At 41.9% G+C, this 214861-nt stretch overlaps 4 protein-coding genes across 18 annotated transcripts in view; 1 reads left to right on the forward strand and 3 right to left on the reverse strand.

Annotated features, from left to right (window-relative positions):
• Positions 1 to 11196, reverse strand: part of CMAS (cytidine monophosphate N-acetylneuraminic acid synthetase) — a 12845-nt gene extending 1649 nt beyond the window's left edge. Inside the window, exons 1-7 of the mRNA XM_027726692.2 lie at positions 10996 to 11196; positions 7997 to 8139; positions 7630 to 7785; positions 4814 to 4947; positions 3831 to 3925; positions 2861 to 3032; positions 511 to 661 (exon numbers count right to left, since the gene is read on the reverse strand). Of these exons, the coding sequence (XP_027582493.1) occupies positions 511 to 661; positions 2861 to 3032; positions 3831 to 3925; positions 4814 to 4947; positions 7630 to 7785; positions 7997 to 8139; positions 10996 to 11156 (1012 nt within the window). The 5' untranslated portion in view covers positions 11157 to 11196. The remainder of the gene's footprint in view (positions 1 to 510; positions 662 to 2860; positions 3033 to 3830; positions 3926 to 4813; positions 4948 to 7629; positions 7786 to 7996; positions 8140 to 10995) is intronic.
• A 4357-nt stretch (positions 11197 to 15553) lies between these two features.
• On the reverse strand, positions 15554 to 22926 carry TUBA8 (tubulin alpha 8). The gene is made up of 6 exons (XM_039383261.1): positions 22769 to 22926; positions 22607 to 22670; positions 18745 to 18967; positions 17943 to 18091; positions 16712 to 17392; positions 15554 to 15917 (listed from the first exon to the last, which is right to left on the reverse strand). Exons 2-6 carry the CDS (start codon positions 22649 to 22651, stop codon positions 15630 to 15632), a joined length of 1386 nt encoding a protein of 461 aa, XP_039239195.1. The 5' UTR covers positions 22652 to 22670; positions 22769 to 22926; the 3' UTR covers positions 15554 to 15629.
• Positions 22927 to 24715: 1789 nt separating this feature from the next.
• Positions 24716 to 30066, reverse strand: PEX26 (peroxisomal biogenesis factor 26). The gene is made up of 5 exons (XM_027726658.2): positions 29749 to 30066; positions 28970 to 29110; positions 28273 to 28586; positions 27426 to 27572; positions 24716 to 26989 (listed from the first exon to the last, which is right to left on the reverse strand). The coding sequence occupies exons 1-5, from the start codon at positions 29925 to 29927 to the stop codon at positions 26886 to 26888; spliced, it is 885 nt and encodes a 294-aa protein (XP_027582459.1). The 5' UTR covers positions 29928 to 30066; the 3' UTR covers positions 24716 to 26885.
• A 16198-nt stretch (positions 30067 to 46264) lies between these two features.
• On the forward strand, positions 46265 to 213658 carry MICAL3 (microtubule associated monooxygenase, calponin and LIM domain containing 3). 15 transcript variants are annotated; one of them, XM_039383181.1, is made up of 39 exons: positions 46265 to 46549; positions 104623 to 104998; positions 110369 to 110576; positions 112017 to 112133; positions 112837 to 112938; positions 113481 to 113636; positions 114155 to 114255; positions 114836 to 115093; positions 115684 to 115799; positions 117028 to 117154; positions 117616 to 117709; positions 118836 to 118983; positions 120271 to 120467; positions 121334 to 121446; positions 121941 to 122003; positions 122736 to 122909; positions 129335 to 129427; positions 131595 to 131651; positions 136170 to 136277; positions 138860 to 138967; positions 139597 to 139783; positions 142762 to 142850; positions 143976 to 144063; positions 163919 to 164114; positions 168389 to 168627; positions 169735 to 169824; positions 172860 to 172997; positions 178409 to 178513; positions 179132 to 179263; positions 179666 to 179757; positions 180997 to 182872; positions 183813 to 183907; positions 188284 to 188334; positions 190152 to 190259; positions 190973 to 191066; positions 205124 to 205189; positions 207491 to 207590; positions 208552 to 208625; positions 208710 to 213658. In XM_039383181.1, the coding sequence occupies exons 2-39, from the start codon at positions 104735 to 104737 to the stop codon at positions 208892 to 208894; spliced, it is 6609 nt and encodes a 2202-aa protein (XP_039239115.1). In that variant the 5' UTR covers positions 46265 to 46549; positions 104623 to 104734; the 3' UTR covers positions 208895 to 213658. The 15 variants fall into 15 exon arrangements, with proteins under 15 accessions (XP_039239115.1, XP_039239104.1, XP_039239105.1 ...); XM_039383170.1 differs by lacking the exons at positions 129335 to 129427; positions 131595 to 131651; positions 136170 to 136277; positions 138860 to 138967 and adding exons at positions 80349 to 80520; positions 123982 to 124074 and having other exon boundaries at positions 46266 to 46549; XM_039383171.1 differs by lacking the exons at positions 129335 to 129427; positions 131595 to 131651; positions 136170 to 136277; positions 138860 to 138967; positions 205124 to 205189 and adding exons at positions 123982 to 124074; positions 195701 to 195751 and having other exon boundaries at positions 46266 to 46549.
• The last annotated feature ends 1203 nt before the right edge of the window (positions 213659 to 214861 follow it).

Raw genomic sequence — 214861 nt, forward strand, 5'->3', positions numbered from 1 at the left:
CACTTCACAATCTTCAGGCAAGAGAACGCTACTTTTAAGAGTAGTAAAATTATGTAAGCAACTGAACAAGCATTTGCAGGACTCTAAGCTTAATATGTCACTCAAATACAATTTAGCACAAAATCATACTGGCTTTCGTTTTAATCTGTCCATCTCTGGTTTCCATTTCAGAACATAATCAATACAATATTCACCTGAAATGAACTAGAATCAGTTCAAAATTGTCAGCTGTACCTGTAAGCTTTCATAAATCCCATTAGAAAAACAGTTAAGACTTCCCTTACCAAATTACACACTGATTCATCAATGCCTTTAACATTTAGATGGCACCCTAACAAGCCTTTAAAATACATGCCTGCTTTTGGTGATTGTGTGCTGCAATTTGCACATCAATCCCATTAAGTTCAGCACATTGACAAAGAGAAAAGTGTTTTGAAGCTCAGCAGCACTATGAAGTTTGTATTTGTCTATACTATATAAAGGTTTACTACCAACAAAAGAGGAACTTACCTAAGTAAGCAACCTCTTTCCAGCTCAAACCCATGTCTTCTTGCCAGTCCTTCAGAACCTGTAATTTATTTGTTGCACTAACTTTTGCTACACATCCCAGCTGCATGGCTGACAGTGTTTTTGAACAATCTCTTTCAGAGATGAGTCGAACCTATGAAAATAAAATCAACTTAGAATAAATTCTACAAACAAAGAAATAAGACATGTAAGTTGATTTACTATAAGAAAAAAATAGTTTTGCTCATAGAAGCTCTCCTAGATATCAGAAAAGCATTGAATAACCAGTTTCTTCAATCAGAACTCAGAGCACAAGTGATTAGCATCCAAAATCACATCACAGTCTTGAAGTTGCTCTGGGATAGTAAAACACCTTTCTGTAGCCCTCCCTGATATTAAAAAAAGAAATTTACATTTTTCTTTTTAAATGCAACATGTACCAAATAAAATACTGGGTATCACAGTACAGTGGCATGTTGGCTATCTAGTGCAGTATCATCTAATAAAGCATGGAATAAGAGAATTCCCAAGGAGGACTTCTGTAATATTTGTAGAAGTAGAACATTATGAAGTATTTTCCTTGACTCCTCTCCTTCATAACATAATTTTATTCACAGTAGCACTTCAGAGCACCAAAAGAACACTAAATGACTGAAGTAGCACAGCACATTTATCTCTGGAAGTTCATTCCAAAATTGAAATTTCAGAAATTATGTGCAAGGGAAGCTGAAACCAGAACATTAGTGCAGTGGGATTTTTAGAAATCGCAGATGCAACTCCTCCAAGTTTTCTCGTCCAAAATGTGGACAAACTTATCTTCTCTAAATGCTTTTAAATCCTAACAAATGCTTGGCCTTGATTTTAAGTACAGAATGAACAAAGCAAGACTAAATCAGCAACATATACTAGAAATAAAAGAAGTGCAGCACAAAAACCAGGAGGTTTTTAATGAAATATCCCAAGTCAAAGCAAATATGGAAACAGGCTCCCACAGGCAACAAAACAATGATTACAAGCTTCCTTCCCCTTTTACCTCACAGAAAATGAAGCTGAGGGAGTGCTGAAAAACCACCTACTCCATTTCACAGCCCCAAGGCAACAGCTGCAAAGTAAGTCATGAAAGTCTCATCTAGCCTGTTACAAAAAATCCTACAATAAAGAGTCCAAAAACGTATCTGAAGAAGCCTACTTGGGGTACAGCTACCTTTGTTTCCATCTGCATCAGAACTGAGTTAAGGCTCTTTGAAGGCAGCCTAAATCTGAACTTAGTTCTTATCCAGAAAAAATCTTCTAGCTGTATCAAAGGCAGCAGCACAGACAGAAAATAGCCAGGAGGCTAATTTTACATAAATGCAAGCAAAGATTCAGATGAGCAGAATTAAGTAGTAGTACTAATAATGATAATAATAAAAGTAGCCATGCTACAGTCTGTGTTGGTTTAGCCTTTCATTTACACAGGATTCTTACATCTTCAAAGCACATAAGCTACAGTTAAAACAGTCATGCAGACAAAAGTGTTCAGAGTTTGACTTCCCCTCTTTGCAACAATCACGGGTGATCTACAACAAACCAACCAATTTGCCTGGAAATTTCTTCCTCTTCTGTTGTCAAGAGGTAACAACATATCTCTGCTTGATGAAGATGACTTGTAATTAATGAGTGGTTGGACTACACAGAATATGATTGGTGCTAGCAAAACACCACAAAAATTTCTTCCTGCATTTTTCCATGACAAAAAGGCTGAGAGATTTAGGATTATTCAGCCTGGACAAGAGAAGACTTAGGGGTAACCTAATTGCAGGCTTTCAGTACCTGAAGGGACCCTACAGGAAAGATAGAGAGAAACTATTTACAAGAGCATGTAGTGACAGGACAAGGGGGAATGGCTTCACACTGACAGAGAGTACGTTTAACTAGATATCAGGAAGAAATTCTTTATTGTGAGGGGGCTGAAGCACTGGAATAGGTTGCTCAGAGAAGTTGTGGATGCCCCATCCCTGAAATTGCTCAAGGCCAGGTTGGACGGGGCTCTGAGCAACCTGGTCTGGTGGAAGGTGTCCCTGCCCATTGCACGGGGGTTGGAACAAGATGATCTTTAAGGTCCCTTCCAACTCAGAAATTCTGTGATTCAGAGGAAGATGCTACAGCTGCTGTGATTGAGCTTTCTCAAAACACTTATTTTCCTGTAAGGGATCTGAGAACAACATTTGCCCCAACCAATACATTATGCTGCTTGATCACAAGCACTGTGAAGAAACGTCAACTTATATGCTGCAAGAATATAAGTTTTTAGAATCTTTTAACGTCCAGGTTACAGGAGACATAAAACTTCACACTTCAGAACAACACCTACCTGGATTCCTCTTTTCTTTAACAGATCAATGCCAACAATATCTCTGTAATCATAGGAGACCATTTCCTTGTGATCTTCCGTCACATAAATGCGACCATTTGTCAGGCATCCTTCAATACTGCAAACCAACAGCTTCACCTCCTTCAGTGGCTCTTTGCCAAAATATCCAAAGCTAGACAAAGAAGTTATCTTTTTAGGATGGAAGTTTTTGCACACTCCAAAAACGAATATTTGAAATACAACTGTGACCTTCAGACAGAAGAATCAGTTTTGAAATTTTTCTTTTCTAATGTCTTTTCCCATCATTGTCACTCTCCAATTATATTCCCCCTCTTCAAAGAAACAAATAGAACAATCCAAAAGACAGCTCGGTTGCACTGTCTATTTAAAAATTAGGATAAAATTTATTTCCTTAGTGTAGAAGTTTACATGCTGTAGCATTTTGGGGAGCAAAACTAAAATGGAGTAAAGGATGAGAAATGCACAGAAAATATGCTCCAATCAAATATGCTCCATTATTTCCTTAGACAAGTGCAGAGTAGCTGCAAAGAAAAGGCAACTGATGAGATAGAATCACCTCATGCCTTCTGCACAAACACTCTCATTCATGTGCATCAGTGTGGTCCAGACCATGGAAGTCTGGGACACCTCAGCTGGAAAAGCCAGAGATGATGTGGTAACATTGCTATAGAGGGGCTTATGCATTTCACCAAGCTGAACTTTAAAACCAAAAAAAAAAACTCAACAAAACAAACAAACAAACCAACCAAAAAATCCCAAGCAATCCACAATATAACAAAGCTGATTCAGTTAATTTCAATAGAGAGAGGAAAAAACTAGGGGTAGAAATAAAGTTGCCTAATTATCTTTGATCTTGATTACTTACATTACAGACATTATGAATTCATGTGACCACGCTCTGAAACAATGAGCACTATCAAAGAAATAAAGGAATAAAAAGTGCTTTTACCTCAATACTCTCTGCTCTGCAATAGGCCAGTCAATGTCTATATCAATATCCACACTGTGCTCTGCACGCATTTCATAGTAGGCCATTTTACCACCCTAAATGAAATAGAACCCATTCAAATTTTCTGCTTGGCTGAGCACAAATACAAAACTGCACAATTCAGTACCCTGTAATGAAAGCCAAGTGTCTGGTTACACAGTGGTCACAGTAGATTATATAGAAGTGAACCATCAATAATGATGGTTTTGGCAGTGACACAGAACTAAAAATTTGAAGGAACCTTCTGCAGGCAAGAGTTAATAAGTATTTTCATTTTACAGCTAGAGAAAATGTGCAAGGTGTTATGCACTATAGTAATTACATCACATTAATTTCCCTAGATCTCTTAATCAGCAAAATAGTAATACCTTTAGCATTTACTTAGTAAGATTATGAATAAGTCTTTGTTTAGATGTTAAACAAAAAATAATTTCAATTAGAAAAATACCCACCACACCCTAATTTTGTTCTGCGTTACTACATTGGGATGTAAACATGAGGAAAGGGAAAAAGACTGTTAAAATTACAGTACAAAATTGGCATAAGAATAAACTGGCTGAAAATACAAATTTATAGATTATGACAAGGCGATGCCACTGCATGAAGCTCAGTTTCACACCCTTAGTAGCACTAAAATGAATTATAAGATATGCTGGTGAACTGACATGAAACTCAATATTGTATTGTTTTAGGGTTATAGGGATATACTGCACAGTATTATTTGTATAAATTTGTTTTTTGTGGAGGATGCTGTAACTGGAACTGCCCCAGCTACAGCTTGCCCTGCTAAGTTACAAATAACAGGCAAACTGTTCTGAGGACAAAGTGCTGCTATTTCACATTGACTGCACCAGAAATCAAAATACAGTATTGAATTCAGAACCCTCTACAACAAGAGTAAAATATGCATAATTCTAAAGAGCAGGAAAAACAGAAGCACAAACCTGCAAGTAGCCTCTCTCAATCAAATGTCTCTTGGCAAAATAAAATGAGCCATTTTCATACAGCTCCCCAGGCCAGTCTTGCCTCCGGTACCGTTTTGCTGGATTCAGGTTTTGGGGCTCTGTCATCTTGTTTTCTGTTAACAGAGGAAAAAAAAATGACAAAATAAGTTTTACAGAATCCCTGATCAGAGTCACGTAACTTTCTGAATAGTTTTCTGTTGAAAAATTAAGGGCACAATTCAGTCACCAGCATCTTTCTTTACTGCCTCTTGTTGCTTAGCTTTATAAAGAACCACAAAGTAGTTAGGGTTGGAAGGGACCTTAAAGATCATCTAGTTCCAACCCCCCTACCATGGGCAGGGACACCTTCCACTAGACCAGGTTGCTCAGAGCTCCACCCAACCTGGCCTTGAACGCTGACAGGCTTGGGGAATCCACAACTTCTCTGGGGAATCACTGAATTGTTTCTCTTTCTTGGAACTGTGGATAACAAACTGGAGGACTACTCTGGATGTCTAGCAGAGGAAAAGGAAATTTTTCATTCCAACTTTAGCAAAAACAAAACCAAACACAAAAAACTCACAAACAAAGAAAAAACACAACAAAAAAAAACCTTAAGAGTTTGTCGGCTCCAAAGTTGTTTACTAAAAGGAGTAGGGGGGGACATTCTTCTAGACTGTCCTTGCAAATATGAAAGAAATACTATCCCTGTACTCTGTCTCCTAGTGCACATAGGAATGCCCTGAATGAACTCTGAGACTTGACAGGACCAACCTGAAATCTTCAAGGTAATAAAAATGAGCGTATGTGAAAAATTTTTGCCTGTGAAAGCCATCTTAACATTTCCCCAAAATACTTCTTATTTATGGATATGCATCATCTTAATTTTTCAGAAGTCATTTAATCAGTGTCCACAAATAAACAAACAAGTGTCTTTGAACAAACAGTATCCCCAAAAGATCCCATTTGGTTACCAATGCCAGTAGTCCATGCAGAAGAAACTGAACCAGGGACCAGAGACTCCTGTTCTTAAGCCATTGAAATTCATATGCATAAAACCAGCTAAAATTCACCAGGTCTCACAACCCAGTAACCATGAAAAGGGTTTACAGGGCATTTTGAAACACACAAAACATCCTGAGGCTTTAGTCCATATAAACACACCTCGTGTTTCATAAATAAACTAGAGCTTTGTGCTCAGTGAACTAAACATTTCCAGTCAGAGAGAGACACCTTTCTCTTTCAAGGTGTATCAAAATTAAACCTTCATGCAGAAGGAACAACAGAACTACACAGAAAAAAACCCAATAAAATTATTTTAACATAATCAGTATTCTAAAGCTGTATGGGAAAATAAAAAAAATTTTAAAACCTGCTCCTGTGAGTCACCTGAAACACCACATTCCTGAAAGGCCTTTTGCAGTTACCCTTAAGCTGCTAATATTTGCATAAGGTGTTCATTGTTCTCCTCAAATATACTCCTTACAGCTGAATGATTCTTTATCTCTCACCACATTAGAAGACTTTGGATGTCACTTAGAACTAAAGAATTACTTGCTCTTTTAGGTAGGCCTTGAGGCTTTTTTATCTTAACAATCTACCTATAGGGACAAGGTGGCACACAACCACTTCAGAAAGCCACTTGACACATCCAAATGAGATTTATTCTTTCACAAATGTCCATTCTAGCATCTCAAGATGTAGAGTTGCATGTGGCTTCCTAAAGTGCAATCCACAGAATCCTGAAATTGCCATCCGTGCTTTTGATATTCCTCTTGTACTTTACCAACAAACTGTGTCACTTATTTCTCCTCTTATGAGGAACAATGAGAATGTTTGAGTGTGTATTCTAAACGAAGGCTTAACTTTTATTCCAATTTCTCTCTAATACCAAGCTCCATTTATTTCGCATGCTCTTTTACAGTGTGATGCTTTCTGAACTCATTAAAAAAAATCTTCATCTGAAGTGATTTATATCTCAGAATAAACAAAATATCTGAGTAACGTTCAGTTTTAAAAAAATAAAGCAACGTGACAATATCTGAAATAACATTTTTTTAAAAAAACAAAGAAAACATTTCTGCTTTAATCACAGAAACAAACCCAACACAGATAATGCATGGAATAGTTCTTTGTACAAGGACAAAAGGTACTTTATAGCTAAAACAAGGTACAATCTTTATTTGTAGGATTTCAGTCTTTAGTCATCTTGGCAACTGTAGCCAAGAGGCATATTTTCTCTGGGGAAAAAACAGTCATATTCTTCTGGATGAGCTAATTAACATGAGTTCATTCCCCGTGACTCAAAGGCAGTCTGAAACGTGACATAAGTCAGCAGCCACATTAGCAGGATGAAACAAAGCCTAAGCCTCCAGGCAAAGAGGTTGCCATGCCCTCTTCACCAAGACCTTACCTCACTTTATTCCTCACTTGTTAGCTACTGCATAGCAAGAACAAACAACTTTCTGGTTAAGACAGGACCTCAATGTCTTATCTCCATAAACACAAATACCTACCAAGCAGAAAGTAACATATAAATTTTTTGGGAGCTCTGCTTTCAGTCTAGACAAGCTAATATAATTTTAATTTTCAATACCTAATCACTTCTACAAAACAATTACAGAAAGGCTGAGCAGTGCTCAGTAATATTAAGACAGCAGTGCTTAGAAGGAATTTCTAAGCCATCTCACACCTCTCAGAGAACTCAGTCCATGCCTCTGATATTACTTCCTAAAACACCATGGATATGAAAACAAAGCATTTGGGAAAAAAATAAAAATTAAGTATAACTGTAACCAGAAACACCGAAGTATTACCTCCTTTTTTTACCTCGCTCCACCTAAATTGATGCCGCCTCACAACAGAGAAGACAGAATCAAACCCCTCCTTCTGGATCAGATCTGCCACTTTTATAAGATCACTGGGATGTAAACAGGGAGATGTTGCTTGAATGTTTCCTACAATATCAACCTCTAAAGAAAAACAAAGAAACATTTGTGAAACAATTCATACTTTCAATAACACAACAGCAAAGTGTGGTGTGAGTAGGTGCCACAAAAAAAAAAAAAGATAATATTTTTAGCTTTTATTTAATAAAGGCTTCACTTATTTTTCTAAATGAGAAATGTATCATCCCTCTGGGGCTACAACACAAAAGCTCAGCATATTTCATTACGGATTTACCATGGTGATGATTAAGAAACTCTCTGATGGCTTCTAGGGAAGTTGAGGAGTCTTGAGAAACTTCGGGGCTTCTGCGATGAACCTGAGCGCCAAACTGCTTTGCAACCTTCTCGATTTCATCGTGGTCTGTAGAAACCCATATACTGTTGGCAGACAGTGACAGAAATTAATATAAAGAATAAATCCCAGCATTTTTTACTTACCTGCCATAATCTAAACTGAACGACACCCTGACTTATGTCCGTGCTACACCGTGCAGTGAAAGGAACTAGTTCTTTTATTTGCGTTAGTAAAGCTATCCTGGTCAGTCCCAACGAGCAACTTTTAAAAAATGGGGTTAAAACACACACATTCACTAGATTGTAAAATCCAAAGCTTGAGTTGCATTCCATGCAGGAAGCTTAAGCAACATAAAATTCAGGAGTGTTATCAAAAAAATCCAGTGTCAGCACACAAAACTCGTTAGGCATGTTAACTGATCAATTAATTGTGAATGGGTTGAACGAGGCAGTCAAAGTCATGTAAGAGTTCAGGAACAAGACTGACAGCAAGTAAAACTGCCACAAAGTTAGAATATTAGCTTATTCTGCAAGTGTTTTAAAATTTGTTAATTGGGTTCCATATAATCCCAGAGAAAGAGCTGTTCAAGCTACATATGTTTTGGCACAGAAAACTTTCAGTACTGGTAAAGCAAGACTGTGATCATTTGGGGACAATAAACATTTACAAAAGGAAGGGCTAAGTCTGAATATCATATGATGATAAACACTGAGCAATTGTGAGGCCACCGCTGTCATCATGAAAAAAGAAAAAAGTGAGATAAAGACAAAAGCTATGAAAAAGAACCTTCCCTCTCTCAGCATTCACTGTCCATAGCAAATGGTGCTTTAGTTACATTTTTTCACCCAAAGACATCACAGGATCATCAGAATAAAAATATGTATGGCAGTGACAGTAATGTCAAGTCACACCCACACAAACAAATACAGAAGAGGTATTTTCCATAAACTGCTTTGGGATGGTTAACTTAAATATACACTCCCCATTCAACTAACAAGAGTTTTGTTGTGTAACAGGTACCCTGTCAGCAGAGCTGTTTCAAAGTTGACTGGATTAACTTAGAGCACACCCACACACTGCACCTGTTATGCCTCAAAGTTAGACTGCACAACCCTAACTGGCTTCCTGTTGGGCAAATTCAGGTGCCAAACAGAAGCCACCAGAGGTCATTAAGCAACATGGATTCAAATTCTATAAGTAACTATCAGTAACCTAGGTTGGAAATGTTCTTGACTGTTTCTTTATTAAAAACAAAACTGAGCCATGCTTCCTCTACTTTTCAGACACAGTAAAAAAAGATTTTCCAGAATAGATAATGGTACAGCAGCGATGAGATACAGAGAGCTCATGCTCACTTCCAGCTCTGGATCCAGCTATAGCTGGGCTACATTTGTACTTGACTACACTGAGTTCTTGCTCTGAACATAATGCAGCAGGTTTGCATAGGGAACCTGCCCCTAAATGTGCTACATACCAAGTATATCCTAACTATGCACTTAATTGTTTATCAGTATACGTGTAGAAAATTCTCAGTTTTCTTCTGGCAGAAAAATCTGTAATGTCCAATGCTCTTAACACTAACAACAGACTTGTTTCTATCTAGCTTTAATTACTGCTACCAAAGTTTTGGGCACTTTGTCACAAAACGAGCTCCTGTTCTGTAACGTGGGCATACATGATTATCTCTTTCCACTCAGTGTTTCCAGGACTGCCACCGTTGTGCTGTTTCCTGCTGTGGGCTCCCCAATAACATGAAGAAAAAAAGAGAGGAAGCCCAGCAGAGAGCAGCCCGATGGCTGGGGCCTGGGAGCACATGCATGTCATGAGATGCTGAAAGAGATATCTGGGTTGGTCTTATGAAGAGAAGGCAAGGAAGAGACTTCACTGCTGTCTTCAAGTACCAGCTGTGCAGGCGGAGAGAAAACAAAGCAGTTTTTCCTGGATGAGCAAAGTAACAGGGCTATGGACTGCTGGAACCAGTGCCCAGAAGGGCTGCAGCGTCTCCATCCATGGAGATCCCAAGCTCAGCCTCATTTGTTCCCAAGCAACCCTCACCAGCACAGCTCTGCACAGTGGGGAGCACTAGATGACCACCAACAAATGTCACCCCATGATTCAACCATTCACAGGAGATTACCTACAGCCTGCCAGTTCCATTTAATGCAGATGTCTTAAAAAAACATCAATGTTTACTGGCAAAGGTCGTCAGCTAGGCTCCCTGACCAAGTCAGTTACAAGTGTGCTTACAACTCTCTCCTGGGCCAGAACAACTTTAATTTCAAATTACTGTAAGATTTCAGCTCCTTCATTCCTTCCCTGCTCACCCTCACCAGGAAGGGACAGTGGAGTTCGTGGCAGGTTTTGTGCTGCCTGCCTGCCTTGCCTGATCCTTGACCTGCACCCCGTTGTCTTCAGGGGGGATCTCCTACAACACACCTGCCTCACTCACAGCGTTACAGGATGGGTAAGGTAGGAACCGACCGTGGAGGTCACCTGGTCCCACCTCCCTGCTCAAGCAGGGTCACCTGGAGCAGGTTGCACAAGATTCCATCCCGGTGATTCTGGAGTATCTCCAGTGAGGTAGACACCACAACCTCTCTGGGCAGCCTGTCCCAGCGCACAATAAAGATGTTCTCCCTTACATTCAGGTGGCATTTCCCATACATCAGTTTCTGCCCGCTGCCTCTTGTCCTATTCTTGGCACCACCGAGCAGAACCTGGTCCAGCCTCTGGCACTTCCCGTTCAGATAGTGACAGACTTCGCTAAGACCTCCTGGAGGAAGTGGCAGCTTCACCCAGCCCCTCTCCACGCCGGGGTCCCTCGGCACCCCCCTCCCGGGCCGGGACCCCTCGGTATCCCAATCCCGACCCCACTCCCGCCCCCGCTGCCCCGGCAGAAGGAAGGGAGGCGGGTCGGGGAGGGGGCTGCGCATGCGCACCTGTGGAAGACGCCGGCGTCGATGGCGGCGCGCAGCACCCACCCGATGAGCGGCACCCCCGCCAGCAGCTTGATGTTCTTCAGCGGGATCCCCTTGCTGCCGCCCCGCGCCAGCACCAGCGCGGCCAGGTGGGGTTGCGGCTTCCCCTCGCCCGCATCCATGGCCGTACCCGGTCCTGTCCCGCTCCAGTCCTCTCCCCGCCCGCCGCGCCCTGCCACGCGCGCGGCCCCGCCCCGCCGGGGCATGTCGGGAAATGTAGTCCTGCTGCTGCCGCTCATGCGTGTGGGGGTAACGCGCTCCTCCCTCTACGTGTGGAGGGAACGGGATTTTTTAGAAGAAGGAGCCTTGCAAAACTTTGGCCGGGGACCAATGGCCATAAACTAAAACACAAATTTCACCTCAACATGAGGGAGAACTTCTTGAGAGGGGGCAGAGCCCTGGCACAGGCTGCCCAGAGAGGGCGTGGAGTCTCTGTCTGGAGACATTCCAAACGCACCCGGACACGTTCCTGTGTCACCTGCTCCGGGTGACCCTGCCTTGGCCGGGGTGAGGTTGGACTGCATGATCTCCAGAGATCCCTTCCACCCCAGGGATTCGTGGTGCAGTAATTCCTTACGGACGACGACAAAAGCCAGTGCAAGGCGTGGCTGGCACTCCGGTGGGCGCACTGGACGTGTCCCTAAGGAGGTCAGCTCTGGTGCCGCCGGCAGCTGAACGGGCACTGCATCCCACGGCCGGGGCGATGCCCGAGCACCGGGCGAGACAGTCCGGAAGGATTTTTCCATCCTCAGGCTCCAGGGGTTTCTCCCGCGCCGTGCCCTTCCCGGCTGAGGAGCCCCGGCAGAGGGCAGAGCAGCCACACGGAGCCTCCGTGCGTGGGAAGGGAAGGGAAGGCAGAACGTGCTCCTCGCCTCCGTTTTCCACCTCCTAAAAAGTGTATTAAAGCATAAAAACACAAGCTATTAAGTTATTCGGACTGTCCTATAGAAAACGAGTGGGTAAATTAAAGTAATCCACTACTGACATAGGGCTGCACAGGAATTTGGGTTTTAATGTAGTTTAGAAAATAGGAGAGGCCGTTGAACAGAATCACAAAGTCACTCCTGGAGACTTGGGGTTTCAGTTTGTAGTGGAAACGTGCCACACGGGGTTCACAGGTGTCCTCTGGTTATTTAATATGTGCTGGGGAGCAGAAGGACCTTATCACTGCCAAAGGAAATGCTCCCACTTATCTGTAGGCAGGCATTTAAGAAAAATAATCATATTAGGGGGTTGTTTTTTTCATTCTGAAGTGTTCAGAGAGACCCAGCAGAGATAGACAGCTTGCTCTTCTACTCAGCAGATCAAGGCAGCACCTTTCAGGCTGCTTTTTTTTTGGATAAGATTAAAACTAGTAGCCATAATATGCTGAGGCCTGTATTTCCTGCAGGCTACTTTCCATGCACCTTTTCTTTTTTTTTTCAACTATCACAGAGAATGTCATAGCTGGCGTAGTAGCTGATTAGGGCTGCATGGAATCCTGGCTTTGGCAGGTGTTTGTGATGTCCCTGTTGGCTCTGTTGCTATTATCCAGGAGCAGGAAGCAGGGTTCTGCAGCTTTTCAGGATGACCTACTTTGAATGTAGTGAGTTTATTATGTACATTAGAGCTTAAAGAGGCTCACATTAAATGTGCAAGGAAGAGCAAGCCTTTTTGCCTTGCTAGGAGTGGTGGAGCATTACTACAACTGATCATACCTTGTCATAGAATCAGCCGGGTTGGAAAGGACCTCTGAGATCATCAAGTCCAAGCCTTTATTTTTCTTTTAATTTTTAAAATCCATTCCATACTCCAGGAAAATCCAGTCTGGGGTTTCCCCATTCCATACTCTGGAAAAATCCAGTCTGGGTTTTACCCCATTCTGTACTCTGGGAAAATCCAGTCCGGGTTTTTATCCCATTCCGCACTCTGGGAAAATCCAGTCCGGATTTTCCACCATGCTGTACTCTGGGAAAATCCAGTCCGTGTTTTCCACCATTCCATACTCTGGAAAAATCCAGTCCGGGTTTTTCCCCATTCCGCACTCCGGCCAAAATCCAGCCCGGGTTTTCTACCATTCCGTACTCCGGATAAAATCCAGTCCGGGTTTTCCCCCACCTCTCAAAGCGGCCCCGGGACCCCCCGACAGAGGCACCGCAAGGTGTGAACCCACCCAAGGTGACACCAGAACAATGTTTTATTTATTGTAACGAACACGGAGGATCGCGATGCAATGAATTACTTGTAGGAGCGGCTGGATGGACAACACCAGCCACCTGCATGATAAAAGAAGAAGAAAATAATAAAGCAAAAATATTGTGGTCCTGAGCGAGACAGAGCTAAGATTAGTGTGTGTGTGAAAAGAATCACAAGGTCAAGCTGGAAAGCCGCTTGAAGCATGGCTGTTCTCCGTGGCTGGAAAGCAGTCGTGGGGGCGTGTGGTATGTGGGGAGATAGGGAAACATCTTGCTGGCTGCAGAGCTCGGACCTGGGGTCGGTGGAGAGTAATAAAGTTACAAAAGAGTTCCTCCTGGACAGAGACTGTCTCCCGTGGATTCATTCACCGAAAAGGGTGCTGAGTGAGGGACCTTCGCCGCAATTGGTGCCCCGTGTGAAGCATTTTTTCTGCACCGTGGTGAACGCACAACCCGACAGGTGAGTAGAAAAAAAAAAAAAAAAAAAAAAGAGAAGAAGAGGAAGTTTTTCTTGTGGCCACAGCTCTAGCAGAATAGAGCACAGAGCAAGGAGTCGCAGGGTTGTGTTAGAAATGGGACAGACTGCTTCTCTTATGAGCATTACAGAAGTTTTTGAAGACCACGACCCGATGGGAGGTAAATGCTAGCAAATCATCCTATTAAAATGGGACAGTGGAGCCTGCAGGACGGGAATCCGCTGGGTCATGTAGTAATAATGGGGCGAGGCATCTCTCATGGGCATAGGATGTGGTTTGAAGATTTTGCAACAGATATTGCCTGCAGTGGGACATAAGATTATGGAACCGTTGAGAGTAATAGAGCCTGATATGGGACATAGGAACTACCCGCTCTTTTGGACTTGGTGGGCGACCTCTCCGGGGAGAAAGGAAGATGTATTACCTGCCGTTTCTATCTGTTCTGCTAATCAGCCTATTTATATCTGCTGCTGACGGGGACTTTAGTCACGTCCCTCCGGGGCCGCGCCGCCCGGGGCCACCGTGCGGGATGCCCTGGGGAGCAGCTGGGCCCGAGCGGGACCAGCCCCGGGAATCAGCGCCCACCGTGCGGGATGCCCTGGGGAGCAGCGGGGCCCGAGCGGGACCAGCCCCGGGAATCAGCGCCCGGCCGCACCCCCACCCCCGCTCGCCGCCGTGGCAGCCCTCCCTCTCTCTCCAAGCTCCACAGGAACCTGGAACATGTCGGCACCGGTGGCCACAGTCAGTAAGAAGGGGTTGAACTCCAACCACGAAACTCGAATAAAAAAAAAAACAACAAAACCAAACCAATAAAAAAAAAAAAATCAACAAAATCCGAAATAAGAAGAAGAGAAAAAAAAAAAGAAAAGCTTAAAGCTTAAATGCATGAAGAATGAACACACAGCATTGGAACCATTGCACCTATTTCATAATTTAAGTGCCTATAACTTTGCTCTTGGTAACTTTGAAAAAAAAGGGGGAAGTTATTCATACAGTGTGGTTTGTGCTTTAAAAAGTCCTAGGTACATGTGTACAATTAGATACACACACACACATCACATATCATACCTGAGGTTTGAAGAAAAAAGCTTAAAAATAATACTAAAATTGATGGGAAAAAAAAAGTTAAAACTTCAGACTGATTGATTGATTGATGCTAGATTATTTGTTGTCTTAAAATATGTACATGGAGCTTGCTTTCATATGTGTTTGGATTTCCCTTGGAAGTACAACTGATAGAAAACAATGTAACAAAAAAAAAAAGAAAAAAGAAAGAAAAAAAACCATCAACAAAAAAGAAAAAATAGAAACAAACAACAAAAAAGAGAATATAAAGAAAAATAGAAAATATAAAGAAGAAAAATAACAAAGAGAAAGAAAAGAGAAAAGAGAAAAAAGAAAAAAGGAAAAGAAAAAAAAACCAACCAACCAAAAAAACATAAATGTCGTTTTATCACCTGTGCTTATCCCAGGTGCAGGAAATGTGTACTCTGTATTACAAACCTTGATTTAAAACAAAAAAGGGAGAATATGACACCCCAGATTTTGTCTTCCTGGACAAAATCTGTCTCCTGAGGATTCGTTTGCCACAAACAGTGCAGAATGGGGACCTTTTTTCTACGATTACTTCCGAAAAATCAGCCATAACTCTTGTAACTATACAAGCATACAAGGAGTAAATGCAGTATAACAGTGTGCATCAGACACTGGTGTCCATCTCAGATTGGTGTAAAGCAGCCACGTTACCATATCAGTTTCAGAATGTAGTGGGGATGCAGAACAATTTGCCTGTCACTTATGGAATAAAAAAAATGTCTCTGTATGGCATCTCCTAAATTTATGTTCACAAGATACAAAAAAGGTGACCTAATTGTAGATGCATGCAATACAGTGACACAGAGACAATTCTGTGCTTTGTTTCCTAGAAACAAAGTGTATTTTAAAATTACTCCCCATCATTTTCTTCTTCGAATGAGTCAGTTCCCACTTCTTCATAGTCCTTTTCCAGGGCAGCCAGGTCCTCTCGGGCCTCTGCAAATTCTCCCTCCTCCATGCCTTCACCCACGTACCAGTGCACAAAAGCTCTCTTGGCGTACATCAGGTCAAACTTGTGGTCGAGCCTGGCCCAAGCCTCGGCAATGGCCGTGGTGTTGCTCAGCATGCAGACCGCTCGCTGAACTTGGGCTAGGTCTCCACCAGGAACTACTGTGGGAGGCTGATAGTTGATCCCAACCTGGAAACAGGAATATGAGAGAAAGTTGTATAAAAGCAGGAGCAGAATGCAGTCAAAGAGCTGAACAAGTGTGACTAAAGTTACAGATGCTGGGGTAGAGTGGTGCCACTATCGAAACTACCAGGTGGCAAGTGCCATTACAAATGTCAAAGAGTATGATACGATGCATGCTTGTTTTAATGTCTACATTATTCTTCTCTTTAATGTACACTGGCAAGTTTGTAGCTTTCTTAACAGCTTCTGAATACTGAACATAGAGTTTAACCAAGATACTCTACAGAAATTAATACAGAAAGTTGGTTGCCAGTTAAAAGTTTTCATTGTTAAAGGAGCTGTTTGTATGGCAAATATTTTTCCACTGTTAATTTCTGTATTATTGTTGAAAGTATGTTACCAACACTGCTACATAGCCAGCAGGGAGAGGCAGTATAATGTTTCTGGGTGAAATAAGAGATTTCCTAATATCAGCATTTCCTTTACTGTAAACTGTATCAGTTTTGGTATTTCCTTAATTTTAGATGGTGCTTCAAAGGGAACACTCATTGGCTGTTCCAAAATTAATACTTCTTTAAATTTTAACTCATATACACTTCAGATTTCCACTTATTTAAATAGGTAGAAACCTATGTCAGAGGGATGTTCAAAGGAGAATAGGCACACTTTATATAAATGCATCTTTCTTATGTTCACTGGGAAATACACAAGATTGAAAACTTTAATACAAGTTTTCTGCTAGACTGAAACTGCCCTTTAAGACATTAAAGAGAAGCTCCTGGCAGCCCTGCTCTACTCACCTTGAAGCCTGTTGGGCACCAGTCGACAAACTGGATGGTTCTCTTGGTCTTGATGGCAGCGATTGCTACGTTGACCTCTTTGGGTACCACGTCCCCCCTGTAGAGCATGCAGCAGGCCATGTACTTCCCGTGCCTCGGGTCGCACTTCACCATCTGGTTGTTGGGCTCGAAGCAGGCGTTGGTGATTTCAGCCACCGAGAGCTGCTCGTGGTGCGCCCTGTCGGAGGAGATGATGGGGGCGTAGGTCACTAAGGGGAAGTGGATGCGTGGGTAGGGCACCAGGTTTGTCTGGAACTCCGTGAGGTCCACGTTGAGGGCCCCGTCGAAGCGCAGCGAGGCGGTGATGGAGGAGACGATCTGGCTGATGAGGCGGTTGAGGTTGGTGTAGGTGGGGCGCTCGATGCCCAGGTTCCGGCGGCAGATGTCGTAGATGGCCTCGTTATCCACCATGAAGGCACAGTCCGAATGCTCCAGGGTGGTGTGCGTGGTCAGGATGGAATTGTAGGGTTCCACCACTGCAGTGGAGACCTGAGGGGCTGGGTAGATGGCAAACTCCAGTTTGGACTTCTTTCCGTAATCCACAGAGAGGCGTTCCATCAGTAAGGAGGTAAAGCCAGAGCCAGTACCCCCACCAAAGCTGTGGAAGATCAGGAATCCTTGCAGCCCAGAACAGGCATCAGTCTAGAAAGCAAAAGAGAAAGTAAGAGTAAGGGTTGAAAAGGAATGAAAATACTTTGTGTGAGCTTATCTTGAGCTGAAGGAGAGAGCCACCATTGGCAATATACAATATAGATTTCATGGCAGTTTTTCTTGAGAAAGGCTGGTGATACTCATGCTTTGCTTCCCTCACTGGCTCAGCTTACAACATCAAATTGGAGCTTTATCTGTCCAGGCCTTTACTCTCTGAATTTCACACTTGTTTTAGTTAGTCTAACTGAAACTAGAAATGTACAGCTGCCTAATCCACCCTTCCATATCAGTATTGGTGCTCTAGGGCTGTGCTGATAATGAAGAGTTACATATTCAGAAAGACTTCATAAAAACACCTGGAGGCACACAGCTGGGAAGTGAACTACGGGGTTTCTCTCTCTTGGACTAATGATGATGCCTCTGTATGTCTTGCAATCTCTTTTCTGAACCGTTGGTGGTGTTTGCAGTTAACAAAGTGTTAGTTCTGCCCTTCTTCCTCCTGCAGAATCCAAACTGCTGTTTCAAAACAAATGGGACTTACCAACTTACGGACACGATCAAGCACCACATCAATGCTTTCTTTGCCAATGGTGTAGTGGCCACGGGCATAGTTATTGGCTGCATCTTCCTTTCCAGTGATCAGCTGTTCTGGATGAAAAAGTTCCCGGAAGGTGCCAGCCCGCACTTCATCTGAAGATGAAAGAGAAATTGTAAGAAGCTGCAAGTGCTCCAGTGCCAACAAGTTCTGGGTGTGGTTGGCATTGATGCAACCTTTCGGTCACAGGAGGTCATAATGCCAAAAAACAGATGCTGATGGAGAAGGGAAATGTCTCCTGAGCAATTTTTCATTGTTGCATTTGGTGGATTTATGGCGTATCCTCTATCCAGCCACAGAAGTTATCTCCTCATGAACTTCTCAGTGACAAGTACAGCCAGACAAGTCCCTAGAACTAGAGTGTGAAGAAAATCAGGTGCCCCAATTCTTAGACATCCTTCTATTATTGGAGGGAAACTGTCAGGGTCCCACTTTGAATCCGAGTTGGAGAAGAGCAGAATTTGAATGGCAAAAATATCACGATAAACAAAACCAGACGTTAAATGTTGGTGCAAAGAGAAGTTGTACACACCAGCTATTAAACTGCTGGGGATCCTCCTGTTCCTATGGCTGTAACACCTGTGACAGAATCTGGCATTCTGTGTCACAAGGCAGTTAATTTCATGCTATCTAGGGGTAGACCAAGGGACAAAGGGCTACTTTGTGTCAGTGGAGCCTGGAGGTACACCATGGAGATATTAGGAAAAGTATCCTCATCTCCATTTTGCAGGTTTATTTCTATACTGACCTACTACAGTTGGTTCCAAGTCCACCATTACAGCCCGTGGCACGTGCTTCCCAGTGGCTGTTTCGTTGAAAAATGTGGTAAAAGAGTCATCACACTTGAGTTTGTCTTGCAGATCCTTGAAGGTGCCGTCTGGCTGAATGCCGTGCTCCAGGCAGAAGAGTTCCCAGCAGGCATTTCCTATCTGAACTCCAGCCTGGCCAACGTGAATTGAGATGCACTCACGCTAAGGGGAGAGAGCAGAGGCGGGGGCAGAAAAAACAGTGCTCATTAGTTCTCTTTATTCCTAGTGGTTACTTTTTTCCCAGTGTATTGCTGTTCCAAAAATTTGGTGAACTGTTGTTGTCAGCAGTTCACTTGGTAGTTCAGCCCCACAGCCACGATGAGACTACATGTTCATGCTTGATACTGGGACAGTTCTTTAAAAGATCTATATGCTGTACTATGTAAATGCATGAAAACAGTCAGGAAAAAAAATTAATTTCAATTACACAAGCCCCACCTTTCCTCCTGGATTGGCCCTGCTGAGGAACACATCCCAGTTTAGTTTATTTTTACTCCTGGCTGGAGCCTGACACAGCCATGTGGTATCCTTCAACTTTATGTAACCCAAGACAGGGGATGCCTTTTGATCCTTCTCCCCTCTGACAGCAGGCTAGCGTGGAAACTTGGAAGAACTGCTTTAAGCAATATTCACCTAAGGAAATAGTTTCAGATTCTCTCGGTTGAAACAAATGTTCCTTCCAGCTCCTGAGCATCTATTAATTTTACATTGCAGGTCCATTGCTTATCAGGCAGTGCCATTGCAGCATAGAATGTTTATTTGCCTAATTTTGGGCATTGTTTCTGTGGCAGCCAGGAAAAGAAAACAAAGTGTGTAACACCAGGCTAAAATTGCCAATTGCTCCAAAATCCTTTACACTTAAAAGTACAGGAGCACGAAGGCCCTGGTGCTGGATTTCATAAGTTCACAAACAGCATTATAAAGCAAATACTTCTGAGTTAGTCCCAACAATTACAACACTGGGTGTAGTGAAGGCAGTTTTTTGAGGAGAGACTTGTTTCAGGCACGTGGAGTTTTTCACCTTTGGTTCTAATTTGGAGCAATTGTAATTAAAGATGGCTGAGCTCTGGTTTTGTGATCCCAGTGGCCCTGTCTATACTAGGGAGTAAGAAGAAGTCAGGTTGTAGCACTGAACACTGGCCTGTGATCGCCTGTGCTGACTGATAATTAGCACGCTCTGGCACAGTCTTGGCTTAGGCCAGTTAATACTTTTCTAGACAATGCTTGGGTACAGAATAGAACTCATTGTCAAGAATGGTTTCCAGTGAGCAGCTCACTGACTCCTGCCAAGCTTTGGAGAGGGAAAGAGAATCGAGGTGCCTAATTATGAAGCAGTCCATGCTACCTGGCTTCAAGGGCAGAGGATGGTCCTAATTTAATTTTATTTTGTAATATTGCATTTAGAGATAACCAATGACTTAATATCAGACTTGACCAATAACTTTTTTTTCTTTAATTCTTTAATTTCTTTAATTCTGCAACTGCTTACCCTGCAAAATCATCCTGTGACCTGAGAACGAAATTCCCCAAAAACTAAATCCTCAGGCATGATGTGTGACCAGCAACATCTCTGGACCAGTGTTTTCTTCACAAATTGACATATATATAGCTAAAGATATTTTTTCAGAAGCAACTAGAATTTCAAAAGTCATCACTGCCCCGGTTAGCCTTCCCCAGAAGTTCAAACGAACATGGAAAGTCAATTTAAATATTTCATTCGATAAAATAAATTATTTCTATTCAGTACTCATTTCTAAGATCCTGACTCTGCAAATGCATGTGCAGCAGCATGTGTAATGTGCTCTCAAGTGTACTTGCACAACCCTGTGTTTCTCAAGTGAGTTGTGCAAAAGTCTCTGAGTTATTTCAGTAACAATGAGGCTTCATAGGTCAGTGTGTCCCAATCTGGAGGATTACTCGGGAGACACTGAAAGCACATGTGGGCTTAGAGAATTCAGTTAATGCTGATTTTGCACAGGGCAGGCTCCTGCTTTTCTTTTAAATCCCAGTGTGAATCTGTGAGGCTGGCAGCAAGAAAAAAGTAAGGTCTTTTCCTTTTAAACGCAGCAATGAGGCCAGCTGACTTCTTAAAAGTATGCCTTTTAGAGCAAAGCTACAATTACAAGTCAAGCAATACTTTGAACCTAAAGAGCTGCTTTGCTCAGTTCCTCAGATCAGTAGAGGAATTGATCTGTTTTTGCACAGATGGAACAAGTGAATGCTGCCTTAGAAAGTTAATATTGTAAAGCTTAGTAGAGGACTACAGTTGAAGATTTTCCTTTTAGATTGAGTTTTCAGCTGCACTAGTTTGAAACAGTGTCTCAACCTTAGCTTTTGAGCCATTCCATTTTCTCCTACCCCAGCAGTAATTTGGAAATATTCTGCCAAGCAGAGAAGACACTAACAAAGAGGTTTCTGATTTTGCATAGTAAACAGCATTAAAATAGACACCAGTCTTTTAGCACGGAAGGGACCGAGCCTTCTCCAGAGTCACAGGCTGAGTAAACTGATCTTTACATGATATTTAAATTTGGACCCTACTCCAAACTCATGTTTCACATCCCACCACTAATGTACCAGGACAGGCCTAACAAACTGTGTTTTTATCTACCAAGAAACAGCAGAAAGGACAAGGTCCTGTGTGAAACTAAACAGCTTTGACTCTTGAAAAAACAGACTAGTACGTGGCTCTAGTATATGCTGCACAAAGGCAGACTTTATTCTTCTAGCTGTTCCAGAAACTTACTCACTACCCTAGGTCTGGGGAGCCTGTGGGCATGTGTATCTTGCTTGCAAAACGAGCTCTCTCCTTTTGGACCTGCAGCTGTACTGGCAGAAAGTAACATAGTTCTCTGCACCAAAATTAGACTCAGTGCTAGACACATATTGGGGTACAAGGTGAAATTTTTCACATTCTAAGAGGTTTTGAGAGATTTCTACAAATTTATAACAAACCCCCAACTCCTGAAAATGAAGGGCCTTTTTTTTACTTACTTAAATGCATACATATATAAAAAGATTCATGGACTCCAGAAAAACACATGCATACACCATATAGCTATGGGCAGTGCAGCCATTGGGGCTAAATTAATTTAAAACAGACTAAAAAGTAACTTTTTTCTTTTATTTCTAAAAAAAAAATAATATTATCTCCTATGAAAATGAACCAGTGTTGAGAAAACGTCATCACAACAGAAAGTGCTAGGCAGCTACGACTCCAGATCTAATTTATCTTATAATTACGCTAATTAGGGACTCTCTGAAGAAAACTTTGCCTCACCATGCCTTATTGCTTCACTGTGATTTTCTGACACTCCTTTCCCGTCCTCTTACGTGGTAATCGGTGCGTGAGACCAGGGTTTTGTGGCACAAACTACTGATAACAATGGCAGTTGTTACCTGCCCACAGTCCTCCCCGCCCCTATATGACTGCTGCTCCCACATCCCCCTTACCATGGTGTCTCCAGCGGCGTTTCCTTCCCGTTGGGATCAGTGGTGGCAGGTCTGTGCAGGAGCCTGGCTCTGGGCTGCAGGGTGGGAGGCACAGCCTGGGCCCAGCACCCAGCACCTGCTGCGGCGCTTCAGTGTCACAGCGCGGGGGGAATAGGTCACCCTGCTGCACCACTGCCTCCTGCCCTCCCCACGCCCCACGTGAGCAAATCCACCCAGGCAGGGCTCAGACACACCCCAGACTTCAAACTCAGTGCGGCCAGGTTTGGCACGCTTATTAAATCAAGAGCGTGGCCATGCAAAACACAGAACACTCTACTTTCAAACACCTGAGGATTTTGTATCACCTACCAGGCACGTGCCTTCCCCAGTCTCCTGTTCTGCCAATGTATACATGTGTAGATGAAAATCACTCCTAAGTTCGAACAGAGAAGGCATAAGAGAGCAAACAAATGGAAAAGAGAAGGGTACAAGAGAAACAAAAATAAAGAACGGGAAAGTAAACATAATTACCATTCTGGAGTGTGCTCTACCAGTGCTCTTAAATGACCTTCTGGCTTCTCTATTAATGCCTCTCTATTAACATTTCAGTTGATTCTTATTGCTTCTCTTCCTGTGCACAGTCATCCGGGCTGTCAGCAGTGTGGGACAGCATTCAGTACAGATTCTCACTCATCTGTCCAAACACAGAAAGAAATTTGATTCTTATTGCAGTGTTTATTGCAGGACAGAGCTGGAGGCATCACACCAACGTTCTGACATGAAATTAGGGCAGTTGCCTCCACCACTTTGCTCCTTCTGCACTAGTTCAGCATTGGAATACAGCAGAGAAATCCTCATGTTTGCAATTCCAAGGTAACAAAGAGGAAGGCATGTTTAATTGCTTGAATCTGAGTGATATGTATCCCCTGACTTTATAAATGTACTGTTTATTATGATGTTTAATCAGCAGAAATTTAAAAAGATAATTCCTAAAATGTAGGTTAGTCTACTTTGATGTGATGATATTAATAGATTGTTCTGCTGCTGTTGACAACCATTTTCTTTAACACGTACATTTTAACAGTGAGAAATAGTTTATACTGGTTTTTATAAACTCACATTTAGTTTGGTATAGTCTTTATTTGACTGGTCTTTACATAAACCTGCAAATCACTACTGGCTAGGAAAAGCTAGAGGTTCCTAGAGCCACCTATATTTTTTTACAGACAAAGAATTTCCATTATTATTTCTATCTGCTGCTTTGTTTAAGTTCAGTCTCACAGTTCTCCAGGAAACGATCAGATTGTTGCTTTGAGACTAAGGAATAGGTTGTTCTAGTGTTGTTGTTTTAGTGTTCTTCTTCCAGGGGAAGTGGTAACATTCCAGAAAAGCTCTGGTGCTCCAGAGAATCTGAAATGTTAATGCTCACAGCTTCACCAGATATGAGCTCCGTGCAGAGCATCACCTCAGGAAAAAGTCTCATGGCAAATAGTTTGAGAAGTCCACCATTCAAACCTCTTAGGCACACTTGAAATCAACATGTCAGATCTAGCAGCTACAAAACTAAAAGAGCTCTGTGAATTACTAAATTATTTGCAACTTAGTCCTTTGTGGCATTTTCTCTGCTCCCTCTAGCCAGTGGGAGTACAATGGCTAAGTCTCTTCTCTCTAGAATCAATTGATCTTGAAGAGCCTGAGGATGAGCCTCTTTTAACTCTTTTAACCTCTTTTAACTTGGGGGGGTGTAAGTCTTTTCAGTTCCCACACATTGTAAAACCTTCTCCAGTAAGTGAATGGAGATCTAAACGCTTCCCTATGTTCCCTGTGGAACTGCTTTCTGACATTCTGTTGCCACCTGCTGGGAGAACCGACAGGCATTTCTGAAATCCCCAAGTCTGGTAACTCAATACCTGCATAACACTGCTATGTTGATAAAATACTGGCTTTCAGGCACTATCCCTCAAATAGAGAAAGGTGGTCTGTATTTTCAAAATTAATTATAAATAAAAAAATTTAAGTACATGTTGGGATACAGTTGCAAAATAATTTTCGGCAAAAATCGTCATATACAAAATTTATCTACATAATTAAAAAATTTTAGAATTAGATCTGTACTTGTAGAATTTTCTCCCATAATGCAGCAGGTTCAGAACTATATTTCTAATATAAATATATATCCATCTTATAAAGATGAATACCAGGTACTTTATTCTTGGTAGTATTGTTCTTGGCCATCCCAAAATGCAGACTCGTACCCTACCAACATCATCAGTTGATTAGATCTTGTCAGATTCACACACTGAACAATTCCTATATTTAGTTCAAATATGCCTGTACAATGAGGGCACGTAGTGAAACATTTCTGGAAGTTATTTGAAAACTCTGATACACTTTGTAGTGTATTGATACACTTTATGTATCAATACATTAAACACAGAACTTTTCATATACAATCACAACACAAACAAGAAACTCCACAAAGAGGCAAATCAGTAGTCACTTTATTATGAAAACTAGATATTGCAGTTTCAGTATTAATTGCAAAAAATCCCTGATAGCTTATTTCTGCCTTCTTGCCCTCTGATGATGAATTAAATATAACACAAACATTAAATCAGTAGTACTCAAAAAAAGTGAGGGTTACCAACCTACACTTAAAGTTGAATGTTAAAGTCCTGGTAAAGGAGTGGCTACGACATTTAACAGCATACTAAACATTACATATGGCTTGCTGAAACCACTGGTCCCAACTTCCAAGATTGATGCTGGAAGACTAGAGCAAAAAGTCTTCCTTACCTACACAGCCAGTTTGGTGAGAATTTGGCCTGACTTCAGAGTGAAGTTTGCTATTTTGTCAACTGGCTTACAAAGGACTTAAGGTGAGGCCTTGCAAAGCAGGAGGCCAGTAGACACATCCTGGTCATTTCTTCAAAGAGCTCAACTCCAGACAGAGCTTCTGTGTTTTACTCTACCTGGTTTCCCATCAGTTGTTGCTTGCAGAACTGTAACTACACTTAGAGGTGGCTTACAGGAACCATTTAGCAATATCAAAGGCAGTTCTTCCCTATGTGTGCAGAGTGTATAACAAATAATTTCTTTATATGGTGAAGCACTCTATCCTGGTGTAGAGTCCTGGCAGAGACAAAAACTCTGGGGTGGGATATGGGATTGGTTTTGGTTTTACTCTTGAGACAACCTGGCAAGGTCATTACTGCATTCCTGAATGACCTGGCCCAGTCTGTCTGACAGTAACGCTGGAGCGTTTCACTTATCGGGATAATACGAGATTAAACAGACAACTGTTTTTAGCAGTGAAGATGGAACTGTTTTCAAAGTGTAGTTCCTGGTAGACAGCAAAGCAACAGGTCACACACAGTTTGAAGGTGCTAACAGGCCACCCCTGTGAAATAAAAAAGGAGCAGCCACCACCTCGAAGTATGGTTATTGCTAGAGACAAAGGGCACTACTGTGGTAAGACACCACACTGGAATCTACATTGGCTGAAAGTAATATTTTATTAGGTCAGTGCTCTCTCCTTGGAATTTACCTTTTGTCAATCCATGATGGATGGATGGACGGATGGAGGAGAAAACAGTTCTACCCCAAACCTCCAATGTCTGCCCCAAGTGGCCAGAAATGGAGTTGGTCTGGTGACAGATCTGCAGGTGGACTGATTTTCTTGCCACTGATCTAGGGAAGATCTTGGGATCTCAGAGACGTACCTCTTTCTATAAAAATAAACTTTTGTTCTGAATGACAAGAGCATTGTTAAATGGCTCCCACCTAACTTTGGATACTGGGGGGGCAATTCTAGACATACAGAGATTTTCTGAAGTCTACATAAACAAAGCAAGAGGTAGGGAAAGAGTAAAACAATGCAACAACTTCAGTTGTTCAACTAGACAATAACAGAGAATATAGTTTAAAAAAATAAATCTATTTCCTTACCACCACCACGTGCTTCTAAGAATGACTATGCGTCAGGCAAGCACAAAGTGCTGTAATTTGCATTTAAGAAGAGTAGATACCAGCACATGCTAACAGTCTTTGTGTCCCACTACCATGGCTTTCTGGCTTAAATATGACTAAAATCCAGTGTGCCTATGTAAAGAGGTATCAGTCACAAGAGAAAACATGGCCTTCAAAATGCAATAGGCTTGACTTTCTCCAGTGTTTTTCTTTCACATGCTTGTCCTAAATCCCATGTTGCAGGAACTGGGCTTTTCAAATGTCTTCAGGCAAAACAGAATATTCCCCTAATCACTGGTACTCCATTGCCTTTTACAGTCATGCCTCCAGGAAGATTATTTCACTTGTTCAGAGAACTGCTCAGCATTCACAAGGATGAAACCTTCTTCCATAGTTCATAACTGGCTACACAAACCTCACTTAAGAGCTACATCCAAAACAAAGGGTTTGAAAAGGAGGATTCTTATTCAGTTGTAGATAATGGAAGGAGTGGCTTTACCCTGGGTTGGACAGGGCCAAGAAAAGTACCAGGAATACTTGTGGTTTCAAATTCCCTGACTGAAGAAATTAAGGTATCACCACCCAGGAGTCCACAGTTGGTCATCTGAGATTTCAACAGTTCTCAAAGAGCCTGGTAACATCCTCAAGACAAGCTGACACTTCTAGTGATGGAAGACACTTAGTCTCGAATTGGAGGCCTATGGATTGGAGAAAGTACAGCTGCCCAAGCCTGTCGGAAGAGCTGGACCAGTTTATAAATGAATGGCAGTGATGTGGGAGAAGCTGCAAAGCAGAACAAAAAGCAAAAGAGCCTTTCATTACAGAAGGTAAAAACTAAGATACACTAAACATATTAAGAACATATTAAGAAAAAACTAATCCCAACTAGAATTAATCAAAACCTAGTTCTCTTACTTCCTTCTGTTCAGGCTGAGTCTAGAATAGCTCTGCTTGCCTTTCACAGTCTATACCTTGTCTGATCAAAAGAGCTGAGGATGGAATAACTGTTTTCAGAAAGCTGGTGTTTGTAGAGCTTCATCTTTCTACACGGACTGCAACTGGAAACATTAGAAACAAGCCTGACACTAAGTTCCTGGCCACCCAGTTTTTGTGTCTCCCTAAGATGAGACATTTACACAGACCAAATCTATTAAAAGCAACTCATTTCTTCTCCATAATCATAATGGAATTTTTAAAATTGGATATCTTAATCCTGTACCTGGGTCTAACCTCACCACCACCAGGTACAGCAGAAAAGTAGCCAAGAGCATCTTCTTGTAAGGAAGTAAATAGAAGTGGCTTGACATGGACCTCAGTGCTCTACGTAGCAATGTTAACATGGTCAAGAGCTTTTGGGACAGAGCTCCTGTAAAACAAGAACAGAAAGGCTGTTAGGGCAAAGTAAAGTTTAAATAGTAATCACATAGATACAGATAATAAGAAACTAAGATACTAGAAGTCTGATTGCATGAGGGCTGGGTTGGGTTGTTTGGGGTTTTTTTTATAATAGGGCACAGAGAGACAGTACCATTTTGTAATACAATTCATTATAACTCTTTTTTTAAGCATCTACTTTAGTATGATATGATCTGGTACCACAGCAGTGCCAGTCTCTCTCCTGGAAGATAACGCCAAGTGATTTATAGTTGTGGAGAAGAAGCAGTACTTTAAATGCTAGACATACATTGTTCCATGGACTCAACTGCAAATGGAAATGAAGCAAAGAGCACACAGAGCCAACAAAATCTACCCTTAAAGGACTGCTAGGTAGTTTTAGCTTTCCTTTTTACCTTAAAAAAACCCTCCACATTTATTCTGAAGTGCTTTTGTACCTGGACAATACTTCTCATCTCCTGATGTTAGCAGAGACTAAATACACTTTGCAATTGCCAGCAAAAGGACAGTCTTTTATTTCCTGCTGTGATACACAACGGGACTTCCTCACAGCTGGTGTGTCATGCCAATGTTCTTAATACATAGTCAATGCTTGCTACCCTTTGCTACCAAGGGACCAATTTGAACTAAAACTATAAAAAAGAAGCGCAAACAAGAGAGGCAAAGCCTACCCAAAACACTTTCTGTCGCTGCGTCGTGCTGCTCTTCAGCCACCGAGCGCATCTCTTCCTGCTGAGTCCACTGACACCGGCTCTCGCCAATGGTGCCAAGGAATGCCAGCTGCTGCTCGCTGTCCAGCACGTCACAACCACGGACAAGCTCTTCCGCGCCCTCAAACCGGCCGAGCGGCAGCAGCACTTGCAGCAGATAGAGCTCCAGCAGGGAACCGTACTCGGAGAGGCTCTTGTTGGTTTGGTCTCTCAGCCAGCTGCTGCCAACCTCCAGCATCACCTGGGGCTCTCCTACTTTGCTGTACAACAGGATACTGGAATACAGGGAAAAAAATATTAGGAAGTACTAACTCTTCGTAAAAGCTGAGATGGCTGACAGTTACTGCCCACAAGCAGGTATCATGAGGATATGAATCAGGGTCTACACCTGAAGCACAGAGAGATTTCTGCAACACACAACAGTGACAACACAGCCACTGATGTTACCCTCTCAGCATCACCCCTTTTGTACCACCATGAAGCAACCTTGCAGGCATGCTCCAGCACTCACAGGTCAAGAACAGGCCTGTCCCAGATCTCACCTTCATCCTCGCTTACACCACGCAAAGTGGGGATATCACGTAATACTCAAGCCTGGCCTGCTGTTAAACCTAAAGCAAGCCCTGTGTATATCTGACAGCAACAGACAGAAACTCACCACAGCTCCAGAACTTTTGGAGGCAGATGTTCAGGGACATGGTAATACTGTAGGACCCAAGACAGAACTTCCCTCCACCGGTTCATCTCAGCCAGTGCCTGAATCCCCACAACACAAAGGGAGCATTTCACTTCTGCAGAACTGGTAATGAAGAGACACTTAAATAAGTGCTTCTTACAACCACATTGCCCCTTGCATCCCTTCCAGTGAGCTGCAGCCCAGCCCAGGGACTCCACAGTTCTCTGGCAGCTGCTCCCCCACCTTTTCTAGTCCTTGCCCCCCATAAAAAGGAAAATTCGACCTCGAGAAGATGCACTGAGCCTGTATCTCTGGGAGAACGGAGGGGAGGCTCCTGGGCACACCTCGCTTCCCTCAAACACGCACAGATCCATTCCCATGAAGCATGTTAATACTGACAGGCAAATAGCAGTCAAAGCCAGGTTGGGTTTTACATGGATAGTAACTTGCTTTCTTAGCGATGAGCCCATCCTCCCTTAATTTGGATAATTAAGAAAAAAAGCTGTGCAGAGCCACAGCAAGGACCATAGGTGCTACTGCCATTCATACATATAACATTTATATCCCAATCTAAGAGGCTCCTAATGCCCCGGGCAGGGGGAGGGGGAAGTTAAACTTTATTTTTAGAAGTTATTATTTTTTATTAAAAAAAAATTAAACCCCAAAAGAAATGAAACCCCCAAGGAGGGCAGGCACGGCCAGCCAGGCCGCTTCCCAGCGCCAACCCGTCCCCTCCGCACGCCCGGCACCCGCAGTCGCACCTCTCGGGGCCGTGCCCGGGCCCGGGGCCGGCTCCCAGGCTCTCGCAGCCCGCCTCACACCTCTCCACGGCGGCGGCGAAGTCCCGGTGCAGCACCAGCAGATCCGCCGCCTCCTCCAGCAGCGCGGCCGCCTGTGCCTGTGCCGGCGCGGGGCTCCAGGCGGGCGGCTCGCCCCGCATGGCGGGAGGGCTGCGGGCACGGCCCTCCCCGCACCCGCACGGCTCCGGCTCCAGCTCCGGCTCCGGCTCCAGCGCCGCCACCGCCCCCGCCGGGGCCCGGCTCCGCTCCGCTCGGGCTGCCACCGGAACAACGAGAGGGAGCCCCGGCCCCGCCGCCTCCCTCCGGCAGCGGAAGGGCCGCCCCGCCGGGCATCTTCTCCCGGCCCCGCGGGCCGGCGGGACGTGTAGTCACTGCGGCCGGGACCGGCGGCTGCGGGGAGGGCAACGGGGCAGCGAGGATGGTTGGGGGACTGGAGCGTCTCTCTTTACCAGGAAAGGCTTAGGGAGCTGGGCCCGTTCAGCCTTGAGAAGAGGCGGCTGAGAGGGGAATTTTATATATATGTATATATACACACACATATATATATGTATAAATCTCTAAAGGTGGGGTGCCAGGAAGATGGAGCCAGGCTCTGCTCGGTGGTGCCAAGCAATAGGACACGAGGCGACGGGCAGAACCTGATGCACAGGAAGTTCCACCTTAACAGCAGGAAGAACTTCTTTACTGAGCGGGTGACCGAACAGGTTGCCCAGAGGTTGTGGAGTCGCCTCAGTGGAGATGCTTGAGAACCATCTGGACACAATCCTGTGCCCTGTGCTGTGGGATGACCCTGCTTGAGCAGGGAGGTGGGACCAGATGACCCGCTGTGGTGCCTTCCAGCCCGATCCGTTCCGTGATTCTGTCACTCTGCGGGGATCAGCGGTGGAAAGCGGGGTCTCGGGGGGCGCTCCGAGAGGCTCCGGCCGCAGCTGGAGCGCGGCTGTGCCGGGGCCGGGGTCGGTGCCTGTCCCTGCCGAAAAAACGCCTCTCCTCCAGTTCCTCCCTCGTGTGGCTGCCGAGGGAAAAGGCCGAGCCGGCGGGTCCCGCCGCCGCCGTTCTCCCCGCGGCCGCCGGGCGTCAGCCCAGCCCCGAGTGTGTCCCAGCCGAGCTGGCTGCGGCTTTCCTCCTCCTGGCCAGGCACCGGGAGAAGGAGTTTGGCGCGGTGCTAAAGGGAAAGCGCTCCCCACAGCTCCAGCAGCACCGCCGGAGCGGGTGACGGATGCCCTCCGCTCCTGGCCGCCTCTTCCTCCGGGGACTTCTCGGGCATCTCGTGTCCGCAGTTTTAAGCACATTACGCTGTTAATGGAGTTCGGGCAAAAAACAGTGTCTCCATCAGCGCCCGGCAGGCAGCGATTCACATTCTTCTTCACTTGTTATTTAAAAACAACAGGGTGTCTTGGTAACAAGGTAATTATGGCAGTCAGCTCAAAACGCTCTTCAAAAATTAATCTGTGTAGGAGAGGCAGGATTGATTTATCTTGTAATCCTGTCCCTCTACTATCATTATTTAATTAAAAAAAATCAAACAAGATAACGCAAAACATATTAAAGAGTAAAACACATCCTGGAAAGGGGAGTTTCTATGCCATTTCAGTGTTGGCAGCAGGGAAGAAAGTGTGGAGAATATGATTAAAAACTTGATCTCAACTCTTTTTCTAAGTAGCTATTTCTGTGAGGCAGGGCCATGTACCTGCCCCTCACGGCAGCAGCAGGAGCACTTTGCAGGAGCAGCTTTTACACAGTGGTGGATCCAAAGGGTTTGCACACTGCCATTAACTGTGGAAGAGGTTCCTGAAGGATTCGGGCTGGTTAAGGTGAAACCACAGCACAGAAACTGCGAAAGGAAGGACCCAGCAGCTAAGCAAAGGCAGAGGTAAAGGCGTTTCAAGACTTCTGTTTCTATTGCTTGGCGTTTGCAGTTTGGAAAACAACATTCCTTTTTGGGAACTACAAGTCCCAAAGTGCACTGTGGGAAGAACGTGCCTCGTACCAGCTAGTGCCCAGTACAAATTCCCAAATATGGATAAGGAATCAATTTTGAAAAAGACTCACACTGGCTGGATGCTCCTCACTGAGACTCAGAAAAGGAGTGAGACAGCACAAAACCAAGGTAAGTTTGGAGATATGCAAAGCTACCGTTCAAGAGTTTCTTTCATGGGGAGCAGCCAAGACTATTCTGTTCCTTAGAAGGGCAGCACTGCATTGCTCTGGTGGTGTTGGATTTAGGTGCTGTAGTCATGGAGGCGACTTTTGGAACGGGACTGTTGTTTCAGGTGGGAGAGTGAGCAGCAAGAGCAGCTGTGCTGCCGGGTGAGTCAGATCCTGTTTCCCTGCAGATGCTCCTTTATTAATAAAGACCTATGGAAAGATAGCGAGTTGCAACACTGATGCAGTTATTTTAGAGGCCAGGAAGGGTCAGGGAGAGGTAGGAGTTGCTCTGAAGAGCAGCTCTGTATGAGTTGCAGTGTGTGGTTGTTTAAGAAGCCGAGGTGGACAAGCAGCCCTATAATAACAATAATTATAGGTTAAATTAATTTCTCTGCAAGGTATGGTAGAATGTTTTTGTACTTCACCCCTTTTCCTAGAGGGGACAGTGTGGTTCCTTGAAGGCCAAAGCTCTTGCAGCTCTCTGACCTGCAAATAACAGTACCTCAGTAACAGGATTGTTTAACTTCAGGCCAGGAACAATTACCTATTTTACTAGCAATTTGTTAACAAGCAAAATGAAATCATTCTGAAATATAGTCATCTCAGTGGAGATGAGAGATGCTTGAGCTCCATTCTCAGGCACGCGCGAAGCCTTGGTCTGGTCACAGGCAGTGTCAGCTCCTGCCTCTTTCTCTCCCTGGCAGTCAGACTTCTTCCTTGTGCAGCTCAGATGCAGTGTGTGGACACTCTTCTGCTGGGTGACGTCAAGAGCAGCTGGTCAGCCTGATCCATCGTCCCAGCACCCTCCTCCTACTATGTAGGGTCATGGAGCAGCAGAGTTGGCACAGCAGAGTGCTGCAGATGTAGGAGGTGCAGTCCAGCCCTGGAGAGGAGCCTGAGACTGTTTGGGCTGGTGAACCAAACTGTCACATGGATACTCATCACCAAATAAGAATGATGCTGTTTTTCCATCTTTCCTTAAATGCGAGCAGCTTAAACTGTTTTTAAAGCTGAAAGAGTCCCTCTTGTACTTGAATCGGCCTACACAGCAGGGCAATCTATACTACCACAGGAAAATGGAGGAAAGCAGCGTGTGTGCCTGTGCTCCTGGATAACAATTTATAGTAACCAGAAAAGCTGAAGTCAAGCAAACTTGCTGTCAGTGACAGGTAGTGTGAGGGAGTATCACAGTGGATTTTGTGTCCTGGGTGGGATATCGATGCCCCAGCTCATCATCTTTTATCTGAAATCAAGGAGGTTTTTTCCTGCGGCCATCCTGATTTTGTATAGAAAAAGTGAGTTTCAGAGGGTCTGCATCATCTGTGGATTTACTGGTTCCCCTCCTCCCTCTCCTGCCAGGCAGTTCGAGAAGAGTTTAGAGTTACAAGCACCTGTAACAAGGCCTCCTGAGGTAAATCGCCTCAACTATTAATCCAGATCTGACTGGCACACGGTCACAGGGCCAGAGGGCTGGCAATCAGTCTTTTTCTGTGGTCTCTTCTGTGTCAGTAGGCTGTTAATAGGAGATTAGCTGCATTAGGGAGACTTTGAGCTAGAAATGGTGAGGCCCTAAGATTTGATTTGAAGAGAAAGAAACCCTCCTACATTCATATAAAAACAAACAGAAGAGCTGGAAATTTTAAAAGGCATTATAAACACAACATAGGAAAGGATAGTTTCTAGGAAAGATGTGGAGCTCTGTAGTACACTGTAGCTTTTTAGCAACACTTTAATAAAGCAATGAGGTCCCTGGAAACCTCAGGTCCCAGCATGCAGCACTGTGTCCTTACCACCACGTGCTTTTGTTTGGGTCTGGCGAGACCATGACGTGCTGGAATCTGCAATTTGTTTGTAATTTCCATCAGCAGTAAATCCCTATTAAATATTAAGCTAGCTGGCTGCAGATCCCTTCAATTAGCCCAGATTCAGGACTTCCCTAGCTCCTGGCAGGCGGTCCTCCGAGCCCTGGGTTGGGTGAAGGTGAAGGCTTTGAGGCTATGCCTTGAACAGATGGTGATGCTCCGCTTTCTTCTTACTGAGCACGGTGGCACAGCATCAAACCTATTTTTTTTTGTTTCAAAAATAGAACTAGTAAGAGGCAAATCACCTGATTTTGAGCCCACCTGCTGATGTTCCTAGTTGCTGTCTTTAAAAGCAGCAGTCTCTTATTTTGGCCATAGGCAAACCCATATAAACAACAGGTGACGACAGTACCAGGCAGAAAAGACAACTACAGGGGTAGTCACAGCCACAGTCCAACTGGGGAGGGATCACATACCATAAAAGTATGAGCAAATCTGTTTTAACCTTCATCACAGATGCACAAACACTGTATAAGGTGTAAATACTGGAAACTGGGAAACCGGAATCACAGAGTTGTATCCATGACTTGTAGAAACTTGAGTTTTACTCAGATAATGACAAAATCTTTCTGAAACAAAGGGCAATTTTAAGTTGATTAAGTCTCTTTCTTTGCTCCATAATCAAATAAAATACCAGCCTTGGCAAGGCAGCTGTCAAAGAATAGCAGCAGTTACTTTTGATTTCATTGTTACTGTTATAATAGTCATAATTAGTGCTGGGTGGGGCATTTCATAGCTGTAAGGTGACCAATTTGGTTAAAGGCCTAAGGCATCTTCTTTTCTGCAGCTAGCTATTATCTGTGAGAAAATACTAAAGCCTGTCATCACTGGAGGTCAGTTACACCCTGTTTGCCTAGCACAGCATCTTTTTGCTCACTGCTTTAGAGTCACAACCCTTCTAACAGTTAATACCTCCTCTCAGGGCCAACTTGCCAAAATCAACTGTCACCTATTAGTCTCCAGCTTTCCTCTTTTTAAAAAGCAAACCTTGTGCTCTCACGGTCAGGAGAAAGGCTTGATAGTGTGAATCCTGGAAGTGTTTGTACCACAGGGCAAACGAGGCGATTGGAGAAAATGTTTTTTCTTGTTTTGCACTTCCTAACATCTCAGTACTTCTTTTCCCAGTGTCTGTCAATCATCTGTCCCCCATTTTGAATGCACATTTACTGTGGTCTGTGTTAATTATCTCTACAAACAGGGGATGCTTCTTCTGTCTTCCACATCTTGAATTGGAAGTCGCAGGATGTCTTGCAGAAGTTAACAAACTCCTTTGCATCTCAGGCTGCTGGTCCTAGCTTTTATCTGGCCAGGTCTTGTGAGGCTCACAGAAGTTGTGATGAGAGGTAGTTTTAGGAAAGCCAGCAGTGCTGCAGAGTTGTGTGGTAGCACTTGAGCCTCCGTAGAAGATCCACTGGGGTGGGGTTGTTTGCTGATGCAACCTCTGTGTCTTATGTTTCATGGTGAGCGTCCCCCACGTGCCCCTGTGGCAGGTGGAGTGTGGTGGGGCAGGACTCCCCCACTTGTTGTTTTGCTCGTGAAGTTGATACAGTAATTAACAGGCTATTGTGATTTTTATAATTATTATTAATTCGCACGTGAACTTTTTCATGTAGTCAACGAATGTGCAGCACCTTTCTTTTGGGAGAATTTCTCCTCTCCTTTTGAAGATCTGTGTGCTATTTTAGGGTCTTACTGGTTTGAAATATATCCTTACAGTATGTGTAAGATTAATGTGTCAAGCAGTGTATCGGCCCTCATTTCCCTGATGAGCTGATGTTCTTTTTCCCCTCTGTACCTCCCATACTTGCTTCTCCTTCTCATCTTTCTTGGCAATACCAGATGCAGACAAAGGTAGGATTAGGTATCTAATTAGTTTATATAGCCTTAGACATACGTGTTTACTTCTTGGCACTGGGGGAAGGGCAGCCCGGGAGGAATCTAACCCTTGTCTCTCAGTGAGGTTTTCAGCTTTGAGAGCAGCCTGAGCCCGGGCAGACTCAACAGCCAGGCCAAAATTTTCTAGACACATTTTTGTTCCAGATGCCTGTTCATGGAGGAAGTTGAAAACCCAGTCTGTATTACCAAATGTGAAGTAATTTCTCGTGTAGATTTAGATCCAGAAAATTTATTTCCAAAAAATGACTCAGTGTAGACAGCCTGAAAGAACTTGCTTGCAACGTCACAAAAAAGCTAATAAACTGTAATGAATATATTTTGGAACTCTACCATAGATGACCAAGTTGTATTTAAAATATTTTTCGTTTATGGGAGTGAACTTTAGGCTGTAACTCTCCTGTCTCCCACCGCCGTCATCCTTCACTAGAGGTAGCCAGGGGAATTCAGCACTGCATTCCCACAGTAACTCACTCTCACCCTGGATCAACACTGGCTCCTCTGGAGAGCAGTAACACCGCGGCTGGTGTTTGTTGGTGCTTGGCAGTCCCTGCACTGCGAAGGGAGTGGCTGCTTTTAAACCACCACTGAGAAGGGTTTGCACAGAGGTGGCTTCCTGGCTTTGCCCCGCAATGTTCATGAGATCTTTCCCAGCATTTCCAGTATGAATGACCTGACAGCAGGGATGAGGGTGTTGGGGACCAGAGACAGCAGGGGACAAGTCATAGGCCAAGGGTGAGTGAGCCCAGGACAAGCAGTGCCCTCCCTGGCTGGGGCGCAGTCGCACCCAGGGGACCCGAGCAGGGTGGGCAGTGCCAGGTGCTGCTAACAGGTTTCACCAGCCGTGCCAGGCAAGGTGAGGTGAGGAATTAAGTTCAGGGTCCACGCCCACAGTCTAGTCAGGAGTAGCAGGTCACAGGATTCAAACATCCACCCCGGAGATGGAGACAAGGATGCAGGTTTGCACAGCTGTGATGTAGCTCAGGCCTGGGTGCTCAGGATGGGACTTAAATGGAGCCTCCCCCCTCCAGGATCACTGGGCAGGAGGTGCAGGATGAGTGTTCCCAGTGAGGCTGGTCAGGGTATTTAAGGTCTAAGGCCACTGGTGAGGGGAGCCTGAAAAGGACTTCTTAAGCTGCTCCAGGTGTTTCTAAGATGATTAAGAACTATATAATGTAGTCATTATACTAATTAATAGACTTGCACAAGCGTCTTGATTTAGCTGAAAATTAAGTTTCCTGGATATGGACATTTCAAGAATTAAAATTATCCCAAGTGATCTTGGATGTAAGAGATTTTTTTCTATAGATATATTTTTTTATCTCTGAACATCAGCTTCTCTTTTCATAAAACGGAGAAGATAATTGTCATTATCTTTACTACCTGACACAAGGCTTATTAGTTTTGTAATTTCAGTTGTATTTATGGAGTGTTCTGATATATCTGAATGAAAAGAAATGGACAAGTGTAGAAAAAAGGAGCAAGAGTGCACTGCACTATGCACTAGCAAAATAAAATTACTCAGGAGCAAAAGTAATGGAAATGAGATTCATGTATGAACTCTGACCAGGAATGGAAAATGGGGTGGGTTCTGCCGGAGATTGGGAACTTAATTTTTGCATTCAGGGATAGACAGCAGCTGCCCTTATGTTTCTCATGAAATGTATTAGTGAGTAAGCACTAGGAGGGTGGTAGACAGGGGAAGATGAGAGGTTGGCTGGAATACAACCAAGTCATGAGGGTGGAGGTCACTGTAAACACAGCAAGGTTAAGTGAAATAAGGGCACGAGGAGGTCGTGGTGAATTTGAAAGGGAGAGTGGATGCACGGAGTGATGATAGCTCTGGAGACTGGAAACAAAACCTTAAATAGCTCAGATTTGTATTCCAGAACACTTGTCCACGCCAGGCCTCTGCATCCCTCTTTCTGTATCAAATTAAGCGGCAGTTAACATTCCCAATCCATTGTGAGCTGCTGGAACAGTATGTCTATTTTGAGCTCCCCTTGCAAGACTGTCTCATTCCAAAAGGTGTGTTCACAAGAAGAAATTAAATACTGGAAAGATAGTAGGATAATTTTAGGAGATAGAATCACTGCATGCTAAATCCCCAAAGGAGCTGACTCTCTAAATAGTCTTAGCAGGGAAGCATACTCTGTAAATCATTATCAAAAGTTAGGCTGAAAGCATTAAAACACTTTGTATAATAAGCATGTAGTTTCTGCCCTGATCTTCCAAGCCACTGTGGTTTATTTTCCTAAGCTTGTTGTGATCAAAGCTGGTTCTCCGGTCTTGCTATTCATGTGACAGTTGAAGATTCAGACTGGTCAGAAATAGGACAATCACGGAACAAAATCTCCAGAGCTGCTTGAATCATGGGGTTAAAAGAGGACTATAAAGTACTTAATAGGCTGCCTACACATTGCTCAGCAAGTCAGAGGTTAACAAAGGACCTTATTATTTGAAAAGATAATTGAGGCTGAAAACAAGTCAACCATCCCACAACTAAGCCATGGAGATCATCAGTTCTTGTGAACAATAGCTGATGATGTTTGGGATTCAGTGAGTTAAGTGGTTAATCCTATACAGAAAGCTGCATCCATAATGGACTTTAAATAGGGGGAATCCACCCAATTTGACCCCTAGAGAATTGCTTCCTGCTGTTATGCTGATGGATATGTCTATAAATATCATGGTAGCCATCAGCAGATAAGATCTTGGAGAGCTGAAAAGCCTCTCCCTATTAAATGATACATTGATCTCCCTGAAACAGCAGGAGTGTGGGGTAATGAGCCACTGAAACCAATCCCCCTGCTCTCGCAGAGTGACTGTAGCCAAAGAGAAGCAAGATCCACTTATTGTTTTTCTTCTCGATTTGGTGGGAAAAAGTCAATATATATTATCAAAATATAGTCAAAGTATTAACTATGTACTCCTCGTTTCTTTTGCCCAATCTTCTCCACCAGGCTGTTCCTTACATTCTGTATTGGTCACTCAGGCAGCAGCTCACCAGCCTTTTGCTGCAGTTTGTTCCAAGTTTGTCCTTTGCTGTTTGCATCCGTCAGAGAGAGCCATCAGTCAGGGCAGTTTTTGGGCAAAGCTGCCCGTGCAGCAGCAGAGAACACGCTGGCAGGTTTGTGTACGTTCTCCAGCACAGGTACCAATGGGTGGCAGACAAACTTCAGCAACTACTTCTGTTCATCCTCACCTATTTCTGTCACTTTTGTGAATTTAGTAAAAAAGGGCTCACTGTCCTGGTTTTGGGCGTTTTTTTAGGTTTTGGTTGTTTTTAAATATTATTTATTTAAAGCTCAAAATCTTAAGGTTTTTAAGTCTACTGTGTTATAATGCAAGGCCTGACTTGCGATTTTCTACTCTCAGAGCTGTTGGTACTGCATACAATGGGACATGCACATACACCCAGTAGCACATAGACTTCTACCCCTTCATTCTCACTCTCTGGACTGCCTGTATGACATCTCCATGTCTGTATGTGCATGCAGATTCAGGGTAAGCTTGCTGCCTTTTTGGTGCTTGACCTAGCTCTCCTGGCATTTAGAGATGCCAGCCACAGAGGAGTTACACCGTGTAAAGTGGCTCTGATTTGTTTTCTGTATGTTTCTTTTCTGCGCTGTCCATTTGTTTCCCTTTGGTTTTCTTCCTCCATTTTGTTCTCTGGCTCTTTTCTCCTCCAGTGCTGACTTAACTGCAAATTCCATCATTTCTCAGAACTGGGGACTGTGACCGGCAGTTGTGCTGTGGGACTTACCTGGAGACCTTGCAACAGGTGCTTTGCATGGCCTGGCTGGCAACTGGTGCTGTTAGCAGTCCTCTTCCAGAGTTAATAAGGACCAAGACAAGAAAGCTTAGAAGAAAGCAGGGCTTCACAGTCCCCCCAGACCCATGCCCATAGCTGTGTACAATGTGGGGATACAGAAGGAAAGGGGATTATGAGGACAAAATGATCAGGGTGCTTTCCTCTTCTTTCCCTTCTCTGTATGGACCTTTCTGCTTAGGCAAGAAAAAAAAAGGAACAGTGCAGGTACTTTATTTCTGGACTTGTCCATTCCTGCTTCATTGTCTTTGAGCGTGAGGGAGTCTTTTGTTTCAGAGACTCCAGAAGGAGTTAAAGTAAACTGGAACATGAGTGAAGGATCATGAGATTCACCAGCTCAGCCTGTCCCATTGGCACTCACAGTTGGGGCTGATGAGTTCAGTGACTCAAAGACATGGGCTGTCATTACCTCTGAAGAGCCAATGAGCCAAGAGAAAATGATTCTGCTCTGTTTTTCAGCAGTATCAACAAAATTGTTTACCAAGTTCCAAATGGTTATATTTTTGGCATCCCTGAAGCCTGTTGTGGCCTGTTGAATGTTACTTATGAGTAAGGAGGAAAGAACTTGACTTGATGCTCAATTATAAAGCAGAATTTCTACGGCTGACAGTTAAAGAAAAACAAAGCAAACCCAGTATTTTGTAAATCAACCTCACAGGATCTGCAGAGACAATAACTACAGAGCCCGCTGGTTTCAATTGCAGGGGTATGTCCTGGTTTTTAAAGTCATGTCTCTGGTCTCTCAAAATACTGCAACTTGAGACACCCAAATTCATCACTCGTACACCTACGTGTAACTGGCCTGCTCAGAGTCATACAAGACTGTGGAGAAGCAGGGAGGTGGGTGGGGTTTCTGTCACAGACAAGCCTCCACTGTGTCCTTGGAGTTTACCATGACTCTGCTGTAATCTGTGCTCAGCTGCTGTGGCCTCAGGAGAGCCCTGGTTAGGTTTCCTGAAGGAAAGACAGAATTGCAGGTATTTCCAGGACTTGGCTGGAAAACTGGTCTCCTGTAGGGAGGAGCTTTACCCACCCTCAGTTTCTGCTGTCATGCTGAGGGAGGGGAGCCTCTGTCCTCGCCTCTGTCCTCACCAGTGTGCAGACACAGGCAGGGTTGAGGTGCCACAGGACTTGAGCGTGGGCCTGGTGTCGAGGTAAAAATGCTGTTACGTGGATGACAGAGCGCAAGGTCTTGACTCAGGTTCCATGAAATCACGTGTGACAGTGCCACAAGAGGTACATGTTCTCAAAACAGCCACAGAAAGATGGTGGTGCTGACTGCATAACTTGGGCTAGAAATAATAGCCATGGTAGCACTGGCCACTGCCTATAAAAGTGAATTTGAAAAGGAATGGGAAGGGCCCAGAGGGCAACAACAGGAACATAAATAGTAGCCTAATAAACAATTGATGCCAAGGATTTATACAGCGCTTTACTTACTCAAAGTGCTGTGAAAATATTAGCTGCTAAACCTTAATTAATCATTCAGATAATTAAATGAAAGTGGAATGAAAATGGTTAGAGGAAGTTTGGAGTAGGAAGGCTTCCTGAAATCATTAAATGATTTTGCCGTCTTTGATGGAAGGAAGAATTTCTTCCTTTAGGGTTTAAATCTGCTCACAGTGTGGGTGTTATTACAGTTTTAATAACCACCTGCTTAATTCCATGGGATGGGAGATTACATGCAGTACAGCCAAGAGTTTATTGTTTGTTTGAGTAACCTTGGCAGTTTTATGGGCCTAAAAAAAGGAGAAATATCCCCAGCTCTGTGTTTCAGAGTGCGAATGATGACCAGCTTCAGGGGGAAACCTTGATCCTTTGACTTCTCACCAGTAGGATGGGCTGGGAGATAGGGTACTATTACAGCATGATCTGTTGTTTTAACTTAAGCAGGAGGGAAGGATGAAGATTTGTTGTCATTTGATGTACAGGAATCACTGAATGAGTGTGACAAAAGCCACTGAGAATGTTGGAAGCGATAGCTAATTTTTTTTTATGGATTAATTCATCCCCCTACAGTAACAAAATAGGATTCTTTGGCAAAGAATCAGTGCAGCTTTATTTCTGGCTGTGGCATATTTAGGTTTGTGTTATCACCCACTGCCCACACTTGTGTTGCAGAAACTCCTGAGGGAACTTGTGAAGAGATGCGTTTTCAGACAGCTGGCCCGAATCACTGCTTTGCTGATGAGCCCCTAAAGCTGCTGGAAACAGACCTGTTTCATGCCAGGCCAGTATAACCACAGACATGTAGGTCTGATTTCCTAAATTCAAAGACTGACTTATTGCACTAAGTTGGGTTTTCAATTTACCTGCAGCCTGAGAACTCAGTATCTTAGGGCAGGTACAATATAAACAGTTGGTGCTGCAGATAAAGCCAACAACCTTCAAGAAAGACCTGATTCTATGACTGCTAATTGCTCTGATACCTTTACTAACCTCCTTCAAAAAGATTACAAAAGTCTGTGTTTCCTTCTGACCTGGGATACTGTCACTGTAAGCAGTGAAAGCTATCAGAGTTCTCCTCTTTTCTCTCCCTTTTCCTCTGTCTGGTTCCCCTGGGGACAGAAGATCCTGGCAGCTCGATCTACCCCAGGCGTTTGCCTTTTGTTTTCCTGTACTTTTCTCTTGGCACAATTCAGGAGTTTTCAGTGTTGTGCTTCTACAATCACATGCTAAAATATTTGCACAGCTGTCTGATGACAGAAAAGGGGAGAAATAGAAAATCCACTCTTCTGTTATTTGAAAACAAAACAAAAGAAACCTCCAAACAACTAAACAGAGTTTAACATGAATAAATCATGTAAAATCTTCAGTTTCCTCTGCTCTTGTATAACAGACTCCTCGTTCACTTTGCCTGGTTCTCCCCATGTCCTTCACCTTCTTGTACACACAAACCCACGTCTTCATGCTTCTCATAAAACGCCTGTGGGTTCAAACACCCGTGGGACTCTGTTGCCCACCTGTGTGCACTCACTTCAGCCTGTTCCTGCTGTACAGAAATAGGACCAACTCCTACAGGCTATAATCAGGCATTCTTCAGGCAAATCTCTGACTGAAGTCAGTGGAAGTTTTGGCAGAAGGACTGCAAAACTAATTACATTCCTCCCCCAAGTATATATATATATATATTGGATGGTGATGAGAGATGAGAAAATACTGCCTAGAAAGAAGGTCCATTAATAAATGAGAACTAGATGTGGGGAAGAACAGTTGATTGAATTATTTATAATGCTGTTATAAAATTGCTGAGTTGCTGAGCTTTCCAGAAACCCATCAATAACATGCATGACCATAGCAGCAGTTAATAGGAGTATAGACAAGTAGGAGCAAGGATCTCCATGCAAATCAGGTGTGGAAATACTGTGAAAAAAGCCTAGCATATCCAAATCACTTAGCACAGAATATATTCTAGTGTGGTGACAACATTACAATAGCCTTGAAAACTAGGTGTGAGTTAATTTTACCAGCAGTGCACCAGAGAATTTCAAGCAAAACCTGGTCAAATGTGGGCCCATATTTTAAAAATAGAAAGACAGCACAGACACTTCCTAACAAGCCTAACTACAGATCAGAGTGAAAAAATTTAACTGTATGTTTAAAAAAACCTGGATAGTGATACTAAGAGCAAAATGAACCTCAGTGTTCGAAAGAACCAATCATCACTTTTTTTTTGGGTCAGAATTATCTAATTAGTGATTGATGATACTAGAGCAGTATACTGCATTAGTTCCTTTGGTGCAAATGAGTGGAAGATTCACATTTTCAAATCTTCAGCGGCTACAAGCAGGAAAAGTGAACAGGCCAACAAGCTCTTTTTCAGCTTTGACATCTATAATTCATGTGCATGGACTGCACTCCCACTACCAACAGTTTGCTCCCTTCCTACACACATAAACACACACTCCCTGTCTTTATCCTGCTCTCAGACCACACACATCTCTGTCCAGTTTCTGCCCTTCACATCAGCCAGCCTCTTCCCTTGGAAGCGTGAACGCCTCCTCTGAACCAAGGCCTCAGTTAGAGGTGTTTTTCACCCTGGTCCACTAAGTTTGGGTTAGTTTTTGTTGGGTTTTTTTTAAGGCTTTGCTGTCCTCAGTCGGGAGCTCCAGACAAAGCCTTCCTTTCTGTGAGGGAAGTTCAGAACCAGGAATGTGGCCTGGACATTTATGGACAAAGGAACATTCAATGTTTCCACTCCTGTTGCCTCCTAATCATTAGGAAGAATGACTGTGCTGTGTCTTTAGCATTCCAGCTCATTTTATGAAGTCTGTGTCCTCCTGTGGACATACATTTAGGGTAGCCCTCCTTTTGTTTGTGGCTGGGACTGAAGTGTCCAGGCACAGGGATGTAGTCTCTCTGTGCTGATCTGCATCCAGCAGACGGAATGTCATTTCCAGCCTGTTAGCCTCTGAAATGTTCTGTTTGTGAAATTAGCCTGATGAGGCGGCTGATGAGAAATTGGTGCTTATTAGCCGCTGTCATTTTTATACCCTCTTCTGTAAGTAATGGCACAGCAGCGCTTGTGATCCCATTAAAGAGCTCTGGCTGAGGGAAGATAATGCTGCAAATGGAAAAGGCTTCTCGGTGCCGCAGGCCGAGCCCAGCCACCTCCTCTCCCCTTCATTCCTCTGCTGCTTTCATACCCTCTGCTAGCCCAGCACTACTCCTTCTCAGGATTGTCTTCTTCAGGGGACAGCTTCATTTTGAATGGCTTCATGCAATCACGCCCAGAGGCACCAAGTCTTTTCCACTAAGCCAAGCGTAAAAATATCTGAGGGATGGGGCGGGGGAGGGAGTGTCAGCAAAACAGATATATTTAATTATATGTACCAACCAACATTTTCCCTGTGTAAGACTAAGTGTGCAGCTCGGTTTCTGATCTTACTGCATTCTCATTTAAGATTATTGAAGAAGCAGCCACCAAATGCCTGTGATAACTGGAACTTTTATAATATGCCTTCATTTGGTGTAGTAAGCTCACATCTGTGTGGAACCGGATGCTTATAACTCTGGGTGTACTCATAACTAATTTTGAACAAGCCACTACACTAAGCCACCATGCAAGGAGGGAGGGGGTGTGTGGGTGTGTCTGTGGGTGTGTGGGTGGTGCTGTTAAATCCAGCATCTTTAATGTGAAGGCTCCAGACTTCCTGGGGCTGGGCCTAGATGGATTTTCCTACTTTGCAGAGATATTCTGCTCTGCCAAGCCTAGTGGCATTGTCATGGTCATCATTGTATTTGGTGATGTTCTCCAAGTCCCACGTTTCAGAATCCTGTAAATGAAGGAGAAATGGAAGTTTTTTTCTAAACCAAATTAATTTCTAATCCTCGTAGTGTGTTGGAGAAAAGCTAGAAAACTCAGCCTGAAGGCAAAGACAAGTAAAAAGATTAGAATTGTTATTGCTTTTAAAGTTTGAGATTCTTTTTAGCCCACTCACAGTTTTTTAAATCTAGTTCAAGTCTTTTTAACCCTTCTGGTTGATACTGCTGTTCTGCACTAGTCCCATCTCTGCTGATTCAGATTGTATGGGGCAAAAGGTACTTAACGCCTTGTCATGATGTTTGGATTTTGTCCTTACCTAACAAGTTGGGATGAGCCACTGTCACAAAGCACTCAAACGAACTGAGTTGAAAGTGAGGGCAGGAAATTTAGTTAAGAAAGCAGATGTGTGGGTTTTACTTGTGTGTTTGTTTTTGTCCACACCACCTACATGCACACAGAGCTGTGTTTGTTACTGGCATCCTGAGAGAGGAAATCCATTACCTTAAAAGAAGCACTTGGCTTTAAGAGAGAATAATAAGGAAAGCAACAAAGAAGCATTAGCAACATTTTCTAAAGAAGATGAGATAAATAGTCTGTCTCATAAACAAGTGGTATTATTTAACTATCCAAGGAGTTGCTTTCCAAAACAAGGCTGAATTGTTCATTGTCCAGCAAAATAACGCCTGCTTCTGCAGTCCTGGTTGCTTCTCTGACTACAGCCCAGGCTCTGTAGGTCTCTGCTGCTGTGGACTGTCCTACCTACCATTACTGATACTGTTTATGTCAATGTTGTAACAAAAATAAGTAGAAAACAGCAATATTAAGGCTCGGGAAGGATAACGCCAAGACTTTTCAGTTGAGGGGACAGGAACAAAGGAATTCTGCCGGCCCTGAGCTTCCCTGTAGCTGTAATAGGGCCTCACAGACACACTTGTGCTTGGTTGTGTTGGCAGAGAAACACTTGGCAGAAAAATACCCTTTTGCTGTCTCAACTGCTCGTTCACCTGCTCACAGAGACAAGATTATATCGCTCTGTCCTAGCACTTCTTCAAACACTGCTGAGCGTGTGCTCGTGTTCACATGTTTACCAGAACAAGGTCTCTTTTCTCCTCTTTTCACAAGACATGGTATTCCCCAGAGGAAGCCAGCAGCTCTCCCGGGGCTATGCCAGCTTTCCTACACTATGCAAACAAGGTTTAAAGATGCTGTAGAGCTCTGTGAGCAGAGTAACTGGGGGGGGGTGGTGGGGGGTGGGGGCTGTGGGGTGTATGTGGGGTGTGAGGGGAATACCTTCTGTATAAAACAGCCTTTTTTTTAAGAAATGTGTGGATTACCCAGGTCAGAGGAATCCTCAAAGGAGGAGGCAATACACACACTCGGTGCTCCCACTGCCGCTCCCTTAGCGAGCCACGGGGGACCACTGCTCCGTTACTGTGGCAACAGTGACGAATTGGCAGCCAGGCCCATCATCACACAGCCTCCTCGAGACCCTGCGAGATGCTCCGGGAAAGACTTACAGAAGGCGATTTGCATCTGAGATCCCATTTCTTTTAAATTTTGGCTTTACCTGGCAAGCCTAGAGAAAGAGAAGATTGTTAGTACGAGCTCTCCAAGGAGAAACCCGTGTGGGAGCAGGGCACGAGGAGTGGTGAGGGGGCTCTAATTTAGATGGCAGCCCTTGCAGAGGCGGGAGAACTATGAGCACCTGTCGGGGAGGAGTTGACTCATGTGGGAAGAAGGTCACTTACGCAGCCTCGCTCTGTGAGTACTGACCCAGCTGGCCTCTCGTACCTCCTGCTGCAAATGTTATTTATTGTTTGTAATTAACTATCAAATTCTGGGGGTTCTTGTGTCTAAGGAGAGGGATTTTCTTTTGTGCTGGCTCTAGGCTTCACGCAAAATCCATGAATGCACTGCTGGCTTTTTGTCCTAGGCGCGAATTCCTGCAGGAGCTGCAGCCTCACCCGTCAGCAGCAGGTTTCTCATAGCAAGCTCGATGAGATCTGCAGGGCAGGATCTGCAGTTTGCAGCGAGCACTGCACAATCTGTACCTTAATACCAGGTTTTGTGCTCTAGCCAGCTAATACAGTACTAGATCAGCTTTTCATTTCATTCACCATTCCAGCCTTTGTTATACAAGCTAACTTATTTGGTTTTGCTGAGATTAAGAATTTAGGCAGTGAGTAAATCAAATGCTTGAACAGGTGCAGAAAGATTGCCCTATGTAGGATAGAGTTACAAGCGACTTCATTCCAGTGAGACAAACAGATGCACCAGATAAACTGCTGATAGAAGGAATTATTATATTGGCAAATATCAACCGTGCTCCACTGTACCACATGGATGTCATAGTCAAGCACACAGACAGTAGCTACGGGTGAGATCAATCAAGCATGGCTAACAATAGGCATCTATAAATGTAATCATGTTACAGAGCAGTATGATCATCAGTTTTTAATTCTGTCCTGAAAAATGTTAGTGAAACCTAGAGATCTGTGAAAAGAATATGCTGCTTTGTGAAAAAATAATGCATTACAAAAAAAAAAAAAAAAGGAAATATGAGGAAAAAAGAAATGAAAGGTATCTTGTACGCCATAGATCTGAAATCTTGATCAACCTACAGCCTGGTCACATGAAAGCCAAGGAGATTTTTTTTTTCCTCCAGATGAATTTGGTGCTTGTTCTGTTCCTTGGCCAGACGGCAGCACTGGGGCATCTCTGGCTGTAATCTCATTAAGACTATTAGGCTGCGATTGTGCTTGTGCTTTTGCTGGCATGGCTTTAGGCAGACAAATGATCCTCAGAGCTCTCACAGTTGAGAGGAGACGGGGTACGTTCTCTCTCACGAGGTTTGAAAATCTTACAACCTCGACTTTGGAAAGGCACTGTTTGCAAACCAGCTGGGAAGGCAAATAGGGACAGGTCCACTCAGCCCAGGCACAGAAGGGCAGTTTATGAACACGGCTTCTGTTCGTGTAATGGGAGTCACGTGTGTGAGTGCCCTGCACAATAACGACCAAACACACTCCCCTCAGTGTGTAAATAGTATAAAGCTGTGCCTGTGTGAGTGTTGGCAAGAGAGGCTGGGCTACTACAGAAAAAACCCCCAGAAATCAGAAATTAATTATTTGTTAATTTTTCCATCCCCAGAACCAGTCCTGTGTTCTGCTTTGTCCCGCCTGTTGTAATTAACACCAGCATAGTAGCTTTTGTTTTGTTGTACTGTTTGACCAAACTGAAAAATATTTTGGTGATATTTCTGGATGTTTCTGGAGTCAGATACAACTTCTTTTCATTCAGTTTTAGCCCCTTACTCTTCATTACAATTCCTGGGGACACTGTAAATACCTGTTCTTCCTCTTCTGCATTCCTGCATCATTCATATATTAGTAGATAGCTCTGTCCCTCAGCAGCAGTGAAGCTTAAATACTTATGGATGTAGCTGGATTTCCAGCCCCCTCTGTGACCCCTGCACATGTGGATCTCCTGCACATAAACCCACACCGGTTGATGTCATTCGCGCATGAGCCTTGGGAAGCAGCCTGTGCTGAATGAGTGCCAGTGTACCACACAGTTCATAAATATGTAAAAGTAACGGGCCCTATCCCAACAAGCTTAGATTCAGAAACGTTTAGCAGATGTTCTGGCAGTGGGGGAGGAAAACAGGAGATGAATAAATACAATACTGCAATAGCAAATACTTTGTTGATGAAGCTGAACATAAATTAGAATGACAAACACACCCTTAGCAGGACTTTGACCTATCCGTAAAACAACATCGACATGTTTTATTTATAGTAGTTTCATGTTCTCAGGATCAATAAAGTGACTTCATTGATTTACTTTTCCCTTTTTATTAATACTTCTCTAAACAGTGATGAATTTGAATGGAACATAGGTAGAGTCTTTTTTATAGCTTGTCAAAGGACAATTCCAGTAGTACTAGTAAAGCAATAAGGTTCTCAGCCAGGACAACAGAGCCTTTTGCTAAAGAGAACCTAACCATGGTTAAGAGTTTGTCCCATATCTGTTTGAGATTTGGGGCTGTCACTTATTTCTAGACAACACCACAAGGGAGCTGCTCTATGCACTTGGTTAAAGGAGTGAAAAGCTTTTGCTTTAAAAACAAGAATAGGAAACATAGCTCAGGCTGTCCATTAATCCAAACTCCACATAGTAAACATGCCTTTTAGACCTTAATGCATGCTACATGGAGTAAACCAGTCTCAACTTTACAGGCAGTTCTTGTGTGGAATTTTATGGCCCAAATTAGATGAAGAACCAATAAAGTGTCTCAGTGATGACCTTGTAGGACGTTCCCTTACGTTTCACCATGGTATGTTTAAATCCGTTCATTTTGGTTAGTACAAGGAAATGCTGTACTTCTGATTTTTTGGTTAATGTATTAATTGCATAGTATGGCAACAATCTAGTAGTACTTCATCTGGGTATTGTCTTCTTGAATATCTGTGTTTTCTTCATTGGTAAGCAGTTGTTTTACTGCTTTGACTGATCTTGCACCTCTTCACACACTTGAGCTGTGCTTCCTAAAGGAAGCATGAAGTGAAACTCAGCTGGGCTACTCTTCCCAGCCCTTAGCATAAGGTACAGTTTTGGGAGGGAGTTTTCTGCCCTTGTGTAGCCTTTGTTCTGGGTTACTTCTACTTAAAACTTTACAGTATAGTGAAGTGAAAGTTGTGTGTTTCTCATCAGCTTCTCATATGCCCACAGTCCTGAGTCATAGCAGCAAACTCAGCTGCTATTTTGGATTTTACTGCTTGGAAAAATCTGAGAACAGTGAAATTGTCTACGGTGTTTGTGCACAGACCCAGTGCCTAGAATTTAGTTTTCAAGTACTAAAGTCTATCCTGAACACTCAGCAGATTTGCATGTACAAACTTTCCTTATTGGTTCCTGTTTGAAAGCTTATTTTCTCAGTGTGGAGGGTTAGAAACATTTTTCTACGTGATCAAAATTTACTGTCTCTGATGGGCCATCTTTTTATTTCCCTGTTTAACTGCAGAAGTTTTTATCTAGAGAAGTTTCTACTTTTTCTTAGTGAGCCAATTGGTAGCTTTTTTTCAAGTGAATTACAAACTTGTATTTGTTTTCTTGTAACAAAACGTCAGCAGCAATTTATTTGGAACTCAGCTCCCACCCCAGCACACAACATCAGTCTGGATTAGTGTTTGCATGTGTGTTCAGGGTGGTGGAAGGGGGTTGGAAAGCATCATTTCATAAATATTACAGCTATTCAAATGCCTATGCAGTGAATAATCACTTGCAACAGGAGAATGTCGGGTGGTTGGTGACTTCTGCCTTGCATTTCAAACACAGGTAGAATACCTGTGTTATTTCTTAGGAAGTCAGTGCTGTGTTTCCTCCAGAACTGGGCAATTCTTCCTGCTAACAGTTGCAGAAGACAGCAGATTTTAAGACCTCTCTAGACTAGACTAGTCCTTCAGTTTCTTCTGGAAACAGTTCATCTTTTGGAAGTGCTCAGCTGCTGATTGTATAGAGATTACTTTTGAATTTAAAAAAAAATGGCTCTAGCTGTCCAAGTAAATGTAAGCATGAGAAAACAAGACTATAACTCATCAAGGAGATCCCTGATTAAACTGCTTCCAGCAGGTGGTAGTTTAAATACAGACTTTTAACAGAAACATTTGCATACAGGAGATGAGAGTTCCTGTCAATGGAGGTGCTTCAGTGGTGCTTTGGTTTCATGTTGTGGCCTTGACTTTTACAAATACTGATGTAGAAAGTAAAAAAAAAAAAAAAATCCTTTGGCACTGTAAATGTATAAGATGTATAAACAGGAGGGATGTTGGCAGAACACACCAAGTTCTCCTTCCATTCTGCATCATACTGGTAAGGCCTCAACTGGGAACATGCTGCATGCTGTTCTTGCACAGAGAAATTCAGGAAAGACATGGACTACAGTGAGAGCCACCAAAGGGGAACACCAGGAATCAACAGTCTCACAATCTAAACCAGGCAGACAGGCAAGAAGAAATGGAGTTTTAGGTCTAGGGAATGTAGTAAGGAGTGACAAGAGAAATCTTCATGCATCTAAAAGGCTGTTTCAGGAGTAAGAGGAACAAACATTTTGTTTCTATTGGGTAGGATGAGAAGTAGATGTAAATTATGGTAGAAAAGATCCAGGTTAATCATTAGGGAAAACTTTTTCAAAAGGCAAAAAGAGTGAATTGTGAGAAAAGACCATCTTGCCTGGATAGACTGTGGTGTCTGCAGCATTGGGGAGGTCTTTAAGGGGTAAAACAGATGGGGCAGAGATGCTTTCACAGGGATGGAGGTAGATGACCTCTCAGTATCCCTTCCAGTGCTGTAGTTTGGTGATCATCTTCTTGTTGGAAAATCCAACTGCTGTGTTTTATCTTGCTAATTCCAGATGTGGGGACTCTGCTCTGGGACAGTATGCTTCCAGTGGAATTTGCTGTTCTTGGTTTTTAAAGAGATTACAAATTCCCATAGGAGCAGTCATGCACCTGGCAAGTCCTGAGCCTTGGAAGGTTGTCAGAATAGAATTTAAGATTCCCTGGCTATTTTTACTGTGAAAATAGCTTTGATATCGTAGAGATACCAAAAACTTTCTTAAATTTTCTTCTGTAACTTCCCTCCCTTGCTATACTCCTGGGAGCAACACCTAGCTCTTATGAACTTTCAATAATTTCTCCTAGAAACAGAATACATAAAAAAGCAGGCCTTATTTTGCTATATAGACTTTTCAAGAGGGGACACTGTATTATAATCTGACTTTATTTTGAGCAGTAGCAGCTCACCTCCTTTAAAGACCTCAGTCTTGAACCACAATATTTTCCCTGGGCTGGTTTGGGACTGCTTCCTCAACAGCTGCTGTGCTTACTAGCGGTCACTTCTGGAGTGCCAACACCCAGTTTTACTGAGCTTGCAGGCACGAATTCACAGGGAGTCAGTCACTGCTTGGCTGGGGCGAGGTGACTTACCCAGCCCAGTGCAAACCAGTAGTTCTGCAAAGCCCTCAGGCAAAACACAGTGGTGGACTTCCCTTGCACATCACCAGTCTGGAACATTAAGCTTCTACCAGGCTGTGATGCAGGATTTCAGCTGCCTTAAACTTGCTTTTATTCTGCAAAATAGCCTGTTTTGTACCAATGTTGCAGTTTTTGTGAGTGTGCTTTATGAGCCTAAAGTTCTGTACAGTACTGCCTGCCACCCTCCTCCCACTCTGAGCACCACGTGCATGCAGTGAAAAGGGACATGCAGAGGCAGTATAGTGCTTTGTTTTTCCTTCAGTTCTACTTGTTTAAACCCTTCCTCTTACAGTGCATTGTGAAAACTTCTCTGGGAATCCAACAGCATAATGATGCAAATAACCCTGTCATATGACTAAGCCTCTCTGGTGCTGGATTCCAAAATATCGAGCCAAGACGTACAAGTCTTGCCGTGGATGCCATAGGCAGCCTCCTGCTAGAGTGCAGATGACTCTCCAGTTCCCTAATGGGAATTGTTTGGGTCCTTATTAGCACTTTACAAAGATTACTGTTAAACTGCCAGCCCTCCTCCTGACTGCTCCTAGCGCTCAGCCCAGTAATCACTGCACACACTGTGAGAGCATTTTAAAACGTCTCCCAAATCACTTTGTGTAAACCCACTCCCCTGTCAGCTTTCATTTTTCAGTAATCTATCACATCCCCAAGCTGCATCTTTGCAGAGAAGGACACCTTGATATATTGGTTATGAGCAGGTAGTAGAAGCTGCTGCCTCACCTGCAAAGAGCTGCTCTGTCAGTGACCTTCAGTGACTTCCAAGGGGGAATATCCCCTGGAATCCCCTGACTCTTGCTACCCTTTGGTACTTGTATGGGCATGACTTTGTGCATCTGCTCAGGTAAGGAAAGGTGTCCTTGCCAGATTTTCCAGCACGTAAGCTGAATCAGCAGGCTGAGGCTCTCCAGTGATTGCAACCAGTAGCTCTAATTTCTATGCTCATGGAAACACCATCAGTAAACAGGGTGGGTTGAGCCAAGTTTAGATCAGCTAAAGGCTTTCCTCCATCTGTTCTCAGACATGGATATAGACAGTGAATTGGGAATTGTGCACTTCTGGCTGATATTTGTCACACCACACTGTAGTAAGAATTTGCTCAGCCGTATCATGAGCTCATTTTATGCATCTCTTATGAATGATATCTGTTTGGTGTATTTGTCTGGTGTTTTATCGTGTGTTATTGCAGTACCTGACTGCTTTTCACGCCAAAATCTCTAATAGACTATGGAGGTCAAAACTTCTGTTCGGGCAGGGTTGTCAGACTATGGCTTTGGTATTGGCGACACTGGGACTGTGTGGTTCTGGATGTGAAAGGTGTTCGAATTATCTCTGCTGAAGAAGCCTATTTGAAGGAAAACTGGTGTACTTATTACTGTTGCTATTTTCCTGGGTCTGCACTTGACTCCTAATCCCTGAATCACGGACGGAGCTGCGTTGGTTTGCGTTCCTGCTCCATTCCGGTGCTCACTGACTGGCTCCCTCGCCTGAAGGGCTCAAGGGCACTCTCAGCTGAGTGTGGCCAGGGCAGCACAAACGTGTGCACTGCTTGCACACGCTGAAGTGCACAGCTAGGAAGGACACGTTTATATACGAACAGTGCACAAACGTATGTGTATATCTTTGGGCAGCCGTGACTGTGCTCCTCCTGCCTGCTGGATCAGTCGGGAACCAGGGGCTTCTGAGAGCAAATGAAAAGGGAGATGTGCGTACTTATACCTGTGATCCCACACGCACACACTAAACGTTTCTGTGCTCCTCTCAGCGCTCTCCTGGAGACCAGGGCTCTGTCGTTTCCCTGTGCAGCCCGTGCCAGCACTGTCACCTCAGTGTCACCCGAGGGATTAGGCAATATTTGGGTCTCCCGAGCTGACTCGATTAGCAGGGGACAAGGATAATGGGAGCACAGCAGCATTCACCTGCTGTAACACTGCTCCTCTCGCCGAGCGCGGGGGCAAGGAGCCTTTTCCCGAGCGCATCAGGATCCCGACAGGACGGGTTGCTACGAGCACCGCTGCGAGCTTCTCCCCAGCCAGCCCCGATCCCAAAAACGTATTTCGCCCTTTCTCGCGACGATTTTACGGGCGCCTCCCCGGCCGTTTTTTAGGTCTGATTCGCCGCCTTTGCCCCGCCGGTTCCCCGGGTGCCGTCGCCCGGCTCCTTCGGCGCCTCCCTCACGCGTCCCGACGGCCCCGCGCGCTCCCGGGGCACAGGGCGCGCCCCCGACCCCCGGGGCGTGTGTGTATGTGTGTGTTAAACGGTCGGCGTCTCACCCCGCCCCCTTTTTTCGTCTCCGCCAATCCCCGCCCGGCCGGTTGCGATTCGAGCGCTGGGAGCGAACCACTGCCGCGGGGGGCGGGGGGGGGAGCAGCGGGACCGCGGAGAGGCTGTTGGGGGGAACAGCGTGTGGGCGGGGAACAACCCGCGTTGGCCGGCGCCACTTGTTGCCTTCCCCTTGCCGTCGCTCTCCTCCGCTCCTCTTCGTCGCGTGCCCAGGGCTTGGAGCCGCCGCTTCCCGCCGCCCGCCCCCTTTTTTCCCCGTGCGCCGCTCCGAGGGACGGGCGGGGAGGGAAGGGGTGGGGGCTTTGCCCGCGCGCGCCGGGGTGGGCGGGGTCGCGGCCGCGCGAGCTGCCAAGGTGCGCGCGCGCCGCCGCAGCCGCCCCTCCCGCGGCGGGCAGGGACGGGCCGGTCCCGCCGCGCTCCAGCCCCGGGCGGCAGCAGAGGCGGCAGCAGCGGCGGCAGCAGCAGCGGCAGCATGAGGCCAAGGCAAGCGACCCCGGCGGGGCTGCGGGGAGGCAGAGTGGGGAGGGGTGGATCCGCTTCGCGCCTCGGCACCGCCCGGGGGAGCGGCCCCGGCGCAGCGCGGTGTGTGCGCGGCGCGGGGAGCGGCGGCGGGCACGGGGCACGGGGCACAGGGCAGCGGGCACGGGGCACAGGGCAGCGGGCACGGGGCACAGGGCAGCAGGCACGGGGCACAGGGCAGCGGGCACGGGGCACAGGGCAGCGGGCACGGGGCACAGGGCAGCGGGCACGGGGCACAGGGCACCGCCGCGGGACGCGACCCTCGCGGGCCGTCCGGGCCGGCGCCGTGACCTGCTTACACGGGTCGGGCAGAGACACCGCGCGGCTCGTCCCTGAGTCCCGGGGGAGGAGGAGCGGGAGCGGCGCCGCGGGGGCTGCCCGTGCTCCCGGGGGGCCGTCGGTGCCGCTCGGCCTCGTCACCCGGAGCGCCGGTGACCCGCGGCACGGCAGCCGCGGGGTCATAAAGTGCCGCTGGTGCTTCCGTCGTCAGAGGGCTTATGGCACCCCTACGTGAGGCACCGCATACACCGCCCGCGGCTCGCACAGGCTGCTGCTTGTCTCGCCTTTAGCCTTTTTATTGTTAGATAAGTGCAGTGCAAGGGATTGTAGTGCCTGCGTGTCTGTTCCTTTAGTTTAGTTACTGTGTTATGGTACAGGCTTAATCTCTGCAGGATGTTGTCCTAAGACGTGTTTAAGAGTGTTTAATACTTAGCCGCTTCTAAACGTAGGTTTCCTTCTCGTATAATAATAAAAACCTGCTTATCCATTCACTGCGATGACTTAATTCTATATTCTGAAGAAGTCCTGTCTTACCTCATGCAGTCATCCATTTGAGTTTAGTGCTCGGGAGCAGCTGGAAAGGATTCCTCCATCTCGACAAAAGTTACTGTCAAGTCTGACATGACAAAAACTGCTGCTTTCTTTGTTCATCCTATTTTACTGCTTTGAAAGTTTAACAAAAGGTAAAAAAAATCTGTGGAAAACCTCTTTGAGGGTTAGACTTAAAATTGGTGCTCTTGGTTATTCTGCACTTCAAATGCACTTTGTCTGTGCTAGTGTAGGGGGATTAGGGAAGCTGGGCAAATAAATGGCCCCTCACTGGACGAGCTGGATATACAGAAACTGTATCCATTAAGGCATGTTTTAGTTACGAACTTTGAAAGGAAAGCTACAAGTTACCCAGCTTGAAAGAACCCAATAAACAAGATTTTCTATGTATAGCTAAAAGCTTGCTTGAAATAGACTGCTTTTCCCAATAGTTACGCTAATACCTCCTTGTATTTCTCTTAGAGAATGTGCTTATTCTACTTATTTCTCACTGTCACATTTTCAGCACTTGTGTTTGGGTTCGTTGTACTGCAGGGATGTGTTTGGTAAAAATAACTCGCTGCATGGGAATTTATTTCTTCAATCATGGGAATATTTCTCCTGGTCTGAGAGTCTGTGAAAGCTTACTTACACAAAACCAAAGTTAGATTGAAGTTGCTGGTGTCCCTTTAAACCACTAAAACGTTCATCTGCAGCTGCAAAAGTCACACTGCAGTTAAGGAAACAGGTATGTTTGTATTTAGCTTGCTAAAGTACTTGTATGCAAGTAGATGGATTAACTAGATATGCTAGAGTTGTATTTATTCATATCCTAAATTACAGCTGTATGGCACACCTTATAGCTAATTGGTGACACTGGAAATCCTGTAGCTATTAAATTAATGGACAGGGGAACTCCTCTCTAACTTTATAAGACAACCATAAATAGTTCTCTTTTGTCAGTTGATTTTAAGTATTTGTGCAGAAGAAATAACAATTATGCTGGTTATGAATGACAAGTATCTGAATTTAAATATTCAGTAAATGTGAATACAAATCCTGTTCCAGACTACCCTGTGTGTTAAGAAAGGGTCTTTAAATAGTGTGTGATTGTATATTTGTGGACTAAGCCTAAACACAGCTGGTTGAGGTCAGGATGACATTTTATTCTAAGCTTTCTTGCCTCTCTGGGTTTCATATATCCTGCAAACATGCCTCACATGAGAAATCTCAGTTATTTTGCAGGTGCAGGTCTCTTGATAAAGGCTACAGCGCTGTTACTTTTCCACAAGAGAACTTGAATGCCTGTTGTACACATGGTAATGGAGAGCTGGTGATACTTTGCTTTTGGAGAAAGCTGAGGCGGAATTGGTCCATAGTTGAATGTGTTCCTCTCTTCCTGCAGGATTTAAAAATGACTTCTCAGTCGCTTAAGTAATCCATGAATGGATTAGGTTTTTTTTCTCCTTTGCAAACACGAGGGCTGTCTTGCCAGTGTCATCTCACAGTAGTACTCAGGGTATTCCAGGTAAAGGGAGGACTGTCCGTGCTGCTGCTCTCTGTCCTTGGCAGAGTCAGAAAACTTCCACTGTGTCACAGGAAATTGCCCGTGAGAGCAACAGCAGAGCTTGTACATGGACTTTCTTTGGTGTTGCAGCCTGATGTTTTAGGAGTCTTGTTTCTGCCAGTTGATCTACATCTTAACAACCTGGAGTGGAAAAATCCTTTCACTTATGGCTGAAGCTGGAGCTACACTAAAACCTTCCATCAGTGTAGCTGTCAGTCAGGGGCATCACCTGTTGTGTGCAGGGTCCTGGCACACAACAGACATGAGCAGAGCAAACACCTGCCATTGGGGCTGCTCTTACACTGTGTTTGTTGGTGATATATGGATGTGAACTGCAGCTTTTCCGGTGTACTGTGGGGCTGTTCTAGTGCTGCTGAGCGATTCCCAGCGCAAATGTGATCCTGGGGAGGTTTCTTGGGCGAGTGCTTTCGCTGCAGCGGATCCTAAAGATAATCTCACCTTTCCTCTAAAAAGGGGAGGAGAAGGAAGTTCCCGCTGGTCAATCTAGGAAGGGGGATTTTACATAAGCTCCACTGGGGAGCTGAGCTTACTCTTAGGGCTTTCCTTGGGTCTCCCAGCAGCACTGACCTGACCCCTGCAAACTATCAGGATGTGACAGGTGTCAGCTACAGAGATGCTGTTCGTAATTTGATGGTGGAAATAAAGTAGCAATGATACAGAGCTGGTGCTCATGCTGCTATTTGGAAGTGATGTGATAAGATAGAAGAGGCAGGCACTGTTTATTTACTGGGAGGGGAGCCCAAAACCGTGGAGACAGAGCAAGAGGTAAGCTAGCATAGGAACATCAAATCACCACCCTTTCCTTCCTTTTTCTTCTCCTCCCTCTCCCAGATGAATGACATCTCATGTTGTAATTGCACAAGAGAGAGGGAGAAAGGGAAAAGTGCGTCTAGGAGAACCCCAGGAACACTCCAAGGAATGAGATCTGCACATAGATGGTGTGTGTGAATGGTATGAAAACATTTGTATTTCAGCTGAGTGTTTGAGACGCAGTGAATTCAGTTTCAATGAATTATTTGTTGTCTGTCCTTGTAGATTCCTCCTAAAGTTGGGGTAGTTGGAATACATAGTTGATAACCTGATAGGGCTCTTAACAGCATTCGATTGTGTAAACAATAAATTGACATGGTTCTTCTCATTCTGCTTGTGTTGTATCTTGGTTTGAAGAGGCACTGTGATACTCTTATGTATGGAGTGGTTTGTGATAGAAATGGAGTGCCCAATTTAAGGAAGGGAAGGTTATTCACCTGTGTGGGCAGCCTCTCTTCTGATATCCCCCCCCCTTTTTCTTTTTTTTGTCCCTTTGAAAGTTTAATCAAGCAGCAATTATTTGGCTTGGTAGCAAGAGAAAACTGAAGGATGTTTTTCTTTTTTCTTTTTTTTCTTTCTTTTTTTTTTTTTGAGGTATCGAAATTTACTCCATTCAAAAGTATTCAGTAAGACTAGGAAAGGAAATGCAAGTTCTTGTTCTTTCTAGACAGAGATAAATTAACAATAGAACTATTTCAGTTTTAGGAAAGAGGAATGTATTTCATCCCACACTTCCTAAGGAGAGTTCATAACTCTTCTGCTAAAGTGGGCAGTAGCATCATAGCTCCTTGCTGAGGACAGAAACTTGGTTGCTTCAATAGAGATGAACTGTTCTGAACCTGTTGGTTTTGCAAGAGACAAAATGAGACACTGCATTTCATTTTTTGAGAAGGGGCACTGAAGAAAGCTATGGAAACTGTGGGGAAAACTTTTATACTACATTCCTGTCTCTCTCAGCCTGTCATCTCTGCCTTCTTCCCAGATCTTTATCCTTATTATATGTTAACCTTTTTTCATTCTTTCTCCACAGTGTCTTTGAGATATGATCTCATGTGTCTAGCCACATGGTTAAAACCAGTCTAGGCTGCCCTTGCTTTGTCTGGATTTCTTCTTGACACTCAACTGTTCAAAACAATGACCATTTTTACTGAAAATCTCTCCTATGCGAGGTCCTACAAGTTCAGACATAAGCTGATTTTCCTGGCCCTTTCTGACTGTCATCTAGAGTAGCATGCTGTGGAGAATTTGACATGTAGTCCTGCCTATTAATGCTGCTAACTTTTAGGCATTACTAAAGCCTTGTTCATCCTGAGATGAGCAAGATGGATGGATGCTTTTCAGCCATCATGAAGAAGAGTCCCATAAACATCTTTTAAGCTGCCTCATCTTCTGCCTTCGGAGAAGTTGTTAACACTCTCCTCTGCCATGAGCTGACTGAACCAGAACAAGGTGGCAGTGGAGTGAATAGGCCTCTGCTTACCTATCTTGAGTGGTTTTGCCTTTTTGCTGTGTTCCCTTCTTTCTTTCGATCCACTTGTCCAGCAATCATCTCTTGAGCTGGAGCCTCTCTGCACAAGAGATGTGTTTTCTTCTTCTGTTCCTATGTAGCATATTACATTTTGGAGTTCTGGTTTACTGATGATCTCGGACATTGTTTTAGGATACAGAATAAAGGTAAAATCTTGCGGTTTCCAGTTTTCTGGGCTGACTGTTTCCAACCTCGGTCCAGGAATATTTGTCTTATGTTATGGGTCTTTTGCTGTGTTTGCCTGCATTAGGATTCCAGTTGTACAGCTTAATTAAAATCTGGGAAATAGCCCACTTACTGAATCAACTTCCTCTTTGGCCAGTGGGAAAATTGTTCTGTGTTACTGCTTTCTGCCCTGCTGTTTGGAAATAACTCCTCTCAAAATGCAGTGCTTTGAAGTGAGGCAAGGCTTGCTGGGAGCTGATGTGGTTGAGGGAAGAGGACATTGCAGTGCATTGAAGGTTTCTAATAAATCTCTTTCTTTCAAACTTTACTGAATTATATCCTTCTTTTTATCAGGGCTAAAAGATTCTTTGGAATGAACTTTGGGTGACACATCTCAGGAAGTCTCAGAGTATAATCCTCTACTCTTCTAAGTAACTTTTGAACTACAGTGACAATGGATAGCATAACTTTTATAGCGACATCCCTTCAAATTAGTAAGATCTCTTTACCCTTGGTCTGCAGGGAGAGTTCTCACTGGAAGTTAAAATGTAGGCAGAACAGCAGCATTTTTGTGGGATCATATCTTGTTATCTCTGCCAAGCAAGTGAAAATGCTTGTGGCCACGTGAGTCCTATCTAACATTTCTATCTCTTTATGGCCTTGATGAAACCACCTTGGTTTAACGGGATGGTTGGGAGGCCCTTCTTGTCCTTCTCTTCGTGTTTCTAAATGTGTTGTGTAAACTCACACAACTGTTAAAAAGGGCTTCTCTTGTTGGGTCCTGTGAAAAGGACGGTATAAACTCTGCTCCATTTTTGTGAGGTACTGCAGCTTGTAGTGATTTACACCACTTAACACTTGCTTACACTTTTTTTTCCCAGGTTTTATTAAAGAACGGAATCTAAGAGCAAGCAGAAACCAAATTGAACTCTAACCCAGTTAAAGAGTGCCAAGCCAATTGATAGCAATCGAGTGATACCCATGTAATGGATTACTCTGGATCTTGTGATGAGGACTGTCCTCCAACACTTGGTTATGTGACTGAAGGAATGAAAGGGAGGACAATAGACTTTCTCATCTCCTCTGTTCTGCCTTGATGTGCACAGAAATGAGGAATGGGGGCACATCTTTGCCTAGGAGTCATGCTTTAAACAGTCAAATCTAACAGTGTTTCACTAGTCTTTTTTTTTTGTGTGTGAGAAAGTAATTTCTTTAATAGCAGTCTGTGTACATGGTATATGGTACTCCATCTGGTATAAACAGAGTTGTGCTCAGATTGGGAAAGACAAAACCATAATAGACTGTGTCAGGAAGGGTAAGCAGTTTTGGGGAGCGTGGCATGCTTTTGATGATTTACTTCGCTTCACTAATTCACTAATTAGGCAAGGCTCCCATTCAGAATTCTCTAGAGCTGTGCCTCTTGTAAAGGATTGTAAAGGAAGGCTGGTTTGGAGTGAGCCTTTGTGTAGAGTTTCCTTGGTGAGTCTGGGAAGGCCAGTGCCTCCCACCTGGTACTTCAGGTTTCTTCCAGATCTCATGTTGCCTTTCTTGCTGCTTATAAACAGAATCTAAACGTACTGTGGACTTTCCAGGGAGAGTAGGATTGTTTACACATCCAGGAAATACAGGAAGAGATTGGGTGTCAGTGATACCTGGTCTGCTTCCAGTACCTCAAAAAGACAGGAATTTGTGCATGTGAAAATGGAAGAGTTATCTGGAAGATGACAGCACCAGTAGGAGTTCTCCACTAATAATTCTCCAGTGATGGTGTTCAGTGTTTCCTCACAGAGAAAAGGCTGATGTGCTATAGCTGAGCCCATCGTTGCACCTTACAGTTTTCTTGTTTCTTTTACATTACATACAGTGCTTGTTGCATCACTTGTGCCAGGACTCTGCTGTGCCAAATATTACATTAAAACACAGTAAAGAAGTCCCTGCTCTAAGATTTTTTTTTTTCCCCTAAATAAAGCAGGTGGGAGTGGAAGAAAGCAGGTATGATTTTTCTGTTGATGTTTAGAATAGCAAATCCTGGGAAGCTCTATATTGAATAGAATATTATTTGACAGTGAATTTATTTCAGGATGTGAATCAACCATCAAGTCGTTCAGTGGGATACTTATAAAGCTGCAAAATAAAACTCTGTGGGCTTATGAGGAGGTATATTAGACATACATATTTTTGTCATCTGGGAATCTGTGTCTTGGAATGACCAGTTTGCCTAGAGGACAAATGCCCTTGCACATCTTCCCTTATCTCCAGCTCTACTCAGTGTGGTCAGGCTTCATGGCATTGAGTAGACTTGCTTCGGAACCGTCCCTCCGACACCTCTCTGCACTCGTACCACACTTGTTCCAATTTCCATAGTCTCAGCTCCTACCTGGACAGTGATGGGACTTCACACAATCAGGAGAGGGATGAGGTATTCCAGGTGGCCAGCTTGTACATTGAGCCAACTCTGCAGTCTGCTGATATAATCCTTCACACAGTGTGGTCTTGAGTGTATTCACGGTGTGGTGCACGAGGGGAGGGAGGAGTCGTGTGATCCATGTTCACTCTGGAATAGGAGGGAGATCTTTGAGGGGTATGCTGTATATACAATGTGTAGTCCCCTTCTCATCTCCTCCAGGTCTGCTTGTTTGCGTTTGGACTGTACTTCTCCCACCCATCTTCCTACCAAGTACTTCCCCAAAATGCAGAACCTTCTTCTGGCTATGGTTAGACTGAACTTCAGTAGCACTGGGAGGGAGTCTGGCATCCCAGCAATGGTGGACTGTGTTTCTGGTATTTTATTCTTGCACCTCAGGGAATGGTGCCACTGGAAAACTGGCTTTCTGGGTGCCCTCAAAGTGCACTGGTAATGTTTGTTACTCTGAGTTGCTTCTGGTTTCCTCCTCCTGCATGTTTTTCTTCCTTTAATCAATCCACTGTCCTCATTCTATTTCATGTTCCCCACAGGCATTTTTTTTCCCCCTCCTTGCTCTTACTGTCTTAGACTTCTCTGGTGCATGGAGGAGAAACAATGGAATTGCCATAAGCCTGTTGCTAACAGAGGGAGCCAGTAGGAATGCAGAGTGTGTCCAGGGCATGTCTGGTGGGCTGGTTTAGCTGTCCAGTTTGCTGTGTTATTTTCTTGGAGGGGAACTGGTTAATGCTAATTTAGAAATGGTATAGTATCAGCTGTGATCTAAACCAGCTAAATTGCTTGCAGACTGTCACTTGAGATGTTTGCTTCCTCCTTTGGAGAATTCTTCTGCTAATGTGCCCTTTTCTGGACCATTGTCTAGATGTCTCATCAGTCTGGAGAGGCTTGTTTTTAGTGCTGTGTGCTCTCTGGAGAGTTTATTTTTAAATAGTTACTGAAGCAACAGTCTCCTAAAATGCTGCAGTGTTAGGGTGGAAGGAATTAAAATGTTTAGTGATCCTCTGAAAGGATAGATTGAAAAAGTACGTTTGTATCTCCTATTTTCTAAGGCTAACTAAAACTGTTTTAGAAGATGACTTGTTTACTTCATATTTTTCTTCCTCAGAATTCCTCTACTTGAGTTTAAATGGTGTATGTTCCCAAACTGAAATATTGCCAAAACCAATTGTTTAATATCAGGGGCCACTGTGCACTGTCCTTCATTCTCTGCTATAAAAAGATTACTTGTTTTCACCTGTGATGAATTCTTCCATCTTAAGATGGGCTGCATCTTGAGATAATCACCTTGGAACTGTAGCTCCCATGGAGCAGTAAGGTACTATTATATGAGAAAAATAACTTTACTTTTTTAGGAGAAGCATTTTGTAAGTCTTCCTTGTGCCAAAAACCTGGGGACTTTACTCTCTGCCAAAAAATTTCAAAGAAAATGTTTTTCAAGAGGTCAGATTTCCTTATCACGTTGTAGTCCTCCAGCATTGTAGTGTTTCTACTCTGTATAATTTTCTTCCTTGATCTAAAGTCTTCAGATGGGTTGTGTCAGGACAACAATTACACTTTTAAGTTATTGCATTCATTTGAAATCATATCACGTCACTGATAAATGATTAATCATGTTGCAGAATGTCACCTCTAGATATAAGGGGTTGTCTTTTTCCAAGTCCTCATTCCCTTGCTGCTCCATTCCTGTACTCTCCAGCTATCACAAAAGGCCCTTTGTTGTTCATTTGACTGTTAAACTATGCTTATTTTATGCTTCATCAAACTCTCAATGAGCTCAAGGTTTATAATATCAAAAGTCTGGATCTCCAAGTGTGAGAGAAGCTAACAGTTTTCATAAACCCATAGGGATCAACCAGCATACAGGAAAACATCCCAGGCAGTCAAGACCTTTTTAATGGTAGTGAAAAATGGTGGCATTCATGCAAATAGTGATGATAACTTACAGGCGTGATGCTGTCTCACAGTCAGCATCTGCTGGTGCGTTCAGCTGTCGAGCAGAGTGCTTTGGTTTTAGGCTTTTAGGAAAGCAAAGGATTTCAGAAAAGTGAAGTACAACCGAAAGAGAGGGTAGTGAAAAAAGAGGAAAGGACATGATGGCCAAGTAGGTTCAAGATGCACAGGTCAGACTTGGCCCAGCAGTCCAGTGCCTGCTGCACACTGGTCTCAGTTCTTCCTTTTCCTCTTGGTGTTGCAACAGAGGTGAGTCTTGAAGGAAAGACTCTGTAATTGACTGGGAATAAAGTGCTCTGAGATTAACATAGTAAATTAAGATGAGCGTTAACTTCTTCTGTTGGATTTGAGGATGAATTGCCTTACAATGCCTTGCTAATTACGGCAATTCAGGAAATGATTCACAAGAGTGGGTAGCTGAGCTTGGTTCTTCTAACAGCTGTCTTAGCTTAAGCTAAGTTGGCTTATTTACTAGAATTGTGCTTCATTTGCTACAATGGTAGTTGCAAATACTCTGTTAATTCCTGACTTGACTGAATGGAGTCCTCTGACAGATGACCTAAGAATGGGAGCAGCCTTCAGCCTGTCTGCAAAGTCAGGTGCTTTGTTTGGTATTTAGATAAGTTTCTTTAAATGCTAGGTCTTTAGACTGCATATTGCACGATTTAACTGGGGTTTGATCCTTGCTTCAATGAGTAGGCTCCAGTATGGAGATAATATCCTTAATAAGAATCAGGGAATCTGAGAGCAAGTAAATTCTGTGAGCCTGTTCTCAAATGCAGCAATGACTTAATGTATATATTTTTTCAGTTGTAAAAAACTATATTGTCCTGTTTCCCCAGGTAGAAATGCAAAAGATATTAGTATTCCCCTTTGATGGAGAGCTCCTGCTGTGCGAAATACAAATTGCTGTGACAGGTTGGAGTTTATGCCAGGGTTAAATGTGTGCAGTGTCTATGGAGTTTCAGTCATGGCAGCAAAATCTTTAGGTGGCAAGAACAAGGTCATGGGTGTGAGATTAACTTGCATACAGCAGTCCTTGTTGTGGAAAAGAATGTTTGGCAGGCATCAACTTTTTATAACCTGATAATATTCAGGTACTGCAGAAAAATTCTCCTTTCTGTGAAGGTCTTAAAAGTGGTGGTGATATGAACCTTGGCCACCCTTTTCAGCTCTGGGTTCAGAGGGGCTTTTCTTGAGAGGTATAGAGCGAAAACATGATGAACTGACCAGGCTTTTGGTATGTGTGTTCTAATTTGTGAGAACTTACTAGAGCTCTGGAACAGAGCAGCAGAGCATTGCTGGCATGTCCTCACCTGCAGGATCTGGTTGTTACATCCTGGAATGGTTGTGGGAGGGTAGTGGTGGAGATGAGCTGTGACCTTCTCTCCCAGACAGAGCCCCGACTGTAAGGAGTTAAAACTTGGAGAGGAATGAACTGAGGTCAGCAGCACGAATAGTCTGTTCAGTAAATAATTTTCTTTGCATACTGACTCCATTCTTTCACTCATTATTTGCTCCACTTATTCTTTTCCCTTCCTACACACACGCGGGCAATTTTTTCTGGCTTTATTATTCTCTCTTGCCCTAGTTATCACCTTCCAATGGCCACTTGTCACTGTGATCCACCCTCTGGTCAGTGGGCTGTAGGTGATAGGTTTGCTGTGCAAGAACCACCCTCGGTCTGGGATGGACACCTTCGTTCATCTTAGGAGATGCACGGCTGTTTTCCAGCTGCTCCTGCGAGCCGACTTGCTCTGAGCACTGCAGTGGCTCTACAGAATGCAGCACGCAGGAGGGAGAACGCTGTTCAGCCGAGCACAGAAGAATTAAGAGCCGTTGCCCACCTTTTTTTTGTTTTGTTTTGTTTTCCCCTTGGTGGCAGGCTGGGAGCTTCTGGGTGAGTGGACATCTGGTGCATGGCATGCGTTTGTCCAAGGCTGGTGGGGAAATCCATTAAATAGCCGAGAGAGAATTTGGGTAAATGTAGGACGAAGCACTGGTTAATGCTGGAGCCTGCAAAACGTAGCAGGCTTTGCTAGTGCTTGGGCATGATGCTGTGAAGGGAGAAAAAGCTTTTAAGGGTTCTGTATCTGAGGATCCACAGAAACCAGCTAGAGGAAAAAGTAGGATTTTGGGGGTTGAGTGACCTTGAATGTGTGCTCCAGTGGAAAAAAATCCATGTGTGACTGCTATTTAGGAAAATATTTTCTGGGAGACCCTTTTTTTTAGGGGAGAAGCTGTTTAAATGTCCTGCATCTGTTGAGAGACCCATTTTGATTTTTCAATGGAAGTGTGATAGCTGCTGCTTGTCCCCTTTGCATGTGATCTTGTAAATGCCACTATCCCCGGGCTCCTGAAAGATGTGCCTAATGTCTTCTGTGGGTGTTAAATTGATTTTAGAAGACCCCACAGACAGGATGGAATAGAGGCTTAGCAGGTGTACTGTAGCACGGCAGCTGTAGAGAAGAAAGCCTGTGTATAACCATAAATATATACTTTTTGTTTGGGGGGGCTTTGATTCTGCACCACTTAGTGATCTACAGTGCGATAATTCTTGCCTGCTGTTGGAGCACAGCATCTGTGTTCTTTCCCTTTCCCTTAGGGCACTGTTGTCTGCTTCATTCTTCTGAGATTTTTATGCTTTCCATTGTGTTTTCTTAAATAAAAATGCAACTCTAGAAACAAGCAAACAAAATTCCTTTCTTGTGTGACTTCTACTTTTCCCTTAAAAAAACCGATTTCCCCTGCTTTTTCTGATAGGGCAGCATTATTAAAACAAGGACTTTTCTCAGCTAAGCTCTGTTACTGCAGAGCCAGCGGGATAAAGTGAATATAGTCCTTGCTATGAGAGTTGATTTCTACTCTTGGTTTAAATATTGATAGTAGTGAAGTTACAGATCTGAAGATACTAAATCAAGACAATTGTTCATTGTTTTCTAAACAGACTTTAGATACAGCTTTCCTATGACCACATTGTTCAGTGAAGTGCATTCCTTTTCAGTAAATAGACAGGCTTTAAGGCCTTCAGGTTCTTCGGATGTAAAACAACAGAAGCAATCATTAAAGCTAAATACAAAAGGAGAAACAATTACAGAGGCAGGATTTTTAGAAGTGTCTTGGGCAGTGCCCCTGCCTCCAGTTGCTTGTTTTTTAAATCCTGGGGTTCTGTGTCCTCATCTTACAGCACAGTTGTCCGAGTCTGCATAGAGTCTTATCAGAAAATTGTTCTGGGTTTAAAAATAACCTTGTTGGAATAAAAGATGGTGAAACCGTTTGGGTTTACCGTGGGGTCCCATAGCTATCACGATGGCATTGTAGTCAAGGGGAGAATGATTAGTGGTGAAGATGGGGCTGCTGCCAGTGCTACCTGGGGGAAGAAACACAATGAATGACAAAGAAAAGCTGTTGCTTGATAATCTTGTACTTGAGACGACACACTGGGTACCTGTGGAGAAAAGGGAGGAACTTTTCCAAAAGAAGCGTTAAAAGGCTGCAGTTTCTGCAAAAGAAAGAGGCAACGGACACAAATTAATAAAGAAGAGAAAATACAGCTATTGGTTAGATGAGTTGCCATAAAATCACCATTTCTATTGAACCATTATTAATTTCTGGTGTAGAATTTTGGTTTCTAGGCTTGTATTCTGACCCTGTTCTGTATCTCCAGGGCCCCAGCTGAGAATCAGAAGGAGCAGTTCTTAATGTAGTTGTTCTGTTAGCTGCTGTCTGCTTTCCCTCTTAGCTCTGCCAACTTCTTCAGGTGTGCATGGGCACTTGTGAACATGGGCACTTCTGCCTATAACAACTGGTTTTACAACAGAATTTGCCTCTTCCTGTACCTGACCTCATAATATTTGTACTAGCAAAATAAATGCTACTTGCTCATTCTTAATTACTACTGAATGTGTGAAAAAAATTGAAGCTTTTAATAGCTGAAGACATGACTGCATTTTCCTGTTAATTGGCAATTAGAAGCAGCTTGGTGAAATGTTGGAACATTAAAAAGCTGTAGTAGTTTTGTGGTTTGTTTCCTTGTAGTTTTTTTGTTTGTTTGTTTTTGTTTTGTTGTGGTTTTTGTTGGGTTTTTTTTGGTACAGTCAGTTTCCAGGTGAATATTTTAAGTACCCATTTCTGTTAAGCTGAGATGTTCCTCACCATGTAGTTCCTCTTTGTGATTCCTTCAAAGGGCTTGGCACTGATTTGGGAGGGCACCTTTTACATAGCATGGCCTTGGGATGGTGACTTCATGTAAAAAGAAGTAGGAGCAGACTGTGTGTCGGGACTTGTTTGTGGAGCAATTGGGTGGAATTGTCTTAAATCCCTGCTGTACTTGGAGAATGACAGGAGGTGACTTGTCTCAATGCTCAAAGATGAGCAGCCACTCTCAGGAATGGAGTTTCTTGTGTCTCTGCAGAGAGACTTGAAATAAGATGCCCTGCCTGCTCTGTGAAGGAGGAGCATAAACCAGGCATAGCCAGTGCAGTCTTAAAATAAATGCTGGAGAAAAATCAGAGGTTCTAACCCTGATGGATCTGAATGTTACTCAGCTCTACAAAGCCTAAAGAGAAATTGAAAGGAAGTAAAACTGGAAAGAAAGTACCCAGCTTTCTTTCCTGTTTCACAGAACTTGCAGACGAACCAGGGTGGAGTATTCAGGAGGGTAATATTGATAGTTGCTTTTCTGTCTTTCTCCTGTACTTTGCTCTCTAGGTGAGAGAGGCATTTGCAACATTACAGGGTTTCTGTCTGTAGCCTGTCCTTATCTAGGAAAGCAGTGTTACCTTTTAAACCGGTGAAAATACTATTGATCTAACGTTACAGTGGGGTTCTTTCGTCTCTAGGTATTCTGGCCATTTTACACGGCCTTTCTGGCCACATCCCCTCAGGTTTTGAAGAGAGATGAATGAAATGCAGCATTATCGTTCTGTACTTGACCTTCACGAGCTTAGACACAGCCAGGATAAGAACCCAGGTCTCTTAATATGCTGATCCCAGGAACAGGAAGAGGGAACCTTTTGCCATCTTGCAGATGTGATATACATGTCTGTGGGCACGAATAGCAACTAATGAATATTTATGCAGGTACTAATGAAGTCCTACATCTGTTTTTACATATGCATATGGGTATGGACTTGCAAGATACCAGTGTGGGTGTGAATAGATGCAGGCCTGGGAAAATTGTGATAGCTTGTAACTGTACCACTTGGAACATACAGTGTGTACAAATGTGTGCTTGTGGAAGAGTATTAAAAGGCAAAATTTTCTACACTCTCTTCCCTTGAGAGTTGTGAACCCTAGGGGATTTTTAAACATAACTACCACTTGCTAAAAATATTAATTGTGCTTCTTGTTTTTGGTGACTTTTTGAATGGGAACCGCTGTTGTGTGACACTGTTTATATCCCCGAATAGTAATGCTGCAGGGAAAGTAAATGGTGTTAGAGTGAACCTCACAACCCTTTTTAATATACTCTGCAATTCTGAGTTTTTTTCCACCCAAACGTTTGGTGACGTTGGCAGTTTCACTGGACTGCATGTTGGAAGTTATTTCTAGGGATGTGTGCATTGAGCCCATTCTGTGACAAAGATGTCCCTTCTCTCTGTGCTGGCTTGTTTTTAAGAAATTGGTGATTTATATATACATTATAAAATCTGATCTGCTGAAATTTGGGGCTTAGTTACAAGAATGTTTCTGAAGTTAATAGTGTGTTTTATTTGCCTGATTGCAGTGTTATTGAAGCCTTTCCTTTACACCTCTGGGGTTTCTGAAACTTCTGTCCTACCTGATGGACCCCAGGAACCACTTATTTAACAGTATCGTGTTGTAACAAGAGCCTCAGTATTTGATTTTGAAATATTTCCATTGGTGGAATTATCATTCTGGTTTAAATATTGAAAGAGTGCTGATTCGCAGAAAAGAACATGGATAAATTCTATGATTTTACTGCATAGTCTCTAACTTGAGAAATAAGAATAGTGTTCTGCTCTTTTACTGTCTTTTTCTTAGTACTCTTGTTTTTAAAAGGTGTTTGGCCTTCTCAGAGGACTGATTTAGCAGAGGCAGCCTGTTTTTGCTTTTAGCAGTCACAGTATCTTTTTCTTAAATTGTTGTTTCAGTGTGTATGTTGTTGATTTTGTCCGAATGTTTCTATTGTTCATGCTTATAACTCTCTACCTCTGAAGGCTTCTATTTCTCAGGGCAGCCCCAAATTATTAATTAGCCAACCCTTTTTGTAATTTTGAAACATTAAATGCTTTTTTCAGAAAACCAAGAAATAAACGTTCCTGGATTTATTACTGTTTAGTGGCTTTGTTGATGTAATAAACACAGGTCTTGAGTATGGACTAAACTGGGATTCTTCCCTGCAAACATTGCAACTACTGATGTGTAAACTGATCAGTGCCCTAACTTCATATAACTTGTTGTACTGAAATACACAATACAACAATTTTTGGTATAATTCTGGTTCTGCTAGCAGTCATAACTGCTGGTTTCTTAAGGTGTACTGCTACAACAGGTGAAAAAAAATGGAGGCAGGACAAATCAATGCACAAAGCATTTCATACAGTGGAAACTAATGAATTAATAGGCAGTCTAGGAATTTCAGACTTGAACTGAATTGGAGTTGATACTTGAGGATCAATATGCACACGCTCACCCTTTTTGCAACTCGGTGAGTGAACCAGTTGTTCATACTGGAATATGTGACATTGCTTCTGGTATGAGACAGTGTGTGCTCCATCTAGTTCTGATGTTTCCCAGTGGGTGGATTTCCTCCCCCGAAATCACTCTGCCCTCGGGTGTGCTTTTTTAATATCAGCCAGTATGACTGCAGATGCTTTCTTCCCTGTTTGTTCCTGTGTGCCTTTTTTGTTTTCCTGGTCATAGTGAGTTATTTGCTTGTAAATTAATTTATGGAAACGAATTTCACAAGTTGTCAGGTTGTGTCTCAGAGACCTTCCTCTATGTGCTTCAAGTTAACAGATAGAAAAGAGGGAGCTCAAGTTTGCCAGGGCTAATGTATGGAAACTCGTGAAGCTCTTCCTGCTCCTGCTTGGCATGTTAATAGGGATGAAATAACAGAGTAACAAGAAAAATTTGAAATCAGTAATACTGCCTTCAGAAGGGGGAAGTAAGCAGAGTACCTATATGTGGCTTCTGTCTTCTTATGCCAGATTATTCACTATAGAAAACCTGACTTGTATTTTTATTGGACTTTCGAAAGACTTCAGGTTTGTACAACTGATTTTAACACTTCCAGATGAGAGGGGGAGGTTCTCCTATATATGTAGAAGTGCTCACTTGTGGTTTTGTAGAAGGATAATCAGTGAACGATTCTTAGACTGGTATTGGCACTGGTGATGAGGCATGAAAAGAAATCAAAACAACCCCTAGACTAATCACTGTATTTTCTTCTTTTACTTAAGAGCATAAGGGACAAATATGAGAACGTGTGGTTTGCCAGCTGAAGAAAATGTGCATGGTTGCTTTTTTTGGCTCAATTCTGACCTTTAAAACACTTAAATGAGCAAATGACTTGCTCCTTTCCCTCATCTACCTAGTTCTGTCACAGCCTCATCTGAGACACCTTCACAGATTTCTGAGGATGGTTTTTTTGAATGGCTGACTTGCTGAATATGAAGGCACAACTTGAGCCGCTTTGTTGGTAAACATGAGTAGTAAAAAGTAATAATAATCAAGTTGTGTGTCTTGGCTGCTGTAAACTGTGCTGTTGTAACTTCTGTCCTAAAGACAGAAATCCCCTCCTTCCTTGGCCGTTAGAGCAGAGTTCACACATCCAAGCTGGAACTACATGTCCTGATTGGAGACCTAGGAGGCATTTGTTCTGGGATTGAGCAATGTCTTCAGCCCCCATATGTGTTCCAGATCTCTGGTTAAAGACAAGTGAAAGGCGTCTTTTCCCACTCCTCTTCTGCTCTGCTGTAGTTGTAGCAAGAATCTGCTATATCCCTGTTTACTGGAGTCTTGGTCCTTTGCTGTCCTAGTCCCTAGGGCTTTCTGACATGGGAATAAGTAGTCTCTAAACCCAGGCAATGCTGCAACCGGAATCTTTGGGCAAAAGGTACCTACTCTCTTTAGGATAAGTTTCCTTATACTAGACTGGTGGTTGTATCTTTCCAAGTGGCCTTCCTTACAAACCTGGGTTCAGGTGATCCATTGGAGGTATTTTGGGATCCAAGGCAGATGTCAACTTTGTGCCTTTTCCCTTTTGGTACCCACAGTGAGCTGTGAATTTACTACATTGCACAGCAAAACAAGATTCATGATCAGAAATCCAAGTCTCTGATCCCGGTGACGTGTCAGACTTGAAGATACAAAGAGAATACATAAGGTTACTTAATGGGAAGGAAAAGCCCCACTGTAATCATTTAAATGCTAGACAGCTTCCCTTCTGTGGCGTGGTTATCAGAGAGAAAGTGAATCATTTACTTTGTGCTTTTCCAGTAGAGCCAGGGGGAAGCAGAAGGTCAGATCTGGACTGTGAGAAGAAAGGGCTCTGCTTGGTTCTTAGTGAAACAGCTTTGACTTTGGAGGTTTTTTCAGAGTTGAAAATTTTCTCTGCCTTTCTGTGGAAAAGTGGCTACTTGGAAGATGGTTAATGTTCATGGTGTGTTCGCGTTCTGTATGTTTTGACTGAAAAAGGCAAGATACTTCCATTTCCTACTATTGTTGCATAGTCTAAAGCAGCACTATCCAGTGCTTGCAATTTCCATTAGTAACATTTTGAGTTGTTTTTCATGTCTTTGTGTAAATGCAGCAACAGTTACAGTTGGAACTCTAATTACTTCACTCTTTTCCAAGCTTATGCTCACTACTCTCGTTATGGTTAAGCAGTGGAGATTCATTTCAGCATGTGGAACAAATGCCCTTATCTTGGCTATGCTGTTTCCTTGAAAATGCTCCGATACTTACAGGTTTCAACTTCAGTGTGTGCTATGCTAACAGAGCAAGTGAAATTCTGGTTTTATTTTTGTCAACTTGACAATGTGTCATGCTCAGATTTTCTGTTGCATGGCTGGTTTTCTCTTGTGCTGAAAAGACTGTAAACATTACTAGGACAAGAGAACACACTGGATTTGAAGAAATTTAGTAGGTATTAAGGCATGAATGCAGTCTGGTTTGTAGAAGCATTATGTTCTCTTCTGCTTATGGAGTTCAGACTTAACAGCTGGGGAGAGCTCTTCATCTCACAAACCTGCACTTATTGAAGTGCTTTTTTTCTCCTGTGAAATGGAAGCAGAGGCAACAAATAGTCACATTTGAATTGGTGAGGTTACTGCGCCCCTCGGCTGAAGACAGACCTGTTGACATTAGCCCTGACACAGTTGCTCTATTCTAGTCTCTTCTTTAAAAACTGGGTTTAAGTACTACTTTCAGCAATAATGTGCAACATAACTCCTGCCTAAATAAAACTTGTTTGCTACAAATAGAGATAAGTCTGAAGCACGCATTAAAAGCATTGCTTTGAGTGTTACAGAGATGGAATAAATGAATCCTAAAGAAAACTTGAGTACCTAATTCTCTGCAGCCCTCCCTCTAAATGGGGAGGGCTCAACTGCTTTTTGTAGTTTGCAGTGAGATGTAGAAATGCAGCATCTCGCTGACTGTGCAGGTTACAAACCTTTTCCCATTTTGTTTCCAAGGAATGCTCTCGTGTTTGCAGTGTTATCTTGTGTGCCAGGGCTATCTGCTTTACTGGGCCATGGCCCATAAACCAAAAGAGCTGCTCTGCCTCTTGCTCTCTCAGCCTTTCTCCTCTCATGTCAGGAAAGCTCCATGTTTGGAGGAGCACAAAGCACTCTGTGCGAGGAAGATAACTATTGAGTTGATGTTTTTAGGAGAGGGCTTGGCTCTATCACCAGCTGCTGTCAGCTTGCCCTGGATTTGTTACAGGACTGATAGTGCTCTAGGAGAGCCAGATCTGTGTCCCTGTGTTGAAGTGCTACAGACTGACTGGGGAGAGCTGTGTGTGCATAGGACGTGTTTCTGCATGTGTATTCTTCCCTTGAGTAGGGCAGCATGAAGTGTTCAAGTGTTCTGCATGGGTGCAGAACAGGAGAACTTGGCTGAGAGTGATCTTTAGTTTGGGGTTTGTGGCAAGTGCCCTTGTGCATGACTTGTTTTATTCTACTGTGAAGGTTTCTGGCCATGTGGATACCTGTGTGAGTAGAAGCTGCTCTTACACCAGTCAGGAGTATTGGTGTCATCCTAAACAGTGAGGATGTTGTGTTCTGCACCCCTAGGTGTGATCCCAGTATCTGAGGAATCCTTTCTTTAATTAGGAACAGTTCAGTCAGGAACAGCTGTCTCTTTGCAGCACTAGGGGCTTCCTAGAGGCCCTAAAGAAAACAGGATTCAAATCATGGTAAGACTCTGTGGGATATAGATGTGTAGATACTGTAGCTCTTCTGAAAAGAGCTCATCTGATAGAGTGTTATAGGCCTGTTCAAAAGGAATGGTTAGAGATGAGATATACATTTTAGAGGAACTGAGTAAAAAACTATTGTTAGAGTACGAAAGACTAAAATGCCATAAAACCAAGGTATCAGTTTTTAAAATTTGGATACCTTTGTGTCATACAGCCATCTGTTATGCCACCTAGCAGCTCTGCCAACGGGATTAGAGTAATTTGACATACAAAGGATTTGGGGCTTTTTTTGGTCATTATTATTTTCAAGGAATAAATTGCTAAATCCAAGAATAAGCTTCAAGTTAAATTCAACCATATGAGAAGCTTGAATCGTTGACTGGGACTCTGGACAAATTGATTTATTGGAAAGTAACTTCAAATTCAGAAACTTCTCAATTTCTAGAAAAATAAATCTGGACCCTGGAATAAATACTTATTCTTGAGAGTGTTTTTACAACCCACTCTTTAGAACAGGACTCTGAATTAGAAAAGATCTTGCATTAGGTGAGCTTGATGGCCTCTTAGAGGTTTTTAAAGTATGTGATAAATTAATCAACCTGAATTTCATTTAGACTTTGAAGGCCATAACAGGAAAGGCCACCTACACAGTTACACTCCTGTCTTGTTTTTCCCTGTTGCCTTGGATATCTTGCTGTGAGCTGTTAAGGAGAAACTTTCTTGTCAGTGCAGAGTTGATGTTGAATAGGTCTTCTGCAGAAGGTCAGGAACTAGTTTTCCTGCCCTCTTGTACCTGCCTGCTCTTCTGTCCTCCACCACTCTGTGGGGAAAGAATGCTTTATTAGAAGCACACAGTGAAATATATTGCTGCTAATACTTAGTGGAAAGGCAGCAATCAGTCAATCCAGGAGGATTCTTGGTTTTGACAGTGTAAAAGTGGGGAGCTTTCTGCAGAATTGGATGATCTCTTTTGCAGTAACTGTCTCTGCAGTAACTGAGCTCTAATTCAGTTGTGCAGCCTGTTTCATCTCTCTGCACTGTTTCCTCTGACTGTTGTTGGGATGGTATCCTGCAAATTGCTGCCAGTGAACTGACAGTCACATCCTCTCCACAGTTCAGGAGGCAGGGAAGGTTTTTGAAGAATGAGGAAGGAAGGAGAGAAATCCCATCTTAGTTTGTTTGAACTGAGATGGTTCTCACCATCTTGTGCATCAAGCTCAATGGTCCTGAATCACATCACCTGGTCACAGAGGTTCCAGGGTTACTTCCATGTGAGGATAGAGACAGCTTTAGGATCTTGCTTTTGACTCCTGTCTCTGACAGTCTATGTGCTGATGATCTGTCTCCCCTAGTTTTTCCAGCACTGGTGCTAGTTGTCCCCCTTTGAATCTTAACGTTAATATTCTTTCCCAGATCAGAGGCTTGAACTTTGCTCCAGCAACCCTCACTTTTTGTGGCTTTGTGTGAAATGAAATATTTTATTGATAAGTCTCCATTAGTTGGAATAAGTTGTTAACTCTTCAAAGGAAAGATGATGTGCAATAGAGACTGGGAACTCTACAGTGAAGTTCCTTTTTAAAGGACATTCTGTTTGTGTGGGAGTTAGGACTACAAACTCCTATGGTTTTGCACTTTACTCAGAGACTAATATTTGACTTCTGTTCACTTACACAGTAAACCTAGAGATGGTTCTCTCTGAAGTTGCTCTCTGTTGATGAGACTTCACAAATAGATTTAGCAGATGCATAACATAAGCAGTTGGGTCTTAAAGAAATATTAACAGTAGAGTCCATTCACCAAATGTTAACTGAAAGTATATTCATATGTAAGAAGAGCCTGTTAATCCACAGTTATACAAATATCTTGATGGTGATTTATAGGGTGGAAGTTGAAGTCTCCCCTTGGAACTGGCCTGCTAGCTGTGAATTCTGTGATCTTCTCGATATAAAACCACCTAAGTGACTCAGTACATAATGGAGCAGGTTCGCAAATCCCTTATCTACTGATTGCCAAGGCAACTTCTGGGCACATCTGCTCCTCTGGTTGACTCTTTAGCTAAGAGTTCTTTGAAGATTGTAAGTAGTAGGATTGTAGGGCCCTGAAGGGAGATTATCTTTCTGTACTTAATTTCAGGAAGAGTTTGAGTTATTGCCTCCCTCATTTCCCCTTGTCTTAAAGCAGGTAGAAATATGGGGAAGGCTATACTGCCACTCGTGCTGTTTTTACACCCTGCCACTTGTGCTGTTAAAATAAGCTGGGGCTTCATCCTTCTAAGATGTTATCGGTGTTATTTCTATCACTTTATCAGGTGAAGTAGCCTCTTTAAAGCACCCCTAGTTGCATGTTTGTTTAGTGCTTACTGTAAAGCCTTCCTTCTGGATTCAGGAACGCTGCCATGAGGATTCTTTCAAGTTCAGGGCACAGCATGCTTCTTGTGTAAGAGAGCAGCAGGTTTGCTCATTATTCACTGAGTGGTTTCTAAATGCTTGTGGTGCTTCTTAATTGAGAGAAATATTTGGAAGTTGCACTGGTTCGTAGAATCACGGAATGGTTTGAATTGGAAGCAACATTAAAGATCATCTAGTTTCAACCCCCAAGAAGAGCTGGGGAGGGAGGAACTGTGCTGTCCAAAGAAGCCTATTTATAGCATCATCAGAAAAGATAGGCTGGGCACATGGCAGCTGCATACCAACACATCTCCTCTTCTAGAACAACTTGGGTAGGTAACTCTGCTGATCACAGGCTTTTTCTCCTTCCCAGTTGGAGTTGGGCTCAGGCTGATGCAGGGGAGTGGCTGTAGATCTAGCTTTTCTTTTTCTGTCTCTTTGGGTTTAGATTAGATATTAGGAAAAAATTCTTTACTGTGAGGGTGGTGAGGCACTAGAACAGGTTGCCAGAGAAGCTGTGGATTCCCCATCCGTGGCAGTGTTCAAGGTCAGGCTGGATGGAGTTTTGAGCAAACTGGTCTAGTGAAAGATGTCCCTGCCCATGGCAGGGAGTTGGAACTAGATGATCTTTAAGGTTCCTTCCAACCCAAACCATTCCATGATTTTTCTAACAGCATTACTCTAACGTTTGTCAACATTCTTTCCATGTTGCAAAGCTTGGTAGCCATGGCTGGTACAAAGATATTTACATCATCACAACTCCTGCTGAAGAAATTAATTTAAAAAATCCAAATCTCTTCTAGCTAAGAGTGCTAACTTTGAAATTTCTGAATGGTTCAGAAATTTGGTCTTGGTTTCAAGGTAGTCATGGTTCCAGACTGTTCTAGAATGGAGAGAAACAGACTAAAATCAGTCAATATTTGGATTGTTTGAGAGTATATGTAAGACAAAAAGGTTTGCTTCCAGCTCTAATGTAGTTAGTCTAGAACTTGTTGTGCTGGTTTAGAGTTAACCAGCAGGGGAAATGAACTCAACTCAAAGGAGAGATTATAAGTCAGAATAACAATTTACTAAAATAATAGTACAATCATACAAACAAACAATTGGTCTTAACCCACAAAACCCAAATGTATAACCCAGTACCCTGGGGCATGAACAACGTGGTGTTCCTTGGGCCCCGCTTGAGTCCAAAGTAAAGGGAGAGGGGAAGAACCTGCTGGGGGAAGAGCTGTTGCAGTCTGGTCAAAAGTGGTGATTGCAGTCCAGTTGAGGGTGGTCTAAGTCTGGTTGAGAGCGATGAGCTGCAGTCTTTCTCTGGATCCCACAGAGTGGTTCCAAAATGTTCCAAGACTCTAAGATTATATATCCTGCAGTTCAGGCAGGAATGTTCAGTGCTTCCCTCAGGGCGGGGAGCTCCACAAAGGGTGTGAGGACAAGAGCAGCCTCCTATCTCACAGGCCTCTTAACACCTAGTTTATAGAGCCTGAGGAGTCAGGCTCTATGGGCAGAGGGTGCGAATAGTCTATTCACAACGGTTTCTGGGAAATGGCATGGAAGGCTATAGAATACACAGTTTTGGGTTACACCCATACCATGATGAACTGGTCTCAGTTGTCCTAACTAGGACACTTGTTTACTGCTGTGTGGAGATATCATAATGAAGAAAATGCAGAGCTGTAAATACAAGTAGTTGTGACTGATGGGAAGAGATTTAAGCTGCTTCTCAAAGTTATGTGGTAGAGCTGTTGCCTTTCAGTTTAGTTCCTCCCTTCAGGAGTTTCATGGTCCCCATATACCAACCTCAGCTCTAGAGGAAGTTGGATTTATTTGAAATGGACAATGGCTGCAAGTGTGATGCCTTTCTCAAGAGACAGCATCAAATATTAGGTTTTATTCTTAAATAATAATTGTTTAAAAGAATAATGCAGCTGGTTGTAACTTGCATAAAAGCTTATTTGAGGGACATCATGTGGGATAAAGCATGAAGAACTGAGATTGGCAAGGTCTTGAGTCTTGGAAATGCTGCTGCATTTGATATTTAGTCCTCTAAGTAGTCAGGGTAAGGAGTATATGTGGGGAACAATAAGAATAATGAAAAGGGATGGAACTTTAAATAAACAAATATCTACCTTTGAATATGAAACACCCGGAGGCTTATGTGTTTCATAATCAACAAAATAAACATACATGGGGGTGTGTGTGGAAATCCACCTACTCTTAAAATGTACTTTTGATATTCGTACTCCCAAAAAATTGTTTCGGTGAGATGAACATAGTTATGTGGAATAGGTTTTGTCAGGGATAAGAAAACAAGCCCAGAAATATGACCTGACAGGGAAGGTTCTGACAGGATATTTTCAAGAGGCACTTGTGCTAACCTGTCCTTCCTTGCTGGTGCAAAAATGTGGTGTATGCAGGCCAGTCTCTTTTTCCTCTGCTGAAATCTAATTTTTGGAGACTGGGAGAGAACAGTTTTTATATCTTTGATCTCAAACTGTCCATAACGTAACAGGTCTAGTCATCATCCTTACATCTGAGTCTCATCTGGTGTCAGGAGTTGATCATTCACCATACTAACAGCTCCTAACTTGCACGGCTGTTGGTGGGAAGCAGGGCACTGATCAGCTGGTAGGCTGTTTGATGGGAGAGGAATGGGTATGTCCAGTGTTACTATGTGATTCCACCTTCCTCCTGCCCCACCACTCTGTGCTGAGGGACGTATTTGATGAGCTCATGTGATCTCCATGGTTGTGTTATGTGAATTGAAATTGTGTCTGTACCTGCCTGTTGTTGAAAAGAAGCCATCCCTCCTTTTGCTTCCTCTCACTTTGTGTACCTTCCTTTCCCTTTCTTGCTTTGAAGCACCCAAAATGCTCTGAACTTCAAACTGAGTAGGAGAAGGGTCTGTCTTCTGTCATTCTATCTTATTCTGGAGTCTCAGAGTCTGTCACAGGTGCTCAAGAGTGGCAGATGTATCTTGCTTCTAGAAACCAGCACCTTTGTGTGTGTAAAACATGCCCTTGGCAAGAAATGCCAGATAGCTTGTTTTGAACAGCAACAAGCCCTAATTCAGATGTTTCCTGCTTCAGAGAGCTTATTTGCAAATGACATCGCTCTCCTCATAACCTTCACTTAGTATCCTTTAGTCTAAAAATAATTACTGCTTGTGCGAGATTTCAAGGACTAATACTTGGCTTATTTTCAGCAGGAGGCCGACAGGTTTTTTAAGATTGATTTGTGTAATAGTTTATAAACAAAAAATTTTGACTGGACAATGGAACGCTCAAAACCTGACCCTTAGTAAACTGTTTATATTTTGCATATTTCAACACACATATTATTTTCTTAAAGAGCATAAATATTCATGTGGTTTCCTCTGTCCCTTTAGGCCATTATTTTCTGGGTCAAGAATTGGTCAAGAGAGCATGTAAGGTACTACAAATTGAGACATACTCGTGTGCCAGTTATCTTTAGGTCCTTGAGGCAGCAGTAGTGAAACACACCTTTGTGCTCTGAGTGTTTTCCTTTTCCCTTCAGAATCTATTCAGGACCAAGTCTTGTTGCTGTATGCTGATCAAACAGTTTTGTTTTCAGTGCCTAAATGGCTTCAGAAATTAGACTTGAAAGGCTTATGTGTTTCCCTCATTTTGTTTTGTTCTGTCAAGGTTAGCAACGCATCAGCTGTGGAGAGAAGGAGTTCCAGGTTTGTAGCACAGCAGCTTTGAAGAGAGCAGGTCTGTGAGTGAGCACTGCTTGGAGAGGCCTCTCAGCAGAGCAGTTAAAAAGGTGCTTGTGCAGCATGATTCATCTTAAGAGCTACAATACAGGAGAATGCAGGTAATTGTAGCTTCCCCTCTTTATAACACCCAAGGCTTATCTCTGAGTGCCTAAGGTGCATCAGGAAAGAGGAATCTTGCTGTGGTAACCTCTAGGAACCCTGTTGTGGATGCAGGTCCTGCTGTACCTGACACTCCCAGGGAAGGGGCTGCCTTTACCTGGTGCATTTGTAGAGCTCAGTGTGTGACCAGATGCTGTGGCAAAAAGCTCAGCCTGGAGAACAGCGGAGTGCACAGACTGTCTGACACTTGGGTGCTCTTAAGAACATGACAGAACCTTTTGGATTTTTGGGTTGTGGTTTGTTTTTTGGTTTTGGTTTGGTTTTTTTAATTGTCCTTAGTCTTTCTCCCCATGCCATCTTCGGAAAATAGTGAGGCAGCTGTGTAGCCTTGTGATTGAAGATTGTGAGAGAGGAATCAGAGATGCTACCATGGAAAAAACTTTAAAGGCTAATAAAAGCAGTTACCATTAGTAGACTTTTAATATTCTAATATTGGACCAAACAGAACTAGTAGATTGATGAGGTGTTGAAGCAGCACCTTTTTGGTCACATTCTCCATGTAGTGAAACTTGCCACAGGTTCTGTCCGTAACAAACTGGAGTTTTGGTATTAACCTGAGCTGGGACAGTTGACAAAAGTCTGACAAGGAGTGTTGTGCAGTTCACGTGGCTGTGGAGCCTTGATAAATGGCTGGTTGGCAGACTCTGTTGCTGTAGCAAGGGTGGAGGCTGTCAGCTCTGTGGTGTTGCCTGTTCCTTTGCATTTCAGGGTGGTGGTAACTGGATCTGAAAGTGGTATTTTTTTTGTGGTCTTTTTAGTTGCTGTGTTTTGGGTTTTTTTTATGTTCTGTGGGTTTTTTTGTTACTATTTGGCCAGTGATCTGCAGTATGATGGCAAGAAGTCTTGTAGTGTTTTCCAAGGCTTGCCTAACTCTAGGAGCCAGAATTGTTCTGTCTGCCTGATGCTAAATTCTTTTCTCCCGCCCCTTATTGTTCAATCCTCACTTAACAAGCTGTTTGAAGAGCAGAGTTTGACCATGTTAGTAATCTCAAGATCGTGAAGATAAAATCTTAAGTGAAGTTGTCAATCAACAAAGGGATTAAAGAATGTATTCTAAAATCTGCTGGGGTAATAGAAAATTCTGAATATTCAAGAAGAGGAAAGGCGTGTCAAGGCGAAGAAAGGAGAGTAGTTTCTAGAGGCTTAAAGATGACTGTAAAAGCATATTTACTAGTTGTTCTGTTTTTCTAGGGGAATAACAGCTGCCACAGTTAAAGAAGGTTCCATTTCAAGAATTTCCCGTATTCACGGGTTACAAGGTGACTTGGCATAGCCAACAGTCAACATGTGGAGCACTTCAGTTTAGGGTCATCAGTTCAAACACAGCCCTGGTCAGCAGTGGAAGAAAGCTGTTGCCACAGGAGGTTTTTTAATGAAGAGAGCTGGCAATCTGTCAGGCTCTTAGGGCATGGCTTTCTGCAAAACGACCATAAATGGTACTTGCAAATAAACTTGGAGTCAAAGAATTAAGCAGGTGTCAATGATAATCCAAAGAAATGAAGTAGGCATACAGGGCATTGAACACTCGTGCTTGTACAGATGATAAATGGAGTGTTTATACATTCCTTTATGAACTTCAAATAAGAAAAAATAGTCAGTGAAGTGGTGAGAAGCTTCTGACTACATCATCTACATTTTCACTGTCCAGATAAAAATAGAAACCCATAATGGTAACACTGCTGGGTAGGCTGGGCCCCAGTAAAGCTGTGCTTTCATGGTCAGAATATGCAGTCCTTGAGTTCCTTTTGACTTCACTCACCTTTTTCTGTGCACCAAACTACCACTTTTTTGCAGTGGCTTTTTCGGAGTCCTGTCTAGTTGTGACACTTGTATGTGCTGTTCCTTGGAGGTGCTGTTCTGCTGTGGTGAGATTGAGGCTGACTTTCCTGGAGTCAGAAGCCAAGTGCTTAATTCCTGGGGAAAACTAAAGTCTTCCTCTGTTGTCCTCTTAGGAGCTTTGCGTGGAACATCCTTGCCCTTCCACCTACCCTCAGAGGGAAGGATGAGATGGTGTCACTTCTTTCTACCTCCCATTGCCATTGTTTGGGGTTTGGTTTAATGATTTGCCTGAGCAGCTGAGGAAGTTGTCTTAGCGTGGTGCAGCATTTTGTAAACACAACATTTGTACTGCAATTTTCTTGTTGTCTTCTCCGGCCCACTCAGTCTTTTTCCACCTCCCCCCACATGCGTGGTCTAAGCCAAGCTAGACAGCTCTATTCATGCAAACCTAGTTATTCCTTAGGGAAGAAACAACAAATGAAAGTAACTGACCCTGAAGCTTCTTACTGAGAATAGCAATGCTAAAAGCTGTTCTGCCTGGAGATGTGAACTTAAAATAGGTCTCAAAACAAAACTGCTTTTTTGTCTTTTCCTTTTCTATCCCAGTCTTGCCACACTGTGGTCAGAAATCCTTCTTTTAAAAAGTTTATGACAGTTTTGGATATTTTCTTTGACTGAAATCAAAGTCTACTCTGACATGAAATCATCTGCTTTAGGGAGAGAGAACCAACTGCCACATCACCAGGGTTCTGTCTGCCCACCACCCCTGGGTGTGTATGACGGGGAGAAAGAATGATAGTACTCAGTTTGTGCTGAAGAGTCTGTATGTGCTCGAAGAATTTCAGCTTAGAGTCTCGTGGCTGCTGCTATTATGATTTTACCTGATTCACCCTTGCCCTTCAAAACACAGATGAGATTCCTGCTTTCCACCTGCACCTCTTTCACTCGCTGCCAAGGAGTGCATAGTTTAATGGATGAGCTGAACTCTGCCTGTCCTGCCTTGGTTGTAGGTGGTGACGTAAGTGTGCATAATTGAAATGCATCGATTTCCCTGGAGTGCAGAATTGAAAAGCAGGAGGTTGGCCAGCAGGATATGTGCTCTTGGGCTAGAGTAAGAGTGAAGTAAGGGAGCAAAAATGCTGGAGCAGCTTGCTTTGCTTTGTTGCACCATGTAAGTGACAGCAGCCTCAGTTGAGAATTCAGGAATTGCTTGGAAATGGCCAAATTTTGTGTTGCAATCAAATAGACCTCCTCATAATGAAGGCTTTGTGGAGGCTGTTGTAGCTCTCCTTTAAAATGGTGGCAAGCTGGCAAAAAGTGCAGATTAAAAAAAGTGGGGGTTAAAGACTTGAGACTGAACACAAACTGAATGACACCAATTGAAATTAGTTGTTGCCTTATCTTGTCCAGCATTTTTTTCCAATAATCTCTCACCTTGCTGCTCTGAAGAGTAAATAGATTTTATAGTGAGCACAGTATGTGCTTTCCTGGTCACAGGATTGTTTCCAATTAAACTTGTCTTCCTGTTTCTCTAAACCTTCTCCCTTCTGGATCTTGGCTGCACTTGTTACCTGTATAACTCAGATTTCATGATGCCACATGAAAATCCCTGCTGATTCGAAAAAAAAAATAAGATCTAGGCTGGGTTGTTCAGCTTAATCATAACCCTTTAGAGATTCTGGAGGACTGTGTATTTTGGCTCTGGGAAGAAAGATGAAAAATTGTTGTAGAAATGGTAGTTGTTCAAGCTGTGGTTGCTTTTTGCCTGCTTAGGCGAGGTTTAATTAGCTGCTTCCTTGAAAACATATAATAATTGTGATATCTTTAGCTGCTTTGTGGTACAACTTCACCCCATGAAAGACAGAACTTCACCAATTGTTTACATTTTCCTGAACAAAACATATTCCAGGAGAATAGGCATGCTCTGGAGCTCTGCTCTTTGTGCAGCTTGCTAGCTGAAGATGGTAAGTCAGAAAGGTTTACAAGGTGAATAAAAGGAATTTCTGGAAATTAGATTTTTTGGACCATATTTTTGATTCAGAGCCATATTGGCAGCTCACACCTTTTTCTTTTGTTGAGAGGAACTCTCTATGTAAATAAAGTATGGAAGCTTCTGAAGTGTTGCTCTGAATTCCTAGATAATTAGATGAGAACACTTTAAAAAGAGCAGGATCCAGAACCTAAAGCTTGATCTTTTGAAAGTTACAATACACCCAATGTATTGTTTGTCACTACAGATGGGCAGTGAAACTGTCTCCTTTGTATGCTTCCTCCTTTTTTTTTTTCCTGTGCTTACCTCTACCTCTCCATCTGAAATTTGTGCGTGGAAACATGCCCATCAGTTGTCACAGATTCTCTATGTTCCCTGTGTCAGGATTCCAAAAGAAAGAGGATCAAGATTATCATTTTATCATGCTCCAGACCTGCGTGGAAGAGGGCTTGAGGGAGAATGTCTTTGGACACTCATGAGAAGTCTCAGGTGCTGACCTGTGAACTCAGTGAGATAAATGTATTTTGTCAGGCACCCAACCAAGAGCTCTGAGAACATTTGTGGAGAGTGTGACAAATATTGCATTTCAAATGTTCTATCTTTAAACATCAAACATTATGGTAATTTACATCCCACGAGCCTATTACCCTTGCACAAAAATAAATCTCTGGATATTTGTATAATTTTCTTGCAAAATTATAGGCAACATAATCTAGACAGCTAAGGCTTATTCCTCCTGTTATTTTTTTTTAAATAGTCTAATTTTAAGTTACTTGAACAACAGACTTCCATAACTTCCCTTGAGTGTGCCAAGTTGATAATAGAGCAAACATTGAGTTTGACTCTATTCCACGGCACTCCTGAGGAGGGTATGAGCTTTTCTTTACTGCTTTGTCACAGTTCCTGATGGCAGCCCTTTGGACTGCCCTGATTGATGTTCCTCCAGTTTTTTTTGGGAGCTAGTTAGCTGTAGCCTTAAAAAGTCAGATTAAGATCCTGGAAGAAAATTCTGCTTAGTATGCAGCTCATATGAGTGCAAGAAAAAGGCAGTGATAAATCTACAGGTTTTTAAAACTGAAGTTAAATATGAGGACTTTAAAAGAGCAATTGGAGCCCTTCTTAAAGGGGTAAGCAAGGTGAAATATGACTGCATTTTTAAAAAGGCGTTTCCTTAAAGCGTCCTGAGGACCTAAACTTAGTGGTAGATCCAGACAAATAATTTTTATTCTTTCTTTGACAGTAAGCAGGCTGAGTGTTCTTGGCTTTGCTTATGCAACTTCTAGTTAAACTTAGTGGTACTGCAACTTAAAAAAAAAAAAAAGGGGAACTTTTTTCCCCAGACATGTTGTCATACTGAGATGATTGGAACTGCAGAATTTTTTAAAATACTGACATAAATATTTTCCTCTGCCAAGACCTTGTTGATTTTTAGGGGTTTTTTTGTTGTTTTTTTTTTTTCAGCCTTTCACTGACTTTGAAAACTGAGGGTGAGATGATTACATTTATTGCAGCCTCTGCCCTAAGGTGTAACAATATCTACATCTTCATGATTTGCATAAAACAGCTGAAAATCCCACAGTTGCCTAAGGGATCAATCCCATCTCACACAAAGCTTGTGTTTCTTTTCCTCTTCATTTCTGTTGTGATAGCTGTGCCATGTGAGGAGCCGGATCAAATCTCTGACCCGACCGAAGAGGCTGCTCGTGTTTGGTTAGGCCAGAGAGGTGCCAGCATGGCCTTCAGCTGATACTCATTTCCAAAATCAGGGGAAAGGGAATCAAATACCTTTCAGTGGTAGCATGAGTAGATATCCTAAATAAATAAATTTAAGCGAAGATGGACCCATATGCATGGAGATCCTGGCTGCGTCTGCTATTACACCCTCTAATTATGCATTAACAGGAAGGTTGTGTGGCTGGGTTTGTGACCACAGAAGTGCTGTTGTTCCTTTCTGCATTCTCATTAAGAACTTAATAGTACTGTCTGATATGATTTAATAAACCCAGTGAAACCACAGGACTGGAAGAGAAAGTTGTAAAATTCAGGAACTGGTTTTGATGAACAAGAATGTTGTCTTTGGCCTTTTTGAAGGCAAAAATGTCTGTTAGCACTTCTGTTTTGGACACAGGTACTGAATTTTCTCTTGATCATGTTTGGCTGAGATTGCATTTTAAAATGCTCAATTTTAAGAAATGTATGCTACAGTGATCTGAATAAATTTTGAAATTTAGAATGAAAACATATCAAGAAGTAAAAGAAAAAAAGCTTAAGAGATTGTGTTCTTTGTTCTCACAGCACTATAAATGTAGGAAAAGCATAACATTTAATTCTTCCGAGATACATTTACAGAGTTCAGCGTAGCTCACTTGCTGGTGATGGATAACAGAGCTTTCCCTCTGGAATCTCTAGTGCCATTCCAGAGCAATTATTGGTGACTGAAATAGTCTCAGAAGCTTACAAAGCAAGCAGCAGATTTTGGAAGATTTCTCTGTCTTAGGAACTGTTCCCTATATTGTTCTTGGCAATTTGAAATGGAAAGATAGTATTGCAAGGAGACCCTTCTTGAAGGGTCTCTTCACTGCATCTAAAGAAAGAGAGGAAAAAAACCACCAACTGTGGCTTTTCCTGCTCATTCTGTTTGTGGCAGATTCAGACCTCAAAGCAACTAAAACCACTTCGGTTGCATTATCTCAGAACATCATATCACAATTATTATTAGGTATGCCAAGATATGTTTAACTCTTTCAGTTAATTTTTTAGTGTTTTTAATATAGTCTAAACAAACCTACACTGCCTTTTCTTTCATTAAACAGTGAACTAGAGAGCTCAAGGAAGCATTTAAGTAATTAATTTATTTGAACTTAGCAATGTTAAGGAAGCAAGTTTTAAAATTAGGCACTTTTATTCCTGCCAAAACCTTAATGCCCTGTTCAAAGGTTGGTGTTTGAAATGGGCCTTGAAGAATTGAATTTTAAGGATTGTAGGAGCAGGAGAGTGTAATAATTTGTATTATGTCTCCTTGGGATGTGCTTTTTATTTACTACTGGAGGAGCCAGGTTAGGTCACATAAAATCTGGAATACTCAGTAATTTCAAAACTGCACTTGTGCAGATTTCTCTCTTTAAATGAAAACAAGCTTGATTTTAAAAACAGGGTCTCTGACTTTTCTTTTTATGCAAAGGGAAGGATGCAAATACAGGTATCAAAAGCAGAAGAAACTCAGTGAATACTTCTGCAATAAGTAGTTGACCTCTTTAGGCTAAAGACTTGATTCAAGTATTGGCTAGAAGTTGTTGTTTTGGATATTTTCTGCCAAGTTTCAGCATAAATTCCCAAGTTTATGAACAATTCTGCACTGTAACAGTGTATGGCAATGTTGTAGCTGAATTTTAGCCTTGCATCCCTACCTGGGCTGCCTGCTGTGAGAAGGGAGGCACTGATGCTGTGCACTAAGGACAGTAGAAGAGGTTTCTCATTTTCAGTGCTTGTGGTATTCATGTCTAGACTAAGCCCTTTCTAAGTCTAGACTGAAGGTTTTTTCCCTGTAAAAGGCTTAGTGCTACTTTCCCTGGTTGCCAGAGGATTTGAGTGGCGATAGTTGTTTTCTAAATACTCATACATACTTTTTTTTTTTTTGGTTAACAAAAGTTCTTTTTAGTCTAAACTTGTGACTGGAGGACCTCAGTGTTGGATTTGCAGGGCTTGCAATTAGTTTCAGGCCAGTTAATGAAAGCAATGCTCAATCTTTCCTAGGCCTTACCCCTTTATAGGTACTGAGATGATTAACTTCACTTTTAGACTGCTTGGCAGGAACATACTCCCAGCTTTGACCTGATAATCTTTTCAAATCCTGTCTCCAGACCCTCCTGTTAGGGGATGAGGAAAGGAAGACAGACCCTGGGCATAAGAGGACTGACCTGCTAGAGGTTCTTCAGTCCCACATCCATGTGTGTAATAGAATTCCACTAAACAAGGCCTTTTTCTAAGTCTTTGTAGGTTCAATCTGCTCTGCTGGTTTCTTAACCTGTCTTCCCCCATAACTGACTTTTTTCTTTTTCTTGCAGGATCACTTGCTTTTCCAAGTACTTGTAAGTAACTACCATAAACTGACACTAGAAACAGCTTCTCGTCCCAGAGGTGAACCTTATTTTATTGAGTTCTTCATATGTCAGAATTAAAATGGCAATCCTGCAAGAACTAAAGCCTCTTGATTGCACCAAAACTGAACCAGGAGTCTTTGGATTCTACAGATATCTACTGTTTTAAATCATGCTGGCATGTTGCAAGTCATCCAAAATGTGGTTTTTAAAGGCAAAGGCAGATAACTTAAAATTCAAGTGGTAAATTTTTGATTCTTCTCTGTACATCAGCGTTACCTTTCCTCACAGCCTTGTAACAGTGACAATACAGGATAAGAGAATAATCTCTGCTTTGAACTATCTATTTAAAACGTTGTGGTTTGGTTGCCAACTGGAAAACTATTCCTTTGTGGCCCCACTGCCAGGAATTGCACTCTGCCCTCAGAAAATATAACATGGATTTTATTTATTTATTTATTTTACTATTAGGTGTGAATATCTTTTTTGATGTCATTAGGTGGCACTTCCGTAAGGCACCTTGTAAGAAACTCACATGTTCTGGGTCAACATCTGGACCAATGCGACACTCAATCACTTCTGGAGGTTCTCTTCAGTGTTATTTTTATGATTCTACCAGTGCTTGTTTACTGCAAATTCAGATGTCACCAAACTTGACCAGTAAGAACTATTTTCAAGGAGAGAAGAGACAGATTATTTGAACCCTTGGGCTTAGGTATTGCCCTTGTTTAGAAAGTAGAATGTAAAATGGGATTCACAGCTACAGTGCCATCTACTAGAGAAGTTTCATGTGTTATCTGCATGGGTTAAGCTTTCTTTTGTTTAATGTTCCATGAGGCCTGGGAATAAACACTTCAGTTTGTTTCAGGGTAAGGAGGAAATCTGAGGATCTTATGAGTTTCACGAATATAGGGGAAAAAGTGACTTGCTGCTTTTGGCTCTCTTGACTTTACCTTTTAGGGTGATGTGTGCTGGGACTTGGGTATCTATCCTCTCTTGCATTGCTTGGTTACATAAAAATTAATTTGCCTGGAAGTTATATATGCAGGTCTGTCTGTTGCAAGAGATATTACGTTAGGTTTAAAGCATCCCTTGTGACTCCATCCTTGGAGATACTCAAAACCTGACTGGGCACAGTCCTGAGTAACCTGTTCTAGCTGACTCTGCTTTGAGCAGTAGGATCAAACTAAGCAATCTCCAGAGGTCTTTTCCAGCCTTAATTATTCTGTGGTATTGTGACTCTCAATTTCTTAGTTTGGCCCACTCCTCAAATTAGAGTTTTAAACAAGGTAGATTGGTGGATTTCCCTAATCAACAGCCAAATCAAGTTTCCTAACTGAGAAAAGGAAACATGTATGTCTTTCCTCAGAAATGATCTTACTTCTTCTGTAGCCAAATAATGATCTGATGAAAGCTAATGGCATGGCAGCCCTTCAATTTAATCCTAGCAGGCTCACCTTAGCACTAACTCTTGTTGTTGAGTGTAGCCTAGATGGGACAGACTAGTTTTCCTTTGCATTCACATGCTGTTTTTCCACGAATGGATTTTAACTACTTGTGTTCAGTGAAGGAAGCCAGAAAGGGAGCAGGCTGGAAGCTTCTATGCTGCATCCTGTCTGTAGAAAAGGTGGCTGAGAGAGTGAAGCCTGGACACTCCAGTCACAAAGCATCTTTGCCTTTCTGTGAAAGGAAAGCTGATCTTCTTCACTTCAGTTGGTCATTTGTCCTTGCAGCATGGTGTGTCTGTGGAGGTCACACCCAACACCTTTTAGGCTGACCTGAGGTAGGACTGAAATAGATGTGGGCGCAGGTTGTGTGCGTGATGTTCAGCTGCTAGGTGGAAATCAAACCCACCTTTGGTAATGGATTGTTTGTTTGCAAGTGTTTTGCATCCACATTTGCCTTGCTGCAGCTGGCTGTTGCAGTGTTGTAAGCTTCTCTCACAGGTTCCCTACGCTGCTTTCAATTCTTCCAGGGAAAGCAGCATTTAATAGCAAGGTACCCATCTTGTTGGCCGTTTTGATTAGGTGTTGCCTGGCTATAAATTTGCTTACATAAGCTCATGTTAATGTAGCATGTGGTATAACTAATAAAATAGCTACGAGTGAACTGCCATGTCCCCTGGAGTGGAGGAACATGGGAGTCTAATGCTTAGATCCAGACATACAGAGGCTGGAAGTGCTCTGAGTCCGTGAAGAAGTGTGTGGGTACCACTGGTGTTCTCTCCTGTGTGTCTTGTGAGTTACTGAAGTACCTAAATGTTGTGTAACCTTAAGGTTACTCCTGCAGCCTATACAGAGATGAGCTCTGAGACCTGCAATGCAAAACACTGGCAGACTGTTTTCTCCAAAACTAAGAATTATGATGGGCATAGGGGCACTTGGAAACTAGAGAAGGGACCAGCCCTTGTAGCCAGTGAACAATACTGTATTATGCTTGTCAGGGACATTTCATTACAGCTGGATACTGTGAACTTGCTGCTTTGTTCTGTTTCTCGAAGATATTACCACATCTTAATCTATGGCTGCTTAGAAATGTACCAGCAACTTTGGACTGAAGTCATAGACATGTCTAAGTACTGATCTTTCTGTTAAACTTGAGACCCTGCTGATCTGCTTAATGGCTGTATTACTGCCAGATCTGAGGAGTTAGGCAGGGGACTAATGAAAGTGAAGTTACTGTTGCGTAGCATATGTGGAAAAGGGAGAGCCAACCTTGTTCAGTATCAGATTAGAGCAATCCTGAATCAACCACAGTGTTGGGGTATTTGAGATATTTTTAAGAGCAATTCAAAGACACAAAATATTTTTTCTTCTTTCAGGATAATGGACTCCTGGGCAGTAAAATATGTGCTCAGAGCACTAGAAAGTACTTATCTCTTAAATTCCCTTATGTAATTTGGTGAACTGATTATGCTCATATAACTTGTAGTCATCTCACATGCCTTTATTAGCTGTGGGGACACAGATGTGGCATAAATTGCCTGAAGTGTTTCTTCCCATAGCATAGCTACACCTTTGGGGGAATACAACATTCAAATTTCATTTTCCAAAGTAAACAACATGCAGTAGTGTACCAGCAGCTTTTATTATGCTGCTTCTGTACCTTGGTGCACTACCAAAAACACAGTTTCCTTGAAATTAGATGAACTTCTTTCCTGCCTTTCCAGACTACTGTTCTGTTAGCAGCACTGTTTCTGTCAGCCCTATGAACACAGGCAAAATTCTGGAAGTCTGTTGCCACCTTCAGCTTTCAAGGCTGTAATTCTTTAAAATAGAGGAAGAAGCGAAATTTCACCCATCCTGCCAAGGAAATGGAGTTTCAAATGACGCGAGTCACCTCCCTCACACTTCTTCCCACCCCTCACAACATGTGTCAGTGAGAGGACAGAGGGTTACAGAAATGGCTACAGTATCAGCTGGTTTCACAGAAATTAATCTTTATGCAGCAAAAGGCCTTGAAAGCTGGTAATTCCGTGCAGCATTATGAATCCTCAGTGAAGCTGTTTTGCTTTGCATACATGTTTGTAAACATAGTTAAGAGCATGTGACTCTGACTTGGCACATCAGTTGTGCATATATTGCCATGTCTGCATCTGTACAGTAATACCAAAGCACTGGACGAGTTTGGAGGTAAGTCTTTGGATGTGGTCTGTTCCTTTTCAGTCTCAGAGAACTGTATTCTCTTAATAAACTTAGCATTTAATTGCCTCAGGGTCTTCTTTTTGGGGAGTGCTATACAGCCCCATTTCCCTCATTTCAAAACCCAACGCCCTTTTTCATCCACTGCCAGAGGTGTTCTATTTATCGTGTTGACTAAAATGGGTTAGAAGCAGGGGAGGTGGGAAAGGGTGATCGCAAGTTCTTTGTTAGTTTTACTGGCCCAACAGCCCAAGGGAAGCTTCCACATGAAGCTCTATCTGTCTCCAGGCCAGTGACATTAATATTGCTCTTTTCTGGAGATACTGCTGCATTCAAACTGTGATATTTGTTTCTTTCACAACCAGATCAGATGGGTTTCTGATAACCTTAGCACTCTGTCTCATCCTACTTCTGTTGCTCTAGTGCTTGAGGGCAGTCTGTTTCCCACGTAGGATTTTTTGATTCTCTGCAAGGAAGCAGAGAATCTACTGTACCCCGAAGAAATCCATTCAGATATAAACACGAGACACTTCTCTGCTAATGAATGCAGAGAAGTGTGAAGAATTAATAGCTCTATATTGGAGATCATATATTTACTGAATTCATCATACTTGCATCACATATATGTAAAAGGCTACTTATTACTGGTGCTGTTCAATTGGGAAAATGAGTGAGGCTGAGATTTGAGATGAGTACTGCACTTCTGAGCATCTTCCTTGGGAACAGAAAGTACCAAATTGTGTTTAAAAGATGAAGGAACTAGTTTTGGAGGGAAAGGTTCTTGTTCTTGCTCTTGAAGGGTCAGGAGTGTGATGCTGCTCCTTTGAGACCAACTCTGCCTTTACACTGATATTCTAGAGAAAGAACTAGAATTTATAGGATACATGTGAAGTGAATTTCAATATTGTAAAAAAAAGAATGAGACAGTCTGATGTCCTTTCATTTGGAAAAGAACAAGAGAGGAGAAATGGTGATCCCTGTGACCAGTGAGTACCTTGACATGACCTTCCCAGCCTTCAAAACCCAACCCCCCACCCCATACCCAGCAATATGCAGTTCTTTTCCTTGGGAAGCCTAGGAAAAGAGAGCCTCTCTTAGTCCAGGAGAGCTTGATTTGACCTTAGCATAACGAAGATCAAGAGGGGATGTGGCATTGTCTATAAATATATGTGGGAAGGGAGGAAAAGCTAATGCATAGGTCAGCATCATTACAGGAACAGAGAGGTGTAAACTTGGCCTGGAAATTAAAAGAAAGCTATTGATCATAAAAGCCACTGGCTCAGGAAGAAACATCTGAGGTGATAACAGGGATGGAACATAGAGCATTATTAATCTCAGTTGCCACTGTAGTAAGGCTAGGAAATTGCCTGGTTCTATCAGCCTCAGATCCTTCTGTCTGCCTCTTGGTCTTCCAAATAAGTATGTCCAAGTTATTCCCTATAATTACACAACATAATTCAGAAGTTCCTGCAGAAGTTGCATGCCCAGTTGGTGGTGTCAGCCAGGGAAGGGAAATGAACTTTCAGAATGGCAATGACCTTAACAACATGCTTTAATTTTTGGTCAGCCAGGCAATTGGACCAGATGATCATTGTAGGGCTCTTCCAACTGAAATAATCTATTCTATTCTAGAAAATAAACAGATGTTACAGAAATAAAAGGTTAAAAGCAAACATTACTTATTAATTGTGGCCCCTCCCATGTATTTGAAGATGCAAGTGTCAAAGAGTTTTCTAGACTGACCCATGGAATAGGAAATTTTTCATTACAGTTAGTTAGTTAGTTAGGGTTGGACTTGATGATCTCGGAAGTCTTTTCCAACCCGGTTGATTCTGTGATTCAATGATCGTATCTTTCTGGGTCCATGGAGAAAAGGCTACTTGTGAGAATTTCTGGGGGGTGTGTATGGGAAAGGACAGAGGAATGGAGAGAGTAGACACATGGATTTTACTGGTAGCTTTCACTGTAATCAGAAACAAGTTCTTTACATTTCTCAATCCTCAAATTTGTGAAAACCAAGTCTTTTTAACAGCAGCATTTGCTTCTGTTGGCATTCATGTATTTACCACTAGTTTGTGCGAAATTATTTACCAGTGAGCAGCTGGATGGAAGGTAGTTTTCAGATGTTGAAGGCCCCAGGATGTTCTGTGCAGTTAACACTGTGGTCTGATGCACAGGAGCACCATATGGATTTCCAGGAAAGCAGCTACTGTCGTGCTACGGTTCTGCCACCACTCTTGGCAATTCCCACTTTACAGAGCTGTGCCCTGCTACCAGTCCATTCTGGCTGACTGAGCCTGAAAGCAGCAACTGAATGAAGCTGAAGAAATGAATTCTTAGTTTCAGTATTTTATTTCTGAAGGAGAGCTTGTCAGTCTGATCCCAAAATTACCTGCCTCTGGATAAGCCAGCAGCAGCCTGTTGGTGTTGTCCCTGAGAAAGTCACAGGTAACCCTTCTTGCTGCATTAAAAGCACTTCTGGCTAATGCTCAAACACCAGATGGAGGATGGTGTTCTGAAATAAGAGATTATGGAGTTTATTCAGTTTGAGGCCAAGGTCCAGAACTGAATCATCTGCCAGTGGAAATGCTGGAATGCCCTATGAGACAAATCCCAACCTGTGAGCAGCACAAGTAGCAAAGCAGTGCATCGGGCCTGTGGAACCACTCTGTGCTCACTGAGAACTTTGCCTGTTAAGGAGTTGCACACAGTCTCTTGCACAAAAGGGGTTTGTAAGTCCCTTGGGGAGGGCTCTCAGACCTGCCTTAAGCAAAGGGGATGCTCGTGCCCCCTCACAGAGCAGCTTTCTATGCCGGATAGCTCTGAGATTCAGCTTGAGAATATCTGCCTCAGACCCCCAGATATCCTTGCAGAGGAATGGCCCTTATCCAAAGGAGGATGGAATTAAAAAGACTAGACAGAAAAGTCCTTGAGGATGAAAGACAAAGAGAGAAGCTTTTATGTGTCCTTGCTCCTAGGAACAAATTCTGCTGAATGTCATCCTTACACTTAGGTTGGATTAAATATGACTAATTCGTACCAAGTCTTTTCATGTCCCCACCAGTGCAGCTGTATTTGAGCAGACTAGTGACGTGTGCCTCTGGAAGTGATGATGATGACTGCCATCTTATTTCAGAAGCTGCTTGCCAAAGCCTCAGGGAGGGGAGAGTAAATCACAAACCCACCTCCACCTCTTTCCTCTAACTGATTTCCTAACAGATTTTTGCTCGAGGCACTGAGCTTGGCATGGTCTTTGCTGAGAGAGGCATCTCCTGTGGGTTCAGGGGATTGCTGTCTGGCCAATTGAAACTTCTTCAGCATTTATTGAGAGTCAAATGTCCAGCCAAGCAGGGAAGGTGCATCCTGGTTACTATTTTTAACCTATGTAACAATATGTGCAATTGATATTAACTGATATCCAGAGCTGAAAGTTCAATGTTATGAGTTTTGGTTCCACTATCCTCTACCTACAAACTGGATTATTTTTCAAGGCTTTGATACAATTTATAGCGTGAGAAAATGTAACCTCCGTATTCTGTCAGTTTGTCAAAACTGAACCAAAATGTTGGACAGGTTATTTGCTTACAATACGTTCCTGTCTCCAGGTAAAAGCTTTCCTTGTACCTGTAAGGAAAATGAGCGATGGGAAGCATTAGACACACCAGATTGTGTAACAGAGATGAATTTTCATTAAGCTGCTAGATTTGATCAGTTGTCATTTGACAATGTTAGTTGTTAGTTGCTAAGGGTTGGATTTTGCTTTGCTTTCTTACCTGAGGATCGTGGAACCTGCCAGAGTGCAAAGGGTGGGTATTCTTATCTTGAAAAGAGGAAAGATTTACATGAGTAAATTTATTGAGGGTTAATACTAAACTAAGTTTAAGATACTGTCAAATTAAGAACTCCAAAATGCAAGTACAGTATAAGAGATTGCTTTGAGGAAAGACTAGGATAGAGATTTTTTTTTTCCATCTGAGAATAAAGTCATGTCCACAGGAATGCACCCTGGGAGAGGTTATAGAGGAGGTTTGTGGGACCTGTGGAATAGACCTCAACTAAATTATCTAATTTATGAAATAAAAGTTATAGGATTATTGTGTGTATGTTAATATGTGTGTTTTCTATCTGTGATCTAACAAATTTGGATTTAGCATTGTGTCTGTTGAACACATTCAGTATTTTTGGTGTTGTCTAGAAGCCCCAGAACTTACCAGTGTAACAAATAAGTTCTACCATGAAAACTAGGTGTAACTCCGTAGTGAATGTGACAAAAAAAGATAATTCAAACCATGATGGAAACTAGTCTCCTTCAGGTTCCTTTCAAATCCTGCTTTGTGCCCTGTTCAGACTCTGTTCAGGCAGTAGTGCTCTGGCTGAGGTGTGTAATTCTCTACCTCTGAAAAGTGAAATTAAACTGCTTAATTCTATATTATGCTCTAACATAGTGACTAATGTGGGAGGACAGCACTGCCTGTGGATCATCAAGAAACAGCCTGATCTAACCTGGATCGAGTTCGTTGTCGTTGCTATTTCTGATTTTAGATGTACAGAGAGACTGCACAGCACACGTTTTCATGCATGACTTTGAAGGAGAAAGGAAGGCTGGGGGAGTGGTTTGAGCTACACTCAAACAGGGTACACCCATGAGTGGTTATAAACACACAATGGGATTTTCTCTGGCAGCAGTGAAGCTTGAGGGAGTCGGCCTGCTGGTGGAGCCTGGGTCTGCTGACCATGCACAGGATAGCTGGGATGGAGAGGAGGGGTAGAGTACAGGGACAAGAGGCTGGTGCTGAGTAAGGTGCTGGTCCTCATCTGCACACGAGTCTTTAGGAGGCTGTTCCTGGTTGGATTTTTCTTGTTAAGGAAAATGAGGTGGCAGTTTTGGAGGTCTGGGTTTTAGGTCCAATTTTTTTTAGGTTTTTTTTTGAGCTCTGCCTGTGTATTTACCTGGTAATTATAACAGCTAAGGTTACACCCATGGGTTGTAGCATGGTCTCAAGTCCTTCCTGGACTTGTCCTAGAATAAAGCTTGGGATCTGTTTTGCTTTTAGAGTATAGCAGTCTCAAAATAAAGTGGTTTGTGGGTTGGAGAGATCTTTATAGCTCTTTTATTTAAATGTCTGTTGACTTAGCTTTCTTGGTTCCCAAAAGATTCTTGCAAGACCTGTATTAGGAAAAGCATTCCAAAATTTTGAAGTTCCCTGCTTTCTATATTCAGCCTTCCTCTACAGAAAAAGGTTACACATCCATTAAATAATTTGTTTGAACTGCTCTGTGCAGTGTACTCGATTTGTGATACCATGCCTAGTTGACTGTATGTGAAGGGTGGAATTAGGAATATTTTAATCCTGTTTTCTAACTCCCTTGTCCTCCACCACTTCCTTTGAGGAAGTGCCTGCCTCTTTTGCACACCCATAACAGTTGAGAGTTGGAAGCAGCACAAATAAAACTTGCTTTCCCATGTTCATTTTTTAATGTCTTTAACTGGAATATTTGTTCTTTGTTTTGTGAGAGTCTAGATTTGCCAAACCACTGAGGAGTGAGCCTTGAAGTTTAATGTCCAGGCAACCATCTGCTGTGATTAAAATAAATGCTGGCACAAATGACCAGTCTTTGAACTTGCTTCTGAGGTGCTAAGATGTTTCTCCTGACCCAAATGAGGGTGGCTTTGGTACATTCAGCCTGGTCTGGACCCTGTGATTCTAAGTGACTAGTAATTTTGACCTGTGTAAGGGAGAATTAGGTAATAAAAAGGAGAACTGAAGCATGTAAGTGGAGACAAGTGCACAAAGTAGAAAGCAAGCACATACTACATTAGGTGCTAGACATTTTAATTTTTCAGATCTCCTGAACCTTTTGACGTGCTCATTAAAGAATGGTAATTTTTTTCCTTCTGTCACTTGCAGGTTAAATGGTTCTATTTGTCTCTTTGTTCCTGCTGATTATCTCTCTTGCTTTGTGATAACTTTTGTGATTATTGCAGTCTGTGTTTTGGTACCAGGTTCTGACAGATAGAAGCCTTCACTTACGTAAATTTTTACAAATGTGTTTGTGTGCGTTTCCTTAGAGAATTTCTTTTATGAGATTTTTTTTTTCCTAAATACAAATACAGGCTCTATTTTCTCCCTGTGCCATGGAATGGCTTGGGGTGATCAGTGTGCTGCTAGGATGTGAGACCTCAGTGGACTTGGCTCACTGGGCTGCAGGGGTCATTATAGTGTGTTTGTAGTCTTCTTTCTGCTCAGAATTTCTAATTGGGGCAGAACAGTGTTGTTCTAATGTTCATTAAATCCTTCCTGAAAACTGATCTTTCTTGGGGTATATGTAGTATGTTGGCTTGGGAAAATGAATGGATCCATCTTCTATATAATGTCAAAAGCTGCTATGTCTGGCTATGCTAAGGTGACTGATTTGTTTTGTCCCCATTTGAAGTCATAAAGTTTTGTTAAAGTGTCATTCCAGGCATTTCTTAGAGCCTTTTTTTATATATAAGAGCCTTCCTTGGGTTATTAGACAGCATTTGCAGAATTCTGGGGAAGTCCAGCTTGTAAAACTGGGTGGGAACTAACTTTAGGACAGATTTCTATGTCGATATGTAGCATCAGGAACAGTTTCAAAGCACTTCAAATGAGGGAATGACATCCAAACCTCTTGCTCCTTTGAATGGTGGAGTGAGAAGCCTTCACATGTTTCAGCTGGTAGTGAAGTCACCTTCCCTCACCTCAGAAGTGGAGTATGTGTGGCTCATCAGAAATGCCCCTGCTCTGACTGCCCCCAGGTGTGGTCTTTGTGGAGATGCTTGTAGGCTGAGGGCTCTCTAGACTGAAGCAGATGGATTTATGGTCTGGGGACTTGTGTTTTCTCAGGAGGATTTGTGGGAGATGGTTTTCACCATCCAGGTGACAAGCAGAGCCTTTGCTGCCATATGTCGTCCGATTTGGGGAGGCCAGTAAAAGAAGTGTTGCTCACATGTCTTGCTGCATTAATGGCCACTCTCCAAAAAGTTTGCCATGAGAGTTTTGATTCTAGTGGGATGTAGTACTTTTTAACATTGGAATAAAAGTGTGTTTACTTTGAGAAATAAATTTTCTTTTGCTGCTCATGTGGTCCTTCACAGTGACAGTTCAAAGGCAGAAAGAATGTCCCCAGCTTCCCAAACACAACTGGTGAGTTGATGCTGGATGAGGAGGAATCACTGCACTGGTCACCCAATGTCAAGATCTGTGCTGTGAGAGATCTACCTAGTACGTGGCAGTGTCAGGCATTTAAACTATTCATTCTTCTTGAAGCTTGTCTTACAATTTGACACTCATCCACATTGCCTACTGTTATTCCCTTATCATCCTATAAGGGAGGAGATACCTCTTCCTTGGTATAATTTCCTTTTTTTTTTTCCATCCAGAGAAGAAAGATGATCTGTTTCTTGATCTTTTTCTTTATTTTAGTGTTCATTCAGTGTAGGGACTGCTGTGATCAAAGAGTTGTGTATGACAGAGCAGCAGCAAAGTATGTTTTTTGAATTCATGTAGATAAAAGGTTGTATTTTGTAGGTCAAATGCTTTCAGTAGTCACGTTGTGGCACATAAGAAATGGTTAGTAACAAGCAATGTACACATTTTGCTTCTGTACCTTGATATGAGTTTGGGAACCAAAATATTTTCAGTAACTGCTTCTGTATTTGTATGTTTCCATGTTCTTGGATATAATTTGCATTTCTTTTCAAATCATTACTCGGTTGAGTTTTTCATGACATGAGAATTCTATGAACTATTTGTGTATGTGCTAAGAACAGGTTCTTGTAGTTTCAACCAAGTTCATATTTGGTTCCTCTTTTCCCACTTCTGGCCTAGCTTGGGAAAGAGGGTGGACAGGAAGGGTGGAGACCCAAAAGACTCACTCCCATGTAGTGGGCAGAAGGCCCCCAAATTAGGTTCGATAAATGTTTTCAAACACAAACATCTTTTTGACAGCATATTTGCTTGAGTCTTGATTTTTATGAACAGGAGCAGATCCAAATACCATCTTAAAGCATACTGTGGACAGTGCTGACATGCCCCTTTTCCATCTGGTGTAAAAGGGAAGCTGTAAACAATGGCAACCACGCCTTTGTCCTCCTGCTTTCCCATTCTCTGTCTGCATAATATAGAGCTAAAATAGTTGCCAGTTTTGGCTTTAACTTTTCTTGTCAAAATTGTCTTCTTTTTGCCATCTGTTCCACAGTCTTACCACTGCCCTAAAGCTGCACTTCTTGATACCTGTGATCACTTAAAAAGTCAGGAACATATTGTAGCAAAGTCTACTCCTTTTAGCTGAAAGTAAAATAAATTAAATCTTGGAAATGAAAACAGAGCTCTTTCATTTGCTGGAATAGATTTTTTTAGTGTTGTTTCCTAAAGAAGGCAGGCTTACGGGATTGAGCTGTTTGTCCATCTGCTTTTCAGTTCATCCTTAATAACTTTTGAACAATTTCATCCAGATTTGCCAAGGAATAAAAGTCTCAAAGGTAATTGCTTTCCAACAAGAAAACTGGAGGCTGGGTGGAGGAGAGAGACAAAAATAGGTGTCCCCACTGTCTGCAGCATGAGCTTAACAATAATCTGTTCTTAGGCTTTTGCTAGCCAAGTTGCAAGTGTGTCCTGGCCTCCTGGGTACTGCAGTAATCTCCAGTCTCCAGAGCATGTTACTGAGTCTCACTTAGGCAGAAACTGAGGGGCCATGAAAGGGAGACAAGGGCATAGGGAATGTTGCTGGGAAACTGGGAGTTTTAGGGAAAGGATGAAATCAATGGAAATTGGGGCTGTTGGAGCTCTAAGTAGTTTTATGATAAATGGACCAAACTCGCTTTCAGATTCTGTATGGTACTACTAACGCCTTCTTGATCTCTGACTTCTCAGAGATGTGTCTGCCAAGGGTGCATCTGTGGTGCTTGCCAGGCTGTGAAATAACCCAAATGTAAGAAAGGATTTACATTGTGCTCGGAGAAACTCAGCATTCTGAAGTGCAGCTGGGCAGCTACTTTGGCAAATGTTTTATTCACTCCTGTTTTAGGCTAGACAGAACAAGCCATGAATGTAGATTGAATTAACTCAATAGTTTCTGATGGGGAAAAAAAAAAAAAAAAAGGAGAAGATTGCTGAAAAATACATTCCCATAATACTTTATTTTTTTCCAGGCTCAAGTCACTGTTTGAATGAGCACTTCTAACAAAATTAGGATGGAAAAGGGGTGGTGGTGACTCCTATAATGGGTGTGTTTATTTGCCTGGAACATGCGAGCCCTGCATTTGCAACACTTGCTGCAGAACTTCAGTTTGTACAACCAAATTCATGATGTGTAGCTTCTGCAGAATCTCTCTTCTCTCTTATCTTTCAGCAGAAGTAGGGCACTGGGCTCTCTTTCCCGTGTACGCACTTGGTAAAATATTCATATTCCTGCATCCGTGGTGACTGTGGGGAGGAACCACCACCTGGAATTATTCATTACCTGCGTCTCTGTTTTTCATTGGTTTGTTTTGTCCTGGGCGAGTGCTGGAGATCCTGAGCGTACTTTCAGCCGTGAGTCAGTGACAACCTCATGCTATTATTGTAAATAGCAACATGAACGCTGTTCTTGCATGCGTTTTTCCACGGGCTTTGTCTTCCTCGCCCAACACTGCAGCCAAGGAATTCACAGAGCTTCTGAGTCAGCAATCAGCTGCCTCGAGACAAAACATGCAGGATACTGCAGACTTGCAGAACAGCCGGCAAGGCGCACGAATACCCTGGAAACCTGGCAAATAATTCTTGCCTGCCCTTGCTTTCCTCCTGTAATTTCCATGTTCTCTGACGTGTTGCTGGCGGGTTCCAAGGCCTATGGGTGTTTACATCAGGATTGCAGAGTTCTAGGGAGTGACTTACCGCGGTGACTGAAGCCTTGGTGTTTGACCTGTGGGCATAACTGACTTCCCAGCCTGTGTGGAACGGGATGTCGGCAGAGCTGCTGTGCTAACGTGTCACTTGGGATGTGCTGTCTGAAATGACCTGCTGTCTGCAGGTCTGTCTCCTGGCTTGGCCAACCTTGAACACAAAGCAGTAAGTTCTTAGAATTACAATAGTTTGAGTTTTAATTTTGGGATCTCCCTGAGCAGCACAGAACCGGTGCTGCCTTACTCCTCTGGTGATAAGGTACAGGAGAAGGAAGAGTAAGAAATGATTCCTATGCTGTCCTTACATCTGGATATATCAGTAGTGGACTGTGGACTCAGAGACCTAAGTTGTGACTCTGCTTAATTTAGGTCATATAACTTCTACTATTCTTTCTGAAGAAGTCTCAGTGACCCAAAGCACTGCTGTAGAGGTGGTAGAGTGGGGTGCAAGAGGTGGGGGGAATGTAAGAGAATAGCATTCAGCTTGGGAGGTTGTGCTAACTAATGAGGCGTGTGACTTTAGGCTGTTGGTATTTTATTGTGCTTATGTTACACAGACACACTGAAACTACTCCTTCAGTGTTAGAGGTGTTTTGTTGGAGTTCATTATAATATTCTTCTTGATAACAGAAGAGGAGACACAGGCTTTCAGTATGTAACAGGGTCACAAGAGCTGGAGAGGGACTTATTACAACAGCATGTAGTGATAAGACAAGGGGGATGGCTTCAAACTGTAAGAGGCAGGTTTAGATGGCATATTGGGAAGAAATTCTCCCCTGTGATGGTTTCGAGGCACTGGAGCATGTTGCCCAGAGAAGTAGTGGATGCCCCATCCCTGACAGTGTTCAAGGCCAGGCTCTGAGCAACCTGATGTATTGGAAAGTGTCCCTGCCCATGGCAAGGGAGTTGGAACTAGATGATCTTTAAGGTCCCTTCCAACCCAAACCATGACTTAGACTGTGCAGTAATGCAGTGGTTTCCCTGAGGCACAAGCCTGGAGCATGTTTCCAGCTTCACAACAGTGAAGTTAAGATTAAAAATAAGGAAAGCAGTTCCATCCAGCTTAGTGAGCAGTACTGATATGGGCATGGCATCACCATAAGCCAGTTAGAAAAACAGCTTCATGTATACTGAGTCTTCTGAGACAGTTGTCCCAATAAAGTTAGAATCACATTCTGCAGTATAACCCATTGTTGTACTGTGGCTTCTCTAGGAAATTTTATTTTTAAAAACATCAATTTCTGTCTGTAAGTAAAGATTTTCAGGTCTCCTTTGCTATTTCTGAACATAAACAATAAATACCATGTTAGGCTGAAAAGCAGGAGTGCCCAAATAAACTGCTGCAGAGCTGTCATACGGGAGGGGAAGAGACATGAGCTGTAATGTTTGACTTGGCTTCCTGTCTGTTGGAAGCAGGAAAAGAGCTGGTGAGAAACTAAAAAGTTTTATTCGAGTCCACATATTTCCTTTTTTACTTTAATACCCTTTGCAAAAAAACCAAAGGACAAAAAGCACCTCAGAAGTGCTTTTACTTCCATAGTTCCTGCGTACGTTCCCATGCTGCCTTCCTATCTGAAGGCAAACAGAACTATTCTTTCTTAGAGAGCAGGGTAATCTAGTCTATGTATGTACTTAGTATTATGTATAAAAGAAAGAAAAAAGGTTTATTGTATAAAAAAAAAAAAGAGAAAGGAGAAGAGAAAATATCTATTCTTTAAACAAAATCTCTAATTGTGAGCCAAACAATTAATTCTGTAAGTCTGCAGGCTGCTTCTGAGGGATCCCAGAAAGGCAACTAGGAGTAGCAGAGCTCATGAGAGCATGTGTAATCTGCCTCAGCAGATTAAACTAGACTCCAACTACCCCCTAAAATTTTGTATGGGCCTGCATATCAAAAGAAGTTAAAACCCACAGAATAGAGGAATTATGAGAATCTTACAAGGGTCAGGTACCAGCCCTTGTAAGGGGACTTACTTGTAAGGGGGCTTTTGTTCTTATGCTGCTCACCTACTGACAGAAATAAGTGCATAGGCCTTAGGTAAGGGGAATGTTTACAGTGCTTGATGCAACACAGACAGGCTTTCTTTTTTGTCTTGACATCTTAAGCAATTGATTGCTTTTAGCAGGTTTAACTTCTTTTTAGGATCACAGCAGCCATCACCGTACAAAACTGTACTACTTTGTGGTAGCAGTATCTTTAAGACCAGCACATAACTATTCCTGTGCTGTTACACAGTAACTGTGACATCAGTAGGTCTGCATCTTTTGTTTTCACAACCTCTTCCAGGCATCATGTAACATCTGCCAGTTTACTTGTGATTTCTCTGCTGTTCGTTTGAAATGCGTTTTGATGAAACTTCCAAGGCACTGGCTCAGGTTAAAGTATTTTGTGATTTAACAGAGGTGAGATGTGCCACTGTCTGCAGTGAGGCTCAGTGAGCTCTGGAAGGCTCTACTTCAGTGAGCATGGTCAGAAATCCTTGGGGTATCAATCAGTTGACTTACTTAGGACTGATGCGTTAGTAATTACTGAGAATCTGGGCTCTCAGTTCAGCAGGCTTAGACAAAATTTTGGAAAGAAAATGAAAGAGCAAGCTGAGTTACATTTTCTTCTTTTTATCTTTTAGGTTGATAATGCTTGTAAGCCAGAGGTGAAAGTGGCTCAGCAGAGCAACACTGGGAAGTCTGGCAGACTGGATGAGAACAGCTGCCCCCCAGGGCAGCTGCAACGTGTGAAGCATGGAGGAGAGTAAAAACGAGAAGGTGAACCAGGCTCATGTTCTCTTCGACAGATTTGTCCAGGCTTCCACCTGCAAGGGGACTCTCAAGGCTTTCCAAGAGCTCTGTGACTACTTAGAACTAAAGCCGAAGGACTATCGTTCCTTCTATCACAAACTCAAATCCAAGCTCAATTACTGGAAAGCCAAAGCCTTATGGGCCAAATTGGATAAAAGAGGCAGCCATAAGGACTATAAGAAAGGGAAAGCGTGCGCCAACACGAAGGTAAGAGATACACTCACTGTGGTCAAAACAACTAGTACCTGTTTGTCTCTGGAACACACAATAAGAGTGTCTGGATGTAAAAATGTGTTTGCTTGGTGTCACTCTAATGGTGGGGAAGACTCAGGAATATTCTTGTACATGTATTTATAACATAGCCACAAGGTGTGAGCATTTGACTAACAATCAGTAATTCCATTTGCCACTACAAGATTTGATTGCCCACATGAGTATTTGTCAATTATTCAGGAGAAGCAGCCTGCAGGTTCCTCTGTTGTGCATTTTTGTGGCATCAATACTATAGATGGCTTAGGAAATCTTAATTGGTAAACCTTTTATCTCGGTAGACTTTTTTTCGCATTTTTCTGCTAGGCAGTAGCAGGGACGTGCTGTTGGAGTCTAGGTACAAAATATGCATGTTTGGAAATTTCCAGCTTTAATTTGAAAAACCTCATGACTCTCTGAAGAAAAATAAACTTTCCTGCCAATTGGGTAAAATATCCTGTTTCCCGTTATTTAGAAAATGATCATTTATATTCCAGATTCAAAGAAGAAAAAAAAATGCCCTGGAAACTCATACCAATTTCTTTTAAAAGGTTGGTATGTGTGGTATTTACTGTAGGAATTCCTGTTTTACATACACATACACACACACACAGAGCATTTTACCTTTTTTTTTTTTTCCAACCTGAATTATTGTGAGCTGGCATTTATGTGCTGCACGCTGGTTGGACTGTGCAGTATGATCTTATTTATTTATTTTGTGGTTACTGAAAGCAGTTCTTTATATCCTTTATCAAAATGTGAATAGAATATGTTGTTTTTGTAAATAATCAAGCATTCTTCCTTTTTTAAAAGAGGCAAATAGTACTGAACACTATAAAATTTAAACAGGATTCTGTCCTTCATTGAGAACAATAGATACTGCTGCTTCTTTTGAATATTCACCTTCTGAGAGAAGGAAATATTTTAATTGGAGGAGTAAATGACTAGTTCCTTAGTAGAGAACAGAGGGGGAAATATATCTAGTTTAGAGTATGTCATTTCAGATCTGTGGAGTGAAGTTTAATTCTCAACTAGACGTTAGAAAATTGTGTTAGTTTCTTAATTGTTTATTCTGTTCTGCTTTTCAGTGGCCATTTTCATATGAAGGGAGGCATTTATAATGCATTACTACAATAACTTGGTAAACTGAAAATGGAACAATTGGGCACTGTCTTGGTGGGCAGTAGCTTCAACACCTCAAAAGTACAACCACTGTTAAGGTTTACATTTTTCAGGGAGCATAAGAAAGGAAGGAATTACGGCAAGATAAATGTAGCGGATTTTGCATATACTTAGGAATAAACCTTCTCAACACTATGGGATGTTATAGAGAAAACTCCAAATTGTTTTTCTGAATAATTGATTGCACTGTACATTCATTGGATTCAGGAATTGCTCTTATTTGGAATGAAACATGATGGGTAGAACTGAATTAAGGTGCTAAAAGTTTGTGAAATGAGGTCAGGTGGTTTATGTTTTAATGAGAAAGAGATTGAAGATGGAAGATGCAGAGGCCTTTTAACTTGTTTGAATAATAGGCTATAAGAATGACTTTTGCATCTGCACTCTGAATATATCTTAGTCTGCAATACTATTTGTTAACACTGAGGAAAATGGTTGCTTCAATAACAGAGATGCAACGTGGAAGAAGAGATTTAATGGAAGGATAGGTGGACAGTGCTCGATTGTGACAGCATACAAAAAATAGATGTGAGTGGAGGGTGACATCCAACTATGAAAGGCATTCAGAAAATTGAACGTGACATTTATAGAGAAGAGAAATGGCAAGCTGAGTTTAGAAGGACATTAGAACTCCATTTGGTTGTGTTGGGGTTTGAATTGACAACTAGGGAGCCATAAGGAAATGTCAGAAAGGTAAGGATTTTAACTTGGACAAAAAGTAGCCAACTCTTGAGTTGGAGAAGTTCTGTGAATTGACAGCACTGACAAGCTGATTGGAGCAGTGTCTGTGAATGAGGTGATGCAAAGGCAATTTGTAGAGGGAGGATCATACAAGAGACAACAGGTGAAGCCCCATGGGAAGGTGGTAGTGAGAGAAATGAGGGAAGTCCTTCAGATTGTGCTGTGAAAGAATATCTGAAGAAGCAGAGGAGTACTGAGCCTTAAAAAAAATCTGACAAGGATGTGCTTTGAAAAAATTATGTAGCCAACTGTCTTTAATAAATTAAAGCTGGCACACCCCTTTGCCCCTAATCAGAAACATAGAGGACTGGATTTGGGATTCACACCATTTTGAGTAGTTAAACTAGTAGCTGAGAGAAAGTGAAATTTAGTTTAAAAAACTTGGGTGTATTCTTTTTATATTTTTTGTCTATGTTTCTATTAATTGCTTGTTTCCTATCCTAATAGTAGCTGCTGTTAAATATTTATATGTAATTCCTAAGAGAGAATCATAACTGCTCCAAGCAGAGGCCTTCTGAGAACTGAATCATATCTGATGTTTCCTAACTCACTTAGTTTTATATTCCTAAGTTTAATGTAATTTGCAAACCACTGATTAAAAGATACAGCAATTTAAGTGGGCATGTAGAGATGATAGAATTTAAAATAAAGATTAGGTATTACCCGTGTTATCAGAACAGAAGTCAGTCATTACAACAGTTTGGCTGTTGTACACTTGGAACATAGACCAGTTCTGATTTCTCATCCTCTGCAGTGTAGCTCTTAATTTCCCATTTAAAAATTGGTCAGGGATGAGGTGCTGTGCCTGGAGTTGGGCAGTTTGTGCACATGACCAGCGTCCAGGCTTACCAGAATTCAGATAATCAGAGTATGTGAAAGCAAGTCTTGGACATGATGGGCTGTTCAAATGTAAATAGTTACAAATGGTGCTCTCTCTTCATTGGTTATACAGAGAATACAGGATTTCAGTTTGCCTTTAATGTTCCATTACCGTGGCATTGTTACTGGAAACTTAATATAATCTGTCTGAAAGATCTTGAGCAAGAAGTGTTTCTGAGGGGTGAGACAGCTCCAGTGCAGGGAGTTGCAGCAATTGCTTGGAGTCATTGAGGGGAAAGGGAAGAAGGAACAACAGTAGCTGCCTATATTTGGCTGTACTTGGCATCTCATGTAGTTACTGTGGTCTGACAGAGTATCAGAAGGTGGGGCTCTACAAGAGATCTGAAACTGGAAGAAGCATTAGAGGTGGAAAAGAATCTTTTCTTCTATTTTTAATTGTACTTAAAACTTGTTATGTTTTATAACAACATAATGTTTTCGTGATGGTAAAAGAAAAAAAAGGCAACTTTGACCATGAATTACTTCACTGATTATCATATATTTTACTTTCAGAACATCTAGAATCTTAAACATAACCTAGATGTCATTAACCACATCCTTCTGTTGGGGTAGGGGGATGATTACAAAGAACAACAACAACAAAAAATGTTTCTGTGACAAAATTGCAGACAATTAGTTTATAATTTGATTATGTAGACCTGAGTTTGAATAGTCTCATTTTAGTACAATTCCTTTGCTGTTGTGTACTCCATTGTAACTATTTCACATGTGGAAAATTATTCAAGAAGAAAAGCCACCCAACTCAGTGTGTTCTTGTTGCTTATTGAATCCAGGCTCTTTGAAGTTCGTAGTTGTCAGACAAGCACAATTATTACCTGGATAAAATGATACACTCAGCTGATTTTCTTAGAAGTTTAAAAAAATATAGACCAAATGCTGTTCAAGAGTTACTTATCTACAAATAAAATAATATCAAATTGAAGAACATATTAGGTCCTAATTGAATATCCCTTTTAACAAGTTACAAGACGGACATCTGTTCAATATCCAAGTCTACTTAGGAATTTATTAGCGCAGGGGTTGCACTTGCCTTTTGTCCCAAATGCCTCCAGATTCCTGAAACTACTAAAGAAGCAATGGTGTTATTATTCCCTTCCCTTTCTTGTGGACTTGGATCTCTGCCCTAAAATTTATGTGACTTCTTATCTTACACAGTCTTACTCTGAATTTGCATGTCAGTTGTTGTGTTGTCACTGATGTAACTTGTACTGGTTTTTCCTCATTCAGGCTTTATATTTGCAGTTTCATATTATTGCAGAATTTATGGCTCAGTGAGTAAGTGGTGAGAATGTGACAGCCTGTAAAAATTGTCATATGGGGATGACCAACAAACACAGTTTTGGTTTGGGATAGGCTGTTTATCAGAACATTGGTTTCTGGTTAAGTTTTGGCATACTTAAGAATTTCTTAAGGAACTTTTCTGTCCAGCCATAAGGATATGTGAGGATCTGGAAAATAATCACATGGCAGCAGCAGTCACCCCTGTGACTGGTCTTTATTCTGTGGATGTGGTTTGTACTCGGTAGAAATCAAAGTGCAATAACGATAGGACAAAATGGACTGTGTACTGTATTTATGAGAAATCACATACCAACACCAGCTTTCTCCATGGACCTCGGTTTCTGTGGGTAAGAATTATCAGCTGACTATCTTGGCTTTTTAATCTTAAAAGAAGTTTTGCTCTATCACATCTCAGAAAGTAGAAAGTCAACACTAGACTGCATGTATTTTCATTCTCAAGTTATTTATTAGTGTCTGATAATGTTTGTGAGTGGAGCGGAGAAAGATATGAGAAGGTGAAAGACCTTTTGTATGACAAAGGTTGGATTGGAGAAAAACATATTTTGATAAAAGTTGTGCAGTCACACAAAGTTTGTATTTGCACTGTGTTTACTTCCCTGAAGTTTCCTTTGCTACAGTAGTAGAAGCTCCACATAGGGATGAGTTAGTGCTCTAGCTTAGCTACTATCTGTCTTACTCTAAATGATGATGTTTATAGAAGCATTAGCATCTCATGTGTTTATCTGCATGTGTTTATGCTACTGAAGATATTCTTAAGAAAGGCCAGCTCAGGCTTTGGAAGATGAAAAGAAAACTTGTCATTGCCTTTTTTTTTTTTTTAAGACAAAAATAAAAAGTTATGGTAGGGAGGAGGGAGAAGCCATTAGACATATCGCTGGTCTCCAAGTACTTACGTAGCTTGGAGAGTACACCTTGGCAGCTCTTCTTAGAACAAGGGTTGCACGCAGGCAGTTTACTTGCCTACTTCCCAAGACTTTACTCTGCTCTGGAATGTGCTTTATTTTTAGGTTGCGGTTAGTGCTTTAACCATATCAGTGGCAGAACTTGGCAGGTAACAATAGAAAGACTGATCTGAAATTTCAGCTGATATTGCAGACAAAGAGCACTTGCTCCTAAGAGCCGTGGGATGCTTGGAAGCTGTGGTAAAAATACCTATTTCCTCCTAGGACTGTAAAAAGTTACTCTGTGCTGGTTGTTTTGCAGTGTCTGATAATTGGGGCTGGACCCTGTGGCCTTCGTACAGCCATCGACCTGTCATTCCTGGGAGCCAAGGTGGTGGTTATAGAAAAGAGGGATGCCTTCTCCCGCAATAACGTGCTGCACTTGTGGCCATTCACCATTCACGACCTGAGGGGTCTTGGCGCCAAAAAGTTTTACGGCAAATTCTGTGCGGGATCCATAGACCACATCAGTAAGTACAGCAGCTGCTGGACACAGCAGCACTTATTCTGCACTGGGGAAAAGTAGGCGAGGGCGTGGGGTAATTAAAATTCGGTCTACCCCAACCACTGCTTTCAAGTCCTTATGGTACAATTCAGCATTGCCTTTGCATCATGCATTTTGGGCTAGACCCAGATGTGAAAGAAATACGTTGTCATGAGATCAACACACAGGCAAAATGTATCTATCATTGTTTATGCATTCCCAAGGCGTATCTTCTTCCTACGTTGAAAAGTACACAGAAGGTTTAAGCGTTTTTTTTTCATTTTTGATGGATAATTTTTCTGTTTTTCTGATACATTCCTGCAGCTGCCACATTATTCTGTCTCCCTTGCACGTTGTAAGGGACTTGTAAAAAGGAAAATTAGTGAATGCTTTTGAACATCCTTGTGAATGTCGATCTGGATAAAGGAGGAACAGTTTGGGCTTTGTTAATTTTTGGAAGTGATGAAGATATGTTAAAGAACACTGCCAGCCTATGAATAAGTTCTGATTAAATAGAGGTTTACATGTTAAAATCCAGAATAATTTTGATGATTCTCAGATTCTGACAAATCAGTCTCCTTTGAAAGCTGAATGCTTTGGTAGAGCAGGAATTAATATTTTTCTTTTAATTCTTTTGTTTCTTCTTTTTCTCCCTGAAAGTTATTGTACATGACAGAGCCAGGTTTTGCCCACCAGTCTTTGTTCTCCACTTTTTTTTTTTTAATTTGGCAGTGAATGCTAAAACTGGAAGATCTTCAGAACTTCAGTCTTGCAGATTGCTTTTTTCTTCCAATTTCTTGTCACTTTTATTCTTTCAGTACTTATTGCATGCTGTCTTCTTTTGTGCATCAGCACAGCTGAAATTTAGTGTTTAGGTGGAGGATTTTTTCATTTCAGTGTCTGAAATATGACAGTAAGGTGTCTTCCTTCAAATTAACAGAGGTTGCACACTGTCATTTTCATACCCACTACCTATGTAAAATGAAGAGGAAAGAGGTGGTGAGAAACTTAATATGCCCTCAAGGTGTTGGGATGAAGGTGCAGGTTGGTATCACAGCCAGGCTGATCACATGGCTCGTTGCCATCTGTGACAAGTGCAGTCCTGCTTGTGCTGTCTTCCCTCTCTCTCCTGCAGAGCATGTTCTGGTTGTTTCCCCTGTTGCTGATTTTGGGGACTGAAACATCCAAAAAATTACTTACTTTTCTTTCATTCTTTGAAAAGGATTGGGTTTCAACTATGTAGAAGTTTCTTGGCATGTTGTGATATATTCCACACTGGTGCTGAGAAGTGCTGGGAACACAGTGGGGGAAAAGAAAACAGCAGCTGTCCTTTGAATCAGTTTATTAGTTATGTCACACAGACACACATAGGCATCTTGTGCTCTTTTCTTTTTCTTTGATTTCTTTAATGTTTGCTTTTTTGCAGGTATCCGTCAGCTCCAGCTTATCCTTTTGAAGGTTGCCTTGATCTTGGGAATAGAGATCCATGTCAATGTGGAATTTCGGGGGCTTGTTTACCCTCCAGAGGATCAGGAGAATGAAAGCAAGTAGCATTGAAATGGGTGGTAGAGAATGGGAAAGTTGTGGTAGGATACACAGACTCCTACTCCTTAACCCTGCTTATGACCTTAAGTCCTTTCCTCGTGCTCCATTAATAAGAATAATTATTAATCCCTTTTTGCTTGGATTTTTAGTAGGATTTATTTTTTTTCTAGTGACAAATCCAAATTACTTAATATATGAAACAAAGTCACCGGAAGTACTACACGACAGTAAATAGACCAAGACATGGTAGATTGTAATTCTAAAATATTTAAGCCTATTAGACTTACAAAATAACATTTTGAAACAACTCCTTTCTTTGCATTCACTGAGGATGTTTATAACAGTGAATGATCCTTGTTATGCTTTTAGTATCGTTGCGAACCCTCTTCTCTGATCACCACAGGAGATGGTGGCTTACTTATTTTTCAGCTTTTTATTGATTGCATAGGTAGTAAAGGACCTATAAAGGTTCAGTGGTCCTTAAAGGAAATAGTCAGGGGAGTTTTACCAGGGGTGTGTCTGCCTCTGGTTCACATGGAGTGGCTGCACAGCTCAGGAATAGCCCTGTCAACAATGCAGCTGTCCTGCAGGGTTTCTTGAGTGACCATATGATGAAGGGATTATGGATAATAAGTGGTTTTATGTATTTGTTCTATTACCATTGCTGTTTATGTTGCCATTAACTTGGAGTTTATCAACAGGAATAGGTTGGCGTGCATTGGTCCACCCCAAAACCCATCCCGTGTCTGAGTATGAGTTTGAAGTAATCATTGGAGGGGATGGCAGGAGGAACACCTTAGAAGGTAATATTGGCTCCATAATTAGCTTTCAAATAGAACTTATTCTTAAATTTGTTAGAACAAAATATGCCTTTAATATGCCAATCAACATCTGGAAGGACACTTGACTAGTGAAAGGGAGATTAAAAGTTCATGTAAAAATCCATTTGTGTCAAAGACACCTGGGTTGTCTTTTTTCCTCTTCCTATACACTAGGAAAGGAATTAGGTTTTTTGATCTGGATAACCTTTCTTACATTTTTTTTCTTTAGTTGATTAGTGTTGTAGCTCTTTTGGGGGTAAGAACGGAGGTGTTTAATTATTCTGTGTAGTAAAGAATCCGATATTAATATTTTTATGCAAATGGCAGTTTTGAGAAAAGATACGAGGGAGGGGGGGCTTTTTCCCTAAACAGAGCGTTTATTTTTCTGATGAAGCGATTGTTGGAGTTTGTAATTCATCAGATCACTTCCCTCTTTTTATTTTGTGAGGGCACCTGCCTGTGGCATACTGAGCCTTCTCTGAAGGTGTGCTCTGTTTTTCGGTGCTGCTTTATCCTTCCCCCAGGGTTTCGCCGAAAAGAATTCCGCGGTAAACTCGCGATTGCTATCACAGCAAACTTCATCAATCGCAACACCACAGCTGAAGCCAAAGTAGAAGAGATCAGCGGTGTGGCCTTCATATTCAACCAGAAGTTCTTCCAAGATCTACGAGAAGCCACAGGTTTGCCAGCAGCTGACAGATTGCCAGTGAAAACGATTTGTCTTTATTAATAAAACTTTGTAACTCAGATATCGTGTTTAATCAATATGCAAGGAAGTCAGTCATTGCTGTCTCTGACTTCCCTATTTTTACAGCTGTTCTGCTGTGCAAAGCAGATGTGTGTCATTTTTGTTCAGAAGTGGAGAACTTATTGTTTTCAGGAAACCTGAGCCCTAAATGGGAAGAGACTGAATCCTGAGTTCAGCTTTTTGGATTCCACATCTGAATGCAAACGTTAGTGATGATAAATGTGTTTTTTAGAAGAGGTAGCTTTATGCAGGTGAAATGTGCTGTTTGTGGTTTTGTTGAAGATTCAGATTTTTAAAGTCATCAAAAGCATGTGAGAAAGTTATTTGGCATTCTCTCTCTGAGGCTTTCTAACCGTGCAGTTTCAATTTACTTCCTTCTGATAAAACTCTAGTGTTGCCCATAACTCATAATTTGTTCCTTCACTACCATTTCTTTTGTTCTGTCACAAGGCATTGACTTGGAGAACATTGTCTACTACAAAGATGATACACACTACTTTGTCATGACTGCCAAAAAACAGAGCTTGCTGGAAAAAGGGGTGATACGGCATGTGGGTATTAACTTCTCCTATATTCTCTATAAGTTAAAATTTTGGTGACAATTTTCATACGATATGGTGAAAAAAGGGAAACATGCTTTTCTTCCACCACGTAATGTTTTTATACAGTATTTATACAGTATTTTAGAACACAAATGCAATTGTGTTCTAAAGGGCAGTTAATGCCCTTCTCAAGTATTGTAAGCTATCAGAAGAGTGTTACAAAGCCTGTCCTTTCCAAATTTGTATCCCTTTGTAGATTTGGGAGTTTTGTTCATGCTAAGATAAAATATGCTGAAAGAACGTTTGATAGCTTAGTTGAACTTCCTTCATTTTATGGGAATGAAAAATGCTCAGAAGTTTCTTAGCCCTTTCACAGTTAGAAATACAAGCAGGACTGATCACTATTTGCAAAAAAAGATTTATAGATTTTCTCTGGGAAGCATAAACACAGATAGGAATGAAAGAAATTAGAGGGCAGATCCGTATCAGTGAGTTTGTCAGAATTTTAATGCCAACTACCTTATGTACCAATCTTAAAATAAACCTGTGGATTTGACCACTGCACTTTTAACTTTTCTGGTTTTGGCAGGATCACGCTGACACAGAGGTGCTGCTCTCACGGGAAAACGTGGACCAGGAGGCTCTGCTGAACTATGCCAGGGAGGCAGCTGACTTCTCCACTAATCAGCAGCTGCCATCGCTGGACTTCGCCATCAATCACTATGGGCAGCCAGACGTGGCCATGTTTGACTTCACGTGCATGTACGCGTCCGAGAACGCCGCCCTGGTGCGCGAGCAGAACGGCCACCAGCTGCTCGTGGCGCTGGTGGGGGACAGTCTCTTAGAGGTTTGTGTTCTAACCTCGCTCTGGGCAAACACTGAATGGAAGCACAAGCACAGGCCGTCACTGAAAAACGTGCTGCCTGTGAGAGTGTCACTGTAAGGAAAGCTGCTGTTTATTATAGAATGAAGTGGGAGGTTTGAAGGAAGGGTAGGAGTGTTGGGAAAACGGAATATTTAGCGTGGTAATGATCTTGCTTAAGAAAATGTGTGCAGGGCTTTTTCTGAAGTTGTGTCTGTTCCATCTGCTTCTTGTTGGGATGAGTTGACTCTACAGAGCCTACTGTAGTCCTGCTAATAATTAACATTTTGTAGTTAGTTAAAAAGTACGGTCTTCAAGAGAAGCTGTTAAGGCATTCCAGGCTAGGAATTGTTGGAAATAGAAGGACACTGGCTTTGGGAGAGCTCATGAGCTATGCACTATACATCTGATTTCCTCTAACCCAGGAGGAGTGGTGCTTTAAGCTAATTACTGAACTCTAATTTCCCAGCAGATTACTGTCTGAATACATACTTGATACTTCTTTAAAATTTTCCCTAACTGATGCTTTTCCTTTCTCTGCCTTTTTCTCTTCTTTCTTTTGTAAACTATATTAGCCATTTTGGCCAATGGGAACTGGAATAGCCAGGGGGTTTTTGGCTGCAATGGACTCTGCTTGGATGGTACGAAGTTGGTCGCTCGGAGCAAGTCCTTTGGAAGTTCTCGCAGAGCGGTAAGAGAGAAAATGAATACTTACAGTTCTAATCTAATCCTCCAATGTCTCATCATTCATTCCAGTTTCTTCTAGTGCAAGTATATAGACAGAATGGGAGGTACAGACTCTGTTTTTAGAGGATACTTGAGGGTATAATTGAAGAAAAAGATTTCCTAGGAAGGTAATAAACTAACATATATAGAAATAAGAAATGTTGCATCTATTCTTGGTCCTAGTTTTAAAAGATTAGATGAAGAATCTTTTCTTGGTGCTTATTGACATTGCATGGAGAAAGTGAGCCCAACTTACTGTCACCAGCCCTGCAATAGCAAACCAGATGAAGATGTAGGTGACTTTAAAGTACCAGATACAGAACTTCTTACCATCCCCTGTTATCTTGTGAATATTCTTTAGTATTTCCTTTTAAGGAAGCTATGACCTGCTTTTTTTCATGTTCTCCTAAACTGGCCACTTTGTTTCATATAAGCCAAACAACATCTTGTGTTTCTTTGAAGTATTGAGTTCTTGATATTTTTATCATTTGTCTGAGTGTTGTCTTGGTGACTCAAGGTGATCTCTTAGAGATCAGAACTCAGGAAATTAAAAGATGAAGTAGACTTAAGCAACTGCAGCTCAATAGCACAATGCATACATAAAATTCTGTTCATTTGAATTTTTAAAAAAATGATGAGGATAATAATGTTGCAGTTTGGAACCAGACTTCCATCACCCTCCCATTAACCATTTGCAGACAGCAGTAAGGTCTTCCCTGAGCCTTCTCTTATACATGCTGAACAAACTCAGTTCCCTTGGCCTCTCCTCACAGGGCACGTGCTCCAGTCCCCTTGGTAGCCCTCTTCCTGAGCCCCTCCGGCATCTCAATGTCTTTATTGTACTGGGAAACCCTTTCAGTTATGCTTAGTGCATTGTTTCTTCCCTCCTTTTGTTTTCTGGAGCTCTATTAAATTGCAGATTTTAATATGCTTATCCTGACTCTTAGCTATGCAGTGTCTGAAGTGGTTAGATTTTTAATTTGAATGTTTATCTCTTCAGAGTTTACTTAACTGTAGTAGTAGTGATGCATCTCTTTAAAAAAACCAAACAAGAAAACAAAAAAACCCAAAACACAAACCCAACCAAAACAAACACAAAAAAACCAAAACCACCACAAAGCTTAAAACAAACAAACCAACCAAAACAAAACCCCAGACTTCTTCTTTTTTTTTTTTTATGTTATTTTCCCAAGGGAAAGCATTTATAGGCTGCTGCCTCAGACCACCCCTGAGAACGTGAGTAAAAACTTCAGCCATTACAGCATCGATCCTGCCACCCGGTATCCCAATATCAACGTCAACTTCCTGCGGCCACAGCAGGTAACTGCACAAATGGTGCTTCTGAGTGCTTGTAATGTGCACTGGCTTTCCTCAGGTGAAGCTGTGATAGTGTTTTGGGGACACCTGATGTGTGTATAACGTGGAAGCAGTAGACCTCTGTACTTTAACAAATTCCTTTTTAGGAATTTATTTCGATAGTTGTAACTGTGCTGTAATGATACAGGAAATCTATAAATTTGTGTCTGTGTGTGTGTGCCTGTGCATTTTCTTTGTAATAAACTAGTCTAGCAGTCTGTCATTGCAATTTGGTATCCACTGAGCAGCAGCAGTCAGCTGGACTGTTCAGCGCTGATGAGCTGATCCTTGCGCTTCTGACTTCTGCTACATAAGTGTACTTGTCTTCCTTCCTGTGTTGGCTCCTTGTTGTCCTCTGCCTGTTTCTGTATGGATCTGGGGTGCATGGCATGTTGGTCATTTGAAACCTCTTTGTGTCATTTTAGGTACGGCACTTGTATAATACAGGAGACTTGAAAGACATTCACCTGGAAATAGAGAACTTTGTGAACTCCAGGACACCAAAGCTGACTCGAAATGGTAGGCCTGGCTGCTGTTCTATTCCTCTTGGTATTCTGGAGCTGGATCAGTGCAGGAACTATAGAACAGCATAGCTGTAGAGTATAATTTAATCAGTCTCTTGATTTGGAAAATGTATCCAGCAGTTGTTTTGTCAACTGTCTGAGTTTCCAGTTTTTCAAGTTTTCATTAGCATGTAAATATATTTTTATTTGCCTAATTTCCCTTGCTTTATAATGCTGTTAAATTTCTAAGCATATTTGCTTATACAGGCATTTCTTTTCACCTCCTTTATCTATAACAATGTCCTTGCTTAGAGTGCAGAAGCCTAGACTGAATCTCTCTTAACAGTAGACTCAGAATTCTTACAAACCGTAACAGAAGGTATTTCTTGTGCAGACTTTCACATTTGTGCCTTCCTTTTCTTCATCTCACTTTACTTGCATTATTCTGAAAGCCTTGTGATAAGCATTTCAGTATCTGTCTACTTGTCTCTACCCTGAGGGGTATGTCAAACTTTTCCTTTTGCATGCCTTGTCTTGGATGCCCAGACAGTGTTCGGGGACACTGAGTGGCTCTTTGCTGCTAAGCTTCCCTCTCACTGCTGAATAGCTGTGTAGTCTTCTGCTCTTTGCCCTGCAGCCACGTCCCTTTAGGCTGTAATCTCATCAGATCTTGCTGTAAGACAAGGTCAAAACAGGTCAGTGCTTCTAAAGGAAAGTTTTCAAGGGAAAAGAAGTTACAGAAATACATTTGTAGTTCTTTCACTAGAAATAGTATATCTGGGCTTTAGGGAGCATTGTGCTACTGTATGTCCTTTTGATCATACTTAACAAGCCTTTGCAGCTGTTTTATATTTCCTGGGGCTCTTTTACAATGGGTAGGGTGAAAAGTTTGGCAAGTTACAACTTAGATAATTGCTTTTTAGCAAATGAAAAATACTTTCTTGGATTTAAAATAGATACGATAGTATTATTTTTTTTTTTAAATGAGAGTCCTGTCCTCCATTACCCATTGTAGAAGGAGCTTGTTTTTTACATTAAGGTTTTCCTTGTTGACTCGTGGGTTTTATGCATATTTTGAATTTGTGAAATGTTGTGCATTTCTATTTTAAAATGTGATTTTGTTTTTTTTTTTCTTTTTACAGAGTCTGTAGCTCGCTCCAGTAAATTGCTCAGTTGGTGCCAGAGGCAGACCGATGGATATGCTGGTGTTAATGTGACAGATCTCACAATGTCATGGAAAAGTGGCTTAGCTTTGTGTGCCATTATCCACAGATACCGTCCAGACTTAATGTGAGTAATTGGCTGCTTCGAATAACTGGGAAGGGCAGAACATTAGTGGTGTTTGGAACTAATAATGTGGAGATTGAGGCAATGCATTTGTGACTTATGAAGAAATGGATTGAAATGAATTCAATTAAACTTGATAGAAACTAACGTACAGTGATTCACTAGCAGAGTGGAAGGTTGTGATAGCTTGATGAATTTGAAGATAAATGTGTTGTCATTTTCCCTTCTGGATGATTTGGCAGAATTGAGCTTCAAATTGATACTGACTGGGAGGCATTATTGACTGACAGATTTTTTTTTTTTTTGTGTGTGTGTAAAGTGAGTAATAGTTCAAAGATTCAGTTAAATTTCTCATGAACGAGTATCTACACAACCCTTTGTAAACTTTCTGTTTAACGATAACTCAAAAAGACTTTTTAGGCTGCTCTTTTTGCAAGTAGTGACCCACAGTGTAAATAGAGGTGTTGTTACTCTTTGTACACTGACATGTGGCTTGGGTGAATGAGAGAGGTGTCCCCTTACATGACATTGGGTAAAACAGTGCCCAGATTCTAAAATGGGAAAACACTGGCTGGAATAAGTAACAGTAGCGAAGATTCTGGTACTTAAATTGAAATCTGAAATGTCTTCAACTTCCCAAAGGGACATCAGAGAAAGTAAATGCTAGAGCTCTATTTAAAGACACAATCCAATGTAAAGCATGCTGAAAAATTGTGTGGTTATTCCCTTCCATGTTCACTGAATTACTCTGTGTTGGTGTACTTGAGTTAACCTGAGGTACTCTGTTTAATAGCCCTATGGCTTGTGGAGAGTTCAAATAGCTTTTTAAATGGTTTATGTAATTCTCTACAAGCTATAGCTTTTTATATAGACTTTATATAGTTCTACAAGTTTTGGTAAAAGCCAGAAGGACTAAGATATGGATCAGTCAAGGGGAAAAAAGGGACAAAAAGTGAAGAATTAATTTAGTCCCAAGCACACAGAAGAATTTATGTAGGGGAAAATAGTACAGTCTTCCAGCAATGGAGGAAGTGAAGGTGTGTTTCAGAGGATAATACTTCATAACAAGAAAAAATCTGGGTTTGTAGGAGAAGAAAAAAAAATGAAAAAAGGATATGTTTGAGCTAAAGTTCACTGTAATTAAGTAGCATGAACTTTACCATGTGGCTGGCAAATAAATTTGAGATATTTCGACGAGAGGGAGAAAAAAAGAAGAGATGGATCCCTGAGTTCTTTCAGAAGACTGGTTTCTACTTGATTCAGTGCATGGCCTCTTTCTGCCCTTTGCAGAGACTTTGATTCTTTGGATGAGCATGATGTGGAGAAGAATAACCAACTGGCCTTCGACATCGCTGAAAAAGAGTTTGGAATATCTCCCATTATGACTGGAAAGGAAATGGCATCTGTTGGAGAGCCAGATAAGCTGTCCATGGTGATGTACCTCACACAGTTCTATGAGATGTTCAAAGACACCATCCCCTCTAGTGGTAAGGAGTTTGGGGCACTTTTGTCAGATTTAAAGAAAGCTTCAGGGTGAATGTGTGGGTTTCAGTTACCTTCATGCTGCTGCTGCACAAGCTCATACTGGTCACTCACTAGCTCTGCAAAAAGTTGCCTTCTTTATTGGTGCTGATAAAGACCATTTCAGCAGCACTGGGAGCAGAAAAAGGATTTAATACACAGCAATGTCCTCAAAAGTTCTAAACTCCCTTCAGCACTACTAGATAAGTTTTCTGCATTCTTAGCTAATGTGAGATGCCTTGCTAGTAGTGGTTTAGTTGGTAATTTCAAAACACTGGCTGAGTATTATACCTATTTACAATCCGTGAATGCTGAGACTAACTTCAGGCCAAGAGGAATAAAATACCTTTGATTAGAACTGAAAGATGTAATTGCCTAACCCAAATCAATAGGGCCAACCTTTTAATATTAATAATGTTGTTATAGATCTTTCTTTATAACTGATGATTCAAGTTTTTTATTCTGGTTGGGGGAAAAAAAGTGGTTTTAGTAACCTTTTAAAAATATGTCGGGTATTATTTCTAAAACTCTGCACTCTTTAAGAATTCTGATGATCTTGGTGCTTTTTAAATATAAAAGTAAATAAACACAGCATTTATTCTGGATGGTTATAAACCCTGAAGGGAGAATTCATTTGGGCAAAATGAAAAGGAAGAGTAGCTGAGAAAGGTATTAATTCTAGACATTATAGTCATTTTGTACAGAGAATTTAAGGAAAAGACCGTTATGTTTAAAAAAAAATATCAGTGAGTCCTTCAGTTGTGTATTTAATAACAGCACCACAGAAGAAAACTTCTTGGCATTCCCTTGTTCTACCTGTTTTTCCTAACAGATAGTCTGGACCTGAATGCAGAAGAAAAAGCTGCCCTAATTGCCAGTACCAAGTCGCCCATCTCCTTCCTCAGCAAACTGGGACAGAGCATCTCTCGGAAACGCACTCCCAAGGTAACCATGGACAGCCTTGGGAACACTTGTGTCTGTCAGGCTCCTGTCCAAGTAGTGGTACTAAAAATGCAGGTGTAAGTGTGCATCTGCTATGTGTTTGCAAGAGGCCACGTGTTTACCAGCTCTTGGTATGGGACAATACATGACATTTTTAAATTATGTCCGTAATATGTACTCTCAATTAGTGGTATATTTCAGTCTTAAAATCTTAGCCTTGTGGCTAAGATTTGGGGATGTATTTTGTGTTGAATCATAACTGTTTGCTGAGTTTCCAATGAGTTGAAAGTGTTGTTGAATGTCCAGTTCAAAGGTAAGAATCCTCTAAGGAATATGTAGGAAAAATACCCCTTTTCTTGACCAAATGGACAATGAACCCAGAGAATTAAATAAGCTTTTCGAGGTAACTTAAGTGCACTGATAATATTTATCTCAGCCCAGAAAGATATGAGAGTCCTTATCTTTGCTTTTTTTTCCTTTACTCCTTCTGTTTCCAGGACAAAAAAGAAAAAGAACTGGATGGTGCAGGAAAGAGGAGAAAAACCAGCCAATCTGAGGATGTAAGTATTACAGTGAGGAAGGTGTCAGGGAGGAAAATACATGGTAGGTACCTTATTCCCACTTCTTTTATTCCTTGTATCCAGACTGGATTTATGTAAGATTTTTTAGACAAGAATTAATTCTTCTTCAAAGATTATACTTTGTCGTATCTTTAGCGCAAATATTTTACTGATCCTTATGAAAGAGTAGTACACAGCAAATGAAATATTGCAGTTCCCTGATGTTCTATTTTAATAGCAATTTGCTGTGGTTTGATGAGGACATCAAGAATAAAACTTTAGTTAAATAATGCCTTATTGTTAGAAGTTTCATGGACATTTAAACTTTAGCCTTGGTTAGTGCAAAAAGCACTAACCTTTCCAGTAGGGCCCATAAGGCAGGCTTTCAGATTAAATATTTGTAGCCAAATAGGTACAGGTGAGTTAAAATTCAGTGCTTTGACTTCGTTGTGAGAAGGTTTGAAGACAGGCCTTTGTTTTATGTCATGGGATTCACAAGGGTGTTTCAGCTGTAGCCTCTTTGGTAGGTAAGTGCATCACATACGGTTGAAAAGATAAGTAAAGTTTAACAGAACATTTGATGACATGCCAAAGGAAATTAAAATGCGAGCTTGCAAGTGCAGGCTATCAGACTTGTTATCTACAGTGTTAGAAACCCTTCACAACAAAGGGGTAGAGGGGAAAAGGTGATCTCGTTGTATCTTGTTGAATTTTGATGTCACTGCTTTTTAGGAGGACCTCCCACGGAGCTACAGAGAAGAAAGGCCCACACTGGTGAGCGCCCTGACAGAGAGGAGGATTGATGCTGCCATTGGGAATCAGAACAAAGTCAAGTCTATGGCAACCCAGCTACTGGCCAAGTTTGAAGAGAATGCACCGGTGCCGTCCTCAAGCTTACGGAGACAGGTAGGAGATGGGATAAGAACACCTTTATTTTGGAATTGTGGAGGAAAATCAGGAATAATAGCACCCATTCCTCAAGGCTGGATGCTAGCCCTTTTTACTTCAAAGGCTCTCTTAGAGGAGAGTGAAGCTTACTCAAAGAAGTTTAAAATTTATGAGTATGAGGTGAAGAAGAACTTCCTAAGAAAAGTTTATTTCTTTGTAATTGCCTATATTATGTTATATAATCTCTTTCACAAATATATTACCAGCAATTTAGTTTCTTTTATGACTATTATTGCTCTTTAAAAGCATTCCAGGAATGTTCCACTTTTACACAGTTCAAGAACAATCATTCTGATTTGAACATTTTCATATCAGGTTACATCTGTTTGTTCTTGTGAATTGTGATTAAGGTTTGTACATGTATGTAAGTGCAGCAGATAAATGCCTGGGAGTTTCTTGGCAATCAGGATATTTGTATCGTTCCAACTGAGGCTTGCTGGTTATTCAGGATGGAATCTGAACTGCAACTGCAGGGTAGTTGTCTTTGAAGTCAGATTGAGTCACTTCAAGCTCCTGCTGGCAGTGCAGTGTCAGCAGTAGGGTTTAAGTGACAGAGTTCTTGCTCTGCTGCATAAGTCCATCTTCACAGCTTGTGCCAAGCTCTGTGCTGCCATGGCCACATTGTGAGTGGGACCTGACCTGGCCACTTTAAAGCCAGGTCAAGTTTCTCTATGTTACACTACACATCAGCCTTGGTAGTGTAACATAATCCCAGAAAGGTGATGTCTATCCCACCTTTTACCAATCAAATGTTTCTTCAGCTGCTACACATTGACTAGAATACTCAGCCAATGATTTGAAGAAACAGTGAAATTAAAGATAAAGTCCAAAATATGTTAAGTTTCCCATTTTTGGATGGTTTTTTTTCCTTTTTATGTTTTACTTGCTAAATGAATTCTCCCCTACCCTATTTTTTTTCTTGAATGTTTGTCTGTCTTACTCTGTATTCCATTCCTGTGGCTTTCTTTGAGTTTCCTTTACTATTTTATCTTTCCTCCTTCGTCCCATTTTCCCTACAACCTGCATGCAGCAACCTGTCCTGCCTTATCAAGAACGTGTTCACAACCAGCCATCCAGCAGACGAGAGCAAGGCCGTCTTGCTCCCATACCCCAGTGGAAACAGGTAAAGAAACTGATTCTAAGTACAATGCATTGCCTGCACCCAACACCAGCCATCACTGTCATGTTTTTAAACCAGTCCTTTTCCAGCACCTTGTCCAAGTCCATTATTTTAAATAATTTAACTTTCAGTGAATAAAGTCAACATCTTCCTTTGGTAATGATGCACGGTTTAATGTTTCAAAAGGATTTAATCAAATCTTCCCTGCCCCCTTATGATAGTTTCAACTTACCAGGGTTTCAATGGATGCTGCAGTAGAAATTTTTGCTACAGGATTTCTAGATTCTTCTGTTAGAAAGAAAAATGAAAACATGCAAGCAATTTTGGCAACCCATGAGGTAAAAGGTGTCATACCATCTATGATTTTAAAGCTCTTCCTTGGCATAACTAGTAAAATTGGTTATCAGTTTTGCTATTCATATGCTAAATCTTATGTGTTCTGTACTGGCAAGAGATTTTACTGTGGTTTCCCTTTCTTTTATGCCATATGGAGCTTTCCTTGCCAACTTCTCACCCTCATTGCGTTGCAGATTCCCATCTTATTGTGAATTCAGTAAATTTCAGGTTTTCTGCTACAGAGGTTTTCAGAATAGGGATCATCAGCAGAAAAATCAGCAGGTATCAAATTTTATTTTCTCTCCCCTGTTTTGGCCCACTGTCATTGCTTGTGCTTTTCTTGCAGCCACAGACTTGCCAAAGTTAAGGCCTGTGACAGATGATCTTTTTAGGCAGATAGGGATACTTATCTCACTGGCTTCCTCTGCTTCCACTGTTTCTCTGTGCAAGTGGCCTCCTCATATTTCTCAGAGTGCTGAGAGGTATTTTTAAGGCAGCCATAATTTGGAAAAATATCTGCTTCTTCCTGGCTGTGGAGTCAAGAGGAAGAAGGCGCCACTGGGTTTGGAAATCCACTGTTCTGCATGAATATGGATTCATGGTGATCTTCATGTTTGGGGTGTATTCAACACAGTTAATGCTGCATGTCATGACTGGTGCCATGATCTAGAAGGTTTCTCTCCAAGGAAGAAGACCTAAGCCAGGGGAATTATTGTTAGTAGAACTGTCAAGACATTTTGGTTTCCTGACTCAGTGTTTGTTCTTCTACCTTCTGTCTCATCAAAATCTTCTTTACAGGCTAATGAGCGCTTTCAGATGGATGCACATCATCTGTGATTGAGGAAAATTTAATTTTTTAAGGACAGTTACCAAGTAAAGAGGAAAAAGAAAAAAACCCTGATACCAAAAAGCCCTACAATATGAAGTCAATTGATGAGCACTGCTTATGTTACCTCCCAAAAAAAAAGGAAGACTGGATTGCACTGGCTGTCTCTCTCTGGTCAAGCAAATGAAGTTTTGTGTTTTAGCACTTGGAAAATATCACATTTGACAGTCTTGAGATTCCTCCTTGAACCTGCTATTGAAACTTTATGAAGGCTTTATAATTAAGCCCTTATAGTGAAACAGAAGAAGTTCTTATTGTCTTCCTTCTGTAATTGGTTAGAAAAAAAGGATGAACTTTTGTTTCTTGCTTTTAATAGCATTTTCTCCTCACCAGAGAGCAGTTTGTTGTTCCTGTGTTTGTTCTTGTTTTTACCTGCACTACACAATTTAAAAAAAAGACAAAACAAAAGGAAGGAAAAAAAATCTCTGCTCTCCTTCAACATTGATAGCATCTCTTTGTAGGCAGCAATGTAGGGCATATCTTTAAAAATCTTTTTGTAGCAGTTTTTCTTTCAGGGGACTTAAATTATTTTCTTCAATACTGACAATGATTGCCTTGTGTGGATGATTTCCCTTTCAAGATTACACAAGGAGATGATCTTTCCTTGATGGGCTTTACTGCGTCAATAGAAGATGATTGATTCTTGGGTCCAGATTTCATGCTGAATTTGCAGTGCTTTTGAAATGGAGAAGCGTAAAACTGAGTCTCAAGGATGCAAAAACCCAACTGAGAGAGTTCCTGTTCCAAAGTTGCTCACCTGGAGAAGTGAAGAACATTGGTTACCTTCATTCAAAAGCCATGGACACATATAGAACCATTTATTCTTGACTGATCAAAGATGAACTGAGGTGGAAAGCCATCCACTGGGCCAAGCAGCCAGCTTTGCCAAGCTTGGACAGCAATCCATCCTGCAGGAAGTTGCTGCTGGAGCAGCCCCTGGGCTGGCTGCTGAGACTCGTAATTGTGGTTTCTTGCACACAGATTGTGGCAGTGGTGGGACTGCACCTCTTGATGGTACTGGAATGGCTTTCTGCAGCGACATTGGGCACTTTAAAGCTGGCCTTAAAGCTATTTCCTGGGCTACAGACTGCCAAGGGGAGAGTTGGTGCTGGGTACCAGTACATGTCACAGGACACGCTGTACAGGATTAGTATTGCTCCTGACAAGTTCTTTAGGAGGATGTATGTTTGCTAGAAAGAGCTGTTCATGAAGCTATTGGAAAGTTGTTTCTCTCGTTTGGCACAGGAGTTGAGGTTCATGAGCAGAAACTTCTGTTAGTGACTGTTAGATATATCATATAGCAAATGCTTTCTACTGAAGAGTGCTTTGAAGAGGAGGAGCAAAAGAGTTCCTAAGGGGACAAAGGGTGATGTGTTATTGAGGGAAACCACAGGTTTCTTAGGACATGATGTTGAGTTTCTCGGGGCTCTTTGGCAGAAGGGCAGTTATGTGGTTGACAGGTTTGGTCCTTCCTGTGTTTTGGAAACTGCATGGAAGAGGAAACTATACAGCAAAAGCATAAGAGTGATTGCAAGGGATAAACCAGAGGATATGCTCTGGGTTGGACCCATAGTTTTGATGGGAAGTTTGCATCTGCCTTGGGCTACTGCCTGGTAGTGTCTGTCAGATGAATTTCCTTAGCTGTATTTGCCTATCAGTTTAAATCTAGAATCTTGCTTTGCCCTGGTATGAGGTGATTCACTGAGCTTGTTAGGCAGAATGCAACTCTGTGTGTTGTATAGGTGGGGTAGGGGTGGTTGCTACAACAGAATTCCTAGAAGGAGTGGCATCCTGGCAGAATCTGCTCTGAAGCGCTTTTTGCTTTCATCACAAGACTTAAATGGTGTCTCTCTGGGGAAGGCTAAAGAGCAAGTGGCTTAAAAAACCTCACCAGTCTGCTCCTCAGCATTTAGTGTGGCCTGCATTCCTTGTGAATTGGATTATAAAGTTTGATTTATTGAGCTACACTTTGAGAATGTTGACCTGCGTTGTCAAAATTCAGTTCGTGTTCTTATGAGCACCTCAGCAGCAGCTACTGATGCATGAAGATACCGTGAAGTGTATGTGCACAGTGGAAATGTGTGTAATTTTCTTATATGATAGTAAAGAAAAATGTGATTTTCTTATATGATGGTAATATCTCCTAAAAAGGCTGGGTTGTATTTCATGGCATGGAAGTTAATCTCCTCAAATGAATGCCTTCTTGTATGAGATCATGTTCTGTTGCTTTCTGAGCCATTTTGGCTGCTTTTGGGAAATAGCATCTCATCGGGGATCATGAAAGCATTGAAAGCCATATGGTCTATCCAGAAGAGGATGTGACTGGACATGGTACTGGAGACAAGCCTTTTAAACTGAATTTTGTCCTGGACTTCCAGACTCTCAGCTTATGGCCTTCAGCAGTTTTCTGCTATAGTTTCATAGATCTCCTGTCAGCAGCAACTTTTGTGTGTAATACATAAGCTTAGATCACTGATGTGTAGAAAGACACTTGTAAGATGGAGATCCCATATCCTTTGGTGCACATCTTTTCTGCCTTTAGAGATCTGATGCTTATTCTTTTGAGGTGATTCCCTAAAGTGTGATAAAGGGCAGTATTACAAACTTTTCAGTAACTTTGTTGGAACTGTTTCTGGAAGATATGCCATGACCGAGATGACCACAGACAGCAAGAGCTGAAATGTCAACAGAAGAGAACTTGCAACGCCAATGATTTCTGCAAATACTGCTTTTTAAACTTAGATTTCTTATTTAAATCTGTTGATGTATTTTTCCTCTTTCCTACAGTCACCCTTGTCTTTGCATGCTCAGAAATACATCCTACTAGAGGACTGAACACGTATCTCATATACCTATACAGTGTTATATTCTGAGGTCTGCCTTGGAAAAATAAGCAAGTTTGTGAAAATTTTGCCATTTGAAATGCAAACTTGGCCATGGTCAGATGAAAACCCATGAGCAGCTCTGTGATTGAGAATGTTACCATCCTTTCAGCTAGAAATCAGTGACTTCATAGATGAGCCTTTTGAAACAACATATGAATAGTCTTCATCCACTTCAGTGCAAAGTCATATGTTTTAGTTTAAGCTGCTTGTAGCATCTGTTTGAAATAGAAGAATTGATTATTTATTTACTTTTTTTGCTGAAAGGGAAGAGAACACCCAAACAGATGTTAGTGCCAGCTCAGCTGCAAGGGGAGTAATGAACATCTGTAATTCCTTTAAACCATGTGCAGTTTCTTTGGAGACTCATCTAACAGTGGCTGTGGGGACACAATGTTTTGTTTTTCACAGTGCAACCATTTCCAGATATGCTCTGGTGAGAACTCACAAGTAAAGGAAATATCAGGCAGAAGATACATTAATAAACAAGAAGTGGTGGTGCAGAAAAGACTGTACATAGTAAGGAGGTACAGCACTAGAAGGACATGAAATTGAGGACTTGTATGTGCAATTGTGTAATATTCAGACTACTAGGTACAGCTGCATTTTGGCTATAAACCAGCTGTATTTCTCTTCTGCTAGAATGTAGTACAGCTTAACTTAAAAATGGTTTAAAGATGGTTTAATATCTGGAAGTTTAAGAAGAGGGATCTGAAGCTGAGGACAGAATGCTGTGACTTGAATTGTATTACTAATGAACTGCAAGCCAGAGTATTTAGGTCAACGGGATGGATATTTTTAAACATTGCCAGGCAAAGCAATAAGTAATTTTTCATGAAGCAAAGAGAGCAGTCCAACTGTGCTGTGTAGGGTTCCAAGTTTTGCCTTTCACTGGTTGTAAGACCTTGAGTCAGAAGCTGTTGGTTTAATTGATTGATATAAGTCTGTGTTTGGCTGTGATCATGTGGCTCTGCATAAAAAACTTGGGTCCCTAAGCTTCAGATAAACTGTGGCTTTTGGTCATTTGTGAGAGGTGTGAGCTTAAGGTCACAGTCTCTCAGTTCGTGTGTTCTGGCCTGTCTTACCAGACCAGAGGTAATGTTATCTCCTTTCTACCATTATTATGAATTTTTTTTTTCTTTTTCTGTTTTAAAAAAAGATGAGGCATAAGGAACGTTCTCGGACCTGCCCCAAAAAAGTGATCATGCTCTCTTCCACTCCATCTTCCTCTCCACCGTATCCCAGGCAGCAGGTGATTCCCTCTGCATGCTCTGTCCCTTTCTCTTCATTGCTGCTTGTACAAGTGACTAGATCAGTTACCAGATATCCCATTTACAAAGAGATTTCCAATTTTCTTTTTTTTCAGATGCTGATAGGGCTTTCTCAGCCTCTGAGGTTAGAAACATAGGGCAGCATTGTCTCACTGGAAACATGGAGAGGCTCCACTGGAGACTCAGATTTTGCTATAGGCTAATTTTTAATTACAGTAGCCTTTCTTGGTGTTAAGATACAGCAAAGTAGAAAAGAAGTGTTTGGAGTAATGGAGGGAAAGAAAATGAAACTTTACTCCATCTCCACTCTTAATTTAAATTTTCAACTCAAAATTTGCCCTTGTATCCATAAAACTTTTTTAGGATTATTTGTATGAAGTGCTTTTTTGGGGTTTTGTAGTGGCCTGCACATGTCCACTGTGGTCCTTCTATTTCCCCCACACTCAGGCTGTTGTCTCACAAGAGTTTGTGTTCAGTCTGTCTGACTTTGAACCTGGAGCAGTGATAGCTGTTTTGAGCCAGTACGTAAACACGCATCCAGATATTTGTGCACGTGCATTTGTTGTCCTAGTTAAATGTTACCTGAAATCCTTTAATATTTTTGTCTTCTTGTAATTGTCATTGTGCTTCTTTGAGTTGTATTCCTTTTTTAATGTTTGTTTAATTTTCCTACTGCCATAATAAAATCCACTCCTTTCTGATCAATCCTGAACTACTATTGAGGTCATAAAAGGTAGCTGAAGTTCTATTACTTCATATAAAGATTGTACAAATGAATTTCCCCGTAGATAGAGAATATTTCTTTGCTGAACACTTGTATGCCCATAAACTCTGTAAGGGCATGTTACCTTTTAGCAGAGTAGACAAGTTTTATTCTTTGTCATAAAGTTTGACTTACCTTATTGCTGTGATTTCTCAGAGTAATTACATGTTGCACTTTATCTGGTCTAATTATTGCCAGCCTCCAGAACACACATTCTTTGCTGCCTCTGTGGTCTGCATCTGCACAACACGTCAGGTCTGCTTACTGATCCCATTTGAACCTGTCCTAAGAAAAAAGGTGGTTGGTTTTCTGCCACACTGTGGACAGTGTAGAGTGCAAGGAAGGATATGGGAACGGACATCGAGGTAGAATGGGTGGGGAAAGCCCTTTTCATTAGCAAAACCTGCATTTCGACTGGAGCATGACATTATCAGATGATGTCCATAGCTTGCTGCTTTCCTCTTGTCAAAATCCTTTGAGAACTTTGGGGGATATGTTTTATGAAAGGAGAAGGGTTCCCCCCAAGCTTACAAATAGAGAAACTAAGGCAGTTAAATGCTGAGTTTTGTTTTCTAATCTATAGCATGGGGATTCATTTTCCATATAGAGAAATTTGCTTTCAGTCACTAAGGATCTGGCAGCTCTGTATTTTCCTTCCCTCGCCTCTCCAAGTGTTTGTTTGTCCTGTGTCTTTTTGGTTGCCTAGTTCAGTCTTGAGAGCCAGCTACTGCTGGGTTCAAGTGTACTTTGATCATTTTCTATGTTGTATCCCACAGAAAATTTTTTTGCCTGCCTTCTTGCTCAAAGAAATAATTAAAAGAAAAATCAGTCTTCTTTCTTTTAACTCTCAGGAATTTTTACCCTCTGTGCTACAGAACTGAACTGTTAGACTCAGTTGAGTAGTCTTCTTTTGGAGACATTCTTTTTTCCTTAGGAATGATTTCTTTTCCTGAAATTATCTTGGCTCAAGCCTCATAGCAAGTCAGACAGATGTGTCCTTGTTACTCTCTCTCTTAAAACCTCTACCTCTGCACATCTAATGCATCCATTCTGCCACTTCTTTTAAACTCTTCATTTCCTTCCTTTGAACTAACTTCACGGTATGAGTTATATTGAGTGTCTTTCATTCTTTATTGTACTAATTTCATTACATTATGGTACTATATTGTTGTTTACTGACCTCATATGAATATATACTTAAAAAAAAATTTCTCTACAGGAGCCAACTTGTTATTGCCAGGTTTAGAATATACTTAATAAACTGTTCTGCTGTTGTTACGGCCTCTCTTCTACCTGCTTCATAAAAAAAAAAAATCAGATGAAGTGTGTTTTGATTAGGAGGTTGGTCTGTGATTGTTTTTAAGCTCATAATTTGTTGCCTGCAGAGATTCAGGGAACCTGGTGCCGGCTATCCTGGGGAGCAGAGTCCCAGACAGGAGAGGGTAAAGAGCATGAACAAATGGCATGGACACTGATGACACAAAGCTGTGGTGGATGTGTGCAATGATGACACAAAGCTGTGGTGGATGTGTGCAATACAGAGAGCAAATATACTGGGTAGTGAAACACACTTATCCTAATGCTGCTGTTAACACGCTGGAACTGCTGAGAGTCATTTAGGAGCGATCCTTTCTGTGTGATACCCACGTAAATGCATAACAAGCATTCATCAACAGTGTGCTATATGCTTTTATTTTGCCTTAGATCTAGCACTTGAGCTCTTCTCATTCTCCTTTTCCTCTTACACCTCTTTAGCAAAGTATGCTGTGGCTGGAGCAGAACAAGAAGAGTTATGTTTTGTGCTAATTCATGCGAACGTGGTTGCATTGTTTTCACTGCTTGCTTTCTGGATGGTTAAACAACTGGCATTCCATCTTGCCTCCTACAGGCCAAAGTAAAACGAAAAATGATGAGGCATTATTTAGTATAGAGACTTTGAAGCCTTCTTAACAATGAAATATTCAACAGTCTGTCTGAATGGCTCAGTATTATACAGAAGCATGGGAAAAGAAAAGATGGGCACTCAAAAGGATCGGTTGATTTGAATTCATATTGACAAATTAATTGACATTCCAGTAAAGGCTTTGAGTGAATTAAGTCATAAGTGGTAGCCAGCAATAAAACTATTGCAACTTTCAGAATGTGTTCTAACAAAAGCCTCTTGTGGGCCGAATGTTTTCTGACAGGCAACAGAAAATGAATACGCGTGTCTGCAGCGACACAGAAGCCCACAGCTTTGTAATAGGCCCTAGTTTTATTGAAAATGATCTAGTAGGAAGGAGTAGGTGGAACTGAAAGCAGCTTGAAAGTAGAGAGTATTATTAATGCATCTGAATGGGAAAAATGTTTCTTGTAAACTGGGTGTGAACCCAATTTTCTGTTGTGCATTAGAGGACAATAAACAATACAAAGCAGTACCCTGGCATTCTTGACAGATCAGACCTGAGGTTTCTTAATGCACATGTTTGTAGCTCCTGGTCCATTTGCTTTTGTACTCTACAAACAAATTAGCTGAAGTCTGTGTGATACTGCAAGTGATACTCCTGCTTTATACAGCAGGCCACAAGCCAGGTCATTTTTCCATGTCACCAAGTGCACCACACAACAGTTTAGGAAGGTTGATATGAAAGACCAGAATAGCGGAGGTGTCAAATATTGTGCCTGTGGTGTGTTGACATGGTAGTGGAGTAAGAATAAGTAGGACAGTGAAGTTGCAGAAGTAAAACTGGCAGCTTCTGTGAGTATTTGGTTTTGCTGTTCTTAGCTTCAACCAGCCAGGCTCATTAAAACATCCTCTCTTTGGCATGTAGAGCATTCACTTTGCATATACCACCATCTTTAGGAAATTAATTCATTCTATTCTTTTTGAGAATATATGTGACTCTGTGCGCAAAGTCTGAGAAACAAATAAGTACAGGTTTAGATATTTAAAGGAGATCCTTGAGAATGGAGAACTATGGGGAAATAAACTGACAAATAAGCTCCTCTGTGCATGATAAAGCCACATTTTTAAATTATTTTTTGATGGTAATGCCAGAGAGAGAGGCTACGCGCTTGTTTGGTTTTGGCTGCAGCAGGTCCTAGTGGGAGAGTTGTGAATAACAACTAAATCTACTGTTTTTTCTTGCCCTTGATGGTCAAAATGTAGCACTTCATTAGGGCAGTAGACACTGGGGGAAAAAGTCTTCACATGAGAGCTCCTCTTGCTGTTCTGCATGTGAATGTCATACCTTTTTGGCTGGCATTTTGGTGTCTCTTCCTTTTGGGGCTTTCTTTTGCTGGTTTGTTTACTTCCTCCCTCCTTCCTCGTCTCACAGAGATCTCCTCGTTTATTTTCTGGTGACCAAGTGCCTGAGAATGTTGAGCAAAGGGCATGTCAGCTGGCTGCCCTCCTGGAGTCCAGACGTGCAGTGAGGCATCAGGTGATGACAGCCCTGCCTATCTGGTGTCCTGTGTCAGTGCGGGATTCTGGGTACAGGTGAAATCTGGGGGCACAGAGAAAAATTCACCAAAATACAGTGGCCACTGCTCTACAGTCATGTGGTTAAAATGACAGTCGAGTCTATTTTGTGTAGTGTTTTAATCTGACTTGCCAGTTCTTAGCTGTCTCCTTGCTTGGTGAGGGACAGCGTTTCTGTTCCTCAAAACGCAATATAAAAAATAAAGTAAAAACAGCCTCTAAACTTAAGCATGTAGATGCTGAAAACCAGCTGGGCTCCAGATCAAATCATCTCACAGTGGTCATTTACCAGTCAGCTGCTCACAGATTTACTTTCTTCTGGAAGCAAGAACATTCACATTTTCCAAGCATTATTCCTGGCTCCGAAGTACTACTTTTGTGTCCATGCTTCCTGCATAGTTATTTCCAATGGTAGAGCTGGCAGCTTGTGTGGGTTTCCTTTGATTCCAGTATACTCTTCTGTTTTGTTTTGGTTTTGTGCTTAATTTTCTCTCCAGTGTGTTGTCTTTGGGATATGGGAATGTGCCAGTTTGAGCTGGGGTTCTTTAGTTGCTTCCCCTATTTCTGTTTTCAGTTACCTTCAGCAGCATTTGGCAAACTGCAGAGTACTTTTGGAAAATGCCATCTACAAAAGTGATTTTTTTGTTTTCCGTAACTTATTGTTTTGAATTAACCATCTAAAATCAAGCTGTCTTCATGAGCTGGAGCATAAGTAGTCCCAGAATGTTTGCTGGTAGGCATAACTTTTCCAAGCCATGCTGAAAGGAAATTTATAGCTTCTAGGTCACTTTTCATTGCTGGGGTTTTTTTGGGGTGCCATCTTTACTGATGATTAAAACCAGTGAAGCTGTTCTCTCGGAAGGAACAGTGAACCTTTGGCTAGATTTGTGATTTGGGGACGTAGAACAAGATATGAAAGACTGAATGAGAAGACTGGTTTAAATGTAGTGGCACCTGTTTCCTAATGAGTGACACAATTGAAGATCTTGGGCATGATCCACAATGCTCATGTGCATTTTCTTATGCAGTTGAAATGATGATACAGAAACGAAGATCTAGACCAAAACATCTTGCTCCTGCCTTTTGTGTTGCTCTCTGGCGACTTTAAGCTCCTCTTGAGGGTGTAAAAGATTAACAGCATTGCAAAGCAAAGGTAGAAATTATTTTTGAAATTGTCTGATGTCTGCATTGTGCAGAATTGAAAAGGAGAGAAAATGGAGGGGAGACAGAGAGCACAAAGTAGAGGAAAGCATAAAGTGGGTAGGGCAGAGAGGAAAAAGAGGAAACAGATGTTGGAACACTGCAAGCAATGATGGATTATGGTGTGGAATGTAAGGGAAGAAAACAAGAAAAATAGTTTGGTAAGAGAAAGACAACTTAGGAAAGTAAGACATTTTCCAAGAAGAAATTTGATTAAATGTTGATGATCTTAAGTATGGAAAATTTGTGTATTAACAATTATATTTCTTTAAATTGGTGAAACTGTGAAAGCCAAGCTCTTTTGCATTTTGTCCAGTAAATTTAATCTTGAGGTTAGCCTATCCTAAGTGGCTAGAAGTAGATATTTTCATGGGTCATGCAGTTACATGACATTTATTTTTCCTTTTTATTACTAAAATCATAACTTTCTTTTCAAAGACAGTAAATTGTTTGAAACTTGTGTATTTTTTATTTCCAGACTATAATTTTTAGAAATGTGTGGTTTCTATCAGTACTGCTGTTTGTCTGACACTTTCAGCTTTTGTTTTTTTCCTATTTGTATGATATATTTCTTGTGAGAGGGGCATAATAATCCATAGAGATAATGACAAGGGTATATTGGAAGACCAAATTTTGGGTTCTTCTGTGAAGAACCAGTTTCAGAAGGATGCAGATTCTCAGATTGTGATTTATTCTTTGCCATTTGATAAGCAAGAGCAGCAGATTATTTTATATTGATTCATTCTTTTTTTGTGTGATTTTTCTAATCTGCTTACAGTAAATTTAAGGTTGGAAATTTGCTGCTAATTACAGGAAATGCATACAAGCTAATTTCTTTCTCTTCCACCCCCAGGAGAGTAGGCTTTTGGTTTATATAGTTAAAATATAGAAGAGGTCTCACATGGCCTGAAAGATGATCTTAGTGCCTTGGGCCAGTAATAGAGAACGATGGGAGATACAGAAGAAGCAGAGGAAATTGATTTGGAATCTTTGCCAGTGCCTTAGTTGGTTGGGTTACAGGAGATTGGACATCTGTGGAAGTAGGTAACTGCTTCCAAATGGTCCTAAATAACTTAAAACCTAATAAAAAGCAAATTAAGAATGACTTACTCTGCCTCGCTAGGGAGAAAGTGAAGATGCACTGGATATTTTCCTGCAAGAGTCTTTAAGAAATTGTTCTTGATGGTGGCCAGAAAGGCATGAGTGGTTTGTTTTTTGGTTTTGTTTTTTTTTTTTCATTTTCTCTTCTCTTCCCTCTGTAGCCATGTGTGATTGTTTTGACTTTCATTTTATTTTTTAGCCTGAGACTGAACCGTCTCGCCGATTCTTTGTTGACCAGTGGGAACTCTCCCTTAGCCTCCGCTCTTCCAATCGCCCTTCCTCACCTTCATCCGACTCCCTCCGACAGGTAGCCTTGGCCTGGGCATTGCCAGGTGCATCCAGCTGTGTTTGCTTGCCAAGGACACACCACGAGAGATGGCCAGGCTTGGCAATGCTTCACCTGCAGAACACAATATCTGTGCATAGCCATGCACAAATGAGAACCCACAGGCAGCCTGTGCCCAGCACAGCTTGGTTCTTGTCAGCCATAAAGCAGTTTGAAGCTAAATATGTTTAACATTTGGTGTAAATGAAAAGCTTTTGGTACATCTCACTCTCAAACCAGGTTTTTTTGAGCACTGGTAGTCCTTCTGGCTTTGCAGTAAAGCTTTCTGGTTTTGCTTGCTGCTTTTGTTGAGGTTTTGGGCCGAATGGCAGAATGTGTTTGTGCCTATATGGTTAATGGACAGTGTGAAATAAAAAGTACTTTGGCTTTCCGAAAAATCACGGAGAATTTGAACTAGTTGCAGTTGTCATACATGAACAGCAGGAACTTGACTTGACCTAAGCTGGAGTGGGTTCTTTTCCTGCTCTTGAAAATGCTGCAGAATGTTGTCTATCTTGAAGGCTTTTGACCATGGGAAGAAAGATAAAATGCTTCATTTAAAACCCATAATTAGGCCAGGTGTGATATGTAGGAAAAAAGCAAAATAAATCAGAAACACACAACCCCAAATGAAAAATTCAGCAATTAAATTTCTCACTCCAGATGGTCCAAGGTATTGTGAGTTAATATTAACATATTCACTTTGTAAGCACGGAACCTCATATGTGGTGGTAGAAACTGAAAGATCCTGAAGGATCTGCATTTAAGGTTGAATGAAGGTTTCAGATCAAACCTTGATCAGGAGAAACCTGATTCAGCTAAAAACATTTTTCCCATGGAAATGCTTGATCTATCTTTTAAGAAAAGTTAAAGAGCCTCAAAGGTTTCTAGTCCTTTAGAGGAAAGCAAAAACTCTTGGTCAAATCTACTATGATTGCCAGTTAAAGATCAGTGCTAAGTGAAATTTTAACAAGTGAGCACCATTTTAAATGCAATACTTGACAAGATACAATATTTGTCATAGAAAGGCAACTCTGCATTTTTGTGTGCACACACTGACTGAGGAAAAATATGGAACCTGGAAAATTTTGAAAGACAAATCCTTTGTTATTTCTTGCATATAGAAATACTGCAAGTGCTCTGCATTTTGGAATGGAATCAGTAGACAGGTATAAGTTCTTTCTGGGTAGAAATAAATCCTCAGTGACAAAGAACTTAAAGAATTAGAACTGTAGTGACAGCAGCAGTAGTCTCTGGCTGAGCACTCCATTTTCCAAGTCTTTTTCCCCATAGAAGTACCCATTCTGTGGCAAGATTCAGTTTTTGTGATGCTTCCTGCTGTTCTCATATCTGAACATATGAGGTCTTAAACATTGCTGAAAGGCTAATAACCACACATATTAAACTGGCTATTAGTTGTGGGAAATAACTAGTGTGCTTCAAGCAAGTTGTGCTATACAAGCAAAAGGGGGGTTTGAGATACAACTATAGTCCTTTTATTATGCTTGATATTTTACACTTGCTAGAAGCTGGAGTGTCTCTCTGATCCTGTATTAGCTGAGTCTCCAACTAGAAACGTTTCCTGTTCTGGAAAAGGAAAGTTGCTTGGCGTGCTCCTTGCTGCTCCGGGTCAAATGCGTGGCGTTTGCAGTGTGATTGAGCTAACATGGATGTAACCACATCATTTTCTTAACCGTGTCGTTATTGCCAACGGTTGTGTTTCCTGTGAAAAACACTTCCTCCGCTCCTGCAGTGATTGAACTTGGCTTGCAGACACTCATTTTGTACCCTCTAAGGTAACAGCCAACTTGCCTAGATTCCTCGGAATACTGGAGGGGTTTAGGTATCCAAAGTTACGCAGTCAGTCAGTATCCATGATGGAGAAAAGCCAAGTCGTAAAGCCGTGTTCACAGTTGAACAAGTATGTGTTCCAGATGTATGCAGGTATGGCTTTAATGCATTGGATGAGGCTCTTCCATCTTTTTCCATATACACCTCTGTATTTTTAGCACTGGAAGAATTAATGTTTTTTGAATCACTGTGAGTTCCTTAATTAAGGACTTCTCCCTGCTCTGTGAATGCTCTGTAAATGAATTCTTCCCGGTTGCTGAGCATATAAATACATTTCTGCAATCAGTGTGACATGTCTTCTAAAAGATCTTTGTTTCTGATGCCAATTTTACCTGGAACCTAAAATCTTAACCTATATTTAGCCTCATCTTTTAGGAGTGTCTATTCTCAGGTTTCTGGGTGCAAAATACCCTATAAGTGAAAACAAGACCTGCTCCCTTCATCATCGTAGTATTTCTGGAGCATTTGGACAATTGCAAAATGCAGGTTTCCCTGTCCGTTCTTACAGGTGATCCTGGACTGGACTGGTGATTTCTGATGACACTGGCTTTGCTATTACTACTTGTCACTTCATATTGTCCACTGTCTTGGCATGATTTGACCTCTCTGCACTTTTTCACCACCTAACCTATCATCATTTTAGTTATTTTTTTTAATTTGATTTCTTTTTTCTTTTCCCACTTCACTATTGTTTTATCCAACCCATCTGGTAGAAGTACATAAAGATGTACACAGGCGGAGTGAGCTCATTGGCTGAGCAGATAGCCAATCAGCTTCAAAGGAAAGAGCAACCCAAAACCCTTCTAGACAAGAAGGAACTGGTAAGACCATGTGCCGAAGGTGATGCGTGTTTGTGATTAGATGTCCTGTAGATCTGAAGTATTGTGAATGTCCAGTTGTTACACCACTGATGGAACCTGTTGTAGCTTTGTGAAAGACTTTGTTTCCCTTTTTCCATCCACCCTCACTCTTGTCCTCATTTTCTTTGCCAAATATTTTAATCTAATCTCAGCGTCCAAGGATTGGGCTAAATTAGTTGAGAAACTGTCCGTAATACTTTTGCTTACTTCTACTGCATTCTGGAGGAGATAATGATTTTGATAATGTAGGTCTAAGAATTGCTGGTTTGAAGGTTTTTCTAATGGTTTTGGCTTTCCATCATACATGCCTCCTAAAGTGATTTATTTCAAGGTCATCATTAATAGTACCGGTGTCCACTCATCCACCCAGAGCTTATTTTACTCCTGATTATATGTAGGCATGGAATCCTAGGACCCTTTTTCCTGGACGATAAGGTTAGTTTTTGGTGTCCTGGTTAAAACTGTGAATTATGTCCAAGAACTGCAGCATCTAGGTGCTCCTGTATCCACGTAAATGAAGAGAAGATGGGACGGTGTGATCTCAGTGAGGCCGGACACAGGTGGATTTAACCATCCCTGTTTCTGTCTAGGGCTCGCTCAAAAAGGAGTTCCCCCAAAACCTGGGAGGCAGCGACGTCTGTTACTTCTGCCGCAAGCGGGTCTATGTGATGGAGAGGCTCAGTGCTGAGGGCAAGTTCTTCCACCGCAGCTGCTTCAAGTGCGAGTACTGTGCGACCACCCTGCGCTTGTCGTCCTACGCCTACGACATCGAAGATGGTAAGAGAAGTTGCCTTTCTGCCAGAGAGTTCTCTTACCTGTCCTGGATCATCTGTTGAGTGATTGCAGCTCTTTTTTTTTTTTTTTTTTTTTGCTTAAAAAATTATTGGGTGAGTTAGGGAAGAGAGTAACTCTTCCTGCTGTTCACCATCTCTCCAACTGTTGAAGCTTTATGGATTTCCTGTGGCCAGGTCATGCTGACAGCAAAATAACTGAGCTCGTAGGAATTAATTGAACTTTAATAACAGCTGCTAGAATGCAGAGAATCAAATAGTAGCTGGAGGCTTTGAAAGGGTTTGGAGGCTGAGTTTGAAAGCTAGACTCTTTACTCTCATTTGACAGTTTTTAAATAAAACCCCTTAGTGTTTAATACCACTTAAGAGAAAATAACCAAGTTTGAGAGAAATGTAGTCAGCTTGTTCTTCTTGAAGACATCACAACTCTCCAACTCAGTGTGTTTATTTTAGATGTACTAAAATAGGAACTTTATAATCAGGGACTACGATAATAGATCATTACCAACTAAGTTCTGTTTATATAGCAAAAAGTGGAGCATCAAGGTTGCACAGAGGTGAGGCAGTGTTACAGAGAGAGTGGTGTTGAAGTAGTTACTGAAGATTCAGTAATGATTCATTTTCTATATCTGATAGACTAAGGAGGAAGGAATATGATTGCAAAACTTGCTGATGACTCAGTTAATAGCATCTAACGTGAAGAATTAAGAGAAGCTTCAGATATACTCTACAGGTCTGAGAATCCAGATAATGTGGCAGCAGATGAAACTCAATTTATCAAGAGTGTGCATATTGAAAGTAATAATTTGAAAGCACCCATCACTTGAGAAATGTAATCTCCTTCTAAGAGTAGCGATATGTTGCAATCTTTGCTTGGGCAGTGATTGATTAAAATGTGACATTTCTGAAGAAAATATACCAGAAAGTATGTCAGATAAATGTTGATTTACATCAGCGGGTATGTCTTTGTTTTCTTCCACAGCTGCCTATCTTTAATCCTATCTCAATAGGAAAGTATGTGCAAAATGTTGTAAAACCATGTGACAGGTTAGGTGCAAAGGATTCTGCTTGGAACATGATGGTATAGAAAACAGAGGTAACAGGAAAAAAAGTTTGTACCGGTAATTTTCCCTGCTCATTGGCAAACATGAAGATAAATTATAAACCGATATGCCACAGGATGAAACTCCAAAATATTTTACTGCAAGTGGAAGTGTTATCAAATGGATAGGTATCTACTGCATGTAACTAGGAAGAATCTTTTTACATATACTGGGTGGAGTAATGGCCATGGAAACACTACCTAGGCTTAAGGGGCAAAAAGAACCAGAGTTATATGTTCATGATGCATTGTATAATGACTTTAAGTAGTGGACTTGCTTGGTTGTGAAAAGTTGAGGAAACTTAGAATCATCGAACCAGACTCCCAGTAAGGAATAGAAAACCCTTTATTTCTCGTTCAGAAGGTCAGCAGACTTGGCAGGCGAGTTTAAAGGGGCCAATGGTCATTTTGAAACCAGCACATAGAAGTAACATCTTTGCCAGTTGGGAAAAAGCATTTTTTTGAGCACTGCTGTTATTTTGGGCATTCACAAGTAACTGAAAACCTGACTGTATGTTAAACAGTAACAGCCTGGGCTCCTTTGTCAGCTGTATGGGCTGAAACAGTTTTTACCACCAGGTTTAGTGATTCCCTCTGCAAGCAAGCTTGTGTATGCAGTTATGGCCAGATAGTTCTCAGTGAAGCAAACACAGAGCTTGGGAGTTTCACCACACTGATAGCATTGATTCTGAAATGATATTCCATGCCTAACAGTTGTGTGTGTGTATGAAGAGGATATGACCAAACAGAAATATGTGGTATCTCGTCTAATCTCATCATTGTGAAAATTCAGCTTATATTTCAGTCTGAGTTTTCTTTGGGAGGAAAAAAAAAACAACAAAGCTATACACACATTGTTGCTGTTCATGTAGCTGTTGGGAGTGATAAGCATTCTGCAGTGTTCTGCAGTCAGTGTCTGGTTGAAGGCTTCAAAGTCTGGGAATTTTTATCTAAGAGCTTTTCTGCTGTTGCTCATTTCAGACAGTCTTGGAGTGGTCTTTGGAAAGTGGAAATATTAAGAAATGCTTATTTAAGTAAAGACTTCAGTAGATAATGTTTGTCACTTTTCCACCATAAAACAAAGAACTGTGCGAATACTAGCCTAGAGAAAGAGATAGAGGTCAAAATATATGTTGGGAATGCATTAGCAAAGCTCTAGGAATGGGATAGCAATAGGGGATGCTATGGGCTGCATATACCAAGCATGATACGCTGGCAAAGGTACAGTGGAAGATAATTACATGGCATCCATTTGCTGCTATTATTTGTATTATGGTGTTACTAGTGCTGCTTTGTCTTCCTGACAGTGCTCAGATACCAGTGAAAAACCTATCTAGACTTCTGGGGTGTTATTAAACCTCTAGTATCACAAAAGGTCTTATTTTTGAAAATGAAACATTGTTTGATTGTCCTTTCTACGAGTAGACACTGTGCACTTTGAGGGATGGTTCTTTGGGAGTTAACACTGTCCTCACCCACTTTCCTCTGCTGGTTGTATTCATTCTTGCTTTTTCCAAAAGTGCTTCTGCCAGCTTTTCATGTGATGATTTCTTTGTTCCTCACACACTGCCGCATTGTTAGCATGTGATACCACACAAGCCTCACAGCTTTGCTTTGGTGTTTGATAGGATTTTAAACTAAATGGCTGTCAGGCACCCAATGGAAAGGAGGCTAGTTATGAGGGGGAGAGAGGAGGGCTGGAGTTAAAAACTTCAGATAGTGTTTGCCTCCCCTGTGCAGTGAAGAAACTGGAGGGAGCAACAGGAATGGCAGCGGAAAATAAGTTGCAGTGAGATGGGCATTTATATTGTGCTAAACTCCTGTGTTCTCATTGCTGACCATCATTTGTGTTTTATCTGCAGGTAAATTCTACTGTAAGCCTCACTACTGTTACCGGCTCTCTGGTTATGCTCAAAGAAAGAGGCCAGCAGTGGGTCCTCTGTCAGGAAAGGTAACTCATTATTTTCATTTAACGTGTCGTGGTAATAGATTTTGATTCTTAACATTGAGAAAGTACATATGATGTTTTGGTGGGGTTTTTTTAAGTAGAAAAATTCAGAGTGCGTTTAGTTGCTTTTTTATATCATGAAAGCTTGCAGTTCTACAAATATTATTAAAAGCACTTCCTCTACTTACTACTTCTTTTTTCATGGTATTTATTATGAAATTCTGTACTATCCCATTCGAAACAGAATTTTTGATTTGTTTTCTTATCAGCTGAAGTTCTTACTCAGTCCCTGCAGAGACTATATGAATAGTGTTACCAGTTCTAGTTTTGCTTTGTTTCTCCATGGTTTTTCTTAAGATGAAACAAATTGTTTGCTTTTCCTTAGAAACATAAAGTTTTACCCCACTTGCATAAACTATGAAGATCACTTACCTTCATTTCTGAAGGTTTTCTGTGTGTTAATGGGAACCTGTGTGAAAAGAAGGGATATCCCTTTTCCTATGCTATCATAGTGGAAGCATTTGTGCTTTAAATATGGGATGAAGACACACTGTGTATTACAGAAAAGTCTCTCAGCTTTTGTCATTGCAATCCAAGGCACTTAATTTTTCTCCTCAAAACCCTTTTCAGTATTTTTACACTGAGCAAGCTGCATGGTGGTCTCTTAACAAGTTCCGTTTAGCTTGTATGCTGCAAACTGACCTTCTCCCTTAGATTATATTTTCCTTCATAGTAGTACTGGTGCCTGTCTTTCTGCCTGTTTCTCAGTTTTTATTAGTACAAACTGAAGCCTTACTCCTCCTTTACGGAAGGATAATGGAGCCATCCCAACGTATGTGCCGTACCTCCTGCCAAAAATAAAGACTAAAAACGGTACTTGTTTTATTTCCCAGAAGAGCAGACTTCAGAGATCTTACTGCTTTGCCTTTCTTGGATATCCAGCTTGTTTTTTAGAGCTTTAATAAAGCCATAAACTGAGAAGGAACATACTTGGTTCAGACCTTGCCTTGTGCGATGGTTACGTGGGGTGTCACAACTGCGAGCGGGACGCTCTCCTAGTTCAGCATGTTCAGTACATGTGAAGTTTTCAATTCTAACATGAATTTAACTTCCCCCACGTTCTTCCAGGACAACAAGGGACCTCTGCAGGACGCCATGGCGAGTGATGGAAACGGACGGGCAAACACCACCCCCGCCTCAGCAGAGAGGGCCCCAGGTAGCTCCGCTTCCTTCTTTAGCAGGGTGGTGCAGTACTCACTCGGCCTCTTGGGCAGAGTTAGGCTGGCAAGCCAGCGCCTGCAGAGCACAGTCTCCTCCATTGGGCACCAGGTAGCCCAGAACCCTCTGGACTCCTTTTTCATGTGTCAGCTGATGGCTTTTGGGGTTCCCTTTCTCTATGTCCAGTCAGAAGTTCTCGTGCAGATCCTAGGGGAATTCTGTGGGCAGCCTGCTGACCAGTAAGAATTGACGTGACCCAGTTCTGAGCTGTGTAACTCGTGTGGTTTTTTTGCGGTGCCATGTGAATTTTGTGTGTTACGTGAAAAATCTCAGTATATTATTTTGCACTGTGGCTTTGGGGCCTCGATGTTCTCAGTCCTTGCAAGGGCATTATTCAAAAGAATTCCAGGAAAACACAGATGCTCAGTTGAGAGTCTCCTCTGAGTGGGCCCAGATAAAATCCCTGTAATGTATGCAGCAAAATGTTAGTGAAGTTAAAAGTTTTTCTGAAGCACTGGAATAGATCACAAACTGGATTTCTGTGTTTGCCTGAATTCTGGGTGTGGTTTCTTGTTCTCCCAAGCTTCTCTTCATTAATCTGGTACTTGAATGGGAAAGATCCCATTATCTCTGGATTGTGTCTCCTTTGGAATTCTGGGTGTCTGACAGCTAATGGGATTGGATTCCTTAAACCCCTTGAATTTCATGGTGCGGGCAGGTCATGGTGCTCTTCCCTCACTGCCAGTGTCTGTGCTGCTCCCGGCCGTGGCTTTGGAAACGGGGTGGTGAATGCGTGTGTCTTACTGTGAAGTAGTTTTGCCTTTTAACTTGAAATTCTAATTCCTTCTAACATGAGAGAAGTGTCTGTGCTACAAATGCTCGTTTGCCCAGCCCCGAAGTGCTCGTTTAGTGATGTCAGAAAAAGGAAGAGATTTGATTTCCAGTATTTGTTCCAGAACACTATGGATAAACTAAATCTGCTGCTTTTAGGAGAGAACATACTTACAGCAATACTTTGAGAAAAGAATGTTTTCATAGTGCCAATTGGGAAAAGACCTTAACAACCCAGAGGCAAATAAAAATCATATTTTTCTTTGTCTTTATATATTATTCTTACAAGTGTTTCTAAGATTGTAACTGAATGCAATCTGGGAGAAATTTATTCCTAGTGTGTGTAGTTGATTCTTGAAGTATAGTTACTTTCAAGGTTTCCTCTTCTGTGTGTGTGGAGTTTCCATATGGCAAAAGTGAGAAAAGGGAAAAGGTAGAGAAGAATGCCATTTGCGAAATTAAAAGGTGTGTTAACTACAGCATTTTTTTGTACAACTGGATAGACTTCAAATTGTTTTCTCTGAAAGTGAAGAGATTTTTTTTTTTAAGCTGGAACATATTCTTTAAGATGAATGGAAAAAATATTTATTGGTGCGCAGGGAGTCTGATGTGAGAATAAGGTGGTTTAGGGAGTGAAGCTACTGGTGGTGAGAATTGGAAGGAGGAGATTTTAGTTACATGTATAATTAGTTTATCAAAGCAACTGCTGGCAGAAAGTCTCCTTCTTCTGATTTAGTCCTTCCAACTGATCAAATTTAGTTACTTTTACAAAGGAATATTCAGTATGTAGCACCTAAGTGATCACTAAGTAGAGCAAACAATAGACCATAGTTCGCAATAAACTTATATAAATGAGATGTAAATCAGCCCTAAGTCAGATACTCCCATCTCTCCTTATGTAGCAGTGGCACAATCCTGTAGCAGCACTGTAGTACTTCCAGGGGAATAAGATGGAAAAGACACCATTTTGTCAAACAGCAAAACTTGAAATCTAGGGCTCCTCCTATTTGCTTTCTGCTTTTTTAAAGCAGTGTATAGCTAGCATAATGTTTAGAGCTTTTGGACCTTGTATAGCTTTGCCTCTTGCAGTGCCCAAAGTGCATTAGGACACACTCAGCTTAGCTGGGTCATCTTTCAGGTAGCCTATCGTGGTGCATTCTTGTGTGTGCATGACAGAAGTACATTTAGTGGTAGGAAAAGTGAGCAGTGCCTCTGCTGTGCTAAAGAAATGCCAATAGTGGCTGAGATTTTGTTTAATTCATGCAGTAGGTTTTAAGTATATCTTGAAACTACTGACCTAACAGTGGTTAAGAAGCAGGAGGAAGCTGAATGCAATATACTTTAAAAACAAGTCACCGTGTTATTAAAGGCAGGCGTAACAGTTATGTCCTGTAGGTACCTACCTTTAGCTCCTGTTCTTGCTGGGTATGTAGGTCAAGAAACCTGTGATATGTTTACAGTTATGTATGGTTTGAAAAAACAAAACAAACCCTTTTGAATTACCAAGCTTGCTAATACAGTGGAAGAACAGGACATTATTCCTGAATAATCAAAAGGAGCCTATAAGATTATATCTTAGTGTAACTCCTGAATTTGAACTATTTGTGTGTATGATTTCTTGCAATTTAGTAAATTGTTTGTTTTGAGAGGCTACAGACATTCTACTTTCACTGTAGAGTAGGCAAATACCTCGAGCAAAAACCTGTCTGAGATGGAGACGGAGGCAGAGCTCTGTTTCCAAGGCTCCACTTCACCTGTCTGGTAGACTCATCCAGTACAGGTCATATATCTGAAAATGTTTTGCCTCCTTTAAGGCAAGTGCCACCAAATGGAATTTGGCAATAACAATTTCGAACCCTGAGGTCTGAACCAATCCTCAGTAGTGAGGTAGATCTTGATGTGGAGAGTGACTTGCCTCTAAAAGCATTAAGTAAAAGAAGAAAAACACGTAACGTGAACTGCTTTGATATTTGCTGGAGATGATAGCTTAGAAGGCAAAAGGAAGGCATACAGCAGTAACATCAATTATAGAATATGCAAGGCAAAAAACCAGCCATTTTTAACTCTTATACTTCTGAATTAAATTCAGCCCTGAGTTAGCAACAGTGATTGTTTCAGTGAGCTTTATGGTAACTCATGCAAGGCCTGCTTTTTAGTTGTCATGGAATCCCAGACGGATATAAATTGCATGAGTTCTTTCCCTACACTCACTGCCTCCTTTGCTTTGCCACCAAATCTGGCCTCCTTTTTAGGTGGCTTAATGCTTAAAATATATTCAGCCACAAATTAGCATTCAGCAGGTTTGGTCAGATGAGGTGAGATTGGTCAAAATTGGTCACAACAAGCCCTTTCTTGTGGTGTGTTACTAACCTGATTGGCATGTATTAACTTTGCTAAGGATGTCAGTCCCTCACTGTGGGTGGCATTTGTTGTGTTTTGTCTGTCCCTTGTTCTGTAATGGAGATAGTTGCAGGGCACAATCTGTGATGAGCAGGTTGAGGTTTGTTTAGCAGTCAACCAGAATCACCCTTTTTGTGAAGGCTTTGTCTGGTTTGCCAGAGAGCCTGTGTGGCTTCTGGTGTGGTGATTCCAAGGGATGTTCCCAGGGAGGTTATGGTCAAACTGGCTCTTACCCCTTCAGTCTGGGAAGTGGCAACAAGCTTTTGAGCAATGGATGCCATTCTCTCTGGGAAAGGGAAGTTGGGGAAGGCTGTTACTGTGCTTTTGGTCCTGCTGAACTGTGGCATGCTTGATGTAGATTCTGTAACTTTCTCTGTACCCTGTCTGCCTGTTTCTCTCTATCTTCTGCATTTGCCTTTGTGCCAAAACTGCTGCTATTGCCAAGAGGAAAAAAAAAAAACAAACCAACAAACAACTTTTTGCTTTTCAACTGTCTCTCCCTTTGATAATCTGTAACTGCTGTGTCTTGGAGTTTTTTTTAATATTATTTACAGTACTTTATATGGTTTTTATGTGCTTTTAATGCAAATGCTGTTCTGTTTGTTCTAAAGGTCTGTAAGAACATGTTTCTGAACTTTCAGCTCTTTCTTGACAGATGGACTTGGAACAGTCTTTACCCCTATCAGCTTTATGATGTGCTCCTTGGGGTGACTTTAGCCAGTGATGTTTTATCATAAGATGTTTCCCATTTCAAACTCATGTTCTCAAAGCAGTGCATTTCTGTCCCTGTCAGCAATAGGAAGTTCATAAAGGAAACACTTCAAAATGTACAGCAATATAAGGCAAGTCATGAGTTCTTTGCCGTAGTTACTTGACCTGTGAAAGATTTAAGAAGCTAAATATAAGCCATAGAATGCAAATCTGAAAAGTGCAGTACAAAGTAGAGGTACTAGGCCTTCTGCTTTAACATCACACAACTATGGATGTGATATAGGTATGCAGTCTGAAAAGTGGGTGTGCCTTAAGTGTTTTCAGGGAGAAATATTCAGAGCAAAGCCCTTCACTGTAGACTCTTAAAGTAATCTGTTGTATAGAGCAAGCAATATATAGAAGAAGTTCTGTTGCCAACTTGGAGAGCTAGAAAAGAATGACTGCTTCCTCTAAATGGCATGTCACTTGAGGTAAATTATGGGAGCCACATTTACAAAAGTGCAAAAGGAGTCTTTATGACTGCATCCAATATTATTTGCACACAATTCTATTTTTACATCTAATGAAATACAAATATATTTTGTATGTATTCCTGTTTAGAAATAAGTTTTGTTCATAAACATTGCCTCTATTGTCCAGAATCATCGCCTCTTTACAGTTCTGCTTACGTTAAACATGTCTTACTCATGAAAATGATTTAGCTGGAAGCAATACTGTTTGCTGTGCAAACAAACATCTTCATGCAATCCTCTCCTTGGCCACTTCATTATTATTCACATTTGGGGTTTGTTCTTGTTTTAATTTGGTCTGGTTTAAACATTAAATTACAGAAGATAGCAGCAAACTAGTTCTGTGACATTACATTCTGTTTGTGGGGCCTTCAATTTAAACCACTGAACATTTACAAGCACATCCATTACAAACCCTTCCACCTCCTGGAAAAAAAAAAAAAAGAAAAAGGAAAAAAGAAATACATTCATATTTCAGGATGCACCACCAAACTGGGAGGAAAGATATTTCCTCTACTAGTGTGCCTTGGGTGTTGTCTGTTCTGTTTGGAGGAGCCATGGTGGTGTGTTTTGCAGGACATGGCACGTGATACTGAACCCTTTTATGGGGTATCATACAACTGCCAAGAGATCTGATGGAAGATTTATTTCTCTCTGGAACATTTAAAATATAAACTTAAAACCAGGCCCTCTATTTTTGGAAGCTGAGGAGAGAGTGTGTGGGTTGCTCAATTAGAACCAAGGTTCAGTACCCAGTGAATTGTTGCTCAATAACAAACCAGGAATCTCTGTTAGGATAAATGCTTGACTGTTCCCAGTCCATCATGTTCCTTTTCAGTGTTCTTATCAGGATTTGGGTGGCTTTGGCATAAAGGAAAGGAAAATACTAAAGGACCAGCAATTTGAAGCCCAGAAAATTTGGAAAGGAAAAGGCACGATGGAAAGGTTATTTGTTTTTAAGAGTGGGGTATGCAGCTGATCTGATAGAATTTCACTGAAAAATCCTGAAAAACGTTTTGGGGACTGAGAAGGATATATACAAAATAGCAATGTGCTGAGTTTGTGCTCATGGCTGCATCCTGCTAAGAACACACTTTCTTGGGAGTAACTGGGCTCCCAATTCCACCTCTCTCTCTCTCTCTAGCTTTCAGACCTGTAGACTTGTGCCACTGGAATATTTGTTGTATGTGTATATTCTGAAGGGTGATATGAATTTTTCTGGGCACTTTCAGAGATTTGTTGAATGTTTTTGTGTCTTAGAAAAATAGTACTAAGTTGGTGTGAAGGAGTTGGATTTTTTTTTTAATTGCAGAATTAAAATGTCTTTTTTTGGAAAGTGTAATCTGAGTAATGACCATTTGAGATTGTTTCCCTCAGAGAAAAGGAGGGAGTGTGCATAAAATAAGCTTGATGACAGATAAGTTCAAGTGAGATAATTAGTGCTCAGAAAGGCTTCATGTCTCCATTGAAGTCCCTTTGAAGATTTTGATTTATGCAGTTGTTTTCAACCTGTTTTTGTTTTGGGTGTGTGTGTCTCTTTGAATTATGTAACACGTGGTTTTCCTGTTGCTGTGAAATTGAGATATTTTTTGTTCAACTGTGTGAAATGTTCAAGGGAATAAATTCCAAACAAACTTCAGGTTTCTGAGTTTTTCTTTGTCCTCCCCCCTCTCCCTCCACTGGTTCCAGGTGAGGGATGCTGCAGGGGATACAGAGTTGGGGGAAAGTGGAATGAATAGATCTAGCAAGCTTAAATATAAGACATCTGGGGAGCTCCATGGCACGTGCTGTCTGTCACTGCCAAGTGCTACTCTTCAGGCTTTTTCTGTATGTGTTTTATTGTTGTTTTTTTTTTTAATTTTGCTGTTATGTTGTGGTTTGCTCGGAGTTCAGGGCACACACTGCACAGCCATCATGACATGTTGCTGTAGAAAACCTGCTAAGGACCCCTGTGCTAAGTATCCTACTGCTTTGGCAAAGCTGACCTTGGATAGATGTGCTCTCAGTGTTGCAGCTTGGCAGATTTTGGTTTATTTGGGAGGTGGTTTTGTGTGCCTTGCTGCAGGCCAGAGGTCCTTGTCACACTGTAAGCAAGGCAGTGATAGCCATGGGTGTGCCTGAGTCAACGCTCAGGAACAGGGAGACACAGTGTGACAGGTGAGGCTCTTGTCAGGGGTTGGTTTCTCCTCTTGGTACAGCATCTGCTGCGATGGTGGGATGTTTTGGTGTGATGGAAAGGCAGAAAATGAGTAAATACGGAGCCTCGTAGCCAAATCCTCTGTCTCACGTTCTAGCTGGACTGTTGTCTTTTCTCAGGAGAGCTGTACGTGAGGAGGTGACCTCCATTCCTCAAGACCATTAAGAGACTATTGTGTGATGTTCTCACCATGACAAACAGAGCTGGATCATAGTTTTGAGCTGTGTTTTCCTGTTCTCAAAAATACATTGGATTAGTCTACATTAGGGACTCATTCTGTGTCTTGCATGCTTCTCATACTTTGTACTGCACCTTTGGCAATGAAAAGCTTGTAATAGGAGATGACTTTGGAGAGTCTAATTATGAACAATGTTTGGCTGGAGCAGTTACACTTAAATGGTTGTTCACAAAACTACAACCACAAACCGGTTCTGTTATATATAAAATTTCCTTCTTTGGAGGAAGGTAATTGCTTTATGCCTTTGAAATTACCTTTAATTTTCCTTTACTGTGATTAGCAGTGCCAGTTTTGAGGCTAAAATAGGCCTTCAGTTCTGAGAAGGAGCCATCATCATTCAGCATAAAACTCCGTGTGCTGGTGCGTGAACTAGAAATGTCATTTTGTGATACACCACTAGAACAGCTTCCACTCTTCTGTGTCGGGAAAGCTGTTAACAGCTACATATACACTCTTAAGAAATCAAATGTTTGCTTCGTGAATTAAGAAGAGGAGGAAAATAAAAAGTATGAAGGGAGGTGCATTTCCAGAGCTCTTCCCCATCCGAGTTGAAATCAGAGTTCCTTGCTGTACCAGTAGAGGAAACATTGTTTTCAGATGGAGAAACAAAGTATATGTGTGATGGGAGAGACACTTCTCAGCTCATTTTCTTCTGTTTCTGTGGCCGTGGTTCTCCTCTAGTCTCCTGGCTTCTGGTGTTCTCTCACTAATGTCTGTGAAAAGAGTTGAACTCTGTATCCTGCCCCACTGGTTAGGAGAGGGATGCTGCCTTGGAAACTCCTTCCATGGCCCTGACACTCAAAAATTGCTTTTTGTAAAGGCATCCTAGTTTTATTTGTGAAACAAACCTGAACCTTTTTCTAACAGTCTTCCCCGTTGACTGTCACTGTTCTTTCTTTCTCCCATTCCAAGATTTACCTTAAAATGATTTACTCTAGAGGAAACCTTATTCTGTAAATAAAGTCCCAAGTAACACTATGTCAAATTTCACTCCTTTCAACCTTTGCTGGCAAATAAAATGACCTGAAAACGAGAAAGAAAGGTAGATGATTTGGGCTGGGCCATGTTCTTGCTGACTTTATGTGCTTCTTTGCCTGTAGCTCTGTAAAGAGAACACATGGATTTTTCTGAATATGCTATCCTGGGATCTTGAATTACATGGATTTGTCCTTTCATTGCATCTGTCACTTCTGAGGGTCTCTAATATTATTTGAAATTTGTAGAGCTTGGTGAATAGATTAAATATGTCTTTATCACACAGAAAGAGGTATCATACTTTTTTTGCACCTAACGTTCTCACTTAACATCCTCAAAAAATTATCCACAGAAAATCTTAGGTGGCCATCAGCTAATATCCAACAATTTATTCCAGAACTGAAAGTGAAGGACTGAAATTCACTATGAAGGAGTAATATATTAAAGACAGTTTTTAAAAACAAGGTTTAATTAGTGTATCAATCACTTTAAAACTCTGAGATACTGAACCATTCACAAATGCACGAGAGTCTGTTGGCAATGTGGATATTTTGTTTCCTCAAAAACCATGACTTACACTGAAGATGGACCGAATTAGCTTTTACAGGGATTTGAAAACTTCATAATATGAAGTGAGATTTTGGGACTACTAAGGTGTTTTCCACCATGCATCCCAAAACAACTTGCTTCATCAGATATAGTTTGGTAACAGGTTTTCCAAGAAACATGTTGCCATGGACTGTTTCCTTTGCAACACCCATCAGTAGGGTAGTGTAGAACACCTCCTGTGTACAAGTGGTTTTATATTTCAGACATATTACCCCTCTTCATCTGATATGGCAGAATTGTAGCTGCTTCACACAGATCTCTTCCTCTAATGCTCTTTAACAGTCATGAAAAAGTGTAAGGTACTTTTAAAATAATGAAATGAGCAAATAAATGTCTGTTCACTTCTATGCAAATTAAACCAAGGCAGTTTTAGTTTTACCACCTGCTTGTGATCAGCAGCATAATATATTAAGGTGTGCAATTGCTAATGCATCTTAAAATGCAAGAAGTAAGGGGAGAAAACCAACCAACCAAAACAAAAGGAAAAACCAAGCCAACCAAACAAAACCAACAGCCAAAACTAACAAAACAAAAAGCCACAAAACCAAAACAAATAGAAATAATCTCAGGGGAAGGAATAGATAATCCAGAGTCAATGTCAAAGCTGTTCTCCTGCTTCTATGAAGTGTATTTATGGAAGAAGGTGGAGTAGTGGTTGCAGAGCTGATCCTGGCGATGTAGAGTTTAGCTTAGGCTTTCCAAACAAAACTGGGCAGATGCTCTTTAAGGATGAGATGGCACTTCTGTGCTCTGCTTAGTTGCTTACATCTTCTCTCAAAAATGTATGTTTAGTCTGACATTTCTTATGTTTGCTGTCATCCCAGAAGGCTGTGCTTGCTTTTTTAGGAAAATTTCATAACTGTCCTTTCTGCTGTTGTAGAAGTTTTATGTGATGGCTTGCGGGCAGAAGTGTTTAAAAATAGGAATTTTTTACCCAAGAGATGTTTCAAATACTTTTAGGCTTGGGTAACTCTGTGATTTAAAACATCAGAACTGATGTGTAAATTATTTTTAATCAGTAATGAGTCTTTTGGAAGCTTTCTTTCTGGAAGTGTGTGAGATTTTATAAATATAATTTGCTCTGTATCTGTACAAGAATTTTCTTAGTTTCAGGAAGAATTCCCACAAAGCTATGTAGCTCTGGATCGCTTGGAAGATTCAGTTGTTACAGAAGAGTATGTGGGATAAATGTAGATAATAGACAAGTATGTGACAGAATGAGAGAGCAGATGTTGAAGCTTTTTGGAGTATGTGGGCCTTTTTCTTAGGGCAAGTATTCCCCAGTATATTTTCCTGTAACTGCCAGCCCAGCATTTCAGCCTGTTCCATTTTCAACACTTCATAATCTTGACACAAATGATAGAAATTAAGTAAGGACGTGGTTGGTATCTAAATATATTCTGAGATCTAGTAATTATGGAAATCTGTTGTACATTGCCACAGAAGAGACCCTGGTTGTTAACTCAGTAGTTGAAAGAAGATAGCTATTCACAAGTGGTATTTTGAATCTGATCACAGTTCGAACAGGAAACTGAAAATATTACATTCTGCATTTTTATTATATGTTATAAAATTTTCAAATCCAGATTTGTTGTTCTTTAATGATCAAAATATCATCCGTGATCCAAGGTGGAACTGTAAGTACCAGTTTCTTTAAAAGGTAAGCAATATTTGCATTGAAAGATTCATAGAATGAGTCGTAGAACAGTTTGGGTTGGAAGGGACCTTAAAATTCATCCAGTTTCAACCCTTTGCCATGGGTAGGAACACCAACAGCTCTGCACAGCTCAGTGTTGTTGGCAAACGTGCTGAGGGTTTGTCACCAGGTCGGTGACAAAGATGTTAAGCAGCGGCAGCCCCCAAGGAACAACACTCATCACTGCTCTCCACTTGGACACAGAGCTGTTGGCCACAACTCCTGAGTGCAACCTTTCAGCCGTTTACTTATTCACCAGTTGGACCATCTGTCAAATCCGTGTCTGGCCAGTTTAGAGACAAGGATGTCGTGCAGGACAGTGTCACACGCTTTGCACAAGCCCTGGTAGGTGACATCAGTTGCTCTTGCCTTACCCACCAACTCCATAATCCCATTGTAGGAGGCCCCCAGACTTGTCAGGCACAACTTCCCTTAGTGAAGCCATACTGGCTGTCACCAATCACCTTCTTACTTTCCATGTGCCTTAGCATCATTTTGAGGAGGATCTGCTCCATGATCTTACTGGACACTGAGAGGAGAATTATCAGCCTGTAGTTCCCCAGGTGTTCCATTTTTTATAAAAATGGGGATTATGTTTCCTTTTTTTCCAGTTAGTGGGATTTTCACCAGACTACCACAACTTCTCAGGAAGTGGCTTAGCTGCTTCTTCCATCGGTTCCCTCAGAATTCCCATGGACTCATGCACCTTGAGGTTCCTTAAATGTTCTGGAACCTGACCTCCTGCAGTGGGTGGTTCTTCATCCTCCCAGTCCCTACCCTTGCCTTCTGTGATTTGAGCCGTGTGCCTGAAGCACTTGCCAGTGAAGATTGCACTGCTACTTATAGGTGGAAATAATCCTTGTTTCAGCTTTGTGTTACTTGCACAGTGGGAATCACCTGTCTGATCCCTCCCACTGAGATGAGACATTCCATAGGGCTGCTACATAAAAGTGGCAAGAAAAAGATGCCACAGTGAATAAACTGAGCCAAGTCTTACCTAGCAGAAAAGATAGAGGCTTTCTTTGTAACACCATAAAAGGGATTATTGTTTGGATTATAACTGGACAATCAGTCTTAAATATTGATTTCTAAGTTACTTAACAAAAATAAAGAGAGTACTTCACTCAGAAAAAGAAGGGGAAAGCTCATGAACCAAGGTCATGGCGAATTTTAAAATATATGTGTGGTTCTTTGAGGTAACATGTTGAATAGCTTCCAGGACAAAATTTATGCCTGCAAAATAATGTTATCTTTAGCCAGATTATCTTCAGCGCTCTTCAGCCTTCCCACACTCAGCTTCTTTCAGGGAATGGAAATGAGGCCAGGCAATATATGATAGAGCTGATCAAAATACCAGAGAGAGCTCCAACATCTTAGATGATACCAGCAAAAGGGGAAATGATCAGTAATAGGTTACTGATTTACCAATACTCCTGAGTGATAAACACACCAGTAATTAATGGACTTAAAATCCCTACATAATTTATGTTATATTTCTAATACTGGAAACCTGTTTGAGCAGCAGTAAAAGTGAAATCTGTACAAATGTTAAGATTTTCTGCCGAAGGAGATGTAATAAGGAGTATTGAGCTTAGCAGTGTTCCCTGGGGCTTGGATTAGGTGACCTAATACCTCCTTTCCCCTGATTCTTTTCTCCACCCACCAGTGACAGCACTGGATGCTTTCCAGGAGTCAGAAATAGCTATATTCCTGGATTATTCTATACTTCTGCTGTAATGAAGACAACTTTTCTGTATTATTAAACCATATACTGAACTCTTAACTTTCATGACTTAATGTTGCTACTTCACACACCTGCATATGGAAAACACTATTTCTTAAACATAACTTTATACTGTGAAGTTGCAGATGAATTTGTATTTGTTTTCAAGACATAAGTATAAATTACAGATGACCTTGATATTAAACTGGTTAACTATATTCACTTCTGGTTGCTTCCACTCAAACCAGAGAAAGGTCAGATCAATGCAATTGCCAGCTGTTTCCAGGCTCTGTCCTACTGATGCAGTAAGCAACTGTTTTGTCAGTGTCTGTTTTGTGAATTCTAGAAATCTGTTTTGACCAAAATAATGAGGGGAGTGGGGGGAAAACACTGCAACACCCATGAAACAAATATGTGAGCTTTTAATTTCATTCAATAGTCAGTCCAATTCACTTTCATGATTATGAAGAGTCCAGGCTTCCACATTTACTGACAGTATCTGAGAATGAAGAACTTAATTCTAGCTGGAGGTTGTGGAATGTATGGAGGAGGACTTATATCTTAATATGTTTGTTTCTGGGGTATCTATTTCAGAATCCCCTGAGTATTTTAACTATCAGCTCTTCCTATAAACATTATAATGTTGTATAGGCCCCCCTTGGGGGCCTCTGTGTTCCTCATTGCTTAGGGGACCAGTAGATATCAACAGGAATCTCACTGATTTTTATTTCATGTGCTGTTGAATTAAGTAATGCTATAAAATTTTTTGGTCAGCACTGGAAATAGTACTGGTAAATCTCTGCTGGATACTTCTACTTCAGGGGATATTTTGATAAAGCACCTTTCTGTCTGTACAGCTCAAGCATTTCTCTGTTCAGATTTGCTGGGAAGAATTGTTGGATTGTGAGTTTGAGGACTGAGCCTGACATAGCAGTAGAAGTCTCGAGCCATGTTGGTTGCTCAGTGGCAAAACTCTTTTTCTTCTGGTAGGCTCGAGAGCTGCAGTTCTGCTCTGTGTCTGCTCTTGAGTTCCCTAGATTTGAAGTGTCAGTTTAAGGACAGTTGTATTGATCAAGTCCGCCCTGCATAAACCAGTTTGCAGTTGCACAGTTCCCATGTCAAACTCCAAGAGCTTTGACTCAGTAGAGTGCATCTTCTAGAAAGCTGAGTTACTATTCACTGCTGTGATTGGTATGTGTACATTGCAGAAGAATTCCAGCAGGGTCATTGTCAGGTTTGAGTTCAGTTTGAATCCTGTGCATGGACACTGGATATCTTGCTTATGAATAGACTTTGTTTTTCTTACCCTACTGTCCTCTTTGAATTCAGGCCTTTTATATTTAGCAGAACATGTTATGAATCAAACTGGAAACACAGACATCAGAAAATTTGAGATTTGATGGCTTCTTTTTACAGCTGAGTAATTCAGGCTTCCTGAGGGCTTGGGAATACCCTAGAGAGAAAGCTGAGGCATTATATCAAAATAACATTGACATTTGATATCTACTTGTCATGGTTTAACCCCAGCTGGCATTTAAGTATCATGCAGCTGCTCTCTCCCCCACCCCCCACCAGCCCTGGTGCGCAGGAGAATCTGAAGGAAAGTAAAACTTGTGGGTTGAGATAAGAACAGTGTAATAATTGAAACAAAGTACAATATTATAGTAATAACAACAACAAAAATGATAACTGTAATGAAAATGAAGGAGAGAGGAATAAACCCAAAGAACAACTGATACACAATGCACTTTTCTCACCGCCCACCCACCGATTCCCAGCTAGTCCCTGAGCAGCTATCGGTCCCTCCTGGCCAACTCCCCCCCCTTTACATGTGCTGGCCATGATGTTCCATAGTTATGGAATATCCCTTTGGCCAGTTTGGGTCAGCTGGCCTGGCCACACTCCCTCCCAGCCTCTTGTGCACCTGCTCTCTGGCAGAGCCCAGGGAACTTGAACATCCTTGGCTCAGGATAAGCACTGCTTAGCAACAGCCAAAACATCAGTGTGCTATCGAGGTTATCATCACACTAAACCCAAAACACGGCACTGTACCAGCTACTAGGCAGAAAATTAACTCTACCCCAGCCAAACCCAAGATGCTGTTTGGTATTTGCATTCAAATAAATGGGTTCTTGTTTCTATTTGAGGAGGTATTTATAGTGCCCCTTTTGTCCTTGAGATTGTGCTTATCAAGATTCAGGGGATCCTGCCAGGATATGTGCAGTTCTGCACTATGTGATGTGAGGCTGCGTGAACAAGCAGTGACAAGAATTCACCAGATCTGCTGGGCTCTTTCCAGTGGTTTCCTGGAGACATGTCTTCATAGAGAGAATTTAAATTTTAAAATTTTAAAGGGTGGATGAATCTAGATTTAAAACTTAGAATTTCTTACTAACCCTTAAAAAATCCATTCTGTTTAACACACTTCCACTGGTCAGTTTAGAGTTGCCATGTACATGTTTTATGTATCTGTTACTGTGCAGTACAAAAATTGCTAAGAGTGGCTAGATGGCAATTTTCAAGAGGATTAAGGAAACGATTTCATAAGAAATCAGTTGCACTTATATAAATGGAATGTCTTAATTGACTTATTGTTTCAATGTGTGCAGCATCTAACCACGGACCTCGGTACCAAGATTTCCTTTCCTTTTGTACACACAGTGCTGGGCATTTTCTTATACCAAAGTGTTTCTTCTTGACTTCAAGTAAAGTTGAGAGTGAAAGGGTTGGCATTGTGCATTCTGGATCCTGTTTCTGGCAATGCCACTAGTCTGTTATGGGATTGCCTTGCTGGTATTTAATCTCTGTGTCTGGACTTGTGCAATGCCCCTACAGTACTTACCTACTTCCAAAATAGGTTTGTTTTAGTGTGCTAGCACTTGTAAAGCATTTTGAGGCCCTTGGATGAGAAGTGGAGTTGGAATACAAACAGGGAGTTAATGGAACTGAAGTGGGTGAGGGTGAAACTTCTAGGAAAAAACACGGAACTCAGTTTGACCTTAACACAGATGAAAAATGAGAAGCCTAAAAATGCTGTTGGATCTTGTCTGCTGCCTTTATATCTCAGTGATAATGTTTGCTGAGCTGTAAGCACACTTCAGAAACCTTATCCCAAAAGATATTTCTTAGAAATTAATGACAATGGAATATGAGGACTTCCAGCATTTCTGACTCAGAGCTCCCTGCAACACCTTTAAACTCCAATGGAAAAGTTCCCCTCTTCCTCTTCTGTACTTTGTCACGCACAATGTGCTGCTGTCTCTGTAGGAATTGTTTTATCTGACTTAGTTATGTTCTCAAACAATTGTGCAGAGGTAGAAGTAATTGAAGAGTTTGGAAAAGACAAGTGAAAACAAACAGGTGCAGTGTTTCACATGACCACAAAACCACAAGACTTGAGAAATCCAGAATGACCTTTTTCCTGAGAATGTATTCATTCCTTCCCCCTTTTGCATGTGTTTCAAAGTAGACTCCTTTGTTTGAATTTCCATAACTCCCCCAGGCAATGGCTGAGTCTGTGCAAAATACTGAACCCACACTTACAAGAGATGACATGTAACTTGGATATTAAGATTGCAAGCTAAGAAAAGCAAGTCTAGAGGTACTGCATGATTAATGAAAATAACTTCAGTAAAATAGACAGGGATTTTCCCTTTGGGAAGAATTCATTGTTCTCAGGTTCCCAGTTCTCTCCTGCATCTTCAGCAAGTGTTGTGTCAGGGAGTAAATTTGGCAAGATTTCATTGAGCTTGTGGGAATAATTGTGTCGATTTTACAGAACAGGGTGGTACTGGGAGGAATCGAGACGGGATCCTCTCTCAAGAGGAGCTTCTCAAGTCTTCCAGGAATTGCCAGAGTTGCCGGAAAGGACACACTATTAGGCAAGCAGTGGTTCTGTGCAGGAATGTTATCTCTGATCATACACTTATCTTTACAGGAGGCAAGCTGTGTCAAGGCTGAGTTAACTAAAGGATTCTGGCAACTTTCATGCACCAGCTAAGCAGCCTGTCCTGTTACAAAAAACAGTTCCCTTGAGATGATCTGTGTAATGTTCATGGCCCACTGTCCAAAGTAAAGAATCAAGTCTTAAAATGTGTCCTATTTTGGATGTTGCTCATGGGTTTTTAGCTGATCAGTTGATTGTATGAGAAGCTGCACTTGGCTTTCAGGTAGCTCCCCTCCCTGGATAGTAACACAACTTTCTTTTCCCAGCAAATGCAGCCTCATCAGCCCCTTTTCTCTCAGCTGTGACTGGTTGCTGCCTTTTGTCTCTGTGGGCCCAGAGGCACTGACCAGGTAGAACATCAGCCACTGGCTGTGGAGCTGTCTTGTGCCAGTGAGCTGCAGAACAGTCTGGAGAGCCCAGCATAATGATTTTAGAGAGAGACACCTTTCCCCTCCAGAGGAACTTTAAGGATAAGCTTTAGAGTCTACAAGAACTGCAGTGGAATAGACTTTGCCCATCCATTTACCACTGTATATATATATATATATATAAGTGAGGGTAGGAGAGCTTCAGATTCCCTTCCTCCTATTTGTAGTTTCTTATTGTAGCATCAAATGAATTGGTGTGCACTTGGTAGCATATTATGAGGAAATTGTCTGTCATCCAAACACGTTAATGATACCTGTACCTCACTCTTACTTTTATCCCTTACATAGATTTGGGAAGTGTAATGCTTTTCCTTCTGATAGTTGATGGCTTTGCAGTGCACAAAGTTGGCTATCAGTAGCATTTCTCTTGTTTCATATTTGGTAACAGTGGCTTTGCAGCTACCCAGATGGCATCTTTTAGAAACAGAACCGATAGATCAAGTGAACTAAGTGGTCCATGTAGTGCAATTCCTAGAAATCCCTTGCTGAAACTGGTAATCAGTTGAGTTTCTGTATCATGTTCTCTGACGTGGAGCTGTTTTCTTTGACCAATCCTGCATCTCAAGTGTGTGGATATATAAATTAATTAGAGAAGGTGCTGGGAATGTCCTTCCTACTTCTTTGAGATTTTGAAGCATGGAGTGCTTGTCAAGCTCGCAGGACATCTTGGCTTGTCCACATCCTTTTGCATTAACGTTTAGGTAGCTTTTCCATCTGTGCAGTTTCTTAACACAGTTGCATTGAGTCACTCCCACTTACAGTTTGTGCTGTGATAGGATTTGTTTGATTTCCTGTGTACCAGTTATACTGAGTCTTCGTGATGAGAAGGGCAATGATGATTTGTGTTTTGAAAAACATACCTGAAAGATCATGTGTGTTCATGAAATGCATATAAATGGATGTCAACTTGATTTTCAGTCCTCCTCTACCTTAGAGTGATTGCTGCTAGTCTTTCTCCCCACCCTAGATACTGGAGCAGTGAAACAACCTTTTTAAAAAAAATACTCTATTCCATTTCATTTAATTATATGGGAATGGTTTTATATTTTGATAGAAAACAAAAGAAGTAAAATAACATCAGGTGGATTAGAAGTTCTTGTTCTTTTTGTTTTTCATCATTTTTTTTCTGCTTGTGGACTTTGCAGCTGTGTTAGGGTTTGCATCAGAAGAGAACAAGTCAAAAACAGCTTGTGAAAAGATACTTCTGTTGAAGTAGGTGAGCCAAGCTGATAGCTCTGGGTATATGAAGAGTTCCAAGTAGTAGAAAAACTTTTTTTTTATTATTTTAATATATTCCTTGTTTGCTTTCCCTCACTTTGGTGTTCTTGTGTTAACCAAAGTCTTTTGGTCTTTTACTGTCAGCCAGAAGTGGCAGAGCAATATTCCAGGTCAGTTCCCCTGTTACTGTGAACTCAGGGTTGGGGAATGTAACACAGATTGCAAAAATAGATTTGGCCGAGGTGGTATCACGATCAAGAGAGAGAATTAAATGAAACATGAATCCCAGTTGAAAAGCCAGTCCAGTTCCACTAAACTTTGCAAACACTAACACAACATAAGGCTTAGCAGCAGGAAACGGTAGAGACCACAGTATCCCTGGAAATGCAAGGCAATGTTCCCACCTGCCACCTGAGCAAGCTTCTCTGGTTTATACTGTAAAGAAGCCATGTAGTTCCAGCTGAAAGCACAGCAGCCACTTGCCCACATCACAGAAGGGTTAAATCCTGCTAAGGAAGAGAGCAAAACACTCCTGGCAGTTGTTTTTATGAGATATTATCTTTCAGGAGAGGGATTGGAAATAGATGCCACTAATCATGGCAAGGCCTGTGTAATTTTGTGTGGAACACTAAGATGACTGAGAGAGTAATTGCCCTGAAAAAAGAACTGTTAGGAATAAAGTGAGAAACTACAAAGGATGAAGAAAGGAAACAAAAACTGTTTTGGAGGTTAAAATATGTGAGGATAAAGTAAACGCTGCCAAAGCTCATGCTGGGTTAGACTTTGCAAAGGAAAGGAAAGCAAAGAGCTCTGTTCCTTAAGCATGTAAGTAAAAGCAAGGCAAGGGAAACCAGCAGTGGGTCCACAGTGAGGATGGAGCTGACATAAAATGCAGTTTAATGTATAGTCAATCAGATGGCCTTCCATTTCAGTTGGCATTGGACTGGGAGCAAAAGAGTCGGTGTGTAGCAAGATTGGGAAAGACTAATCCAATGATGCAGGAAGAAAAGTTTAAATATTATCATACTGTAATGATTGAAAATAAAATTGTGGAGTTTCACTGAAAGTAACTGGGGGACTGATCTTTGTGGTAGTGTCACTAAGGTTTCTGTCCAAAAAATAACAAGGAAAAAATCTGCTGAAATTTCAAACCCCCACCAATGCAGAGAAGGATGGGCACATCATTCACTAAGAGCTGCAAAATGTTGCCATCTGTGATGTTGAACAGAAATGTAATAGCAGAAAGTACCAGGTCATGCACTGAGAAAGTGGTGAGAATTTTGGCTACCAACAAAGTTCTTATCAGCTGAAAGCAAAGAAAGAGAAAGATCTGAACACCAGTCAGTGAGTAAATGCCACCAGTATTATGTGGCATATAAATAGGCAAGTGTGTTCCCAGCGTGTACCAGATGAGAGATTTGTGGCAGGGTTGTGTGTTACGCTGATAAGGCCTCATCTGGAAAGCTGTGCTCAGTTCTAATCACACAGGTTCTGGAAAGATTAATCCAAACTGGGACAGGTGCAGAGACCTAGGGGATGATCAGCACGCTGAAGAGCTTATCTTGTGAGAGAGTGGCTTGGCTTGTTTAGCAAAGCAAAACAAAAGCATGGAAATGTTGGGCTCTGTAAATAGTATAAGCTGGGTAAGGGTAAATGGTGGCATGTTATTCGAGCTAAAATATTAGAATATACTTCATTGAGTGCCACAGTGAGTGAAGCTCCTGTATTATTTTCTCCAACTGCCTGGGTCACATATCCTTGCAATTTTCTGGGATTTATGGGATTTTTGCTTGCAAACATCTCCCCAAGATTTTTCCCTGTGATTCATTTCATCACAAATTCTGATTAAAAAGCAACTTAACTCAAGTCTATAAAAAGCCTTAAAACATACTCCAGCTGGACCTTTTTCATTCCTTCACTCATCTTTAAGTAGTAACAATATTGTCTTTCTCCCTAACTCTGTAGACTTGACTGGTAACGATTTTAACACGCAGCAGGGTTGCCCCATAGCATTCCTACTGTGTCTCAGAAAATACATCCAGTCTGTGCCCAGGCCTTCCCCAGTACTTGTTACATAGACTCCATTGCATCTCTAGTTTTTGCAGCTAAAATGGCCCTGTTTCCTCTTTCAACTAGGACATTTAACATTTTTTTTAGCATCTATTAGCCTAAACCACTTAAGATTCCCTTTAGCAGTCTGGCTTCCCAGCAGGTTGTGCCAGTAGTGGCGAACAGGATAATGACATAAGGTATTCTCTCGCTTTATTTACCTCCCTCTGCCTCGTGCCCCTTTTCTCACAATCGCTCGGTTTTCTTAAAGAATTACGGTTCTGACTGTTGCATTTATTGTTTATTCACTGGCTTACCCTTAGGTTCTAATGTGAATGGGCTGGAGGAGCCCAGCCTCGCCAAGCGGCTGCGGGGCACTCCGGAGCGGATTGAGCTGGAGAACTACCGGCTGTCGCTGCAGCGGGAGGAAGAACTGGAAGAGGTTCCCGAAGAGACACTGGCAGAGCATAACCTGAGCAGCGTGTTGGACAAAGGAACAGAAGAGGATGTGCCCAGCAGGTTAGCACACATTGCCCATGAGCTTTTTTTATACTGGCTTTTGCCTGCTTTTCCCTTAGCTTTCCTTAACATATTATTTACCAGGTTGCCCTTTCCAAAGTTATAAAAGGAGTTCTGTGTACGTACACAGATATTTTATCTTGCGCTTTCTGTTCTAAATAGCTTATGACCATTCTTAGAAGACACTTCTAGGACTGTAATGCCATGAAATTAAGTCCTAAATTGGAACGGATTTTTTAATTTTTACTATTTTAATTGTCATGTAAATGAATTTTTCTTAGCAAACAGAACACGAATTCAAGTAGGAGGGGATTCCAAAGTTAATTTCTCTTCTGAATGTTTTACATTACAATTCAAAACTACTTTTGATTTCAAGATTCAACCTTGACACACATGTAGTCGTGACAGAATGCTGGTGCAATGCCTGAGAGATATTAATTGGAAGCAATAGTTATGGCTGTTAAAAAATATGTTGTACCTTCATGAATTTCTCCTTATCTGCAAAATGCTTTGTAAGAACACCAGGATCCATGTACGTGCAGGTAGAGCTACAGGAAACAGTTGTTGGAAGAATCATTGAGAGAAAATCCTCAAAAAGATGTTTGTGAACTTTATAGTGGATCACACACTTTTGCAGTCTTGATTTCTTAACAGGGTTTCAAATCATCTACTTGTCTTTATAGCAATAGCAACCCTTACCTTTTCAGCTCTGAGTCTGTCCAGTAGTCTTGAAATAAACTCAGAAAATGCTGTTATTGATTTCCTAAGACTTAGATCCTATGAACATATTCTATGTATGCATTACCTACAGATACAGAGCTGTATGAAAAATTGAATAATCTTGGACTATTTGTAGGAGATGCAAACTGTATTTTCTTCACTCGTCCTTCCTTTAGTTCCCTGCTCAGGTCTAGGAATTTTATCAACTGTGACAATATAAGCATTAATGATAGTAGGGATTTTTAGTCCTTTATGTTTCTAGCTCTAAAACAAAATTTACTAGTATGGAGCTATTCACTATTGTTATTCTTTGTCTTGATTTCAGTAAATCAGGACACAATAGACCTGCTCAATAAATGGCAGAAGACTTGCAAAGGAGAAGAGTTAGTTTAAAAAAAAAGGAGATTTTGGCATTTTGGCATGAAGTTGTTGGTCATCTCCAAGTGATGTTTTGTGGGATTATGGAGACTGAGGGCAGTATACTATTAGGTTAGCAAGTTGGATTTTGTCTCTTTGGGTGTTACATTTAGTTCCCTTTGTCCTACATTCATCCCCATAACCTGTATTAAAATGATATTTCTGTCTATAATAGACTGTATTGTCTAATTCTGGATGTGAAAAGCAGTGTTTAGTGGGCAACTCACACTCTGTCATAGGGAGAAAAGAGAAAATACATCAAATTCCTTGTCAGTATGACCTGGAAAAATTTATGTTCCAAATCTAAATATGGCAAGCAGTTTACTGAGAGCATTGACAAGGCTGTGTGGGCCAAACATGAGAGAGAATTTTCTAGGCAATGTAGCTCTTGGGTATCCTCTGTTCAGCTGTATCCACTCCATGATATGTCACAGAAAGAAGGCAAAAAAAGGGGGGAAAGCCTGACTACTTTTTCAGCAACAAAAGAAAAAAAGTTTTGACTCCTGCAACAAGCCAACCAATCCCTGATTTGATCATCTTCACTGTCATGGTGCAGCGCCGCAGGGTTAGGAGCAGGCAGAGGGGATGGGGAACTCTTTGTCCTCTCTGTGTCTTATGGAGTGGGGGGCTGGGCTTCAGGGTTCACTGAGGTGTGAGATCTAAGTCAGGCAGAGACCTCACATTTTGGTTGCACAGCTTCCTGTCACACACACACACTTGGGAGCATCCACGCTGGAGAGGAAGTTTACAGGAAACAGTACTCAGAGTATATTTTTTCAAAAGAGTTGATCTTGTTTAGGCTTCCACAAGAAAAAAGATCAATTAAGCAATTACACCCTGACTGTGTAGTCAGGGTATGAGGGGTGGGAAACCCTTTATATGCCTTATTCATTGCCTTTAACTTGCAGTAACTCCCAGTATGTCATCTGCAGTTTTGGTATCCCACTCTGTGGCCTTTCAAAGCGGTGTCGTAGGAGAGCTTGTGCCGTGTGGGTCCGCATGGCAAGGAAAGAGGTTCATTTCCACAGTTTGGGTTTTCAGTTAGTCTCCCCAGAACTAAGTCTGTGTACATACACCTTTCTAATGAGATATTCAAGTGCTTATACAAATTCCATAAAGCATCCTACCTTGGGTCTTTGAATTCTGCTTTATAGAAAAAAAAGAGTTCAGCTGTTGAATTAATTCCTATGGCACAGGGTTGCCATGCTGAAAGGAATGCCCACTATAGCAGGCCATCTCACTGCTGTCTTTCAGCTTCTCATTTCTCAGCATTCAAAGGTCAAACAAAAACCAAGTTATAAACAAAAGCCAAAGAAGGTAAAGTGAGCTATGCGATAAGGAATGTGTGTCGTCAATATTCCATGCGATAAGCCGCTGGTTGAAGAGCAGCAGCTCGTCCCGTTCAGCAGTCATGGCAACAATTTGAGCAGCAGTAAACCTTATTGACAGCACATGAAAACTCCAGCATGTGGCACCTGTCAGGTTTATTTCCATACCAAAGGCTGGGAAGGTTAATCAGGGAGGAGGGGAACATCACTTTTTATCTCTGTGACAATATCTGCATAAAGCCTTTGGAATATGCTTTGGTCTCCTGGAATATGCAGCGATTCCATGACTTGCACCAGTGTTTGTATTTCACATGTGAAAATCAGGCAGCATGTTAAAAATAAGTATTTGGTTCATGCTGTGAAAAAGTGGGTTGTAACTTGAGCAAAATAGTGCTATATGGATGCAGAACAGTGAGGAGAATTTAAGAGCCTCTGGACAGAAGTGTGTGACAGTCAGAGCATGAATGAAGTGTTTTCCTTATTAGGTTTGTTATCAAAAATAGGCTTTCAGACAAGTAGATGAATAAAATTATGTAAATATGATATTACCACTGCACAAGTTATATTTTATAGACTTACATGAAGTGTGAGCTTCATTATTTTTGACTTGTTGGTTTTCTCTTTCATTGTCTGTATGGGAATGGGCTCTGCCAAAGGCTGTTAACCAGTGATAATGGGCATAAGGAAGCAGAAATACTGTTCTCAGTTTATTCGCCCAAACTTTTAACTATTCACAGTTTTCTCCTTCAGTCAGATGAACTGGGCCTTCTAAGATTTATAGGGGAAGCATCCAACTTTTGCTCTAATAAATGCAGTTCTGTAATGTCAATGATCTCTTAAGGAAAAGCAAAGGTAGAGCACCTTTTCACCTTGCATATGAGGTCTCTGAGTGTGCTGTAGTTCTCATTCATTTTCCAGTGACAAGCACAACCACCTTTCTTCCCAATTCCTCTAGGTAGTCCAGCATGTAAGAGTGAGCCAGATTAAATGCCTTTGTATAGGTGGTTACATTTCTTGCCCCCGCAGTTTATGCTGAGGAACTGTTACAATTAAACAGAAGTAGCTTCTAAAAGGCAGTAATGTTTTACTGCTTTGTATAGTTTAGACTTTGCTGTGAGAATAATAAGCTCATTATTGTAATTATCTTTGCACTGCTTCCTACAGTTTCTTGCCTCTATGTACACTGTGTACTTAATTGGATACATATTTCTGTCTGTGATGTAGAAGAGTGAGTAATTTTGTATTTTTTTTTCTTTGGCTCCCCTTGGTTCACATACTGTATCCTTTGTCCTGATAGTTGTGTTGTGTGTTCTTTCTACTCCCAAAGCCTTCTCTGGTTCACAACATCAAGTGCCAAAATCATCTTAGTTATCGTAGCTGGCAGTAGCTGCCACATCAAAAGATGTGACCTTCTACATTCTGATACTGCTAAGAATTCTTGCACTAGTTTATCCAAAGCAATGTGATATGAAGAAAGTAGTTTCTTTTTGCTGTGTTCAGTTGTCATGAACTGTAACAATAAATGCTGCACAAATATTTGAACTTGGCTTCACAGGCACTTTTCTGCTGCTTCACATTCTTTGAAGGAAGCAGAACAAGGACCATACTGCAGTCCACACGTGATGCTGTCACTAAAATGCTTATGAAATGTTGAAAGCAGAAAATTAGTGTTATGTTTTGGGCTGGTGGGTATTGAAACAATTTGTCAGTGATCTGAGACTGATCGAGGAAACATTAACTGCGTAATCTTTAATATTATTATTTATTATTAACTATATAATCCTTTTTTTTTTTTCTAAAACCTTACAGTAGTTCAGAGTCTGAGATGGAGGAGGAAGATGAGGAGGAAGAGGATGAACTACTGCTGCCTCAGCAACCCCCTTCAGACTTGGGTGGTGTGCCGTGGAAAGAGGCCGTGCGTATCCACGCCCTCCTGAAGGGAAAGAGTGAAGAAGAGATTGAGGCTGAGGAGAATCACGAGATTGAGGACAAAGATGATTATGATGAGGAGGAATACGAAGAGGAAGAAGATGAGGAGTCGAGCGAAGGTTAGACTGGTTTGTCCTTTCTTTCTGCTAGACAACAGGGAAAACTGGGTTGAGTATTGGCCATGCAGAATGAGAAAGATTTGCCTGGAAAACTTCTCTTCTTCTTTCACATCTTTATTGCTCTGATTTTTTTAAGGGAGTTATTGTCAAGGAAAGCTTTGGGTGGATCATTGTGGACACAGAAGGACTTTGCCCACAGGGCAGTTAGAGCACTAGTACCAACACAATATGCTTCCCGTACACCATGCCAACATGTGCAATTCACAGCTTTGTGCTGCTGTATTGGTTTATTGTTGGTTTTTATTATTATTTGGAATTGGATTTGAATGTGCCCTTTGTTCTTTGGCAACAAGAACTGGAAGCATTGTGGTTGCAGTGCCTCCCTAAGGGGTAGTGCCCTATCACTGTAATCAGGACATTCCAGAAGAAGCTGCTTGTAGCTCTCCTTTGTTAAAAGATGGCCTTGAGAAATCAGGGAGTTCAGGTGCTTCCCATTTTAGCTCTGAGAGACTTCTGTGGGAAATCTTAGGGAAAGACTCGTTCCCCTGTGTTTGTGTCAATCATCAAAATGCAAAGTTTGTGCTAAGAATAGACATGTTTCCAGTGTTTCACCACCATGCCAAATTTCTCGCTGATCTTGTCTTTGTCTTTATACTCACATTTCCATTTTGTGGAGACTAGTAGACTCCAAAGAGCTTTTTCGTAAAGGTCTTTGGCTGCCTACTGCAAGCAGAGGTCCAGTTTTTTGAGCCTTAGTGGCAGCGTTGTTGATGAGCTCAGCAGGCTACTTGGCTACTTCTTCAACGTAGGAGCTGTATCTCCATGACTGAAATCTATGGAAATCAGGACTTCTTTTTAAGTCTGGTAACATGCATGTTGTGTGTTTAGTCTGCTGAGCCGTGGTGTTCTTGGACGGATGTTGTTCCATTCAAGCAGTTTTCCTGTCAGACACTGAATACAGCGGGACTACGGGGAGTTGCTGGATTTCCAGACAGTCTCTCTTTCTGATTCTGTCCTCTCTCTTTCTCTCTTTCCCTCTCTCCATCGCTTGTGTGTGTACACGCGTGTCTGGTGTTATATGTGGATGTGTGGTTCCCTCTGCTGTAGAGGGGGAGTATAACCCTTGGGAGAGAGAGCTGCAGCAAGGCCTCTGGCTTCAACGTCTCTCAGATGAAGAGGACTCGGGTACATGTAAAGGTACCCGTACACACCATCTCCACTTCCATTTCCCCAAAGGAGCGGGGAATGTTTTAAAGAGCAGGTCCCACATGAGAAGTTTCTGTGTTTTATTTAATTACCAGCTCCCTCAAAACTGATTCGGGAGCTGTTGTTATCTTTGTCTCCTCATCCAAGTGCCATGAATCAGTTCTGTCTTTGCCACTGGATTTAGTAAAATGATAAAGCTGCCAAGTACCTCAGGATATCTAGAAAGCTTGGACAATTTGCTACTGTAATTTGTATGAACAGTGACCTCCACATATTTAGGAGTTTCAAATTTGTTCCATACACACAGAGTACTTGCACCTGTGCAATATGTCAGACATATGGGATGCATTGAAGTGTGTCAGCAAACTTGCTTTTTTTGTTGTCCTTTGTTGAGTGTGTGTCTGTGGGGAGAGTCTGGGGGGCAACTAATCAAGCTGCAGTGATCCCTCAAGATTTTTTGAACAGTTGGTCATAAAATTAATCTGACATTCAAATCTAACTGGTTGTGTTCTCTTGCAGTTTATTTTTATGTTTTGGTTTGGGTTTTTTTGTAAGCACTTGGTCCTAATAGCTTGTTAATACTTATTTCCTCAATGTGATTCCTTAGAGCCAGAACACATAAGAGGAAAATCAAGTGCTTTCCTGCATGTAAGAGGGCATATGCAGTTGTCAAACTGCATATTTTGCAGCTTACGGTTTTAATAACTGTAGCTTGGCTTCTGACTTTTTATTTTTTTAAGGGGAAAAAAATTGGAAGAAGTGTTAACATTTTTTCCTCATTTAACTTTTCTGATGGTAAGAATGAGAAGTATTAGTAAGATGGCTGAAGGGCATATCTGAAGAAGTTCCTCTCATTGGAGTTGTTAGTGTGCTCTCAACCTGGCTCTTGAGGAGTTGATTTGCACGTGGCTCCTCATTCCATTAAAGTGAAAACACTGAGATTACCCACAGCTTATAAAGTGCTGATAGGTGCTACAGTGAAAATGGAGGGAAATGTTACTGTTCCAAATCTAAGTGCAATTACTGTTCAGCTTCCTGCACAGCTCAGCAGGCAGTCCTGAGGGAAGGCTGTGCCAGGTGTTTGAAATTCTCAAGCACTTAGACTTTAAAGAAGTGTTAGATTTGTCTCTTAGCCAAGCATCAGTCTTTCATGGCTGGCTGTGCTGCTCCTTATTTACTGGAGAAGGTGAGAGGGACCAGTGTTCTAACCAGGACAGGCTCAGGCCTCTGTCCAGAGGCTCGTGGAGAAATTATAGGTGTATATGTTACAGTAGTCTAAATACCAGAGAAATCCATTTTAAAACATGCAGATCACGTGGGACCTGCTCTTTCCAAGCCTTGCTGAGGGACTATATACTTCTCAGCCATTGCTGGCAAACCTAAACCTTTTAACACAGAATTTTGTGCGGCGATGCAAGTGCTAACTCTACTCATCCTGGGGCCTGCATGCGAGTGCTTTGGTATGGAGCAAGAAAAGCCCAGGTTCCTGTCCCTGCAGGATGTCCAGTGGCTCTGGTAGCCCATGTGGTTGTGCTGATTGATACAAAAACTCTCTGATGAGGCGACAGAGACATAAAACCGCTAAATACTTGGCTAAATTGTGAATCCCGCTCTGCATTTGAGTTTGTGCCTCTGAAGCCTTTTCCCCTTAATAACCATCTGATGATTCTGTCCTTCCTGCAGTTCCTTCTGCCTGTTTCTCCTGCAGTTTTAATGCCAAATCTCACACAAAATCATTCCTAAAATGCAAGGCCTGAACAGTTTGTCATATCTGGGAAAAACATGGCCAGGAGAGAGGAACTTCATTAAAATGAGACAACAGGAAATAACGAGTGCAAGCTCTAAATGCTGCTAATGTGTCCTGTTTTCTTCAAACACTACTGCACCATGTGAAAGTCTAACTGCTTTTGAGGTTCTAACCTGCAGAAGCAGTGTTTTGCCCTACTCAGTGGTAATCCAGCTGTTGTGAAAAATGACGTCCTACTTTATAAAGTAAGTGGGCATTTTTCTTTCAGTTTGAGACGTTTGCTTTTGAAGACCACTCCTGCAGAAGGTGAACAGGTGAACACCTGTCCCCTGTAGAACCAGTTATTTTTTTATGGATAAATAAAACCTGAGTTACAGTCCCGGAGCAGATAACAACAGAGACAGGGTCTATGAATTTAATACCTCAGAGTAGGTGCTCCCAAAGGTGGGTGTTCTGCAGCAGTTAAACAAGTTGCTTATCAATTGCTTTAGGTGCCTGTTGTTCCATAAGTAGCTGAGCTTTGTGTAGGCAGGTATTCCCTTCTGGGGAGGTGGGAGTGGCTGTTAAGTCACAATCAAAATGCTGTTATTCTTCAGGAAAAAAAAATCCCCCCTTTGAACAAGTCAGTACAAAAGAGCAGGAGTAAACAAAGTAGTGTTTTAAGTGCTAAAGTAGGCGTGTGCCCCTGTGTGCATGTGCACATGCACACATGTGAAACTCTGAGATCCATCATGTAATTTAATTCACAAAGAAATGTGTACCCAGCCCAGAAAGGAGTGCTTAACCCAATAATAGGGAATGAAAAACTTTTTGTCTTGGTGCATCAAACTACAATGCAGATTGTCCCTAGCCTTTAACAGCAAGACATCGTTTGCAATAATCATAATGAATAGGCTGAAGGAGCTGGAAATTTCTGCTAAATTGGTGTTTACATACCACATACTGTTGGACACCCAGAGAATGTCTTTCATTTCAGCGAAGCTTCTTGCAATAGAGATAATCTATAATTATTTTCTTTATAGCATTCCTCTGCCTTTGGAATGGCATTATTCAGCTTTGATGGGAAGTATGAGGAGCGCTATATTGGTGTATGCGTGCACACACAATGCCGAGCTTTTTCTGTCTGTCTTGCAAACTGATCTGAGCCAATAATATTTTCTTTTCTTATTTCCTTTCCTATATTGTGTTACCTTTCCTTTCCACTGCTCTCCCATCTTTTCCTCCCTGTCCTTCATACACCCTTCCTACAACCTGGTATACCATGCCCTCCTCCTGCTAGCTGGAAACCTTAGGCTGCAGCAGATTGTAAATCCGGTTGATCCTCTGGAGATCCTGGCAGATGTGCACTGGACACACATCCGTGAAAAAGAGGAGGAGGAAAAAATGGTCTCAGCCTCAAAGTCCTCCACCTCCAGAGGTAATATCCCCCTAAGCCCCACACCGTCAATTCTTGGATCACAGTTGCAGCTGTTTAACTGTTGGTTCTGTGCCCTTCGAGAGCAGTGACTTCAGCAGGGGCAGCAGTGATTGAAAGGAACTACTTTCAAATTACACTGAAATTACACTTGGTTAAACATTTTGCTTTTCAAGCCAGTGTCTGTTTAAAATTACTGCTTTCTCATCTCTGTGTTGTGACTTCTAACCCATTTGTCTGCCTGCTTCGACTCCATAGCATTTTTCTTCACCACACACATGATTTGGTGGTGCTGGAAATCTGCCCTCCGTAACCGACTTTAGGGATGCTAAAGAGAAGTTGTCATGTGCTTTTTGTGGCAGTGAGGACTCTACACCTCTCTAGGGAAAGCTGAAGGGCTGTGTCGTGTAGCTACTCCAGCAAAGATTGAACAGGATCAGCTTCTGTATTGAGCGTATTTCTCTACTGCTAGTTTTCAAAGAGTGTAACTGCATCTGGTATTAATAGGGAAGGATGGGGGTCAAAGGGCTTGCAAATCTGATGAGTGAGAGTTTTGACTGCCTGTGTTTAAGGTTTGGCAGTATATCTATTTTTTTTAATGTGAGGTGTGACCTTTGCGTGTTGTCAGTTACTTAAAAGGAAAACTTTGGAGGGGGAAAATGCTGGTAAGTCCAGTTCTCATGTGAGCGCCTTCCAGCAGTCTCTGCTGACCTTGTTCTAAACTGTATTACAGTGTGTCTTAAGGTAAGTATGTCACAGGTGCTTTACCTATGGATTTAATAAAAGTTCACCATGCAGTTGATGAGCAGTGCTCTTCTCCCAGCCTGCAACCACTGTGACAGAACTGTAGAGGGAGTAAGTATGCTGTGGGTTGTCTTTTACAGCAAATGTGAAATTCAGTTAAAAAGCCTGGGGCTTTACCTCATGTTTCCTATCATCTTCTATTCCAGATAATTATCTTTTCCTCTCAGTTCTAGAAGTTTGGTGTGGGGTGTTTTTAATCCTGGTCTAGGTTGATACACAGTTCCAGATCAGTTTGGCTACATTAAAACTGCAGTTTGTAGAATGCACTGGGACTTTCTGGTGTGAAATCTGTGCCCTACAAATAAGAGGTGGGTGTTTTGTTCCCACACTGCAACCACAGTGTTCAACTGTCTGTAACATTCAGTATTGTTAGAGTAGTTGTTTAATGTTTAAAAAATACAAAGTAAAAAATGTTAACATACTTTCTCAAGCTTACAGCAATTCAGGTTACCTGTGCTTCTGCTTCAGAGTGAGTGTCACTCTAGTTTCCCAGTTTTTATTTTCATTTGTGTTTTGTAATTCCTACTTTTCTGTATTGTACTGGTACAGTTGCCAGCAACAGGTGATCCTTCCAGAATTGATTTTGTGGTTTTTCTAAATTCCTTTGGGAATGGGGGCAGGATTTTAATTTCCTTCCCCTAAAACCCAGTCAAAGTGGAACAATCCTGATTGATTAATTAGCTGCTTCAATTACTTTGTTACGTAGTACATGTGTGTACAGGTGTATCAGCAGTTTGGGGTTTTAAAGGGCTGTTGCCAATATGTATTTGTGTAAGTTTTCAGCCTGAGTTCAACGGGCAAATTGTTCCTGGCTGAGCTCTGTTCTGTGATATGAGGTGTTTGGAGAGCCCGTCGGTAGCAGCAGCAATGAGGTTTGCTGTGAAAGCCTGGGATAACATGACAGTTCATAGAAGCCCTTCTCATTCTGCTTTGGGAGCTTTTCTTCATCTGCTGGCATGGGCACCTGGGCAGCGCAGGTTCTGGGACCCCCGGTACGACCACCCCTGTCTTGTTGCTCAGATCCCTCCTCTCCTCGTTTCACTTCTCTGCAGAGTTTCAAGTGGAGCACAGTAGCAGCAACCTGCTGGTCAGATGCAGTGTTTCTCTCACTGTGCCATCCATATTTCTTTTTAACATTACAGATCCTAAGGGAAGATTAGGCCCCTGACATTTGTGTGTTGCCTCAATTTAATTCTTGAGCCTGGAATCGGTTGTTTAAAATTTCATAGGTTTTATTCCTGTACGTGCTACTGAAAAATTTCCCTTTGTCACTCTTCTGTTTTAGACACTGACTGATGGTCTAATTTTGATTTCTTACGATTTATTGTTTTTTAAATTCAGCGTCCGACCTTCCCTCCGTACGCCATGAGGCGGTACAGGCGTGGCTGGAGACGGTCCCTGGAGGTAGTTTGGTGATGTTCTATGTATTCCAATGCACAATAACCCTGCCCGTCTCTTCTCCATGCCTTCAGCAGCTGAGCTGGTACTTTAACCCTGGAACTTCCGGCCCTGTCGCTACTGCATGAGTGGAGTGGAGGGCGGGAGGAAGGGGAGTGTGCATGCACGCCTTGCTCAGGCAGACCCCTCTCGCATGAGCTCCACACCCGTTGTAACCCTTCTGAGGGCAGGTTATCTTGGGTGCAATAATGCAGAAGGAGCACTTCAATTTGCTTTGTCAACTGAAGATGGGAGCAGTTATTCTTCCCCAAACCCACAGAATAGAAGAACGTGGGGCTTTCTTGCAGGTGAAAGATTAAGTGGTAGAGAGTGCTTAGAGCAATGGCAGTTCTCTGTAGCAACTGCAAACTGTAGTTATCTGGTGAAGGAAATAAGAAAGAATAATAAGATTGAAACTGGGATCTTCAGGAATAGCGATTGTGTTTCCTTTGGCCTGGGGTTTCACGTTATTCAGGAAAGCCTCGTGAATGTTGAAGGATGGTAAAGCTCACCTGCTTTTTTATATGTGGTCCTCTAAGCTCCATTACAAAACTGGTGAGCGTGAAGATTCTGGGATGCCAGTAGGGGGGTACATCTGTGTAAAGCTGTGAAGGTATCTCATTCAGTGGAGTAGTTTGTGCTGGGTAGTTGGTGTACAGCTGAGTTGCTTTGGCACATCAGAATAGCTCGCTTGCCTTTAAAACTTTGCTTCTGCTGCTGCTTTGGCAAGCCAGCAGTGTTTACAAGATGTCTGCACACGAAGCAGTCTGCTGACAGCTGACAGCCTAATACAAACCAAGTGCTGATCCCAGTTTCTGGCTGCTGTAGTGTGTAGCTTCTGAGATACTGTGTGACAGCTTTTGGCCTCTTGCTCCTCACCCTAACTACATATATGTATATGCACAGTATATGTATAATATAACCAGCCACCTGCAAGCTCTCCATGTCCCTCAAAGTGGGATCCACCCTTGCACCAAGTCGCTACTTATCGATGCATCTGTAATCTTCCATTGAGTTTTGTGTACCAACCTGTTTAAAACCTGATTTTTCTCCTCTCTCTCCAACACAATCTGTGTGTGTCGTGTCAGTTCATGGTTTCTGGATCTGAAGACCTACATATACGTAGTGGATTCAGATATTCTTAACATCAGTTATGTTTTTTGCAAGTACTGATTAAGATAACTCACATTTGCTGCTACCATAAAACCATCCCATGACATTATCATTTCCAAAATAACATAAGCTACTGCATACCTAAGCAACAATCAGTCTGGAACATGTTTTAGTTTTGTTCAGTAGATTTGTAAATGCCCCTGTGGGAAGTCCAGCCTTTGCCATATGATTTAGTTTTCTGTACTCGATGTCAGTATGGGTCTGGATTTTATCATCCTATCCATAAGGGAATAGGCCAGTACGTTATCACACATGAGTGGAAATGCCTTTTCACAGTAGCTGACAGAAAATAAAATAGCCCATATGTTTATCTATGTTAATAATCCTATAGAACATGGAAAAAGGGAAATTCTCGGGTTGAAGGAAGAAGACAAAACACCCACTGAAGGCTGTGTTTTGAAATAAGCAAAAACCTATATTAGAGAAAGAGGAGAGGCTGCAAGACCTCAATTTTAGGGAGGGTTAGTTTGTTTTCGAGATTGTCTTAATTAGCATTGCTGTCATATAAATGGTTCCAAGAGCCACATCCTCACTAGTAAACAAAGAGGACCAGGACCTATACCCTGACTCAGGAGGAACCTGGCACACCGTGGTTCTCTCCTGCATGGCTTAACTTCTTTGCCATCCAAGATCAGGGGCTGTGTTCAGACTGCCTGTGGAAACAGCCTGGGCCCTTCCCAGGGAACTGACTGCTGGGAGTTGTGCCTGGAGCCCTCCTCAGGATGACAGTGTGACACTGTGTGCTTTCAGGTCTAGAGACCTGCACCACTTAGTTTACTGGTGTAGGTGCAACCAAGAAGGTTCTAAATATATAACTTATCGTTGTTATAGAACCATATCCTGTGTGTATAATTAGCAGATGTGCATGGTAACACATGCTGACTGTGTACACATTTGCAAGAGGATGTACAACAGGGTTAAATGTTGTTGAACATGAGTTGATAATAACTCACTTCACACTTTTAAAACTGTAGTTGACCAATGCTACTGTAGAAAAAAAAAACCGGGAAGTGCTCACTTTTAATATTTAAATTATGTTTTATGAAAATGTTTAACAAAAGAAAAAAAGTAAATCATCCATAGCACTAGATATGGGATAATGTGTCATAAGGTTTAAGGGGTTGTTTTAAAAAGTATCATTTAATAATGAAATTAGACCCCAGACTTTGATCTTGTCTCTCCCCCTGTAATTAAATCTTGTCACAAGTAGTAATGTCAGATAACATAATTTTCAGAGTTGCAAATTCAAGAATCTTTTCTTTATTTTGACCCAAATTATGATCTGTAAAAGAAAAAAAGTTTTGAAAATGTAATTTAAACTATTTAAAAGTATTTCAATTAATGATCTGTGACAGCAAAAAAACTTTTTATATATCATTTTAATTACTTTAAACTATCTCAATTTGTGCCCTATGTACTTGTATAGCATATGAATTTTCTTAGACTTTATTACCAAAGACTGCAGTAGCTGAACAGTATTAAACAGTTTTCAAATGTAATAATGGTCAATCCCAGAGCTAGACTCTGTCTCTGACTTACACTCTCAAAACCTGTTTCAAGATGAACAGTCATGGTACATGGTAAGATTTCAGTTTTGACTTAATGTACGTATTCTATCAAGTGGTGGTGACTGTTCTGGTGTGGTAAAGGAAAAAAACAATCTTCCTGGAAGAACAGTAAACTTTATCCTGGTTTGATGTCCTCCCAGTCCCCTTCTTGTTTAATTTTTCACAAGGCCTGTTGCTCAGAAAAGCCTTGGCTGCTTTCACTGCAAATGCCTCGGAGACTCCCCAGGGCAGGCGTTCCTTGATTAATTGGAGTCTGGAAGTGTCGTTCCACCATAGATGTCCTTCCAGGTGACACATTTTGGGATTCCTTGTTTTGGCAGTAATTAATAAGCATCTCGACTATAAACTGTTGGTACAGTTCAATGTAGAACCTTTTCACTGTCTAGTGTTTGTCTTCTTTTCTTTTTTTCTCAATATTTGAATATATTCTAGCTCCGTGTGAGGATAATGATGTGGAGGATGAGCTGGGCACAGAGCCTGCAGACACAGAAGGGCAGGCAGGTGAAGAGGGAGACACGGGTGCAGAGCTGGATGATGGTAGGGTACCGTGTGCAGCCTTTAAACCTGTTGTGTGAACACAGTTGTACTGGCAGAAAATACTTTGTGTGAAGCTACTTAAACATGGTATTATTTTTAGTGGTGTGGGAGTTGGTTTTGAATAGTCAAGAGGGAGCCAGGAGTGAGTGACAAGAAGAAAGACAAGAACCTCAATGCCATGGATTTTGTAATGAATTTCTCATGTCTTCTCACCGTAACTAAAGTGTCTTGTGTCCATATTCTGTGCTGATACTGATGAATAACAGAAATAGAAGTAAATTTGGGAAAGTTCTACAATATTATGCCAGAATCCTTCCCTTGCTGTTGTAAAATTAACTGCATATGCCAGAAAACATAAAAAAATTTCAAGAAAACAGATAAGGCAGGACTTCAGTTACTGATTTAGCTATTTGTACTAACAGTGCAATCATTAACTGCTTACATTGACTGCCTAAATGACTAATTATCACACCAGAAAAGGAGTGAAACATTTAGGGGCTCAGGTTATGAAAGTGATTGGCACCTTGTGAATAAAAAGAAAGTATTGTGTCCTGATGGATTTGTATTCGAATTCTCTTGTTGTGTTTTTTTTTTTTCCCCTGCCCCACCCACGACCAGATGACATCGCATCTGATGCAGAAGCGGAGTTTCGCTTACACCGGGGTGGTGTAGAACAGGCAGAACTAAAAGTCTCTGAAGATGAAGAAGATGAAGAAGAAGCAGAAGGTGCTTCTTCCAGTGTGGCAGAAGGTAGTTGCTTTCTCATCAGTGTTTCAGTGATTTTGATTGCGTTAGAGATAGTCTGTACATTTACGGGATTTGAGAGAAGAGAGTCTCTTGGGTTTGAACCATCTTGCTCCTCTCAGTGGCAAGGCATGTGCTTGCATTGACATTTTGAGATGAATGTTCTGAATCCATTAATCACAGCTTCCTAAATGTGAGAACCCCTCTAACTGCTTTTTCTTGTAAAAATTTTTACATTAAAAAGCTTGTACCATTTTGAATATTTAAAAGTTTTTGTCTATGTTCCAGATGTCCAATCTAGAATTTGTAATAAGCTGAGAAATTTGTCTGTACTTGCTGTGTGTAACATAAAAAAAATTAGAATATTAATGGTCTCTTGTGTTTTTGGAACATTTTTGCTTTCCCTAGATCCATGCAAACCATCCATCCCTATCCAGGCATCTAGTGACAGTGTTCTTCCTCTGTCTCCAGCTGCTAGTCCCAAAGCAAAACAAGCAGAGGTAAGAAAGAGAATCTTTGACATTTTCCACTTACCACCTGTAGTTCAATAAAACAGTTTGTTGGATAAACTAATGAGGGCTGACAGCAGTGGGCTTTTCTCCTTTCCTGTCTCTAAAATTTACATTGATCTTGAAATCTGACTTTATTTATACTCAAAATATAAAGTACTATCTTTTTTACCTATCTTTGGAGTGTAGTGGCTCTGTCACAAAAGTTCCCATCACAAAGCCCAAAAATAATTATCCAGGATATTTTAATTTCAGTGCCCAGTTAACAAGAGATATACATGATGAATGAGGGGAGCCATAACTAACGTGTTTCCTATTTATCCTGGTCTGGCTGTCTTTTATGTACCAAAAGCAGATTTAAAATTATAGTAGCAACCAAAGCAGTACTTCTCTATTCCAGAATTCAGCCTAGTTCAGCTTAAGGAATTGAGGCATGTCACATGTTGTACTTCATGTTGTCAGCCCTGGGAGGCAGCTTGGAAGTGTACTGGGGTGTTTGTGGCTGCTGGTGTCTAAGAGCTGAAAGTACATGACCCTTAAAATGTTCAATTCAAATTTTTCCCTTCCAAGTGCCTGTTTTTAAGGAATTATTAAAAGATGATACTTTATCCTAGAGAGTTTTGACATAAACCAGTTTACTTTTACCATGGACAGATTAAGGGCTAAGTCTGATTCGCTGACAGCAATTGCTGACAACATTGACTTTCTGCTAAATTCAGTTTGTTTTTTTGAGGGCCATCTAATATTTCTGTTAGACATAGTTAGTGTTTATATCAGTACAATGCCTGAATGCAGTTCTCAAGACCTGTGTGTTTAATAGGTAGGTTCATGCTCCAGGGGTCACGTGTCTGCATTCAAAAGAAAGCTGGAGCAAAAGATGCCATTGGAAAGAATAACACCAGATCTCAGTCCGAGGAGTCTCCTGCCAAAGGGTTAAATTGTAGAAGAACAAACTGTGCTCTTGAGTAATATGGGTGTAGGAGGTGAAACCCAAAATTTCTCAGACTATTAAGGGGCAAGTGAACTGCAGCCTAATTTACTCTCAAAAGAGAGAAAGCGTCCCTTGCTTTAAGAAAGCATGGCAGCAGACACTAGTCAGCAGAAAAGTACAGATGAGACCTGGAGAGACTTGCTTCAAATCCGTCTGAGATAAGGGACCACCACAATACACAGAGCTGGAGATTTGAAGGGAGAGATAATATTAATATTTTCCTCTTTCATTTTTTGTAGGATGTACGAGATCCCCTGGCTGAAGTACGCCGTGCAATAAAATCCCCAGAGGCACGCTTTTTTCCTGAGCCTTTCGTTCTTGAGGAAGGACCAAAGGATGAAATTCCCAAAGAAAGGAGAGTTAAGAGCCCTTTGGTGCCACTATCTCCAGTGTTATCCCAGCCGGTTGCATCACCAGAAGCCATTGCACCTACGTCACTAGCAGAGTCTCAGCCAGCAGCACCAACATTGGCTTCATCCCCAAAATCTACTCAAATGCCTATCTGTTCCCAGCCTTTGCCTTCTGCTGAAACATCCATTCCATCCCCAGTGGAGCCTCCAGTATGTTTCCAACCTGTCCCAGCCTTAACATCTACTCCTTTAGCCAAGCTGGCCCTTAGGGGCCAGGATGGTGAGGTGGAAAAACTGGGGAGCCCTACTACTGCAGAAGAAGCCCTGAAACGGAGTAGCCTTGTGGAAGAGTTCTGGATGAAGAGTGCTGAAATCCGGAGGAGCTTAGGGCTCACCCCAGTAGAGAGAAACAAACGCCCAGAGACGAACTTCACTGTGTCTGCTCTTGAGACAACTCCTCTGAAGAGTTTTAATAGCAAGAATATTTCAGGGGATGAAAGGATCCATCCTGTGAAACCCCAACCTGCCCCAAGAAGGCAGGGACTGTCCAGGTTAGAAAATGAGCAGATTTCTCTGCTCACTCCAAAGTCTCCATCAGAAAAAGAGCTAAAGATTTCCGGTGAAGTACGGGGAGATGTATCCAGCAGTTCTGGACTTGGCCTTCAGGAGAGCTCATCCAACATGAGAACTATGGCGAGCCAGAGCTTCAACACCTCTGACTCTACCATGCTCACTCCCCCATCGAGTCCGCCTCCACCACCTCCTCAGGATGAGGAACCAGCCACTTTGCGCAGAAAGAGATACCAGGCGCTCTGGCAGAACGAGGTTGAAGCCAGGTCACCTCCAACACCAGCGTCAACACCTCCTGTTCTCCGACACCAGGAGCCAGCCCCTGCTGCCAAGGAGACAACCCCGGCCAAGAGAGAAGACGTGCGCAAGTCTTTTGCAGAAAGTGTGGACGAGATTCCGTTTGCTGATGATGTAGAAGACACATATGATGACAGGACAGAGGACTCAAGCCTTCACGAGAAGTTCTTTACCCCTCCTACCAGTAGGCCAAGGCCAGAGAAACCACTTGTTTTGCCCTTGGTCAAAGAAAATGGTGGTCCACCCTCAGTGGAAGGAGGGGTTAATCAAAAGAAGAGACTGTTCCCTGAGATTTCTGTGGAGGCCAAGGAGCTTGCTGAAGAAAGAATGAGAGCCAGAGAGAAGTCTGTCAAGAGCCAGGCACTACGTGATGCCATGGCTAAGCAGTTGTGCAAGATGAAAGATATGGAGATGGCTGCAGCTGCTGCTACTGCGGCCACAAGGGCGCGAAAGGCATCTTCGATGCCCTTGAAGACCAAAGAACTGTTTTATGAGTCTCCAAAGCATTTGGCCTTGAAATTAGCAGAGGGATCCACACGAAAGCATAATTCTGCTAGTGAGAAGTTCTCCACTCCTCCTGCTGATATGGCTGGACCTGAAGGGTCTGTCAGCTCTTCAGAAGGCTCCAGTGGGAAGAGTAAGAAAAGAAGTTCTCTTTTCTCCCCTCGTAAGAACAAAAAGGAGAAGAAATCCAAGAATGATAGCAGGCTTTCCGACAAATCTAGTGGTGGGACAGAGGAAGCAACAAAGCCCAGGTCGTTATGGAAGTCTGTTTTCTCTGGGTATAAGAAAGACAAGAAGAAAAAGACCGATGACAAATCCTGCCCGAGTACTCCCTCAAGTAGTGCCACTGTGGATTCTGGCAAGCGCAAAGCATCTCCATTGATTACAGCTGCAGGTATAACAGATATGTGCCTCTGCACCATGTAGTTTTCCTACTCCTTGGTATCCTTGAAAGTAGGTTTGGCTTGCTTTGTCATTCAGCTACTGTGCTGATAATGCTGCTCCCCAGTGTCAGATGGGCAGATTCAGGTAAGTGCTGGGGACTAGACTTGTATGTTTGCATATTGACAGAATTAGTTGATATCCACTGGAAAAAATGGATCCTTAACTAAAAGTTTCACTCTCAACATGGACAAAGCAAATCTGTTTTCTGCCTTAAATGGATTTGAGAAATAAGCACTATTAGTTGGAATTTGTGACATTTCTTCCCTGTTTTAATTCTGATCCTCATCTTTTCTTGAGTGGTCCATCCTCTCTCTCTCTCTCTCTCTCTCTCTCTCTCTCTCTCTCTTTCTACCTGGCACCATGGAAGCTGAAGACTGCAGAGATGCAGTTATTCCTGTGTTCTCAGTGATCTGGCAATTGTCTGATCTATGAAGTTGGGATTTTGCAGCCTCATGTAAATCTGTCACATGCCCACCAGTTGCAGGCAGAGATGTTTAATGGCAATGTGGGATACAGTAAATAAGTTAGCCATAAATGTGATTGAAAACATTCCTCTGGCCTTGGACAAAGACTCAAAATAGTGCTGGCTGCTGTCATCCAAGTGCTGTATCTAAGAGCATTAATACAGTACAAAGGGAGAATCATGATCATTATTTCTAACAACATTTGAGGAAAGTGATGCTCTTCTAGGTCAAAGCTCAGAGATGCTGATCATTTTGTGGAGTGGTGCTGCTCTGGTCACTGAATCCCAGGTGAAACAACTGAGACTGACATGAAAGGATTAAGTATTTTTGATGCTCAGTCAAACAACTTAAAACTGAGTTCTAGAATGTTTACAGAAAGGGTAGTTACCTCTCCTTTAACTTCCCTTTTTATTCCCGGCTTCTCAGATTTACAGCTCCGTCAACACCTGAGTTTCTCAGAGGACTCTGACCTGTCCAGTGATGATGTTCTGGAACGCTCCTCCCAGAAATCCAAACGAGAGGTAGGTAGATGGGAAATGCATCTCGTGTCCTGCATATCACAGACTCAGAGAATCACATCAGAAACTTGGATGATTAATGTTGTTGTTTTTACTGTTTCTCCCAGACTTTTCCTGTAAGCTGGCTGACTGTTCTGCCTAAAATAAGTTGGTTTCACTTGGTTTCACAATTGCAAGCTACTCTCCCCTGTTATCATATGAAGGATCCATTGTCTCACTGTGGCATTACTTTACAATGAATATTACAGTCAGAAGAGTGAATTTTGTCCCTGTTGTGAACATCTCCACAATCTAGAGAAAACAGATTTACTGTCAGAAGAGTAAATTTCCCTGACTGTAATATTACTGCAAAAACATAATGATGAGATAGTTCTCACTTTTTCTGAGAGTCTGATTTTAGGATAGTGGCCCAGAGGACCCAGAGCAGGATGGAGTACTCAAGCTGGGGTCTTGTGAGGGCAGAGTAGAGGGTCAGAATCACCTCTGTCAACTTGCTGGTCACGGCTCTCTTGATGCAACCCAGGATACTGTTGGCTTTCTGGGCTGCAGGTGCATGGTGCTGGATCATGTTGTGACCAGCACCCCCAAGTCCTCCTCAGGGCTGCTCTCAATCCATTCTCAGCCCACCACAGAGGGCCACCACATTGGTCAGGCACAATTTGCCATTAGTGAAGCAACAGTCCTCAATCACCTCCTTTTTTCCCATGTGCCTTAGCATAGTTTCCAGGAGGATCTTGCTGGGCACTGAGAGGTGACTGACTGGGCTGTAGTACCCCAGGTGTTTCTTTTTCCCCTTTTTAAAAATGGGGATTATGTTTCCCTTTTTCCAGTCAGTGGGAACTTCACCAGACTGCCACAGCTTCTCAAATATGATGGATAGTGGCTTAGGCTCTTCCTCTGCCAGGTCCTTCAGAACCCATGGTCCCATGGACTTGTGTACCTTCAGGTTCCTTAGGTGGTCTCAGACCTGACCTTCTCCTGCCTCGGGCATTTTTTCATTCTCCCAATCCATGCCTTTCCCTTCTGTAACTGGGATGGTGTGGCTGGAGCACTTGCTGGTGAAGATCAAGGCAAAAAAGCTATTGATTACTTCAACCTTTTCCATATCTTGGATAACCAGATCTTCAGTTTCCTTCCAGAGAGGGCCCATGTTTTCCCTTTTATCCCTGATGTACCTGTAGAAGCTTTCCTATTGCCTTTGATGTCCCTTGCCAGATTTAATTCTGTCAGGGCCTTAGCTCTCCTAACCTGATCCCTGGCTGCTTGGAGAATTTCTCTATATTCCTCCCAGGCTACCTTTCCTTGCTTCCACTCTCTGTACACTTCCTTTTTGTTTCTAGAATTTGTCCAGAAGCTCCTTGTTCATCCATGCAGACCTCCCAGCATTTTTGCTTGACTTCCTTTTTGTTGGGATGCATTGCTCCTGAGCTTGGAGGAGGTGATCCTTGAATATTAACCACTTTTCTTGGGCCCCTTCCTCCCTCCAGGGCTTTATCCCATGGCACTCTACTAAGCATATCCCTGAAGAAGCCTAAGTCTGCTCTCCTGAAGTCCAGGGTAGTGAGCTTTCTGTACACCCTCCTCACCGGCCTAAGGATCTAGTATAAGGATTTGGTTTATTTGCACATACTTATATGTGGAAAATAAATGATGAGAGCAAAGTTCCGAAGTTAGTTGCTTTTAAACTATTTAATTCAATTTTAGAATGGCACTATTAATGCAAAAACAGGGGAAAAATTTAAGGAACTGCTTGATCATAGTAATGAAGAGCCCTGCTTTCATTCCTGAGAACCTCTAAGCTCCGCTAGACAGAATTGACAAGGTTTGGAGGAATAAGTAGAGATTTTATTGGCCCCATCAAACACTAAAGCTTTTCTGATACTGAAGAGTGAAAGCTGTGTTCCCACAGTCCCTCCCTGGTGGTGCCTGGCACACATGTTAGAAAAGCTCAAGAAGAAGAGAGCATCTGAGAGGGTAATGTCACAGACACAGTACTCTGTGCCTTCCTGTCTCAAACCTGTCCTCCAGTGTGCACAAATCAGTCTCAGATGCCAGGCTCTAGTTGATACTTGGCTCAGATGGCAAAGGTGTGGAAATACTGCAAATTAAAGTGTCATATGAAATGCTTCTTATGTATATGTAGTAAAATGAAATAGAATAACTAATGAATTTAAAGCTGGTGGAAGGAATTGATGAACTAAATAGGAATTTTCTGTATTTACTTATCTCTCTTTTAATCTTTTTCCCTAGTTGGTCTAGATCTCTTCTGAGAGGAAGATTATTTTGTTTTTATTTTATTCCCTTTTTTCTCTCCCCCTTCCATTCCTCCTTGCATGCCCTCAAGGCGTTTCATGAGAAATTCTGCATTTTCCCAGAGATGCAGAAGAACGAGGTACCTGGGACCAGCAGAGGACAGATACCCAATACCTGGGGTTCAGATAAGAGTTACGGAGTCACTGCTCTGTCTTGTGAGCTCCTTTGGAAGGAGCCAAGGCTGCAGTAAGGTCCAGCCTTGTTTTCAGACTTTGATGTACCTTAATGGTCACTTTTTTTATCTACGCTGAGCTACTTCGATTTCAAATGACTTTTGCAGAAAAAATATCACTAAGCACTGGAGAGGATGATAAGTGACAGTGGCAGATGCCCTGATTCCTAATACCAGAATTGTCTTGCAAGCTCTGCCAAGGGTACGGTGGTGGTGCCTCCTTCTCTCTCATTTGCTGTTGCTGAAGTTACGTTAGGAATTTGTTTGCTCAGCATCTGCCTGTTTTCTGAAGAACAGTTTTGAGAATGCATTTATCTAGAGGGTACAGATCTGAGAACTCCCCTTGCCTGGTTTCATTGCATCCTATCCAAGGATGTAGAACATATGTGCAAACACTGGAATGCCTTGCTGTCAAAAGAAATGTAACCAAACTTCGAGACTGACAAAGCTGGGTTTGTACTGATTTGGGGAAAGGGTGATATTTTTTAAGTCACAAACTGCATGTTACTTATTATGGGTAAGAACTGACTTTACTGTGTGTGCTACATAACTTTTATGTGAACCCCCTCCTCTGAACTGGAATTCTGTTTGTGCTGCTTTTTTGATAATTGTAGTGACCTTTGCTTCCCAGACAGCCTGCTCTGTTTAGCCTGTTCTTTGTGATCAGAAGTGAATTAATTCAGTGTTGTTCAATGTAGTGGCTTTCAAGAGAAGCATCTTGCAAAGAATTCCTAATGTAAATGCCCTCTGGGTCTCGTGTTTGTAGGTGTGTGTCACTGTGTTTGTCATTGTTCCCATACAGTTGTGGTGTTGTGGTCAGACGTGTGTTTTACTGCCACAGGTAGCTTGCTTTTTACTGGAGTTTGCAAACGTGCTGGTGTTGTTCTCTGGCTTTTCATTTGTGATTGGTTTTAGTTAATTCAATGTGAAAGTGCAAAATGCTGCCTGTTCACCCCGAGTGGCACAATGCCTTCTGTACTTCATGGCATGAAGGGAAAGTCACCTCTCTTCTAAATGCTAAGAACTTTACTTGCCTTATATTTGGGTGCAGAAAGTAGTGATTTCCCCTTCCTTTTCCCCTTCCTTTTCCCCTTCCTTTTCCCCTTCCTTTTCCCCTTCCTTTTCCCCTTCCTTTTCCCCTTCCTTTTCCCCTTCCTTTTCCCCTTCCTTTTCCCCTTCCTTTTCCCCTTCCTTTTCCCCTTCCTTTTCCCCTTCCTTTTCCTCTTCCTTTTCCCCTTCCTTTTCCCTCAATTTTAGCTCCTCAGGATCTTTGGAGGCCCTCCTTTTAGACAAGGAGATTCCATTACTGCAGGACACATAATGCACTCTGAGTCCATCTGCAGTTTCTTAGCTCACAAAGCAATGAGGAAGATTTAATATGTTAGTTAAATGCAAATTGTATTTTCTATGAAATAGAGATAATTTAAAACCATGGAATAAACACAACTCCTAGGAGAGACTGTAAATCAAATTTTAAATGGAGAATTGTGTGACAGAGTAATACACGTTTGGCTGAGCCAGTTCAGACCAAGCATAAGTCATTATTTTAAATCCTAAGCCAAAATTTTGTGCCTATACTTGCTCAGTGAACATTAAAACTGCAGGTAGATAAAGACCAAATAATTCTCTAGAAAAAGGTATTTCCAGGTTGACTGTATCTTTAAAGAGGCTGCCAAAACTAGTTGCTTTCAGGAGAGTGCTAGAAACTTGATTTTGTGGGCAGAAGTTCCATTGTGCTTCGTCAGTCTGGGTCACATTCAGCATTTGCATAAATTTGTTTCATTGAAAAACCACTTTGTTTTATTACTGTGCATCTGTTTTCAATGTTGAACTGATTTTGCTTCATTTTTGTACGTTTGTTTTTTTTTTTTCCTTTACCATTCCCCCTTTAAAGTCGATCTATGTACCACACGCCTTGGCATTCAAGAGATCATACTCGTCAAAGGTAGTGTCTCCATTCCCACTAGTTGGCCATTGTTGCATTGCATGTCCCTGTATTAACCCATTGGATCCATAGCTCCCCACCACATGTGCACTAACACCACCGACATTGACTGTGCATGCCTGAGATGGTGGCAGACATGGGCAGCAAATTCTCTGTAGAAGTTGTCTACCAAAAATGCATTAAGCTCCAAAATGTCTGTCTGGTCAGAATGCATGTGTTTATCAGTGCACCACTGTACAGTGATGTGGATGATCTGTGAGCTTCAGGGCAAATTGGTTCTCAAGGCAGTTAAATACGTTTGCATATTCTTTTTTTTTTTTTTGAATATTTAGAATGTAAGTTCAAGTGAATCATCACACTTTAATCAGCATCCTTCAAAATTGCTGAGTTCACTCAATCTGAGTGAAACTCTGTATCAAGCTAAAATCAAGGCAGAAGTTGCTGCATTCTGAAATTCTTACTGTCCTGTCTTCACAGTCACAACAGTGTTACATGGAGTAGGAAAGTCACACCCTCTGTCATTTTACCTTCTGATTTGGGTATCATTGTGGATTTCGTGTTTTAAAAGAAAGGAAGAGTAAAGTGTTGGCTTCTTGAAGCTTTAACAGTGGTGCTTTCCAACGACCTACCTGAGGGATTTTTAATTGAGCTGTGATCCTACCTTGAATTCTATTCACTAAGAACAATAAACCAGAGGTAGACTGACCATTGTAGCAGTACAATAACCAGATAAAGCAAATTTCAGGGTGGTCTGACTTAACATTCTGTTCCTAAAGTTGACAGTCCATGGAGGAGATCTCTTTCCAGAAGTGGAATACATCTGTTTACAGCAGTCCCTTAAAGCCTACATACATATACATGAGAAAACAGTCCTTTTCTTCACTGTAGTTCGCTTAATGCAGTTGTGAATTTTTTTTTGACGCTCTTAAAACTCAATGAAACTCTGTAAGCCCTCCTAGACTACAACACATCCAACTAGTCTATCTGAAAAGATACTAAACCCAATTTCAGTAATGTTAAAAAGACTTATTTTTAAACTAGTTTCACTGACAGAAAAGAAAAGGAGGAAAACCTTTCTATTTTTACAAAAATAGCTTTTCTCCTTTTGAATGGCTTCTGGCGGTGTCACATTCTAATTTTAGTTTAAGGGTTGTTTCCTATCTTGTATACCAGCAAGTTTTGTGGGGTTGTTCTTGATTTCCCATCTCACACCGGAATGTCAATTTGCTTTCAAATGTCTTTTTGCCTTCTTGAATCACTGAAAAGCTGCACAAATTTACAGAGGGTGTCATTACCAGTATAAATTCCAACTATGGAAGTTCTTGCTCCAGAACATAATAGGGAGAAGGGAATTCCAATACAGCTACACTAGTCGATAATAATTTCTTCACTTACACTGCTGTAACTGTTCATGTAGACAAGCATTTACCTTCATTTAGAACAAAATCAAAATGACCCCTCTACACAGTACTCATTGATTTAACTGAATCCATTTTGGCTAAATATTGAGAAATAGAATAAAAATTGATTTTATCTTTGGAGAGAGGTTTCATGTCGTAGTGGAAGGCTGGGGTGGGATGTTATATAAAAGCACAGCTTTGCAGTTGGCTTATATGCTTCTTCACTCCTGATTTGATCCTGAAATTATTGCTCACTGCACTGTGAACACCTTTGCCTACCGAAGCTTGACTTTTGACACAGCCATGGCAAAGACAGAACACCTCCCTTCTGAGATTTTTGGAAGAGAAAATGGTCACCCCTGCCCCCGTACCTCTGAACATGTGAATAAGATGTGCTCCTGTTTTTCCTTCCTTCAGAGGGCCTACACAGAAGAGGAGCTGAACGCCAAGCTGACCCGGCGGGTGCAGAAAGCTGCCCGTAGACAAGCCAAGCAAGAGGAGCTAAAGAGGTTACACAGAGCTCAGGTAGCGTCTCACAGTCACAGTCCTCTTGTCCTCTCTGTGTGAGAGCACCATGATCCTGACATTCCTCTGAGTGTGTCAGAAGAGAAGCCAGAGACAGAACTTTCCTCTGTTTCTGGATGAGTGTCCCTGCTCCTGCTCCCTCTTTCAAATTTGGTATCATGCCACTGAGCAGTGGCACGAAACCTATCATGATGATTTTACATTTAGAAAAATAATGCCCAAAACACCTCTTTATCTGGAGATGAGTGAAGCATCATGCACTGAATGGAACAGTGATACTCAGATAATACCTGATGGAGCTGCACCTATCATTGCTTTGCTGGATTATGCTGGTGGATGAAGTGTTACCAAATTAACATTTAATTACCACAGAATCTGCTAGAAAACTATCGACATCATCTGTAAGTGATGGGATTTGTTAAAATCTCAAGTTAGGGGCTCAGCTGACTGAATAGAATCACCTTTCAGTTCAGTGTTTATGAAGGTGATAGGAGTTGTAGCAAATAAGTGAATATCAAGGTGTTTTAAAATTTAAGGGATCAGGTGCAATGGAGTGGGGAGGATTTGTGATGCTTTTGAAGCAGTGTATTGTTGAATACAAATACTTGTTTCTGGGAAGGCAAATTTGACTGAAGTCACTCAGTGCTGGATGTGTGCTGCAGATATAGCAGAATTGCTTTTGGTGAAGTTCTGCTCCATTCTTCTCTGAACAGATTATCCAGCGACAGCTTGAACAAGTGGAAGAGAAGCAGAGGCAACTTGAGGAGAGGGGAGTTGCTGTGGAGAAGGCCCTTCGAGGAGAAGCAGGTATCCATCCCAGCTTGGTTTGTTTTTCATGTTTTCTTATCAAGTGCTTGTGCAGTAGTCCATAGCTGTTTGGATTTTAGAGACAAATGGACCTTTATAGCCTAGAGATAGAGTCCAATGTGAATCCATTCTCCTTTTTCTGCTATCTTTCTGAGGCCTTGTTTTTCCTGTGTTTCTTCTAATTCTGGAACTTCCCTATTGGCAGAGACTTAGTTCACTTACCTTTGCCTGAGGCTTAGGAGGTAATGCTCCAGCTACTAATAATGGCTGTCTGACTGTTTCTGCATATTACTGGGTACTACAGCTAGAAAATTGCAGGGGTTTCCTACCTGCCATTCACACAAAGTTGTCACAGTAAGAGAACCTTGTTTGTATGTTAAGGAAATAATTGTGAAACTGTGTGTGCTTTCTCTATTTTGTTGGATTATCAAGGCAGTGTCCTTACAAGGGACCATCACAGAACATCTTCCTCACTGCACAGCCCAGCACACTGGCTACTTCTGACAAAGTTGTGCAGAGCAGAAATGCACACGTGTACTGAAAGGTATCCATGTCAAGCTGTTCAAGAAAGATTATGTGTACTTGAAATTAAATTGAATGAGTATCATCTGATCTGGCAAGCATATGAGTGGAGGAGTACCTGGTTCAGATAATGCTGATAGTAGTATAATGATTTGGAAAAAAAAATCCTCAATTGCAAGGAGTCAAATATCCAACAGGCAAATGCAGTGTGTGTACACCTGACAGGCCCAGGATTATGTACCTGACTACAAGAGTCAGAGTTCAGAAATGGCAGTAGTGGAACAGGTGTTTGGAAAATGTTTGCTTGTTGCTTGGATTGAAGAGCCACCTCTATGTCTGTGAAGATGGAATGTGATTAAGCAGTGAAGGTTCACCAGAGAGAAAGTCTGTTGGGACTTCCCATCAGTTACTACTCGGACAGAATTAGGTATGTCTGATGCTCCATAAGGGTGTGCCAAAGCAGCAGGACTGAGTGGTCACCAAAGCAAATAGTGTGAAGAACAGTCTTGAGGACTTCAATGGTTTTATGATCAGAATGTCTTTTTCATTTGTGGGTTCAGAAAAATAGCCTTGTGCAAATATTCTGTCTTTGCGGTGGTGCCTCCTTCCTTATGCTGTGTGTTCCTGTGTAGCCCTACTCTGTTCTCTGGCCTGCCAGTCACTGCCCTTACTAAACCCACCTCCATTATATCTAATGGTTCTTTCCATTTTTCTTCTTTTCACCTGGAAGTCCATCTTTCATGTCAGGCATGCCAGCACAAGTCACAGATCTTAGTAGCTGAGAAAACATTATTCGTGGTAGAGTGCTCTCTCATTGCAAAATGACAGAATGACTAAAAAATGTTCAGAGAGGGCAGAATATGACCAAAAGTAAGAATTAGTATTTTGTATGGGAGGCTGCAGAATTAAACCTTTGTCTAACTAACTTCTCGCTCTCAGCTCTCCTAAATGGAAGCAGTTTTAGATGAGCTTGTGTATTTGTGAATTTTCAAGCAGAATTGTGAAATTGTAGGTCATGTTTTGCAAAATTGAAATCTCTTTTCTTCAGGAATTCTCTAGGGCGTGCTTTGCTCTTGCAACATGTTTCTGCCAACAGGTCCTACATTATGTTTACAGAAGCTTAGCTCTGACATAAAGAATTCCCCATCCTCAATTCTTTCACTTTTTTCAGGTGATTAACAGGGAACACATTCTGTTGGGGGAAAAACATGGCATGTTCTAACCTGTGTTGCCTGAAACACATTATGAATAATTTCATGCTTCACCTCTTTAGCTACTCTTGCATGGCCATAGAATCATTTAGGTTGGAAAAGACCTCTAAGATTAGGAGTCCAACCATTAACCCAGCACTGCCAAGCCCACCACTGAACCAGGTCCCCAAGTGCCACATCCACACATCTTTTAAATACCTCCAGGGATGGTGACTCAACCACTTCCCTGAGCAGCCTCTTCTAGTGCTTTACAACCCTTTCCATGAGGAAATTTTCCCTGCTGTCCCATCTAAACTTCCCCTGGCACAACTTGAGGCCATTTCCTCTTGTTCTCTTGCTTGTTACTTGGGATAAGAGATCAACCCCCACCTGTCTACAACATCCTTTCAGGTAGTTGTAGAGAGCCTCCTTTTTCCAGACATTTTACATATGTTTGCAGTAGAATAACAAAAGGTCTATGGCATCACATTTCCTAAATACAGTAAATTTCTGCCTCCAATATCCATTAATTATTCAAGAGAGTAATATAATTTTCTTGTTATCTGCACTGTGCAAGTCACTGACCTAACATTCAGCCAGAACCATCGTGTAAAGATGTGGAGTCATGGCCTTGTCTCTGATCAGTCCCTCCCATAATGAAACCATGAAAACAGAAGTTTGAAAAGGGAAAGACAGTGTATAAAGTGGTGTTGCAGTGCAGGATTGAAGTAATGACTCTTCCATACACAGCAACCAGTATTAATTGGTTCTAGGAGAACATACTGGGCTCTGTAGGGAAAGAACGAGTCACTCACTGACAAGCATTTAAATATGGAGTTTTAGATAGCAGTGGTTTCCCACTACTTTAAAATTCTGACAGAAGGAACAGAATTCTGTAACTTGTAATGATTCTTTTATTTTTGTATTATAGAAGAAGATAGAGAAGACCATCTGAACTCATTCTCTTATCATCTTTTAGTATGTTGACTTTTAGTCATCTTTCCTGTCTGCAAAGAATTTCAAATTTTTCTCCTGTAGAGGTCTTCTGTTAACTTACCTCAGATCTGGACCACTTTCCATTTTTATAAAAAAGTATTTTTCAGTCAGACTGGGAAGAAAACAAACTCTTAAGTAAAAATGTCTTTACTTGGAATAATTTTGCTTCTATTTTCCATCAATTTTCCGTCATCCTTAATATGTTATTGTCAAGTGACTTATGCTGAGCAGACTGTCAATAAATTCTTCTCGGCTATGCCCTGCTGTCCTGAGAGGTTACAATTAGTTTAGGGAATAGGTACTGACAGCTCAGTATTCTTTCCAGGAATTTCACCCATTTTCTAATAGTTGTCAAGTTGGAATATTTATAGGATGAGACTTCCTCCTCAACTAATCAAACTCAGAAACATTTTGGAGGTCACCATCAACTTTAATTTTTGACAAAATAATTGCACCTTCTGGCTACCTCATTGTCTTTTCCTGTTTTAAATTAGCTCAGCCTCAGGCAAGGCACAGTTGGTCTTCTATTCTTTTAAAAACTGGATGCTCAATTGAGCATTTAGTTTCTGATTCTGGAAATGATCTCACACCCTATAATTATTTAATTGCCTTAATGTGTTCTCTGTGATTATCTTTGAAAATCTCAGCCTTTGATAGTTGCCTTCGTAGCAAGAATGAATGATTTGGAATGTAAGCTCTATTTTGAGTGACAATGTAAGCTCTATTTCAGGTGGCAAGTTTGTCATATTCAGGTGGTCTAAGCTTTTGTTATCCCTTTTTTTCCTACCCCACCCCTCCCTTCCTCCTGCATCATGATATTTCACTGCAAAGGTAAAGCAGGATCTCAGTGAAGAATTTTCCCAGTTTTCTGTGGTGTCCCAAGAGACACCTTGAGCTAATTAATGTAAAGTAATGTTACTAACACAAAAGTGCTTCGTATTATAGTGCATTCGCCTGTTTGGACATGGTAATGACTTTGAATTCCTGTGTGGATTTTTATTTTTTTCAATTATTAACTTAAAAATATGTCAAATCAGAAATTTCTGGAACCTTTCTTTTTCTCCCTTTAGCATAAACCTTGATAGTCATTTTTAAGAGCTTGGAAAACGTCTCCTACTGTCAGATCAATACTGAAAAATTTAAGAGCCACCTCTTTACATCAAGCGAATCGTATGCAGTGAGAAATATTGCTCTCAGTACTCCCATCTGTCTTTTCCCAACAAAATGTTCCACAGCCCTGGACTCATGCACCTGTCTCTAGGAGCTGTGGAAATACACATCTCTGTCCTCCACACTGCTGTGCAGTTCTTCCCTTGGCACAGGGACTGCATCAGCAGGAACACACAATCCCATCTTCCTGCACCGGCGCGTTTGCCGTTTGTGTCGGCGCTCAGTCAGTGCCTTCCACCCGTGTCCCGTACACACATCCTCACTCACTCGCCTCCAAGAAATCAATCCTTACACCTTTCCTGCAGCTGACCTAAGAATTTACACTATCTCCTTCTGACATATTGCTCAGCATGAAACCAACAAGATTAACTCTGCTTTTCTCAGCGAGAACAGGAGAGACCTCAGTGACAGGTACTGGTGCAGAGGGAAATAGGTGAAGTGTCTCTGTGTAGACTTCTTGGTTTTCCCCCTTGGAAGTCCTTGCCTGCCTGCTGGAAATTTTCTCCTCATCTTCCCAATATATATGTTTGTGGTATATTTGTGTCTGTGTGTACATATATGTATATATACAGAGAAAGAGAGACCTATAGTTTTTATATATATATATATGTGTGTGTGCCCACGTCTATAGCTGCCTTTCTCTTGTTTGCCTTTTTTTTGTTTCTATGTCTTTTTTCTCATGTATTGCTTTGATTGTGTGGGGCTAGGGTGGGTATCTGATTCAATAACTCTGTCTTCACCAATTCCTTGTTGTAGACTATTGGGGAGAGTCTTATTACAGTGACCTCATCGACTTGCATCTGGGTGGTATGTATGGCTGAACCTCCTGCTGACACTAACCCTGCTGACACTCCTCCCCACCCTTCCCTTCACCTACTTCTCCCATCCTTGGCTCACAAACAAGAAGAAATAGCCCTTGCACATGACTGATTATAGCAGAACCCCTTTTCCAGCTCAGGAAGAGGAGATCCTGGCATGCTCCACAAACCATGTGTAAGGCTCCCTCTTCTATTTTCCACAGTGCTGGTTATTTCAAAATTTGCTTACTGTTTTCACTCTACCCACCTTCCCTGCTAGCAGTGGAAGGTCATTCTGGTTTTTTGCTTCTACTTTGCAAAGTCCAACTCTACCACTGAAATTCTCTTTAGGAAAATATTTTCACGTGAAGGGGACTGCGGAACTGACCTGCTCCCAAGAGCAAACAGCAGTGTCAGGGATTAGTCATGCCATTGCCTCCTCCCTCTTGCCCTTTTGAGACTTGTTTGTTTCTTCTGAAAAAAGCCAGAGTGTTGTCAATCTAACAAAACCAAAATGCTCCCTCAAGGGACTTTGAAAACACTTGTAGATGACAGATATGTCTTCTTTTTTGTTTTGTCTTAATGTAAGGTTAGGAAAGAATCTACTATTAAGAATTCCAGTCATTTTTGCTGGAATCTGCTGTTAGTTTCCAGTCAGTCCAGTTTGCATCATTACACAGCTAATAAGCTTCTTGCTATGTTATTGTTTTAGTATTCCATTTAGTGCCAAAAACATGTTACAGTGTTTAGCTCTTTTTTTCACTTAAGAATCATCACTCTTTGCCATGGTTCTGCATTTCTTTAATGAATGTTACTTCCTGAATCCCTTGGTAGGTTGATAACTGTTGGGTTGCAAACAGCATTTGTTTAGCATTTGCCCATCTTGAAAATTAAAATTTCCCTGCTAGTTTAATCACCCTAAATCTTTTCTTACGAAGTGAACACATCTGTCTGTCAGCAGATCCATGAGAAAACAAAGTCTGCTCAGTTGCCATGTTATCTGAGGGTCTCATTTGCCTTTCAGGGTATAAAGTTGCTTGATCTAAACTGTAGGGTTTTTTGAGGGAGTGCATTACAGACCAGCTCCGCAGAGTGAGAGATCCACGTGCTCTAGGCCTGATCCAAGACACATCACTGGAAGTCTTCCCCTGGCTCATTGTGTTCTGCATTTGATCCTTCAAACATAATCTTGCCCAGGCTTTTAGCTGTCTTTTTTTCCTCCTCCTCCAGGGAGGCTGTCCCGTGTAGTATCTACCTGTACCTGTCTGTTGGGAATGACTCAATTGTCCTGGCACAACAGACTTTTACTGAAAAACATCCCAGTTAAGAATATCCACCCAAGTTCAAATTTCAAAGTGGGAGACTTTTCTCCTTAGTAGACCTAATTGGTTGCCCAGCTCCCCTGTGCTAATTTTGATGTGATAGTCCTTTGCTAGCCCTGTGCTTCATTCACTGTTCAGCCCCTCTGGCGTTCTTTCCTGGGGTATCTCCTGCAGAGAGACTTTGAAACCCTCTTGCTGGTTTTATCCATCAGGGCTGGCCCATACTCATATGTGTGTAGAGTAGGAGCTGTAAAAGGGTGATGCTGAATTACACTTAACAGACCCTTGTCCCTGTTTAATGCTATCTCCACTACACCTCTCCTGCCTCCTGCCTCTCCTCCTAATGCCTCTTTAGAGACAGCGATCCCATCAAAATCACTAATAGTGGCTTTAAGACAAGTAAAATAATCTTTACTTAAAGGGACACTGTCACTTAAAAGAATTGTTGTGTTGCAGAAATTCTTAATTGGAAATGTTAATCTTTTTTGCGTGTTTGCCTTTTCCATTTCTCTGAGTCACCTCAGAGTGGTCATTTTTTAACAGGCTGGTTTGAGTTGTGTGATGACTCAGTCACTTGGGCTTCTGACAGTCAGACAATATTCATTGGGGGGGGGGTTTAAATAGTTGATACATCTTAAAACGACATCAAATTTCTGCTCATCTCAAAAATACTTTTTCAAGACAAATTTTAAAAAAACTTTATTGGGCAGTATCCCTTTAAATGCAACGAGCCCGAATAGCCTGGAGTATGTGGCTTTATAGTATTATTTTGTCGCCTCTGTAGTTTGCTTTATATTTGCTTTTGGGGCTGCTAGAACACTTTTGCCAGAAGGCACACATTGCTCTGATGATGCTTGTCACTATTTAGTGGCAGATTTAGAGCTCAGCTTCAGAATTAACATGCCTGTGCAGGATGCTGCCTCTGGAGCACGATGTGGCTGTGTGGGCAGCTGGGATGGCTGCACGGTTAACTACTCTACTGGCAACCTGTGTCTCTGAGGCTTAGGCATGACTCTGGAGTCACCCTGTCAGTAGAACGATAAGAAAAATTGCAAAGTACTTTGAAAAGTTATCTGTAAAGTGGTAGTAATTCTTTAATGATCAGGGCATTAGTTTATTCTGGATTTTCTTTACGCTGATGAGAGTTGCGTTTTCATGTAGTCGTTACAGATTGCGCAACAAACTTCTGCAAGGGAGTGGTAACTGCTGACATCCTGGTCAAGTTCCAGTTTGCAGGATTACAGATTGCTATCTTAACTACCCCCTTTGCTCTGCTCAGTTGCCATAATCCTCTCTTCCTGTTCTAAAATGTTGTGTACCGTTGCTGTGATGCAGATGTTTCATTTCATGCTACAGATGGTCACATTTCAATTCTGAGTAATTATTCCCGTGTGTATATTGTGTGTGTGGTTATGTTAAAAGAACACTACAAAGGTTGCAAAGTCAACTGAAATTAAGACTTTGTATTATATTGATATATCAAGAGACTTGTAGCTTTTAGGTCTACCATAGAGAACTCTTGTCTCATGCCCTTATGGAATAACTGGTAGCAACACTAGGTTGTCATCCTCTGTGTAGATCCTTATGGAGAAGAAATGGGACACAGTGGATTTCAGTGGATTTCACAGATGTTTGTTGGCAGCTGTGGAATGGTGAGACTTGAAAACATGGATTCTGAGCCAGATAGTGGAAGGATGCAGTGGTCTGGTGGATATACACTCTTTGTCCCTTTACACTCTATTTCTAGACAGTCCTTGTCCTAATCCTGTCTTTTTTTATCCAGAGCTCCTTTCCCCACTTCCGTTTTAATTCTCAGTCCCAGTTTCTCTTTCTCAGGCATTTAATTTTAATCCCACCTTCTTGACAAAGAAATCCTAGCATTCTACCTTTCAGACCTCCTGTTCCTCCCCACTAGCTACTTCTCCTCTGGTCTTCCCACTGACACAGTCTCCACAGCCTAAATCCCTGCCTTTGGCCTTCTCCCAAAATGTTTGGGCTCTGCTCCCTCTTCTGCCCAGCATTATTTGTCTGGAAAATTGTAGGTCGTATCTTCTCAAATCTGCCTTCTCCCTTAACTCTTTACCCCTTTTCCCCTCTCCCTTTTTCTGTTCTTCATTAGTAGTTTGGATTCTTAGTCACCTTGCTTCCTTAGTCCCAGCCTCAGTTCCTCCTAACCCACTGGCTCCTCGTCCCAGTTTGCTCTTTGTCTGCCTATGGAAAGTACCTCCGTTCTTCCCTCTGAGTCCAAATGAGCGGCTTCCTTTTCCTTGCACCCAGCAGGGAATCGTTGAGGAAACAGCCACACACTCTCATCTTGCTTTGTTCCTGGCTGGGGTATGCCAAGAGAGACAAGAAGGATGTAGGGAAGAGAGCTGGTATGTTTGATAGTGTTGATTTCAGAAATACATTCTCCCTTATTCACAAGAGCCTTATGAACATCAGGTAAACACGAGGGAGAAAGTACAATTGTTTGTTTTTTTTAAAATCTTTGTACTTTGTTTAAAGCACACACGACAATAGCTTCACTTTTTATTAACTTATTTAAAATATTTAAGCTGACTACATCCTTTTAAGTCCTTCAGGTCGAACTGCAGGGTTGGAGTCTGATATATTCGAGTGGGAACAGTCCTATTTCTTGTGATTGACAAACACAGCTCTCCTGCAAGGGGAGTGCAGGTGTAAGATAAACATTGCTTTTGCAGTCTGCAGCTGTTTTTGACACTGAAGTGGATCAGTAACATGTTTTCTTTCCTGTAAATTTTGAGCAGGAAAGAGCACTTGATAAGCAGAACTTGTTAAGTACCCGTACTTGTAGGGCAATTCCCATTTACCTGCTTCTTTCTGCACACAAAAACTAACAGCCTTGGGAGACAGGGTCAGTGCAGGACTGTGCTAATTCTGACCATGTTTTGAAGTGCCTCGAGGTCTAGTAGAAGCAGAAGACTTCTGTGCAGTCATGGGTGTATGTGTTCTGCTCCAACTATTGCTTTCCCCAGTTTTCTTTCCCTTCCCTTTCCTGCCTTCCCCCCTGCCCCCTTCTGCTGGATAAATAAAAGTGGTTCAGTTTGCATGACAGTTCGGTGGTCTGTGAGTTTTCCCTGGGTTTCTTCCAGTGATTGTGCTTTAGAGGATATTGGGTTTGACAGATTTAGTAAACTGTTAGTCAGACACACTAGGTGGTGTGCTTATGGGATGTTTGTCAGAATCCTTGCCTTCAACCCGCAGTGGTGTGGATGCTGTTTTCCAAGAGATGGCTTTCTGTATCCTTGCTCTTTTACAACACTGCTGTTGAATAACTTCACGAAATAGTAAGGATGGAATGCTTTGTTTTTCAGTACTTGGGTTTCTGATCATACCTGATTTTTTTAAGGGTGGGAAAGAGGATATTTTGTGTGATCAGTGCAGTTTGGCTTACTGACCTCTTTTGGACTGATCCATATTTTAAACACTGATTTAAAATTAGAGCTCTCAGTATGCCTGATAAATGAGGGTTGGAAATTGTTAATAGAATAGGAAAGTGTTGTGTTCTTAGATTGTGAGGTCAAGTGGAACTGAGATTAGCCTCAGAGCTGGATTTCCTGTCCGGTGTTGCTGCTTTCCAAACCGCCCTGATTAGTCAGCAATATAGAATGCAAAGTCTTTGGATGCAAAGCTTGCAAAGGATGTGATCCCATGTGGTCTGTGGTATATCTGTTCAAGTAATTTTGGCTTCCAGTGGCTCACCACTTCTCAGAAATCATCACAGCTCTCCTACCACAAGACACAAGAAGGGGATCCCGTGAGCTGTAGCTTGGGGATAATGGGGTCTGCCACCCCAAACTTTCTCCTGTGCTTTGTTCATCCTGATTGGTCATTTGACCACTGATTGTGAAGAAGTGTTACATAGCTACAGCAGAAAAGGACAAAACTAGTCTGAAGTATTGCTCTTTAAACAATAGGTAATTGAAAATTAGAAAAGAAGACAACGGTCCAGTGTAGCTTGTGTAACAAAGAACAGTGTACAGTGAAAAGGAAGGTATATTTTCATAGTGGTTATATAATTTCTGGCTCTTGTTTTGAAGAGGCTTTGGAGCTATGGTGTTTGCTCTTGGCCTAGGTGTTGGTTTCCACCACTGTAGCAAAGTCTGCAGCCTTTCAAGAGTACTATGAAAAAGAGGATCATTCTTGTTCTGGCTGCAGACAAGACTTCCCAGAAAGATCTGGGAAAGGCTCCTTTTCACAGAGACAAGATAATTCCAGTCACTTTATTGATGGGATGTGTCTGATCTGCAAGCCAGTGTGCTCAGGAGCTGGGGTACAGTCCTTTCCTTAATGAGCTGCAGCTTCTGCCTCCGTTTCGTGCCTCTGCTTGACAGCAGCTCGGGCTGCTGAGCTCTGCTTCCAAGGCTTTACACACAGTTAGGAAAGTTGGCCTGTGGCATTGGAAAGGAACAACCTGTGATTAACACATCTGTTGACAGATTTGCCTCTCTGGTGAAAAAAATGGTGATTTTCTGTCTGGAAGCGACAGCCACACCTTAGACTCCTGCTGACAGCACGGGGGGAACCAAAGAATGAAATGGTCACAGAAATGGTTCCTCTCTTGCCCTTCAGCTCTTTCCGAAAGAACTCCTTCAGCAGCTGTTGCTGCTGCCAACAGCACTCTTCCATGCTGTGGGTGAAGACCTGTGTTGCCAGACCTGGCTATTTTTGGTGGGGAAGGAGACTTAAACAGAAGGGGGGTTGGGTTTGTTGGGGGTTTTTTAATTTGCATGACAAAAGGGGTTTTCCTATCTGGCCCCGACTTCATGTCCCAAAAGATTGTCTTGCAGTGATGATACTGTTTTTAATTTAATGGGACCATGAGGTGGTGATTTCTGTTCTCTAAACAACACAATAATAATACTATTTACTGCAGGATTCATAATGGCTTTGGGAGAAATAAGAAGCCATGTAAAGGTTTCCATAATGTAATCAGACGTGTGATAAGGGCAAGGTAGATGAGACAGTTTTTAACACCATATTGCAAAACAGAACATTGCATAGTTCTCCTTCTTGAAAGTACCAGACAAGGAGTTCGGCCTTTTCCCACGACTGTCCTTGAGCATACACAGTGAGAACTAGTGCTGTGAAGTTGTATTTTCTTAAATTAGCCTTGACAGGAATGTGAATGATCTGATGATACATTCACTGTCTAAAATAATCAGCTGGTCCAGGGAACACTTTTTCCATTTATCAGTTGATTTTTTCCCCCCCCAAGTTCTTTGTTTCTGAAACAGTTAAGAGGCCTTTTCTTGAAAGTGTTTATCTGAAGGGAAAGGGAAATGTGACAAAGTCTGGTTGTTGTCAGTGAAAAAGCTTTCTCCATTTCAGGCTGTACAATGAAATAGTTATTCTCTTATAATTTAAAAGTTTCTATTTCAGTCTGCTCAGAGTGCATACCATGTGTTGATACTCTTTATTAGCAAGGCTGGGGAGGCAGTTTTCATGACTATCACCTTAAGAGTTGTTTCTAAAAATATATTTAAAATTCTGCTGCATGATATGTTTTATAATGCTTGCAGCTTCAGATTATGGCACTTTTTAGGACATAATAATTTTCACAGCTTTAGAGAACCATTGGGAGTTAAGTTTTCAGGTTGTACTTTCCTCTTTTTTTGCTGTTAAGGACCTCCAGTACATAAGGAAACTCCTTAAAGCCTTGCTAATCATCCTGCTTTGGACAGAATTTTTTCCCAAAGCAATTGTAATGATCATAGATTCACTGATGCAACTGTAATTTACATCTGAAGTAGATGGAAAGGCTCTTAATTGTACAAGTTTGTTATCTTACTGAAAAACAATGTCAACATTTCTAGTAGCAGGACTATTGTAGATACCATGGACTTTGCAACTTGATCCAAGGACAAATTTTCCTTAGACAAGAGTGAGAGTATAACTAAGAGCAAAGGTAGAAAATATAGTTGGGGTGTGAGCTCCGTATTAGTCAGCTGCTGTGTAACTCCTGTGTCTTTTTACTGGAGATCAAAGATGGTATCCTTTCCTAGTATCAGATCATTTGTGCACTGATGACTAATACTGGTAGTTTTGTGGCCATTTCACAGTGAGATGAAGGACATTTTCACATACTGGGTATTTCTTTTTTCAGATCAAATATGAAAAATTGGGAGTTCCTCACCAAGTCTGTATGTCCATGGTTTGATATTTATCACCCCCCAATTCTGAATGAAATCTCAAACCTTGAAAAATTGAAGTGGATATTTCCATACAGTTAAATACCAATGTCCTGCCCCCGCCCCCAAACAGTGGTTAGAGCAAGTTAGAGTATTAAAGCTTATATGGAAGAATTAGTGTTGAATAAGATAGGGTGTGAAATAAAAAATTATTAGTAAGTATCGTGCACTAAATGCTCTGCTTTGTGTGGAAGCTTATTCTTCACAGTACCTTTGTGGTTTGGAGTTTTTCTTGTTTGTTATTGCTTTTATAACCCGATCTGTGAAATGGCAATTGTAGGAAAAAAAAACAACCTTAGTATTTTTTTCATTTCAAATGAGGAAGTTCGAAAGTTCAGAACAACTATGACTAAGGTTCTGGTACTGTCACCTAACGTTGGTACGATGCTTTATTTGTAACTGTCCTATGGCCAACTGTGGCACCTCTCCTAATGTCACCCCTTCTTGCTCCCAGTACAGAGGTTTCTTCCTGTCTGAGGAAGCCACGCAGCTCAGTCACAGGCTTTGAAGCCGGTGTGCTCTCCCTCTTGCTCCAGTGTGTCCTCCATGTGCTGGTCTAGTTCTGTGATGGTCCCTTCTAAAGCCTTCCCAGTCCACGAGTATTCTAGTTCTATAAAGCTTTCTCTGAACCACATACATCAAACCCTGCTGACTTTTCCAAAAAAAAAAAAAAAGCGTTGTTCTTACCATATTATTGTTGTGGAGTTTATGCCTTTTCCCAACACAGAAATGCCTCCTCTTTATAAATGCGGTTGTGCCCTGAGAGCAGTAAGTGTTCCATTCTGCTCCTCTGGTGTTTCAGGCTCATCACCTCCCTGGTGCATGTCCTCCTGTAACTATTAGTGATGTTGGTTATTTCCTACTGTTTATCTCTGTAACGTTAAGTACAGCTGAAAAGCAAATTCTTGGTGTTAAAGCAGCTGAACCTTTTGAGAGATGAGAAGTGTTTGTCCTTCGATGTCTGACAGAAAAGATGCCAAAGATTCAGTAAGTCACCTATACTAACAGGACTTGTAAGCTTTAAAATGCTGTATGAAATGAGAACGTCAAGGGAGAGCTTTAAATTTACTGTTTTAACTCTGCAAAGCCCTCAGTTGGTCACTGCCCCTGCAGATCCTGATGCAAATCACATTTTTATCCATGAAAAAGCCTTTTCCTCTCTAAGCACAACAACCCAGTTGAGTACATGTGTACTCACCATACTTGACACAGCAGATCCTGGCAGGCTGGTTCCACGGTAATCGGATTCTCCCTGTGATGTTCCCTGTCTGAAGACATTATATTCCATTATAGAGGACACTTTTACCATCAGTGGATGCTGCCACGGTGATAAGAGCATGGTCCTGATAAGGCTTTAAGGTAGGGTGGCTGCTTACAGCTGGTGTCTTACATATGCAGGCGAGACTTACTGTAACCCTGCTTGAAATTTGATGTTATCAGCAGGAGTTGAATATTCATCTTTGGTAGTCCTGAGATCTGGGTCACAAACTTTTTGGTTAAAGACCATGCAATTGAAAAATGTACATTAGGAAAAATGCACTAACAGTAACCTCCTGCCTGGTATTTGTACAGCTCAGTAAGAGTTCACCAGTACCTCAGTCTACCTCTCATGTGTTATCTGTGCTTATTAGGGACATTATTCATCTGTAGACTGTATCCCTTGTTTCTGCTTCTCCATTTCTTGTATTTTTTTCTTTTCTTTTCTTCTTGTGTTTCCTTTCTTTCTCACTCTTATGCTTTTTGTCCTTTGCTTGTCTTTTATTTCACCCCTTTCCTCCTCTTCCGTTCCACTTCCAACTTCCTCTTCCTCTCCTGCCTCTTCCTCTTCCTCGTTTGGTCCTATTGAAGTTGAGCCCAATGCCGGGACACCACGTCGTAGACCTCTCTCCTTCTGCCCTTGCTGTGCCCATGAAGGTAACGTAACCTCACGCTCCCCGTCCTCCTTGACCACAGCTGGGTTGTCATAGCAGCACTAGTCAGATAGTGACCACAAGGCCCCCCAGCCCCGTCCCCAGCCCTTTTCTTGCTGTATCCTCCAAACCGACCTTCTCTGTAGCAACCCGATAACCAGCTTCTCTGAGCCTGTGGCAAGTTACTAAAGGTACAGTATCCCTTTTGCGAGTCCCAGCTGTGCTAGAGAAGGTGTAGCGACTGGGAGGGGCCCTGGGCAGCAGCCGTGGGGCCAATAATGTCACACTCAAAAGTTTCTGTTTTCATTTGCTGGCTTCAATTTCTCTATTCCTCCTGAAAGATGTTTGGAAGGTGGGGTAAGGGAAGAAAATCTGTTTCCTTAAATATGGCCCTTTAATTACCATGTAGGGATTAAAGGAATACTGTGTCTTTATAAGGACTGGTTCAAAAACATCCTTGAACTTTAAAAACCAACAGACCTTAAGTTAGACCAGTTTTCCCTCATCTGCCTTGCTGAGTGCATTCTTTAACTGTCCCAAAAGGAGTTTACTGTAGAGTTTCCATTGCCAAGGCATGGGGAAGGGGTTGTTTATGTGTGTTCATGGTGTAATTTTGCTAACCACTTATCTGCTTTCCATGGTGCTCCCTTCACATCAGTTGTCAGTGCTCCCTTTCCAATCCTCCCATTATTCCTCTGCTCATTGGCTGTTTAAAAATACTTACGTATTTCATAGGTCAGTAGCGTTGTGTTTTCGGCTTTTTCTTAGAGGCATTTGTTTTCTACACATCCTGGCATCAGAAAGGAAGGGGAGACTTCCCAGTGTTTTCATGGCGCCACAGCACTGGACATCTGCATGTACAGTCTCCCTCTCCTGTCGCCACGTGGGCATATTGTGCAGAGATGCTCAGAAAGGAATGCTTGGAACTGAGCAACACACTCGTATAAAGTCTTAAGGTGGTGCAACCGGGTCTGGTATCGCCCAAGGGGCTGCTATGACAAGTGAAAGGCAGGTATTCTCAGCCTAAGCCGAAGATTTCTAGGAGTTGTAGGCTCTCCCTTGTGTAGCTCCAGGGCAGCACTTCTGTGACACGCTGAGGATGAGGCAGGGCGTGGGTCTGAATTAACCAGCCATTAATGCGGTGTCGGTGAAGTGTCTCACGGAGTTTGCATAGTAAGATTGCTGCTTGACTATTTTAGCATCGAATGGACTGTTTGAGAGCTTTTGTTCTTGATGTAGAGAGTATGTATCCATAATAACAAATATAGGCAGGGATGTTAGTTATTTTGGGATGCCTTGGTTACATACAATGCAAGCTGATAGCATACAGCAAACTGCAAGTGCTGTTGAGCTTGATTTGAGGTCTTCTGCATCCACTTCTACCCAGGCAGGAGCATTGTTACTGTCCTTGACGGGGTCTGATCTGAGCCACAGAATTCATCTGCAGGCAGTTCAACGTGGAATAAGTGGCCCAGACCAAGAGCTTGTAAGCTCTTGTGTTTGATAAATATCAACAGAAGGCTTTGGGAACAGCGTTCTGCATTTATTCCACATGACTCCTGACAGATACAAGATTCATCAATGGATTATTGAGTAAGTTTAGCAGTTGGGTTTAAAATAAAAGAAATTCCAGCTAAGAATTCTGTATTAGGTGGCCAAGGCCCAAGGTATCTTTATTCTGCTTTGATGTTAGCAAATGTGTCTGGGGGTTCTTTTTCTTTCCAGTGCTGATGTGCAATACAGTAGACTTAGTTTCTGTGTTCACTGTGCAGTGGGGATCTTCAAGATAAATAGATACATGTGGCTAGGAGGAGGAGTCAGAAAAGATTTATTTAGCCATTTAAATAAAAAAAAAAAGGTGTTACTTTTGGCTAGTAAAAGAAAAGATTGAGGACATGCAATTGAAGAAAATAAAGGTCAAACACATGGAGCGGCAGTTGAATCCTTTTCTGATGAGCATACATTTAAGTAGCTGGCCTGAAGGTCTATAAAACTCTTCTGATGAAAGGAAAAATTAAATGCTTAGGGGTTTCTACAGTAAGAGTGAGGAAGAAACAAGCAATCGCAAGAAAATCAGGAAGGGAAAAAAAAAAATTAGGCTCCAAAGAGAAGAGAATCCTTTTGGAGGTGACTTCCACTCTACTGTGTGCTCTAGGCAAACTGAATGGACCCGGCTTGGGAGTGCTCTGGCAGCATCTTGCTCGGCTTTCTTTGCACATTTTGCCCCATCGTTGTTTTTTGCGGTTTGGGCTTGTCAGGATTGCAGGGCATCATCTGAAAACTTAACAGGTTTCTTTTTTGGCAGGCATGGGTAAGAAGGATGACCCCAAGCTGATGCAGGAGTGGTTCAAGCTAGTGCAGGAGAAGAATGCCTTGGTTCGCTACGAGTCCGAACTGATGATATTGTGAGTCAATGTGTTAAAAATGGGGATTGTGTCATAAATAGTATTGGAAGATCTGTCAGTACTGTGTTCCCTGTAGGGCCAGGAGGTCAGCAGCCTCTTAGGCTGATTTGTGGCTGAGATATGAGTCCAAGTACATTTCAGAAGAGAGGTAGAAGAAGGAGTAATAGCAGTAAGAAATAGAAGGTCCAATTATTTGTGCACATGCAGAAGTACAGATATGTGAGTCCTTCTCACGCTGTTCTTGTATAAAGCAAACATTGTTTATGCAGATGTTTTTGAGCTGTGCAGAAATAATGTGTGTCTCCTGGTTTTGGTAGAGTTTGCTTTTAAGCATAGCCAAAAGTGTTTAACTCAGTCACCCTTGCCATGTGGGCCTCCTCTCTACCTGCAGTGGGACCCCAGTGCTTCTCGTTTGGGCTCAGGTGATAAAGCATTTTTCCTGTTAATGAAATTGGGAATTTTCTCTGTTACCATGATGCACATTTACTGAAATTAGTTTCTGAGTATGTCAGCTCACCCTGGCAGTGTGGAGCTGATGGCTTTAGTGCCTGTAGCAGAAAAGCCCCAACATGTCTGCATTGCAATCTGCAGGTGGCCTGACATGTCCTTAGTTACTTATTAACTTTGTCTTTAGAGTGGAAAGTAGCAGGAGATACACAGAGGTATTGCAGATTTGTTTGTTCTTTCATTCTGTTTTAGATTTAATCCCACCCACAACCCGTAAAACTTTTGGTGTTGCACATCCTACCTGAAGGCAAAGAACCTGAAATGCTGAAAGTACCATTAAATCTTTTAAAAATACACATACAACTCTTAAAACACTGAAGATATATTCTGAAACAGATTGGTAAAATGCACAGCAGATATCTAGAGAGTGAGCAGAAACTGAGAGTGGGTGTGAAGCAATGTATGCAGTATTTTAACATACCCAGAATTTGGATTTCTGATGTTTCCCTTTCAGTGCTCGGGAGCTAGAACTGGAAGACAGGCAGAGTCGATTACAGCAGGAACTCCGGGAGAGGATGGCAGTAGAAGGTGAGAGCAAAAGGGAATATTTCATGGATTGTGTGTGTGTATTTCTAGCCTTTTGTATGCTGATAGTTTTGGATGTCTCTGTAGATCATCTGAAGACAGACGAGGAGCTCTCGGAGGAGAAGAGGATCCTGAACGAGATGCTAGAAGTAGTGGAGCAGAGAGATTCTCTTGTGGCTCTCCTTGAGGAGCAACGGCTTCGAGAAAAAGAAGAAGACAAGGACCTGGAGGCAGTCATGCTTTCCAAAGGTTTTAGCTTGAACTGGTCCTGAGCTTAACACATTTACCTCTGCTGGTCTGTGTTGTCCAGTTGGCCTACCCTGAGTTTGCCAGAATTACACGGATAGGAAGATGTTGAAGGGGAAATCTCCGAAGGGTCCGACAGCATGCAGGAATTTGGTTTGAACCACGCAGGAGCCTTTTGATAAGTGTGTTGGTTCCAGAAGCTTAAGTTTTACATGTCTGCAAGCCAAGTTGAAGAGATGAGTTGAGACTGTGGAGTCTCCTTTAGGTCCTATACAAATGGACCATATTTTTGTGTGTGTGGTAGGAGGGAGGGGAATAATCCATGTGTGGGGAAGGAGGTTAAGGGAAGAAGTGCCCTTAACTAAGCTGGATTTATGGCAGTCCATTCCTTCCCCATTTTTACTACACCAGTTCTTATAAAAGGGAGGGAAGTGGCAACCCTTCCTGGAAAACCACAGCAACCTGTAGCAGTGGAGTCAGCTGTCTGAGAGAGCTCCAGAAGCCCAGGGCAACACCTTCTTTGCTTTAGTCTTCCTCCCCACCAAAGAAACCTGCAGTTGATGATTATGCATGGATATGAAGAAATACGAGACAGAGAAGATACTGCTAGTATGTGTGACAGAACTTTCTGCCTCCTGGTTTTTAGAGAGAAGTGGGCATCAGTAGACTCTCTCCCTGTCATAGCCTCCTAAATCTTCTTGTGGGGAACAAGGGGAGAAGAAGAGAGAGGGAAGATGCCCATCTGCTTTGCTACACACTGGAGAGACAGCTACTGCTGGCCTTAGTCTTCATGGCCACAGCTCAGAGGCTGGTGGGCTTCCTTGTTCTGTTTTCGTTGTGACTGTTTTGACACTGGAAAATACTGCTGTGGGACAGTGGTAAGTGCGTGCTGGGGCAGGGGTGTTCCCAGGCAGCATTCCCTGGCTGTTAGGCCCCTGAAAGGGAGAAGCCCTTAAGTGACCGAACCACCATTAAGACTTTTCAGTGTTTTTATTTTTTTTTCCTCTGTATTTTGTTTTTGCACATTGAAAACGAAGCTTAAGACCTGCCTGGGCCCTCAGTCACTTTGACCCTTTTATGTCAATTAACTTATTTTTTTAATACTTGAAAGAAGATTCATTTTTGTATCTTTTAGGAAACAAATGGACGAGTGATGAGTGTGTGTGCCTGCTGCATCCTACAACTTCCACTTCTAAATTACTGGACGTTGTTACCTGTGGCTATTTATTAGTGTTCTTATTAATAATTTGATTGTTACACTTATTTGATTGTGGAGGGAGTGTTTTAACTCTGTTAGAGAAAGACACTACTGCGGATTGGTCCCTGCTTCACAGCAAGGGCAGCCTTTATGTACCCATGGATGCATCCTGCCCTAGGAGTTTTCCTCTATGAAAAAACCCTGCGCACTCATGGAGTTTAAGAATCTATTTGTGTTCTTAGCGTCCTTTTCTTCTGCATCCCAGATTCCCTCTTTTGGACTAATAAACCTATATTTATTTAAATTTTACATTTTTATAACAGGAAAGCCAAAACGGTGAGGTAGAAATATCCCACGTCTCTTTCTCACTGAAAGAGGGGACCCTCACGCTCCTGAGATACAGCTAGAGGGACTTCCATGAAAACAAAAATAGCACATTTCTTGCTGCATCTGTTGGAAGAAACTCCTCTTGGCTCAGCTAGTGAAGCTTTTCAGCCGGGAAGGTGCTGACCGTGATCACACACTAACAATGAGCAGGATATGCACTGAGCAATTCAGCACCATTCACTGTCTGACACTTTCCCTGGGCACCCCATGTCCTTACCTTGTCCTGCAGAGCTGAAACAGCACCATGTGCTGGAGAGGTGTCCTGTCCTTCATGCGATGCATTAAGAGGTTTTCCCACCTTGGGATGCTGACTGTGTTCTTTTCTTGTTAAAGGAGTACTAAGCCTGCTTCCCAATGTCTTTGAGAAAGTGTCCCACTCCCGAGTACATTCATACAGAGCACTGACTCTTTCAGCTTGAACTTACACTGCTGGTGCAAGGCACCCAAGCAGGGCTGAACATCCTTTAGTCTTTTGCCCTGGGACAGAGGTTAGCGTGGTTTCTTGCTGTTGGCTCTCTCCTTCCTTCAGAGAGGTGTCCTGTAAGGCAAGGTCTATGATTTGAATTCCCCTCTGACCTGGGAGCATACCTCAGGCTGAGGGAGAATGGGTTGGGGTGTCCCCAGAGACTCTGAGTGGTGCTGGTTGCTAACTGTGGAAACATGTTTTTTCCACTTGAAGTGTCCCTCCTTTATTCCCCCTAGTGTTTTCTGCTGAGGCATTACAAGTTAAATCCAGATGCTCGTGAAACCAAGCAGACAGGCAGATGCAGTGCTACTTCATAATTGTGTATGTTAGCAAGTGCTACCTGCTATCCCAGCATCCTGGAGTGTTGGCTTACCGACAGGATGTCCAACAGACAGAATTCCCCCCATTTGCCGGTGCAGATGCCAGCTGCCCAAGTCAAACTGGCAGTGGAAGTTTACATAATCTGCATTTTAGGGGCCACTGGAAGCTGGAGCGGAGAAGGAGGGAAGAAAGAGGGAAGCCAGATATAAAGTTTATTGTGAACTGTCTTGTGCAGAGAATTGACCTCAGTACATTTTATGTGCACTGGGTATATGGACCACACCTAACCCGTAACGAAAAGTCATTGAATGTGAGCTGCAGAACAGAACAAAGTCCTGAAGGAGAAATACCAGATCACTCCTTTTCCCTTTCATGCTGGGGGACATGGGCCAGATCTTTGCAGTGCTGAAGAGTGATATCACTTGAGGGCATAATCTCTTACTGCACCAGAAAACCACATAATCTAAGCCTAAACTCGTTAGGTTATGCTGAAGGCCTCCAGCACTGAGAATGAAAACGAAGAGCTAACATCGCACACGCAAATTAATTAAAAATACATGAAAGGGAATGTTAAAAGGCCTTTTTATATCAAAATGGTTGTAAAAGGCACAACTCGTATTTGCTGTTCAGTTGCACTTTAAGAATACGACTTGCATATCAGATACTGGGTTTTTTTACTATCTGAATATTTTTAATTCAAATTTTATATTTTTAAAGCTGAAGAAGGCTCTCTTGTGGCCACAAGATTCCTTATTTGTATCAGAATCCAAGTAGGATGTTCTAGCTCTTTGTGCTGCCCGGGTGGGCAGCAGCACGTGACTCGGCCATGTGCATTCGATGACGTGTGTCCATTTCACGTGTGAGGAGAGCGAAAAGGCCCTCAGCTTCCGAGGAGTGGGCACTCCAGGGTGTCTGTCCCAGGTGACACGGTCTGTACCAGGGGCTGGCTGCTTCATCCCTGCAGGAGCTAGGGAGAGAGCCGAGCTTGGAACCCAAGCTGTGTTCGTTTTGAAATGGGCACACTGAGGATGGGGCAAGCACTTCAGTCCCCTACGGGGAAGGGAGGGGGATACCGACCTCCTGGAAACACCCAGGAGGCAAGTGGGACTGGGGGAGTGAGGACTACCAAAACAACTAATATGCTGTTTTCACAGTACATTTTTATTTTAACTATTCTGTTCTTTTAACCATATTCTCATGAAAACTCACAAATGGCTGTAAAATCCTGAGCTTCAGAGAACTAATGTGTGGGGAGGTGACGAGACATTTCAGCTCCAACTTTCAGACATACTCCCCCTTTCAGTTAACCAATACCCCATGGTCTCACTAGGGCATGTTACAAACTGCGTTGCTGAACAACATATTTTAGAGCAAACCGCAAGTTTTAAAAGTCTGTCCTTCGCTCTCTCCGTCTCTGCATTTTATGTAAATATTTGTTTGTATGTAAAGACACCAAGTGGATCCCTGGGTTACCCCCACGGTCAAGAATCTGAGTTTTGTGCAATGCCTAGGCCTTCTCTTAGAACACGGTGCTTGCATAGAGCTAGTCACCACATTTGTGTGCACTCTGGTGGTTTTTAATATTTTTATACATCCTAATCCTGAACGTTATGAAGTATTATAAGTGGTCTAGACTGCATGATCTAGAGCAGCTGGCAGTTCCGTTTTGTGAGCAGCTGTTCCTAAAATGTTCACAGCTACACCTTGTTTGGTTAACATTCTTTTAAGATGAGTTTTCAGTTTAAGTGTTTACACCGGACACCAGTGGACGAGAAAGGTGTTGCATTATAAAATCTGTGTACAAACTGAAAAGCCACGATATGGCTTTATGGGAATTTCAGTCATCACCGTCTGCAAGAAAGAGAACTCTAAAGCATACTAAAAACCAGCCTGTATATAGTTCACAGAGAAAGAGATCGCTGGCTCTCAACTGTTGTAAAGTATTAGAAGCTTTCCAAAAGTTCCTGCTTTTGGAGTGCTCAGAGTACCGCTATAGGCAGGGTAGCAGGCAGATGAGGGTGTCACTGAAAGCAGATGTGAAGGGGAGGATGCCATGTTCTGATGGCATTGCAGTAACTTAAATACTCTGTATCTGTGCGTGCGCGCGTGTGTGTGTGAAGTCTAATCCAGGTGAAGGGATCTGCTTTGGCATCTTCCCTTTTGTATGAAAGTGAACTCTGATATTCAGATTGTTCGAGGCTCTTACGGTTGGCATGTATGGAGTGTTAAGAGGAAAAGCGTATACCCTACCTGTACAAAACCAACTCTGTTCCAGCCTGTTTTCTTCTGTTGGGTTGTGTTTTATTGTTTGTTTTTATGCACACTTGCTTCGTTGGTGTTGAGATTTTAGCACCTCAGATGGCCAACTGAACTAAAAAAAAAGAACAAAAAAATAAAATCATTAATTATTTTTTCTTTTTTGTTGGTGGAGTTACCGTTTGTTTCCCTTGCATTCACTCCCGTGATTGATGATTGAGGAGCAAGCTGGGAGCTGAGGGAAGGTGATCTAGAGATAAAAACTTAGGTGTTAAAGGGCCTGGCCTCGATTTCTCTTTTGCTGGAACAATCTGAGTCACTCTGAATTATCTGATGGAAACAAATCAATCTTGATAAAGCCCAAATACGAGGTCTTCCCTTCTCTATATTTTACATTGTTTTTTGGATTTCTTGTGAAGAGAAGTTATGGTAAATAGCCAAGAAGGGATGAAGGTAATATAAACTGAATTGTAGGATTTAATTTCTGTAACTGTAGCTCACTTTCTCAGCCTGCAGAATCAGCCTGAACATCTGACACTGGTGTAAAACAAGGAGAGAATTACACAAATGCCTCTGTGCTGACTTTGTGTTGCTTTAAGTCTCCACCATTCTGTGCTCGTGTCTCATCTGTGCTGTGCCAGCTCTGCCATATGAGCTAAGCAAGGTGCAGCTCCAGAGCTGTGCCCCTTGAACAGACTGGAAGGATTCAGGATTTCAGCCTCACCAGCTCAAGAGTCAAGAAAAGGCATCTGGGTATCTCCTGTTTGAAAAGGGTGGGTGTTCGGCCTCAGCGGTCGGTGCTGGGTCCAATAAACATCAGGAGCTTGAAGCCTGGCATAGTGACATCCAGTCAGCAGCACTACTGTCAGTAAGGAGACTTGAGAGAAAAAACTTTGTACCTTTTTTTTTTTTTTTAAAGAAATTTCACACAGGATGCTGTGGGGAAATCCCAGCCAGGGAAATCCCAAACAATGAGTTTTATTTTCCTGCCCACTCAACCACTCTCAAAACAAAGGATAAACCCTGCTGTTCCTAAGGTGGTGTGATTAAAGCAGACCTATTAGGGCAGCAGGAGGCGTGATGGGCTTGGGATTTCCCCTTGCCTGGAGGCTGGGCCAACAGGCTGTGCTGCAGGTGCACAGCTCGCTCGTTCATTTGTGCAGCTCAGTAGGGTGGCAGCTCTTTGAGGACCTTTCAAACCCCACAGTTCTTCCTGTCCTTTTGGTCTCTTGCTTTCAAATAGTGGGAGAAAAAATGGTAGTGGGAGAAAGCTGTGATTACCAGGGAGGGCGAGGGTAATTTGAACCCTCTGGTGTCAAAAGGCCAGTCCACAAGGAATTCCCCCTTGATGCTAAAAGAAAAATA

This window comes from Pipra filicauda, unplaced genomic scaffold (assembly GCF_003945595.2).
Source record: "Pipra filicauda isolate LSUMZ 115617 unplaced genomic scaffold, ASM394559v2 scaffold2_size9829703_pilon, whole genome shotgun sequence".
Taxonomy (NCBI): Eukaryota; Metazoa; Chordata; class Aves; order Passeriformes; family Pipridae; genus Pipra; species Pipra filicauda.

Bases quoted from the DNA above. Each gene is read 5' to 3' on its own strand.
- TUBA8 (XM_039383261.1), bottom strand. From the start codon at position 22,651: ATGTATACATTGGCAGAACAGGAGACTGGGGAAGGCACGTGCCTG. The intron at 17,393-17,942 runs GTAAGTCCCATT...TTTGCTTTCTAG, and splicing joins TTGATCGTGTCCGTAAGTTG to ACTGATGCCTGTTCTGGGCT. The intron at 15,918-16,711 runs GTGAGTAGAGCA...TCCTGTTTCCAG, and splicing joins GGTGCCCAACAGGCTTCAAG to GTTGGGATCAACTATCAGCC.
- MICAL3 (XM_039383181.1), top strand. From the start codon at position 104,735: ATGGAGGAGAGTAAAAACGAGAAGGTGAACCAGGCTCATGTTCTCTTC. The intron at 191,067-205,123 runs GTATCCATCCCA...GTCCTATTGAAG, and splicing joins GGCCCTTCGAGGAGAAGCAG to TTGAGCCCAATGCCGGGACA. The intron at 207,591-208,551 runs GTGAGTCAATGT...TTTCCCTTTCAG, and splicing joins GAGTCCGAACTGATGATATT to TGCTCGGGAGCTAGAACTGG.
- PEX26 (XM_027726658.2), bottom strand. From the start codon at position 29,927: ATGCGGGGCGAGCCGCCCGCCTGGAGCCCCGCGCCGGCACAGGCACAG. The intron at 27,573-28,272 runs GTAGGCTTTGCC...CTTGTTTTACAG, and splicing joins AGCGACAGAAAGTGTTTTGG to GAGCTCTGTCCCAAAAGCTC. The intron at 26,990-27,425 runs GTACAGGATTAA...TCTGCTTTGCAG, and splicing joins GGTGGTGAGGTTAGACCCAG to CTTCTCCCACATCACTGCCA.